This window comes from Somniosus microcephalus, chromosome 19 (assembly GCF_052327205.1).
Source record: "Somniosus microcephalus isolate GS21.2 chromosome 19, FLI_Smic_1.0, whole genome shotgun sequence".
Taxonomy (NCBI): Eukaryota; Metazoa; Chordata; class Chondrichthyes; order Squaliformes; family Somniosidae; genus Somniosus; species Somniosus microcephalus.
In genome coordinates, this window is record NC_141005.1 from 25,735,532 (window position 1) to 26,023,889 (window position 288,358).

Below are 288,358 nucleotides of genomic sequence, written 5' to 3' on the forward strand. Positions count from 1 at the left end.
AAGGAAAATGCATAAACTAGTGGAATTCGAGCCCTACCCAGGTGGATTATTGGTAACATTGATATTACAGAAAGAAGCGTTGGATGGAACTCAGACAGTATGGAACATTTTGCAAAGATAGACCACAGACCATGTGCAGTTCACGCTAACACAGACTGCACCCACTCCTGGGTAAAGGTCATGTTAGATTGTTCCTGCCCACCAAAGGTAGAACAAACAAAACTCTAAAAAATTACCTAATCTCACACCCTACATTTTACAATGGGGAGGGAATCAGCCAACATTTCTGCTCCTGATTGCTATCCAGTGACCCCTATCGGAAAATGTGTGTGGTGGGTGTACTCCACAAGATCATACTGTGATGCCCCCCGTGGGGGAATGGTCTGTCAACAATCAATGCCAAGGCTCAACTGGGTGAAATCCAGGAGGGTTCCCCAGGTGTATGCAGGAGAGAAGGGAAGGATGGGAAAGAAAGACATGCATTTATATCGCGCCTTTCATGACCACTGGACGTCCCAAAGTGCTTTACAGTCAATGAAGTACTTTTTGAAATGTAGTCACTGTTGTAATGTAGGAAACGCGGCAGCCAATTTGCGCACAGCAAGCTCCCACAAACAGCAATGTGATAATGATCAGATAATCTGTATTTGTTATGTTGATTGATGGATAAATATTGGCCAGGACACCGGGGATAACTCCCCTGCTCTTCTTCTAGTGACTAGTGGGGTACCGCAGGGATCGGTGCTAGGACCCCAGCTATTCACAATATATATTAATGATCTAGACGAGGGAACTAGATGTAATATCTCCAAGTTTGCAGACGACACAAAGCTGGGTGCTTTGTAAAAATAGTTGACGTGACGGCGCTGTAAATAGCTGACGTGACGGCGCTGTAAAAATCGCTGACGTGTCCCTACGGGGAGTAAGCATTCCATTGTACTTGTACTTGTACTGGTTACATATGGCAAATAAAATTGAATTGAATTGAATTTGGGTGGGCGTGTGTGCTGTGAGGAGGATGCAGAGAAACTCCAGTATGATTTGGACAGGTTGGGTGATTGGGCAGATGCATGGCAGATGCAGTATAATGTGGATAAATGCGAGGTTATCCACTTTGGTGGCAAAAACAGGAAGGCAGATTATTATCTGAACAGCAATAGATTGGGGGAAGGGGAAGTGCAACGAGACCTGGGTGTCCTTGTGCACCAGTCGCTGAAGGTAACCATGCAGGTGCAGCAGGCGGTTAAGAAGGCAAATGGTATGTTGGCCTTCATAGCGAGAGGATTTGAGTACAGGAGCAAGGATGTCTTGCTGCAGTTGTACAGGGCCTTGGTGAGACCACACCTTGAGTATTGTGTGCAGTTTTGGTCGCCTTATCTGAGGAAGGATGTTCTTGCCATGGAGGGAGTGCAGCAAAGATTCACCTGGGATGGCAGGAATGATGTATGAGGAGATTGGGCTTATATTCGCTGGAGTTTAGAAGAATGAGAGGGGATCTCATTGAAACTTATAAAATTCTAACAGGACTAGACAGGCTAGATGCAGGAAGGATGTTCCCGATGGCAGGGGAATCCAGAACCAGGGGTCACAGTCTAAGGATAAGGGGTAAGCCATTTAGGACAGAGATGAGGCGGAATTTCTTCACCCAGAGTGTGGTGAACCTGTGGAATTCTCTACCACAGAAGGCAGTTGAGGCCAATTCATTAAATATATTCAAGAAGGAGTTGGATATATTTCTTAAGGCTAAAGGGATCAAGGGATATGGGGAGAAAGCAGGGACAGGGTACTGAATTTGGATGATCAGCCATGATCTCATTGAATGGCGGAGCAGGCTCGAGGGGCCGAATGGCCTACTCCTGTTCCTATCTGCTATGTTTCTATGTTTCAAAATAGTGGCCGTGGGATCTTTTACAGCCACCTGAGAGGGCAGATGGGGCCTCGGTTTAACGTCTCACCAAAAAGTCAGCACCTCCGACAGTGCAGCAGTCCCTCAGCATTGCACTGGAGTGTCAGCCTAGATCTTGTGCTCAAGTCTCTGGAGTGGGACTATGAACCCACAACCTTCTCACTCAGAGGCGATGGTGCTTACCACTGAGCCACTGGCTGACGCTGAGAATGATGCTACAGCAACCCCCCCCCCCCCCCCGCCTCCCCCCAAATGCAAGCAAGAGGCAGTGTTTTCTGTGCCTTTAGGCAGGGCTGTGCAGACCGCGACTACCCCCTCTCTCGGTGCTGAACACCCAGCCCTCCGCGTTTCCCCTTTAAATCGCTCGGTGTGTTATTGCAATGACGTCAGGGACAGGAGCAGCCTGGAGAGACGGGCGGTGAGCAGCGATCCGCCGGGAGTCTGGGCAGAGCAGCGAGCCGCTGCCAAACCCCCAGCATCAACAGCAGCAGCATCCCCGGCCGGCCGGCACTGCATCTCCAGTCAGCCTGGACCAGTCAGAGGTCGCAGCCTGAAGGCGGAGGACGCCGGACGACCTCTGATCCGGAGACTCTCTGATCTCCTTCGGTCTCTCGCTCAGGTTTATGTGTCAGGAGTCAGCGGCACTGAGCGATCCAACCTCAGGACAGACACACTGAGCGATCCAACCTCAGGACAGACACACTGTGTGACCTTCCTGGATACAATCTTACAGTCTCTTTTATAGATACTGTACAAGGTAGGTCTGCCCTGCATTGTTTGCCTTTCGTGGACACATTCATATTTAATGTCTCTCTTTCTCTCTCTCGCTCTCTCTCTGCTGGATATCTCTCACAATCTGTTATCTCTTGCTTCCCCCGCAGTTCCTGCAGGATGAGCGGTTCTGTGGTCCAGGAGCAGCCCGCGGTGACTTTTGCCTCTCTGTCTGTACCAGAGGCAGTCCACACTGGAGACGAGGGGTTCAGGTGAGAATAGGATCTGTCACTGCCTCAAACCATCTTATTTTAAACACTCACCCAGTCTACATGTGGTAACATGGAAAGATTGGAGCTGTGCATTTAAAAAAAAATGCCTCCTTTTCCTCGGCCTCCATCCCTTCAGTCCACTTTCCACCCTGCTCACCTGACATTTTCTGTGGTTGTGATGCGGAATTCAACAAGGTTACCAACTCCATCCTCCTCCACTGCCTCTCTGCCATGGGTCCTTCTTCACTTTGTTTCACTGCTTCCAATGCAGCCAGCTCACCTGTACCAATGACTTTTTCTCTGGTCACCTCGGGAGTACCCCAAGGCTCCATCCTTGGTCCCCCTCCTTTTCCTCGCTTATGCAGATCCCCAGAGACATTAACTGTTGCCGTGCAGTCAGCTTCCATACGTATGTTGACGACACCCAGCTCTACTCCTTCGTCACCATCCTTAACTTCACGACTATCATTGTGCTGTCAGATTCTTTGGGCAGGATTTTCATTAGGCCGCGGAGGCGGGATTGGAGGCGTGTGGGGGGTTAAAATCTCGAAATCGGGGGGCACGAACCCATCCTGCCCCCAACCCGCCTCCATGCCAGTTTCAAAGGAGGCGGATACCCGACCCGCACTGGGACCCGCCTCCCCGAGGCGGGAAGGGGATTAGTGCCAATTATCTGCCTGTTAACAGGTAGTTAACAGGCAGTTTTTAGCCTAATCCCTATTTTTATTGCTGAAGTGTGGGATTCTCGACAGCTCCAAACCACACCAAGTTAGCGAGGCGGGCTGAAGGGTTTGGAGGGTTCGAGATGTCCGGTGTTCAGGTGAGTGATGGGTGCATGAGTTCAGAGGTAAGTGTGTTTGGTGTGTGTAAAGTGTTTAAAGAAGTTTTACTTACATTTACTTACCTTTACAGCCTTTCTTCCTTCAGGTCTCGGGAGTCCCTCATCTCACCGGCACAGAAAGCAGAATGGCCGCAATCTGTCAAAAGTTGCAGCATTCAGCTTTCTGTTCTGGAGAGATCTCTAAATCATCCTGAGAGGAAGGAATTAACTTAGAGTACAGATTGTCAGTGTTTGACAGCTTCAAACAGCTGTCAAATGCTGATATTTCATCTGTCAAAAGCTTTTGACAGATGAAATGTCAATCTGTGATGTCACCTGTTGCCGGGTGGCCCTTAATTGGCCTGCTGAGCCCGCTGAGCTCAACAAGGTCAATCAAGTGAAAATCACGTGGGTTGGCTAGAACTCGATGGAGGCGGGACTACAACCCCGAAAGTTGTAGTCCCGCCTCCTACATGCCTCCTCAATCAAAAGCCAGCCCTTTGTCTAACATCAAGTCAGGGATGAAGTAGAAATTTCTCCAATTGAACATTGGCCAGACTGAAACCACCTGTTCGGCTTTGACCAAAAGCTCTGCACCCTTGCCCACAACTCCATTCCCACCCTGGTTGCTTGCAGAGACTGATCTAAATGTTTTACAGTTTAGGTATCCGGTTTGACCTTAAGCTGAGTTTCAAACCCTATATCCTATCCACCACCAAGACCACTTCTGCAGCATAATCAGGCTCATCTCTTAGCTAACCCCCAGTGCTGTTTAAATCCTTACTTATGCTTCTGTTACCTGCAGACTTGACTTCTTCAATATCCTCCCCAATGGCCTCCTGACCTCCACCCTACATAAACTCCAATTCATCCAAACCTCCACCATCCATGCCCTTTCTCACATAAGTACCACTTGCCCATCACCCCTGTGCTTGCCAACCTCTGTCTCCCCCTATCCCCAACGCGTTAAATTCAAAATCTTAGTCCTCATTTACAAATCCCTCCACAGCCTCATCCACCTTACCTCTCCAGCCTTTCTTAAGTGCCTGCTTGGCTCAGCTGCTAATATTCTTGCCCCTGAGTCAGAAGGTTATAGGTAATCTTGTGACATGGGTTGGTAATTAGTTGGGAGGTAAGAGACAGAGAGTAGGGATAAAGGGGATGTACTCTGATTAGGGGCTGTGACATGCGGTGTTCCCCAGAGACCTGTGCTGGGGCCTCAGTTTTTCACCATATATATCAATGACTTGGATGAAGGAATAGAAAGTTGCATATCCAAGTTTTTAGATGGCATTGTTAGGAGGCACAGTTAAGTTGTGTAGGTGGGAGCAAGAAATTACAAAGGGACATAGACAGATTGAGTGAGTGGACAAAACTTTGGCAGATGGAGTTCAGTGTTGGAAGTGTGAGGCCATCTACTTTGGATCTGAGAAAGAAGAATCCAAATATTTTCTAAATACAGGGTAGTCAGAGACTAGGAGCTGTGGAGGAGCAATGGTATTTGGGTGTCCAGGTCCACAAATCACTAAAAGCTAGTGCACAGATACAAAAAGTAACCAAAAAAGCTAATGGAATGTTGGCCTTTATTGTAAGGAATGTTTTCCCATACAAAGGACATCGGAGGTCAGATTGGCCTAAGGGCTGATCTCACCTTGATTTCCTTTGGGTTCTCTTCTTCGGCTAGCAGCCTACACCTTGCTTCAAGCTTTGTTGTGCCATCATAAATCATCTTTTGCCATCTTTTCCTGTCACAAGTACCATGTTCCCATATGTCAGTTGAAATGCCACATTCTTTTAGATTGGTCTTTAGGCCATCCTTATATCTTTTGAACTGGCCACCACGAGAGCGTTTACCAAGCTGCAGCTCACCATTGAATACCTTTTTGAGTAGTCTTGTATTAGGCATTCGAACTAGGTGCCCACCTTAGCTTTGCCTTTACGATCATTACCTCTATGCCTGGAATATTTGCTCTTCAGGACCTCAGTATCCGGAATCTTGTGCCGCCATCGAATTTTCATGATCTTTCTGAGGCAAACTAGGTGGAAATGTTTGAGTTTTCTGATGTGGCGACTGTAAGTGGTCCAGCTATTGCAAACGTACAGCAAAGATGTTATAACTATTGCCTTGTAGACCTTAAGTTTGGTTGTCATTTTAATGCCCCTTTTATCTCATAACCTCACATGGAGCCTTCCAAAAGCATTAGAGGCTTTAAACCATCTGAGGTTCACCTCATAATCTAGACGTGCATCACGCGACATGGCGCTTCCTAGGTAGATGAACCTATCCACTGCAGACAGCGTGTGCCCCTTGATGGTAATATTGGGTGGCACCTAGGGTCTTCCATCTGCTTCAGCCTGATGCTGAGGCCAAATTTCTTACAAGTTTCTGAAAAATGGTCCATGATGACTTGGAGGTCCTCTGTGTGGGCAAATAAGAGCTCCCAAACGAGTTCTTCAGGGATTTTAGTTTTGGAAGGCAGGTGGCAGTGATTGTACAATTTGCTATCCACTCCTGAAGTGAAGATACACTCCTTTATCTAAATTCCTGAAGGCATAAGTAAGCATAGAAGCAAACAAGATACTACGCAAGGTGGGAGGTAGAACTCAAACCTGTTTGACACCATTGGAGACAGGGAAGATATTGGAAACTTCACCATCTTCCATGGCTCTGCATCATAAGAAGATAAGAACTAGGAGCAGGAGTAGGTCATACGGCCCTTCGAGCCTGCTCCGCCATTCATTAAGATCATGGCTGATCTTCTACCTCAACTCCACCTTCCCACACTATCCCCATATCTCTCGAGTCCCTTAGTATCCAAAAATCTATTGATCTCTGTCTTAAATATACTCAACGACTGAGCCTCCACAGCCCTCTGGGGTAGAGAATTCCAAAGATTCACAACCCTTTGAGTAAAGAAATTTCTCTTCATCTCAGTCCTAAATGGCGGACCCCTAATTCTGAGACTGTGACCCCTGGTTCTAGACTTTCCGGCCAGGGGAAATATCCTCCCTGCATCTACCCTGTCAAGACCCTTAAGAATTTTATATGTTTCAATGAGATCACCTCTCATTCTTCTAAACTCTAGAGAATATAGGGCTAGTCTACTTAATCGCTCCTCATAGGATAACTCCCTTAACCCAGGAATCAGTCGAGTAAACCTTTTGGGACAGCCAACCTTGGCCAGTAGTTTCCAGAGGCCCTCTCTACTGACTGTATCAAAGACCTTTGTGAGATCAACAAAGACACAGTAAAGGTCCAAGTTTTGTTCGCGACACTTTTCCTGAAGTTGTCTGTCAGTAAAGACAATATTAGTAGTCCTGTATTAAAGCAATCTGAATGACAGGAAGATTGCTAACAGCCTGAATAAACTGCAATATTGGTTGAAAAGCATTTAACATTTGGCTTACCAAAGACCAAGAAATAATGGCAACACGAAGTTGTATCTCCTAATTCCAGGTGTACAAAAATGGCACTTATCAAATCATCACAAACAGTAATGATAGTTTTCTTTCCAGATTTACACTCGCTCAGCATTAGCTGGGTTCACATTAATATGGCATAACTCAGTTTAGCACAAGAGCAGTTCAACCTTTAACTTGGTTCAACTTCATATAACATCTCGTCAGTTCAGCATTTTTTCCCGAAGATTACATATAGGTAGTCTTCCGTTTGTGTAGCAGCGTAATCAATAGTAATTGTACTCTCTCCATTTAAGCCAGTGGTATTAATCGAGGATTTACAATCACTTGCTCTGGAAGTAGTTGCTCTGCCGGGCCAAGGTTGAATGCTCTGCAGTGAGCTGGTTCCGTCTCTTTATATATAACAATAATATACTTGTTACGGCAGGTTATGTCTTCAGCAGGTTTACACTGATCCACTTTCATGCCTGGTTCATCAGACAGCTGTTTCTCTGCTTATTCTGTTCATTCTATACTCTAGACACTACTGTTACTAATAATTGATTAACCCAGTTGTATAGCATTCCCACACCTGCTTTGTTAATTGATCCATTATCCTATTTATTCGAATGGGGCTAATGCTTGCGTTGGACTAAAGACAGTGGAATTTATAGGAATGTGTGAAGTGCTCCACTGCTAATGCTCGTCAACATCATTTCTAGGTGTCTATTTCTTATGCTTTGAGAACTTACCGTATAAAAATAATTGGTCACTATAACTGCTAGCCCTCTCTCTGAACTGAACCAACTTTCTCTTGACTCCTGTTAGCTTCTTCTTCTGCACAAGCTTCTCCCTGTTTCTGAAGTGGTCTCTTCCTTAGTCTTGCCTCCTGTTTCTTCCGCTCTTGCCGGTCTCTTTCTTCCTCTCTCACGTCTGGAAACCTGGGATAAAGCTACCTCTCTTTTACTTGAGCATCAAAGGACACTTTAGACATTACGACCTGCCAATCATTTCTTCATCAAGGCTGGATCACTTTTCCTTTAACCGATCTGGACCCAACTGTCAAAATACTAAAAGCTCTTGGTTCTGATAAGTTTTGGCTCCAAACTCCATTATATTTGACAACCATCTTGAAGTGCCCTTTCTTTATTACTTCAACATATCTCTAAGGTTCTTAATCATGAATTGACATGGTAAGTACAGGAAACTTTGTGTTATCCGGAGGCTAAATGTCCGGCAAGCTCGAGCCACCGGCAAAAATCAGGAGCCATTTTGTTAGGTTTTTTTTCTTCTCGTGGCTTTTTTTTCCAACAGTCAGGCTCTGCAAAGTCTCTCTGAAGCTGTTGCTAAGCTACAGAGACGCTTCCAAGGTACGGACCGACTGGTTAGAAGCTGTTGCTAAGCAACAGTGTTTGTTGTCAGATACGGAGATGAAAAGCTCCGTATGCTTCAACATTAACGCTGGTGTGTCCGGCAGTTTTGAGGGAACGGCAACAGCGCGGTCCCGTCGGTGCCGGATAGCACAAAGTTTCCTGTATTTTTATTACAGTTAACGCCCAAGCTTTGGTGCTCAACCGTCCTTTAGCACCCCACATGTGAACGGAATGTTTGCAACTCTGTTATTAGTGTATGTGTATCATTTGTTGTTGAAATTGAAAGTATATCTGGCACTTGTCATTCAGAAACTCCCTGTTATGCATCAATATTGTCATAAACACAGGTAGAGAAAAAAGACGTTATCAGTTTGGGGCCCATAAAGTTTAGTCATTTGTTTGTCATCAGTATCCTTTAACCACAGATATAATCTAATCTTTTAAAGAATCCACAAAAAGCAAGCACAATGGAATAAAAACCTTATCTTATTCACCCCTAGTTTCCTTGGCCTCCTCCAGACTTGATTACTCTAATAACAACAGAAAATGCTGGAAAAACTCAGCAGGCCAGGCAGCATCGAGGAGAAACAGAGTTAACGTTTCGAGTCGGAGGACCCTTCGTCAGAACTGGAAAAGGTTAGAGAAGAGGGATTTTTAAGCAGGGGCAGGGAGGAGGGGAAGGTCTGTGATAGGCTGGAAGGCAGGAGAGATTGACTGACAAAAGGGATGATGGTGCGAGGCAAAAGGAGAGGTAATGAGACAAGTTAAGAAACAAAAGATGACTCTAGATGAGGTGTGAATGATGATGGCAGCCCTTGCTTAAAAATCTCTTTTCTCTAACCTTTTCCAGTTCTGACGAAGGGTCATCCACCTGAAACCTGAGTGTTTCCAGCATTTTCTGTTGTTATTTCAGATTTCCAGCATCCGCAGTATTTTGCTGTTGATTACTCTAATGCTCTCCTTGCTGGGCTCCTGTCCTCTACCTTCCATAAACTCCAAACTTCTGCCATACATATCCTGTGCGGCAGAGAATCCTGTGCACCCATTACCCCAGTGTCTCTGCCGTACACTGGCTCCCAGTCCCCCAACACATTACATTTAAAATCCTCATCCTCAGCTATAAACTCCCCCCCAGCCTATTTCTGTCCAGCGCTCTATCCCCTCCTGAGTGTTTCGTCCTTCTGACTCCATCCATCTGCACATCCTCCCACCTCCCTTTGCTCTACCACTGGTGGAAGATCGTTCAGCCGCCACACTCCCACACTTTGGAACACCCTCCCTAAACCTCTCTGATATTTGACCTCTCTCTCCACCTTTAAAAACCTTCTCAAGACTCGTCTTTTTGACCAAGCTTTCAGTCACCCCACCTAATCTTTCCCTCCTGATTTGGTGTGCATTTTCCTTACACCTATCTGTGATGCGCCTTAGGACACTTCTTACACTAAAGGTGCTTCATAAATACAAACTACTGTGATTTTTTTCTAGACTAGGTATAACACTCCTGTATAAAGAAAGAAAGAACTTACATTTCTATAGCGCTTTTCACACCCTCAGGACACCCCAAGCCCTTTACAGCCAATGAAGTACTTCTTTTTGTAGTTACTGTTGTAACGTGGGAAAAGCAGCTGCCAATTTGTGGGATAGCAAGACCCCACAAACAGCAGTGTGATAATGACCAGTTCAACTGTTTTAGGTGTTGGTTGTATAACACACTGCATTAGTGGATGTAAGACCACAGCGCATATTATGTTATATTATAGCACACAGTGTGCTAATCGATATAAAAATTATTTTGTAGATTATATAACAACTTGCTGTAATATATTAAAAGTCCCGTCTATCATGCATGTAACACTTTAAATTTGTCGTAGTACAAAAAAACTCTTGCTTTTGCGATTAGCTCAAATTTCCCTGGAACCAATCCAAAAGCAGCAGATCAGGATTCACTGAGCCTGATCGGCTTTATTCTCCCTCATCATATCTGTCACAAATTTCTACCTTTCCCTGCTAAGTTTGCTCAGAATGAACCTCGACCCTCTGTCCTGTAAGGCCCAGTACCACACTGGGTGCACGCACATACTAAAACATCAGAGGAAGCAGCTGATTGAAAAATACATGTATTTTCTATAAATAACAACAGAAAATGCTGGAAAAACTCAGCAGGCCAGGCAACATCCATGGAGAGAAATTTGAGTTGACGTTTCGGGTCGAACCCTTCTTCAAAACTGGAAAGAAAAGAGTTTTTCCAGCATTTTCTGTTGTTATTTCGGATTTCCAACATCTGCAGTATTTTGCTAATGTATTTTCTATATCCAGTTGCACTGCCGTTTTCAATCTCTGTTACTCTGACAATATAAATTCCTCTGAAGCATATCAGATTTACCCCCCCCCCAAGCTTCTGCTTTGAGATTCCCTCGGCAGTTTTGAGTTTCACTCTGCCCTAGCTGATCCTGTCTGCATTCTTTAACAGCTGGTCTGATTGCAGGACTCACTTCGTTTAAACCTTTGGTGATAGTGCAAATGGGTTGATATCGGATCGCCTGACTGTTGTACACCTCTCCCAATATTGGTTTACCAGAACCGAAAATCCGGAGAGGGGTAATACGGGCAGGTGGTCTGTTAAAATCACCCCTCACTGAGTGTGCATCACTTCACGAAGCAAGGAGCAGGACAGAATCCACCCGCAGGCTGCCTCGCTAATCTGGTGTCCTCAGAACTAAACATTTTTACACAGGACGGACAGAATTGGGTCAAGCAGTGACGACTGTAATATACTTTGCGTTCAGCGAATGCATAGCATTATTGGTAGGATAGAGATCCGAGAGGAATGTTCCCGAATCAGGTCCTAACAGAGGCCTGCCCTTGAAAGTTCAAACAAAATTAGTTTTTCTTCTAGTTTTTAATTAAAAAAATGACTTTGGGGTAAAAGCCATTCTAGAATATGACTGTGTGCAGAAGTCTAAGGGGAATCATAGAAAGTTGTAGCACGGAAGGAGGCCATTTTGGCCCATCGCGTCCGCGCCGGCCAACAAAGAGCTATCCAGCCTAATCCCACTTCCCAGCTCTTTGTCCGTAGCCCTGCAGGTTAGAGCATCCCAAGTGCACATCCAAGTACTTTTTAAATGTGGTTAGGGTTCCTGCCTCTACCACCCTTTCAGGCAGTGAGTTCCAGACCCCCAGAACCCTCTGGGTGAAGAAATTTCCTCTCAAATCCCCTCTAAACCTTCCCCCAATTACGTAAAATCTGTGCCCCCTGGTTTTTGACCCCTCTGCTAAGGGAAATAGGTCCTTCCTATCCACTCTATCTTGGCCCCTCATAATTTTATACACCTCAATAAGATCTCCCCTCAGCCTCCTCTGTTCCAAGGAAAACAACGAGTAGCTGTCTGCCTGGTATTTCTGAGGCTTTGAAATCTTTGCCATAAATTCTCACCGATCAGGTTGTTGCGGGTCCGTCCTTTAAACTTGTTGAGGCTGATTTAAAAAAAAACCTCTATCTATATTTCTTCTCCTGTTGTTATGGAAAATAATAAAACCCAATGTCTACGTAGTTAAGATCTCGGCTCTGCAGGAGAGCATAAACAAAGTGTGAGCTGAGAAAGTGCCCTGGACATGTATCTATGGTGTTGCGATTGCTCTTCTCGCTAAGCATGATCCTATCAACACTTTGATCAACGCTGGAGTCATCAGTGGCAGAGATATCTTGTTTGATCTGAATCTGTTGTGTGTATCTTTATCTGGGTATTATATGTGTGTCAGTTTAACCTAGTTGGTAGCATTCGCACCACTGATTAAGACAATTATGGCATCTAAGCCGTATTCCAAGACTTGAGCACATAATCTAGGCTGACACTTCAGTGCAGTGCTGAGAGAATGCTGCAGTGGTGGATGTGCCGTCTTTCAGGTGAAATGTCAAGTCACGTCCCCATCTGCCTTTACAAGTGAACATAAAAGATCGATTTGGAGAAGAGTAGCGAGTTCTCCTGGTGTTCTGGATAGCATTCTTTCCTTAACCAAAAAGACAGATTAACATCATTTATTCATTTGCTATTTATCTGACCTTGCTGTGTGCAGGTTGGAAGACATATTTGCTTACCTAACAAGGGTGATTGCACTTCAAAAAGTAATTCATTGGTTGTAGAGCACTTTGGGACGTTTGTTAGGGAATGATAAGATGCTCCATAAAGGCAAGTTCTTTTTGTGTCTCTGTCTCTTTGTATGTCTGTCCCTGTTACTTTTTCTCTTTCACTGTGTGTGTCACAAGATCAGAAGATAGATACAAATGAACAAGACCATGTGCCCCATCCGAGCTCATTGAACTAGAACAAAACTACAGCTTCATGGCAGAGTACAGCAGCTTCTTAAATGATTTCAGAGCTTTGCCTTTACCTACCATTCCATGTGTTGATTATTCCTTGCGTGAGGAATAACTTCCTGGCATCAGTCTAAATTTGCCTTTTGCTAATTTGAGCCTGCAACTCCCTGTCCTGCGGTTTTAGTTTCACTTGAAGTAATGTTCTGGATTTGCTACGTGTATAATATTTACTAACTCATACGTTTCTATGAGGTGTTGTCTCAGTCAGCTCCTTTCAAGGCTGAAGAGTTCAATTTTATCCAAACTTTCCTCATAACTTGTGGACACTAGTGACACCAACACTCAGCTCCCCTGGCATCCTCCTCCTGGTGACACCAACACTCAGCTCCCCTGGCATCCTCCTCCTGGTGACACCAACACTCAGCTCCCCTGGCATCCTCCTCCTGGTGACACCGACACTCAGCTCCCTTGGCATCCTCCTCCTGGTGACACCGACACTCAGCTCCCCTGGCATTCTCCTCCTGGTGACACCGACACTCAGCTCCCCTGGCATCCTCCTCCTGGTGACACCGACACTCAGCTCCCCTGGCATCCTCCTCCTGGTGACACCGACACTCAGCTCCCCTGGCATCCTCCTCCTGGTGACACCGACACTCAGCTCCCCTGGCATCCTCCTCCTGGTGACACCGACACTCAGCTCCCCTGGCATCCTCCTCCTGGTGACACCGACACCCAGCTCCCCTGGCATCCTCCTCCTGGTGACACCAACACTCAGCTCCCCTGGCATCCTCCTCCTGGTGACACCGACACCCAGCTCCCCTGGCATCCTCCTCCTGGTGACACCGACACTCAGCTCCCCTGGCATCCTCCTCCTGGTGACACCGACACTCAGCTCCCCTGGCATCCTGCTCCTGGTGACACCGACACTCAGCTCCCCTGGCATCCTCCTCCTGGTGACACCGACACTCAGCTCCCTTGGCATCCTGCTCCTGGTGACACCAACACTCAGCTCCCCTGGCATCCTCCTCCTGGTGACACCAACACTCAGCTCCCCTGGCATCCTCCTCCTGGTGACACTGACACCCAGCTCCCCTGGCATCCTCCTCCTGGTGACACCGACACCCAGCTCCCCTGGCATCCTGCTCCTGGTGACACCGACACTCAGCTCCCCTGGCATCCTGCTCCTGGTGACACCGACACTCAGCTCCCCTGGCATCCCGCTCCTGGTGACACCGACACTCAGCTCCCCTGGCATCCTGCTCCTGGTGACACCGACACTCAGCTCCCCTGGCATCCTGCTCCTGGTGACACCGACACTCAGCTCCCCTGGCATCCTGTCCCTGGTGACATTGACACTCAGCTCCCCTGGCATCCTGCTCCTGGTGACACACTAGGAATCACCTTCATGGCTATTGTCTGGATTGCCTTCAAAGCTTGAGTGTCTCAGTCACATAACTTAAGGTGCAGTCTGACTGGAGCACTGTACAGTTTTATCATGATGTCCTTCAGCTTATATTTCACTGACATTGTTCAGCATTCTATTTGTTTTGACTCGACATGTTAAGGGATGAGTCTACTAACATCCCAGGATCTCTTTCAAAATCAGCCTTAGCTATTTTAACACCATGCTGCGTATGTCACTCAATGTGTCCAACTCTCTCTCTCTGATTCTGTCTCCCACTGTGTGTTGATGTTTTTCTGTGTGTGTCTCTATGTATCTGTCATTCTCTCTGAGTATCTCTGTGTGTTTACACTCTTTTGACTCTCTCATCGTGTGTGTCTGTCAGAATTTTTCTCTTTGGTTCTCTCTGTGTGTTTCATTGAGAGCATTTGTCTATTTGTCATTCTTTCTGAGTGTCCCTTGCCTCTATGTCTCTCTCTGACTTTTACTCATGATGGGCTTTGCAGCTGAGCCCAATCCTGTTTTCACCGAAAATCCACACAGGTGCATCTCCAGCTGGAACCCTGGATGATTTTCCACTCCTAATCCGGGGCGCCAATACCAAGTACAGCTCTCTGTCTGCCACCCGCTGAGACCAGCTAATTCAACAGACCAGAGATCAAACCTGGGATGCCCCTGTTCTGTATGACCCAGCTAATCATCGCCTTACCAACTCAGCTGCGGTGAAGCCTGTGTTTGTAATTCCAGAGTTACCCATATTGAAGAGAGAATCAGGCTTGCCTACGATGCCTCCCATAGTGGAGAAGCCCATGACACTCATTGTCTGGTCTCACAGAAGAAGAATGACCACTTGGGTGAACTATCAGAGAGTTGTTGGTGCTGGGACTCTGTACCCCAGTAAGAATCAGAGGCTTTAGATGAGTGGGGGGGGGGGGAGGGGAGGGGAGGGAAGCTTTTAATATTGCAATTATTTTAAAACTTGACCTACGTCCATCATTGTCAGTCATCCTTGGGCGAACCCAGCCTGGCCTGCTGAGTATTTCCAGCATTTTCTGTTTTTATTTCCTCTCCTACTGTCACTGTTTGTGACAAGGGAGGATTTTATGGAATAAATAATTCAAATACCATCTGGCATTGCACTGTATCAACAACGGTCTGTGCACCTCAGTTGGTATTGGCGGGGGGGCGGGGGCGTCAGAGTATCTTTCCGAAATGAGCACCTGTAGTCTGGGACAAATCCCGAAGCCTGCTGTTGCTCACCGAGATTACCTTTATTACAAAGTGGAAGCTGCCGGGCCCTCCCAAGAAGATGTTGTTTTCCATCCTAACTGCAGCTTTGGAAAATGCAGCTCTGTATTTAGCCACGTCAGCCGCATGGTCATACTGCTCTCCTGAGGTGGAATGCCTGATAAGGTAGAAGCTAAGAATAGTCTCGCTATGTCTAATGATAAAGGACAGAGGAGGCTGCAGCTGAACCAGTAACAGAGCACTGAGCAGAGGGAGGTAGACCGATCCTGCTTTCAGACCATACACAGCTTTGGCCTGGGATCAGCTCTGGTTCACATTTCTCACCCAGGTTTCCTTTGGCCTAGGACTGGTTCTAGTTCAAATGGCTTTACCCACGCTTGCTTGGACCTTGACTTGGGTCTGGTCAGACGGGAGCTGCGTACTGCTTCTCTCTAAGTACACAGACTGGATAATAGTTTACTCGTGTAGTTCAGACACACGTGAAGGAGTTCCTCAGGACAGTGTCCTAGGCCCAACAATCTTCAGCTGCTTCATCAATGACTGTCCCTCAATCATAAGGTCAGAAGTGGGGATGTTCACTGATGATTGCACAGTGTTCAGTTCCATTTGCAACTGCTCAGATAATGAAGCAGTCCATGCCCGCATGCAGCAAGACCTGGGCAAAATTCAGGCTTGGGCTGATAAGTGGCAAGTAGTATTCACGCCACACAAGTGCCAGGCAATGACCAGGCAAGCTTAAGTGATCCCATCTTTAGAAGGCATCTATTTTAGCCCTTCGCTTCCTGACGAAACCAAAACTGTAGCTTGAGGGCAGCACCTGTCAGCCGGGTGCTGAAATGTTCAGCAGCGCTCCTCTGTGCTCAAGGCTATGCAGTCAGCACTTTGCACTTTGTTTTATGGTGAGGTGGTGTCAACACTGGTAGCAGAGCTGTAATGTAAAAAGGCAGCGCTAGTGCCTCCGTGGTACAGCTTGCCACTTCAAGAGATGTTCTTTTTCCCCTACATTTTGTTCTAGCTGTGGGTCAGCCCACTCATACAAGCCTGCAGTGTGGTTTAGTGTTGTTGGGTCGTGCGGACCTCCCCCCTTCAGGGTGGTCCTCAGCCAGAAAATGAAAACTGCAATCATGATTTTCAACCAACTGCCGTCCACACTCAGCACTCTTCACCTGGCCCTGCCATTGGCGGCCGTGCCTACAGCTGCCAACGCCCTCTCTGGAATTCCCTCCCTAAACCTCTCTGCTCTCCGACCAAGAGATTGATAAAGAAAGGGAAAATAGAATATGAGAGTAAACTAGCGAGAGACATAAAAACAAACAGTAAAAGCTTCTATAGGTATGTAAAAAGGAAAAGATTAGCGAAAGTAAATGTGGGTCCCTTACAGGCTGAGACAGGAGAAATTATAATGGGGAATAAGGAAATGGCAGAGAAATTAAACAAATACTTTGTGTCTGTCTTCATGGAAGAAGATGTAAAAAACCTCCCGGAAATAGTGGTGAACCAAGGGTCTAGCGAGAATGAGGAACAGAAAGAAATTAGTATTAGTAAAAAAATACTACTGGAGAACTTAATGGGACTGAAAACTGATAAACCCATTGGACCTGATGGCCTACATCCTAGGGTTTTGAAAGAGGTGGCTATAACAATAGGGGATCCATTGGTTGCCATCTTCCAAAATTCCATAGATTCTAGAACGGTTCCCGTGGATTGGAAGGTAGCAAATGCAATCCCACTATTTAAGAAAGGAGGGAGAGAGAAAACGGGGAACTACAGACCAGTTAGCCTGACATCAGTAGTAGGGAAAATGCCAGAATCTATTATTAAGGACATGGTAACAGGGCACTTAGAAAATAATAATAGGATTGGGCAGAGTCAACACAGATTTATGAAAGGGAAATCATGCTTGATAAATCTGTTAGAGCTTTTTGAGGTTGTAAGGAGCAGAATAGATAAGGGGGAACCAGTGGATGTGGTGCATTTGGATTTTCAGAAGGCATTCGATAAGGTGGCACACAAGAGGTTATTAAACAAAATTAGGGCTCATGGGATTGCGGGTAATATACTAGCATGGATTGAGGATTGGTTAACGGACAGAAAACAGAGAGTAGGAATGAACTGGTCATTTTCGTGTTGGAAGGGTGTAACTAGTGGGGTACCGCAAGGATCAGTGCTTGGGCCTCAGCTATTCACAATCTATATCAATGATTTGAATGAGGGGACCAAATGTAATATATCCAAGTTTGCTGATGATACAAAGCTGGGTGGGAATGTAAGTTGTGAGGAGGATGCAAAGGAGGCTTCAAGGGGATATAGACAGGCTAAGTGAGTGGGCAAGAACATGGCAAATGGAATATAATGTGGAGAAATGTAAAGTTATCCACTTTGATAGGAAAAATAGAAAAGCAGAGTATTTTTTAAATGGTGAGAGATTGGGAAATGTTGGTGTTCAGAGGGACCTGGGTGTCCTTGTACACATAGAAACATAGAAGGTAGGAGCAGGAGTAGGCCATTCGGCCCCTCGAGCCTGCTCCACCATTCAATGCGATCATGGCTGATCATCCAAGTTCAGTACCCGGTACCTGCTTTCTCCCCATACCCCTTGATCCCTTTAGCCTTAAGAAATATATCTAACTCCTTCTTGAATATATTTAATGAATTGGCCTCTACTGCCTTCTGTGGTAGAGAATTCCACAGGTTCACCACTCTCTGGGTGAAGAAATTCCTCCTCATTTCTGTCCTAAAAGGCCTACCCCTTATCCTTAGACTGTGACCCCTGGTTCTGGATTCCCCGACCATCGGGAACATCCTCCCTACATCTAGTCTGTCCAGTCCTGCCAGAATTTTATAAGTTTCAATGAGATCCCTTCTCATTCTTCTAAACTCCAGCGAGTACAAGCCCAATCGACCCAATCTCTCCTCATACGTCATTCCTGCCATCCCATGAATCACTAAAAGTTAACATGCAGGTATAGCAAGCAATTAGGAAAGCAAATGGTATGTTGGCCTTTATTACAGGAAGATTTGAGTATAAGAGTAAAGACGTCTTACTGCAATTATATAGGGCCCTGGTGAGACCACACCTGGAGTATTGTGTACAGTTTTGGTCTCCTTACCTAAGGAAGGATATACTTGCCATAGAGGGAGTGAAACAAAGGTTCACCAGACTGGTACCTGGGATGGGGGGATTGTCCTATGAGGAGAGATGGAGTAGACTAGGCCTATATTCTCTAGAGTTTAGAAGAATGAGAGGTGATCTCATTGAAACATACACAATTCTTACAGGGCTTGACAGGGTGTTTCCCCTGGCTGGGGGATCTAGAACCAGGGGTCACAGTCTCAGAATAAGGGGTCGGCCATTTAGGACTGACATGAGGAGAAATTTCTTCACTCAGAGGGTGGTGAATCTTTGGAATTCTCTATGTTGCGAATATTCAGGACAGAGATCGATAGATTTTTGAATATTTAGGGAATCAAGGGATATGGGGATCGGGCAGGAAAGTGGAGCTGAGGTAGAAAATCAGCCATGATCTTATTGAATGGTGGAGCAGGCTCGAAGGGCCGAATGGCCTACTCCTGCTCCTATTTCTTATGTTTTTATGCCTCTCTACCTCTCTTTCCTCCTTTAAGACGCTCCTTAAAGCCTACCGCTTTGTCCAAGCTTTTGGTCACCTGTCCTAATTTCTCCTTATGTGGCTCGGAGTCAAATGTTGTTTAATAGTCGGTCCTGTGAAGCGCCTCGCGATGTTTTACTACATTAAAGGCGCTATATAAATACAAGTTGTTGTTGCCTGTGCTCTGGAATCCACCAGGCCACGTACACTAGGCAACACCACCAGGACAGTGGGATCCAAGACAAACACAGCCGATTTTGTTTGGGGGGTTTTATCTAATTATAAAGATAACTCTTTGAGGAGATGTATTTGGAGCCAGTAGTGGTGGTTCTGACGTATTATACATTGGTTTGTTTCTTCTGACCTAAAACAACCCTCCCAACAGACAAAGAAAATGTATGTTCAGTAATTAGAATTCTGTTCCCATGGCAATGCTTTGCCAATCAGAGCACGCGAGAACTTTTTTCCAAAAAGTAAACACTTGTGTTTCCCTAATGGTTCAGTGGGTAAGAGCATTGTCCAATGTGGAACTAGTCATGGAGACCAGGAACTTACATAGAAACATAGAAAAATAGGAGCAAGAGTTGGCCATTCGGCCCCTTGAGCCTGCTCCGCCATTCAATATGATCATGGCTGAGCCTCTATCTCAATAACATATTCCCGCTCTCTCCCCATGCCCCTTGATGCCTTTTGTGTCTAGAAATCTATCTATCTACCAGGTTTGGTTTTTGGTCTGTGCTGAGTCAGCTGTTCTCAGCTGGAGTGGCAGTAGGACTACTGTTGGTCTCAGTGCCACTGGGTTCAGGACGGGGGAAAGAAAGCAGCCAGGGTTCTCGATCCTGATTGCTTTCCACATGTGAACACCTGAAGAGGATCAAGACCCAGCTCCTGACACTTGTGGTCAAGGCTCACGCATGGAGTGAACGTGTTGTCGCCTCCCAAATCCGTGCCCATCTTTCCCGCAACTCCATGTTTGAATCTCTCCAATCAGGTTTCCGCCCCGCCACAGTACCAAAACGGCTCTCGTCAAAGTCACAAATGACATCCTTTTTGACTATGACAAAGGTAGACTATCCCTCCTCGTCCTTCTTGACTTGTCTGCAGCCTTTGACACGGTTGACCACTCTATCCTTTTCCAACGCCTCTCCACCGTCGTCCAGTTGGGTGGGACTGCACGCGCCTGGTTCCATTCTTATCTATCTAATCGTAGCCAGAGAATTACCTTTTTTTAAATATTCGTTCATGGGATGTGGGCAAGGCCAGCATTTATTGCCCATCCCTAGTTGCCCTTGCGAAGGTGGTGGTGAGCCGCCTTCTTGAACCGCTGCAGTCAGTGTGGTGAAGGTATCCCACAGTGCTGTTAGGGAGGGAGTTCCAGGATTTTGCCCCAGCGATGATGAAGGATCGGCGATATACTTCCAAGTCAGGATGGTGTGTGACTTGGAGGGAAACTTGGAGGTGGTGGTGTTCCCATGCGCCTGCTGCCCTTGTCCTTCTAGGTGGAAGTGGTCATGGGTTTGGGAGGTGCTGCCGAAGAAGCCGTGGCAAGTTGTTGCAGTGCATCTTGTAGATGGTACACACTGCAGCCACGGTACGCCGGTGGTGGAGGGAGTGAATGTTTAAGGTGGTGGATGGGGTGCCAATCAAGCTTCTTTGTCTTGGTTGGTGTTGAGCTTCTTGAGTGTTGTTGGAGCTGCACTCACCCAGGCAAGTGGAGAGTATTCCATCACACTCCTTACTTGTGTCTTGTAGCTGGTGGAAAGGCTTTGGGGAATCAGGAGGTGAGACACTCGCCACAGAATACCTAGCCTCTGACCTGCTCTTGTTGCCACAGTATTTATGTGGGTGGTCCAGTTAAGTTTCTGGTCAATGGTGACCCCCAGGATGTTGATGGTGGGGGATTCGGAGATGGAAATGCCGTTTAATGTCAAGGGGTGGTGGTTAGACTCTCGCTTGTTGGAGATAGTCATTGCCTGGCACTTGTGTGGCGCAAATGTTACCTGCCACTTATCACCCAAGCCTGTATACCGTTCCGGTCTTGCTGCATGTGGGCATGGACTGCTTCATTATCTGCAATGGCTTCTCTTCCCGCTCCCGCATCGTTACCTCTGATGTCCCCCAAGGATCTATCTTTGGCCCCTCCTATTTCTCATCTACATGCTGCCCCTTGGCGACATCATCCGAAAACACAGCGTCAGTTTCCACATGTACGCTGACGACACCCAGCTCTACCTCACTACCACTTCTCTCGACCCCTCCACGATCTCTAAATTGTCAGACTGCTTATCCGACATACAGTTCTGGATGAGCAGAAATTTTCTCCAATTAAATATTGGGAAGACCGAAGCCATTGTTTTCGGTCCCCGCCACAAACTCCGTTCCCTAGCCACTGACTCCATCCCTCTCCCTAACATCTGTCTGAGGCGGAACCACACTGTTTGCAACCTTGGTGTCATATTTGACTCTGAAATGAGCTTCCGACCACATATCCGCAGCATAACTAAGACCGCCTATTTCCACCTCCATAACATTGCCCGTTTCCGCCCTTGCCTCAGCTAATCCACTGCTGAAACACTCATCCATGCCTCTGTTACTTCTAGACTTGACTATTTCAACGCACTCCTGGCTGGCCTCCCACATTCCACCCTACGTAAACTTGAGGTCATTCAAAGCTCAGCTGCCTACGTGTCCTAACTTGCACCAAGTCGCGTTCACCCATCACCCCTGTGCTCACTGACCTGCATTGGCTCTCGGATAAGCAACACCTCGATTTTAAAATTCTCATCCTTGTTTTCAAATCCCTCCATGGCCTCGCCCCTCCCTAGCTCTGTAATCTTCTCCAGCCCCACAACCCCCCGGGATTTCTGCGCTCCTCTAATTCTGCCCTCTTGAGCATCCCTGATTATAATCGCTCAACCTTTGGCGGCCGTGCCTTCTGTTACCTAGGTCCTAAGCTCTGGAATTGCCAGCCTAAACCTCTCCGCCTCTCTACCTCTCTTTCCTCCTTTAAGACGCTCCTTAAAACCTACCTCTTCGACTAAGCTTTTGGTCATCTGCCCTAATTTATCATTATGTGGCTCGGTGTCAAATTTTTTGTCTTATAATACACCTGTGAAGCGCCTTGGGACGTTTTACTACGTTAAAGGCGCTATATAAATACAAGTTGTTGTTGAGTGGTCATTGAACAATGTACTGGAAGGTGACCTGTTCTTATGGAACCATATCTCAGGTTAAATATTGGTTACTGTGTTCTACTGAATGGAGGAGCCCAGCTAGTTAACTCTAACATGGCCCTCATTGGAAGAGGCAGGTCAATAAAAATAGATTTTTTAAGAGCTGCCTGCAAAACTCTGCTTTTTAACCAATTGCTCAAACAGGAAGTTACTGATTGCTAAGTACACAGTGGCACTAAACACCAATGTAGGAGGCTTTTATAAGACAATTTGATAAAAATAGGTTATAAGTAGACAGAACAATTTTCTGTATTATTGGCCATTCTGTATGTTCCTGAACAGAGAGACATTAGATTTCATGTTCAGCATTCTGAGGTTTCTTGATATTTCTCCAGTGTGATATGGGAACATAGGAGTCCTTAGACACAGGAAAAAGCCACTTGGCCACTTTCATTTATCTCAGCCCCGCCTTCGTACCATATCCCTCAATCCCTTCTCTCTCCAGAAATAACTCAATGTATAAGTTAGCAGAATAGTGACAGTTAAAGAAAGACTTGCATTTATATAGTGCCTTTCATAACCACCGGACCTCCCAAAGCGCTTTACAGCCAATGAAGTATGTTGTTATGTAGGAAACCCGGCAGCCAATTTGCACACAGCAAGCTCCCACAAACAGCAATGTGATAATGACCAGATAATCTGTTTTAGTGATGTTGTTTGAGGGATAAATATTGGCCAGGACACCGGGGAGAACTCCGCTGCTCTTCTTCGAAATAGTGCTATGGGATCTTTTATGTCCACCTGAGAGAGCAGAGAGGGCCTCGGTTTAACATCTCATCCGAAAGACGGCACTTCCGACAGTGCAGCATTTCCTCAGCACTGCACTGGAGTGTCAGCCTAGATTTTTGTGCTCAAGTCTCTGGAGTGGGACTTGAACCCACAACCTTCTGACTCAGAGGCGAGTGTGCTACCCACTGAGCCACAGCTGACTCAAATTGAAATCTAATATGGGCATGTGTAAAGAACTGCACATAATAAGCAGAAATGGGCGATAGTCGTACTTCGTGAATGGTGTTGGAATAGTTAAGAAAGAATTTGAAAGAGATCTCGGGGTGTTTGAATATTTAGTGCTCAACGTGTCCAGCCATTGAAGAGCAGCAATCAGCAAAGCACATGTGGAACTGTACAGTGCTCTAGTCAGACCTTGAGCAGTGTCCAGTTCTGGTCTCTGAGACACAGGGGAGATATTCAAACACCTGAAGCAGTGCAGATAACAACCACACAGCCGTTCCCTAGCGTTAGAGGTCTGCGTCCTGACGAAAGACTGTTTTTCAGCCTTTTAAGGAGGTGACCGAAAGGTGATCTTATACAAGTACGTAGATTAACCCAGAAAATTGGTTCAAATTAAACAGTGAGAGTCGGACAAGGGAACACACATACAACTAGTAAAATGCAAATGATATCAGAAAATTCTTCTTCACACAGACAGTGATTAACACATTTGAATGGAGTTCCAGATAGAGCAGTGGAGTCAAAAACCTTGGAGTTATTTAAGAAACAATTCAGTGTTGCAGTGGGGAGACTGCAGGGTCTTGCTGGATGGGTGAATGAAGTTGGGCCTATTGGTCATTCTTGTCCAGAACTAGCTTGTGATATGCAGCTTGAGAGGATTTACTGAACTTCATCTGAATTCTAGTCTTCCACTCGATGGGTTCCTTTTATATAACGCACTGTGTCCAGAAACAACTGTGTGAATGAAATTATATTGATTGACACCAATGAGAGGTAATTATAGGTTAAATAACAGAATGAACTGGCAGGTGACTGGGAAGCAATGCAATGGGGCTGAGGAGTTAATGGGTTATATTTCTTTGTGAACTGTCTTTATTTGTCTCGTAGACCCATTCATAAGAACATAAGAACATAAGAAATAGGAGCAGGAATAGGCCACTTGACCCCTCGAGCCTACTCTTCCATTCAATAAGATCATAGCTGATCTTGGGCTCAAAGCCACTTCCCTGCCCGCTCCCCATAACCCTTCACTCCCTTATCTTGTAAAAATCTGTCTATCTCCGCCTTAAATGTATTTAATGACCCAGCCTCCACGGCTCTCTGGGGCCGAGAATTCCATAGATTTACGACCCTCTGAGAAAATAAATTCCTCCTCATCTCAGTTCTAAAAGGACGACCCTTTATTCTGAAACTATGCCCCCGAATTCTAGATTTCCCCACGAGGGGAAACATCCTCTCTGCATCTACCTTGTCGTGACCCCTCAGTATCTTATATGTTTCAATAAGATCACCTCTCATTCTTCTAAACTCCAATGACTATAGGCCCAACCTGCTGAACCTTTCTTCATAAGTCAACCCCCTCATCTCAGGAATCAACCGTGTGAATCGTCTCTGAACTGCCTCCAATGCAAGTATATCCTTCCTTAAATAAGGAGACCAAAACTGTACGCAGTACTCCAGGTGTGGTCTCACCAATACCCTGTACAGTTGTAGCAGGACTTCCCTGCTTTTATACTCCGACCCCCTTGCAATAAAGGCCAACATTCCATTTGCCTTTTTGATTACTTGCTGTACCTGCATGCTAACTTTTTGTGTTTCATGCTTCAATGTATGCTTCAATGGCCTCCCCTAGTAACTTATTTCACGACTTTGTTGATGTGCTGGTATGAGCACTTCCTAGCATGGCCCCTGGTTAGTGATCAGGAGGAGAAACACTGGGGGCAGGAATTTAACTCAGGAGTCGGGTTGGAGGCGGGACTACAACTTTCGGGGTTGTAGTCCCGCCTCCATCGAGATGCGGCCAATCCACGCGATTTTAACTTGATTGACCTTGTTGAGCCCGCCCAGCGGGCTCAGCAGGCCAATTAAGGGCCATCCGGCAACAGGTGACGTCACAGACTGAAATTTCATCTGTCAAGAGCTTTTGACAGTTGAAATATCAGTGTTTCACAGCTGTTTGAAGCTGTCAAACACTGACAGTCTTACTTCTAACCTGAGTCCTTCTCCACAGCCTCAGTTAGAAATCTCTCCTGCACAGAAAGCTGAAGGCTGTCACTTTTGACAGTTCGCAGCCATTCTGCTTTCTGTGCCGGTTAGATGAGCGACTCCCGGAACCTGAAAGAAGCAAGGCTGAAAAGGTAAGAAAAGGAATGTAAAACTTATTTAATCACTTTAGACACACCAAACACACTTACCTATGCACTCATGCATACATTACTCACCTGAACACCGACATCTCGACCCCTCTAAGTCCTTCAACCTGACGGCCCGCCTCCTCTAACTTGGCGTGGTTTGGAGCTGTCGGGAATCCCACACTTCAACATCAAAAATAGGGATTAGGCTAAAAACTGCCTGTTAATTACCTGTTAACAGGCAGTTAATTGGCACTAATCCCTTCCCACCTCAGGGAGGCGGGTCCCAGTGCGGGGCGGGTACCCGCCTCCTTTGAAACTGGCATGGAGGCGGGTTTGGGTGCGGGAAGGGGTCGGGACCCCTGATTTCGGGGTTTTAACCCGCCCCCACGCCTCCAATCCCGAATCCACGGCCCAATGAAAATCTTGCCCTTGGAGATTTTTTTTCTGTCTCTGTAGCTCAAGGCCACAGGCGGCAGTTGTGACGGTCCCACTGTTGACCGGCTGGGATCAGCCACGCTAGCGCAGATCTGGCATCAAACCTGGAAACCTCCCCGGTCTGAAGGCCTCCGGCTGCTGTCCAGTGACTCCTGTTGATAAGTGCGCAGGTGTTAGCCTGAAGTGAAGACAGGATCAGACTTTGCTGCAATAAAAACAGAAAATGCTGGAGATACTCAGCAGGTCAGGCAGCATCTGTGGAGAGAGAAACAGAGTTAACGTTTCAGGTCGATGACCCTTCGTCAGAACTGGGAAAAAGCAGGAAATGGAACAGATTTTTAAGCAAGGGTAGGGGCTGGGAAATGAGGGAGGGGATGAAAGAATAATCTGCTTGGCTGCTGGGCGTGTCTCTCCCTGTCTGTGCCTTCAGCTTTACAGGACCCAGTGCTGTCATTGGTGTCAAAATGGGACAACTGCCCTGTTGATGACCCGGCATCTGAGCTTGTAATCCTGTGATAGGATAGAAGGCAGGAGAAGTTAAGAGACATTAAGAGACATTCAAGGCAAAAGGAGATGGTAATGGGACAGAGTTTGCTGCGGTGGCCCCAGTGGTTGAATAGCTTTCCGACACTCGCCGTCTACGCTCACATGTGAGGAGTGCCACTTGGCTGAGAGACTGTGGGGTGGGCCAGAAAAGTAGAGCTGTACCTCAGCAAAGGTCAGTGTCTTCAGGAGAGGAGTGGAGGAAAAAGGCTGAGCTTGTTGTTTTTAGTTACACCTTTGAGCAAATCGGATTCCAATGATCCAGCCTCTGATACCATGAGATCATATATGGAAAGCAAAAATTATGGAAATTGAGTTCCTGTGGCGTATACTGAGCTGTGTGTTCCAGTACAAAGAAGGTGTTAGAGCCGTTGAAGTGTACTGTTGTTAATAATTCCTAATCTTTAAATAACTATTATAGGCAGATCTGAACTAGCTATTGTGTGATCTGAATGCCAGTGATACCCACCTAGTAAGGAAAATGGAAGCTACTGTTAATTGTTGGTCTCCTGTAATCAATGAGAAAATGACCAACTCCCAGCTCCATAAAGAGGCCATGGAGAGACTTCCAGCCGTGATTGTTTTACCAGCAGTGAACCGTATGTCAGTCGCAACATGTTCTGTTGTAGTTATTGCATTTGAGGCATCACGAGGCCTACTCGGCTGCTGGGTGTGTCTTCTCCCTGTCTGTGCCTTCAGCTTTACAAGACCCAGTGCTGTCATTGGTGTCAAAATGGGACAACTGCCCTGTTGATGACCTGGCATCTGAGCTTGTAATCCTGTGAGGAGTCCCAACAGCAGCAATGTGGAAAGAGAGGAAATTGAGGAGGAGGAGGAGGAGGAGGCAGCAGCTTGGAAACAGTTGGAGAGAATTTATTGACGTCATCTGAATTGTAGCCTTCTACTCGATGGGTTCCTTTTATATAATGCGCTGTGTCCTGAAACAACTGTGCGAATGAAATTATATTGATTGATGCCACTGAGAGGTGATTATAGGGGCAATAACAGAGAATGAACTGCTAGGTGTTGGGGCAGGAATGCAGTTTGGCTGAGGGGTTAATGGGTTATTTTACAGTGTAACTACTCCTGATCTGTTTAATCAAAGTCTCCCAGCCACTCGAGGAACCCTATATATAGAGGACTAGCTGGAGTGCCCGGCGGTGTCGAGGCTTTTTCGAGGACATGTTGTTGGAAGGGAGAGAGAGAGCGACTGGGGGGGGGGAAAGAGAGCGAGCGACTGTGGGGGGGGGGAAGAGAGCGAGCGACTGTGGGGGGAGAAGAGAGCGAGCGACTGTGGGGGGGAAGAGAGCGAGCGACTGTGGGGGGGAAGAGAGCGAGCGACTGTGGGGGGGAAGAGAGCGAGCAACTGTGGGGGGGAAGAGAGTGAGCGACTGTGGGGGGGAAGAGAGCGAGGGAGAGGGGGGAAGAGAGCGAGGGAGAGAGGGGGGGAAGAGAGCGAGGGAGAGAGGGGGGAGCGAGAGAGAGGGGGGCAAGGGAGAGAGCGAGGGAGGGGGGGCGAGGGAGAGAGGGGGGCGAGGGAGAGAGGGGGCGAGGGGGGGCGCGGGAGAGGGGGGGCGAGGGGGGGGCGAGGGAGAGGGGGGCGCGAGGGAGAGGGGGGGCGAGGGAGAGGGGGCGAGGGAGAGGGGGGGGCGAGGGAGAGGGGGGCGCCGGGGGGAGAGAGAGAGAGAGAGAGAGAGAAGGGGGGGAGAGAGTGCGAAGGGGGGGGGGAGGAGGAGGAGGGAGAGTGGGAGGAGGGGAGGAGTGTTTTGAGGGGGTCAGCGAAAGAGCAAAAAAATTTTTTTTCCAAAACGGGTGTTAAGAAGATGGGAGGCCATGTTGAAAGTTTTTTAATGTTTTTAAAAAGCTGCCACGGAGAAGGAACGCGCAGTCTGTGAAACCAACAGAAATTTTTTTTTTTTTAAAGCTGCCATGGAGAAGGAAAGCAACAGAATTTTTTTTTTTTTTAATTTGCCACGGAGAAGGAATACGCAGTCTGAAACGAACAGAAGTTTTTTTATTTTTAAAAAAAAAGCTGCCACGGAGAAGGAACGCGCAGTCTGTGAAACCAACAGAAATTTTTTTTTTTTTTAAAGCTGCCACGGAGAAGGAACGCGCAGTCTGTGAAACCAACAGAAATTTTTTTTTAATTTTTTTTTATAAACGGGTGTTAAGAAGATGGGAGGCCATCTTGAAAGTTTTTTTAATGTTTTTAAAAAGCTGCCACGGAGAAGGAACGCGCATTCTTGCTGAAAACACCAAAAGTTATTTTTTTTAAAACGGCTGTTAAGAAGATGGGACACCATCTTCATTGTGTTTTAACGTTTTAGACATTGTGGGCTAGAAATTCAGTGGGCTTTGCGCCCAGTTACCGCCCAAATAGGGTTTCTGAGCCAGTGTAAGAGGGTGCGCTGATATTCAGCGCTGCGGTAATGGCGGCGGTATCCGGTAGCGCTGCGCCGACACCGATGACGTCATCGGTGTGCGCAGTGCCCTGGTTCCGCCCCGCCTCCGGCCCAAACCCCATATTTAGTTGCGGCCGCCTCTTCTGCAGCGGCCGCAAACAGCGATTGAAAAACGGGGCCGTACTGCTGCGCTACTGGGGCGCTTTAAGGTGGAGGTGCGGCCGGCCGCTTTTTTGGCGGCCGCCTGCCCGCACCTCCTTCCCCGGCCTCCTCCACCCCCCCCCTGTGGCATTGCCGGCTGCTTTCCGCGAGCCCGGCACTTCTCCGTGGTGCCGGGCTCATTTGCCGGCACAATCCAGCGGCGATCTCGCTGTTGCAGGCACCTCCCCCTTAAGAGAAGGAGGAGGCCTGCAGTACCGCAGCCTGCCGCTCCGCAGCGGGTGGCGCAGCGGGGCCTACAGCGCAGAAATTCAGTTTCAGCGCCCCAAGCGGGGGCGGGCACACCCTGGAATAGCGCCCGGTTCCGACTTGGGGCGCAAAAGCCGAATATCTGACGGGCGCACCTGGCTCCGCGCGCAGCGCTAACTTTTGGCCGTTAGCCTGCTGGCGGGCCTTAACTGAATTTCTAGGCCTGTGTTTTTACGTTTTACACATTAAAAAAAAAATCGCTCCTAACAAATAAACACACAGAAGGTGAGAATAAAGATGGCGGCCACTCACCTCAGTTCAGAACGATAAGGCCCACCCACACACGCACTGATTGGTCGATCGTCATGTCACCGAAGCATAGGATTGCTCAATCGTCCTGTCACTCGACTCTAGGAGGGCCCGGCTGCACATGTGACGAACCCACCCCCGCCACGCATTGATTGGTCGACCATCGGGTTGGTCGACCGTACGATTGGTCGACCTCAATGTCACTCTATGGTAATGAGTGGATAATGAGCGGAATGTTGAAGGTTTTTCGGATACCGCGGGCGCAATTTTCGTCCGGCCGAAACGTAAATACGCTTACCAGCGTTTCGGAACGGTGAGCTTTCTTTCGACGTAACGCACGCGTAGGTACGCTCTGTAACTTTCGAGCGCATAGCCGGACAGACGCACACCCGAGGACAGACAGACAGAAGGACAGACAGAAGGACAGACAGAAGGACAGACAGATCGACTCCTTTATATATATAGATGCAGGTTATAACCTGTTGGTGCTTCGATGGTAAATTAACATCTGCTTTTTGTACATGTTTTAAATCTTCCTTCCTTTGTATTGAGCCTGTGGAATCTCAATTATTCCACCCTGTTTTTTGTACTGTGCGGGGGCGGGGTTATTTCCTCCTGCAGGTTGTGGACACGATTTCAGCAGTTAGACTTCCACCAGTGAAGGTATGACTCTGCCCCGGTGACGACCCTCCATTTGAGAGTTTTTGCCTCTCCACTCCTGAAGATGCTGATTCATGTCATGGGGTGTGGTTCCATGGGCCCAGGGGAACCCTCTAGAGAGGAAGTCTTGCATTTCTATAGCGCCTTTCATGACGGCAGTACATCCCAAAGCGCTTTACAGCCAATGGAGTACTTTTGAAGTGTAGTCACTGTTGTAAATGGCCCTTTTTAATGTGTGAGCCCAGGCAGTGATCATTGGCAGGCTATTTTACCATGGGGTCCATCACAAGCCAATGTTCCCTTCCGATATCCATTCATGTATTTTTCTAGCATAAGTCAAGAAGCAGCAATCAGGAATGCTTCCCTCTCTAGTTAGGAAAACAAAGTCCAATTATAGCACCCTCATGGCCACTCTCACTGAGATCGGTTAACTCAGTCGAGACTCATCAATTCCCAGCAGACTTGAATGAGGGATGAATGAAAAGTGCTCACATTATTTTGAGGAGAGTTACATTCTACTGCATACACTGAATGTTTCTCATTCTCTACTGGAAATTCTTAAATGAGAAGTTGCAAATAAAGTTAATTCCTTTAATTAAAAAGGACTTTCTAACTAAAACACATTAAATAGGACACACATTTCGAACAGGTAGATTCACCAGAATGAGGCCAGGGATGGGAAACTAAAGTTATGGAGGAGAGACTTGAGATACTGGGATCATCTTCACTTGGGCAGAGAAGACAAGGAGGAGATTTAATGGAGGTTTTTAACATTATGAAGGGTTTTGATAGTGAATCTACCTGTTCCAAATGGGTGTCCTGTTTACTATCATATGTTTTAGTTAGAAAGTCTTTTTTATTAAAGGAAGTTACATTATTTGCAACTTTGTATTTGTGAATTTCCAGGACAGAATGAAATGGCATTGAGGAACATGAACGTTCAGTTGAATACAAGTGTCAACGAGTGGCCCAGATATTAAAATTAAATAACTGGATATTGACGGTGACAGAAACCAGCAGGCCCAGAGTCAGTGCAAAACCAGAACCTCCTGGGAATAAAATCATGTTAAGAAAAGAATAAGGGAACGCGAAATGAAAAAGTGCCATTTGCCCCATTAAGCCCTTTCCTTCCATGCACCATATGCATTCTACCTATCGTGGACTCTACCCACCTGTTTAATCCCTTGAGAATAAGTTCTGCACAAATACTGATACCCAAAGGTTTTGAAGCAAAACTCCAGAATACTGATCCATCCCCACAATGCCAGTACTCGATCCTTCCTTGCCCGCTGCGTCATACACAACATTCCTCGCTAGCCTCCCTCCCCCTCCCCCCCTCCTCCCTCCCCCCTCCCTCCCCTCACCCCCCCCTCCCCCCCATCTCCCCCACCCTTTCAAGCAGGGCAAAAACCACTATAACTCTGAGAGTATTTGATCCTCTCAGTCTACACCTATCCCTACAGGTTCCAATCCCACTTTATTCAGCAACGCAATGAAAAATAATTGGACCGGTGCTTGTTCAACATGTTCTGCTTCTTCAATGTTCTGTTTTCTCCTTTTTAAAACTTATTTTGAATTTTGACAGCATGCAAATAGTCACATGGAATGTTGGCACTGCTGTTCCGCCTGATGATGTCACTTCCCTTTTGGGGCTAAATTTGGTTGATGGAAGAATTGACATGTACGCCATTGGGTAAGTGAAGGCTTTTCCTTTTTTGGGAGTTGTGCTTATCAAGGGGATGAGTGATGTTCGTGGCATGAAATGAAACGTCTCTTCATTTATATTTGCTAACTCAATGCAAATTGGGTTTCGATCCCAAGACCTTCTGGTCCGTATGGCTCACAGATCGTCTCTCCCACTGCACTCTGTGGGGTTGTACAGAAGGTCCCAGGTTTGATTCCCAGTTTGTGCTGAGTTATTCCATATCAGATGAGGTAAAAGGTGGGTGTTACAGTTGGCTTCCGTACCCATTGTTAAGAGGGAAATAAGTCAGTCTGAGTGCCTGTTTGCTGTCGAGTGTCTCCTGTTGGAAAATACATCTGCAGACTTTGGGTGAGAACAGGGTTGGGCTGAGTGTGATGCCTACATTAATGAATAGCCTGTTGACATGGACTGTCATCATAGAATCATAGAAATTTACAACACAGAAGGAGGCCATTCAGCCCATCTTGTCCGTGCCGGCCGACAGAGCTATCCAGCCTAATCCCACTTTCCGGCTCTTGGTCCGTAGCCTTTTAGGTTACGGCACTTCAAGTGCATATCCAAGTACTTTTTAAATGTGATGAGGGTTTCTGCCTCTACCACCCTTTCAGGCAGTGAGTTCCAGACCCCCACCATCCTCTGGGTGAAAACATTTCTCCTCAAATCCCCTCTAAACCTCCTACCAATTACTTTAAATCTATGCCCCCTGGTTATCGACCCCTCTGCTAAGCGACTGTCTAGGTTCACACACGAAAAATGGTCCTTTGGACAAAGTGCAGGGAGACGGCTAGTGACCGTGGAACTGTCCTGCAGCAAGAGTTATCACCTACAGGAGAGGAGAGAAAATGGAAGACATTGAGATGAAAAGGCACTCCCAGATCAGGTTAGATGTAAGTGATATACCTGAGCAAGAGACGGAGAGAGATGAATAAGTGAAGTAGAAGTTATATTTCTGGAGTTGCAGTTTTTGGACAGCGTGTAGCTTTAGAAAAGGCCTGTAGCTGTAATCCTCATCTCCTGGAGAGGATCAGTACAGAGTGCGGAAAGATTAGGGTCTGCTTGTAAAAACAAAATGTGGACCGTTATCATGTGTGCAGTGAATGATCATACTTCAGTCCTTGCCCAGAGGCTGACCAGGCCTAATGTCATATTTCACCAGCCATTTAACCCAAAACAGACTGAGAATTTACACATGTGTTTTTCCCCCCCTGACTACATCATTTTTTAAACTGAAGTTGAAGGACAATGTGCACAGTGCAGGGCACCATTAAGGTTGAAAAGAGATGAGGTAAATCAGCAATAGTGATAAAATGATGCCAAGCTTGTAAGAAAAGACTGAGGAAGGTTGTAGTTCCACCATTTTGAGGTCCTGCAAGGCATGAGTTAGAGTGATGAATCTCAATATCAATAGATAAATTGTTCATTCATCTAATTTGCTGTTTGTGGGACCTTACTGTACACAAAATGGCTGCCGCTTTTGCCTACACAACAACAGTTTGACGTTTGAGTTACATGCTAAATAAATGCGAGTTCTTTCTTTCGAACTACCACGGTGAGGATATAGGGAGGAGGAAAAACCTGTAGGTTGATGTTTTTGGAGGAAACTCATACCCTCTCCTGGATTTGTGTATGGTTCAAATTACAAGCATCGTCATAGCAACAAGTCATATTGTTCTTAATATCCATTAGACCATTAGAATGAACAGCTTTTACTAGTCTAGGATGTGTACTGTGTAATCAGATCAATGGGGTCGATACCTGAAATCTATAAGCTTTCACGAATACTTTTATAGCTTCTAAGACATCCATAGTAGATTATATACGGATCTAGCAAGTATTAAATCTGCTGTGCATCCTGCACAATTTCAACTCTCCTCTCCCAAACTCCGACTGGGATAAGGGTCTGACATCTGATCCTGACATCCACACACAAGTACTTTTCACTGCCTAGAGATCAGGGGCAGGGATGTTGGTTCATTTTCCCCTCCCAAGCTCAGGGACACTTAGACTAGCTGTAATTGCCCAGCTGAGATCTGCTAGCTCAACAGTGACCAGCAGTTGAACCTGGGATCCTCCTGGTCTGTTAACCTTTGCTTTAAAATATGAGATTCCTCACGAGCCTCCCCAGGTGTGCACTAGATTCACTCTTATGGGCAGTAGAATTTTCTACTTCAGTTTCTGAGTGAACCTTCCTTCAAAATAAATGAAATTGTTTAGTCAGCGAGGGAGCCAGCAAGAGGCAGGATCGAAAGGGAATGACGTGTTTGTGGTTCCTGTGTTTGAGCATCAGTGAGCACAAATAGTGAGGCAGTGAGAGGGAGGGGGAATCTGTCCAAACATTTCATCAATCAAATTAGTTAGAGAGGAAGAGGTGGAAAAATACCAGAAACAATAGGCAGCTCAATTGGTGCCTACATTAATTATTGATCTGGGTTCATTACACTTGTTGCTGGCAGGAAGCTGGAGGACAAGGGCGTTGGGATTGTGCACAGCGTGAATTATAGACTTCTTCAAAACCTTTTCACAATACTTTATTAATACTGACAATGTTTTACAGTGCTGAATAGTTGGTATGACTCTCTGAGGTGTGTTGAAGGAGTGGCGGTTCCAGCCTATATGTTGGAATGAAATGAGCGTCTATAAAATATGTGGTAACATGTCTAGAACCAAGACCCTTCAGGCACTGTATGGTTAATATGGGGACAGAGAGCTGATGAAAGTACAAGATGCAGTTGGTCACTCACCATCCCATTGTGAATCTTATGTTGTTAACACTTGTCCATATACCTGTGGTAAACCACTGTATTGTATATTGCCACCTCTGGGTGGCGCTGTGTATGGAGGCATGCCTCAGCTGACTCCACCCACCACTGTGTGGGTTTCGTTCAGACTTGTTCAGTCACTCACGAAGAAGCATGGTCTCTTCTTAGCTAATAAAAGCCTTATTCATCTCTTCTTTCGACTCATCATCTCTTCTTCGACTCATCACCTTTTATGAAGTAATTGATAAGCGTATCAATTTTATTAGCTAAAAGTTAAATGGCGACACCTGAGGAGCAACAACAGCAACGGATACAGCAGACATTGCTGAGAGCCCTCAGACCACCACGCCTGGACTTCGACCCTCAAGATGTGGGTGCATCAGCCAAGTTTGAACACTGGCTGAGCTGCTTTGAATCCTTCCTCGCAATCTCACAGGTTACAGAGGAGGATCACAAACTGAAAATTTTGACCGCCCAGGTGAGCCATCAAGTATATATGCTAATCCGGGACTCTAATACGTACGTGGCGGCCCTCGAGCTACTAAAAGGGCAATATACGCGCCCAGTGAACACAATTTACGCCCGACACCTCTTGGGATCCCACAGGCAGCAACCGGGAGAATCGGTAGGGGCATTTGCACGGGCGCTACTGGCACTCTGCAGAGACTGCGATTGTAAAGCGGTAACGGCTGTGGAGCACGCGCAGGGACTCGCCTGTGATGCCTTCGTCAGGGGCCTCCAGTCAGACCACACCCGGCAGAGACTGCTAGAAAGCAAGGAACCCGACCTGAAGACGGCCATTGCCCTTGCGCTCTCGTTAGAGGAGGCCCACCGAAACCTCGAGGCATACCCCCGTAACGGCGCCGAGACATGGCAATCGAAACCGTGGGACACGGGACCGCCGCCCCCGGCACCAACCGCTGCAGCGACCCAACCGAGACAGCAGCCTCCGGTAAGAACTGCTTCGATGCCCAGTAACCAGGCCCAAAAATGCTATTTCTGTGGCCAGTTAAAACATCCCAGAGCGCACTGCCCAGCTAAGACAGCTACCTGCTCGGGCTGCGGGAAGAAAGGCCATTACGCTAACGCCTGCAAGGGGAAGCCAGCCAGCAGCGCAGCGTGCGGGCCGTGGGAGCAGCCATCTTATCCGCCATTTTGTGTACCCCCGGCCGCATGGCATCCGCCGCCATCGTATCCAACGCACTCAACCGCCATTTCGTCACCGGAACCGACCACCGTCTCGGCGGATGACTATAGTGACTCACTAAGCCACATACTGGCCTCCGTGACGCTGGATCAAGGCCACCCTCACCATCTATCCAGCTCCATGATGGATATCGCGGTAAACGGCCGCGCCACCAGTTGCCTGATCGACAGCGGGAGCACAGAGAGTTTCGTCCACCCCGACACGGTACGTAGCCACTCCCTCACGATTCTGCCAACGCACCATCGCATTTCTATGGCGTCCAAGTCCCAGTCAATGGACATCAGCGGCTACTGTGTGGTGACCCTGTCAGTAGGGGGCACTGAATATCAAAAATTTAAACTGCTAGTCCTGCCCCGTCTTTGCGCTGCCGTCCTGCTAGGGTTGGATTTTCAGTGCCACCTTAAGAGTGTCACACTAGCATACGGTGGACCCCTCCCCCCACTCACAGTCTGCAACCAACAACTTTTAAATCGCCCGCTGCAAACCACCTGCAGCCTTTCCACATTAAAAGTCCCCCCCCCTCCCCTGTTCGCTAACCTCACCCGCGACTGTAAACCCATCGCTACCAAAAGCAGGCTGTACAGTGCCGGGGACAGAGCTTTTATCAGCTCTGAGGTGGAGCGGCTCTTGAAGGAGGGCATTATCGAAGGTAGCACTAGCCCCTGGCGAGCCCAGGTTGTAGTCGTTAAAACCACTGCAAAACGCCGCATGGTAATCGACTACAGCCAAACCATAAACCGGTACACCCAGCTGGACGCGTACCCCCTCCCTCGCATATCTGATATGGTCAATCAGATTGCGCAATACAAAGTATTCTCCACCATCGACCTTAAGTCAGCGTACCACCAGCTGCCCATCCGCCATGAGGACCGCCAGTATACTGCCTTCGAGGCAAACGGCCGCCTCTACCACTTCCTTAGGGTCCCCTTCGGCGTCACCAACGGGGTTTCGGTCTTCCAAAGGGAGATGGACCGAATGGTTGACCAGAACGCGCTGCGGGCAACCTTCCCCTATTTGGATAACGTCACCATCTGCGGCCACGACCAGCAGGACCACGACGTTAATCTAGCAAATTTCCTCCGTACGGCCCAACGGCTGAACCTAACGTACAATAAGGAAAAATGTATGTTTCACACCAAGCGCCTGGCCATCCTCGGCTGCGTGGTGGAGAACGGAGTCATCGGGCCCGACCCCGACAGAATGCGCCCCCTAATGGAGCTACCCCTTCCCCACTGCCAAAAAGCACTGAAGAGATGCCTGGGGTTTTTCTCCTACTACGCCCAGTGGGTGCCCCTCTATGCAGACAAAGCCAGGCCCCTCATCAAAGCCACCTCCTTCCCCCTGACACCAGAGGCGTGTGCAGCCTTCACTCTTATCAAGAACGATATCGCGAAGGCCGCAATGCACGCGGTGGATGAGTCCATCCCCTTCCAAGTGGAGAGCGATGCCTCCGACTTCGCCCTAGCCGCGACCCTTAACCAGGCGGGCAGACCCGTGGCCTTTTTCTCAAGGACCCTCCAGGGCCCCGAGACGAGACACTCCTCCGTCGAAAAGGAGGCCCAGGCTATTGTAGAAGCGGTGCGTCACTGGAGGCATTACCTGGCCGGGAAACGATTTACCCTGCTCACTGACCAGCGTTCAGTAGCTTTTATGTTTAATAATAAGCAGAGGGGTAAAATCAAGAACGACAAGATCTTGAGGTGGAGAATCGAACTCTCCACCTACAATTATGATATCTTGTATCGGCCAGGGAAACTCAATGAGCCCCCAGATGCCCTATCACGTGGTACATGCGCCAACGCGCAGAGTGATAGGCTGCAGTCCCTCCACAATGACCTCTGCCACCCGGGGGTCACCAGGTTTTTCCATTTTATCAAATCCCGTAACCTGCCCTACTCCATCGAGGAGGTCAGGACCATGACCAAGAGCTGCCAAATCTGCGCCGAGTGCAAACCGCACTTCTATAGGCCGGACAGAGCAAGCCTGATCAAGGCCACCCGCCCCTTCGAACGCCTGAGCGTCGATTTTAAAGGGCCCCTCCCCTCCGCTGACCGCAATGTGTACTTCCTCAACATAGTTGATGAGTACTCCCGTTTCCCCTTTGCCATCCCTTGCTCAGACATGACCAGTACCACGGTCATCAAGTGTCTGAATGACATCTTCGCTCTGTTCGGGTTCCCCAGCTATATACATAGCGACAGGGGCTCATCGTTCATGAGCGACGAACTTCGGCAGTACCTGCTAACAAGAGGTATCGCCACGAGCAGGACCACCAGTTACAACCCCCGGGGGAACGGCCAGGTGGAAAGGGAGAACGCGACGGTTTGGAAGGCAGTCCTCTTAGCACTAAAATCTAAGGGCCTTCTGACCTCCCGCTGGCAGGAGGTCCTCCCTGCAGCGCTTCACTCCATTCGGTCACTGCTTTGTACTGCCACTAATGCGACCCCTCATGAGAAAATGTTCGTTTTCCCCCGGAAGTCTACATCGGGAACCTCGCTACCGGCATGGTTGACTTCTCCTGGGCCCGTCCTACTGCGGAGGCACGTGAGGACGCATAAAACGGACCCCCTGGTCGAGCGGGTGCACCTCCTACACGCCAACCCCCAGTATGCCTGGGTGACATACCCAGACGGGCGGGAGGACACGGTCTCCATACGAGATCTCGCACCCTCGGGTACCCCTGAATTACCACCGTTATCCCCCTTACCACCGTTATCCCCCTTACCACTGTTATCCCCCACCACCCCTCCCAACCCAACCCCTGCAGACGGCATGCCAAAGCCCCAGGAATCTTCGCCAACCACCCAGACACCAGACCCGACGTCGGATGCTGCAACACCACCGCCGCCACCACGACGATCAGGACGTCAGACAAGGCCTCCTGATAGACTTAACTTGTAGTACCCTTCACCCCGCCGGACTTCACATTAAACAAGGGGTGAATGTGGTAAACCACTGTATTGTATATTGCCACCTCTGGGTGGCGCTGTGTATGGAGGCATGCCTCAGCTGACTCCACCCACCACTGTGTGGGTTTCGTTCAGACTTGTTCAGTCACTCACGAAGAAGCATGGTCTCTTCTTAGCTAATAAAAGCCTTATTCATCTCTTCTTTCGACTCATCATCTCTTCTTCGACTCATCACCTTTTATGAAGTAATTGATAAGCGTATCAATACCTGAGAAAGTCCTTTGTATTCTGCTCTGCAAATTACTCGCATCCAGTGACTATAAGGTGACAATTGAGATGGATGAAGTAATCTGATTTATACGGAAGCGTTGCTCTCTACAATGTATGAAGTGGCTAATTAAAACTCACCCAAATGCATCAAAATATGCCCATAATCTGACCTGAAATCAAAGAACTTAAATCATCTCCAAACTGTTACGCTGTGTAAAAGCACTTCAGACCCAGTGGGGTGGATTTTGAAAAGAAAAGAAAGACTTGCATTTATATCGCGCCTTTCACCACCACTGGACATCTCAAAGCGCTTTACAGCCAATGAAGTAGAGTCACTGTTGTAATGTGGGACATGTGGCAGCCAATTTGCGCACAGCAAGATCCCAGCAATGTGCTAAGGACCAGATAATCAGTTTTTTTGTTATGTTGGTTGAGGGATAAATATTGGCCACTTTGTGCAATGACGTAAAACGGGTGATAGTAAATTGGCAGCCCGTTGTACATCGCTCCCCATTGACTTCAATGGAAATGGAAATCGGGAGAGGAGTAAAATGAGCTGCCAATTTGCGATCACCTGTTTTTTTGGCGGCCTTGCCTTCAGCTGTCTAGGTCCTAAGCTCTGGAATTGGTTCCCTAAACGTTCCCGCTTTTCTACCTCTCTCTCCTTTAAGATACTCTCTACCTCTTTGACCAACCTGTCCTCATATCTCCTTATGTGGCTCGGTGTCAAATTTTGTTGGATAACGCTCCCGCGAAGCGCCTTGGGAGGTTTTACTGCGTTAAAGGCGCTATATAAATGCAAGTTGTTGTTACACTATCGCACAAAGCCAAAATCTATCCCAGTGAATCTTGACACTGAGCGGTTCCTCCCTGTCTCGCTGACACTGCTCATCCCCTCCCTTTATCACTTATCCTTCTGTCGCTGAGCTGCACCTCTGTCTCTCTGTTGGTCACATGCTCCTTCCGTCCCTCTGTTACTGATCTTTACATAGAATTACATAGAATGTACAGCACAGAAACAGGCCATTCGGCCCAACTGGTCCATTGCTGGTGTTTATGCTCCACACGAGCCTCCTCCCACCCTACTTCATCTATCCCCATCCACAAACCCTTCTATTCTTCCCCCCTCATGTTTATATCTAGCTTCCCTTTAAATGCATCTTTGATTCCTCCTTTTCTATTTAAAGGAACGCTGGTTCCATGGATCAATGTTTGGCAATTTTGTTTTGTGGGGTGAAGTTCAGAATTCAGAGGAGCTTGCCATGCTCTTCACCTTGCTGGTGTTGTGTGCTAATAACAGGATGAATGTTGACATAATTTACACATTCAGGCATTTACAAACAAATGAGGAAATGTTTGCCGCGCATTTTTTCCATGAAGACAATGCCCCTTTAAGAAGCCTACCGCTGGTGTGTGTCACTCACGTCCAGCCCTCTTGACTCTGCACTGACGACTGAATTTTAAACGGCGCAGTCATGGCCTTGCTGCAGCAGCTTAAATGACAGAAACTAATAAACAGCATTGTAAAAATAATCATTTGCGCAATACCGATTTCCCTTTCCCTCCCCTTGCCAAACGAGTTATCAGTGTCTGTATAAAAGTCAGAGTACAATGCTGGAATAAGATATTTTTAATTATTTATTTATGCTCTTAAGAACCCAAATCAATCTTTTAACAACAGGGGAAACACTTGTGTTGTCTGAACAAACCGCACTTAGCTTGACTGTGGGCCATGAAAGGTGCTTTGGGTTGTTTAAAATTATATTTGTGGCATACTTGCACCTATTCCGTCCCTTCCCCCACACCCGCCTGGTAGCTAATAGATAGTTTAAGTCGCCCTTATTTTGTTCCGCTGCCGTTGGCAAAGCTAAACTGATCAGATTTTTTTTTACGACTGGTGTTTAGCAAAACCCGCCTTCCTGACTCCTGCTGGTATGCACTGTTCTGTCGACAGCCTGACCCCCGTGGTGACATTGCGGTGTCAGCATGTAGATGTGCACGGCAATTCATCGTCGTGAAACCACGGCACTTTGTGCCCGTGCGCTGGCCAGACCGTCGCAGCCACTCGCTGCTTGCGCGATATACCGGGAGCCGCTGTGCAGCTGAGCCCGTGCTGTGCCCAGATGCACCTTTTGAGCGTAAATGCGGGGGAGCGCGGCACGTAGGCAGTTCCCCCAAGGGGCCAACTTGCAATATGAAAGCCACTTAAGAGAAATGAAACTTGGCAAAGAAAATCTATTTTTCCAAAATACGGACATGTGCAATTAGAGCCTGTTTTGGGGGGACGTGCAGAGCCACGGTTTAAATGCCCGACTTTCTCATGCCCCTCTCCTTCTGCCCTGCTTTGGACAGGGTAAAACATTGCCACCTTTTCACGTCTACTAGAAGCAAATGAACAGAAGCGGGATACGGACTGGGAGCAGGACAAGGACAGGTCGGAGTGAGATCATGGCTTGAGTTCTGAGGATTGATTTGCTGATGATGAAAGTTCAGTGAAAACCTCAATAACATAAATAATTAATCAGTAACACGAATCATTAGCTGCTGCCTCTACATTTAGAGACAAGAGAAGTAAGCATGATAAAAATAGATTTTTATTTTAACAAGCAAGATTTTTTTTATTGTGTGTTCGGTTCACTCAAAGCCAAACCGTCAGATCCAATCCAGACAGGTAGTAATTCTATCTGGAAACTCTTTTAGATATCATGACAAACCATGAAAACGTCTGCTCGGGTTGTTTTTGCTGTAACTTACTGCTCGCAGTTTATCCTTTAGGCTTTCTGATTTTCTTTTTTTTTCACCTGAGCTTACTTCAAAGTTTAGAATTTGTTTCAAATCAAAAATAAAACAGAATGTTCGCAATCGAAACTTTCATCAGCAAAATATTTTTGGAAGGACGATTACAAAGTTTATAAGTTTTAAGTTTGATTCCTGCCTGGGGCTGAGTTAGGTCATTTCAGCCAGAGTGTCAGCAGAGATACTACAATTGGCCTTAGCCTTCCCGGTCTAGAGAGGGCGAGAATCACTTCTGATCAGATCCTTACTGGGAAGTACACCTGTGTAAACAAGATAAGATGTGGCTGTAACGCCTCCAATGTCATGTCAGAAAGGCAGTTTGCATAAGCAAACTGTGAATCTCGTAATCTGAAACCTATTTCCTTATATGGGCCACGTACGAGTTAGTATGCCAAGATTCAACAATTAACCCTAGTGTAGCATATTGACCACTGGAGAATATGTGGGAAGTCCACCGTATTTTGTCCCCTTCTGATAGATGGAAAATAGCATACTGTCATTCCAATGCATGCATAGGAACAGGAGTAGGCCTTTCAGCCCCTCGAGCCTGTTCTGCCATTCAATGTGATCATGGCTAATCTGTATCTTAACTCCATCCACCTGCCTTGGCTCCATATCCTTTTATAGCCTTGTCTAGCAAAAATCTATCACTCTCAGACTTAAAATTATTACCGCTTTTTGTGGGAGAGAGTTCCACACTTCTATCACCCTTTGTGTGAAGAAGTGTTTCCTACCTTCTCTCCTGAATGGCCTGGCTCTGCTTTTAAGGTTATGTCCTAGACTCCCCCACCAGCGGAAAATGTTTCTTTCTATCTACCCTATCAATTCCTTTCAAAGTCCTAAAAAAACCCTCAATCAAATCTCCCCTTAACCTTTTACACTCCAGAGAATACAAGCCTAGTTTATGTAATCTCTCCTCAGAATCTTATCCTTGGAGCCCTGGTAACATTCTGGTGAATCTGCACTGCACTCCTTCCAAGGCCAACGTATCCTTTCTAAGGTGCGGTGCCCAGAACTGTACACAGTGCTCCAGATGTGGTCTAACCAGGCCTTTTTATAGCTGCAGCAAAACTCTCTCCCCTTTATATTCTAGCCCTCTAGTTATAAAGGCTAACATTCCATTAGCCTTTTTGATTATTTTTGTACCTGACTACTACTTTTTAATTATCTGTGTACATGGGTCCCTAAATCTCTTTGGATCTCCACTGTTCCTAGCTTTTCACCATTTAATAATACTCGGATCTCTCCATTCTTGGTCCAGAATGGATGACCTCATACTTACCTGCGCTGAAATCCATCTGCCACAGTTTTGCCGACTCACTGAATCTGTCAATGTCTCTTTGTAATTTTATGCTCCCGTCTACACTACTTACTATACCACCAATCTTTGTGTCATTGGCAAACTTGTATATATGGCTCTCTATTGTGTTATCTAAGTCATTAATAAATATAGTGACTAGTTGAGGCCCCAGCACAGATCCTTGTGGGACACCACTAGTCACTCCCTTCCAATTCGAGCACATACCCATTATCCCTACTCGCTCTCTTCTACCGCCTAACCAATCTCCTGACCAAGTCAATAATTTGCCTTCAATTCCATGAGCTTTAATTTTAGCTAACAGTCTCTTATGTGGAACCTTATCGAATGCCTTCTGCAAGTCCATATAAACTACCTTCATAGACATTCCCTTTAACTTTAGATACTTGCTTAAAAAATTCAATTAGGTTTGTTAGACCTGACCTACCCGTTCCAAATCCATGTTGGCTCAAATTTCTCCAAGTGCTCAATCACTCTGTCCTTACAGGCTAAAACTGCTTGGTCAGATTTATTTACAGATTTAATAATACACAGAAGTAGTAAGTCACAACAAGATACTGAAACATTACAATAATTAAAAACAATTAAAATAGATTAAGTCCAAGAGGGATTACTATAGCCTTTTTTTGGAAGTTGTTTTGTAAAGAGTCTGGTCAACAGCAGGACTTTTGGGTGGATATATTGATATATAAATTCCAGTTCATCCATGGCTTCCAGAACCCTTGCCAGAACTAAGACTCAGCTATGATTTGTGCCATGGGATGTCTTTCATGTTTCGGTGATGTAAACAAACAGACTGAGGCCTAGGAATTGGCCCACTTACCGACACAAGTTTTCACCGCAATCCGGTCTAAAAATGGCGACTGCCACTCTAGCGTCCTTCTGTGGCGCAGGACTCGGCTGCCGCCGATAGCAGCACTGGTCCTGGAAATGTAAATTAAGAGAAGGTGATGTCACGTCGACTTAACATCACCTCAGCGAACTTGAACCTTAGCACCGAGATCAGCGCTGGGTCATAAGCTCGCCATGAAAACCCAGCGTTCAGCAGACTGACAGAGACCTCTTAAAGGGACACACACATCTTTCAGGTAAGTTTGCATTTAAGCTTCTGGACTGGATTTTAAAATTTTTATTGAAGGAGTGGTGCCAGAGGACTGGAGAACTGCAAATGTTACACTCTTGTTCAAAAAAGGGTGTAAAGATAAAGCCAGCAACTGCAGGCTAGTCAGTTTAACCTCAGTAATGGGGAAGCTTGTAGAAACGATAAATTAACAATCCCTTATCCGAAAGCCTTGGGACCAGCTGAGTTTCGGTTTTCGGAATTTTTTGGATTTCAGAAGGTATTATTATAAGACTGGGAAATTTGTATTTAATATAAATTTTAAAAGTTCAGGCTACCTCTTGCGACTGTTCCGTGTCTCATTCCCCTTCCTGCTTCTCTGGAAAGCCGGATATCGTCTGACTCCTACTAAGCTGGCCCGCAAATCAAGTCGGGGGTTGGGTGGGGGGGAGAAAAGAATATCGGACGGGCCGCGGTTCAGGTCGGGGGGGGGGTCGGGGGTCGGGGGGGAGAAAAGAACATCGGACGGGCCGCGGTTCGGGTCGGGGGGGGGTCGGGTCGGGTCGGATGGGGGGGAGAAAAGAATATTGGACGGGCCGCGGTTCGGGTCGGGGGTCGGGTCGGGTCGGGTCGGGTCGGGTGGGGGGGGGGGAGAAAAGAATATCGGACGGGCCGCGGTTCGGGTCGGGGGGGGTCGGGTCGGGTCGGATGGGGGAGGAGAAAAGAATATCGGACGGGCCGCGGTTCGGGTCGAGGGTCGGGTTGGGTCGGGTCGGGTGGGGGGGGGGAGAAAAGAATATCGGACGGGCTGCGGTTCGGTTCGGGTCGGGTCGGGGGGAGAAAATAATATCGGACGGGCCGCTGCAGCTATCGGACGGGCCGCTGTATTGGGTTCACTCTCCCGGTACCTCCTTCACACTGCCCGGCTCGGCCTGCAATCTCCTACCCAGGAGGGAACTCTGTGACCCTCTGCCCTGCTCAGCGTAAGTCGTGCGCCACTCTGGTCATGTCGTGCGCACGACTTACGCTGAACGAAAAAACTTTCGGTTTTTAGAGGTTTTCGGTTTTCGGAAGTTCGGATAAAGGATAGTCTACCTGTAATAAAATTAACAGTCAATTGGACAAGTGTGGATTAATTAAGGACAGCCAGCACGGATTTGTTAAAGGCAAATCATGTTTAACTAACTTGATTGAGTTTTTTGATGAGGTAACAAAGAGGGTTGATGAGGGCAATGCGGTTGATGTGCTGTACATGGACTTCCAAAAGGCGTTTGATAAAGTGCCACATAATAGGCTTGCCAGCAAAGTTGAAGCCCATGGAATAAAAGGGACAGTGGCAGCATGAATACGAAATTGGCTAAGTGACAGGAAACAGAGAGCAGTGGTGAACGGTTGTTTATTGGACTGGAGGAAGGTACACAGTGGTGTTCCCCAGGGATCGGTACTAGGACCATTGCTTTTCCTGATCTATATTAATGACTTAGACTTGGGTGTACAGGGCACAATTTCAAAATTTGAAGATGACACAAAACTTGGAAGTATAGTGAACAGTGAGGAGGATAGTGATAGACTTCAAGAGGACATAGACAGGCTGGTGAAGTGGGCGGACACGTGGCAGACGAAATTTAATGCAGAAAAGTGCAAAGTGATCCATTTTGGTAAGAAGAACGAGGAGAGGCAATATCAACTAAAGGGTACAATCCTAAAGGGGGTGCATGAACAGAAAGACCTAGGGGTATATGTGCACAAATCGTTGAAAGTGGCAGGGCAGGTTGCGAAAGCAGTTAAAAATGCATACGGGATCCTGAGCTTCATAAATAAAGGCATAGAGTACAAAAGCAAGGAAGTTAAGATGAACCTTTATAAAACACTGGTTTGGCCTCAACTGGAGTACTGTGTCCAATTCTGGGTACCGCACTTTAGGAAGGATGCGAAGGCCTTAGAGAGGGTGCAGAAAAGATTGACGGGAATGATTCCAGGGATGAGGGACTTCAGTTACGTGGATAGACTGGAGAAGCTAGGGTTGTTTTCCTTAGAGCAGAGAAGGTTGAGCAGAGATTTGATAGAGGTGTTCAAAATCATGAGGGGTCTAGACAGAGTAGATAGAGAGAAACTGTCCCCATTGGCGGAAGGGTCGAAAACCAGAGAACACAGATTTAAGGTGTTTGGCAGAAGAACCAAAGGCGACATGAGGAAAAACTTTATTACGCAGCAAGTGGTTAGGATCTGGAATGCACTGCCTGAAAGGGTCTTGGAGGCAGATTCAATCGTGGCTTTCAAAAGGGAATTGGATAAGTACCTGAAGGAAAATATTTGCAGGGCTACCGGGAAAGGGCGGGGGAGTGGGACTGGCTGAAGTGCTCTTGCAGAGAGCCGGCATGGGCTCGGCGGGCCGAATGGCCTCCTGCTGTGCTGTAACCATTCTATGATTCTAGTGGCTTGGCGCAATATATGTTAAAAGTTTTTTAAGTGTGCAGGGAGTGCTGCTGGACACTTGCAAGGCTCGGATTGTAAAGGAAGGCCTCTGAGAAGACAGAAAATGCTGGAAATACTCAGCAGGTCAGGCAACCTTCATGGAGAGAGAAACAGAATTCATGTCTCAGGTCAAGATACTACCTGACCTGCTGAGTATTTCCAGCAAATTATGCTTTTATTTCAGATTTACAGCATCCACCGGCAGAGGGAAGAGGAAGATGCAGAAGAGGAGGAAGCAGAAGGAAAGATGCAAACCAGGCAGCCCCTTTCTGGCAAGGATATCCAGGATGGAATCATCCGCCTGCAGTACCAGTGACCACAACCCCAATTCCCCTTTCCACATTTGTCCCACACCTTACCTTCCCTGTTACTGACCATCACAGCATCCTCTGGACCACAATGCTGAAATAAAAGCCACCACAAAGCAAACTTTCCAATCATCTATCCATCCAATATGACATCAAGAAATCAACTCATCGCTCTTATGCATTCCCTTAGTGACTGCCTTGTGTGTGCCTTTGCTTATCCTACTGATGTCACGCAGTGCTACCCCAGTGACTGCAACATGGCTGGTGGAAGGCTGTTGACTGTCAGTGGGGAACAGTGCAAATGGCCTTGCTGGTCGACCTTGAGGAGCTGGTGGCTGGGAGTGTCAAATCGAGTGTAGGTGTTTCTGTTTCTTCTTCTTCTTCATTCTCCTCTCCCTCTTCTTGGTCAACCACTGGTTGGGCAGGCTGCATTTCTTGGGTGTGTGAAATGAGGCAGGCACAAGGGTGGAGTTGTGGTGAGGGTACCAGCATCTTTTATCCTTTCAGCCCCAGCGCTGGCCAAGGGCTCAGCCATGCCCCTGTCAATGTTGGCCTGCACCGTCTCCTCCAAGGAGGTGAGGTGAAGCTAGGAATGGGATGTGTGCCTCGTGTTTGGTTCAGATTGTTGGTAGGTGAGTGATTGGGGGGGAAGGGGAAGTCGTGCATTGAGCAGTGTGTGAGGCTAGTGGTGCAGTTGGTAGGAAATGACATTTTAAGATGCATTCACTGACCTTGATCACTCGTCTGAGGTCATGAAACTTCTTTGGCACTGGAGCCAGGGGGTGGGGGGCAACACTGCTGGCAGTGATGGCCTTGGTGATGTGGTCCCACATTGTTCCTTCTGGAGAGCCTCCTGGCCCCTTTGGGTAGAGGGCCAGTCTTGCAGTGTGGACTCCCTGCACAAAGCTGGAGTGCTGCGTGCGAGACCCTGGGTGCCCCGTCCCTGGCTTGCTGAGCTATTTGAGTTGGTGCTGAAGCACTTTTCCCATTTTTTTTAGGTGCGGCAAGGAATTCAGCTTTAAGAGCTGAAGACTCCCATTTGGGAATTCTTTTTAATGTTAATTTTTTTCAGAAAGCGGTTGGGCTGTAAGGGCTAAAAACTGCATATTTTTACATTATTTTAATTTTTATCAATTCAAAATGACAATGCAATGCAAAATCACAGCCTTGCTTTCAGAGGCTGTTGAAGCAGCATCGCCGCTTGGGCCACGCCACATTGGGGCCTGCTGCCGGGACCAGTGCCACCCGGACGGCGTTACACTGTGAGTTTAGCGCTGGGCTAATAATCATTAGTTCCCCAGTGCCAATTTTTCAGTCCTGCTAGCGGCACCATTTTCAGTGGCCGTTAACCCCTGGCACCGGCAACGTTCGTGGCAACCACAAATTTCTAGGCCTGAGACCTTGTTCCTTGGCGTCAATGGGCATATATTGTGACTTCTGTTATTAATGCCCTTTAATCGTTTCGTTTTTCAGAGAGGTTACAATCCTCGAGGCCACTGTCTGCTAATCTGCAAATGTTAACGTTACAAATAAACCGTTGCAGCGACTAAGCAACTTGTCCTTAATTAGTTCTGGACAAAGTTTGAGGCAACAAAGAGAACCTCTCCAGGACAAACTTTTTCCATTGAAATCCAAAGCCGAGCTCTGAATTCATGCAGCCACTTAAGTGTGTTAGTTATGAAATAAAGGGATCCTCCCAGAGTTACAGCCGAGACTACTTATCAATTGATGTCAGATATCACATGAAATAAAATACATAAGTCTCCCTATTTGTCACAGCGGCCCCCAAACTATTAGAATTATCGTGTTCTGGAGCATATCTAGCTCGGACAGGCCTGAATATGGAGCTGCTAAGATAAATATTCTTTCTACACGGAGTCCTGTTGCTAAGTACCGTATAATCCAATCTTTGCGACAGTGAAGGCCTCTTCTCAGTTCTCAGGGTGTGAGCACAGATTCAATCAGCAATGATCTGTGCTGCTGATGCTGAGAATAATTGATTACCGGGGGAAGGGGAATATTCGTTCAAGACAGTTAGCTAGAGTTTCAACTCAATTAAATTAAGCAGCTGGCTGCATGCCTGTGCTTTCAACCAGAACATGCTGAGTGAGAATCCAGTAAAGTAACATCGTGGACTGTGGGTATGACATGCAGCACACTTGTAACAAATCCCTCCCTATAACGAGCGGTTTGAACTGTGCATTGTGACTGCCTAGTAATACCACTCACATATAACCCAGATGACCCGTTTATTATCATATAGTTCAGAACATTTATGCTGCCTTTACAGTTAGAGATCCTGGCGAATGGGGATAAAGGAGGATACACTTAGGATTCCGTGACTTACTAACCGAGTCTGAGAGTGTGAGCACGGGCAAGGGGACTGAGCAACTTCTAGCTCCAAGCTCGAACAACTGGGCAATTAACCATCCTGAACACAAATGGCCGGGCACAGGGAGATTGACAGCTCCAAGCACGAGCAGTTGGTCGCCAGATGACTGACAGCCCAGAAGAAGAGAAAGAAAGAAAGACTTGCATTTCTATAGCGCCTTTCACGTCCACCGCACGTCCCAAAGCGCTTTACAGCCAATGAAGTACTTTTTTTTGAAGTGTAGTCACTGTTGTAATGTAGGAAATGCGGCAGCCAATTTGCACACAGCAAGCTCCCACAAACAGCAATTGAATAATGACCAGATAATCTGTTTTTATTAGTGATGTTGATTGAGGGATAAATATTGGCCAGGTATTTTGAATGGAGCTGTCCTTATTGGAATACAGGATGTAGTTGACAGGTAATCTCAGGCATTTAAAAAAAAAGAAATGGAATCAACCCAGTCCAAGCTCAGCATCGAAGGAACACTTTGAACCCGTCATGAGAGGCACAAGAATTCTTGAATATCCGCTGTCACTGCAACTCACTTTGTCATTTCTTTGTACCGAACCATAGGGCTGGATTTTGCCAGCCGAGACGAGTTGGGGGCGGGACTGCTGCCTTCTGGTTTCTAGTCCCACCCCCAGCGATGTATGACAAACCCATGCTATTTTCCCTTATAACAACAGAAAATGCTGGAAAAACTCAGCAGGTCAGGCAACATCCATGGACAGAAATTTGAGTTGACGTTTCGGGTCGACCCCTTCTTCTATTTTCCCTTGATTGGCCTTGTTAAGCCCGCCCCTTACCGGCCAATTAAGGGAAAGCTGGTGACAGATGACGTCAGCGTATGATGCTTCATCTGTCGAAAATTCTTTGACAGAAGAATTGTCAGCGTTTGACAGCGTTGAGAAGCTGTCAAACACTGACAACCTCTGTTCTAAGGTGAGCCCTTGCACAAAGGCTCACCAAAACCTCTCTCCTCAGCAGAAAGCAGATGGCTGCTGAATCTGAGAATGCAGCAGCCATTCTGTCATCTCTGCTGTTGAGATGAGGCACCTCCGGATCCCCAAGGGCTTAAGCCTGCAGAAAGAAGCAAAGGTAAGGAAACTTTTTTTTAAACTTTGCACTCACCTCTCATACTTACCCATCCACACTTGCACCCATCACTCACCTCTACAGCGGACATTTCGATCCCTCTCGCCCCCGCAGACCAACTGCTCGCCTCACTGACCCCAGCGAGGATTGCAGCCGTCGGGAAGCCCGCAATTGCAGGCGTAAAATGGGGAATAGCCTCAAAACTGCCTGTTAACTACCTGTTAACAGGCAGTTATTTGGCTCTAATCCCCTTCGCGCCTCGAGGAGACGGGTCCCTGCGCGACTCGGGGACCCACCTCCTGGAAAGATGGCACGGATGCGGGTTGGGAGCGGGCTTGGTACCCGCTCCCAGTTTCTGCCATTTTCCCGGCAGTCCCGCCTCCAAACCCGCCCCCTCAGGGCTGGGAAAACTCCCCCCATAGTGATGAAAGGTCCCACGTTGAAACCCATTCCTTTGCTGAGTTAGCTGATCTGAGCTGGGACAGCAATAGTTGCTTCAATATGCCTCAGCACTTCCAGCCTAGGGAGTGTGGGGAGTGGTGGGGGTGGAAACCCTGCCAGGTTCTTGTTCCTGATCACTGTTTAGTGACTCCTGCTCAATAGATAGCATAGACTGGCTGCATCCACTAAAATCCCGCCAAACATTTCTGCAGGCATTGACACTCCTACTTGGCAACAACTGTGGGAAACTGCCTTCACAGGCTCTGCGCCAGCAGAAAGGGAGATGCCGGACTGCTTCATCACTTGTTTGCAGGCTGATACCAGCACCTTGGTTTCCCTTCTTTTCATTTTTTCCTGTCACTCCTTAGAACTCGTCCCCTTTCAGCATTGGTAAAGGATGTCAACGGGTTGAGATGCCTCTTGAGACTTGCGTAGTTGTTATTGTGACACTCCCCTCCCACTGTCACTTGATTCACACACAGTTTTCCACTCATACCGCTAATGTGTCCAAACCAACACTTGGAGAAATGCATTATTACGATAAACTGATCTTGCAAAATTAGGTGCAAATTGCACTCTTACATTCATGTCAGTGCAAAATGTGTTTCTAATCATTAGGATGCAAACTGCAAATATATTGGAAAATGTAGGTTTCATCAGCTAAGCTCATGCCAAAGAGTCAAAAGTTCATGACATTTATCACATCTCTCATAAACATCTTAAAATGCTTCACATACAATGAATTATTTGAAGTGCAGTGACCGTTATGTAGACAAATGTGTCAGCCATTTTGCGCATAAGATTCCACAAACAGCAATGAGATGAATGACCAGTTCATCAGTTTTTTGCTGGTGTTATTTGAAGGGGGTGTTTTGGCGGGTACACCAGGAGAGATTTCTGCTTTTCTTTGAATCGCACCATAGGATCTTACAAGGCACCTGACCAAGCAGATGGGGCATTAGTTTAACATTTCATCCGAAGGTTGTCACCTCAGACAAATGCAGTGCTCTCAGTACCGTACTGGCATGTCAGCCTAGATTATGTGCTCAGACCCCACGACCTTCTGGAATAGGGGCAAGTGTGCTACAAACTCTGGAACGAGGACAATGTAGCTGATCACAACCAATAGTTCTCCATAGTTTTTGAAAATGTAATTGAATACTGGGTGAAAACGGCAGTGAAGATATTAGTTTTGAACAATTTGATTCAAATTGTACCGTCATTTATCTCTGAATACCCTGAACATGCGTTTTTAGTGTTTGGGCTATTCAGAAGGCTACGTACTGTTGCTAAGAAATGTGCGTCAAGGATTCTCGCATATAATGTTATCAGAGAATGCGACCAAGAGTAGGAAATTACTTTGTGCCAATCATCTCAGTGTAAGCCTTTAATATGGTTACAGTTAAAGTATCATTTCCATTTCTTACACAAGGTTAGTTGGTTATAATTTCAAAATCAACTGCATATAGTTTAATTGTTTCTTTTGAATGTTCATCCTTCTTCTCTAAAGGTGCTGACTCCTTGCTGGGTGACAGTTTTACATCTGCACCGAACTACTGCCCTCCGTCTCCCGTTCTGGTACTTTGTCCAAGTGGCCATTCTTATTTGCAGTGAGTGTCGGCTGGATATTCAAGCCAGCGCCTCAGAACCGCGCCAATCCTGTCCTCACACATGCACTTTCCACCAGGGGTAACTCGGTAAGGAATCCTGGCTACTCCCTCCTCCATAGCCCACTGACACTGAGGCTAATTGCAGTGCTCCCCCCACCCCCGCCGATGGTCCCCGCTGCCGCTCACTGGCTATTTCTCACCGGCACTAAGCTCATGGTCTACAGAGCAGCAGTGATACCCGCCCTGCTGTATGCCTCAGAGACATGGACCATGTACAGCAGGCACCTCAAAGCACTGGAGAGGTACCACCATCACTGCCACCGCAAGATCCTGCAAATCCATTGGCAGGATAGGCGCACCAACGTCAGTGTTCTCGCTCAGGCCAACATCCCCAGCATCGAAGCTTTGACCACACTCAATCAGCTCCGATGGATGGGTCACATCGTCCGCATGCCCGATACGAGACTCCCAAAACAAGCGCTCTATTCTGAGCTTCCGACACGGCAAGAGAGCCCCAGGTTGAAAGAGCAAATGCTTCAAGGACACCCTCAAAGCCTCCTTGAAAAAGTACAACATCCCCCACCGACACCTGGGAATCCCTGGCCCAAGACCGCACAAAGTGGAGGAGTAGCATCCGGGAAGGCACCGAACACCTCGAGTCTCTTCGCCGGGAGCAAGCGGAAGCCAAGCGCAAACAGCGGAAGGAGCGCACGTCAACCCAAGCACCCCACCCACCCGCCCCTTCAACCACCATCTGCCCCACCTGTGACAGAGACTGTAGGTCCCGCATTGGACTCATCAGTCACCTGAGAACTCATTTTTAATGTGGAAGCAAGTCATCCTCGGTTCTGAGGGACTGCCTAAGAGAGAAGATTTCAGCTGGGATCCTGGATAGAAGCTGGGACCTCCCCGGGTCTGTACGGGTCAGGCACACCAGGTGGTGCCATTGCCCAGTGACCCAGTGGAGCAGCTTCTGCTGGTATCTGTTACTGGAAATTTGTGTTACCTGCTGGCTGTGACCTTTCACCTTCCCTGAGCTGGTTTATGCAATGGCAACTTGTAGCTTAAAATTTTCTGGCAGCTCAATCCAATAAACCTGAATCATGAATTCGAATCAATCATTTGTATATAGAATTATTTTTCTTACTGTGGAGCTGTTCATGGAAATGAGGCCATTAAGTCTTATAGCAACAGCATTAGCAAGTGCCTTGGTTCCAAGGTGTCACATGGAGGAATTTTGCATATTCATATTTTGAAAATGAACAATTAAAGACATTCACAGGCTGACTGCCTATAGACTGAGTTCTCGCCCCATCTCTCCTGAAGACGCTGAATCATGCTGCAGTGGTTTCTTTTCTGAAAGGCGTTGACTCTTTTCAGAGATGTGTTTCCGTGGGCATCGGAGGTTAAAGACCCACGCCCACACTTGTGAGACCAGATACTGTCATCAGGCTATTCTGGGGGATGTGGGCAGCACAGCCGAGCTTGTCCCTGTCTTCACCCAGCATTTACATACGCATGTTTCCCAGCAGGAATCATAAGAACATAAGAAATAAGAGCAGGAGTCGGCCATACGGCCCCTCGAGTCTGCTCCACCATTCAATAAGATCATGGCTGATCATCGACCTCAACTCCACTTTCCCGCCCGATCTCCATATCCCTTGATTCCCCTAGAGTCCAAAAATCTATCGATCTCAGCCTTGAATATACTCAAAGACTCAGCATTCACAGCCCTCTGGGGCAGAGAATTCCAAAGATTCACAAACCTCTGAGTGAAGAAATTCCTCCTCATCTCAGTCTTAAATGACCGACCCCTTATCCTGAGACTATGTCCCCCTAGTTCTAGACTCTCCAGCCAGGGGAAACAACCTCTCAGCATCTACCCTGGTTGATGTTCCCGCCCCTAACCCAGGCCCACTGAGAACAGTTGTAGACCCCTGAGGCCACTCTGGTTGAAACAAGCACAGCTCAAGATTTGAACCTGGGGCCTCTAACCGTTGTGGTTTGTACAGGTTAACGACTTGCTGCTTCAACCAGCTGAGCCATTGGGGGAGCCGGAAGGCAGCTTAGCAACAACAACAACAACAACAACAACTTGTACAGGAAACTTTGGTTTATCCGGAGGTTGTATGGCCGGAAACTTTGCTCTAACGGCAGAAATCAGCAGCCGTTTTGGTTAGTTTTTTTTTCTCCTCCTAGCATTCTGTTAACAGGCAGGCTCTGGAAAGCGTCTTTGGAGCTTCGCAACAGCTTCAGAGACGCTTCAAGGTACGGGCCGAGTGTTTACGAGCTGTTGCTGAGCAACAGTGTTTGTTGTCAAATACGGAGATTTTCATCTCCGTATGCTTCAACGTTGACTTTGCACGTCCGGCACTTTTGATAGATCGGCAACACGCCGGTCCCGTCGGTGCCGGATATCAGAGCTTTTCCTGTATTTATATAACACCTTTAACGTAGTAAAACGTCCCACGTCGCTATGCAGGAGTATTTTAAGACAACAAATTTGACTCCGATCCACATAAGGAGAAATTAAGGCAGATGACCAAAAGCTTGGTCAAAGAGGTAGATTTTAAGGAGCGTCTTAAAGGAGGAAAGAGAGGTAGTGAGGCGGAGAGGTTTGGGGAGGGATTTCCAGAGCTTAGGGCCTAGGCAACCGAAGGCACAATTATAATCAGGGATGCTCAAGAGGGCAGAATTAAAGAAGCTCATGGGTTTCATGGGTGAAGCCAGGCCCTCCAGTGTCTCGCACATGTGACCACTCTCACCAGGTTACTAGACTGTAGGGAGAATCACAGCCAAGCTAAATACCATCTTTACCAAATGTCCATACACAGGCCGTGAAATTCCTGAGGGATTCCTGCAGCTTCCCTCAGGGGGAGGCCAATGGAACGCCTGGGGCAATAGCGGTGACCTGCTGACCCCCCCCGATCTAGCTTGTTTCAGGGAGTTTCCACCTTTACTTCTAAGGAGTGGAACTTCCATCCACCCGTACAAGGCAAATGGAGATTCCCTCTGCTGTTGCTCAGTCAGAACCCGGCATTTGTGTGGTGGCCGGTGCCTCCACTGAGGTGTATCAACCTCCACAAGGGCATGTGTGGGCCCTACCAGTGGGTCAGCTCAGGCAGTGGGTCTGGACCCTTAAAAAAGTCTGAAAAATGTCCACTGAGAATGTAGCTGTATTGGTCCCCATGCTCACGGATCTGATCAGAGTAGTGCCCAGGGTGAAGATCTTGCCAACCCTCTCCAAGGGTCGAACAAGGCCGGAGTTTCCAGCAAGATGGGGCGGGTCCCTAAACCTTCCTGGGTGAAATCAGCTAACACAGATCAGGGATCCTGATCTCCACGGCTCAGTTTCCCTAAAAGGTGTTGCATTTACTAACTGAGCCTCCGGAGCAAGCCTACCATTGCTTTTCCTGTTGCTCCCACGGCATTCCACTAACATTCTCCATTTGCTTTCTTTTCCTGCTCTATTGCTACCAGCAGATCCAACATCAGCTCCACTTACTGTCGCACTATTATCCCAATACTGTTTCTACCACAATTCTCACTGGTTAATGCAAAGTCAATGAGGGAATGGCCCCTTTGACAGGTGTCATACGCACCGCCCCCCGCCCCCCCTCAAGCTGAGAATCCAAAACAACTGTTACTGGCCCTGAAATTCTGCAGGAATTCCCCCAGTCCAACAATGGAGGAAGCTACTGCATTACTGAATTTTAATGCAAATTCTTAATGTGCCTTCAGTAAGACAGTAGCTCCCTCTGTTGTATGTTTTGAGTAAAGTAGCTACAGAAAAGATATGGGTCGCACATATCTATATCTATATATAATTATTAAAAGACTTGCATCTTGCACGGGTCGTTTGCATTATGCTTTTTACACTTCAGTGTCACATGTCAGGGCAACACACCTCAAAAGTGTCATACCTTAGGGCATCACATTTTCATAGGGCAAACATTAATGATTGGGTGAAATAAGCATTTATCTGTTAAGTTATCAATCAAAAATCCAGTTAACTAAACAAGAAAGAATCAAAAGCAGTTTGTATGTGCCAATAGGGAGTGAGAAAGCAGCAGGAAACTAAGCAATCAAGTTGCTTAATATTTATTCAAAGCTACCAACCGGTTGGTACCAGTGCCTTGGGGCGTTTTACTACGTTAAAGGCGCTATATAAATGAAAGTTGTTGTTGTTGAAGCACGGTCCTCACCGTTGACCCAGTATATGTTGTCTCCCCTGCATTTTAAAAAATTTGTTCACGGGATGTGGACGTCGCTGGCAATGCCAGCATTTTATTGCCCATCCCTAGTTGCCCTTGAGAAGATGGTGGTGAGCCGCCTTCTTGAACCGCTGCAGTCCGTGCGGTGAAGGTACTCCCACAGCGCTGTTAGGGAGGGAGTTCCAGGATTTTGACCCAGCGACGATGGAGGATCGGCGATATACTTCCAAGTCAGGATGGTGTGTGATGTAAAAAAAAAGCAATAGATTTTGAGCATATCAGTAAAGGAACATGTGTCAGAGCCACAAAGGGATATTGGAGACATACAGAAGAAGGAGGAGACAGAGGGAAAGAAAATCCTTGCAGAAAGAGTGAGAGAGATACAGTGAAAAAAGTGTGTGACAGTCATACAGAGAGAATGGATGGAAAACAAACAGAGCATCACAAAACAAATTAGAGAACTGGAAAGCAGCAGAAACACAGTTCTTCTGTGTGTTTTCAATGCCACAGGAGATCCGTTATAATGTCGTACATTGTGTGTTAGATGGTAAAATGCTCCTGTCATAAAGTGGTACATCTTCCAACTATGAGTAATGCTGCCGAAGATCATGAGTAAAAGAATTACAGGGAGGGTTGTCTCCTGGTTCAGGCCTGTTGACTCTCATCCCCTCCAATTTTCTCCCTTTCCTGAATCTTAGCTGGCGAATGATTCCACAGGTGTTGTTGGCCCTCTGGTTCCTTGCCCAAGGGGCAATCCCTCGTCGTGCGTGGATACATCGAGTGTCCGTCCGACTGGCAGGGGCACCACAGGTGAGCCCAAAGCTCTCCTGACCGAATCTCCACAACAACACGCACTTTCCAGCAGGAACCCTGGCTGCTCCCTCCCCCAGCCCAGGGTCATTGATGCCAGGCAAAGTGCTGCTTTGCCATCAGCTTTGAGATCAGCAAAATCAGCACAGCCCAGGATTGAAGCTGGGACCTTCCTTCTCTGAATGGCCTGTGTTAAACACAGGCCATAGTGCCATTACCAAAGGCATCGTTAGGGGAGCCTTGATTTCAGGATCTTGTGGAGCACCTCCTACTTTGTATTGGAATGTTGTGCCTTTCTTTAGCACCTTTCTAATCCCCATGCAGTTTTCTTCCAATCTACTCTGACCATCTTCTTCTCTGTGAGGTCCTAACAAGCATAACATCAAATTGGGAGCCTGAGAAAACTTTTAGCTCTGCTTCTTCTAACCAGTAAAGTTTATTCCCAACTAATATTAGTTTGATAAGCAGTACTTACTGAATTTAAGGGTAGGATCATATTATGTTTATATAGCAACGTATTATGTCTTTCAGAAACAACCCAAATAGAATCTTACAGCACAGGAGGCCATTCAGCCCATTGTGCCTGTGCTGGCCCTTTGAACGAGCTATCCAATTAGTCCCACTCCCCTGCTCTTTCCTCACAGCCCTGCAAATCTTTCCTTTTCATAATACATCTAATTCCCTTTTGAAAGTTACCATTGACTCTGCTTCCACCACCCTTTCAGGCAGTGAATTCCAGAGCAAAACAACTCATTGCATAAAAAAATTCTCCCCATGTCGTCCCTGGTTCTTTTGCCAATGACCTTAAATCCGTGACCTCTGGTTACTGACCCTCCTGCCATACTTCACATATAAGGGACAATTCCTTGGGCTCAGTAGACCCATCATGTGAAAACAGCCTGCGACTTTCCATCGATTCATTTTAATTATGGAAAATCATAGGCTACGTGCCTATGATTTCCTGCAATGTGCTTCCCGCTGGGAGTGCAGACGCAGTCCTGTGAGGAATTGCTTTGTAGTGCAGTCACTGTGTTATGCCAAACAAAAAAGCACTCATTTTGCTCACAGCAATGCAGCCTGCAAACAGCAATACCAGTCAATTAATTTTTTTTATGGTGTTGGTTCAGGGAAGAATGTTGGCCCTGACACCAGAAAAACTCCCTACTTTCCTTCAAGTAGTGCCAGGGGATCTTTAATATCCACCTGCACAGGTTTTAACATCTCATTCCAAGGCAGAACCTGTGCCAATGCATTATTCCATTGAAACATACAAAATTCTGACAGGGCTTGACAGGGTAGATGCAGGGCGGATGTTCCCCCTGGCTGGGGAGTCCAGAACCAGGGGTCACAGTCTCAGAATAAGGGGTCGGCCATTTAGGACTGAGATGAGGAGAAATGTCTTCACTCAGAGGGTGGTGAATCTTTGGAATTCTCTACCCCAGAGGGCTGTGGAGGCTCAGTCGTTGAGTATATTCAAGACAGAGATCGATAGATTTTTGAATATTAAAGAAATCAAGGGATATGGGGATAGTTCAGGAAAGTGTAGATGAGGTAGAAGATCAGCCATGGTCTTATTGAACGGTGGAGCAGGCTCGAGGGGCCGAATGGCCGACTCCTGCTCCTATTTCTTATGTTCTTATGTTCCCCCCCACAATGTCAGCCTAAATTATGTACTCAAGTCCTGAAGTGGGGTTGGAACCCACAACCTTCAAGCTCAGAGGCAAGAGTGCTGCCAATCAGTGCCTTCAGGAGAGAAGGGGAGAATATTTTTTTTTAATGAATAAACAAAAATCTGAAACAAAAACATAAAAATGCTGGAAACACTCAGCAGGCCTGTGTAAAGAACAGATAAGTTATTGTTTCAGGGATGGACCCTTCATCCGAACATATCTGACGAAGTAGTCACACCTGAAGTGTTAACTTGTCTGTTCTCTCCACAGACGCTGACTGACCTGCTGAGGGTTTCCAGCATTTTCTGTTTTTGTTTTAAAAAGGAATGTCAGGAATAGAATTCCCTGTTGTGGTTCTTTGAGGTATTTCCGACTCTGAGTTATGAAGCTGTCAGATCCAGCCGCTGCCATTTTGAGCCCCCGGCAAGCTCCCTCCCACTGTTTTTTTATTTTGAGCTTGATGTGTCGCTTTTTAACGCACTTCCCGATGTTTGGCTTGTGCACATTGCAAGTCGTGTTGGAAGCTGCCTTTACACACTGTCAGAGTGAATACGTTAATATGACACCAGAGGCATTTTAGGTGGGAGTGATGCTGATTATAAGAAGCAAAGACAAAAGCAAAATACTGCGGATGCTGGAAATAAAAAGAGAAAATGCTGGAAATACTCAGCAGGTCAGGCAGCATCTGTGGAGAGAGAAACAGAGTTAACGTTTCAGGTCGGTGACCTTTCGTCAGAACTGGTAACAGGTTTTAAGCAAGGTCAGAGGCAGGGAAAGGGGGAGGGGAGGAAAGAACAAAAGGGAAGGTCTGTGATAGGGTGGAAGGCAGGAGAGATTAAATGATAAAAGGGATGATGGTGAAAGGAGATGGTAACGGGACAAGTAAAGAAACAAAAGATGGGTCTAGAGGAGGTGTAGATGGGAACAGCAGAACCATCTTTCCTCCCCTCTCCCCTTGCTCTGTCTCTGCACTTGTTTAAAACCTGTTACATCTCTAACCTTTTCCAGTTCTGATGAAAGGTCATCGACCTGAAACGTTAACTCTGCTTCTCTCTCTGCATAAGAAGCAAAGGCTTGGTCCAGGTCCATCTGAAACAGCAGGATATTGCTGACCTATTTGTAACTCGAATATATTAATCCATTATAGTCCTGGCCAATATTTATCCCTCAGTCAACATCACTGAAAAACAGATTATCTGATCATTGCTGTTTGTGGGAGCTTGCTGTGCGCAATTTGGCTGCCGCGTTTCCTACATTGCAACAATGACTACACTGCAAAAGTACTTCATTGTAAAGCCCTTTGGGACGTCCTGAGATCGTGAAAGGCGCTATAGAAATGCAAGTCTTTCTTTATTTTCTTTCAAATATTATAATCCAGATCTTTCCAGTCCTTAACATTTTGCTAACCCTCTGGTGAAGGGCATAGACACCCAGATTTCTCTATAATGAATTTCTGTCAGTGCTAGGGCAGGCAGGTGACAAAGCTCTACCAGTGGCCTCTTTGGCTGATCACCACGAGGCATGTGACAGCAGCCCAGGGACAACACCACACATTACCTGCTCCCTGTAGATAGATGCACCTTCTCTCCTGGCGCGACACATTGGGAGCTGAGCGAAGTGGGTGCAGGTTAAGGGTATGTTTTCCTGTTGTGTGATGCTACATGCTCAACCAACAGTGCCACTGTGCAACGTATTTCCAATCTTTCGCTGTTGGCAGGGAGTTGAAGGGAAGATGTTGAGAAGGAAGCAAAGGGTTGCTTCATTACAACATCCAGCCTGGCTGCACACCTTCACATACACATTTCTGTCTTGATTAGCATGATGTATGTCATGTCTGGAAATCATAGAATCATACAGCACACAGGGAGGCCATTCGGCCCATCATGCTTGTGTCGGCTCTTTGAAAGAGCTATTCGATTAGTCCCACTCCCCTGCTCTTTCCCTGTAGCCCTGCAACATTTTCTTTTATAAGTATATACATCCACTTCCCTTTTGAATGCTACTATTGAATCTGCTTCCACCACCCTTTCAGGCAGTTAATTCCAAATCGTAACAACTCGCTGTGTAAAAAAAAATTCTCCTCATCTCCCCACTGGATTTTTTGCCAATCATCTTAAAAATCAATCACTATATTTTGCTGGAAAGGTGGCACATCCTCCCCCACTCGCGCTCTGTGAATCTCCCAGCACCACATCTTCATTACTTCCCTCGGTGCAGGACTGAGGGAGTGCTGCACTGTTGGAGGTTAGACGTTGTATTTGGACTTTCAGAAGGCTTTCGATAAGGTCCCGCATAAGAGGTTAACGTGTAAAGTTAAGGCACATGGGATTGGGGGCAAGGTACTGACTTGGATAGAAAACTGGTTGGCAGATAGGAAGCAAAGAGTTGGAATAAACGGGTCTTTTTCCGAGTGGCAGGCAGTGACTAGTAGGGTACCGCAGGGATCGGTGCTAGGACCCCAGCTATTCACAATATATATATATGATCTAGACGAGGGAACTAGATGCAATATCTCCAAGTTTGCAGACAACACAAAGCTGGGTGGGCGTGTGTGCTGTGAGAAGGATGCCGAGAAACTCCAGTATGATTTGGACAGGTTGGGTAATTGGGCAGATGCAAGGCAGATTCAGTATAATGTGGATAAATGCGAGGTTATCCACTTTGGTGGCAAAAACAGGAAGGCAGATTATTATCTGAACGGCAATAGATTGGGAGAAGGGGAAGTGCAACGAGACCTGGGTGTCCTTGTGCACCGGTCGCTGAAGGTAAGCATGCAGGTGCAGCAGGCGGTTAGGAAGGCAAATGATATGTTGGCCTTCATAGCGAGAGGGTTCGAGTACAGAAACAAGCATGTCTTGCTGCAGTTGTACAGGGCCTTGGTGAGACCACACCTTGAGTATTGTGTGCAGTTTTGGTCGCCTTATCTGAGGAAGGATGTTCTTGCCATGGAGGGAGTGCAGCAAAGATTCACCAGACTGATACCTGGGATGGCAGGAATGACATATGAGGAGAGATTGGGTCGATTGGGCTTATACTCGCTGGAGTTTAGAAGAATGAGAGGGGATCTCATTGAAACTTATAACATTCTAACAGGACTAGACAGACTAGATGCAGGAAGGATGTTCCCGATGGCAGGGGAGTCCAGAACCAGGGGTCACAATCTAAGGATAAGGGGTAAGCCATTTAGGACAGAGATGAGGAGGAGTTTCTTCACCCAGAGAGTGGTGAACCTGTGGAATTCTCTACCACAGAAGGCAGTTGAGGCCAATTCATTAAATATATTCAAGAAGGAGTTGGATATATTTCTTAAGGCTAAAGAGATCAAGGGATATGGGGAGAAAGCAGGGACAGGGTACTGAGTTTGGATGATCAGCCATGATCTCATTAAATGGCGGAGCAGGCTCGAGGTGCCGAATGGCCTACTCCTGCTCCTGTCTTCTATGTTTCTATGTTAAACGAGGCCCCGTCTTCTCTATCAGGTGGTAGTAAAAGATCCCATGGCACTATTTGAAGAAGAGCAGGAGATTTCTCCTGGTGTCCTGGCCAACATTTATTTCTCAACCAGCACCTAAAAAAAACCCAGATTACAGGAAACGTTGTGATATCCGGCACCGACGGGACCGGCGTGTTGCCGATCTATCAAAACTGCCGGACATACAAAGTTAATGTTGAAGCATACGGAGGTTTTCATCTCCGTATCTGACAACAAACACTGTTGCTTAGCAACAGCTTCTAAAGAGTCGGCTGCAGCTGCAAGCGTCTCTAGCTGAAGCTGTTGCTATAGCTACAGACCTTGCAGTGCCTGACTGGGAAAAAAAAAAGATCGAGAGCTAAAAAAACTTATAGAAAACGGCTCCTGATTTTTGCAGTTAGATCGAGTATTCCGGACATACAACCTCCGGATAAACCAAAGTTTCCTGTATCTGGTCACTTATCACACTGCTGTTTGTGGGATCTTGCTGTGTTCAGATTGGCAGCCACGTTTCCTACATTACAACAGTGACTACACTTCAAAAGTACTTAATTGGCTGTAAAGTCCCGAGGTCGTGAAAGGCGCTATAGAAATGCAAGTCTTTATTTTTTCCTTTCTCCTGGTGAAGGTATCTGAGCTCGTGCATGGGAATGAGAAAGCAATGATGCAGGGAATGACATTGAGGAGGTTGGGGCAGTGAAACATGGGGCCGTGTCTTACTCTAGAGATTGTTGTGTGGCCTTGTCTTCATCATTCTCTTCCTCGTCATCATCCTTTGCTCCCTTACTGCTGTGATGGATCTGCAGACAGGGTGACATAAACTAAGAATATTTGAAGATAACCCCCTTGAGATTAGGGAGACAATGAAGAGTGAGGTAGTTTCTGGTTCTCTGCTGCTTCACAAGGATGCCAGGGCAATTGTCTGGATCTGCTCAGTTCCACCAATCTAGTCATCTCCCACGGCTAGAGCGGAGTGCCTCTCCACCAGCCCGATAGCCTCCTCCTTGTAGGGAGTCAGCTCTCCAATGTCCAGTAAGCCTCCTCTGGATCCCTACCTTTCATTGACATCTACCACAGAAAGCTGTGGAGGCCAAGTCACTGAATATATTTAAGAAGGAGATAGATAGATTTCTAGACACAAAAGGCATCAAGGGGTATGGGGAGAGAGCGGGAATATGGTATTGAGATAGAGGATCAGCCATGATCATATTGAATGGCGGAGCAGGCTCGAAGGGCCGAATGGCCTACTCCTGCTCCTATTTTTCTATGTTTCTATTATGTGCAAGTGCCGACTGTAATGAGATTCAGATAATTGAGCGAAGCCTAGCATTTGAGGGACCTCTCCTAGGTGTTTTCAGGCGGCAGATCTCCTGGTAGCACCCTTCTACAGTGAAAGAAGAGTTTTTAAGGTCCTGCATGCAAGTAATCCGTGTTAGGGGAGTTGACAACTGATATTGTAAGATACAGAGCTAGTGAATCCCTGAAACACAGTGCAGTGTGAAAGGTTATTTGTGCAACTATTCATTTTAGAAGGTGAACAGTGTGCTTGTTTCCATGGTGCCCAAGGAAGTAAAGGGACAGTGTCCTGTCTGTTACCTCGCCTGCCTTCGTCAGGTCATTTACACTGGTCTGCGGGCCTGCGGGCGAGAGAGCTGGCATTCAGTGCCACTGCCTCCTCCCTGCACATGGCACGTGAGACACTTCTCTGAGGTTCCCCCCCCTCCCCCCCGCCCCCCCATGGACACCAGCAATCTTTCTCTCTTTTGCTGCAGTTCATCCAGGAGTGTCGGAAGGTTGACCTCATTAAAATTCTTTTCTATCTCCTTTCAATGCCTTGCTGCCTTCTCCGGCGCGCTTCTGCCTGTTCATTCTCTTGAGGATAGTCTTTAAAAGTGCCCCAAAATCTCACACAGGTACCTAACAGTCAACTCAGTCTTGCAAAAGGTTTACCATTTACCTGCTGCTCCTCCAGCCTTTTGCTGAAATCTTAAGCCATTCTAGGATTTTCAAAGGATGAATGTTAAATTCCACCCCCCCCCCCAGTGCAGTAATCCCAGGAATATGCAAATGAGCCAACCCCATGGTTTACGAGTGGGTCAGCACTGGAGTAGATCGACAGGCAGAAGTCCTGGACCAGCAGTGCAACATTAGAGCAAATGGCTATGTGCCTCTGGTACCTTACCCAATTGGCCATTCCTTATTTGTGAGCCTAGACAGGAGAGACAGTGCCAGCAACCATGGAGGCAGGTGAGGACATCTCAGCTGATCCCAATCCTGTCTCATCCAACATCCACACTTTCCAGCAGGAGTCACTGGATAGTGATCAAGAGAGGGAACTCTGGCTGATCTGACTTTCCTTTCTTAGCCAAGAGGCATCAGGCTCGGGTATAATGTCCCTTCACAGTCGAATAATCCACACATCGAGAAAAGATGCCTGTAAGAGGTAGCAGAAGGCTGACAGTAGCTATAGATCCATACTGCATCAGAGGGACCACATTCATGAGGAAGAGAGAAAACTGGGAAACAAATTCCTTTAAAAAAACTTCTGTAACAATCTTTTTGTGTTTAAAGTTTGCAGGAAGTGAACTCAATGATAAATAAAAGACTGAAGGATGCCATCTTCACTGACCAATGGAGCGAGCTCTTTATGGACGCACTTAGTCCCTTTGGTTATGTGTTGGTAAGTTAAAAAAGAATATGTTAAAAGCTGTTACAAGGATATAAGCCCTGATGAGTCCCCTTGGTAACCAGGTACCCATAATAGTACTTGCCGTAGCAGGCAGACCTTATTGGTTTTCCTTCTTTACTATTCTTTCCCTTCCTCATCCACTGCTGAATGACTCTTTCTGGGATAAGTCCCATGGACACCAGCACCCAGGAGGACAACCTTAATGTGTGAGCCTGAACTGTGAGGGTCAGCCGGCTACTTGATAGTGGGCACCACAGCTGAGTTAGGTCTTGTCCTCGCTCAATGCCCATATACACATTTCCAGCCTGGACCATTGGCTTCTTTTCCCCCAACCTTAACCCCCAGGAGTTGCTGAAGTTGATTGGAGCTTGTCAACTACCATCCTGACTCAGATCAGCTAACTTAGCACAGATTGGGGTAGATCTTGACATTGTACGATAGTGTAAAATGGGTGATAGCAATTCAACAGCCCGTTTTGCATCTGTCCCGATTTTTATTTCCATTGACTTCAATGGAATGCTCTTCTACACTCCTCATTGAACCATTGAACCAGGGTTAGTTTGATGGTGATAGAAGAGTGAGGGATATGCCAAGCCATGAGGCTACAGATTGTGGTGAAATACAATTCTGCTGCTGCTGCTGGCCATAGCGCCTCACGGATGCCCAGTTTTAAGCTGCTAGATCTCTTAATCTATCCCACTTAGCATGATGGTAGTGCCACCTGACACAATGGAGGATGTCCTTAGTGTGAGGACGTTCCACTATTACCTATCCGATTATAGCCAGAGTGTCTCCACCAATGGCATCTCTACCCACCCTTCTGCCCACCGTTACCTCCAGATTCCTCCAAGTATCTATCGTTGGTCCTTTATCTTCCTCATCCACATGCTCTCACTTGGTAACATCATTCAAGACAAGCAGTCAGTTTCCAAATGTTTAAAAAAAAAATTAATGAACTCTTTGGATGTGGGGATCGTTAGCAAGGCTGCCATATATTGCCCATCACCAAGGCTACCAGAGGGCAGGTAAGAGTCAACCACATTGGTGTGGGACTGGAGTCACATATAGGCCAGAACGGGTAAGGATGGCAGGTTTCCTTCCCAAAAGGACATTAGTGAACCTGTTGGGTTTTTATGTCAATCCGATAGCATCATGGTCACTTTTACTGATACCGGCTTTTTATTTCCAGATTTCTTTTAAACTAAATTCAAACTCTCAAACTGCCATGGTGGGATTTGAATTCACGTTCTCTGGATTATTAGTTCAAACTTCTGGATTACTCGTCTAGTAATATAACCACTATACTACCATACCTGTAAATGCTGATAACGCACAGCTCTCGACCCGCCACTCCCTCTGACCTGTCAGACTGCTTGTCCAACATCTAGTGTTGGATGAACTGTAGTATTCTCCAGCTAAAAATTGGTAAAACTGAAAACAATTGTCTTGGGCCCCCACCATGAACTCTTTCCCCTCGCCACTGATTTCATCCTTCTCCCGAACCACTATCTCAGGCTGAGTCAGACTGTTCACAACCTCAACGTCCTATTCAACGCTAAACTGAGTTTCTGACCCCATATTCTCTCCATCACAAAGATCGCCTCTGTAACATTACCTGATTCTGCCCCTGCCTCAGGTCATGTGCTACTGAAACCCTCATCCATTCCTTTATCACCTTCAGACTCGGCTATTCCAACCCTCACCTAACCAGCCTGCCATCCTTTGTAAACTTCAGCTTGACCAAAACTGTACTCCCTATCTCTGTAACCTCTGCCCTCTAAACTCTCCGTTCCTCTGGATTGGGCCTCTTGACAATCCCCTCCCTGCCTTCCCCCCACCATTGTCGATTTTGCCTTCAGCCACCTGGGCCCCACTCTCTGGAATTCTTTCCCTAAATTCCTGCGCCTCCCCACCTCTCCTCCTTTAAGACCCTACTCGAAAACTACCTCTTTGACCAAACCTTTGGTCACCCCTCCTAATAGCTTTTACTTGGGCTTGGTGTCCATTTTTGTCCAGGTTACACCTCTGTGAAGCACCTTAGGTGATATTTCTACGTTAAAGGTGCCATATAAATGCAAAAGGTTGTTATTTTTGTAATGTAATATTGACTAGATGTAGCTGTGTTCTAAAGGTTGTGACAGCCTTTCTCCCTGGTCTAGGTAACCTCTGAGAGAATGCAGGGGCAGCTGCTCTTAGTCTTTGCCAAGTACTACCTCCTGCCTAGCCTGCAGGACGTCCAGACCGACTGCACCAGAACTGGGCTTGGTGGATACTGGGTAAGCCTCAAAATCCTGACGGGTAGAAATCTTAGATTTGGAGAAATTGTCTGACCTTTCCCTGCAGCAAATAAGAATCCTCATCTTCTAATCATGAACAGTCAGGTCAAAGATGGTGTTGTGGTGACCACTATGTACAGTTCCTCCTCGCCCCCCCCGATATTTATCCCCTCATCCCTGAAGGTGCTGACTCGTGCTGGAATACAGTTCCAACGTCTCTTCAGTACCTTGCCTAAGCGACCATCCTTCATGTGTGAGTCTGGACTATGAGGGTGAGCAGGCTGAGAGTAGCCTGTTCTTGTCCTCAGCTGACATAGGGAAGAAGTCTCAGGACAGCAATCGAGAACAGGACCCCTGGGACAAAGCAGCCCGCTTGATTGGCACCCCATCCACCACCTTAAACATTCACTCCCTCCACCACCGGCGTACTGTGGCTGCAGTGTGTACCATCTACAAGATGCACTGCAGCAACTCGCTAAGGCTTCTTCGACAGCACCTCGCAAACCCGCGACCTCTATCACCTAGAAGGACAAGGGCAGCAGGCGCACGGGAACACCACCACCTCCAAGTCACACACCATCCTGACTTGGAAGAATATCGCTGTTCCTTCATCGTCGCTGGGTCAAAATCCTGGAACACCCTCCCTAACAGCACAGTGGGAGTACCTTCACCACACAGACTGCAGCGGTTCAAGAAGGCGGCTCACCACCACCTTCTCAAGGGCAATTAGGGATGGACAATAAATGCTGGCCTTGCCAGCGATGCCCACATCCCATGGACGAAATTTTAAAAAAATTACCCTTTCCAGAACTCATGGGTTCTGAGGCCAACTCTACCACCATCAATTAAGTCAGCATAGACTAGTGATTGAACCTGGGGCCAGCCCAGCACTCTGTATGACTCAGTAAAGCCCAGTACTGGGTGTGCATTTACCATATGCACTGTGAGGTAAGCTCTGGAAAACCTGAATTTAATACGAATACTGCATCGACCATGAACTTGTAACCAAGTGCTGGTTACCAGCTGAAAAAGCTGCTTTGATTACATCATACTCGTTTGTCGTTCACTGTGACCTGGAAAGTGGTCTCGGGCGATGACGCAGAGCGGGCGGTGTCGGATTGGCCGTCAGCGCCTGACCGCAATGGAAGTGAATATCGGGCGCGGCGTAGAACGGGCGGCCGATCTGACACCGCCCGCTCTGCGCCAACGCCCGAGACCAATTTCTAGGTCAGACCCCAATCACCACCATGGCACCAGCTTCCAGAAGATAATCCCACCCCCATCACCCCCCCCCCCACCCCGCGCAATAAGGAATAAAAATAGCTCCATGACTCTCACGATAAATATCAGAAACACATTCATTCTGCAATCAGTGCAGACAGAGATTAAAAAGCAACTCGAGGTTTATGTTGGGAACCTCGCACTGAGATTACTGTAATCACCCCAGCTCAGTTATAACCAGTCGTGTTTATTTAGTGTATTAGGTCAGAAGCAACTCATTGTGCTGCCCGTTCACATCCTGCCCACATTGTTCTATTGTCGTTTGATATCAGAATCAGCTCATTATCCCAGAGATGTGAACATGGACCCCGTTCCAATTACTGTCTGTGGACAGTTAATCTACTCTGTGACGCAGACTTGACAACACCATGCTGTTTGACAGCTCCTTGCTCAGAGGGAAATGACAGCGAGACAGCATATGTGTCTGCATATGTTTGACAGTGTATATGTCTGGGTATCCATGTGTGACTCAATGGATGTGAGTGTTTGTAGATCTCAATTTTATTCTGAGGATGAGTTGGTGCAGGAGGTAAAATGTTATCCGTCGTCCCGTCACTCACTGTCTGTCACTCTCTGGGTGACTGTGGGTGGGTTGATCACCTGTAGAGGGGCATATTTTGGGATGGAACCCTATTTACACGCCATCGGAAATCCCAATTGAGGAGGGAGCGTGGGCAAGCCTTCTGCCCACACACCCCTAATTCTGCATCCAGCTTGGGGGGGGGGGGGGGTGTCTGAGGGACATTCCCAGGCTACCCCAGGAATTCTACCGCAGCACACCACCCGACAGATCCAGTGGATCCCACACTTGCTGCGAGCTGCCATTGGTTCCGTACGGGACCTTCTGAAAGCCCCAAACATCTTAGAGGGCAAAGGTAATCCAAGACGGGTGGGGGGTGTCCATTACCCCAGAATGGTACTGGGGAATAAGATGTTTATTATTTTAATATTCAGCCTGTTGGGGGCCTCTGGCCTTGGAGTGGCAGGGCGCTGCTCTGATTTTCTTTAGAGCAGGTTGGGCAGCCCCTCTGTTTTACCTCTACAGGTGCAGGCCGCCTGTCCCGAATATTAACGTGACACTGTGATTTGGAATGGGGCCCACGGGTTGAGCAGCCAGTGGTCGGAAGTCCCATCCCGCCGCACTTCCAGTGGCAAAGCAGGATTCCAAGCATTTTCGGGTCCGGCACGCGCGCGCTCAGTGAGAGGTCTGTGCAGTGGTTCACCGCTGCAGTGCGGTACCACAATGGCCACGTGAATGACCCTGTGTGTTTTTTTTTCCCCCCTCCAATATATTGCAACAGGGGAACAAGGGAGGGGTCAGCGCCAGGCTGTCTCTGTGCGGTCACATGATTTGTTTCCTCAACTGCCATTTGCCGGCTCACATGGAGAACTCTGAGCAGCGGATGGACAACTTTGAGAGCATCCTACAGCTGCAGCAGTTCAACGGGCCCATTGCCAGTGGAGTCCTCGACCACGAGTAAGTGTCAACTTCCTCCCTCAGGCAAAATCCTTTCCTGTCAGAATCCGCCACCCTTTTGGGAGGAGAGCGAAGGGGGTTAATAAAAGCGGTAGGTTTTAAGGAGGCTTTTGAAAACGAGGCAGACTCGACGGGCTGAGTGGCCTCCTTCTGTGCTATTCTACGATTCTATGTTAGCAAGGTGAAGGGTTTGGGTGAGAATTCTCGACTGGAGGGGAGTGATGGCTGCGACACAGATCGTGTGCAGGGAAAGGGTGTAACATAGAAACATAGATAGGAGCAGGAGTAGGCCATTCGGCCCCTCGAGCCTGCTCTGCCATTCAATGAGATCATGGCTGATCATCCAAATTCAGTACCCGGTCCCTGCTTTCTCCCCATACCCCTTGATCCCTTTAGCCTTAAGAAATATATCCAACTCCTTCTTGAATATATTCAATGAATTGGCCTCTACTGCCTTCTGTGGTAGAGAATTCCACAGGTTCACCACTCTCTGGGTGAAGAAATTCCTCCTCATCTCTGTCCTAAATGGCTTACCCCTTATCCTTAGACTGTGATCCCTGGTTCTGGACTCCCCGACCATCGGGAACATCCTTCCTGCATCTAGTCTGTCCAGTCCTGTCAGAATTTTATAAGTTTCAATGAGATCCCCTCTCATTCTTCTAAACTCCAGCGAGTATAAGCCCAGTCGACCCAATCTCTCCTCATACGTCATTCCTGCCATCCCAGGTATCAGCCTGGTGAATCTTCGTTGCACTCCTTCCATGGCAAGAACATCCTTCCTCAGATAAGGCGACCAAAACTGCACACAATACTCAAGATGTGGTCTCACCAAGGCCCTGTACAACTGCAGCAAGCCATCCTTGTTCCTGTACTCAAACCCTCTCGCTACAAAGGCCAACATACCATTTGCCTTCTTAACCGCCTGCTGCACCTGCATGCTTACCTTGAGCGACTGGTGCACAAGGACACCCAGGTCTCGTTGCACTTCCCCTTCTCCCAATCTATTGCCATTCAGATAATAATCTGCCTTCCTGTTTTTGACACCAAAGTGGATAACCTCGCATTTATCCACGTTATATTGCATCTGCCATGCTTCTGCCCAATCACCCAACCTGTCCAAATCATACTGGAGTTTCTCGGCATCCTCCTCACAGCACACACGCCCACCCAGCTCTGTGTCGTCTGCAAACTTGGAGATATTACATCTAGTTCATTAATATATATTGTGAATAGCTGGGGTCCAAGGACCGATCCCTGCGGTACCCCACTAGTCACTGCCTGCCACTCGGAAAAAGACCCGTTTATTCCAACTCTTTGCTTTCTGTCTGCCAACCAGTTCTCTATCCAAGTCAATACCTTGCCCCCAATCACATGTGCCTTAACTTTACACGCTAATCTCTTGTGTGGGACCTTATCGAAAGCCTTCTGAAAGTCCAAATACACCACATCCACTGGTTCTCCTTTATCTATTTTACCATTTACATCCTCAAAAAATTCCAGTAGATTAGTCAAGCACGATTTACCTTTTGTAAATCCATGTTGACTTTGTCCGATCCTGTCACTGTTTTCCAAGTGCTCTGTTATTACATCTTTGTGTGGGGTGGGGGACGTACAGTAGCGCAGACTGAGAAGGAACGAGGGTTTGAGCTGGGATGTAGCCGCGGAGGAAGCTGCAGAGATCGGGTGGGGTAAGGCTGTGGTGGGATTTAAAAACAAATTCTAAAGAGTGTAGGAGGAAAGTAAGATTGGTTTAGGGGAAGGGGGAGGGGTTAAGGAGGAGCTCTGGTGAATCGTAATGGCTGTTGTGTTGTGTTTTTTTACAGCGTGGTGTTCTGGTTTGGTGACCTGAACTTTCGAATCGAGCAGTACGATATTCGTTTTGTGAAAAGTGCCATCGAAAGGAACAAGTTGTGCATGCTGTGGGAGAAGGACCAGGTAGGATCAATGAAGCAAACATTCTTCCAGGGCACCTCAAACTCAGCCCCATGGCAAAACTCATCTAAACAAACAGCCTCACAAAATCTGGCCCGAGAATTGTGTGCCTGTGTGTAACTTGCATTGTATGTACCCCAGTTAGTGCAGACCTTTCACCTCACTGTCCTAGATTTCACTCTAGTCCAGGCTAATGGGATCCAAGGCTCCCCGTTTGCCACTGTCAATTGAGCTTGGGGCAATCTCAATCCAGTTCTTAGTGGACAATGAGCTAATAACACAAACTGCCCAATTGGTACCCATTGGAAATCTCACTGAGAGAGGCCACCTGATGGCTGATCTGAGAATTAGAAAATGTCATACTGCTCAGTTTTTAAAAATTTGTTCCTGGGATGTGGGCATCGCTGGCAAGGCCAGCATTTATTGCCCATCCCTAGTTGCCCTCGAGAAGGTGGTGGTGAGCCGCCTTCTTGAACCGCTGCAGTCCGTGTGGTGATGGTACTCCCGCAATGCTGTTAGGGAGGGAGTTCCAGGATTTTGACCCAGTGACGATGAAGGAACGGCGATATATTTCCAAGTCAGGATGGCCTGTGACTTGGAGGTGGTGGTGCTCCCATGCGCCTGCTGTCCTTGTCCTTCTAGGTGGTAGCGGTCGCGGGTTTGGGAGGTGCTGCCGAAGAAGCCTTGACGAGTTGCTGCAGTGCATCTTGTAGATGGTACACACTGCAGCCATGGTACACCGGTGGTGGAGGGAGTGAATGTTTAAGGTGGTGGATGGGGTGCCAATCAAGCAGGCTGCTTTGTCCTGGATGGTTCCGAGCTTCTTGAGTGTTGAGCGGAGAGTATTCCATCATCTCCTGACTTGTGCCTTGTAGATGGTGGAAAGGCTTTGGGGAGTCAGGAGGTGAGACACTCGCCACAGAATACCCAGCCTTTGACTAGCCCTTGTAGTGCAGTAGTGGCTGGGCACATTGGCGGGGCAGTGTGTGGGTGTTTTATTCTGTATCTAATCCTGGTTGTGAATGAGTCTGGCATCGGATTTAATAAAATGGAAAAATCTGTTACCAAAATGAACATGAAATTCACCAGAATTTAAAAAAACGTTGTGCCTAGGATCTACCTGATGGCTCAGTGGGTAGTGTGGAAATGGTTGTCACTAGAGACTTAGGCAGCCACCTTTTCTGACCTGTACAAGCAATGTAACATCTTTGTGTATTCCTTCTAATATGCATGCTGCATAAATAGAATGCAGCACATCAGCAACCGCTCATAACAGTATCTGCAGTGGGGCCTGTAGTCTCCCATAACGGGGTATGATAGCAACAACTGTGTTGCAGAAAGCGTTAACACTAGCACTGCACAGTCTGTCCTCTCTGTGTTCTTGGCCTACCTTTACCTCAATGGAATCATACAGCTACCCATTTTGTCATAGCCCAAGGAAACGGGGCCTGACAGTAGGCGCGTTGTCATGACAACAGGTCCATTTTGGGAAATGTAAAAATAGAAAATTCAAAGAGTTTTCTGGCTGAACCTAAAGCTCTTCATCTTTCTGCCTGATTGGAATAAACAGACTACACAGGGAATCGCTGCAAAAACACAGCAGGTCGGAAAGGAGATAAGAGAGGTTAGTGTTTCCGGTGTAGAATGCTCATTAGAACCCAGGCCTAGTTTGCTGATTTGCACTGAGAGTGGCTGAGATTTCTTTCTTTCAAAAATATCATTGCTTCCAGTTTGCTCCCTTTTCTCCCCTCATCTGAAGGCGCTGACTCATGCTGGGGTGGGTACTGTCCTACAGGTTGCCCTCACCCAAAGCGGCCTTTCTTCATGTGTGACCCGGGGCAGTTCTATGGTGGACAGCAGCAGTGCTAAATGAAATCTTGTCCTTAACTGACCTACACACAGGAGCTTTCCAGTATTTCCCTCCTATTTGGCGCTGCCAACTACTGTATCATGATTCTCAGAGTCCCGCTGATTCCTTTGGCGCTAGTGTGAGGGCTATGCAACCCTCGGTCAGTACTGTGAGGGTCGGGCAGTCTTTGCCAGTACTGAGGTATTGGCACCTCCTGTTGGTACTGCGAGAACTGGACACTCTTTATTAGTACTGTGGGGACTGGGTACCCTCGGTCAGTACATTGAGGATTGGGCACCTCCTGTTGGTACTGCGAGAACTGGGCACTCCTCATTAGTACTGTGGGGACTGGGTACCCTCGGTCAGTACAGTGAGGTCTTGGCACCTCCTGTTGGTACTGCAAGAACTGGGCACTCTTCATTAGTACTGTGGGGACTGGGTACCCTCGGTCAGTACTGTGGCAACTGGATGTCCTGTGTCCAGTACTGTGAAGACTGGATGTCAGTATTGTAAGGGTTGGCTGTCTCCTATCAGTACATGGGTTCTGGGCACCCTTGGTTAGTATCATGAAGGGTGGGCACCCTTTGTTCGCACAGTGAGGTCTGGCTGCCCTCGCTCAACTCTGTGAAGTCTGCATGGCATCTATTGGCGTTGTTAAGTCTGAGCACCATCTGTGAGGTCTGATCGCCCTCTATTGGTACTCTGTGTTCCTGCTGACTTAATCCGATGTTTCCTGATTGACATTCATGAAACTAAGCCTGAGTTTCTCCATTTGTTCAACCAAAACTACAGATATTTCTTATTACAATATCTTTAGCCCTATTTTGAGCACATCGGATTTGAACAAACTATAAACCCAGTGAAGTTCCCTGATCCTAAGTGTCATAAAGTAACAGGAGAACACAACAAATCATTCGCCCCGCATAGCCGAGTATTTCATATTAACCAATGTTGGGACACATTTCACAATGCTTTAGATACAGATATCAGTGACGGGTATGTCTATCTACTGTAAATATGAACAGGCTCTCTAACTGAAGGACCCTTGACATCAACACCACTTTATATTAAGTCATTATTAAAATTCATTAATGAATTAATGTTTATCAAACTTAGGGATGTGAGTTAACAACAGAAAATGCTGGAAAAACTCAGCAGGTCAGGCAACATTCGTGGAGAGAAATTTGAGTTGACGTTTCGGGTCGAACCCTTCTTCAAAACTGGAAAGAAAATAAAATAGATCGAAGGCAGGGCTGCGACCGGACAAAAGAAGTGAAAGAGACAAAAGAAGTAAAAGAGACAATAAAAGGTATTCGAAGCCAGACAAGATGGTAATAGGCTGAGATTAGGTGTGAAGTGTACTGGCAGGGCAAGAGATAGCTGCCAGGTGGGAGAGAGAAACAAAAAGAAGGGGGGGGGGGAAAGAGTGGAAAAATTACAAGTAAAAAAGTAATAGGGGCCGAGGTTATGATCTGAAATTGTTGAACTCGATATTGAGTCCGGAAGGCTGCAAAGTGCCTAATCGGAAGATGAGGTGCTGTTCCTCGAGTTTACGTTGAGCTTCCATGGAACAATACAAGAGGCCAAGGACGGTGAGGTCCGAGTGGGAATGGAGCGGTGAATTAAAATGACAGGCGACCGGAAGCTCGGGGTCACCCTTATGGACTGAATGGAGGTGTTCCGCAAAGCGGTCACCCAATCTGCGTTTGGTCTCCCCAATATCCAAGAGGAGACCGCATCGTGAGCAGCGAATACAGTATACTAGCTGGGAATTGAATATTCTCCATTCTTTTTTGTGCAATGCTAAAATCAAGCACTCCCTGTCAGAGGCAGAATAGTCAGAGGCAGAATAGTCAGAGGCAGAATAGTATTGAGCGAGTGCTGTACTGTTAGAGGTGCCTTTACTGTACTGACCGAGGGTGCTCACAGTACTAATGAAGAGTGCCCAGTTCTCGCAGTACCGATAGGAGGTACCAAGACCTCAGTACCACGAAGATTGCCCAACCCTCTACATTTACTCAACAGTGCGCCTCAGGCCCATCCTCAGGGGTGCGCGAGTGAGATATTTTCCCATTCCCGACCCCAGCCGCCCCGAGTGAGATTGGCAATTTAGTGCTGGATCAGAGGCGATCTTACGGTGTGGACCCAGGCCCAACAGGAATTGCGTTGCCATTGCCCCAAATTCATTTCACTCAGGATCCTCACAGACAACAGACAGAGGAGACTTTTAATCCCATTCATCTGGGCTGGATGTGAATACGTGTTACAGAGAAGGACCGTGTAACTCAGTACAGCCCCTCCTATCACAGCCATTATCAATTGATCAGTATTGAAGAAAGAACTTACATTTACACAGCACCATTTGCCACCTCGGGGCGAGGCAAAACACTTTACAGCCAGTGAATTCATTTTGAATTATAGTCACCGTTGTAACGTAGGGAAATGTGGCAGCTAATTTACATAGATTACAGACCGTCGACAGCACAGAAACAGGCCATTCGGCCTAACTGGTCTATGCCGGCGTTTATGCTCCGCACGGGCCTCCTCCCACCCCTCTTCATCTCACCCTATCAGCATTCATACACAGCAAGATCCCACAAACAGCAATGAAATAAATGACCAGATAATCTGTTTTTGGTAGCGTTACTTGAGGGATCAATGTTGGCCAGAACACCAGGAGAACCCCACCTGCTCTTTTTCAAGTATTGCCACAGGCTCTTGAGAGGTGGATGGGGCCTTGGTTTAACGTCTCATCTGAAAGTCCGGCACCTCTAACAGTGCAGCACCTGCTCCAGTACTGCACTGAAGTATCAGCCTAGATTATGTGCTCACGTCTTGGAACCCACAACCTTCTGACTCAGAGGTGAGAAAGCTGTCACTGAGCCTATCAGTTGATGCTAAAATAATTTGTGTGCCCTAGTTTCTACACTGCGTATTAACAATGTTGCTTGTCTCTTGACAGTTGAACATTGCAAAGGTGATTGAGCCAGCGCTGAATGGATTTCAGGAAGGTCCTCTCAACTTCAGGCCAACGTACAAATATGATGTGGGCACAAACACATTTGACACCAGGTATGACAGCTCAGATCGCTGGGACCTCCCAGATTTCTCTGCCTATGACATTTGTAGCATTTGTTATTAAGGTCAATCTGTGACAAGCTAGAAAAATCACCAGAGTGTAAAAACATGTACACTATCGCTCAGCCCCCTTAACTAACTGCATGGGGTCATCCATTATACAAAACACTTCTAGGTCAGGGGGAACAGTTAGCAAATTTCCTGTACTTGACTATGGATATAAAAATGCACCAATACATTGTGTACATCCAATGGAAAAGGAATTTAATCTGAAATGCCTGCTATATTTCATTGGGAATTCTCAGTTGTTTGCAGCTGTTTTGATAGGAAATTATCGAGAAATGCTTGGAATCTATATTTGAAAGATTATTTTCTCTCTTAGCCTTCAGTGTTCTCCCCTTTTCTCCTGAAAGCGCTGGTTCTTGCTGAGGTATAATTCTGTGGTCACCGGTTGCCCCCCAGTACTTTGCCCAAGTGACCTTTCTTCATGTGTCAGTCTGGACAGTGAGTGTCAGCAGACTTTTTGTTACGATGGCTATCACAGCCAAGCGTGATCCTGTCGCTACCTGATGCCCATACACTTTTTAGTTAAAAAGTCACTGCTTAGTATTTAAGAGTGAGAATCTTTAAGAGGGCCAAAGGCACTTGTGAAATCAACCACAGCATGAATCAAACAGAGAGAATTGGGTGGAAAAGGAGAATCTCACTATCATGCTAGACCCGCCACCTAGGAACTGATCCAGTGTAGGGAGCTGTTCCCGTGCAGTCCCACTTCCTGCCTCCTCCCCTTTCCCTTGTGGTGCATTGTACTGACCGAGGGTGCCCAGCTCAGTAAGCTAGATATATAGAGACTGATAGGACCAGGCTTGTGAAGATGTGTCAGGCAACGATCTTTCAATAAAAGTACTCAGAAAAAGATATTAAGAGGAACAGATAGGGTAGAGAAAGAGAAACTATTTCCGCTGGTTGGGGATTCTAGGACTAGGGGGCAGAGTCTAAAAATTAGAGCCAGACCTTTCAGGAGTGAAATTAGGAAACACTTCTACACACAAAGGCTTAGAAATTCATTAAGGCGCTGCCAGCTTTGCGGCCAGTTACCGCCTAAAGAGGGCTTCTGCACCAAAAATGAGTTTGCGCTAATATTCAGCGCAGCGGTATTGGCGGCGGTAGCCGTTAGCGCTGCGCCGGCACCGATGACGTCATCGGTGTGCGCAGCGCCCCGGTTCCGCCCCGAAACCGGCCCGATCCCCATATTTAGTAGCGGCCGCCTCCTCCGAAGCGGCCGTAAACAGCGACCAAAAATCGGGGCCGTGCTGTAGCCTTAGTGGGGCGCTTTAAAGGTGAAGGTGCGGCCGGCCACTTTTTCGGCGGCCGCCTGCCCGCACCTCCTTCCCCGGCCTCCTCCCCCGCCCCCCCCCCGCGGCATTGCCGGCTGCTTTCCGCGAACCCGGCACTTCTCCGTGGTGCCGGGCTCATTTGCCGGCACTCTCCAGCGGCGATCTCCCCGTTGCAGGCAGCTCCCCCTTAAGAGGAGGAGGCCTGCAGTACCGCAGCCTGCTGCTCCGCAGCGGCTGGCGCAGCGGCGCCAAGAGCGCTGAAATTCAGTGTCAGCGCCCCAAGCGGAGGCGGGCACACCCTGGTATAGCGCCCGGTTCCGATTTGGGGCGCTAACACTGAATATCTGACGATCGCTAATGGCTCCCCGCCCAGCGCTAACTTTTGGGCGCGAGCGAGCTGGCCGCCCCAAAGTGAATTTCTAGGCCAAAGGGTGGTAGAAGTTTGGAACTCTCTTCTGCAAATGGCTAGATGCTAGATCAATTGTTAATTTTAAATCTGAGATTGAGAGCTTTTTGTTAACCAAAGGTATTAAGGGATATGGGCCAAAGGCGGGTATATGGAGTTAGGTCGCAGATCAGCCATGATCTCACTGAATGGCAGAACGGGCTCGAGGGGCCGAATGGCCTGCTCCTGCTCCTATATACTCTTTTGCTTGCTCCACTTTTCACCTCCTGCCTCCCAAGATTGTGCACTTTGCTTTGCTGTGAGCTGGGCTGAAATTCTGCTCCTGTGGCTCTGCCAGGGGTCTGTATAGGTAAATGCCTGGAGAGGGCCCAAACACTGAATGGATTTCAAAAAGGCAGCTGTTGTTATTTCGGATTTCCAGCATCTGCAGTATTTTGCTATCGTACTAGTGTTTGGTTCACTGCCACACCTCTTCTCGGAATGCCTACCTTGAAGAAGTTCTGCTCTTCTCTTTGACGGGATCTCCGTTTGGCTCTTCAACCTTGTTCATCTTCATTACTTTCAGTTCCCCTATCACCATCTCATCTCGTTTTGAATACCTCTTAATGTCTCTCCACTTCTTTTGTTCCCTCCCAGTCCTACCTTTCGATCTAATTCCAATTCCAATTCAAATGCTTTATTGGCATGAAAGTTTACAGAGAACCATATTGCCAAAGCTTACATAGCAAAAAGGTACAGTTTTCCAACATTCTGTAGGTGTCAATCGATTTGACATTTGTTGGGTACATACAATATTACTTTTAACAATATTAATTTTAAACAGTCTTTTAAACTCTATTTCATTTCCCTTCCAGTTTTGAAAAAGGGTTAGACCCGAAACGTCGACTTTAATTTCTCTCCACAGATGTTGCCTGGCCTGCTGAGTTTTTCCAGCATTTTCTGTTGTTACCCCAGTACCACCCTGATAACACATTGGCACGATGTGTGGGAGCACCCATGCACCGTTACAGGGTGATGGGATGTAGTTTTGATTCCCTCATTCCGTAAGCTCCCGCTATCACTGTTTGGATGCCTATCCACAAGGCAAAGGTTAAATCAGAGGAATTGCTTTCTCTGCCTCCTTATGGCCAAGTCTTAGCAATGTTGACGGCAGCCTGGAGTCTGTCAGGTTCCGAGTGTGTGTGTGTGGCTTCGCAAAACTGCAGAGCAATGACAGCAAGGTGTCAGCTTTCACCTCCTGAGTCAGAAGGTTGTGAGTCCAAGTCACACTCCATTGACTTGAGCACAAAATCTAGTCTGACACTCCAGTGCTGTATTGAGGGAGCGCTGCACTGTCGTAGGTGTCGTCTTTCAGATGAGGCGTTAAGGATTCCATGGCACTATTCGACGAAGAGCGGGGGAGTTCTCCCTGGTGTCCTGGCCAATATTTAGCAGCCAACCAGCACTCATAAACAGATTATGTGATCATTAGCACACTGTTGTTTGTGGGACCTTGCTGTGTGCAAATTGGCTACCAAGCTCCTTACATTACAACAGTGGCTATACTTCAAAATAGTACTAAATTTGCTTTAAAGTGCATTGGGATGCCCTGAGGTCATGAGCGCTGTATAAAAGCAGGTTCTGACTTTCAAGTTCACACCTCACAGTACGTAAAAAAGAAAATATTGGGCCAGATTTTGCCGTGAGCGGTGGCTTGCCCTTGCCCTTAGACTTTCTATGGGATTTTGCATGGCAAGTTGCTCTCAGTGGGACATCCCAACAGCGCAACGCCCTCTACAGGGCAACTGGGACCTGTGTGAAGAGGGCACGCGACTGTGTATCTCCTTAACCAATCAGATTGAGCAGTGCAGAGTTTGAACCAGGAAGTGTCAGTTAGAATATGGAATTCAATGTCAAGAATTCAGGTACAGAAAGTGAAATAAAGAGAGGCAAAGAAAGATTGGATTAAGGGAGAGAGATAAAGAGACAAAAAGAAAAAGTAAAAAAAATTATTTCAATTTATTAAAAAATCTCCAACAATAATTAAAAGCTGAAGGAATGAGACTCCACACATGTAAAAGTTCATTTTCAGTGCTGGAGAGATTGTTTGGCAATAATTAAGACTTATCACGCTATTAGAAGGGTACTTAGACTGGAACGGACAAGCCCTAACTTTTTGTGGCGAATTTAGTCTGTATCTATGACGTCAGTACAGGAACTTCACACCTTTCAATACGTTTGTATGGGGAGCCAGATGGCGAGATGCTGTTTTCGCGCAGGTTAAGGAGAAGTGGTGCATCTCGGACAGCAACTTCTGGATTTTCGCGTTTAACTGCGCATCTCCGCTCGTCGGGAGTCGCTGTCAGATTTGCACATAAATAACGGTGAGCGCTGTTAGTCTCACTGTAATTTTCACAGGAAAATCTGGGCCATTGAGTTTTTAAATTTGAAAGCACGCACTGTTCCAATTATCCAATGTTTCCTAGTTCTAAGAAACGCAAACCTGCCTGGACGGATCGGATTCTCTGGAGGGTGAAAATGACTGACTGCTACGACCTCTCAAAGAATTCCACAGTATTGGCGAGGAGCAAATCCCCAGACGGCAAAAGCAGCCACATTCAAGTGATCCAGCGTGTTTACCGCAGTCACATGGAGTACCTCGTCAGTGACCACAAACCCGTCACCGCCATCTTCTCCCTGAAGGTGGGTCATTGCAGCTCGAAATAATAGCAGAAAATGAGAAAACCAGTCTCCGAACTGTGTGGGAGTAGAGGATTGTAATATATAGACTGTGTGTAGAATACTGTCTCTGTCTTGTTTGTGCTGATTAATGGGAGGGATGTTAGTTCTGGGCACAGCAGTTTACCCAAGATTCCCGTGGCTGCCTGCTGAGTTGGGTGAAATATTGGGGGTGCAGTGCCCATTCCTTCCTGCCAACTCTTACAGCCCTGCCTGCCGTTCTCCTAGGGTAGATAGAGAGAAACTATTCCCGTTGGTTCGGGATTCTAGGATTAGGGGTCATAGCCTAAAAATTAGAGCCAGGCCTTTCAGGAGTGAAGTTCGGAAACACTTCTACACGCAAAGGGTGGTACTCTCCTCCGCGAATGGCAGTAGATGCTAGGTCAATTGTTAATTTTAAACCTGAGATTGATAGATTTTTGTTAGCCAAAGGTATTAAGGAATATGGAGCAAAGGCGGGTATGTGTTTTAGGTCACGGATCACCCATGATCTCATTGAATAGCGGAACAAGCTCGAGGGGCTAAATGGCCGACTCCTGTTCCTATGTTCCTCCTGATTCCCGATTCTCTGCCTGCCTTTCTCTTATCCTGATTCCCGATTCTCTGCCTGCCTCTCTCCTCCTGATTCCCGATTCTGTGCCTGCCTCTCTCCTCCTGATTCCCGATTCTCTGCCTGCCTTTCTCCTCCTGATTCCCGATTCTCTGCCTGCCTCTCTCCTCCTGATTCCCGATTCTCTGCCTGCCTCTTTCCTCCTGATTCCCAATTCTCTGCCTGCCTCTCTCCTCCTGATTCCCGATTCTCTGCCTGCCTCTTTCCTCCTGATTCCCAATTCTCTGCCTGCCTCTCTCCTCCTGATTCCCAATTCTCTGCCTGCCTCTCTCCTCCTGATTCCCGATTCTCTGCCTGCCTCTTTCCTCCTGATTCCCAATTCTCTGCCTGCCTCTCTCCTCCTGATTCCCGATTCTCTGCCTGCCTCTTTCCTCCTGATTCCCAATTCTCTGCCTGCCTCTCTCCTCCTGATTCCCAATTCTCTGCCTGCCTCTCTCCTCCTGATTCCCAATTCTCTGCCTGCCTCTCTCCTCCTGATTCCCGATTCTCTGCCTGCCTCTTTCCGCCTGATTCCCAATTCTCTGCCTGCCTCTCTCCTCCTGATTCCCGATTCTCTGCCTGCCTTTCTCCTCCTGATTCCTGATTCTCTGCCTGCCTCTTTCCTCCTGATTCCCAATTCTCTGCCTGCCTCTCTCCTCCTGATTCCCGATTCTCTGCCTGCCTCTCTCTTATCCTGATTCCCGATTCTCTGCCTGCCTCTCTCCTCCTGATTCCCGATTCTCTGCCTGCCTCTCTCCTCCTGATTCCTGATTCTCTGCCTGCCTCTCTCTTATCCTGATTCCCAATTCTCTGCCTGCCTTTCTCCTCCTGATTCCCAATTCTCTGCCTGCCTCTCTCCTCCTGATTCCCAATTCTCTGCCTGCCTCTCTCTTATCCTGATTCCCGATTCTCTGCCTGCCTCTCTCCTCCTGATTCCCAATTCTCTGCCTGCCTCTCTCCTCCTGATTCCCAATTCTCTGCCTGCCTCTCTCCTCCTGATTCCTGATTCTCTGCCTGCCTCTTTCCTCCTGATTCCCGATTCTCTGCCTGCCTCTCTCCTCCTGATTCCTGATTCTCTGCCTGCCTCTCTCTTATCCTGATTCCCAATTCTCTGCCTGCCTTTCTCCTCCTGATTCCCAATTCTCTGCCTGCCTCTCTCCTCCTGATTCCCAATTCTCTGCCTGCCTCTCTCTTATCCTGATTCCCGATTCTCTGCCTGCCTCTCTCCTCCTGATTCCCAATTCTCTGCCTGCCTCTCTCCTCCTGATTCCCAATTCTCTGCCTGCCTCTCTCCTCCTGATTCCTGATTCTCTGCCTGCCTCTTTCCTCCTGATTCCCGATTCTCTGCCTGCCTCTCTATTATCCTGATTCCCGATTCTCTGCCTGCCTCTCTCCTCCTGATTCCCGATTCTCTGCCTGCCTCTCTCCTCCTGATTCCTGATTCTCTGCCTGCCTCTCTCTTATCCTGATTCCCAATTCTCTGCCTGCCTCTCTCCTCCTGATTCCTGATTCTCTGCCTGCCTCTCTCCTCCTGATTCCTGATTCTCTGCCTGCCTCTCTCCTCCTGATTCCCGATTCTCTGCCTGCCTCTCTCCTCCTGATTCCCAATTCTCTGCCTGCCTCTCTCCTCCTGATTCCTGATTCTCTGCCTGCCTCTCTCTTATCCTGATTCCCGATTCTCTGCCTGCCTCTCTCCTCCTGATTCCTGATTCTCTGCCTGCCTCTCTCCTCCTGATTCCTGATTCTCTGCCTGCCTCTCTCCTCCTGATTCCCAATTCTCTGCCTGCCTCTCTCCTCCTGATTCCTGATTCTCTGCCTGCCTCTCTCTTATCCTGATTCCCGATTCTCTGCCTGCCTCTCTCCTCCTGATTCCCGATTCTCTGCCTGCCTCTCTCCTCCTGATTCCCGATTCTCTGCCTGCCTCTCTCTTATCCTGATTCCTGATTCTCTGCCTGCCTCTCTCCTCCTGATTCCCGATTCTCTGCCTGCCTCTCTCCTCCTGATTCCCGATTCTCTGCCTGCCTCTCTCTTATCCTGATTCCTGATTCTCTGCCTGCCTCTCTCCTCCTGATTCCCGATTCTCTGCCTGCCTCTCTCCTCCTGATTCCTGATTCTCTGCCTGCCTCTCTCCTCCTGATTCCTGATTCTCTGCCTGCCTCTCTCCTCCTGATTCCTGATTCTCTGCCTGCCTCTCTCCTCCTGATTCCCGATTCTCTGCCTGCCTCTCTCCTCCTGATTCCCGATTCTCTGCCTGCCTCTCTCCTCCTGATTCCTGATTCTCTGCCTGCCTCTCTCCTCCTGATTCCCGATTCCCTGCCTGCCTCTCTCCTCCTGATTCCTGATTCTCTGCCTGCCTCTCTCCTCCTGATTCCCGATTCCCTGCCTGCCTCTCTCCTCCTGATTCCTGATTCTCTGCCTGCCTCTCTCTTATCCTGATTCCCGATTCTCTGCCTGCCTCTCTCCTCCTGATTCCCGATTCTCTGCCTGCCTCTCTCTTATCCTGATTCCCGATTCTCTGCCTGCCTCTCTCCTCCTGATTCCTGATTCTCTGCCTGCCTCTCTCCTCCTGATTCCCGATTCTCTGCCTGCCTCTCTCTTATCCTGATTCCCGATTCTCTGCCTGATTTCTGACGTTCTGCTGGATACTCTCCCAGCCTTTTCTCAGTCACATTGATCAAACTCCTATATCTAACATTTTTGATTTCTCCCATGCAATGGGCTTATTGCTGGAACTTGCCAGTGAGGGGTCATTAGTCCTTTCATACAGTGAAATCAGCTGATTCGGATTTCACACACTCTGGTGAGCCATGGTGAGTGATGGGGCAGAGCCCTGGAGCACGGGGAACTGAATCAGTGGACTGGTGGCAATATTCTTGTTGTGTGATTAGGGTGTTGCTACTTATTTTAGTCATGAATATCTGGCCATCGTGGTGTGGGGCAGGCTGGATGGACCAGCTGGTTTTTTCCTGCCCATCAGCACAGGAACAGGCCATTCGGCCCAACCTATTTATGCCGGTGTTTATGCTCCACGCGAGCCTCCTCCCACTCTATCTACTTCAGCTCACCCTATTGATATATCTTTCTATTTTCTCCATCATTTACATTTCTAGCTTCTCCTCAAATGCATCTATACTATTTGCTTCAACCACTCCTTGTGGTAGCAGGTTCCACATTCTCACCACTCTCTGTGTAAAGAAGTTTCTCCTGAATTCCCTATTGGATTTATTAGTGACTATCTTACGGCCCCAGGTTTTGGACTCCCCCACAAGTGGAAACATCTTCTCTATATCTACCCTAGTGAACCCCTTCGTAATTTGACAGACCTCTATCAGGTCACCTCTCAGTCTTCTCTTTTCTAGAGCGAAGAGCCCCGGCCTGTTCGGTCTTTCCTGATAGAAATATAGAAACATAGAAGATAGGAGCAGGAGTAGGCCATTCGGCCCCTCGAGCCTGCTCCGCCATTCAATGCGATCATGGCTGATCATCCACACTCAGTACCCTGTCCCTGCCTTCTCCCCATATCCCTTGATCCCTTTAGCCTTAAGAAATATATCCAACTCCTTCTTGAATATATTTAATGAATTGGCCTCAACTGCCTTCTGTGGTAGAGAATTCCACAGGTTCACCACTCTCTGGGTGAAGAAATTCCTCCTCATCTCTGTCCTAAATGGCTTACCCCTTATCCTTAGACTGTGACCCCTGGTTCTGGACTCCCCGACCATCGGGAACATCCTTCCTGCATCTAGTCTGTCTAGTCCTGTTAGAATGTTATAAGTTTCAGTGAGATCCTCTCTCATTCTTCTAAACTCCAGTGAGTATAAGCCCAATCGACCCAATCTCTCCTCATATGTCATTCCTGCCATCCCAGGTATCAGTCTGGTGAATCTTCGCTGCACTCCCTCCATGGCAAGAACATCCTTCCTCAGATAAGGCGACCAAAACTGCACACAATACTCAATGTGTGGTCTCACCAAGGCCCTGTACAACTACAGCAAGACATCCTTGTTCCTGTACTCGAACCCTCTCGCTTCGAAGGCCAACATACCATTTGCCTTCTTAGTTGGTACCCTCCTGTAGTAACTGCAGTGGAGGAGACACCACTGACCTCCACTCCTGACCCAGTCATCTCATTCAAAGCTTGTCGATGGGCACCCACCCCAGTATGGGTACGTCTTGGGCGCCTTCTAGAGGAGGGGAGAGAGAAGATGTGACTCTAAATGTCTGCATGGGGGGGGTGGTAGTGGGGGGTCTGCTGATGACAAAAGATGCAACTCTGCCTGTGATCACAACCCCCTTGTAAGAAGGCCTGTCAAATAATTTCGCACAGTCAATTCTGGAGGCTTCCAGGCCATGGCACCAACTTGAAGACCCCAGTGGGCCCCACTTCCACCCTTATAATGACCTGAACACTGGGCTGTTTCTGGCTGGGCGGAAAGGACCTGGGAGCCATGAGAATTCTGGTGAGGAAGCCTTCCTGCCACCTCCTGTGATGTCGGCCATATTTGGCATGTACTAATATTCAGCCCGCCCCAGACCCCAATTGAAAATCATGCTGGCTGCTCTCTTCGCACAATTTCCCACAATTGGGGGTTTGTAGGGACCTTGAGTGTGATACTGTGCGAGTGTCAAGCACTCCAGGTCATGAGTAGACGTTAATAAAGCTCTCTGTCCCAACCTCAAAGAGTGTCCCTGTACATCCGCGTGACATTTTTTTGCTTTGCCCTAGCCACCCTATGACCTATCTGAGTGAGGTTATCACTTTAATGACAATTAGTGTTGAATTAAGGGTAGTTGTTCTCTGTCGGCTCATAGTCACCAGGAGTGGATTGCTATTTGTCCAAACTCATTTCACTTAAGGCTCTGTGTTTTTGTTTCATTTTTTTTCTGATTTCCTTTTGTAGTTTTCCCATAAACTGCAGACCCCATTGATTCAGCTCCAGGTGGAGGATGAATGGAACAAGCCGTCAGACGCTGTGGTCAGATACAGGATGGCAGGCTCCTTCGCCAGGAGCTCGTGGGACTGGCTTGGTTTGTACAGGGTAAGCTATTTACAGCACAATTCTGGGGTGGTTGAGAAAGGCCAGCGTGGCCAGAACTCAAAGGTCAGCAGCGGGCTGGCGTGTGAATGCCATGTCACAGACATAGAAACATAGAAGATAGGAGCAGGAGTAGGCCATTCGGCCCATCGAGCCTGCTCCGCCATTCAATGCGATCATGGCTGATCATCCAAACTCAGTACCCTGTCCCTGCCTTCTCCCCATATCCCTTGATCCCTTTAGCCTTAAGAAATATATCTAACTTCTTCTTGAATATATTTAATGAATTGGCCTCCACTGCCTTCTGTGGTAGAGAATTCCACAGGTTCACCACTCTCTGGATAAAGAAATTCCTCCTCATCTCAGTCCTAAATGGCTTACCCCTTATCCTTAGACTGTGACCCCTGGTTCTGGACTCCCCCGCCATCGGGAACATCCTTCCTGCATCTAGTCTGTCTAGTCCTGTTAGAATTTTATAAATTTCAATGAGATCCCCTCTCATTCTTCTAAACTCTAGCGAATATAAGCCTAATTGACCCAATCTCTCTTCATACGTCATTCCTGCCATCCCAGGTATCAGTCTGGTGTATCTTCACTGCACTCCCTCCATGGCAAGAACATCCTTCCTCAGATAAGGCGACCAAAACTGCACACAATACTCAAGGTGTGGCCTCACATTCATATCTACAGGGATTCCTGTAATTTTCACGGGGTGGGAAGGAAGCCCCAATTTTAACTCCAGGTGGATTTCCCGCTCAGGCCCGAGTTAAAATTACAGTCGGGTCTCAATGATGTAATCGGGCCACCACACGTATATGTAAAGAAGGACCCCGTTGGCTCCGGGCGTGTGTCCTTGCTGCCTGCTCAGGAGAGCAGGTTAAAATTGCAGATGTTTCGGACAGGTAAGAGCCGGGGCGATTTTAACTGCCCATCACCAGGTTTCTGCTGAGCGAGTAGGGTTAAAATCGCCCCCATTAATGACACAGAATCAATGGCATTTTACATTTCTATCATTTTCCAAAATGGGCGCCTCATGTTTCTAGAATCCAAAATCTTGTACAGGAGCAGCAGATCAAGCATGGGAATATTGGGAATATTTAGATTCTCAAACCATGGCATTTTGAGACCTGCCACCCTTACCCGGTCTGGCCTATATGTGACTCCAGTGTGGTTGACTCTTAACAGCTCTCTGAAGAGGCCTAGCAAGCCATTCAGTCGTATCACACAGTGCAGCAGTTCAAGAAGAAGGCCCACCATTAACTTCTATGGGGAACTAGGGATAGACAATAAATTCCAGCCTTGCCAGGGACGTCCACATCCCGAGAATGAATACAACGAAAAAATCTGTCTTGGTATACTTTATGACAGGATGCCGAGAAACTCCAGTATGATTTGGATAGGTTGGGTGATTGGGCAGAAGCATGGCAGATGCAATATAACGTGGATAAATACGAGGTTATCCACTTTGGTGTCAAAAACAAGAAGGCAGATTATTATCTGAATGGCAATAGATTGGGAGAAGGGGAAGTGCAACGAGACCTGGGCATCCTTGTGCACCAGTCACTGAAGGTAAGCATGCAGGTGCAGCAGGCGGTTAAGAAAGCAAATGGTATGTTGGCCTTCGTAGCGAGAGGGTTTGAGTACAGGAACAAGGATGTCTTGCTGCAGTTGTACAGGGCCTTGGTGAGACCACATCTTGAGTATTGTGTGCAGTTTTGGTCGCCTTATCTGAGGAAGGATGTTCTTGCCATGGAGGGAGTGCAGCGAAGATTCACCAGGGATGGCAGGAATGACGTATGAGGAGAGATTGGGTCGATTGGGCTTATACTCGCTGGAGTTTAGAAGAATGAGAGGAGATCTCATTGAAACTTATAACATTCTAACAGGACTAGACAGGCTAGATGCAGGAAGGATGTTCCCGATGGTCGGGGAGTCCAGAATCAGGGGGTCACAGTCTAAGGATAAGGGGTAAGCCATTTAGGACAGAGATGAGGAGGAATTTCTTCACCCAGAGAGTGGTGAACCTGTGGAATTCTCTACCACAGAAGGCAGTAGAGGCCAATTCATTAAATATATTCAAGAAGGAGTTGGATATATTTCTTAAGGCTAAAGGGATATGGGGAGAAAGCAGGGACAGGGTACTGAGTTTGGATGATCAGCCATGATCTCATTGAATGGCGGAGCAGGCTCGAGGGGCCGAATGGCCTACTCCTGCTCCTATCTTCTATGTTTCTATGATAGATATCTACACTATTGTGTATTTTACTGAGAGACCAGATTATCCTGGGTGAAGGAGAGAGTGGTTGAATCTCTAGTCTGATGATGTGTCAAATGCTACATTTACCTTGTACAGGAAACTTTGTGATATCCGGCACCGACGGGACCGAGCTGTTGCCGATCTATCAAAACTGCCAGACATACAAAGTTAATGTTGAAGCATACGGAGGTTTTCATCTCCGTATCTGACAACAAACACTGTTGCTTAGCAACAGCTTCTAAACAGTCGGCTGCAGCTGCAAGCGTCTCTAGCTGAAGCTGTTGCTATAGCTACAGACCTTGCAGTGCCTGACTGGGAAAAAAAAGCAACGATAACGAAAAAAACTTATAGAAAACGGCTCCTGATTTTTGCCGTTAGATCGAGTATTCTGGACATATAACCTCCGGATAAACCAAAGTTTCCTGTACTACTCCCACAGATGCCCTAGCTTTGGTGGTAGAGCTACACGTGAGGCAGTGGCCCTGTTGCTGTGGCTCCAGTATCCACCGAGAGGGGTGAATTCTATCGGTAGCTCTGGACAAACCCTCGAGGGCAGATGTTACCGAAACTGCCAGCGGGAAATGCCACCATCTTATGTGGGGTCACCCGTCCTGTATAGGTTACCATGAGCTTTCTCACTCACCGGCCTGTATACAGCTGCCTCGGGTGCTGGTAAGGTAACAGAGCCATGAATTTAATGTTAAAATGAGAAGGAGATCTGTGTTCTAAATACGTTCGACGTACTGAAGAGCTTTTTTTCCTCGCCTCACTTACTCTGGAAACAGGAATGGAAAGTAGGAGTGTTGTCCAGGGACTGGAAACAAACGGCTTCACCTTTCAAGTGGCCCAGATTCCCCCAGTAGCATCTTTTAATAAATTGCCAGCAGTTGCTATTTTAAAGCCAGTTAAACTGTAAAAAAGTAATAACCTTTTTGAAGTCCAAGGTTATTTCTGACCCAAGCCTTGAAAAAGCTGAATATAATTAATTCCATTACCATAAAATTTAGTTTCTATCCCTGCAGGAAACTGAATAGCGTGTGGCCAAATTTCCGGGGACTGGGGAGGGCACAGAGCGAGCAGACTGCCCCATGGGGAGGGCACAGAGTGAGCAGACTGCCCCCATGGGGAGGGCAAAGAGTGAGCAGACTGCCCCCATGGGGAGGGCAAAGAGTGAGCAGAGGGCCCCATGGGGAGGGCACAGGGTGAGCAGACTGCCCCATGGGGAGGGCACTGAGTGAGCAGACTGCCCCCATGGGGAGGGCACTGAGTGAGCAGACTGCCCCCCATGGGGAGGGCACAGAGCGAGCAGACTGCCCCCCATGGGGAGGGTACTGAGTGAGCAGACTGCCCCATGGGGTGGGCACTGAGTGAGCAGACTGCCCCATGGGGAGGGCACAGGGTGAGCAGACTGCCCCATGGGGAGGGCACAGGGTGAGCAAAGTGCCCCACGGGGAGGGCACAGGGTGAGCAGACTGCCCCATGGGGAGGGCACTGAGTGAGCAGTCTGCCCCCATGGGGAGGGCACTGAGTGAGCAGTCTGCCCCCATGGGGAGGGCACTGAGTGAGCAGACTGCCCCCATGGGGAGGGCACTGAGTGAGCAGACTGCCCCATGGGGAGGGCACTGAGTGAGCAGACTGCTCCATGGGGAGGGCACTGAGTGAGCAGACTGCCCCCATGGGGAGGGCAAAGAGTGAGCAGACTGCCCCCATGGGGAGGGCAAAGAGTGAGCAGACTGCCCCCATGGGTAGGCAGAACTCGAATCTGCTGGGTTTCTGCTCTGTGCAAAATCTGGTCCAAATTCTGGTGAGAGGAAGCAGAAATTACCAACCATCCTCACGTTGAGTGGGCAGCTTGCTTTTTGAGCCCCCATTTGCTCTGTTCACATAGTGACTCCTCAGATAGTATTTGAAGGTTTGGCTGACTCTCGCCCCACAAATATAGCATCGAGCCTCTTGTGCGCCCGCTCTGACATCGCACATGTACAGGAGGCTGGCGCTGTACTTTATGGAGCAAGAATCAGACAGAGTAAGAGTCATTCAGAACCAGGTGTGCTGTTATAGGGGCTTTTAACATTGATAACAAATATTGAATTGTGCAATGTAATCCTGAAACAATAATAAATCCAATGTAATAAAAAGGAATTTAACTTGTTCAGTTGCCTGAAGCAGTGTTCTTGGTCACAGGCTTATTCAGGGGTGATTTCTAGTTGTACATTGTGTTTTTCAAGTTGTCAGCTTCGGTGGCCATGTCACCTCTTTTGAAGCAATTTGTAGCTTTTGCAGGTTGGCATATACGGAGCTGGCAAGTTCTGTCCCCAGAGGGTAAGTCTGGGGAGTTCCTGGACTTCCTCATACATTCTACACATTACACTCTCTCCAGGCCCAGTTTAACACACACTGTGTGAGAGCTGTTTTAGGTTCTATTGTGAGCCTGGTAAAGACCCCAGGCATGCATGAGTGAAAGGTGATCAATCACAGAGAGAAAGAAAAAAGACCTTGCATTTCTATAGCGCCTTTCATAACCTCAGGATGTCCGAAAGCGCGTTACACCCAATGAAGTACTTTTCAAGGGTAGACGCTGTTGTAATGTAGGGAAAAATGCGGCAGCCATTTTACGCACAGCAAGATCCCACAAACGGCAATGGGTTATTGACCAGATAATCTATTTTAGGGATGTCGGTTGAACTCCCCTGCTCTTCTACGAATAGTGCCGTGGGATCTTTTATGTCCACCTGAGAGGGCCTTGGTTTAACATCTCATCCGAAAAACGGCAGTTCCAACAGCACAGCACTCTGGAGTGGGACTTGAACCCACGACCTTCTGACTCAGAGGCAAGAGTGCTATCACATGTCACTTTGCTCCCTTAGAAGCAGTGGAAAAATTACAGCGTTTTGTCTTCTCAGTTCGTGGAGTGCTCCTACTGGAGTGGCTGGACGTCAATCCAAGTTCCGTCAGCACAATAGGATGGAGGCCTCTGACACACCCCTACAGCCCACCTGCCCCCATGTTGGCAATGATCCTTATCCTTGCGCTTGGATACTGGGTCTACAGCTGAAGCTGCAGGTGGTCATGCATCCTGCTCCACTGCATTTCCACCGGGGAGAAGGGACACTAGAATTCCGGGGCCTTTAGCTAGGTCTATCCTCAAAGGGTTGATTCACCGGTTGTAGGTATGATGTCATTTTTTTCCTTCTCCTTCAATTTTCTCTCTGAATTTTCCACCTAACCTTTCTTTCCAATGCTGAAGGCGATGACTCATGCCAGTTACAATTCCACAAACAGCTGCCACACTCTGGTGCATTGCCCGGGTGAAGACTGAATGTGTAGTGGTAAAAGATCTGCGCCACTTCACTGGGGAACTTTCAAAGAAATTCCGTTTCAGCAGCACTGGGTTCTGAAAACGCTACTGCCCAGCTGCCATCTAGGCAGAGGCTACTTCTAGGGCTAGGCTTAGAGCTGTAGTGCAGGCCTGCCCTTGATCAGATGGGGTCAAGAGAGACTGAAGAGAAAAAAAGACCTGACAGACCTCTTTTGCTTTTCTTTCCTATCCATTCTCGCAGGTTGGCTTTAAACACCACAAGGACTACATAACCTATGTCTGGGCAAAGCATGATGAAGCGGACGCGATGAAGCAATGCTATCAGGTAATTACTGCCACGCAATCGCTCCCTGATGATACTGGAAGCAATCTCATTGTACTCCTGGGGGACCGGGTGGTGTGGTGGGTTAGACATAGGCTTCTTCCCTCTGTCATATGGGTTCACATCCAAGCCAGATTGTTTAGGCAGGAGAAACTTTTTGACAAAAGAGAGTTGTGAGGCTGTGGATTTACTGCTAAGGGTTTGTGTTTGAGCCAGAAACCATGTCAATATTCAAGATTATATTGGAGGGAGGAAAGGATAAAAGGATATAGGAACAGGGTGGGCACATGTGATTAGGACTCTTTACTCACATGGAGGGTAAACGCTGACATGGACTGGTTTGGCTGAATGGCCTGTTTCCATGTCGTAACCTATGTATTTCTATGTTTAGATGAAAGTCTCCTCTCTCTGCTGGCTGTAGGGATCCTATCCAAAATGAGTTTGGACAATCTCAAACCTGTTTAAATGGGTGTGAGCTCACTGCACCAAATTGCCATAATTTGGCATTAAATTGGCCATCTTGTACAGCGCAATAAGGCTGCTCGACAAAGTTTGTTGGGATAGAGTAGAATCTACATCTAAACTGTGCTACTCGGATGTGATGCCCTCCACAGTGAATAGCCTGGTGACACTCGCTGCTTGGGCGGGTACATAAAAATGGTGCCGGGTGGGGCGCAGGAAGGTGGCTGTCACCCAGCCAAAGTCAACTTCTTCAGGGGAAAGAGAGAATGGAGAGAAAATTCAGCAAAGACCAAATGCAAACTCAAGCTGCACTGTATCAGTTCCATGCTATTATTTGTTGTGGAATTTCTTCCGTCTCTCTGCAGGTCATGTTCAGTGAGGAATCCGTGCCAAAGGGCACCGGGGAGTACATCCTGTGCTACTACAGCAACAATTTCAACACCATTGTGGGAGTGACTGAGCCATTCCAGGTCAGAACATGCAGCCCAAGAACTGTCCTCGATGCTTACCATTTGTCCTTGCTGCATGTGCTTGCGTTTCTGTATGCAAGGACGTATTTCACAAATGAGTATCACAATGCATGTAGGTGAATGCAGTAGTGCCCAGGTGTGATGATCCGTGGGATGCCATGCCCAGTGCCAGTCTAATTAAGTTGGCAGCTTGGTGACTCAGCTCTTGCTGTGCCATAGAGAGACAGGAGTTGGGCATGTGCTTGGTGATTCCATTCCCGCTCTGCCATGTAAATATTTCCTTGATTCTCTGTGCTGGTAGTGGGATGCTGGCAAATAACCGGCATCGTCGCCGGAAACCTGGGCACAGGCTGGGTAACTACAAGGAAAACTTGTTTGCAAAATTGAATTTTCTCCCATCCTCTCCTGAAGATCCTGACCCTTCCTCCATGGGTGCCAGAAATCCTTGACACCTCAATCAATTGGCCAATCTTAATGTGCAAGCCTTGCCGATGACTCTCGAGGCTCCCACAGCAGCTCAGTGAGTTCATCCAATGAGTAACTGAGCCAAACAGACCAGGAAGACCCACATCCTTTGAAAAGGCCTCGGGCTTAGTCTACTAATAATAAATACACCGGAGCTCATTTTGAATGATGCACAACAGGGGCATGTCAGTGGGCAGAGGGAGAGCTGCATGGCCTGCTTTCAACTACTGTCAACACTGCTTGTCAGGGCAGCCATTCGAAGGAATGCAAAAGTCACCCAGAGATATGTCCTTCCCCCAATGTCACAAAGAAAGACTTTCACGTACCTCAGGACGTCCCAACGTGCATTACAACCAAGGAAGTGTAGTCAGTGTCGTAATGTAGGAAACGCGGCACCCATTTGCGCACAGTCAGGCCCCACAAATAGCAATGTGATAATGACCAGATCATCTGTTGTTAGATGTTGGTTGAGGGATAAATATTGGCCAGGACTCCGGGGATAACTCCCCAGCTCTTCTCTGAAATAGTGCCGTGGGATCTTTTACGTACACCTGAGAGGGCAGACAGAGTCTCAGTTTAATGTCTCATCCGAAATACGTCACCTCCAACAGTGCAGCGCTCCCTCAGCATTGCACTGGAGTGTCAGCCTAGATCTTGTACCTGGAGTGGGACTTGAACCCACAACCTTCTGACTTAGAGGCGAGAGTGCGACCAGTGCAGTTTGCAGGGGACAGGAAATTGGAATTACACCAGACCACCCTGTGCTATACAACCATAAGCTCCGATACTAAAATTGCATTTTAATATTTTAAACAAGGAGCATTACAGATAGTTAAAGGTGTCACATGGACACCCCTGCCCTGGCACTCCCCCCAAAATATTACAGATTGACAGTGATCGGTGGGGCTGCTCTGTACTGCAGACAGAAGGTACCTGAGGTGAAGACCAGTCTCCAGTGGGGTGCGTGGCACTTCGATCTTGTTACGAATCATTCCCAACTGTCTGGATACGAGGTGCAGCAGACAGTCAAGACACGGAAACTGCTTTAGTCAAACGTCAAGAGTAGAAAGAGGGTGTGCAAGGATTATATACAGATGAATTCAAAGTAAATTTCCTATTTTTTTCCCCTCTAGATAATTCTGCCCTCCTCAAGTTCCAACTCCAGCAAGTCTGACAGCTCTGATTCCAGCTCTGACGGAGAGGAGATGAGCACCCTGAAGCTGATCCGCCCCAAATCCCGCAGCCCCAGCCCAGGCAAAATGAAGAAGAGGTGCAGCAGGAGTCGAAGTCGGAGTAAGAGCCCTGTTATACCGATAGCGAAATCCCTGCAGGGTCTCAACCTCAGTATTGGCTCCAAGCGCAAAAGCAAAAGCCGCAGCCCCTCGCCGAGGGAAGCTCAGGTGGTAAAATCTGGACAACTCAAAGTGCCAGGGGCCAGCGCCACTGCGGGAAATGGCCAGCACTCCCCATGCAACTTGAGGGACGCACTTTCACCTTCAGCTCCAACGGCTTTCAAAAACCCAGCAACTCGGGGCAAAGGTCAGGCTGTTCCTGACGGGGCCGCCACCAGTACAGGGAGGCCTAGTACCCAGGCTCAGGAGCTCATGGGACAGCTGCGTGACAAGCAGCAAAGCGACGGTGTTCCGCATCCACCTTTGTCTTCGAAACTCTCCCAGTTGCCTCGTCGGGATGGAGCCGTCGCTTTGAAGCCCGATGAAGCAAGTCAGCTCTCCGCCAGCAAGACACATCACTCCAGGTCTCCGAGCCCCAGCGTCCAGGTCACCGCCACCGATACGAGGCCTCAGGCAGGAGGAGGCCGGGGCAGAGCAACGAGTTCAGAGAGAAACACTGGCGTGAAGAGTGCCATGGCTGCTGGAGAAGGCAATGCAAGTCTTAGGCTAGAGCTGAAACCTGTCCAACACCCGCCGGCAAATATAACACCAAAGTAACGAGAAATCAAAGGTCTCTTCTCGTTACTCGTGGTTGAAGGACGTGTGGGGCAATCAGCCTGCAAGGGTTATCCTGATTTTTAATGTGATAGTGAGCTCTTCTATCAGGCTTAATAACTATCTGAGCCTCGAGCTGTCGTGTGGATGCAGTCATTATGTAATTATTTAATTAGTTTACTTAACCTGCACTGTAAATAATACCATGACATTGTGTGATTGGAACTCAGCACACACACACTCCAGCACACCTGTTCCTTGTCTTCATCTCTCTCTCTCTTGCCTTTCCCTCTTTCCTTTTCTCACTTTGTGTCTGTGCTTGTTTTACCTGCTCTCATTTCCTGTCTTTGTCTCTTTTTAAATTGTCTATCTATTCCTCTATATTTGCCTTGCCACATCTCGCTCTATAACGGGGTGATTCTGAAGTCGTGTGCTCTCATCGGGGAAGCCACATTCTCAGGGAACATGGGTTGAAGACATGGATACAACATTGTATCCTTGACCTTCGACCACCATTCCCTGCGAGCATAGCTTCTTGCTAGGAGTGTGCGATCATAGAATCACCTTATATCTCTATTTCTCAATGTTTGTCGATATCTATGTCACTGTCCATCTCTCGCTTTATAGCCTGAAATTTGCTGTTCCTGTTACAATGAAGGCCTATGCTATTCATGTGGGTACCAGGAACATAGGGAGTGTGGAACAATACATCATACACTGCTGCAGAACACAGACCCAGGGTATTTTAACTCCCGGACATGCTGCCGGTTCACTTCCCGCCTGGAATGGGAAGGATGCGGCTGATGGCTTCTGGAAAAACGGGTGACCCTTGGCCGCGCACCAGCTCTCAGGTAAGTGTGGGGAAGGTTGCTCCCGGGGAGGTGTCATGGTTGGGAAGGTGCGGTGGCAGGGCGGAGTATGGGGCAGGAGAGGCCTGAACTTTCCTTCGGGGGTCAGGAGTAGCAGTCCTGCTGCTGCTCCTGCTGTGTTGTCTCTTCTTCCTGACAGGTACTGACTGGCCTTCACCTGGTGTGAAAGCCGCGGTGGCTTCCCCACTCAGGCCGGAGTTAAAATTGCAGTCAGGGATGGATGACATCGTTGGACCCTGATCTGCATATACCCCACCGGCTTTGGATGGACAACTTAGCCGTCCGTCCAGAATCCTGAGTGAAATCGCTGTCAGAAGGAGCTAGTCAGCTTCCCGGCGGGTAAGTAATCTGGGCCATTTTAACTGTCCACCCGCCCGGCCCGATAGGGTAAAAATGGCTCGTCAGGTCTGTAATGTTGAATCCATGTGGTAGCCGTGTTGAACTCATAATTGCCAAATTAATTGGTGTTTAAGTAGAACTTGCACCATTTTCCAAGGTTCCCACTTTGCGTATGCAGTGTGTCCCCAGCCTTTATTTCACTCTGATGGTGGAGCAAAGCTGCAGATTGCTGGGCTGTAAAGACAGGTGACCTGTTTGCTAAGCTTTCTTCTCAATTCCCCAAGGCCTCACTGTGCTATCCATCTTGCATTGACGGATTGCTCTGCAACCAGTCTGTAGCTGGCTGTTAGGTTGGGGTGTGGGGGTCTGGGGCGACTCGCCCACTGATTCACTCACTCACTCTCAGGGACAGGGGGGTACCTGGCCTCTGTTTAAGTCTCCCCTGATGGTTGACATTGGCAATTCATCCAGTACAGATGTAAAAGTACAGTAACCATGAATGTGTGTGAACATCAGGCTTTGCTAAATGTGAAAAAATACATATTAAAAATAAATTATGTCGTTGAAAGGATGTATATAATTACGTAAACTTTTTGTATAAAATATTTAAATTATTTTGCCTTCTCCCTTCACTCTGATCAATTTTCTCCTCTCCCATCCTGAATATGCTGGCTTTAGCTGATGTACAATTCTACAAGTGTTGGATGCCTTCCAGTACTTAGCCCTGCTGGCCATTGTTCATCTAGTCAGCATTGGTGAAAATGAAAATGAGAAAAGAATATGGTGAACTCTTCAGTATAAACATGGACTCTTCAGTATAGAACAGGGCTCTTCACTATAAGATGAGGACTCTTCAGTATTGACATGGAGCCTTCAGTATAGACGTGGACTCTTCGGTGTTGACATGGACTCTTCAGTGTAAACGTGAATTCTTCACTATATGAGGAATCTTCAGTAAAGATGTGGCCTCTTCGCTAAAAGACAAGGAATCTTCAGTATAGACGTGGACTCTTCAGTAATAACTTAGATGAAGGGACCGAGTGTAATGTATCCAAGTTTGCTGATTATACAAAGCTAGGTGGGACAGTAAGCTGTGAGGAGGGCAAAAAGAGCCTGCAAAGGGATATAAGCAGGTTAAGTGGGTGGGCAATAAGGTAGCAGATGGAGTATAATGTGGGGAAATGTGAGGTTATTCACTTTGGTAGGAAGAATAGGAAAACAGAATATTTTTAAATGGTGAGAAACGATTAAATGTTGGTGTACAGAGAGTTTGGGTGTCCTCGTACAAAAAACACAGAGAGTTAGCATGCAGGTACAGCAAGCAATTCGGAAGGCAAATGGCATACTGGCCTTTATTGTAAGGGGGTAGGAGAACAAGAGTAAGGAAATCTCGCTACAATTTTACAGGGCTTTAGTGAGACCACACCTGTGCACAATTTTGGTCTTATCTAAAGATATACTTGCCTTGGAGGTGGTGTAAGAAGGTTCACTAGATTGATTCCTGGGATGAAAAGGTTGTCCTATGATGAGAGAGATTGAGCCTATACTCTCTGGCGTTTAGAAGAATGAGAGGGGATCTCATTGAAACATATTCTGAGGGGGCTTGACAGGGTAGATGCTGAGAGAACAACAGAAAACGCTGGAAAAACTCAGCAGGCCAGGCAGCATCTGTGGAGAAACAGAGATGTCTCTTAATCTCTCCTGCTTTCTATCCTATCACTGACCTTCCCTTTTGTTCTTTCATCCCCTCCCCCTTTTCCCAGCCCCTAAACTTGCTTTCCATTTCCTGCTTTTTTCCAGTTCTGACAAAAGGTCTTCGACCTGAAACATTAACTCTGTTTCTCTCTCCACTGATGCTGCCTGGCCTGCTGAGTATTTCCAGCGTTCTCTGTTGTTATTTCGGATTTCCAGCATCCGCAGTATTTTGTTATTGTAGATGCTGAGAGATTGTTTCCCCTGGCTGGAGAGTCTAGGACTAGGGGGCATCTCAGGATAAGGGGTCGGCCATTTAAGACTGAGATGAGGAGGAATTTCTTCACTCAGAGGGTTGTGGATCTTTGGAATTCTCTGCCTCAGAGGGCTGTGGATTCCCAGTCGTTGAGTATATTAAAAGCTGAGATTGATAGATTTTTGGACTCTAGGGGAATCAAGGGATATGGGATAGGGCGAGAAAGTGGAGTCGAGGTCGAAGATCAGCCATGATCTTACTGAATGGTGGAGCAGGCTCGAGGGGCCGAATGGCCTATTCCTGCTCCTAATTCTTATGTTCTGATGTGGACTCTTCACTATAAGACCATGGCGGGGGGGGGGGGAAATTTTGGTTGGTTAGCACCTCCGGGGGGGCGGGGGGCGCTAGGAACTTGGTTCCCGAGCATGGCGATTTTAGCGAAATTGACCAGTCGTTTTGTGGCGGCGCTAAACACTACCGCCACAATATCCTATGCCCACAGATTGTGACATCAGTCAAGCGTGCAATGCCCCGAACCGGATATTGAGTCGCGCCCCCTGCCTTATTGCCTGCCGCTAGGAACGACAGGTAGAGGGGAACGTTTTCAAGTGAGGAAGGGGCTGGGGAGCGCTATTTAAAGGCGGGCGCTTCCTGCCTTTTCTTCGCGGCGAAATTTTTGGAACACTCAGGTTGAGAGGGAGAGAGACTTCTGCAGAGATTCAACGCTGTCCAAAGGAGTTTTAGGTCCTGAGAACCACTTTTGAGGTTCCTAAGCGCTGAGCTCTTTCCCTTAGTGCTTCCAACACAATTGCTTTAGAGGTCACTCCAGGCCGCGATTCAAGGCTGCAATGAGCAGGGTGTGGCTGGCCAGCAAAATGGCCCCTCCCCTTTAAGAACTGGATGGCACCAGTCTGTCTGACTTCCATGGTAACGGACATCGCCTGAGCTTCGGTAGCGTCGCGAGAGGTGTGTAGCACCTGATTTAGCGCTCAAATCACCTCCAGGGGCGAATTTTGCAGTCGTAGGTGATAATTAGCGCTATGGCGCTAAACTTTGCGCACAGCCAGTATTAGCGCCTCAAAATAGGCAATACCCAATTTTTCCCCCCAGGACTCTCCCGTATAGATGAGGATATTTCAGTATAGGTGCAGTATCAGGTCACAAAACTTTATGGGGTGCAATGAGAAAACAGGGAAAGAAAAATGCTCAGGCATCAGAGATGAGATAAAGAGAGCAGCATTTTTACCACAGGGGACTCCCTATTGTTCAGTGTTGTCTAAACTGCACAGGTATTGGGCCCTATTCCTGCCGCGTGCAGTATTCCAGCAGTAATTTTCCGATTTGGAGAACCACTCTTAAGTTTGTGGAAATTGTTCACCAGTTTCGAACAACCAGAAACGTCCAGCTGCGATTTCAAATTAGGACAAAATTTCTTTTCACCATAACCTGGGGCACTATACCATCACAGCAAAAGGCTTCATCACTTTCTAAATGTAAAATCTTCACATTGCACTGAAATATTCTGCATGGCGAATATGAAGCAATCTCTTACTGGATTCACTTTTGCTGCAGGATTCGGAGGGCAGTCATGTACAGCTTGAGCTGGAGACAGTGGCTGGCTGTAATTGCTGTGTGAGTGTGTATGTGTTGTGTGTGAGACTCCTGTCTTCCATTGATTGAAGTCAGCTGTAAAACATGACATGCTCTGTGGATGTAAAAAGTTTCACTGCGATTAAACAATGAATAAAGTTTATTGAGTGTAATCCTGAGCTTGGGTTTGTTTCACAGAGACGTTAAGCTAGATCTTTTTCATTATGGGTTATTATTCTGAATAGTTAGAATCAGGGGCCTGCTCGAGTTATGCCAGCATTCGGGGTAGTGCAGGGACCATTTCAAATGTTAATACATTAAAAGTCCATACAATCAACTGCTCAGAAGTCAATTTCATAGGTTCGGGTGCCACATTTTTTTTTATAGCATGTTATTATACCAGCAACACGGAGGCCAACAGGAACACAATGCTACTAGAGGGCTGTTGCAGTCAATGACTCAGGGTGCATTAACATAGTGGTTATGTTACTGGACTAATAATCCTGGCGATGCGAGTTCAAATCCCACCGCAGCAGTTGGGGAATTTAAATTCAGTTAATTAAATAAATCTGGAAACTATCATGAAACTACCAGATTGGTGTAAAAACCCAACTGGTTCACTAATGTCCGCTTAGGGAAGGAAAGCTGCTGTCTTTAATCACCGTCAATCCATCACCTGTGAGTAACATGATTTTAAATGACTGAAAATGACTAAAAAAAAGAACCATTTGCTAGTTATATTAGGGCACTGTAGTCAGTGAGTTTAAAAAAAATTACATTCAAAAGCTTTTAAACTGTGTCCTTGCGCACAAAAAAACAGCTTAATTTTGAGAGCCTCCTCGAAGGCCCGCAAATGAGCGCAATTGGCAGAAACTTCCAATGGTGATTAATTCTCCCTGGGGCCGTGGCTAGTTTAGTCGGCGTGGCTACCTACCAGCACGATGATTTTTAAATTAGTGCAAAAGATTGCAGAAACTCCATTTGCGCTGAATGTAATTTGTGCTTAAAATTCTGCGATATTTTGCACAGGTTACACTGATTTTGGACGAATTGCACCGAAAAAAACCAGCGCGACTGAGCGGAAACTCTACTCTTGAACTACTGTGTTACTTATACACACACACACACACACACACACACACACACACACACACACACACAAAGGTTTGCTATTTCCTATACATATAGGGTCTGCTTTACTCGCTGCTTCCACAAGGTGGAGACAGATGTTAATACCACAGAATCTCTCTGCCTATTTAAACTGACCAGTGATGTCCTAAGCTGTAGGGGACAGCATTTGTGGTCAGCAGCAAAGGGACAACGCTTGCCGCTGACCTCGAAGAGAGCTGCCCACAAACTTGTAGCGGGCTCTGTGTCGTCGAGTTCACCTTTTCCGATGTGATTTTCCATCTGGCGTCATCTATAGGGGGATCTGTGGTGTCCAGCAACAGTGATGTAATCAAGCAGGCTAAGCAGCCAATCACATTCTCGCAGACAGCAAACCAGGAAGTAAAAAGCAGGTTTTATCATTCCCTTTTATAATTTTACAGAAAGCAAAATGAAGACTGGGACATACACATGGAATTAAGGTAGAAGCTGAAATATCAAAAAAATTAATTTTTATTTTAGAAATCTATGGAATTTTTATCATGGAATGGAGAAAATGACATTTCACAAATATAAAATTAGTTTTTCAGGGCGAGAGTGGTTGTTCAGCAGTAATTATGAGTTAGTACGCCATTAAAAACTCAGTTGCACCTCATTCAACAAAGCTTAACTTTTTCAAGGGTTTTTACAGCGAGAACAGTGGAAGTTCATGTCAATTCAGTCATTTTAATTGATTTCCATTTGTGAGGACTGCAACAGCGCACCCTATGACCGACAGCAACTTCCGGATTTCCGCATTTAACTGCGCATATGCAGACTCCAGAAGTTGCTGTCAGTTTTACAGAGTAATAACGGTGAACGCTAACTGTTTTGCCATCATTACAACCACAAATTCCAGGCCACTGATGCCTGGTCTATACAGTATTCGGAAAACGCCTGGTCTATACAGTATTCGGAAAACAGACCGAGTTGGTGTTCAGATTTATTTACGTGGAATTACATAGTCTACAGCACAGAAACAGCCCATTCAGCCAAACTGGTCTGTGCCGGTGTTTATGCTCCACACAGGCCTCCTCCCAACCATCATCATCTAACCCCATCAGCATAACCTTCTTTTCCTTTCTCCCTCATGTGCTTATCTAGCTTCCCCTTAAATGCATCTATACTATTTGCTTCAACTACTCGCTGTGGAAGCGAGTTCCACATTCTCACCACTCTCTGGGTAAAGAAGTTTCTCCCGAATTGCCTATTGGATTTATTAGTGACTATTTTATATTTACGGCCCCTAGTTTTGGTCGCCCCCACAAGTGGAAACATCTTTACATCTACCTTATCAAACCCTTTCATAATCTTAAAGACCTCGATCAGGTCACCCCTCTGCCTTCACTTTTCTCGAGTAGGCCCTCTGTTTCTATTAAATCAACCTAAATACAGGGTCTACTATTTTACCATAACATTCAGTAATAAAAAAAGGCCCGATTTTACTAAAGTTAACCTCATGTGGTATGATCACAGGATCTAACTATCCATAGCTGTTTGACACTCCGCCCCACCAAGCTAAAAACTGAATGAAAACTACACCTGCTATTCTGATGGGAAGGCCTCGGGTTCAATGTGTGGTCTGTGTGAGATCAGCTGAGCTCTGGTCATAAGAACATAAGACATAGGAGCAGGAGTAGGTCATTTGGCCCCTCGAGCCTGCTCCGCCATTCAATAAGATCATGGCTGATCTGATCTTGGCCTCAACTCCACTTCCCTGCCCGCTCCCCATAACCCTCGACTCCCTTATCGTTCAAAAATCTGCCTATCTCCACCTTAAATATATTCAATGACCCAGCCTCCACAGCTGTCTGGGGAAGAGAATTCCAAAGATTCACGACCTTCAGAAGAAATTCCTCCTTATTTCCAATTTAAAAGGATGCCCCCTAGTTCCAGATACCCCCACAAGGGGAAACATCCTCTCTGTATCTACCCTGCCGAGCCCCTTCAGAATCTTATACATTTCAATAAGATCCCCTCTCATTCTTCTAAACTCCAATGAGTATAGGCCCAACCTGCTCAACCTTTCTTCATAAGACAACCCCTTTCATCTCCGGAATCAACCTCGTGAACCTTCTCTGAACTGCCTCCAATGCAAGTATATCCTTCCTTAAATAAGGAGACTAAAACTGTACACAGCACTCCAGGTGTGGTCTCAGTTGTAACAGGACTTCCCTACTTTTATACTTCATTCCCTTTGCAATAAAGGCCAGCAATAGAGGCACTGCATTTGCCTCCGCCACCTCCTCTCCAGTGCTAGGAAGGGGAAAAATTATCAGCCAGAGTTCCCACTTGTGACCATGATAGTGACTGCTGAAAAATCATTCCTACCTGGGCATCAGCAGAGGGCAGGATCAATCTTGGCTAGGAGGCCCTTCACAGCTGATTAACCTGCAGACAATCACTCTTCTAGGCTCATCCATTCAGAATGCTAGGAGTGAGGTACTGGAGAGCCATCTGCACACTTGGGGCATGTGTTCGCGCATTCAGGAGAGGAGATATTGGAAGAAAAGCACAGTGCAGACTTGCACTGTACGTTATAAAGAATGAGATGCCCTGGAGCATGTTTTAATCGTGTAACTTTGCTCTTTCAGATCCTGATGCTTAACCCGGAGTTGTTGGTGCTTTGTAATACTGCCCAGTCCATGTGTTATATAACTGCCCATCAGTGCATGCGTGGCATGAGCTGCAATGCTGGGGCTCACCTGAATTCCCATCTCCCTCATTTCCTGTCACTTCAAACTCCATGGCAAGACAAGTTGCATAGTACTGTACTCTTTTTCTCTTGTTGCCTGGAGTTACTGATTTAGGTACAGTTTATGGGTATGACAGCCTTCCAATATTATTGCATAACATGTCAGTCTTCAAGTGTGAATGCAACAGTGGCTGTCGGTAGGTTATCCAGTGTGGGAAGCTTCACATTTGACCCTGAACCTGTCCTTACCTAATGTCCTTCCAGCAACTACCCAGCTCGGGCACATATGCCAATTGGACTGCTGCCATATCATGTCAGATCACTTGAGGCCAAAACCGCTAATGCTATCAGAACACACGTGTAGGCTGGAGGAGTGAGAGGGAGGGCGATCGAATGTAAACTTTATTTATATATGTAGGGTTCTTCACCATTCTCTTCGAAATCCAATAGAATTTATTGCACTTTTGCAGCAGTTGTAAATCACGTGAGCGTGGAGATCTGCTGGATCATATGTAGTTGTAGGAGACATTTTGATAGAACAGTCAACATAGGGATGCTCCATGAGATGCTGGCACAGCTTGGACAGGCTTTGAACACCTGGAGATCAATAAATCGGTCAACTTATTTTAATATCTTGTTCTAATTACTTTAATTTCTTCACTTCCAGCACCAGGCCACATTTGAGGAGCTACTATTACTGGTCATGTGGACGTCTGCCACCTGTTCTCGTCATTGCTCTGACCTGTTCAGAGTCCCGAGGTGGTTGGCAAAATCCTCATCTTACTCACTCCCTTTCTTCCATCTGTTCAACCCCTCCTCTATCCTATTTAGCACTCTCTTGAAAACCCAATCTGGCATAACGCAACCACTACTATGTGTTGTACCTTCTATCATAATCTTTCTAAACTTGGCAGTGTCTTGCATTATAAATCTTAGCTCTTAACTTTAAAAATAAAAATATATATTTGTACTCTTACACAGAAGCACAGACTGTCCAAATCTCTGAAACAGAGTAATCATCATTTTTTTTTAAAATAGAATTTTTGTTAATGCCATGTCCCTTTCAGTCTAAATGGCCACAGTACTTCAGAGACAGAAAAATGGAAGCTATTTTGATGGAACTCCGCCTGGTAGGACAGCACTCGTATTGAACCAGGTTTGGGAGGAAAAGTTGAGCGTGCTGCTGGTACATTCTAGGTGGCATTGTTGCAAACTTAAAAATAGTATTTTTTTGTTGTATTGTCAAAGAGAGATTGATTATTAAAGATTCTTACACAAGCTTGGGGTTCAAAAATGCTTGCTGAAGTTTACCAGGCAGAATAGTGAACAGCTGGGTTATATGGGGAGAATTGGGGCAAAAACCAGGTGAAAAGAACTGAATGGAAAAGGTCCAGGTACGATGAGGTCTTTGGATGGTAAAGGGTGCAGGATTACGTAGCGTAGATGTCACGCTGATCTGAGGTAGTCTTGACCTCATCATTCTAGGTAGTAGAACATGTAAAAGTCAATCAGAATGAGCCGCATGACCCATGCTACTGTAGCCCTCAAAGAAGTCTTTAAGCCTTTACAGTCAAAGCCCGAATCATTTGTAAACACTTGTCGTACAGTTTTACAGAGCTTGTGCCGATAAATGTTCCATTCTGGTTTCTTTCGTGCTCATCCGGTAATGGATACAGAGATTCATCCACGGTCCTCCGGACTTTCAGAATCTTCCGGAGATATTTGGGTTTAGAAAGGATAGCCACAGTGGAACTTGACTGATTTTCACACCTAGAATGGAAATCACTTGCTGTAGAGAGCAGTATCCAGGACACTGGCAGGGCTGAGCAACTGGCCCACCGTACTCTGCCCACAATGGAGCCATTGACACAACTAAGCAAACATTGCCGCCTTTTCTTTATAGTTTTATCAAAGAACATCGCGAATGATGCAACGTTCTGTGTTCACCCCTCAATTTTCTTTATTCAGCTCATGATGGTGCTTACTCCCAATCGCAACACCCCTCCTGAGATCAATTAATTCAGCACAGACCAGGTCACACAGGGTCATACTTATTCAGCTAAACTAACCCTGTAGTTTTGTCCATTTGTGTTCCATTTTATGGCACCCCTCCCCCCAAATTGTGATCCGATTAAGGGGTGTCAGCAATGGGAATGGAACACATTCCACCCTAAGGCTACACTTACAGGAGTACGGAGTGCTCCCACAGGCAGCACGCAGCGCTCCCACACGCAGTATTGCACAGTTAGATGCTACACGGTCACATCAAGCACTTAAGGTCAGGTACAATATGGGATGGGATGCTAACTGAAGCTTCCTCAAGCACAGGTTAAATGCAATGTAAGCTGCTCTCTGCTCTGCTTCAACAAAGTACCAACCTAAGATTAGTGCCCAACACTGCAGCAAGGACCCTGTGCGACAAGATTGATCTTCCTGACCCTTTCCACAAAGCACAGATACTACAAACAAAAGCAGCACTCACAGCCTGCGCTCCTCTTTGCTGCAATTCCTCGTCACTGATTTAAGCCGGAAGCAGCTCAGCGACACAAATTCAGTCAACAGCTCCTCCACTGTGTTCACATTCACTCGTCTCTTCATCCGCTTTGCTAACCTAAAAGGAAATAGGACCAGAGAAAAGATGACAAAAATCAGATAGATGTTCCATTTGCTAATATTTACATTCCTTCCCCTCCCCCGATGTTATCGGACATGTTTGATGAAGTGAGCACTGATTTTCAATAGTATTTACACTCTCCACTCAATGCAACAAAAGTGAAGCATTTTTGTTATGAGGGATTAATTATTGGATTCATTCTTGCTGGTCACAGGGCTAAAGTCAGGTACTGTTTGCCGATTTTGCAAGCTGTGAAGAATATACATTACAATCTACATTCACACCCCAGGGCCAGGCATTGATATGCATGAATGATTGCAGCTATTGTCTTTGGATCATTCAAAGTATTTAGAACTGATCAATGGGGCAAGCCATCCCATTCAATTACAAACACCCAATACATGTTTGTATGGCAAATATAATCTGGTGTGCAAACACCATTTTAAATCCTGTGAATGTCTGACTAACTAAATGTAGATATGAGAAATAGTTCTAATGTCCTTTGTTCTGATTTATCATCAATGAAATGTGGACTATATCTTGGCTAAATTGCAGCCAGAGAGCAGTAGGTCAGAGGCAATCAAGTGGCAAGGCAAAGGGGTTTATGTCAGCACATTGCCATCTCAGAACTAGCATTCATATTCCAAGGATCAATTTTATGTTGAGTTTTAGCAGAGGAGAAACATCCCATTTGTTGTCCTGACATTGAGATATAGTAAAGTTTGTAATTACTGTGTATACATACACCTTTTGTACAGAGTACTTTTCTTTTACCGGTTTAATGTTAAATAAATAGGTCTAGTAGTTTATAGTTTAAAATCTGATCAAGTCTGATAGAGTGTATATTCTTCTGCTTTCTGAAGTAAGATCACAAGGCAGAACCGGATATATTCCGGTAATCTGTAAAACAGTGGCGAGGGCTCATTTTCACCCCCAGGTCTTGCTACATTTACCTATATATTGAGCAAGTTAACGCCCACTTTGGATCGGAAATAGCGAAGAATCACAGGACAAAAAAAGAAAAGTGTGAATGAGAATTCTTTACCGAGAGGTAAGTTATTGAAACTATCGGAGCCTCAGGAAGGCAGCGGCTTAGTCGGGCGTTCAAGCCTCTGCTACAGATGCCAGAAGCTCTGCAATGAGGTATGTGCTGTGTTACTGGACCTTGGCATTCCTCTCTGGCTGGGCACAGCAGGAGCGCTGGTGCTAGATGCAATCATGCACCCTGTCCCAGTCACCCACACTCCATTAGCGGAGGCTTCCAGGGTTGTGTCTCACAGTAATTTCAATGAACCAAGCTTTAGGATTGAGGCTAATTCACAACCAGTGGACAAATGCAAATCCTTATATCGCACTGATATTACAAGGGTTGTTCTCCTTGGAGCAGAGAAGGCTAAGAGGAGATCTGATAGAGGTGTTTAAAATCATGAAAGGTTTAGATAGAGTAAATAAAGAGAAACTGTTTCCAATGGCTGAAGAGTCGATAATGAGAGGGTGTGGATTAAAGGCGATTGGCAAAAGAACCAGAAGCGACATGAGGAAAAACTTTTATACACAACGAGTTGTTAGGATTTGGAATGCGCTGCCTGATAGGGTGGTGGATACAGTGGATACAGATTCAATAGCAGCCTTCAAAAGGGAATTGGATAAATATTTGAAGGAGAAAAAATTGCAGGGATATGGGGAAAGAGCGGGCCCAACTGGATTGTTCTTCGAAAGAGCCAGTGCAGAAAATGCGATGGGCCAAATGGCCTCCTTCTGTGAGGTACTACTCTATGATTACCAATTGTAGAGTAATAAGGTTCCCCCACTCTGTTCTCAATTAGCTGAAGTCAGCCATCACATCACCTGGTGCAATAGGCCTCAGAATGCCTGCACTATGGTGGGTAAATCAACCAGGCCTCCTGTCCCTGGTCACTGTATAGTGACTGCTGCTGGAGAGTTCACACGTGAACCTTGCACGAGGGCAGGATCAGGCCTGGCTGTGCTAACCCCAGCGACCTGTAGAGGAATGAGTTTACCTCTTTGTGCAGTCACAGTGATAGAGAGTCTTGGGCTCCCGGTTGTAATAAGAGAATTTCAATTCCTGCGGCGAGATCTTGTACTCACACCGATCCAGGGGCTTGTAACAGTTGCAGCTTCTGGATTTATCTGTAAAAATGAGTAATAAATATTATTAAAACGCTGTCCTGGGGACTTCTCACACAGGAGAGACTCGTTCACTTTCAGATGGTTCAACTCTCCCACTTTTAGTAATCAGTTGTTTGGAAAAAATCCCTACATGGCATATTATCCTTATATTGTTATAAAACAGTGTATCCTCCAACTCACTGTGAGCAACACAATAGGAGATCTGTTAGTAAATATTAAAAATATTGGAAGAATTATTATGGCATTGCACAAGGTACAACAGCAGATATTTGGTTTAATAATAGGGCTGCTATATATAGGAATCTATGAACAAGGGGGTTGGAATTCAAAATTGAAGAAGTGATGCTTCAGTTGTATAGAGCCTTGGTCAGACCCCATCTAGAGTATTGCATTCAGTTTTAGGCACTGAACTTCAGGAAAGATATATTGGTCTCGGAAGGGGTACAGCGCAGATTCACCAGAAAGATACCAGGGCATAAAGGGTTAAATTATGAGGACATGTTGCATAAAATTGGCCTGTATTCCTTTTAGTTTAGAAGGTTGAGGGGTGATCAAGATGTTTCAAATGATGAAGGGATTTGATAGGGTAGATACTATTTCTTCTGGTTGGGGGGCGGAATTCAGAACAAGAGGACATCATCTTAAAGTTAGAGCCAGGCCATTTAGGAGTGAAATCAGGAAGCACTTTTTCCACACAAAGGGTTGTGGAATTCTGTAACTCACGCCTCCAAAATGCTGTGGATGCTGGGGGAATTGAAATTTTCAAGATTGAGATTGATAGATTTTTGTTAGGTAAGGATATCGAGGGATATGGATCAAAGGCGGGTAAATGGAGGTGAGGTACAGATCAGCCATGATCTAATTGAATGGCGGAGCAGGTTTGAGGGGCTCAAGGGCCTACTCCTGTTCCTATGCTCCTGTTACGCACAACGAATTATCAGGGCCACTGATTTATGGTGACTGAATAAGTTAAATCCTATTGTTAGTACATGGATTCTGGGATTTTTATCAGTGGTTTGGGGATCTGTTGTACTGCTATTCATGGGAAGTTGGAGAATTTGTTTGATAAGGAAAGGATTATATGTTGAAATGGAGAATGCATCATTGTAGTGGTGCATTTTAGGTGATGGGAATAAAGGGAATGTTGTTTAACAATAAAGAAGAAAGTAATGATCTAAAAATTGAAATTAATGTGACTGAAAAATTACATGAATTGTACATCGGAAGTTTTTTTTATAATTTTACTGGATTATACATAAAAATGGTTAAAATAAATTGTGAAGTAAATAAGATATTAAAATGTACAGGAAACTCTTTGGTATCCGGCACCGACGGGACCGGGATGGTGCCGGTTGATTAAAAATTCTGGATGACGGACAGGCCTATCTACCAAGGCTATTTTTAACAAACAAAAATTTAAAAAGTCAAGAAATGTGCAGTATACAGTAACTGGGTACTCACCTACAGAATCCCATAATGCAAGATGGGGGAGATAATTCACGATAAAGATGGAGAGACACACAGAAAAATGGCAGATCGGAAGAGACTACCGGCAGCGTGGGAGAGTCAGACTCCTGTTATTGAGGTGTTCGGACTTCCAACAGCGCCAAGAAGCCGAGTAGTGGCAGTTTGGAGAACTACCCCCACTGACTAACTCGGCCACCGCGGAAGACTCGGACTCGGCAACATTTCCGGTTATTGAGGTGTTGTTTTCGGAATATGAATTTTGCCGGTTAATAGAGAATTACGGATATTTAGGTGCTGTTTAAACGAGAGTTTCCTGTATTGCAGACAGACACACACACGAAAAGTTAATACTATAGGCACAAAATTGGACTTCATTGCACCCATTTTCCTGGCAGAAATCAGAAGTCCAATATAGGAGGCCAACCTCCCAAACAGCATCGGAAACACCCCAGAAGCCATATTAGTTTGGGCATTATGGCGGCTGCCTAAAACAGGCATTAGACACCGTGAACATGCTAATGAAAGACCCAATGCCTATTTTGGGACCCATTACAGAAATTAATTTGCCCTGGGCCTGCTGTGCTCAGGATTACCTGGTCCACATGCCGCCTAACCAGTGGCCCTTAAAGGGATCACTGGAGGCTGCTACCAAAAAGGTCAGGTTTTAAAGAAATATGGCACAAGGCACCCACCTCCTGTTCTCCTCTTCCCACACCCAGGCCACAAGTTTCAACAGGGTGGTGCCAGCAATAGCAAAGAGTGGACAGAATAGGAAAAATGAAAAGTGTAATAAAAACAGAAAATGCACAAATACTCAGCAGCTCAGGCAGCATCTGTGGAGAGAGAAACAGAGTTAGCGTTTCAGGTCGATGACCTTTCGTCAGAACTGGAAAAAGTTAGAGATGTAACAGATTTTAAGCAAGTGCAGGGGGAGGGAAGGGAAGAACAAAAGGGAAGGTCTGTAATAGGAGAGAAGGCAAAAGGTATGATTGTACAAAGCAAAAGGAGATGGTAATGGGACAGATAAAGAAACAAAAGATGAGTCTAAAAGAGGTGTAAATGGGAATGGCAGAATCATCAACAGCTGCCATCTGAAAAAATAGGGGCAGAGGTTATGGTCTGAAATTGTTAGTCCAGAAGGCTGTAAAGTGCCTAATCGAAAAATGAGGTGTTGTTCCTTGAGCTTCATTGGAACAGTGCAAGAGGCCGAGGACGGAGAGGTCAGAGTGGGAGTGGAGCGGAGAATTAAAGTGACAGGCGACCAGAAGCTCAGGATCACGCTTATGGACTGAATGGAGGTGTTCTGCAAAGTGGTCACCCAATCTGCGTTTGGTCTCCCCAATGTAGAGGAGATCGCATCGTGAGCAGCTAATACAGTATACTAAATTGCAAGAAGTACAAGTAAATCGCTGTTTCACCTGGAAGGAGTGTTTGGGGCCCTGGACAGTGGGAAGGTGGAAGTAAAAGGGCAGGAGTTGCATCTCCTGCGCTTGCACGGGAAGGTGCCGGGGGAAGGGGTGTTGGGGGTGATAGAGGAGTGGACCAGGGTGTCAGAGGGAGTGGTCCCTTCAGAATGCTGAAAGGGGAGGGGAGAGGAAGATGTGTTTGATGGTGGTATCACGCTGGAAGTGGTGGAGGATGATCCGTTGAATGTGGAGGCTGGTGGGGTGAAAGGTGAGGACAAGGGGAACCCTATCGTGGTTCTGGGTGACAGCAGAAGTGCGGGAAATGGAACTGACATGGTCGAGGGCCATGCCAACCATGGTAGAGGGGAATCCTCGATTGAGGAAAAAGGAAGACATGTTGGAAGCACTAGTATGGAAGGTGGCATTGTCAGAACAGATACGACAGAGATGGAGAAACTGGGAGAATGGAAGAGAGTCCTTACAGGATGCGAGGTTGGAGGAAGTGTAGTCCAGGTAGCTGTGGGAGTCAGTGGGCTTATAGTGGATGTTTGTCAATAGCCTAACCCCAGAAATGGAGACAGAGAAATCGAAGAAGGGAAGGGAAAAGTTGGAGATGGAAAAAAATGAGTGTAATGAATGAGAAAAAAAATGTTGTAGGTATTGACATTCAAAACAATGGGTGGACCTGGGAGTTGAAGCTAGGAAGACATTACAGAATTCTCTCCAGGCAATTAGAGTTAAGTATAAGTAATGCAGTACCACCACAGTGGCCCCTATCTTGAAGGTTAAGCTAGGATGCCTGAATCAGTATTGTATTAAAAAGTGAATGGGGACATTGAAGAACATGCAAAAGTAACTGAAAAAACATGATACCCACAGCATACCAAAAAAATCTTGATGGAACAAAGTGTTAAAGGAAGCAAGAGTCAGACTGCGAGAAGTCCGTGCACGTGTAAAACTTTGTTAATCCATGATTAGAATTGTGACAAACTCCTAATTCATTACACTCATTTTCTGCTGAGTTTAACCCCTCCCCCTACTCCGTCCATGTCTGAAATATCCTCTGGTTGATCCTATATGCTTATTCCCTCTTACTACTCTCAAAATCATGTCTAAAACCTTCTCCAAGACCAGGGTTGGTGTTTGCCTTGTGTGGGCCCAATGTAAAGGTTTGGTTTGGGGCCCCTACATTTTACTGGTGGATTCGATTTAATTTGTAATTCTATGGGTTACACGAGCTGTTACCTTTAGTGTTTATTTTCTACGGTTCAACTTTAGGGACTTCTATTCCCTGCTCTTATTCAGCACCTGGGAAGTGTGACGGTCATTTCCTAGTATGTAGAATCACTTGGACGTTTTATGCGGAAATATTAGTTAACAGGTTGGAGGGGCAATCAATTACACTTAGGGAAAGAAATAAGAAGTTAGGGAAAGAAATAAGAAGTTAAAAAATAAGATCTAACTGGGAGAGGTATATGCTCTTGGGAGTCAACTTTGAGAGAGATGGGGCAGCACCGAAAGAACATTCTCGATCCAAAAAGCAAGCTGGACAACAGAATTAAATAGAAGAATATTAAGATCAGAAATGTGCGGTCAGAGTTTGCATTGTGTATGATTGAGAGTCAGGCTGGAATGCAGATGGTGTGGGAGAGAGATGGACACAGAATTGTCAAAACCCTAGCAGAACTTGGAACACGTTTTAGAGGGGACAGCTGTTGTCAGGAGCAGCCAGTGATTCTTTCATTATGACAGACATTGAAAGTCATCGGTTCGTTCAGACAGAATTTACTGAGTTAGGGAAATAATTGGACACAAACCTACTTTATCAGACGAGACAGGTGCCAACGACTGACATACTTCTTATTTCGCTAAGTAGCATGTTATCATTGTTTCGAGACATGAAAAATTATTTTGATTTACAAAAACGAGTTCAGGTTTGAAATCGAGTAGAGTTAGGGAAAAGTTTGCGCGAATTCTCCTGATTTCAAACCCATCTTAAATTGTAATCCCCTCAAGAAGTACACTACTGAATGAAAATAAAATAATTCTTATTTTGATATGTATTATATAAACATTAATGGAAGTACTGAGATTTGTGCATGTTTTATTTTATATTAATAAATAACCACACTGGATCCGCAAATGCACGGCCCTAACACCACCCAGTCTAAGATTTGCTGTTCCGGTCCCGGCCACATCTTGTTTACGTTTCATGTTGCAGTGCTACTAGCCGCCTGTATCTGGCATGATGCTGACCTTGTTTCAAATAAAAGTTACTCTACAATTCAATAAATTATAATCATAAAGCGTTTTAAGTAAAGCTGTCGCTGAACCTTTATCTCTTGTCCGGTGATGTCGGATTGGATCCAGAGACTGAGGAACAGAGGAGCAGCTGCCAATGATCCCAGGCTGGCTCCAGTTTCCACTCGCACAAGCTGGATCGACAGGCAAAAGGCCTTTTTTATCCACGTGATTTGGTACGGATTCCGAACTTCGGTTCTTGGAAGAGCTGCCAGAGTTGAATTTCTCCCCTGGGGGAGTAGAAAAGGAACTTTCCACCCCGTTTTTTACCATGTATGTGCTGTTCTCCAGCCCCAGCAACGTCACGGTCACATTTTTGCTCAATGACACGGTGGGGTCCAAACTCTCGGATGAGCTGGTTACTGTGCTCAGTTCTCCCAGCATGGTGAAACCACGTTCTTCACTGACATTCTTATCCAATCCAATAGTCACGGTGCCACTCACTTCACTCATTAAGGAATTGGAAGCATTTCTCTGCAAAAGGCGTCTAGAAACATCTTTTCCCTCCAGGGCAACAGGGAGTGAGTTTTCCATCAAATCCCGCTTAAAGTCAGGGTTAAAATCCGTGCTGCTAGTTACCACTGTGGACATCATACCTGCCCTTGTCTTCAAGCTATTGTCAACTGAGAGGCTGGTCGCCGTTTGGTTCGCTTTACCAGTTGCTGAAGGGCTTCCCGTGGGTTTAGACCACAGTTCCATTTGAAACTCATCCAAAATGGGCTGCATGTAGTTGTATTCGGATTGAGGATGTAAAATGGCCTGGGGCACTAGCTCAGTGACAGTGCAGCTGAGAGAGAGAGAGAGAGAGATGCACAAACAGTCAGTTAAACTGCAGTTGGAGGAGAAGTTTGCTCCATCAATAGTGCATTTCTTAGATTTGTCCCAGAGGGGATCTCAATCCAGCTCCTCCTGGACCCTAGCCTCCACACAAAGCTACCTTTAATTCAACACAAATTGGCACTGAAATGCAGGGCATGGCTACAAGATGAAAATGTCACTCTGGTCCAGCAGGCGGTGTTTTCCCTGAGCTTGGAAATAGGATGCATTGGCCTTCAATTCCCTCAAGGCCTGGAGCACAATGCAGGGGGAAAAGGGGTCAGAAGAAGTCAGGCAGGGGCAGAAAAATCAGTCGGGACTCTTGGGTCACTGCCCCAAAGAGTCAGACAGGTGAATTCCTGCTGGGGTTGGGGGCAGGTGGCGGTTTCATTCGCCCCACAGACGGCCCATGACGTGGGAAGGTGGTTGGGCCGGCAGGATGGCTCCCCCCACTGGAGTTCCTGTGTGCCAAAAAAGGTACAGGTGCCAGGTCCACGGGAAGTGCCAGTGTGGCCCACCAGGGTGTCCAGACCTAGACATCTCATAAGAGCAACGGCAGGATCAGGCAAATCAGGCCTCTTTAAAATGGGCTGTGCGCCAACATATTAATAAAGCTTTTTAGCTGGCGCAACCAACTCAGCCTCTAAGTGGCTTGTCAGTGTCATATCTACTCTCCCCGCCCCACTCTAGCAAGTGTCTAAATTGGCATATTGACGCAAGTGCCCACTGGCAGTATTTAAATTGGTTGATCTCACCCTGACCCCAGATACTCCAATGAGATTAGGCGCCCTAGCACCCGAGTGACTCTTTGGGCTTCCATAGGGGTACTACACATGGTCTCAATACCCCTGAGAAAAAAAATCTTCTAGAGTTCCCACTCGTGATTCACATCTCTCAGAGAGAGAGAGTGTGTGTGTGTGTGTGTGTGTGTGTGTATATGTGTGTGTATGTGTTGGGAATGTACAGGGTTGAGCTTGGCTATGCTTCCCTCTGTGGTTGGTCAGGTGCTGAAACTCACTGCCTAGGCTCATGTATGAGGGATCATTTTTCTGAGTTTGCACACCCATTTCATCTGCTGGATGCAAGTATCGGGAATTTGGTGCAACAGTCAATAGTTTCCACCTTAACTTTAAATGGATGGGAAATTCTGCATGGGTCCACTCACCTTGTTGGCCGAATTCCCAATACTTGCTCCCGATTGGTGAAGCTCTGTGCTGGGAGTGTAAATTCTTAAAATTTACCCCATGAAGAACGGCCACTTGGGTAAGGCATTGGGTGGGACGTGATCAGTACCCGTGAATATAGCAGCAAGAGATCTCATCTTCAGGAGGGTAGGGGAGAAAATTCATCACCAGACTCACCGGTTCCACCAAGTCTTTTTAGCACAATGCTCAACTGGCTCCAGAATGAAACAGGGGACCTGGAGAATGCTGAAAAATGTTACTCCAACCAGCGTGGCGATGGTATCATTTACGTTCAGGAGACATTTCTTGAACCTGGAGGTGGGGAGGGGAAATAAAGTAAAGTTAAAAGAGTTAATTTTCATTATGCTGAATGATTTCCCAATTAAGGTGGTGACTTGATGTTGACAGGACTGCCTGAGTCAGCACTTTCTTTCTCTTCGCCTCTCTTAGGCCCTTCTCTCATTTCTCCTCCCCTTCCCATCATTCAGCCATGCCAGCTTTCATTTCTGCCCTCTTGGGTACTTTGCCCCCTCCCCCCCAATTCCTACCCTAACTCATCACTATTCCTCTGCCTTCCTACTCTCCTGCCGCCATTTGAGGCTTAAATACCACTTGAATAAACCTACAGCTAACTTTGGTGCCTCCCTTGGTATTCTCCAAAAGGCCCATCAAGGCACCCATCACTGCTTCCTTACGAGCAGCAACCATCCACTCCTGCCGACCTCGCCACCTAGCACGCCCATTGGGGGCTAACCTCACCAACCTCCTTCCCATCCCACTCATTTATTATCTCATTTTTAAACTGCAGCTTGGCATGACCTAAATCATTATTTCTTGATTTAGTCCATCTTCTCCTACCTTGGTGGTGGTCTAATGCTCTGGACCTTGGCATCTGGCTTACCTATAATCACAGTCACAGTGGGATATGGTGTGCAGCCTGAAGTTTCGCATTCCATAGTTGTATTCGAAAGCAGATAATTTATGCTTGCAATGGTCATGTTCTCTGCAGCAGATGTCTGTCCTACTAAATATTCCTAAACATGGGAACAGTGATTACTAATAAAGGAATGTGCAGTTCATTACTGGTGTCAATATTTAAAGAGACATTGCCACATTAAAATTCTAATGCTTAGTGGGCACAATCTGTGAAGAAAAATGCTATCACAATGGTTTAGTTGTGGTACTCAACCATACAGAGAAAGTCCTAAATTCAATTTCAGAGCTATTCCAAGTTAGCCGATCTCAGTTGAGGCGCTACAGTTAACTTTGGTTTCTCTGGGCGGAGGGTGATGGTAGTGGTGGGGGGGCAGGGGTGAATTAGTCAGGAACCCCATTTCTGAACACTACACCGTGACCACCACTGTAAAGAGTGCATGTGTGGGTATTGGGCGAGGCAGTGATGCTACGCTGCTGACACTCGCTGACATGGCGAATAGGCACTTGGGCGAAGTACAAGAAGACTGCTGATACCTGTGGAACTGTACCCTAGAAAGGACTCAACGCCTTTGACAGAGGAAAGGAAAAAAAATTAAAATCAGAGAGAAAACAAGGAGAGATTTTTTAAGAAAGACATTTGCTTCCCTTCAGTTCCTCATGATCACAGATCTTACATGGCTGATGACCGCCTTGTGCAAAATGGGAACAGCCTCTCCCTTTGATAAAGTATGTGGATCATGTGAATTACCACATAACGTTAGATGTTTTAAAAGGGAGATATCTGTGTACCCACAGGTGTCTCTCAGGCTGTCCTGGCTCCAGTGTTATGTGCTTTCAATGCTGGACAGGAGCAGTCATTTTGTGTTGAATTCCCCATAATGATATATTGCCAGCCATCTCCACCTCCGTGATGTAAGTCCAGAACTGCGCGGGTCTGCACTAAACACTTGCTCCAAAGCTGCCTCCAACCCAAAGTTCTAAAGTACCGTTCCAAGACAAGAATGATACAGGGGCACGCACAGGCAGCTCACTTAATGACACTACAGTAATTCCCTTTTAAAGGGGGACCATTATTATGGCGAGGGCGAACAGCAGGGAGCAGCCTGCTGCACACAGATTATTAGCTTAATGGCATCACAGTGATCTTTTCATGGCCCGACACATTTCAACATGATTTATATCATTGTAGTTGGCAAATTTGGAAGTGGGGGAAAAGGCTTGCCAAACACTTTTTAAATAAGGCATTGTTTGCCCGTAAGAGCGAGCTGGGACTCAAACATCTCTCTGTGGGGAAATGCTGCAAGTTTGCACCTGAACCGAAGCCAGTAACCGGGACATAAGCAATTTTATCAAAGACAAATAGCAGCCTATGTGGCACTGGCCGACTCTGACCCTATTCCCAGCAACTGCACATGATAATGTGGATTACAGCACACTCAAAGAAATTCCAATAAGATACCTGTATGCTGGAAATGTAAAATAAACAGAAAATACTGGAAATAATTACACAGCAGGTCAATCAGAATACATGCTGTGCATTTCCAGCACGTTCTGATTTTACATTTATAAAAGGATTCCAGTTTTAGGAGCATTTCTTGTGTAAGAGCCGAGCCAGTGAATGTTGGCAGGTTTACCAAAATGTGGAGCATCACAGCTCAACCCGATCCCATCACCAGCCGACATCCAGACACGCGCATTTCTCCAGCGTGGGTGAGGGGGGGTCAATGGATAGTAACCAGGAGTGGGAAATCTGGCTAATTTTCCCTTTCCATTCTCGGGAGTGCGGAGGCCAATTTTGATGGGCCCAACGGTTGCACCCGGTGAGATTAGCTAACTCAAGAGACAGACCAGGGATCAAACCTGATGCATTCCTGGTCTGCATAATTCACCATCACACTGGCGGATTCATTGATCCAATAGGGTAATTTTGACTTTGCGCGATAGCGTAAAATGTGAGAGAGTCGGCAGCCCGTTGAACATCTCTCTCGATTTGTATACCCATTGACTTTAATGGAATGCTCTTCTACACTCCTCATTGAACCAGGGTTGGTTTGATGGTGATGGGGGAGTGAGGGATTAGGCGGGTCAGGAGGTTACAGACTGTGGTGCAATACAATTCTGCCGTAAGATATTTTAAGTTGTGAATGTTTCCATGTCCCAAACATTCTCTGTAGGGTTTGAACGTTTAAAATTATTTGCAGATCAGACTCTTTCATTTCAATATAAATGTCAGGCAGGGTCCATGCAGCCAAGTGTCGGACTGCACTCTGGTCACAGTTGACTAGAAGGCCCTCAACATGCAGCCGGCAATATCGGCAAAAGAGTGTAATAGAAAGCAGAGCACCTTATATGGACTGGATTTGTTATTACAGTAGAAGGGAAAAACCATGACTGCATATTTCTAAAATATAAAACCAGAATGTGCTGGAAATGCAGAGCAGGTCAGTATGCATTCTGACTAATTATTTTCAGCGTTTTAAAAAGTTTGGTCCTGGGATGTGGGCGTCGCTGGCAAGGCCAGCATTTATTGCCTATCCAGAGTTGCCCTTGAGAAGGAGCTGGTGAGCCGCCTTCCTGAACCGCTGCAGTCCGTGTGGTGAAGGTACTCCCACGGTGCTGTTAGGGAGGGAGTTCGAGGATTTTGACCCAGCGACGATGAAGGAACGGCGATATACTTCTAAGTCAGGATGGTGTGCGAGTTGAAGGGGAACTTGGAGGTGGTGGTTTTCCCATGCGCCTGCTGCCCTTGTCCTTCTAGGTGGAAGAGGTCGCGGGTTTGGGAGGTGCTGCTGAAGAAGCCTTGGCAAGTTGCTGCAGTGCATCTTGTAAATGGTACACTCTGCAGCCACGGCACGCCAGTGGTGGAGGGAGTGAATGTTTAAGGTGGTGGATGGGGTGCCAATCAAGCGGGCTGCTATGTCCTGGATGGTGACGAGCTTCTTGAGTGTTATTGCAGCTGCACTCATCCAGGCAAGTGGAGAGTATTCCATCACGCTCCTGACTTGTGCCTTGTAGATGATGGAAAGGCTTTGGGGAGTCAGGAGGTGAGACACTCGCTGCAGAATACCCAGCCTCTGACCTTAACTTGTTGCCACAATATTTATGTGGCTGGTCCAGTTAAGTTTCTGGTCAATGGTGACCCCCAGGATGTTGATGGTGGGGAACTTGGAGACAGTAATGCTGTTGAATATCAAGGGGAAGTGGTTAGACTCTCGCTTGTTGGAGATAGTCATTGCTTGGCACTTTTGTGGCACAAATGATAACTGCCACTTATCAACCCAAGCCTGAATATCATTCAGGCCTTGCTGCATGCGGGCATGGACTGCTTCATTATCTGAGGAGTTGTGAATGGCGCTGAACACTGTGCAGTCATCAGCGAACATCCCCATTTCTGACCTTATGTTGTAGGAAAGGTCATAGATGAAGCAGCTGAAGATGATGGTTGGGCCTAGGACACTGCCCTGAGGAACTCCTGCAGCGATGTCCTGGGGCTATGATGATTGACCTACAACCACCACAGCCATCTTCCTTTGTCCTAGGTATGACTCCAGCCAGTGGAACGTTTCCACCCACCCAGCCCCCCGATTCCCATTGGCTTCAGTTTTACTAGGGCAAACGCAACAGCCTTGTCTTTTGCACTCACGTGCTGGGCTCTACCCTCATTGAGGATGGGGATATTCATGGAGCCTCCTCCTCCCGTTAGTTGTTTAATGGTCCACGACCATTCACAACTGGATGTGGCAGGACTGCAGAGCTTTGATCTGATCAGTTGATTGTGGGATCACTTAGCTCTGCCTATAGCAAGCTGCTTCTGCATTTTAGCATGCACGTAGTCTTGTGTTGCAGCTTCCCCAGGTTGGCACCTCATTTTTAGGTACGCCTGTTGCTGCTCCTGGCATGCTCTTCTGCACTCCTTATTGAACCAGGGTTGGCCCCCTGGCTTGATGGTAATGGTAGAGTGAGGGATATGCCGGGCCATGAGGTTACAGATTGTGGTGGAATACAATTCTGCTGCTGCTGATGGCCCACAGCACCTCATGGATGCCCAGTTTTGAGCTGCTAGATCTGTTCTGAATGTATCTCATTTAGCACGGTGGTAGTGCCACACAACACGTTGGGGGGTGTCCTCAGTGTGAAGACGGGACTTCGTCTCCACAATGATTGTGCGGTGGTCACTGCTACCAATGCCGTCATGGACAGATGCATCTGCGACAGGTAGATTGGCGAGGTCGAGGTCAAGTAGGTTTTTCCCTCGTGTTGGTTCTCTCACCACCTGTCGCAGGCCCAGACTGGCAGCTATGTCCTTCAGGACCCAGCCAGTTCGGTAAGTAGTTGTGCTACCGAGCCACTCTTGGTGATGGACATTGAAGTCCCCCACCCAGAGTACATTCTGTGCCCTTGCTACTCTCAGTGCTTCTTCCAAGTGGTGTTCAACATGGAGGAGTACTGATTCATCACCTGAGGGAGGGCGGTAAGTGGTAACCCGTAGGAGGTTTCCTTGCCCATGCTTGACCTGAAGCCATGAGACTTCATGGGGTCCGGAGTCAATGTTGAGGACTCCCAGGGCCACTCCTTCCCGGCTGTATACCACTGTGCTGCCACCCCTGGTGGGTCTGTCCTGCCGGTGGGACAGGACATACCCAGGGATGGTGATGGAGGAGTCTGGGACATTGGCTGAAAGGTATGATTCTGTGAGTATGACTATGTCGGGCTGTTGTTTGACTAGTCTGTGGGACAGCTCTCCCGATTTTGGCACAAGTCCCCAGATGTTGGTGAGGAGGACTTTGCAGGATCGACCGGGCTGGGTGTGCCGTTGTCGTGTCCGTAGCCGGTGCCGAGTGTTCGGTCCGGTTTTATTCTTATTATTGTTTTTCGTAGCGGCTTGGTACGACTGAACCATTTCAGAGGGCAGTTAAGAGTCAACCACATTGCTGTGGGTCTGGAGTCACAAATAGGCCAGGCAAGAATGGCAGATTTCCTTCCCTAAAAAAGGACATTAGTGAACCAGACGGGTTTTTAACAATAATTCGATAGTTTCATGGTCACCATTACGGATATGGCTTTTTATTCCATTTATATAATTAACTGAATTTAAATTCCCCAGCTGCTGTGGTGGGATGTGAACTCAAATCTCTGGATCAGTAGTCCAGGCCTCTGGATTATTAGTGCAGTAACATTAGCACTGTGCTACCATTCCTGATGATATATTTCACATTTTCATGGTTTTGCCTTGTCATTTTTTGCGGGGAGCGGGGGGGGGGGAATTTTGAGTGCGTCATAAGCAACATCATCGCAAACAGCTGCTGCAACCAGATCCACATTACGGTTCTTCCCAAACAAACAGTAAGTGCTATTTGCTGTAAAGAGGAAGTAACTGCATTCCCTGTTCCAGTAATTAAGTGATTTCACAACATGGAAATATCAGGAGTCAACAGCCAGTAGCTGAGGACAATCTGTCGGGTGAGGGGTTCTATCCTTAGTGCAGTAAAACTGAATGGTAATAAAAAGTATATTCCAGGAATCTGAGCTCCTCGTATGGAGCTTTGACTGTGACTGAAAAACCTGCCACTGACATCCGTGCCTGAATTTCCAAAGTCTGATCCTGGAGGGTGAAGCCACGTATGCACAGCTTTAATTTATAATGTAATATATGTTATATGAAATCTATAGAAAGTAAAATCAGGTGGGGTGCGATATGGACGCCTGATCCGATCCCGTCAGTTCCCCGCTGGGCCGGTTAGAATTACCCCCTCCCCCCACCGAGGATTCAATAATTGAGATATTGAGCCCGCCACAAAAGCACGATAAAGAAAGTCAACGGGATATCACTGGCATCACTGCCTCCTTTAACATGCAGCATGAACAGATAATCTGATCTAACTCACTGTACAAATAATACAAGCGCAAGCATCTTCTCACCGGTAACCGGATACAACTATTATGCCTGAAGCGATTCATATAATGATTAAACTAACTATATAGGAGGATGCCATGGATTATTTTATGCAAATTTCCCCCCTCCCATCCTGAGGACATGGAGTCATTGCTGGGATATTGTTCCACAGGTGCCAAGCACCCTCCTATATCCCACCAAGTAGACATTATTCATGGGTGAGCCTAGACAGTGATTGTTGACACGCTGCTTGACAGAGGGGTCATCACAGCTGAGTCTGTTCTTGTCCTTATTCAACATCCACACATGCACATTTTCTAGTAGTGGTCAGTGATCAGGAGCGCGAACCTCACTGGAGACCCTGATTTGTTAAAGGAGGATTGATGTCTGGTTGGGCAAATGGACCGGGGAAGGCAAGGAGTGGGGTATGGGTTGGCTAATGTCAAGGTATTGCGCCGAGGTTCTGCCATTCTCGTTGCTTGGTGAAATTGTGTGTTGCAACTTAAGTTCCAACTGTAATATTAAGTAAAATTCTCAAGCTCCCCACAACGGTTACATTCACGGGCTGATGTGGTAGACAGAGCAAGAAAGTCCCAGGTTTGATCCTTGGCGTGTGCTGGTTAGCTGGTCTCTGCTGGGACTGCAGTAGGAGTGCAACAGTTGGCCTCAGTGTCCCCAGGATATGGAAGGGTAAAATTAGCCATGGTTCCTGATCACGATTGAGCGAATCCTGCTGGAAAGTATGTGTGCAGTGACTGAGGACGACAGCAGGAATGGCTGTGATAAGAACATAAGAAATAGGAGCAGGAATAGGCCACTTGGCCCCTCGAGCCTGCTCCGCCATTCAATAAGGTCATGGCTGATCTTGGGCTCAAAGCCACTTCCCATAACCCTTCACTCCCTTATCTTGCAAAAATCTGTCTCTCTCCGCCTTAAATATATTTAATGACCCAGCCTCCACAGCTCTCTGGGGCAGAGAATTCCACAGATTTACGACCCTCCGATAGAAAAAATTCCTCCTCATCTCAATTCTAAAAGGGCGACCCTTTATTCTGAAACTATGCCCCCGAGTTCTAGATTTCCCCACGAGGGGAAACATCCTCTCTGCATCTACCTTGTCGAGCCCCCTCAGTATCTTATATGTTTCAATAAGATACTCTTTTTGTGGTTGAACAGCCTGCAGATACTCACTGTCTAAGCTCACGTGTGAGGCATGTCCACTCGAGGTGGGGGGAGGGGAGAAAATCCTTAGACCTGCTACAGACCAGCATGAGTCAGCCACATTGAGAAACAGCAAAACACGACGAAAAAGGTCTCTTTTACAAAAAAAAATGATTTCAAATTTATCCTCACGCATGACTTCTATAATTCAATTACATCATTGCATATGCCGAGTTGGCAGAAAGCTGCAGACCACTTTATTCCCTCCAAAAGGATGATGCCTTTTCACAGGTGTAGGTATGAACCAGCAAAACTCAGTGCACTGCATCAGCATGCAAAATATCACTCACACAAAGAGCATGGTAAGTAGGAATTCCTCAATAATCAGAGAACAAAAAGGAGCCATGCTTGTACGATGAAAAAATAAAGATCTTGCATTTATATAGCACCTTTCATGTCGTCGGGACATCCCAAAGTATTTCAGAGCCAATAAATTATTTTGAAGTGTAATCACTGTTGTTTTGCAAGGCAAATGTGGCGACCACTTTACGCACAGCAAGATCCCACAAACAGCAACGAGATAAATGACCAGTTAATCTGTTTTAGTGATGCTGGTTAAGGGTTAAATATTGGCCAGGACGCTCCTAATCTTCTTTCAATAGCGCCATGGGATCTTTTACAACTACTTGAACAGGTAAAAAGTCCTCAGTTTAATATCTCATCAAAAAGATGGCAGCACCCCTCTCAGTACGGGCATGAAGCATTAGCTTAGATTATAGGCTCGAATCCCTGGAGCTGGGTTTGAACACACAACCTTCTGACTCCACAGCAAGCGTGCTACCACTGTGCCAATCTGACACTTTAGAATTGAAACTGATGGATCTGCACTTACACCGAGAGGTTAAAGCTTAAAAATATTAAACAATCTTTATTTTCATTTTAACTGAGCAACCTGGGTGCAAGAGAAGGCCCACAGAACAGGACACCATCAAGAGCAGGAAAGAAGACAAAGTCAGGAAATAGTGGTTAGGCAATGCCAGGCTTGAGTTTTTAAATCCTGTAGACTGTAGGAGGGAGAGAAGGCCGTGGGAGGGAAGGAGTTGCACAGTTTTTTTAGTTACTGAGAAACGAGTTGAGAATAGGAGACTGCGGTGAATTTTCATTTCAACACAGTAAGAATCCAGGAAGAGCGTGTAGGAGGGTGTATTTGCAGCTTAAGAGGAAGGTACAGTGGTGCACTGACCATACTAATATCTATGAGAGAGAGAGAGAGAGAGAGAGAGAGAGAGAGAGAGAGATGGGAAAGGTTGCAATGGAGCAGGAGAATTTGGAGGCTAGTGTTTAGAGGCGAGAGGACTCGCATATTAGACAGCAAGCATTTCCTGCATTCTTAAAAAGTTGAACATTTTTTAACCTATGAGATAAGACTGCTGACACTTTTCATTCATAAATCGATGTCCAAGGCTGGCTGGAGTTCCCCTCAAATGCTCAGAGCCAACAGCTACAGATTGTCCAAGTTTGGTTGGGGGAAGTTCTCCCCGTCTCATTGAAAAAAATCTGCCTAACATTGGTAGTGACAAGCTTCTAGAGGCACGGGTACAGGATAAAATTAGTACTCACCTCGAAAGACGCAAGTTAATTCAGGACAGCCAGCGCGAATTTGTAAAAAGCAAGTCATATCTGACAAATAAGTCTTTGAGAAAATAATGGAGTGCATTGATCAACAAATGCAGTGCATGTGGAGTATATGAATTTTCAAAAGGCATTTAATAAGTTGCCACATAGAAAGCGCGTCGAGAAAATTAAGGCACAGACTCCATGGCCAAATGGCCTCCTTCTGTGCTGTACTATTCTATGATTTTATGATTCTATGGTATTAAAAGTGTGGTAGCATTGATAGGAAGTTGGCCAAATGACAGAGAACAGGAGTTAACTGATGTTTATCAGACTTGAGGGATGCAAACAGTGGTGCCTCCCAGGGGTCCCTGTTAAGACTACTATTTTTCTCCATTTAAATGATCTGGACTTGTTTATAAGGGGCACAATATCAGCATTTGCAGATAACACAAAAAACAAGAGCGTGGTTAATCGTGAAGAGGACTGTAAGCAACTTCAGGAGGATATAGATAAGTTAGGTTGGGCAGGTGAAATTTAATGTGGAGAAATGTGAGCTGATGCATTTTGGAGGAAGAATAAGGAGAAAACATATACACGAAACAGTAAAACTTTAAAGGAGTAGAGGAGCAGGGAGACTTCAGGGTTCAGATGCACAAATCTTTAAAGGGCAGGTTACTAAAGCTGTAAAAAGAGGAAATAGGATCTTAGGTTTTAATATAGGGGTACTGGGTACAATAGCTAAGAGCTAATTCTAAACCTATACAAATTATTGCTTAGGCTGCAGTTAGAATATTCTGATGAAGGGTCCCAGACCTGAAACATTAACTCTGTTTCTCTCTTCACGGATGCTGCCTGGCCTGCTGAGCTTTTCCAGCTTTTTCTGTTGTTATTTTATGTTTGAATATTCTGTCCAGTTTTGGGCACCTTACTTTAGGAAGAATGTCAAGATGATGAAAAGGGTGCAGAAATAATCACTAAGATGATACTGGGGAAAAGAGGCTTTAGTTAAGATTTAAAGTAATTGGTAGAAGGATTAGAGGGGAGATGAGGGAAAAAAATTTCACCCAGAGGATGGAGGGGGTCTGGAACGCACTGCCCGAAAGGGTGGTAGAGGCAGAAACCCTCATCACATTTAAAAAGTACTTGGATATGCACTTGAAGAGCCGTAACCTACAGGGCTACGGACCAAGTGCTGCAACGTGCGATTAGGCTGGGTAGCTCTTTTCCGACCGGCACGGACACGATGGGCCGAATGGCCTCCTTCTGTGTCGTAATTTTTCTGTGATTCTATGAGGAACGACTAGAGAAACTGGGCTTTTTTCAATCAGAAGGAAGGTTAAGAGAAGATGTAATAGAGATGTTCAAAATGATGAGAGGTTTTGATAAAGTAAATTGGGAAAAACTACTTCCACTGGTCAGTCAGTCAGTAACTAGATGGCATAAATTTATCAAAAGAACAAAGGGAGAGGTTAGGACTTTTTTTTTTTTTTTTTTACACACAGGTATATTCAAATAAAGAATGCAGAATCCATCATCTATTTTAAGGCACAGTGGGCTGAATGGCCTCCTTCTGTACTGTAAAATTCTATAATTCCCATTCCTGATCATTATCCAGTACCCTTTTGTGGTAAACCACTGTTATCGTTCACTATCGTTACACTAAGGTTATCACTGTTTACATCGTTACACTATGGTTATCACTGTTTACACTGTTGTATCACTACACAAGGTTACCTCTTGCCACGCTGTTATACCTGGGCTGACCTCAGCTGACTCCGCCCATGGCTCCGCCTGCTTGCCCAGGTATAAAGGTGATCGACTGGCTGGTATTCCTCCTTGTTGGAACCGATCACCCACGAGGGTGGGCTCTGTTATTTAGCCAATAAAAACCTATAGTTACAATCTTAACTCGTCGCTTTTCATGGAATGAATTGATAGGTATATCACCTTTCTAGCACAAAAACTAAATACTGCAGATGCTGGCAATCTGAAATAAAAAACAGAAAATGCTGGAAATACTCAGCAGGTCATTCCCCTTCTAAAACAGACACGTTGGGTGGAGAGAGGATTCAGCTTGGCTGTGACAACCTTGCTGATACTGTACGATAGCAAAATACTGCAGATGCTGGAAATCCAAAATAACAACAGAAAATGCTGGAAAAACTCAGCAGGCCAGGCAACATCCGTGGAGAGAAAATAGAGTCAACGTTTCAGGTCAAACCCTTTGTCAAGACTGGAAAAGCCCAGGAAATGAAATAGATTAAAAGGCCAGGCTGGGAGAGAATAAAAGAGAAGTGAAGAGACATTAAGAGGTATTCAAAACGAGAATAACGTAAGGATGACCCCGAGCTTCCGGTCGCCTGTCATTTTAATTCACCGCCCCATTCCCACTCAGACCTCACTGTACTCGGGCTCTTGCATTGTTCCACGGAAGCTCGAGGAACAGCACCTCATCTTCCGATTAGGCACTTTACAGCCTTCCGGACTATCGAGTTCAACAATTTCAGATCATAACCTCGGCCCCCATTACATTTTTACTTAGTTTTTATCCACACCTTTGTTTTGGCCCCCCACCCCCCCTTTTTTTCTCTCCCACATGGCAGCTGTCTCCCATTCTGCCAGCGCATTTCACACCTAATCTAGAGCCGTCTTTTGTCTCCACTAGCCCTATCACCATCTTGTCTTGTTTTGAATACCTCTTAATGTCTCTTCACTTCTCTTTTGTTCTCTCCCAGCCCGGCCTTTTAATCTGTTTCATTTCCTGTGCTTTTCCAGTCTTGATAAAGGGTTTGACCCGAAACGTTGACTATTTTCTCTCCACGGATGTTGCCTGGCCTGCTGAGTTTTTCCAGCATTTTCTGTTGTTATTTCTTGATGATACATTGTCTGGCCTCGCACATGAAGAATGGCCATGTGGGCTAACTATCCCCCGGGGAGGGCATCATTGGAAAAAGTACTTTAGTTGTTTAAGTTAGGCAGGAGTAATCAGCAACTACTTCCAGGTGTGTCAGCCCAGTTCCGTTAACACCACAGAAGTTAACTCATCAATGCACAAGAGTGTTAGTTTCAACTTCCTGCATACCGACACCACCACAGATCACATTACAGGACCACACACGAAATGTCAACCACAGCATACAGTGTGGCGCACAAGATGAATGTTAATTATTCTAGATTTTAAAAAAAAATCAACTTTCAATTGAGTTTAAGAACAAAAAAGGAATTTCTTTGGTGGTGAATTTGCTGAAATATCAGTCTGGGGGTGTCTGTCTGTCAAAGAGACTTAGCTCAGAATGCACTTTCCTCCTCCCTGATCCTAATTTAAAAGGCCACTCCCTTCACTTAAAAAGTTCGTAGAAATGTCTCTGTTCAGGGAGGGAGAAAAAACATGCATCATTTTTGTGACTATGGTGTCATATACAAGTGATGCAATAATGTTTTTCTTATCTCCTATTAATTGCCTTCGGACGTTTTCTACACTAAAGTAACTATATGAATGAAAGTTGCTATTGCTGTAATGTGTCCAACATCAAGTCATGGATGAGCCACAACTTCCTCCAGCTTAACATTGGGGAAGCTAAAGTTTTCAGACCCGCCATAAACTCTGCTCCCTTAGAAACACAGAATCTTACAGCACAGAAGGAGGCCTTATCCAAGTCCAGGTCATTTATATACACAACAAGAAAAGCAATGATCCCAATGGGACCCCACAGCATCCGTCTCTCAAGTCAGAAAAACAAGGGACTCGTTGAGGCAAATGGTATAGATGCATTTAAGAGGAAGCTCGATAAGCACATGAGGGAGAAAGGAATAGAAGGATAGGTTAATGGGGTTAGAAGAGGGATGGGAGGAGGCTCGTGTGCAGCATAAACACCGACATGGACTTATTGGGCCGAACGGCCTGTTTCAGTGCTGTAAGTACTTGGTAATACTACACTCTGACTCCTATTCCTTAGCCAATTTTGTACCCAAGTTACCACTGTCCCTTTAATCCCAAGTGCTTCTATTTCCCAAATAAGTCTGTTATGTGGTACTTTATCAAATGCCTTTTGAAAGTCCATATATACACACACATCTATTGCACTACCGTCATCATCCTCTCTGTTAATTCCTCAAAGAATTCAAGCAGCTTAGTCAGACACGATTTGCCTTTAACAAATCCATGCTGGCTGTCCTTTATTAGCCCATGCTTCTCCAAGCACTGATTTCAGTCCCTTTCCCAGCCACTCACTCAGACTGAAACAAACTGTGAGAATCCTTGGCATTCTATTTGATACAGAGCAGAGTTTTAAACCCCATATCCTAACCATCACCAACAACACCTTTTCCACTTGTGCAACACTGCCGCCCCTCTGCCACTGAAACCCTTATGTCACCTCTAGATTCGATTATTCCAATGCCCTTCCATCCTCCACAAACTCCCACTTGTCCAAAACACAGCAACCTGTACCCTGTTCTGTACTAAGTCCCGTTCGTCCATCAGCGACCTACACTGGCTCCTGTCCCACAACATACATTTAAAACTACTCAAATTCCTTCATGGCCTTGCTGCACCCCATCTCTACAATGTCCTCCAAACCTTACAATAACCTTCCACGGCAGCCTTCAGTCCTCTGATTCTTTTTATATATGCACAACTCCCTCCCTTTACCTCACCAGTGGTGGACCGTTTGGTGACACTGGCTCCACTCTTCCCCTAACCTCCTCTGCATGCCCACCAGTCTCTGCCACCTTTTTGGTCCTCCCTTACTAATCTCTCCCTCCATGGCCCCATCCCTTCCCCTGCCAACTTCCACTTGTGAAGTCCCTTGGGACACGTTGTTCTTTTTGTTAAAGGCGCTATATAAATGCAAACTTTAGTTTGAATTTGCTGCTCAGGTTTGTGTGTTGTATCTGCACGCAAATCAATTGAACTTTTTCCTCATCAAGACAATAACCCCTTTTAAATGCTGGTACCATCATGCACACATTTATAGAGTGTTAAATGATGAGTAGATTTTCCCTGATTCTGTGGTATCGAGAGTTTTCAAAAAATAAAAGTATGAAAACGGTGCGAATTTCTTACCTAAATCGGTGAAGTTTCCAGCAGAGTCTCCCGCCCCGCACCAGATGGTGCCGGGAACCGTCCACCCTCGCCGGCTCCGCCTGGCTCCTTGGCGCTGGTCCCGGAGGAACCAGGCTCCGGTCGGGGTGTGGAGAGCGGCCGCAGGGGCGGGCGAGGCGCTCCTCCTGGCCCGCCGGAGCCCGGGCTCGGGGCTGGGGGTCAGCGGGTTGGAGCAGCCGGCCAGCCCCCGCTCCTCCACAGCCCGCAGGTCCACCTGCAGCCGGGGGCCGGCCGGCCGGTCCCGGTCCCGCTCCTCCCGGCAGAAGGCCAGGTAAGCGCGGGTGAGGGGCTCCTCCTGCCGCACGGTGCAGTGCTCCAGTTGACCCTGCCGGCTCCAGGTGGTCTGGAAGAGGACCAGTCCCCCGCCGGGCCCGCCGAGCCGGGCTAGGAAGCTCAGAGCACGGGCTGAAGAGTCGCTGGCCACCAAGTAGCAGAAAGACCGGCCCCCCTGGGACAACCCCACCAGCCCGTCCCTCGGCCACGCCGCATAGCCTTGTAACTGGGAAAGATATAACAACAAGAGCAAACACCCAGCCAGCATCCTAACTTACACACACACACCCAATTTTTCTTTTACACACACACACAATTAAAAAGGAATGAATTAAAACAAATAAGTGAGGGTTTAAATATTTACATTAGACGTTTTCATTGATGCTGGAGCTTTATTGGTGAGGAAAGGGGCGTGCTGAGTTTTTTTTCTTCGGGGCCGTACCTCTCGTCCTACCTCAGGTTTACAGCTTCCCTCCCACTCACTTTTCCTTTCTCGCCTCCAGAAGCCGCTCACCGTCCCGATCCCGGGCTCTGCTCCGGAGCCGCAAACTCCGGGTTAGCGCCCCGAACAGGTGTGGTGTGGGTTGGGGGGGGAAAGAGAGAGAATCACTTTTTCACCTTGATGAAAAAATCTAAAACTGACCAGAATTGTGCTGAATTTTGATTACATATTTAAATAGGCATTCTTGAAGGAGAAAGATATAGAGGCTCTGGAGAGGGAGCAAAAAAGTTTTACATGCATGATACCAGAAATGCGAGGGTATACATACCAGGAAAGGATGAACAGGCTGGGTCTCTTTTCTCTTGAAAAGAGAAGGCAGAGGGGTGACCCAATAGAGGTCTTTAAAATTATGAAAGTTTTTGATAAGAGTGGATACAGAGTGAATGTTTCCACTTGCTTGGAAGAGCACAACTAGAGGGCATCAATATAAGATAGTCAGAAATCAAATAGGGAATTCAGAAGAAACTTCTTTCGCCAGAGAATGGTGAGAATGTGGAACTTGCTACCACAGGGAGTGGTTGAGGCGAATAGTATAGAGGCATTTAAGGAGAGGCTAGAGAAGCATATGAGGGAAAAGGAAATAGAGGGTTATGCTGATAGAGTTAGATGAGGAAGGGTGGGAGGAGGCTCGAGTGGAGCATAAACGCCGGCCTGGACTGGTTGGGTGGAAAGGCCTGTTTCTGTGCTGTATATTCAATGTAATCCTATGTAAAAACAAGTCTTAGTTAATTTTTTTCTGGTACCAGTTCAATGGTGTAAATTGCATCAGAACAGCACTTTGTATCAAAAAATGGTGTCTCTGTAGATTTCCCACTGGCGGACGGTCAGGAGAACTCCAATTGAAATTCAGCAGCCCCCTATCGAAGCACTTGTGTCTCTTGGTATCTTGTATTACAGTGAGCCATGGCTCTTGCTCTTCCTCCTCCTCAAGATGAGGTCACCGCTCGTTCAAAAATGAACCCAAACCCATGGCTCATTTGGTGAAAGTACTGTAGTGGTATTGAACCATACAGATTAGGAAATTTCCTAGTCTATGTTGATGTCAGTCTGGGCAGCAGTACTAGTGCAATGATTAGGGTTAGATAGCAAAAAATTAACTGCTTGTTAAATGAATGATGCACAAATATTTTATGAAAAACTGCAATTGCTGTTTGACCTGATATAAGAACATAGGAAAAGTCAAGGATGTTTAAAAAGACATCTTCGTAGTACCCTACCTCTTCCATTTATATATCTGGTTGATAATGAGTATTAACAATAATGAGGAAGAGGAGTTACCACATGGAGTGGTTAAGGCGAATAGCATAGATGCATTTAAGGGAAGCGAGATAAGTACACAAGGAATAAAGGAATAGAAAGTCATGTTGAAAGGGAAAGATGAAGGAAATAGAGTGGGAGGAGGCTCATGTGGAACACAGACTGATTGGACTGAGGGGCCTGTTTCTGTGCTGTAAATTTATGAGGAGTTAGAGCTATGATCATAGCTCTGATAGAGACTTGGTGTCCTGGGGGCAATACTTATCCCTCAATCAACATCACTAAAAACAGATTATCTGGTCATTAACACATTGCTGTTTGTGGGAGCTTGCTGTGCACAAATTGGCTGCTGCGTTTTCTACATTACAACAGTGACTACACTTCAAAAAGAACTTCATTGGCTGTAAAGCACTTTGGGACGTCCGGTGGTCGTGAAAGGTGCTATATAAATGCAAGTCTTTCTTTTTATGGACCAAATTTTCCAGCCGTGTGGGATAGGCAGGTGCTTGTGTCCACCTGCACCATGCAAATTATGGGCTCTCCTACTGACCCGCAAACTCCAGCGGGGTCAGCTCTAGAGTGCATCAGGGGGCATAATTCCAGAATCATCATCAGGATCGCATCCTGGGGAATTTCGGCTACGATATGTCCTTCATTTCCATACTGAAATTGGATCATTTGGAACACTGAAATGTGATCAGTGCTCACTGTTAGTAACAAGTAGTACTTTAAACTAATATTTTATATATGTCCTGTGTGCCTGTATCTGTGTTTTGTTGGTAATTTATAGTAATATCATTGCCTAACCTTGTCATTAAATGTCTCAGACCTTGTTCTAGGTCCTCAAAATTGAACTCAGAGTTCAATTTTATTATCCATGGCAACACTGTTCCTATTATAGGATAGTTGCAGAGACAAGAAAGACAGTTCCTTCTCTTTATTGTGCTATGCACCAAAAATGTCATATCTTGCCCTGTAAATTGGACACTGAAGCATAATGCAAGTTTTTGTGCACTCCACAGTTGGGTGAACAAAACTTTTGTTAACCCTCTGCATCCACTTCCCCCCGACTATCCCTCCTCTTCAATTTCTTTCAGTCATAGTTTTTCAAATTGTTGCCAATGGTCTGACTATGGGAAATACTCTCACTGTGCTGTCACTGTACGCCATGCGGTGGGGACAGATAAAGATGAAAGGGGCAGCATGAAAGATGCTAAAGTGGGACTGTCTCAGCATTAGTGTGGGGCACTAGACAGTGGTCAGCAGTCGTGTGTGTAGCTACATTCATTCTGACCCTAATGTCCCATTAAGTGAGAGTGGTTCACCCTGTGCTATCTCTTATGGTTCTACTGTCTGCGGAGTAGACTCAGCTGTAGAATAGTTGAGATACACACTGTTCTAAACTTCTGATAAAGTGGCTAGCATGAGGAGACTGAGCTCACGGTTCTGTTTGTGAGATAACAATCTGACACTGAAATATTTTCATATTTATAAACCCATTCATATTAGACATACAACATTTGCTATTTATTTAACAAAACCAATTCAACAACTTTATGGGCCTTGGGTTCTATCAATATACTGCGTTTTTTCAGGGTTTTTTGTCTCCTCTACTAAAAGCACTTACTTTTGTTGGGTTACAGTTCTACAGGAGATGTCCACCTTCCATTCTTTTTGCTTTGACAGTGAGTGTCAGCAGACTATTCAAGCCTGGAAGGCACCACAGCCAACTTGAATCCTGCCCTCAGCCAATATGCAAATATATGTATTTTATGACAAGTACAAACACATACTGATTAGACGGCCCCAGGTTTGATCTCTGGTCTGTGCTGAGTTAGCCAATATCAGTTGGGGCGATAGTGAGGGAGTGCTAAAAGTAGTAGAAATGTCCCAGACTGTGGAGGGAAAATTCCTGTTTATTGTCCAGTGACGACTCCTGAAGAGTGAGTGAGAGTGTGTGTGTGTGTGTGTGTGTGTGTGTGTGTGTGTGTGTGTGTGTGTGTGTGTGTGTGTGTGTGTGTGTGTATATATATATCTATCAAGTGAGGACAGGAAGCAGCCACAGATGAACAGCCTGATGACATATGATGAATTACCATTTAAATAAGGTATGGGATAACTGCCACGCTCATGGAACCATACAGCAAGATGCAACATCTTTAGGAGAAGATGAAAGAAAATGGGAGGGGGAAATAAAATAGTAGAAATTCCACACATGAATTTCTCTAAATAGTTATGCACTTTGCCAACTCGTACTCACAAAGATAAGAATTAAACAGCAAAAGAACAAACATTAAAAAAATTCCTAGCAATGGTGTAACATATCCTCAGGAAACTGGAATTTACTCAGAAGTCAATGGATTACTTTCTGTACACAGAAACATGTAATTAAGTGTTGGCTCACAATTGTTCATTGTTACAAATTTAAGGGGTATTGTGAAGTCCCAAAACAGAGCACAGGTTGGAGTTTGTGTCTTTAATCTACTGTTGGGACTGACGTTAAGATGCTGACAGGAGACAAGTACTCTCTCACTTGAGGGCTGCAGGGCATGTACAGCAGTGATGCATCAGCAGCTCTGCCTTAATTCCTGCCTTTGGGTTCTCTAACAGATTTTTAATAAACTTTACAAAATGTGACATACCAGGACGGTAGAGAGGTAGCAACATTTGGAATATTAACATGTTGGGATCTGCTCAAGAACCATTGCCGTTTGCTGGGGGGGGGGGGGGGGGGGGGAGTGCCTTCTAACATGTGCCTTGTACTGCTGGACAGGATACAAAAAGCAATGAAATCTCTCTCATTTCTAGACTCCAGCCTTGCTGTATTTTATCTGTACTATTGTGGCTAGCTCCTTTGAACATTCCCCTCTTGTTCCTCCTAAGTTGCAAATAAAGTAGCGAAAAGGCTCTTCTTCCCTAAAATTCCCAATGTGTTGAAAGCAAGACTCAATCCTTGTCAGGATTTCAAAACTGTGAAACTCCATACTTTTCTCAGTCTCCCCATCCCATTCAATCGTCTGTCACAGGAGGCCAGGGCCAGGATTTTTACCTTTGCGTTGGGTTGGGTGCGTGCGGGCGGCGTAGCGGGTCGGGAACGCGATGTTCATGCTGCTCAGAGGGACTTTCACCTAATGGCCCCAACTGAAAGAGTCATGTGCGTTTCCCGGCCCGATTAAATGGTGCGGGTCTGATGACGTCATCGGTGACTCGTTTCCAGCGCCCATATTTAAAGCAGCCTTGCACTCAATTCACTTGAAGGTTTCCAGCGGAGGGTGGAAGGTGTGAATGAAAGGCCACAGTACAGCTAAAACTTTTGAAAGACGGATAGCCAAAGGTAGAGGGCTGCACCCCGGTTCTCCGATTCTTCCTTGCATACTCTTGTGGAGGCTGTCAGAGCACGCAGGGAGGTCCTCTTCCCTGCTGACAGGCAAAGGAGACCTCCACAAGCAACAAAAAGAGCCTGGCTGGATATTACTGAGGAGGTCAGCAGCAGGGATGTGGTCAGGGGGACCTGGATACAGTGCAGGAAGGACTTCAATGATCTCATGCGGTCAGGAAAGGTAAATGTAATGCCACACTCGCCCTCATCCTGAAGTGCCTGTCAAGACATCCCCATCACTGCCTTCCCAAGCCTACTCCTGCACATCATTCCTCACACCAACATACCTTGCACGTCCACCCATCCCTCTCTCTCTATGTACATACTCACATCCCCATCTGACTAACCACAGCTCACACTCACCCTCATCCTAATGCAATCATAGCAAGTAACACCAAAGAAGGAGGCCATTTGACATTGGCACCCCACTCCCTCTACAGATGTAACCCATTCATTCCTTACACTCATTCCATCACTCTCACTCAAACTTCTCTCCTTTCCCTCCTTGCAGGAGAAGAGAGCCCACAATAATAAGGAGAGGGAGAGAACTGGAGATGGCCCTCCAGTAATTTCACATCTCACAGCAGCAGAGGAGGCGGCTCTGGAAATTTCGGGAGTTTGAGAGTCACTGGTGATGGGAGACAGAGAGAGGGGCACATCCCAGCAACCTGGTGACAGAATCACATCTCAAAGCCACACGGCACACAAGAGTCACCCATATGGTGACTGGTGTCAGCAGCCAGTGAAATGTCATCATGTGCATAATGGTAACGTTACCCATTCTTATTATAACACTTCTAATTCATCTCTTTACTCTCCCACAGGTCCATCAACTGCACCTCCCGCCGCCCCCCCCCCCCCCCCACACCACTATCCAGCCAGAGGAGGAAGACGACTCCTCAGAGGAACCTCCAGCCTCTGAGGGTGCAGCATCAGCAGACCCAAGCGCAGCCAGCACCAGCGCAGATACGCACACTTCGGTGGGTCCTTTGTGCCATAGAGTAGAGTTGTCACCTGGTGTCTCTCAGTTCACAAGTGAGCAAGAGCAGGTGGTTTTGACGGGGACAACAGTGGAGACTCGTTGCCGGAGGACACAGGATGCTCCAAGCTCTGCTGAGCTGCATGCTGAACCTCAGGGGCTATCGAGAAAGAGGGTGATCTTGGAGGGGCAGCAACAATTGCCTGAGGTTCTGGCATCTTTTGCAGCCGTGATGTCTGCAAATGTTCAGAGAATGGAGGAGTCCATCTCCAACATGAGCACCACCATGTCGCAGGCAATGGCAACGATGTGCACATACGCCACTCACACAAGCACATGCTAGCTGTGGACAACAGATGGCAGGCGCTCATAGACCTCCTCTCAAGGAGGGATGTAAACATTGACTTAAGCCTTCATCGCCCCACTGCTGTGCAGCAAGGTGCTCGCCAGCTCCTTGCTAGCAGGGAAGTGCGAGTGGTCCATGAGATGGATGATGGGGAGAGGGGACATAGAAGTGGGGGCTCATTGCAAAGCGCTCCCACTCCTCCCCCGTTGTCTCCCCGTCAGTCAGAGCCCCAGATGCTTCCTCGGATCGTGATGGCTGAGTCTGCCCTGCACAGTCGCAGGAGGAGCAGACTTTGCCGGGGCCATCACAGGCTCCAAAATCCAGAGGATGTCTGCCAAAAGTGTCTACGCAGTCGCAGCAAGGAAGTGAGCAGCCTGCAACTACCTCTGCTGAAGCCACAGGGGTTGCACCTCGTAGAAGCACTCACAAGAAAAATGACACACAAGTAGATGCACAAGGGTAAGCACAGGGGTCTATCAAAAAATGTTAGTGCTAAGCTTCAGTTGTTTTGATTGTACACAAATGTTTTTCTTTGCACCACTTTTGGGTCTTGTCCATTTTTGCCTCAAACCTTGGAAGTGGCATTATTTGAATGGTGACATTATTTAATCTTGAGCATTGGGGCTTTGGTTGAGAGCAATGGATTGGTCATTGTAGGGATGCTTTATGGTGTGGTGGGGGGACTTAGTAAAACATGTGGCAGCCATATGGCTGAATTGGAGCAAGTTAAGTAAATCTGGCCATGCTTCCGGGCAGCAATGTGCACCGCTGCTGGTGGCATCTGCATCTCAGCTTCCCCTCCTCCTTGTCTTCCACCTGCTCCTCCTCCTCCTCCGAAGAGGCTGTGCGCTCTGCACGATGCTCCTCCTGCAGCTCCAATCCTTGCTGCTGCACTATGTTGTGCAGCACGCAGCAGACAACAATGATTCTGGAGACCCCGGTTGGGGCGTACTGAAGGGCTCCTCCAGATCGGGCAAGGCATCTGAAGCGCATCTTCAGCATGCCTATTGCTTGTTCTATGGCACATCTGTTGGAGGAGATGTGGCTCTCATTATAATGCTCCTGGGCCTTAGTGTCAGCCACTGGCTCAGTGGGTAGCACACTCGCCTCCGAGTCAGAAGGTTTAAGTCCCAATCCAGAGACTTGAGCACAAAAATCTAGGCTGACACTTCAATGCAGTACTGAGGGAGTGCTGCACTGTCAGAGGTGCCATCTTTCAGATGAGACATTAAACTGAGGCCCCGTCTGTTCCCTCAGGTGGACGTAAAAGATCCCATGGCACTATTTCGAAGAAGAGCAGGAGAGCTATCCCTGGCCAATATTTATCCCGCAATCAACACAACAAAAACAGATTATCTGGTCATTATCACATTGCTGTTTGTGGGAGCTTGCTGTGCGCAAATTGGCTGCCGCGTTTCCTACATTACAACAGTGTTACTGAGCGGGCGCTCAGCTTTGCGGCTCTGGCTGGCTTCCCACATCTTGTTATGGTTGCAGACGAGCTGCACATTGAGGGAGTGCAATCCTTTGCAGTTCACAAATACTCCTGGCCACATGTGTGCAGTCGATGACGCCCTGCACCCGTGGGAAGCCAGCCAGAGTGGCAAAGCCGAGCGCCCGCTCAGTAATACTGGCTTCATTAGTGGCAAAGTTGATATAATTGTCTGACTTGTGAAACATGGCATCGGTGACCTGTGTGATGCATCTGTGGGCAGCTGACTAGGAAATCCCACAAATGTTTGCAGCAGATCCCTGGAAGGAGCCTGAGGCAAAGAAGTTGAGGGCGGTGGTGACTATGACAGCCACTGGCAAGGAGTGTCCACCAGGACCTCTGGGCAGCAGGGCTTGTTCCAGCAAGCTACAAATGTCTGTGACGACCTGGCGCGATAGCCTGAGCCTCCTGCTCAGTCATGTCGAGGAAGCTCATCCTCTGCCTGTATACCCTGTGTTCGGGGTATCGTCTCCGGCGCGCGGCAGCCCTGTGGTGTCCCCCCCCCCCCCCTCTCTCCTGTGGAGCATCAGGTCATTGAGGAGAAGGTTGCTGTTGTGGCTGATGTGGGGGCTCATCTTGGTCTGATTCTGAGGATCAAGGTGAGACAGTATAAGTGACACCCATGCTGATGTCTTGGATGGCAGGTCAAGTAGCGATCAGAGGGCCAATCCCTCAATGTTGTGATAGTGACTAGCAATGACCTGAGAGTGGCTTCCGAGGTTGCAGAAATGACATGCAAACTCCAGAAACCTAAATCTGTGCACAAAGTGGAGTCAGCAATAGCCTTTCCCTTAGACAACTAATGAGGTGTAAGGCGTGTGTATTTACCTGGTATTCCCAGCTGTCAATTAATGCCCTTGCACAATGGCCACTGAGCTTCCGCCTCCCTTTCACAGGTGAGGTTCCCGAACTGCGTGCTTCCCGTGCTCATGCCATTAACTTCAGAAGCTGCAATTAAAAACCCTGTTAAGGGTCTGATAACAAGCATTTAATGAGTTGAATTAGGCCGCACGCCTCTCCCGATCGGGTCCGTGGCGCGCTGGCAAACATGCCCGAGTTAAAGTCGTGATACCGACGCGCTGCCTATTTTCGCAATTTTTACAGCCGACCCGCCTCCAAACCCGCACGCAAGGCAATGGGAAAATTCCGGCCCAGGTTTTGCTTTGAAAATTAGGTGATTACATGGAATGGACAGCACAGAAATAGGCCTCTTGTCTCTTAATCTCTCCTGCCTTCCATCCTATCACAGACCTTCCCTTTTGTTCTTTCCTCCCCTCCCCCCTTTACCTGCCCCTGCACTTGCTTAAAAACCTGTTCCATCTCCAACTTTTTCCAGTTCTGACGAAGGGTCATCGACCTGAAACGTTAACTCTGTTTCTCTCTCTCTCCACACATGCTGCCTGACCTGCTGAGTATTTCCAGCATTTTCTGTTTTTAATTACAGAAATAGGCCATTCTGCCCAACTGGTCTATACCAGTCGGTGTTTATGCTCCACACAAGCCTCTTCCAACCCCGCTACTTCTAACCCTATCAGTATAACCTTCTATTCCTTTCCCCCTCATGTGTTTATTTAGCTTCCCCTTAAATACATCTCCGCTATTCTCCTCAACTACTCCTTGTGGTAACGAGTTCCACATTCTGACCGCTCTCTGGGTAAGTGCGATGAGTGTGCTTCCACCACATCATCACTTTGTAAACAACCTGCCATAAACACAACTGACTCATCCAAACACCAGCTACAATGTAACACATACAAGTGTTTCTGAAACGGAGAGCTGGGGTTTAATAAGTTGCATGTGTATTCTGTGTTGTGAAAGTATTAGATAATATAAAATGGAGATAATGTCACTTTTATCAGTACTCAAATGATTTTTGAGGGACTTCTGTTACTGATTTTATGCCAACAGTCCAATAAACTGTTCAGGAGGACGAAGAGGCTTTTAGCTATCTGAGTGAGTTACTAATTAGGAGCAACAATAGGGGAAAGTTCAAAGGAGCACTGTGGTATGGTTAAAATTGAGTAAGGTCGAAGTCTAGAGAGAGAAGTGCTCACCTGATAGGGCCTGTATTTTGTCTTTGACATGAGCATGCAGATGAAGGTGGACATGGAGTATAGAATCAGAGAAATAAAATGATTGAGAGATTGAAAGAATGTTGGACCTAGAAAGGGAGAGAGGTGGAACTATTGACATGTCAGGATAGAGAAAGAAATTGTAACAATAACACATCTAGTGACAGAGAGATTTACAGAATGATAGACTCAGAAAGAGAGATAGAAAGAGTAACAGGCTAGGAGAGAGAAATTAAAAGAATGGAACACCCAGAGAGAGAGATTGAAAGGGTGACAGACCCAGAAAGAGGGAAAAATGGAAACGGTCGCAGGCTAGGAAGGAGATTGAGAATGGCAAATCCATGGAGAAATGAAAATAATGAGAGTACAGAAGATTGAAAGACTAACAGACAGAGATTGAAAGTACAGACCCAGAGAGAGAGATCATTCCAAGTTGCCCTTATACATCCTCCAGTGGTCACAGATCAGAACGAGGAGAGGTCCGGTAATGTCTGCCTCAGCTCGCTTAGATCAGGGCACAGGGCATAGAGTTGGGGAATACATCACGGGAGCAAGATTAAAATGTTAAGGAAAGAAAATATTGCGGAATAGATCATTTTAGAACAAATTACAGGAAACTCTTTTTAATCCGGCACCGACGGGACCGGCGTGGTGCCGGTTTATCAAAAAGTCCAGATTACAGAGGTATAGTAAAAGGTACGAGAGCTCCGTACACAGCAACAAATCTAGGCTTCCCTGTTGCTTAGCAACAGGTGCAGGAACCCCGGCCACAAGATCCAGGCGTGCCTGTTGCTTAGCAACAGGTGCAGGAACCCCGGTTACACAGCCACAGATCCAGGAATGGCCACTAATATGAAGTAAAACTTACCTGAACCTACTCCTGAATTTTGCCGGTTAACAGAGATTTAGGTGCCGGTAAATTGAGAGTTTCCTGTATAAGATAGAAAATTTCCATCATGATAAAGTAACATAGCAAGGTTCAGCAGCTAAATACATGCTTTGTATTGCGCGTCAGCGGCTGGAGAAGGTAGGGTGGAAATCAGTTAGTGTTATTGCTCCAGGTTGCTATCTAGTGGCCCTGCTGGAAAATGTGTGGATGTTTGGTAAGGACAGAACTGGGCTTCTGCCATGATCCCAGTCCAATAGCTGGCTGACACTCACTGTCTTGGTTCATGAATGAACTATGCTGCTTGAGTGAGGTACTGGATTGTGGCTGGCACCCATGGAAGAGTATCCTTCGAGAACAGAGCGAAGAGAAAAAAGACACAACAATAGCAACTCTGACCAACAATGAGATTGGTGCTTAAAGGGGCATCCTCCTCCTCAAAAAAGTGTTTAACAAACACTTGTTTACAAACATGGGTGTTTAATTTCTACATGGGTTCTCCCGATTGTCCATCATAATTTTAGCAGATCTGTGGCTCCAAACCCCAAAGAAATGACGTAAATGGGTTTCCAAAGATCTTCCGATGAAAGTACAGCCAGTGATCGGGAGAACCCCGCAGATATTTAACCCCATACAATGCAATGTTAATAGCATTTAAAAGCATTATTACGTCACTTTGATGTCACTAAAATGATGCATGGTTTTTCTCCCTTCTTAAAGAACAAAAACAAACATTTGCCAAATAGTTTTTCCAGAAGACAATGTTCCTTTAAATAAAAGGCAGCAGAGCTTCTCAAGACTACAGTATCCCTTTAAATAAAGCTATCTTGTGACCAGCTGGGTAGATATCCGAGAAAGATAAGATCAAATCGGGAGAAGTGTCTTCCTTCATCCAAAACTTCTCATGCTCATGTGACCTGTTAAAACTGTTGGTTCCGTTTCTATATTTGCCATTGGCTCATCCTCTATATTTATATTTCTAACCTCCGCATCAGTCAGAATCGGAGACTTGACCAAATTGATAAGCTTACAGTTGAGGAAGAAACTTGGAATTCCCCCTGAGCACAGACTTCTAGGAAGCACCAAGAGCTGAAGGGAGGGCTAGAATGTACGAAATGGTGTAGATTTCAATTAGGTAATGATTTTCACAGAATGGAGGCATTATCCATTTACACAGGAGACGGAAAATGAAGAAAAGCACTTGGATTGTCATCCTGGCCATTGCTCTTGTTTGTATTGGATATTCTAACTCTGAAGAGCATTGCTGACTAAATCTGTGCTGTGTCTAGATTGGAAAAACACAATCATTTCATGTTTGTGAGCCAAGATTCTTAAAACTGCTGGCAGTGAGGTCCATCTAACTCAATACATTACATGGAAATGTCTGTATTTCCTATCATGAGTAAATTTGAATTATTAAAAAAAAAGTAAGGTTAAGGTCCCTTTTAACATCATGGGTGTTGATCCATTGGTGCCCAAATCAGACCACACTATTAAACTTTAAATGACAAAGGTGATCTGCTAATCATCCCAATCAAGACTGGACTTGATCCCAAGTTTTAAAATTGAAAAGCACAGCCATTAAAAATTTTTTTTTTATTTGTTTATGGCATGTGGGCGTCGCTGGCAATGCCAGCATTTATTGCCCATCTCTAGTTGCCCTTGAGAAGGTGGTGGTGAGCCGTCTTCTTGAACCGCTGCAGTCCGTGTGATGAAGGTACTCCCATAATGCTGTTAGGGAGGGAGTTCCAGGATTTTGACCCAGTGACGATGAAGGAATGTGATATACTTCTAAGTCAGGATGGTGTGTGACTTGGAGGGGAACTTGGAGGTGGTGGTGTTCCCATGCGCCTGCTGTCCTTGTCCTTCTAGGTGGAAGAGGTTGTGGGTTTGGGAGGTGCTGCCGAAGAAGCCTTGGCGAGTTGCTGCAGTGCATCTTGTAGATGGTACACACTGCAGCCACGGTGTGCCGGTGGTGGAGGGAGTGAATGTTTAAGGTGGTGGATGGGCTGCCAATCAAGTGGGCTGCTTTGTCCTGGATGGTGTCGAGCTTCTTGAGTGTTGTTGGAGCTGCACTCATCCAGGCAAGTGGAGAGTATTCCATCACACTCCTTACTTGTGCCTTGTAGATGGTGGAAAGACTTTGGGGAGTCAGGAGGTGAGACACTTGCCGCAGAATACCTAGCCTCTGACCTGTTCTTGTGGCTGGTCCAGTTAAGTTTCTGGTCAATGGTGTCCCCCAGGATGTTGATGGTGGGGGATTTGGCGATGGTAATGCTGTTGAATGTCAAGGGGAGGTGGTTTGACTCTCACTTGTTGGAGATAGTCATTGCCTGGCACTTCTGTGAAGTGAATGTTACCTGCCACTTATCAGCCCAAGCCTGAACATCGTCCAGGTCTTGTTGCATGCAGGCATGGACTGTTTCATTATCTGAGGAGTTGTGAATGGCGTTGAACCATGTGCAGTCATCAGCGAACATCCCCATTTCTGACCTTATGTTGGAGGGAAGGTCATTGATGAAGCAGCTGAAGATGGTTGGGCCTAGGACACTGCCCTGAGGAACTCCTGCAGCGATGTCCTGGGGCTGTGATGATTGACCTTCAACCACCACAGCCATCTTCCTTTGTGCTAGGTATGACTCCAGCCAGTGGAGAGTTTCCCCCCCCGATTCCCATTGACTTCAGTTTTACTAGGCCTACTTGATGCCAGACTTGGTCAAATGCTGCTTTGATGTCAAGGGCAGTCACTCTCACCTCACCTCTGGAATTCAGCTCATTTGTCCATGTTTGGACCAAGGCTGTGATGAGGTTGGGAGCTGAGTGGTCTTGCCGGAACCCAACCTGGGCATCAGTGAGCAGGTTTTTGGTGAGTATGTGCCACTTGATAGCACTGTCAATGACACCTTTGATCACTTTGCTGATGATTTGAGAGTAGACTGATGTGGCGGTAATTGGCTGGGTTTGGATTTGTCCTGCATTTTGTGGACAGAACATACCTGGGCAGTTTTCCATATTGTCGGATAGATGCCAGTGTTGTAGCTGTCCTGGAACAGCTTGGCTAGAGGCGCGGCTAGTTCTGGAGCACAAATCTTCAGCACGATAGCTGGGATGTTGTCGGAGCCCATAGCCTTTGCTGGATCCAGTGTGCTCAGCCATTTCTTGATATCACGTGGAGTGAATCGAATTGGCTGAAGACTGGCTTCTGTGATGGTGGGAACTGCAGGAGGAGGCCGGTATGGATTATCCACTTGGCACTTCTGGCTGAAGATGGTTGAAAATGCCATTGCCAAGCTCTAGTCTACAACTGTTCAATTTAAAAACTCAAACTAGGAGGCCCCGTAGCGTGATTCCTGTCCTGTGCGGAGTTTGCTGATCTCAGCTATGGTGGCACTAAGAGACCTCTGCTGGACTGTGCACTCATCTGGATGAGAGGCGAGGATAGGATTGGGGTCTGCTGTGATGCCACCTATGTTTGAATAGCATGCTCACTCATAAAGAATAACCACTGGGCTGAGGTCCTGGAAGGTCATCAATTTATCTGGATCTCTACCTGAGCAAGAGTCTGTACTTTGAGGAAAGGAAATTGAAAAGTTTGGGCAGCAAGTGTCTGCGTTGCCTGCTGAATGCAGACATCTCCCTGTCTATAATGCACAAACAAATTGAAACAGGTTTTTTTTTAATGCTGTATAACCCACGTGCATGGCCACATTTAGTTTACCGAGTGCAATTAAAAAGAAGAGGTTTAGAGGCGAGCAAGAAAGGTTATTCCAGCTCTTATGGGTTCTAAGTTATGAGGAGAGACTCACAGAGCTAAACTTGTTTTCACTGGGTGAAATAGATTGAGGAGGGATATGATTCATATTTTAAAAGAGCTGAAGGGCACAGTCGTCGCAGATATAAATAACCGCTCCTTATGATCTCGTGCCTTACATGTGCCCTCATGCGCACAAATGCACATGTGCTCCTCTGTACATACTATGCACATCTAAAGCCATGTTCACGCACACACAAACACAACATGTCTCACTCGGCACACACTTGCATGTGCAAATGCAAGAACAGCTACACATGGACAGAAACATACTGCGTATAATTTTCAACTTGCCTGTGGAGCATCAGACTGGTATTGCAAGTCAGGCCCCTGTTATAGGAATGGCCTAAAGGGAAAACCGGGCAGTTTCTATAGCAGGCGCCCGCCCAGCGACGCTGGTTTTTACACCAGTTGAAAATAACCTCCACTGAGTTGATGACCAGGTTTGAATTTTCCTTAATCTTTTATGTTTTTTGTATGTGCCACCACAGGGTCATAGGTGCACAAAAAGATTTTTTTTTTTTTAAAGTTAAAGAAAATCTAAGCGCGGTCGGCAGCTCAAAAAATGTTTTCATGGCCAATGGAATTTTATGCATAATAAAAAATAAATCACCAGATTAGTTAGCGCTGTGTGAAACAGCGCAGTAATCTTCAAACAAGAGATTGGTTAAATGAGGTGAGCTATGCTCAACCAACCACGAAGGGCAGAACCCAGTAATTAACATGTATCGAATGTCAACACAGTACTTTGCCCGTTGATGCTTTTGTGAAAAGTCAGTGTGGAAAAGTACAAAGTTTAAAGAAGTTATTTGTGATGATATCGTTTTATAATGTTTAGGTAATTTTTTTTTTTTTGAATGGGCCCAGTAGTGCTTTGCATTGTGCAATAAATGATAGTTTTGCTCCACTCTTACTGTTGTACATCAGAGAAAACAATAGTGTCGTAAGATCCCTTTAATCCAGTCTTAACCATGAGGGAGTCCGCACCAGGCATTCCCATGTAAGGTACAGCATGTGTTAGATATGGGGTAAAGCTACCTCTCTATTTGCCATTGGTTCATTCTCTATATTTGTATTTCTAACTTCATCAGTCAGAGTCTGAGGGGGAAAAATTGGGTTGCTTTGCGCCTCCCGTTCAGGGTGCAAAGCAACTAGCGACCGGGCGCGGTGCTGCCCACGCCTCGCGAAATTCAGCGGGAGGTTAGCGGCGGTGCTAACCGATAGCGCCCTGTGGCGCTGCACCGCTGGCGATGACGTCATCACCATGCGCAGTGCCCCCACCGCGATCTTCGGGAGCGCCCCCTGATTTACCGCCGGACGCTATGTCCGATGGGGTCGGGGGGGCCTACCTGTGGCCGGGGAGGCGCAGTTTAAAGGCGAGGTGTGGGGCCGCCTGCCTGCGCTCCCGTCCCCGGCCTCCTGAACACCACCCCCCACCCCCCGCGGAGTGCCGGCTGCGTTCCAAGAGCCCGGCACTTCTCTTGAGTGGCAGGCTCTTTTGCCAGCACTCTGATCCCCGGGGGCCCAGCTGGGCCCCGGGTCGTGCTGCGCAAGGCCCCTCCCCTTTAAGAAGGGGAGGAAGGCCTGCAGTACCACGGCACGTAGCACCGTGATATTCACTCGCAGTGCCCCAAGAGGGATGCGGGGCACTCCCAGTAGCACCCCGCTTCCCTTTTGGGGCACAACTGCTCACGTTCTGGCGCAGGGGCGCTAATTTTTCCGGGGCGCTAAAACCCTGGTGAAGTTAGCGCCCCAAATGGGCCGCTACTCAATTTTTAGCCCTGAGACTTGAACATCTCTATAACTTGACTTTATAGCTGAGGAAAAAAACTGGAATTCCCCCCTGAGCACAGACTTATAGGAAGCACTGAGTGTTGGAGGCAGGGCTAGAATGTATGAAATGTGGTAGATTTCAATTAATTAATGATTTTCGCAGAACAGAGTCTTGATCTGTTCACATAGGACACGGAGAATGAGAAAAGGCACTCGAGCTGTCACCTTGCCCCCTGCTCTTGTCTGTATGCATTACTTCTCTCGACCCCTCCACTGTCTCTGATTTGTCACGCTGCTTGTCCGACATCCAGTCCTGGATGAGCAGAAATTTCCTTCAATGAAATATCGGGAAGACTCAAGCCATTGTCTTCGGTCTCTACCACAACTCCGTTCCCTAGCCACTGACTCCATCTCATTGGGGAGACCAAACGCAGCTTTGCGGAACACCTCCATTCAGTCCGTAAGGGTGACCCTGAGCTTCCGGTCGCCTGTCATTTTAATTCACCGCTCCATTCCCACTCGGACCTCACCGTCCTTGGCCTCTTGCATTGTTCCACGGAAGCTCAACGTAAGCTCGAGGAACAGCACCTCATCTTCCGATTAGGCACTTTATAGCCTTCTGGGCTCAATATCGAGTTCAACAATTTCAGATCATAACCTTGGCCCCTATTACATTTTTACTTATATTTTTTATCCACACCTTTGTTTTGGTTCCCCCTCCCTCCCCCCCCCCCCCCTTTTCCTTTTTTTTCTCTCTCCCACATGGCAGCTGTCTCCCATTCTGCCAGTGCATTTCACACCTAATCTAGAGCTGTCTTTTGTCTCCACTAGTCCTATCACCATCTCGTCTCGTTTTGAATACCTCTTAATGTCTCTTCACTCCTCTTTTGTTCTCTCCCAGCCCGGCCTCTCAATCTATTTCATTCCCTGTGCCTCTTTAGTCTTGATAAAGGGTTTTGACCCGAAACGTTGACTCTAATTTCTCTCCACGGATGTTGCCTGGCCTGCTGAGTTTTTCCAGCATTTTCTGTTGTTATTTCGGACTCCATCTCTTTCCCTGGTCACTGTCTGAGGCTGAACCAGACCATTAGCAACCCTGGCATCCTATTTGACCCGGAGATGATCTTCTGACCCCATATCTGCTCCATCACCAAGACCGCCTACTTCCACCTCCCATCGCTCATCTCCGCCCCTGCCGCAGCTCATCTGCTGCTGAAACTCTCATCCATGCCTTTATTACCTTGAGATTTGATGTATGATAAGTGTACCTATCGTCAGTACCAAAGGATAGGGAACAGGGAGAACAGGATTAATGGGAAAATACTGACCAAGATGGATCGTGAAATTGATCTGGGGGTTACAGTAGATAGATCCCGCAGGCCATCAATCCAAGTCTGGCTGCTATCAAAAAGCTAACGAGATGTTAGGTTGCATCAAAAGAAGGTGTAAAAAAAGTGGAAATCAAAGGACATAATCCTTCCATTGGTCAGGCCGTATCTGGTATGTTGTGTGCAGTCAGGAACCCACACTATAGAAAAGATGTAACTAATCTGGGAGAGGTACAGATAAGAGCTATTAAGATGATAAGGGGATAGAGAATAAAACATATGAGGATAGACTTAAAGAACTGGGGTCCTTCTCATTGGAGAGGTGATGAATGAGGGGAATATGATTGAGTTTTTCAAATGAATAACGTTCAAGGGTGTAGAGGATCTTTGAGGGATATTTGAATTGGTATAAGACAGCAGAACGAGGAGATTGGCATAAACTGAGAAAAGGTAGATTCAGGTGGGATGTAAAGAAATATTACTTTACTGAGAGGATGGTTAGTTTTTGGAATAACTTACTAAGGGATGCTGTGGTATAAGATAGCTTGAATCTGTGCAAGGTAAAAAAGAACACATTCGTACAATTCCTCGGACAGCATAGGAACACAGACTAGGTGGACCTAAAGGGGCCAGTTTTCCTTGCTGTTTGCCCCAATGGAAATCAGGCAATGCTCCTTGAAAAGTCACCAACTGAGTGTAGTTAAACCCAGGTGACCCTCCTCTGGGATCAGCTCATTTTCACGGGCTCGTCTTCACCTGGGCAGGATTCTTGCCTATGGGAATGAGCGGTCACCCCAGTTGGGGAGAGAAGTGCTGCGATGCTGCAGGCCTGAAGAGATGTGTCAGTACAAATTCCCACTCGCTTTGGGCATTCTGGCTGCTGTCAATAACAGCATTGGAACGCCCAGGAAACAAATATCAATGGGGACTCCGATGAGACAAATTGGTCCCATGGTTTCATCAGCCTGAAGTTATCTGTGGATCTATATTTCTACACTGCCTGACCAAAAACTCTAAAGTCAGGTATAGCATGAGTTAGTTGCAGAGGAAAGTTCTCGCCACAGTGCCTCGTTAAGAGCTGCTAGGTTAGCTATAGCATAGGTTAGATGCAATGTAAATCTCCCACTACACTGTCCCGTTAGTCACACCCATGCCAGGTATAGCATGGGTTAGATGCAAACTAAGGGCCTCTCTATAAACTGCTCCATCAATGCAAGCTAACATTAGAATTTCAGAAATAAATAGCCTTTCCGCCCACTCTATACCAGTGTGACAGTTCCTGTTCCCATAGCAACGGTCCTTCTGGTCTGTTTGAGTGTGACTGCCAATTTGGTGCTAACTAGTGTCTAATTATATGCTGTGGATTCACACTCACTAATAACTAAGTTATTAGTTTACCATTCATAGTTCTTACCCTAGAGTTTATATCCCCTTTTGTAACAGTCTATCGTCACTAAGCTCAAATGTACTGATAAAAGGTTTAGATCCTTTCAGTTACACAGTTTTATACCTGATGATTAGAGTTTTGCATCACTGGGTCAGAAGTCATTTCAACCTGGTGGAAAAAAAGGGAGTTAACTCGGGGGTTGGAGTCTTTTAAAAGTGCTTGTTGACAGCATCCTTCCCTCAGTAAAATAAATGAAGCCCTTGGGCCAGAGTTGGTACTAAGATCATAATGATGGCCTGTCAGTCAGGAGGCAAACTATAATCTTTCAGCAAATATTTGCCTGCTGCGGTCAGGGGTGTGCGTCCAATAAATAGGACCAACAAATGAGGCACAGACCTAATCTTATGCTAAGTTGCTACGGCATACAGATCTGACAGTGGAATAATGACCACTGGCTGAAAAAATGAAAGGAATAATCATTTGTCACTGGTGAGCTGTGGCTCCCTCGATGTAATGAACACGCATCCACAGTGTCATAAATCACCTGGCTGTGTCTGACCTCGAGTAATTTGCCGTTGACCCAGGATAGCAGATAGAAATCCAGGTGGATGAAATCAAGATTAATGGGCGGAGCTGGAGTGCATGCTGTGACAGGTAGAGTTTGAGCTACTCTTCGTGCAGTGCTTGCTGCGATAGTTTCCAGTTGTTTCCCAAGGGTGTACCGACTGGAAATATGAGAAACCATCGTATCCAGGAAATCTCTGAAAACAAAGGTCACTATTCCCCTGCTCCCCTCCCCTCCTTGAGGGGGTGGCACATTCCTTAAGGGCGGCTCTTAACACAAGACGGTTTATTTAAAAGAGGTCTAACATGCAGATGATGAGACACTGGCCTTTGCATCTCTGTGACTTCTGGTTAATTATAGTCCGGACTGATGGGATGAGTCTCTTTTGTTAGTGTCAGCTGTGACTCAGTTGGTAGCACACTCGTCTCGGAGTCAGAAGGTTGTGGGTTCAAAGTCCCACTCCAGGGACTTCAGCACATAAAGCTAGGCTGACACTCCAATGCAGTGCTGAGGGGGTGCTGCACTGTCGGAAGTGCTGTCTTTCAGATGAGACGTTAAACCGAGACCCCGTCTGCTCTCTCAGCTGGACGTAAAAGATCCCATGGCACTATTTCGAAGAAGAGCAGGGGGAGTTCTCCCCGGTGTCCTGGCCAATAGTTACCCCTCAACCAACAGAACAAAAACAGATTATCTGGTCATTATCACATTGCTGTTTGTGGAAGCTTGCTGTGCGCAAATTGGCTGCTGCGTTTCCCACATTACAACAGTAACTACACTCCAAAAAAGCACTTAATTGGCTGTAAAGTACTTTGAGACGTCTGGTGGTCGTGAAAGGCGCTATATAAATGTAAGTCTTTCTTTTTCTCAATCCAGTTGTTGACTCTTATTGCACTGGTGGATGGCAATTGTCATCACCAACCTAGAGGTAGCATGTGCCCCCTTCTTAGGGGCACAACCAATAACGACTATAGCTTAAACCAAAATTAAAAGGAAACTTAACAAATTAAATCAAAATTCTGTTTCAATCCAGTTGCTCGTGGGTGTGGGCACATAGCACAAAAACTGCCCCTTAATTGGATGAAATCCAGATTAACGGGCAGAGCTGGAATGCAGGTAGTGACAAGTAAAGTCTTACTCAGAGGCTGGAGGGTGGTTGGTGTGGAAACTGGGTAAATCTCTGGAATCATCAGGCACACTACATTATAACAAAAAGGAACTGAAACTTTTACTGCCTTAGATTTATCAGTACATTTGAATCCAGTAGCTATATATTGTTACTAAAAGAAATGGAAACCGCAGGGTTAAAAAATTATGGCTGGTAAACAGTTTTCAGTGAGTGTGAATCCACGGCACCTAATTAGATGTCAATTGACACCAAATCGGCAGTCATACTGAGGCCATAAAAATAACTGGTATGGGAAGTAGAAAGGTCAGACTAGTGCAATGTGGAGGACATGCACTGGGTTGCAGAATTGGAGCAGGTTGCAAAGACAGGAAAAGGGAAGGCCATAGAGGGACTTGTAAATGAGGACGAGGATTTTGAATTCAATGGGTTGGGGACAACAAGCCAATGGAGGTTGGCAAGGACTGGGGTGATAAGTGAGTGGGGCTTGCGAAGGGATAAGATGTTGAACGGTGGAGTTTTGAAAGAGTTGTAGTTTATGTAGGATGGAACTCGGGGAAAACAGCGAGGAGATTGTTGGAGATGTTGAGCCTGGAGGTGATGGAAGTTTTCTGTGGCAGTGAGGATATGGTGAGGGCAGTGTTGTGGAGGCAGAAGTAGGCAGTTTTAATGATAAGATGTGGGGTTTGAGGCTCCGCTCAAGTTAAAATAAAATACCAATGTTGTTCACCAGTGAGCAGCTGGGGAGAGGGAGAGAATCAAGGTATAGTTCCTTTGGTCTGTGCCATCCTTCATGATTGAACCTGGACAGTGAGATTGACAGGCTATTTGACCATGTGTGACATCACAGCTGAGGCCAATCTTAGTTGATATGAAAGATGTCCAAGGGGACCAGAGGATTGCCAATCTAGTACTTCCATTCAAAAAAAAACTAGGCAACTATAGACCAGTCAGACTAATATAGTTAGATGTGGGGTTTGAAGCTCAGCTCAAGTTAAAATATTGGCTTGCTGTTCCCAACCCATTGAATTCAAAATCCTCATCCTCATTTACAAGTCCCTCTATGGCCTTCCCTCTTCCTGTCTTTGCAACCTGCTCCAATTCTGCAACCCAGTGCATGTCCTCCACATTGCACTAGTCTGACCTTTCTACTTCCCATACCAGTTATTTTTATGGCCTCAGTATGACTGCCGATTTGGTGTCAATTGACATCTAATTAGGTGCCGTGGATTCACACTCACTGAAAACTAGACTGATGCTGTTTACCAGCCATGATTTTTTAACCCTGCGGTTTCCATTTCTTTTAGTAACAATATATAGCTACTGGATTCAAATGTACTGATAAATCTAAGGCAGTAAAAGTTTCAGTTCCTTTTTGTTATAATGTAGTGTGCCTGATGATTCCAGAGGTTTACCCAGTTTCCACACCAACCACCCTCCAGCCTCTCTGAGTAAGACTTTACTTGTCACTACCTGCATTCCAGCTCTGCCCGTTAATCTGGATTTCATCCAATTAAGGGGCAGTTTTTGTGCTATGTGTCCACACCCACGAGCAACTGGATTGAAACAGAATTATGATTTAATTTGTTAAGTTTCCTTTTAATTTTGGTTTAAGTTATAGTCGTTATTGGTTGTGCCCCTTTAAGAAGGGGGCATATGCTACCTCTAAGTTGGTGATGACAATTGCCATCCACCAGTGCAATAAGAGTCAACAACTGGATTGAGAAAAAGAAAGACTTACATAGTTAGTGGATCTGCTTTTAGATGTCATAATATGATAAAATTAATGCTCACTTAGAAACATATGGGTTAATTAAGGACAGCCAGCATAGATCTGTAAAAGGCACATCACGTCTGACAAATATAATTTGAGGAAATAACAGTGTATTGATAAAGGAAAATGAAGTGGATGTCGTGGACTTATCCTTTCATAAAGCATTTAATAAAGCACCGCATAGCAGGCTTGTTGATTAGATTAAGGTACATGGGGTATTAAAGAGAATGTGGCAGCAAGGCAGTCATGGCTGGTAGAGCGATATAAACAGTGGTGTGCCCCAGGAGTCAGTGTTGGGACTGTTGTTCTATTTAGACTTGGGCATCGGAGGCCCGATATAAAAATTTGCCGATGACAATAACTAGCACGGTAACAATTACAGGAGGATATTGGGCAGATAAACGTCAAATGAAATTTAATGTGGAGAAATGTGAGACTGTCGGAATGGCTAGATTCCTAACTAAAGGACTGAGGTTGAGTCAGTCTATCAAACAAACGATGTTTAATACTAATCAACAGAGTTTAAAACGAAAACACAGGAGAACTACATTACAGGTCTGTACTCTTTGCTGGCTCCACGAGGACTGGCTAGGGCAGCTCCCCAGCCTGACGTCATCACGTTTTCCTGCCGCTGGAGGATCACCTGATCAACGTGATGACGTCATCGCGTTTGGTCTCATTCTTAAAGGGACCGGGCTATGTACATGCAATGATATGAACAAAGATACAGATTCATTCTGTAGCTAATAATTTGTTAAAGATAATTATGTACATTAGATCAGAGTCCCCCTGGTGGCTCCGCCACATGCGCCCCCCCAGAATTGTCTTTAACAGTAAAAGTCAATCGACTATGAGGTCTGACAAGCCTGTCAGAGCAACTCCTGTATTCTTGGAGTGGACGTTGTTGAACAGCGGGCGGGCTGGCGGATGGAAGCCTTCGGTCTGGCGTGGATGCAGCGGGAGGTCGACCACATCGTGGTGGCTGTGCAGTCTCTACTGGCCGGTCGATGTTCAGGTGTGCCGGTTTGAGACGGTCAATGGCTATGTGGTCGGGTTTACCACCGATGTCTACAGAGAAACTCTTGTCGCCTGTCTCCAGTACGCGAAAAGGGCCTGTGTAAGGGGCCTTGAGCGGATCCCTGTGGGCATCATGACGAATGAATACAAATTCAGCATTCTTTAGCTCCGCTGGTACGTGTGAAGATGGAAGGCCATGATGCGAAGTTGGGATAGGCGCAAAAGCCCTGGCTGTTTCCCGGTGGCTGCTGAGTTGTTCGAATGCGGACCACGGCTCAGTTGGAAGCGGCAGGAAATCTCCCGGTACGCGGAGTGGCTGGCCGTACACGAGCTCCGCGGCGGATGTTTGCAGGTCCTCTTTGGGTGCCGTGCGGAGACCCAACATGACCCAAGGTAGCTTATCCACCCACCCGGCGCCTTGGAGGCTGGCCCTCAGCGATGCCTTTAACGATCTGTGGAAACGTTCGCACAAACCGTTTGCTTGTGGGTGATAGGCCGTGGTGCGGTGAAGCTTGGTGCTGAGACCCTGGGCCATAGCGTTCCAGAGCTCGGAAGAGAACTGTGGACCGCGGTCTGAAGAAATGTCCGCCGAAACGTGCGACCTACGAGGAGAGGAATGCTCTGGCGACATCGGCGGACGTAGTAGACGCCAAAGGAACTGCCTCTGGCCATCTAGTAGTACGATCGACCATGGTGAGGATGTGTGTGAACCCCTGCGATGGTGGAAGCGGCCTGACGAGGTCCACGTTGACATGGTCGAATCGACGTTCTGGTACTGCGAACGTGGCCAATGGGGCCTTAACGTGACATTGCACCTTAGACGTTTGACAGACGACGCAGGTGTTAGCCCAGTCGCGGATATCCTTATGCATTCCTCTCCAGACAAACTTAGCCGACATTAACTTTTGAGATGCCTTCACGCCAGGATGCGAAAGCCCATGTATGGCGTCAAAAACTTTGCGGCGCCAGACGACTGGAACGATTGGGCGGGGATCTCCCATGGAGACATCGCAGAGTAACGAGGTGCCTGCAGCGTGGAATTGTACATCGGTCGGTTGGAGGCTAGAGGTGTCAGTGCGATACGCCTGTGTTTCAGGGTCGGATGCCTGATCGGTGGCCATGAGGGCATAATCGATGCCCAGCTGGACGGCCCGTATGGTCGCGCGAGAAAGGCAATCAGCTACCAAGTTGTCCTTGCCAGCTACGTGTTGGACGTCTGTCGTGAATTCTGAAATGAAAGTTAGCTGTCGCTGCTGTCGAGCCGACCACGGTTCGGCGGTCTTGGCCATGGCGAAGGTCAGTGGCTTGTGATCTACAAACGCAGTGAAGGGACGTCCTTCTAACAAAAAACGGAAATGGCGGATAGCCAGGAACAGCGCCAGCAACTCCCGGTCGAAAGTGCTGTATTTGCGTTCGTTGTGCCGGAGTTGGCGGCTGAAAAATGCCAGTGGTTGCCACGTTCCGTTGACCCACTGTTCCTGCATAGCGCCTATGGCATAGTCGGAAGTGTCGGTGGTAATGGCGATGGTGGCACCTGGCAGAGGGTGCGCCAACATAGTTGCATTGGCTAGAGTGGTTTTTGTGTTGTCGAAAGCGTTGTCCATTTCGACCGTCCAGGCTATTGTATCCTTTCCAGCCTTGCCTTTGAGGGCCTCGTAGAGGGGCTGCATGAGTCGTGCTGCCTTGGGCACAAAGCGGTGGTAGAAATTCACATTGCCCAGGAATTCTTGAAGAGCCTTGGTGGACTGCGGCCTTGGGAATGCCGTAATTGCTTCGACCTTTGACTGCAGCGGAATTGCGCCCTCCGAAGTAATGCGGTGGCCCAAGAAGTCAATCTGCTGTAGGCCGAACTGACACTTGGCCGGGTTGATTGAGGCCATGTTGGCTGAGGTGCTGAAAGAGGGTGCGGAGATGGCAGACATGTTCCTCTTTGGTAGAGCTGGCTATCAGGATGTCGTCAAGGTAGACAAATAAAAAGGGAAGATCCCGCAGGACCGAGTCCATTAGTCGTTGAAAAGCCTGTGTGGCGTTCTTGAGCCCAAATGGCATCCGTAGAAACTCGAACATTCCAAAGGGATTGATGACAGCCGTTTTCTGGATGTCCTGCGGGTGTACGGGAACTTGGTGGTAGCCAAGGACGAGGTCGACCTTGGAGAAGATTGAGTTTCCCGCCAAATGGGCGGAGAAATCCTGTATATGCGGGATCGGGTACCGATCGGGAGTAGTGGCGTCATTAAGGCGTCGGTAGTCCCCGCATGGCCGCCAGCCACCGCCGGGCTTCGGGACAATGTGGAGAGGCGAGGACCAGGGACTATTCGACCAGTGAATAATCCCCAGCCGTTCCATCGTGGAAAACTCTGCCTTCGTAGCCGCGAGCTTGCCGGATTCCAGGCGCCGAGCTCGCGCGTAAACCAGAGAGCCAGTCGTAGTAATGTGGTGTTCTACACCATGCTTAGTGGCCGAGGAGGAGAATGTGGGCTTGGTCAGCTCCGGGAATTCACCTAATAGGCGAGTGAACTCGGCCGGCGAGGACAACGCGCAGGAGACAGTGTGCGACGTTGCGGAACTGTGGAAGCAAGGGATGGAGTGGAAGGTGGCCGCGTTGACCAATCGACGATTTCTTACATCCACCAAGAAGCTGTTGGCGCATAAGAAATCCGCGCCGAGGATGGCTTGCGAAACCTTGGCTGTAATAAATTCCCACTGAAACCGTTGCCTGCCAAAGCACACCTGGACCCGCCGTTTGCCAAAGGAATGAATGGCCCCGCCATTAGCTGCCACGAGGGAGAGGCCGTGCATCCCAGACTGAATATCGAGTGCTGAGGCAGGAAGGATGCTACACTGCGCCCCGGTGTCGCATAAAAAGCGCCGGCCTGAGAAGGAATCTGTAATGTAGAGGAGCTTCCCGGAATTTCCAATCGCCATCGCGGCCACGGAACGTCCCTCAGACTCGGTCCTCCTTTTCTGGAGTTGCTGCTGGTGTTGGTGTCGGTTTTTTTTTCTAGGCGCGAAACTGCAGGGAGGGCAGCAGCCTCTGGCTTTCGCGCTGAAACGGGCGTGGTAAAAACACAAGCCGGGGGATGGAGGCATCGGGGCGTCGTTCGCGGGGTAGGGGTGCTTCGTGGCGGCGCAGGATTGCTGCGTGACCGCATAAATCGTATCTGCTTCTGCAGCAAGTGCTGCGCAATCTGTGGCTTCTGATCTGGCGAGGGCAGCCTGAACCTGCTCGGGTAGTTGACTCAGGAATAACTCCCGAAAGAGGAAACATTGTGGTTCTGAGCTAAGGAGCGTGAGCATCTGGCTCATTAACTCAGATGGCTTGGAATCGCCAAGCCCGGGCAAAGTGAGTAGCCGGCGGGCACGCTCCGCCTTCGTGAGCCCGAAGACCTGTATTAACCGCGCTTTAAGAGTATTATACTTGCTGTCAACCGGGGGGTTTTCGAGCAGGCTGATGATCCATGAGGCCGTGGAGCTGTCGAGTGCGGAGACCACATAAAGGTAACGGGTCTGATCTGCAACAATGTTTCGGAGATCGAATTGTGCTTCTGCTTGGACGAACCAGGAGGCCGCCTGTTGTTCCCAAAACTGTGGTAGCTTCAAAGCCACGGAGTTCGCTTCCATGTTTCGTCGCGCTTCGCTTCGCTTCCGCGAAAATTGTTCACGAAAATTCGGGGTCACCACTGTAGGAATGGCTAGATTCCTAACTAAAGGACTGAGGTTGAGTCAGTCTATCAAACAAACGATGTTTAATACTAATCAACAGAGTTTAAAACAAAAACACAGGAGAACTACATTACAGGTCTGTACTCTTTGCTGGCTCCATGAGGACTGGCTAGGGCGGCTCCCCAGCCTGACGTCATGACGCCATCACGTTTTCCCGCCGCTGGAGGATCACGTGATCAACGTGATGACATCATCGCGTTTGGTCTCATTCTTAAAGGGACCGGGCTATGTACATGCAATGATATGAACAAAGATACAGATTCGTTCTGTAGCTAATAATTTGTTAAAGATAATAATGTACATTAGATCAGATTCCCCCTGGTGGCTCTGCCACAAGACAATACATTTTGGGAGGAAGGAGATAAAATGCACACCAACTGATAAAACTTTAAAAGGAATAGAGGTGCAATGAGACCTGGGGCTTCAGATACACAGATCTTTAAAAGTGGAGTTCTAGATGTTATAAAAAGGAGTATTGCAAATTGATTATAATAGCAAAGAGATAATGCTAAACCTATACAAATAATTGGTTAGGCGGCAGTTAGAATATCGCATTGCATTTTGGGTGTCTTACCTTTGAAATGATCTCAAGGCCATGGAGAGGGAGCAGAAGAGGAAATTCGGGTGTCCACGGGTGAGTACGCACGGGGTACTCACCCGTAGGCCCAATGGAAGTGCCGGTGCTGTGCATGCACTGCGCATGCGCGGGAAACCGGCACTTCCGTTCCCCTGAAAGAAGGGGTTAAGAATCCCACGCGGGCCCACTGTACAACGGCTGGCGCGCTAGGTAAGTGCAGGTCGGAGGCTTGCACCCGCGGGAAGCCCCCGACCCGAATTTCTGGGCCAAATGGTCCCAGGGATGAGTAGCTTTAGTTAAGAGCTCCTTTAATTAGAACAAAGAAGGTTACCAACAACAACATCCAGAATTTCTTTTAGAACCTTTTAATGCAGAAAAAAGTCCCAAGGCACTTCAGAGGTATAAGGAAAACATGTGTTGAGTCAACAAAGGAGGAATAAGCGGAGATCTGAACAAAGAGAAAGGTATCGGAGAAATTATTTTTAGTAGAGGGTTGTTAGGACAGGGAATGCTCAAACAGTGATGGAAACGGAAGCAATTATACATTTTGCCAAATTCTGCAATAGTTATGAAGTAGCCCATTTATTTACCGTAGAGATTTACAGACATGACTCAACAAGCTGACCCAGGCAGTATTGATTACACATACACTTGAACTCAGCGCAGTTTATCTTGGAAATTAGAAAATATCATGGTCACAAAATTCTATTTGATCTCCAAACAATGCCCTTCAACCTGTAAGATAATGTCAAATGAACGTCATCGCACCTCTCTCCATAGAATCCAAAGGAAGACAATAAAATAATTTGTACAGTTAATGTCACAGAAACTCCCTTGCTCCCCTATTCCAGGTTGCATTGACCTTTGGAATCCAATTCTGCAACTGGCAAAGGTTCTAATGTTCACTTGGCAGGGGACGTCACAATAAAACTAGACTGTCGGCAGATAACCAATCCAAGCACATCTTGCAGATCCATTCAGTTATGATATAAGTTTTTTAATCAGTTGTGTGCAGTGTAAGAAAAGGCCAAGATGGATGTGCTAAAGGAGTTTAAACAGAGAAGGCGTCAATGTGAATGGCTGGGACTGGCTATGGGAATAATGCATCACGCTGGAGAGAGAAATGCAAATTATTAGAGATAAACTTTGGAATAAAATACTATTGTTCGAGCCAACATTGAAGTTTATTTGAATAGAATCCAGTGCAAGATATGTGGTCTGGATTTTAACTGCTAGCGGGTTAAAGCGCAAAACAGCGTTGGTGAGCTAATTTCTCACCTGCCCACGGCAGAAAGAAATGTGGCAAAATGTTAACGCTGGGGCCTCATTTAAATTCCGTTCTGGGCGGGAAGTGGCGGACAAAATTGTGGTCCGGAGGCTGCCTACCAACATCAGGTAGGTAGCGGGATTGGCTGATGGGCCCTGTCTCACAGGGGTCTCACGATCAGGAAGGGGGGCAGGTCCGCGGCAGGATAGGGCTAAGATTTCCTTGTGGGCCCCAGAGGACCACTCCTGCTCCTACTAGCCCTACAAGGAAAGTTGTTTAAAAAATACTTACCTATTGGGCAGTAAAATCGATGGGCAGGCAAACCCATTGGGCAGCCAAACCCATTGGGCAGGTAAAACCAATGGACGGTAAAACCGAGGGGTGATAAAATCGATGGGTGGTAAAACCCATTGGGTAGTAAAACTCATTGGGCAATAAAACCTGTGGGTGGTGAAACCCGTGGGCAGTAAGATGGCTTAAAGCAAAGGCTTTAAACTAGTAAGATGGGGGGAGGGAGCTACAGGAAATGAAAGCAGCCTAAATAGAAATAAAACAGGGAAGTAGAGCATAGGAAAGAGTAAAGTAAGGGAGGACATTGATGGCCAGGGAATAAATGGAGTTCTAGAACAGGAGTGTAAAAAGATGGTTAAAAATAAAGCGAGAGGAACTGCTATTAAAAATGAGTTAAACTGTCTGCACAGCAATGCACACAGGGAAGCTGGAGGCAATCATGCATTGCGAGGAACCAGACATAGTAGGGATTACTGAGACATGGCTCCAGAAAAATCAGGACTAAGAATTAAACATTGCAGGGTATAACATATTTAGAAATGATAGAGAGGGAAAACTGAGAGGTGGAGTTATGTTATCCCTAATCAGTACTTATTAGAGATATCATAATGGCAGTAGAAAAAAGTGACGCAGCCATCAGCAAGACAGAAATAGAATCCATATGGATAGAGATAAAAGATAGTAAAGGATCAATCACGCTAATAGGGGTAGTCTACAGACCACCTAATAGTGGAAGGGAGGTGGAGGAAGAAATATGCAAACAAATTAGGGAAATGAGTAAAAAACATAGAATAATAATCATGGGGGATTTCAACTACCCCATTATTAATTAGACAGAAGAGGTAGGCAAAGGGGATAAGGGAATAGAGTTCCTACAATGTGTACAGGACTCCTTTCTAACCCAATATGTAAAAAGCCCAACAAGGGAGAATTCGCTACTGGATCTAGTAATGGGGAATGAACTAGAGCAGATAAGAGAAGTAAAAGTAGGGGAACATCTAAGCAATAGTGACCATAATATATTGGCCCAGAAATTCAGATCTCCACGGGTGAGTAGGCACAGGGTACTCACCCGTAGGCCCAATGGAAGTGCCGGTGCTGTGCATGCACTGCGCATGCGCTGGAAACCGGCACTTCCGTTCCCCTGAAAGAAGGGGTTAAGAGGTGGAACGCGTGCGCGGGAGACGCAGCGCATGCGCATCGAACTTACGTTTTTATTGCAGGTTGTCCCGGGAAGGTAAGTCTCCAGAAGTTAGACATGTAAAAAGCAGTCGCAAGGCCTGCTTTTAACAAGGTTAGTGGTGAATTAATTAAAATTAAAACATTTTTTCCACAGGTTTATTATTTTTAAATACTTTAAAGAAAGGTAAGTTTATTTTTAGCCCTGTTAGAAAATGTAATTATTTTGTTCAAAAATTTAAATTATTGTTTAAAATAGTTATTTCATGTAATTTATAGTTTATTTTAAAAATGTGATTTAAAAAAAAATTTATTTGAAGATTTAGTGATGTTTTGGGGCTTATAGTATTTATAGGTTTGACAGCCCTTCCTGTCAAACTTATGAATGAAGCATTCCCTGCTACCATTGGCTCGCCATGGCCCACGTGATCCCAGGGGACGCATCAAACTAACTGCGCCCCTGGGATACGCAAGCACTGCGCACCGGCAGTTGGAGGAGGCCCAGGATCGCAATTCCATGGGGGCCCACAGCTCAACGGCCGGTGCGCAAGGTAAGTGCAGGTCGGGGGCTTGCACCCGCGGGAAGCCCCCGACCCAAATTTCTGGGTTAATGTTTTAAAATAATAATTGAGAAGGACATAAGTATGACGAAGACCAGGTTAATAGATTGGAGAAAAGCTGGTTTTGAGGGGCTGAGAATAGAACTTGGGAAAGTAAAATGGACAACAGTGTTGGCAAACAATGACATAGATCAGCAATGAGAAACATTTAAAATGGTGTTCAACAGAGTCCAGGAAAAATATATCCCGCTAAAAAACAAGAACAAGCTAAACACTAATGAGACTCCATGGATGCATAAAGCCATAAGGGAAAAATTGAGGGTAAGGAAAGAGGCATACATTAAGTACTTGGACAGCAGGGGAGAGCATGATAAGGGAGAATACGAAGCGATTAGGAGAGAAATAAAAAAAATTAGGAAGGCAAAGAACGATGAAATTAAATTATCAAATAACATAAATCAAAATAGTAAAATATTTTACAGGCACATCAGTAAAAAAAGGAAGGTCGGGATGGGAATAGGGCCACTAAGGGATGGACAGAATAATACCACAGGCACTGACAGAGGTGGCAGAAATATTAAATAATTACTTTGCCTCAGTATTTACCAGGGAGATAGAACAGGTGGACATGACATTGGATCAAGAGATAGTAATGAAATAACTGTATTTAAAATAAGAGGAGATATTGTAGGAATAGGTGTATTCCTAACAAATAACGGAGCTTGACTCGGAAGAACAACAAACAGGATTTTAATGTTGGATTAGATGAAATACAGCAAACAACGGAGATCGATGCAGGAGAGACGTGGAACAGGTCTTTCCCCAGCGGGGACGCCACGAGGACTGACTCGGCAGTCCCGTGGATTGCGTGATGACGTCATCGCGTTTTCCCGCGCTTGGGCAGTCACGTGAATGGCGCGATGACGTCATCGCGTTCTCCCAGCACTTCAGCCGGCCGTTGCGGCCGAAGTTGCGGGAGCGGGAGGCCGAGCTGAGCCGGCGATTGCCGCAGGAGCAGGAGGCCGAGCTAGGCCGGCGATTTATCGCGGGAGCGGGAGGCCGAGCTGGGCCGGCTCGCGTTTAGGTGAGTCACGTGATGCGCGACGTGACATCATCGTGTTAGCCCGCGTTTGGGTGAGTCACGTGATGCACGACGTGACGTCATTGCGTTAGGTCGCGTTCTTAAAGGGGCAATGCCCCGTACATGCAAACTGTATATAAACATAGCTAAAGTTAAAGGGAATTATGTATAATAAGTAAGGGACACTTGGTGGTACCGCTACATGCGCCCCCCCAGAATTCGCTTTAATGAACGAGAAAAGATGAGGTGGTCTGACGAGCCTGTCTGAACGATTGCTGCAGTCTCGAGACGGAGACTGCTGGGTGGCTGGCGGTCCGGTGGGCGATCGTGCCTGGCCTGCCGTAACGACGATGGATGTCCGAAGGTCTCGGCGGTCGTGCTGTCTGGACTTGGCGGGCGAGGGCGAAAGGTGCTGGTCGTGAGCGATCCTTGCGTGCGTCGTGGCGAATAATACGTATCCAGCCGTGCGAAGGACCGTGGCGTCATGGCGAATAAAACGTATTCAGCCATGCGAAGGACCGGGGAGACGTGTGACCTCTGCAGCCCGTGGTTCAAAGCGGGCGCCGGGGCGAAACAGCTGGCCGCGTCATAGTGACTGGCAGGTTGGGCAGACGCGGACCATGGCTCCGTCATTGTTGGAAGAAGGTCCTCAGTCTGACGAAATCTGCAGGAACGCCGAACGGGCGATCCAGGAGGAAATAACGTGGGACATGGCAGGTCGGTGAACTCGCCGACAGGCAAGCGAACTCTTCGGCAGTCGGGAACGCACGGAACGGTGTGTGCCGTAGTGGTACTACGGTAACACAGAAGTGAGTGAATCGTTGCTGCGTTGATCAGTGATCGGTGATAACAGCAACTTTCACGTGGCCGATCGCGGCCGCGGGATGCCCGTTGGACCCGTCCTCTGTTTGCAGCATCAGTAGATGTCTGCGTTTGTTGAGGGGAACACTGTAGAAAGGGTGGCAACGCTTCTAGTTGTTGGTTTAGGGGAAAAACTGCCGGGAGGGCGGCAACACTTTGCTTTCGCGCCGAAAAGCGTGGTAGAAAACACAACCAGCAGGCTGACGGGCTGGTGCATCGTCGGCGGGGAATGAGTCTTCGTGTTTCACGAGGGATGGGTCCTTGTGGTTTGCGAGGGAAGGGTCCTCGTGGTTCGCGAGGGATGGGTCCTCGTGGGTCGCGAGGAGTGCGTCCTCATGGTTCGCGAGGAATGCGTCCTCGTGGTTCGTGAAGAGCAAGTCCTCGTGGCATCTCCGCGGGGGCGCGCTCTGATCTTGTGGGCCTGAAAACCTGCGGAACCCGCGCTTGGAGGGATGTATACTTGCTGTTGCGTTGGGAGATGTTGTGGAGGCGGACGATCCATAAGGCGGTAGAGCTGACGAATACGGAGACCTCATTGGTCTGCGCCGCATTGATGTTCTTGGCGAACCGGGCTTCTACCTGAAGAAAGCATGAGGGCGGTTGCTGCTCCCTGAATTGCGGTAGCGACAGCGAAACGGCTGATGCTTCCATGGCATGCTTCTTTTGTGAAAATTGTTCACAAAAATCGGGGTCCGGCTGCGTTTCGTTCGTGAAAAACGGGATCACCTCCAGGCTGCGCTTCCTTTGCGAATACGTTCGCAAAGACGGGGTCGCCAATGTAGGAATTGGTGTTCATCGGTTGTTGTTCGTCGGGCTCTGCTTCTGTGAAACCGTTCAGAGACGGGGTTCAGGCTGTGTGCGTCGTCCGTGAAAAACGTTCACGGAGACGGGGTCACCAATGTAGGTTGTGATGAATTCCCGTCCTCACGTCGTTTGGTCACCATTGTAGGAATAGGTGTACTCCTAACAAATAACGGAGCTTGACTCGGAAGAACAACAAACTGGATTTTAATGTTGGATTAGATGAAATACAGCAAACAACGTAGATCGATGCAGGAGAATCGTGGAACAGGTCTTTCCCCAGCGGGGATGCCACGAGGACTGACTCGGCAGTCCCGTGGATTGTGTGATGACGTCATCGCGCTTTCCCGCGCTTGGGCAGTCACGTGAATGGCGCAATGACATCATCGTGTTCTCCCGGCTCCCGGCACTGCAGCCGGCTGTTGCGGCCGAAGTCGTGGGAGCGGGAGGCCGAGCTGAGCCGGCGATTGCCGCAGGAGCGGGAGGCCAAGCTAGGCCGGCGATTGTCGTGGGAGGCCGAGCTGGGCCGGCTCGCGTTTAGGTGAGTCATGTGATGCGCGACGTGACGTCATCGCGTTAGCCCGCGTTTGGGTGAGTCACGTGATGCACGACGTGACGTCATTGCGTTAGGTCGCGTTCTTAAAGGGGCAACGCCCCGTACATGCAAACTGTATATAATCATAGTTAAAGTTAAAGGGAATTATGTATAATAAGTAAGGGACACTCGGTGGTACCGCTACAATATATTAAATAAACTAATCAAATTCAAAGAGGAAAAAACCCCTGGTCTGGATGGATTACATCCACGCATTTTAAAAGAATCTAGGGAAGAGATAGCAGCGGCATTACTACACATATCTAATAATTTGTTAGAAAAAGGTTTCGTGCCAGAGGACTGGCGCATAGCTAACATAATACTTATATTTAAGAAGGGAGATAGAACATGTCCAGGGAACTGTAGACCAGTCAGCCTAACATCGGTGGTAGGAAAAATAATGGAATCCCTACTAAAGGAGAAAATAGTAGAACATCTAGAAGCCAAAAATATAATAATGAATAGTCAGCATGGATTTCAAAAGGGAAAGTCTTGCTTGACCAACCTCATTGAATTTTTTGAAGAGGTAATGGAGAAAATAGACAAGGGTAATGCAGTAGATGTAATTTATCTAGATTTTCAAAAGGCCTTCGGTAAGGTACCACATAATAGACTAATGATAAGGTGAAAGAATGCGGAGTCAGGGGACAAGTAGCAGAATGGATAGTTAGCTGGCTTCAAGACAGAAAGCAGAGAGTAGGGGTAAAGGGTAGCTATTCACAGTGGCAGAAGGTGGGTAGTGGTGTTCCACAAGGATCAGTGCTGGGACCACTGCTGTTCATAATTTATATTAACGATTTAGACTTAGGAATCAAAAACACAATTTCTAAATTTGCAGATGACACCAAATTGTGGGGGGGAGATAGTTAATACTGAGGAGGACTGCAACAAATTACAGGAATACATTAATAAACTTACAGAATAGGCATACAATTGGCAAATGAAATTCATCACAGATAACTGTGAGGTATTACATTTTGGTAGGAAGAATAGGAGGTCACTTGTTACTTGGAGGGTGCGAGTCTGTGTGGGGTAGAGGAGCAAAGGGATCTCAGAGTACAAATACACAAATCACTAAAAGTAGCGACACAGGTTAACAAGGCCATAAACAAAGTAAACCAGGCACATATGAGGGAGAAGGGAATAGAGGGTTATGCTGATAGATCTAGAGGGATAGAATTGAAAGGTAGTGAATTTATCCTAAACTTGTATCGAACTTAGAGTACTGTGTACAATTCTGGTCGCCATATTATAGAAAGGATATAGAGGCACTGGAGAGGGTGCAGAGAAGATTTACAAGGATGATACCAGAAATGTGAGGGTATACACATCAGGAAAGGATGAACAGACTGGGTCTCTTTTCGCTTGAAAAAAGGCGGCTGAGGGGTGACCTAATAGAGGTCAATAAAATTCTGAAAGGTTTTGATAGAGTAGATATAGAGAGAGCGTTTCCACTTGTGGGGACGAGCATAACTAGAGGCCATCAATATAAGATAGTCACCAAGAAATCCAATAGGGAATTCAGAAGAAACTTCTTTACCCAAAGAGTGGTGAGAATGTGGAACTCGCTACCACAGGGAGTGGTTGAAGCGAATAGTATAGATGCATTTAAGGGGAGGCTAGACAAGCATATGAGGGAGAAGGGAATAGAGGGTTATGCTGATAGATTTAATTGAAAGACGGGAGGAGGTTCGAGTGGAGCATAAACGCCAGCATGGACTGGTTGGGCCTAATGGCCTGTTTCTGTGCCGTATATTCAATGTAATCCTATGTGAAACCGGTGGGTAGTAAAACCCACTGGGGGCAGCGGACTCGTGCGGAGTTGGCAGCAGCAGCGGAGGAGGCAGTTACAAATCTGGCGAATTCCAAAAGAATAGCAAAATCAAGGAGTGACGTCACAGGACAGCAGGTAGGTGATTGGTGGGTGAGTATTAACGTTTTATTCTCTCTAACGTAACTAGATAAACGAATTAATATAACTATAAATAATCGTGTGAACAAAGACTTTAACTAAGAGAGCGAGAGAAGCGGCCGGAGATAAAGGTAGGCCCGACTTTTAAGACTCTTAGGCGAGAAATTGATGTCCTTACCGCCACCTGGTAGCGTCAGCGATGCATGAAAAAATGGCGGTCGCCGCTCTTGTGCCAGCTGGAGGCGGTCCTGGCAGCGGCCGTGATATTGGTCGCTCCCTTTGCGCTGATGGTAACCGGTAGCGCCCTGAAAAAAAATGGCGGCGTGGTGACGTCAGTCGAAGTGCAACACTGACTTAACGTCACCTACGTAAACTTCGACCCTACTCGAAGTCAGCCCTGAGTCCTAAGCACGCCAGGTTAACCTGCCGTGTAAGCAGGCTGATAGACGCGGACAGGCGTGATATCTGCAGTTGTTGAAGGGACACAAACATCAATCAGGTAAGTTTGAATTGAAGGGTTTGGACTGGTTTTTTTTTTATTGAAGTGGTGGCTTGCTGCAATAGATGTGAAAAGTTTTCTAAGTGTTTTGGGAGTGCTGCTGGACGCTTGCAAGGGCTCGGATGGTAAGTGAGCACCTTTGAGAAGACAGAACATGCTGCGAATACTCAGCAGGTCACGCAACATCAGTGGAGTTCACGTCTCAGGTCGACATGCTGCCTGACCAACTGAGTATTTGTAGCACCTTGTGCTGTCATTTCACATTTACAGTGTCCGCTTGCAGAAGGAAGAGGAAGACACCGAACAGGAGGAGGAAGCCAAAGAGGAGCAATCAGACAGAAGGATGCATCCCCTTGTGGCCGGCATATCCGGGATGGAATCATCCACCTGCGGTCCCACTGGCTGGGCAGGATGCATTTCTTGGGTGTGTCAAATGAAGAAGGCACAAGGGTGAAGTTGTGCTGACGGGAGGGCGGGAAGCCTAGAGGTGCATGCCAGAAGGGGGATAACGTACGAGGATACCCGCATCTTGTACCCTTTCAGCCCTGCCGCTGGCCAAGGGCTTAGCCATGCTCCTGCCAAGAATGGCCTGCACTGTCTCCCCCAAGGGGGTGAGGTGATGGTAGGAATGGGAAATGTGCCTCATCACTGGTGCAGATTGTTGGTAGGTGAGTGATTGGGAGTTGTGCATTGAGCAAGGCAAGGTTAGTGGTTCAGTTGGTGGGTGACGTCTTTTGAAGATGCATTCACTGACCTTGACCAGTGGTCTGAGGTCATGAAGCTTCTTTGGGCTCTGGAGCCAGATGGTGGGGGCAACACTGCTGGCAGTGATGTCCTTACTAATGTACTCCACATTGTTCTTTCTGGAGGGCCTCCTGGCCCCTCTGGGTAGAGGACCAGTCTTGCAGTGTTGACGCTCTGCACAAAGCTGGAGTGCTGTGTTCAAGACCCTCGGTGCCCCTTCTCTGGCTTGCTGAGCCATTTATGGTAGTGCTGAGGCAGTTTTCCCATTTGTTGAGTTTAGGAAGGTAATTCAGCTTTAACAGCTGAATATTGACATTTGGAAATTCTTTTAAATATTGATTATTTGTTATAAGTCAGAAAGGGCTGAAAATGTATTGAATCAGTGCATTTTATTTTCCTTGCTTCAATGTGCATGGGCCCTTTAAATGTCAGAGTTCCTCACTGCCCACAATGCATTGCGAGTTTCACGGCCTCGGACACAGACGCTCGAGGAATCAGCAACGCTGCACCAGCGCAACAAAATGGTCCCGGATCCCTCGTATAACACCACCAGGACGACGTTGTGCCTAAGATTAGCACTACGCCACCTACCACCATGCCCCCCCACGCCAATTTATCTTTAGCGCGGCGGCCATTATGGGGCGGCCATTAACGGCAGTTGGTGAAGATACCGACTGCTTTCTGGGTGAGAACAGGTTTTTCTCCTTCGTCTTAAGTTTATTTCTGTAAGTTAGTTAATAGTCCAATAAATAGAGGCATGGCAGGGCACCTCAGTCCCGTGGAATGCACACCTTGTGCCATGTGGGGACTCCAGGACACTTCCCGTGTCCCGGACAACTACATGTGCAGGAAGCGTCGTCTGCTGGAGGAGCTCATAGAAACATAGACGATAGGAACAGGAGTAGGCCATTCGGCCCCTCGAGTCTGCTCCACCATTTAATGAGATCATGGCTGATCATCCAAATTCAGTACCCTGTCCCTGCTTTCTCCCCATATCCCTTGACCCCTTTAGCCTTAAGAAATATATCTAACTCCTTCTTGAATATATTTAATAAGTTGGCCTCAACTGCCTTCTGTGGTAGAGAATTCCACAGGTTCACCACTCTCTGGGTGAAGAAATCCCTCCTCATCTCAGTCCTAAATGGCTTACCCCTTATCCTTAGACTGTGACCCCTGGTTCTGGACTCCCCGGCCATTGGGAACATCCTTCCTGCATCTAGTCTGTCTAGTCCTGTTAGAATTTTATAAGTTTCAATGAGATCCCCTCATTCTTCTAAACTCTAGCGAAAATAAGCCTAATCGACTCAATCTCTCTTCATACGTCATTCCTGCCATCCCAGGTATCAGTCTGGTGAATCTTCGCTGCACTCACTCCGGGTTTTGGAGCTTGAGCAGCAGCTGGCGTCACTGCGGTGCATCCGTGAGGCTGAGAGCTTCGTGGATAGCACGTTTCAGGAGGTGGTCACCCTGCAGTGTAAGAGTGTGAAGGCAGAGAGGGAATGGGTGACCGTCAGACAGACAAGGAGGACCAGGCAGGTAGCGCAGGAGGCCCCTGAGTGCATCTCACTGTCCAATCAGCATTCAACTGAATACTGGTGAGGGCGATGGTTCCTCTGGGGAGTACAGCCAGAGCCAAATCCATGGCACCATGGGTAGCTCAGCTGTACGGGGGGGGGAGGTAGATCGGGAAGGCAACAGTGGTAGGGGATTTGATAGTTAGGGGAACAAACAGGTGTATCTGTGGCCGCAGATGTGATTCCAGGATGGTCTGTTGCCTCCCTGGTGCCAGGGTCAAGGATGTCACTGAGCGGCTGCAGAACATTCTGAGGGGGGAGGGTGAACAGCCAGAGGTCGTGCTCCATATCGGTACCAATAGCATAAGCAGAAAGAGGAATGAGGTCCCGCAGGCAGATTTTAGGGAGCTAGGAAAGAGATTAAAATGCAGGATTTTAAAGGAGTAATCTCTGGATTACTCCCTGTGCCATGAGCTAGTGAGTATAGAGTTAGGAGGATAGAGCAGATGAATGCGTGGCTGGAGAGATGGTGCAAGAGGGCGAGTTTCAGATTCCTGGGACATTGGGACCTGTACAGAGCCAGAGCCAATGACCTCGCGGGGGGGGGGGGGTTTGCTAGTGTTGTTGGGGGGGGGGGGGCGGGTTTAAACTAATTTGGCAGGGGATGGGCACCAAGATGTAGCATTAGAAAGGAGAAACAAAGTGCACAAAGGATGGGAAGAGACCGATGGCACTAGATTAAGAAATAGTAAGGTATTAGGTGGGGTCAGACTAAGAGAGAGTACAAGAAGGTCCAAGACAGTTTATGTGCTTACAGTGCATGTGTGTAAATGCACAAAGTGTGGTAAATAAGGTTGGTGAGCTGCAGGCGCAAATAGCCACATGGGAATATGATGTTGTGGCGATAACGGAGACCTGGCTCAAAAAAGAACAGGATTGTGTTTTAAATGTTCCTGGATATAAGGGCCTAGAAATTGGGTATAGCCCCGCCAGCACGTTTGCGCCGAAAATTTTGCGCCCGCCGCGGAGCCAGTTGTGCCCGCCCCATATTCACTTTCAGCGCCCCAAAGCGGAACCGGGCACTGGTACAGGGTGTGTCCGCCCCGCTTGGGGCGCTGAAAGTGAATTTCAGCGCTCCCGATCCCGCTGCGCCACCCGATGCGGTGCGGCAGGCTGCTGTACTGCAGGCCTCCCCCTTCTCTTAAGGGGGAGGTGCCTGCAACGGCCAGAGCCCCGATTGCAAGTGCCGGCAAAAGAGCCCGGCACAACGGAGAAGTGCCGGGCTCCACGGAAACCAGCCGGCAATGCCGCGGGGGGGGGTGGAGGAGGCCGGGGAAGGAGGTGCGGGCAGGCGGCCGCCGAAAAAGCGGCCGCCCCGCACCTCCACCTTAACTTGCGCCGCTAAGGCTGCAGTAAGGACCCGGTCTCCCGATGTTGTTAGCGCCCGCCACGGAAGAGGCGGCTGCTACTGAAGATGGGGATCGGCGTGGTTTCGGGCGGTACCGGGGCACTGCGCACACCGATGACGTCATCGGTGCCGGCGCAGCGCTACCGGCTAACGCCGATGTTAGGGCCCACCTAATTTCAGGCGCGACGCAACTTCCGGCGCAACCCACTCTTTTGCCCCTAATTGGGCGCAAACGCAACTGAATTTCTAGGCCAAGGTGTTCAGGAGAGGTAGGGAAGGAAAGAAAGGAGGTGGGGTGGCAGTATTGGTCAAGGAGAATGTTACAGTGCTGGAGAGAGAGGATGTCCTGGAGGGGTCAAGGACAGAATCTATTTGGTTAGTGTTAAGAAATAATAGAGGTGCCATTACACTACTAGGTGTATTCTATAGGCCACCAACTAGTGGGAAAGATATAGAGGAGCAAATTTGCAGGGAAATTACAGAGAGGTGCAAGAACTATAGAGTAGTGATAATGGGGGACTTTAATTATCCTAATATAGACTGGGATAGTAACAGTGTAAAGGGCAGAGAGGGGGAAGATTTTTCTGAAGAGTGTTCAGGAGAACTTTCTTGATCAGTATGTTTCCGGCCCAACGAGAAAGGAGGCATTGCGGGACCTGTTCTGGGGAATGAGGTGCGTCAAGTGGCGCAAGTGTCAGTAGGGGAATATTTAGGGAACAGTGATCATAGTATCATATGGTTTAGATTAGCTATGGAAAAGGACAGGGAGAAATCTACAGCAAAAATACTTAATTGGAGGAAGGCAAATTTCAATGGGTTGAGAACGGATCTGGCCCGGGTAAATTGGAATTAAAGATTGGTAAGCAGAACTGTAATCGAACAATGGGCTGCCTTTAAAGAGATGGTTCAGGTACAGTCGAGGTACATTCCCGTGAGGGGGAAAGGCAGGGCAACAAAAGCCAGAGCTCCCTGGATAATGAAAAAGATAGAGAGTAAGATGAAACAAAGAAAGAGCGCGTAGGACTGATGTCAGGTTCAGAATACAAGTGAGAATCAGGCTGAATATAGAAAGTTCAGAGGGGAAGTGAAAAAGAAAATAAGAGGGGCAAAGAGAATATGAGAATAGATTGGCAACTAACATAAAAGGGAATTCAAAAGTCTTCTATAGGCATATAAATAATAAACGGGTAGTAAGAGGAGGGGTGGGGCCAATTTGGGACCAAAAAGGAGACCTACACATGGAGGCAGATGGCATGGCTGAGGTACTAAATGAGTACTTTGCATCTGTCTTCACCAAGGAGAAGATGCTGCCAAAGTCATAGTGAAAGAGGAGGTAGTGGAGATACTGGATGAGATAAAAATTGATAAAGATGAGGTACTAGAAAGGCTGGCTGTAGTTAAAGTTAATAAGTCACCAGGACTGGATGGGATGCATCCTAGGATGCTGAGGGAGGTTAAGGAGGAAATCACGGAGGTACTGGCTATAATCTTTCAATCCTCCTTAGATACGGTTGTGGTGCCAGAGGACTGGAAATTTGCAAATGTTACAAGGGTGTAAGGGTAAACCCAGCAACTACAGGCCAGTGAGTTTAAACTCAGTAGTGCTGAGGCTTTTAGAAATGATAATCAGGGACAAAGTTAACAGTCACTTGGACAAGTGTGGATTAATTAAGGAAAGCCAGCACAGATTTGTTAAACTAACTTGATTGAGTTTTTTGATGAGGTAACAGAGAGGGTTGATGAGGGCAATGCTGTTGATGTGGTGTACATGGATTTCCAAAAGGCGTTTGATAAAGTGCCATATAATAGGCTTGCCAGCAAAGTTGAAGCCCATGAAATAAAAGGGACAGTGGCAGCATGGATACGGAATTGGCTAAGTGACAGGAAACAGAGAGTAGTGTTGAACGGTTATTTTTCAGACTGGAGGAAGGTATACAATGGTGTCCCCAGTGGTCAGTACTAGGACCACTGCTTTTCTTGATATAAATTAATGACTTGGACTTGGGTGTACAGGGCACAATTTCAAAATTTGCAGATGACACAAAACTTGGAAGTATAGTGAACAGTGAGGAGGACAGTGATAGACTTCAAGAAGACATAGACAGGCTGGTGAAATGGGCGGACATGTGGCAGATGAAATTTAACGCAGAAAAGTGCGAAGTGATACATTTTGGTAGGAAGAATGAGGAGAGGCAATATAAACTAAAGGGTACAATCCTCTAAAAAAGCGCCTTCCTGTGGAGTGTTCCCCTGACTCCACAGGAGTCACGATTGCCCCTTCCTCCCACCCCTCACAGCCCGTTCCAACCCCTGGATTTACCTGAGGGCCACTGCATGCTTGGCAGGCTGCCTGAAATTGATGTCTTCCGTTGGACGAGCTGCCTGTGGAGGCACGATAGGTGCTGGCCGCTCCTCCCAATTATTCAGATGCGGCCGGGAGGACCAATTTCTATCGCTCCTTGGGCCTCTTGCTTCAGGTGTGCATGGGTCCAAAGACGGACCAAGAACGAACACATTTTACCCCGTATTTGACAGAGTTGGTCCTGTTGGCTGGGCAGAGGTCTGGAAATTTATGTTCAGGCGTGCTGTCAGCATCTTGGGAGCCGCACATCTGCACTCTGTCAAGGTAAAAACGCTATAAATGTGTCAGTTGTCTGGTGGCTCCGAGGGGCCTTCAGGGCAATTTGAAATGACCACTCTCTTCTGCAGGAGCGAACCAGGAAAGAAATGGACAAAGAATGCACAGGTAAGAAGGCACTAAAAAGTTGTTCACAAAACAGGAAACGTGAAGGATAGAAAAGGAGGACTATGAAAGATTAAAGGTTTCCTGAAAACCCTGGCAGCGATGAAAGACGTGAACAGATGCCCAAGTGCAAAAATTATCAACGTCGGCCGCAGGAGGCAACCCAAGAAAAAGAACGATTTTCTCCTCGGAAGTAATATGTCCTTTCCTCCTATGCCAGAATCCACTCTTGCTGAAGAAGCACCCCGACACACTTGAGGAGAAAATGGCCCACTGCTGCCCCCTGTCAAGAGGCAATTGGCTTGTGTCATGCCTCTTTCCTTGAACCTAGGAACAGGAGGAGGCCATTCAGTCCCTCAAGCCATTCAATTGGATCAAGGCTGATCTGTATCTCAACTCCATTTACCCGCCTTTGGTCCGTAACCCTTAATACCCTTGCCTAACAAAAATCTATCAATCACAGTTTTGACATTTTCAATTGACCTAGCCTCAACAGCATTTTAAGTAAGAGAATTCCAGATTTCCACTACCCTGGTCAGTTTCCCACCCATGACTGGTGGCGGCAAGCGGCAGCTGGTCGGCAGGCAGGAGACCACCACCAGGGACCGGAGGGACAGTCACTGCACTCATCTATAAGTCGTGTGGAGGAGGTTTTGGGAGGGTCTGGGGCCGGGAACCCAGAGCAGGGGAGGCCTAAACTTTCCTTGTGGGGTCTGGAAGAATACTCCTGCTCCTCCTGGCTCCTCAAGGAAAGTAAAAAAAAAAGTAAATAGACTTACCTTTTTTGGGCTTCTTCTGGCTCTGACTGCTCTAGGCTGACCTGGAAGGAAATCCTCATGGTTAAAATAGCAGTCCGGCCCCAGTGATGTCATTGGAGCCCAATTTGCATATTTAAGAAGGACCCCAATGGTTTCCAGCGGGTGTCCATCTCGCCTGCTCAGAAAAGCAGGTTTAAGTTGAAGCCTGTGCGAAGAGAGTCGGTGGGGGGGTGAGTTCCACGGGTGATATTAACTGCTTGCACGAGCGGTTTCTGAAGGGTGGGCAGGATTAAAATCGCCCCTAGAGACAAAGGCAGTCAGATTTTTCTGACAGAAAGTTGCAAGTCAATGAGGCCCAGCAAAGGCTGCGAGAAAGTTAGAATGCAGGTGGTAGTCAGGAATCATTATTCTTTACATCAAGCAAGGCAACCAACTGATGTGGGAAAGTGTAGTGTGTTCATTTTGAAAGAATGAAGTACACATAAAAAAGACGTGAGTATCCAGTTCAGATCACACCCCTGGGTTACATAGTCACATGGATAGAAATTGAGCAGAATGGGCGCATCCCAAAATATAATGCTCAGACCACTTATGGAAGTCACTAGCACTGCTGTACCTGAGAAATTGGGCCTTTTTGCCCTCGTTTTACACCCATAACATGAAGACAAAGAGGACTAATTTCGAGGCGCAATGTTCCACACCTGATCTGTGCCTGTGTTATGGGTGCTGCCACCTTGCTAAAAATGGCTTTACAGGTGTCCTGGGAGGCCGCCTAAAACAGCTATTAGGTGCCTTACATCTGTGAATGTGGGGCCTGTTACATTGTTATAGTATCACATCGTTAAATGGAACTACTTTGGTATGGAACTACTTTGGTATGGTGTAGTTATATTGCCATGTGGCACACTGTGCACGGGCAGTGCACAGTGCAGCGTCGGACATCTTGTACCACTCCGCACCATGCGGCAGCACAGAAACAAAGCAAGAATACAGCTAGTAAAAGCAGTAACTAAAATGAGCTAAAAGTGTCTATTATTTATAGTAAAAGAACACAAGGAGACACAACATGGTGGCAGCGGTATAAGTGAGTAAAAAAATTGTGCTATACGAACTACGAATAAGACGAAAAGTGATTTTATGAGCTGATTGTGAGTGCCGATTTCTGAGGTGATTTGAGAGTGAATCATACGGGAAACTAAACTGATGACTGTGCAAATGCAACCCCTCATGAACTGGGAAGCCGACGATATAGTAGAAGCATTCCGCAAGTTCAAACAGAAATGTGAGCTTACATTCAAAAGCTTCCTGAAGGGCGCTACCAACGAGGAAAAGGTTAGTTACATTCTGTTGTGGACAGGAGAAAAAGGTCTAGATTTGTATAATAGCTGGAGTTTGACTGAAGACGAAAATGAAAACCTTGCGACAATTTTTGATAAATTCAGCAACCATCTAGAGCCTAAATCCAATCACCGTATACACAGATACAAATTCTAGAGTCTAAGACAGGAACCCGGTGAAACAGCTGACCATTTCCTAACAAGGCTGAGAAATGAAGCCAGCAAGTGTAAATTTAAGGAAATGGAAGAAAAGCTTGTGGACCAGCTAATATGGGGGTCAGCGCATGTAGAGGTATAAAAAGCCCTGATAGGAAAAGAAAAGCTCGGAATAACAGAGGCTGTAGATACTGCGAGAGCTCATGAAGCCATGAAGCAGCAAATGAAAATGCTGATTTCTCAAACGGCTGACATGCGGACAGCTTCTGAGACGGACAACAGAGTGGATGCAGTGAGAGAAGGCAGGAGGCAGAGGGTGATGGTCGAAGGTTGCTTTTGTGACTGGAAGCCTGTGTCCAGTGGGGTACCTCAGGGATCGGTGCTGGGTCCCTTGTTGTTTGTGATCTACATAAATGATTTGGATGAGAATGTAAAAGGTATGATCAGTAAGTTCGCAGATGACACGAAAATTGGTGGGGTGGTAAATTGCGAGGAGGAAAGCCTCAGGCTACAGGACGATATAAACGGGTTGGTCAGATGGGCGGAAAAGTGGCAAATGGAATTTAACCCTGAAAAGTGCGAGGTGATGCATTTTGGACGGACAAATAAGGCAAGGGAATACACAATGAGTGGTAGGACCCTAGGAAGTACAGAGGGTCAGAGGGACCTTGGTGTACATGTACATAGATCCCTGAAGGCAGCGGAGCAGGTAGATAAGGTGGTTAAAAAGGCATATGGGATACTTGCCTTCATTAGCCGAGGCATAGAATATAAGAGCAGGGAGGTTATGATGGAGCTGTACAAAACGCTGGTGAGGCCACAGCTGGAGTACTGTGTGCAGTTCTGGTCGCCTCACTATAGGAAGGATGTGATTGCTTTGGAGAGGGTGCAGAGAAGATTCACCAGGATGTTACCTGGGATGGAGCGCCTCAGCTATGAAGAGAGGCTGGACAGGCTGGGGTTGTTTTCCTTGGAGCAGAGAAGGCTGAGGGGGGACCTGATTGAGGTGTACAAAATGATGAGGGGCATAGATAGGGTAGATAAAGAGGAACTTTTCCCCTTAGTGGGGGGGTCAATAACAATGGGGCATAGATTCAGGGTAAGGGGCAGGAGATTTAGAGGGGATTTGAGGAGGAACTTCTTCACCCAGAGGGTGGTTGGAATGTGGAATTCAATGCCTGAAAGGGTGGTAGAGGCAGGAACCCTCACAACATTCAAGAAGCATTTGGATGAGCACTTGAAATGCCATTGCATACAAGGCTATGGACCAAATGCTGGAAAATGGGATTAGACTGGACAGGGATGGATGGGCGGCGCAGACACGATGGGCCGAAGGGCCTCTTTCTGTGCTGTAAAACTCTATGACTCTATGAAAAGTACAACACACAAAGACATACACATGACAACGGGGGAAACATGCAGAAATTGTGGAAGACCGCACGATTACACAGACAAGAGGAAATGTCCAGCATGTGGAACAAGCTGCAATGCATGTGGCAAACTAAACCACTGGGAAAAGAGATGTAGAACTAAGAAAGAAGGAACATACATCAAAAACAAAGGCGGACAGCAGAACCAGAGAAAGAAACACAATATCCATGCCATGGATGAGCAGGATGATGATGATGATCACGACAATGCACTAAACATCGAAACCATAAAGATACAGCTTCACGAGATGTCCAGAGCGGAAAATACTCCGAGGAGAGAATTGCACACCATCATCCAAATCAAAAAAAAGATCAAAGGTCGGCCCAAAACCATCAACTTAAAGTTGAAGCTGGACACAGGGGCTCAGAGCAACATTCTCCCATTGAGACTGTACCAGCAGATCTTTCCTGAAAACCTGAGAGAAGATGGCTACCCGAAAAATGGTTGTTTAAAGACAAGTAATGTCACGCTGACAGCATACGGGGGGAGTGAGATTAAACAACTCGGAATAACCTTTATCAAAGGGACACATAAAAGAAAGAACATCAACTGCATGTTCTATGTCACTGACACTGAGGGGCCAGCGATCCTGGGATTAAACAGCTGCGAGAAGTTGAGATTGATCTCAGTGCATCACGAGCTGACGGAAACGCCACTGAAGATAGATAGCAACATCCCACTGGAGAACCGCCCACAAATCAAGAGTAAAAAGGACTTGATAGACATGTATCCGGAATGTTTCGATGATACAGTGGGATGTTTCGGAGATTTCCAATACCACATCACCATCGATCCAGAGGTAAAGCCCGTTATCCATGCTCCACGAAAAGTACCCATCGAGCTGAAGACAAAGCTTGAAAGAGAGCTAAAGGAGATGGAAGAAAAGGGAGTGATCGTAAAGGTCACTGAACCCACAGACTGGGTAAACTCAATTGTGGTACGAGAAAAGCCAAACGGGCGTCTCAGAATATGTTTGGACCCCAAAGATCTAAACCAGGCGATAAAGAGGGACCACTATCCCACCCCAACGCTAGAGGAGATTACGCCATCACTGGCAGGAGCCAAGGTTTTCTCAAAACTAGATGCCAGAAATGGATATTGGAACGTGAAGTTGGATGAGGAATCAACAACACTGACAACATTCAACACACCATTTGGGTGTTATAAATTCCTGCGGTTACCATTCGGGCTAAAGGTCAGTCAAGATATCTTTCAACAGAAAATAGACGAGACATACAGAGGCTGTGAAGGAGCTATAGGAATAGCTGATGATATTCAGATCTATGGAGCAGATGAAAGAGACCATGACATGCACCTACATGAGGCCATGGAGAGTACCAGGAAGGCTGGCATCAAGTTAAATGCAGATAAGTGCATAGTTAAAGTCAAGGAATGCCAATTCTTCGGTATGATTTATACACCAGAGGGAGTCAAGCCAAATCCAGAGACGATTGCAGCGATTGCTGAAATGAAACCACCCAAAGACAAGAAAGAGCTGAGGAGTTACCTCGGCTTGGTCCAATACATGAGTTCTTTCATCCCACACATGTCGGAACATACAACAAATCTCAGAGAGCTATTAGCTCTGATGATGTGGAATCTGTATGGGTAGAATTGAGAAATACTAAGAGGAAAAAAACATTTAGTGGGAGTGGTATATAGACCTCCAAACAGTAAGGTGGAGGTTGGGGATGGCATTAAAAGGGAAATTAAAGAAGCGTGCAATAAGGGCACAGCAGTCATCATGGGTGACTTTAATCTACATATAGATTGGGCCAACCAAATTAGTAACAATACTGTGGAGGAGGAATTCCTGGAGTGTTTACGGGATGGTTTCCTGGACCAATATGTCGAGGAACCAACCAGAGATCAGGTCATCTTAGACTGGGTATTATGTAACGAGAAAGGATTAATTAGCAATCTTGTTGTACGAGGCCCCTTGAGTCGGAGCGATCATAATATGATCGAATTCTTCATTAAGATGGAGAATGAAGTAGTTGACTCAGAGACAAGGGTCCTCAATTTAAATAAAGGAAACTACGATGGTCTGAGGAGCGAGTTGGGTAGGATTGAGTGGGGAATGGCGCTCAAAGGGTTGACGGTGGATAGGCAATGGCAAACATTCAAAGACCGAATGGATGAGCTACAGAATTTGTTCATCCCAGTTTGGCATAAAAATAAAACAAAAAAGGTGACTCAACCGTGGCTAACAAGGGAAACTAGGGATAGCATAAGATCCAAGGAGAGGACATATAAATTGGCTAGAAAAAGCAATAATCCTGAGGATTGGGAGCAGTTTAGGAGTCAACAAAGGAGGACAAAGGGATTAATTAAGAAAGGGAAAATAGAATATGAGAGTAAGCTACCAGGGAACATAAAAACTGACTGTAAAAGCTTTTATAGATATGTGAAGAGAAAAAGATTAGTGAAGTCAAGCGTAGGTCCCTTAGTCAGAATCAGGGGAATTTATAATGGGAAACAGGAAATGGCAGACCAACTAAATACATACTTTGGTTCTGTCTTCACAAAGGAGGACACAAATAACCTCCCAGAGATGCCGGGGAACATAGGGTCTGATGAAAGAGAGGAACTGAAAGAAATCAGTATTTGTAGGAAAATGGTGTTAGGAAAATTGATGGGACTGAAGGCCGATAAATCCCCAGGGCCTGATGGTCTACATCCCAGGGTACTTAAGGAAGTGGCCCTAGAGATAGTAGATGCATTACTGGTCATCTTCCAGAACTCGATAGACTCTGGAACGGTACCCATGGATTGGAGGGTAGCTAATGTTACCCCACTATTCAAAAAAGGTGGTAGAGAAAAAGCGGGGAGTTATAGACCGGTAAGCCTGACATCGGTAGTGGGGAAAATGCTAGAGTCTATTATAAAAGATGTAATAGCAGAGCACTTGGAAAGCAGTGACAGGATCGGACAAAGTCAACACGGATTTACAAAAGGTAAATCATGCTTGACTAATCTACTGGAATTTTTTGAGGATGTAACTGGTAAAATAGATAAGGGAGAACCAGTGGATGTGGTGTATTTGGACTTTCAGAAGGCTTTCGATAAGGTCCCACACAAGAGATTAGCGTGCAAAATTAAGGCACATGGGATTGGGGGCAAGGTATTGACTTGGATAGAGAACTGGTTGGCGGACAGAAAGCAAAGAGTTGGAGTAAACGGGTCGTTTTCCGAGTGGCAGGCAGTGACTAGTGGGGTACCGCAAGGATCGGTCCTAGGACCCCAGCTGTTCACAATATATATTAATGATCTGGACGAGGGAATTGGATGTAATATCTCCAAATTTGCAGACAACACAAAGCTGGGCGGGAGGGTAAGCTGCGAGGAGGATGTCGGGAAACTCCAGTATGATTTGGACAGGCTGGGTGATTGGGCAGAAACATGACAAATGCACTATAATGTGGATAAATGTGAGGTTATCCACTTTGGTGGCAAAAACAGGAAGGCAGATTATTATTTGAATGGCAATAGATTGGGAGAAGGGGAAGTGCAAAGAGACCTGGGTGTCCTTGTGCACCAGTCGCTGAAGGTAAGCATGCAGGTGCAGCAGGCGGTTAAGAAGGCAAATGGTATGTTGGCCTTCGTAGCAAGAGGGTTCGAGTACAGGATCAAGGATGTCTTGCTACAGTTGTACAGGGCCTTGGTGAGACTGCACCTTGAGTATTGTGTGCAGTTTTGGGCACCTTACCTGAGGAAGGACGTTCTTGCCATGGAGGGAGTGCAGCGAAGATTCACCAGGCTGATACCTGGGATGGCAGGAATGACGTATGAGGAGAGATTGTGTCGATTGGGCTTATACTCACTGGAGTTTAGAAGATTGAGAGGGGATCTCATCGAAACCTATAAAATTCTGTCAGGTCTGGACAGACTAGATGCAGGAAGGATGTTTCTGATGGCCGGGGAGTCCAGAACCAGGGGTCATAGTCTAAGGATAAGGGGTAAGCCATTTAGGACTGAAATGAGGAGGAATTTCTTCACCCAGAGAGTGGTGAACCTGTGGAATTCTCTGCCACAGAGGGCGGTGGAGGCTAGTTCATTAAATATATTCAAGAAAGAGTTGGATATATTTCTTGAGGCTAAAGGGATCAAGGGATATGGGGAAAAGGCAGGGACAGGGTACTGAAATTGGACGATCAGCCATGATCACATTGAATGGCGGAGCAGGCTCGAAAGGCCGAATGGCCTACTCCTGCTCCTATCTTCTGTGTTTCTATGAAAGAAGACGCCGAATACCAGTGGTCTGAATCACACAAAAGGAATTTCAAACAACTTAAAGAACTGTTGTGGAAAGAAACAAGTCTGTCGTATTATGACAGAAGAAAACCAGTCACTCTGCATGTAGATGCTTCTACCAGAGGACTAGGGGCAGCTCTGGTGCAGGAAGGAAAGCTGATAGCTTTCGCATCAAAGGCCTTGACGTCAGCCGAGACGAGATACGCCAACATAGAAAGAGAACTATTAGCAGTAGTGTACAGATGCGAGAAATTCCATACATACCTATATGGCAGGCGATTTACAATAGAGAGTGACCATTGTCCACTAGAACAGATCTATAAGAAGAATCTGTGCAAAGCGCCTGCAAGACTGCAAAGACTACTTCTAAGGATCCAGAGCTATGACTTCATACTTAAATATAAGCTGGGAAAGGAAATGGTGCTAGCAGATGCGTTGTCTCGATTGTCACCATATGAGAAACACGAGGTGGAGGGCCTAACAGTAAAAATCCACCACCTAGTGCATGTTACCCCTACAAAGCTCAGTCAAATCAGAGATGAGACTAGCAAAGATGAGGAGTTGCAACTACTCACACAACAAGTAATACAGGGGTGGCCGGAGAGAATCCAGCAGGTACAGGCGACAATTCGTCAATACTGGACGATTAAAGACGATATTGCAGTAGAAGACGGTATTCTCCTTGCTGGATCGAGGATCATCGTTCCAAAGACGATGCAGATACAACTTCTCCATCTCATACATGAAGGCCACATGGGAATGGAAAAATGCAAGCTGAGAGCCAGATCAGCTGTATACTGGATAGGCACGTACAAAAATATCGAACAGATGGTCTCTGCATGTGGTATATGCAGAAATACAGAAATGCACAACAGAAAGAGGAGATGATACCTAGTGAAATACCGTCAAGACCATGGCACACTGTTGGGGCAGATCTCTTCATGTGCAATCAAGAATGGTATCTCATAGTGGCAGATTACTATTCCAAGTTTCCTTTTGTGAGAAGGATGAAAGACTTGAGAGCCACAACTACCACCAGGATTGCAAGGAATCCCGGAAAAGGTAATCTGTGACAATGGAACCCAGTTCACATCGAGTGAATTCAGTGTTCTGGCAGAAAAGTATGGATTCAAAATAGTAACCTCTGTGATGAAATATATTCCATTCATCACTGCCTGTGACTGTGGTCGGTTTCAGTGTCATTTCCCTTCCCCCAGTCCTCATTGTATTATGTATTGGAATGTGCTGGAATGTGCTGTGTGTAGGGCTCCGCCCATACCTGGCCCCTTTTGTAAGCTGGCTCAGTCTGGCCTCAGCCTCCAGAAGGAAGACATCTCTCTCTTTTACGTGTTACTTTCTAAGTTAATAAAAGCCTTGTTTTGTTTCGCTAACATCGAGTCTCGGAACTTATTGAGGCACATCAATTTTATTAACTTATTTTTCAACACTATGGACCAACTCCTGAAACCCGAACGTTTGGATTTGGATCAACATGCTCCGGACGCATCAGCACGCTTCGGACACTGGTTTGAGTGTATGGAATTCTTCCTGGACAATTCCGCAGCCGTCAAAGACGCTACGGACGCTGCGAGGATGAGACTCGGAATTCTGCGGAATTGGGTAAGCCACCGGGTTTACCCCCTCATCCAAGATGCCGATACGTACCTGGCTGCCTGCGACATCTTAAAGGCGCATTACCAGCAGCCTATGAATGAGGTGTATGCTAGGCATCTACTCGCTACTCGCGCACAGCGACCTGGGGAATCGGTGGAGGAGTTCCTAAGCATCCTGAAAATGCTTGGCAAAGACTGTAAGTGCCGAGATGTAAAAGCCGCAGTGTACACTGACGAGCTTGTTTGCGATGCCTTCATCACAGGCCTCAGCTCCACTTACATCCGGCAAAGACTGCTGGAAAAAACGGGATTGGACCTGAAACAGGCTGCGGACACCGCGCGGTCCCTGGATGTGGCCCAGAGAAACTCGGACGCCTACTCTTCAGCCCGCGCCGTCCACGCCGCCACGTGCGCACCGAGGGCGCCGCCATCTTGGAAGGCATCTTCCCCACCCGGCAGCCCGACACCGGCGGGGCCCAGCTCTCCCCCCCAGAAGCTCTACGACAGCCGCGACACGTCAGGGACCCAACTGCTACTTCTGCGGGCAGCCAAAGCACACCAGAAACCTGTGCCCGGCGAAAGGCACCACCTGCTTTAAGTGCGGTAAGAAGGGGCACTTCGGGAAGGTGTGCAGAGGGAACCCCGCCGGAAAACCAACCGCCGGAAAACCCGCAACCGCCGCGTGTGCGCCGTGGGAGCGGCCATCTTGGACGCCATCTTGCCCGACCTCGTGGGGTCCGCCATCTTATGAGCAGACAGCGTGGACGCCATCTTGTATCGATCAGGGCCCTACAGTGGCATCGGTCAGTGGACCAGACCAGGCCGCACCCGCTATCCAAATCAATGGTGGACATCGAGGTAAACGGGTGCCGGGTTAAATGCTTAATTGACAGTGGAAGCACGGAGAGTTTTATCCACCCTGAACTGGCACAGCAATTCTCCCTAAAGGTGGTCCCTACTCAGGGTACCATCTCTATGGCTGATAAAACCCAGACATCGACCATTCTGGGTTACTGCACGGTACAATTGGGCGTTAACGGAACTGTATACGATAATTTTAAAGTGTTAATCATGAAGAACCTATGTGCGAGCGTGATCTTGGGCCTGGATTTCCAGTGCAACCACCAAAGCATCACGCTCAAGTACGGTGGGTCCCAGCCGCCCCTCACAGTGTGCGGTCTGGCTACCCTGAAGGTAAAGCCACCTTCGCTATTCGCGAACCTTACCCCTAACTGCCGGCCAATAGCGACCAAAAGCAGGAGGTACAGCTGGGAGGACAGGCGGTTTATCGCGACCGAGGTAGACAGGCTCCTGAAAGAGCGCATTATTGAACGCAGCAACAGCCCGTGGCGCGCCCAAGTGGTAGTGGTAAGGGGTAGCAAGAAGAAATGGATGGTGATCGACTATAGTCAAACGATCAACAGGTACACCCAACTAGACGCCTACCCGCTACCCCGCATATCAGAAATGGTGAACCAAATCGCCCAATACCGGGTGTTATCCACCATCGACCTCAAGTCAGCGTACCACCAGCTCCCTATCAGACCAGAGGACCGCCCGTACACCGCCTTCGAGGCGAACGGACGCCTCTACCAATTCCTCAGAGTCCCCTTTGGGGTGACGAATGGGGTCTCGGTCTTTCAGAGGGAGATGGACCGCATGGTCGATGACCACCACTTGCAGGCAACCTTCCCCTACCTCGACAACGTCACCATCTGCGGCCACAATCAGCAGGATCACGACTCGAACCTCGAGAGGTTCCTGGAAACCGCACAAAAACTCAACCTCACCTACAACGAGGACAAGTGCGTTTTCAACACCACGCGCCTCTGCATACTAGGCAGCGTGGTGGAGAATGGGGAAATCGGACCAGACCCCGACCGATTGCGCCCCCTACGGGAGCTGCCCCTGCCCAACACTCCCAAAGCCCTGAAAAGGTGCCTGGGGTTATTTTCTTATTATTCCCAATGGGTCCCCAACTACTCCGACAAAGCCCGCCCCCTCTTGAAAGCATCCTCTTTTCCGCTCTCTGCTGAGGCCCACGCCGCCTTCAAAAGCATTAAGCAGGATATTGAGCGGGCCACACTACAGGCAGTGGACGAGAACACTCCATTTCAAGTGGAAAGTGATGCGTCTGACTTCGCCTTGGCGGCCACCCTCAACCAGGCGGGGCGGCCCGTAGCTTTCTTCTCGAGGACCCTCCAAGGCCCCGAGATCAGACACTCCTCCGTGGAAAAGGAGGCCCAAGCCATCGTGGAGGCAGTGCGCCACTGGCGCCACTACCTAGCCGGCAAACGCTTCACCCTACTTACCGACCAGCGGTCGGTAGCGTTTATGTTCAACAATAAACAGAGGGGGAAGATTAAAAATGATAAGATTCTTAGGTGGCGGATCAAGCTCTCCACCTTCGAGTACGACATCATTTACCGGCCAGGGGCCCTTAACGAATCCCCTGACGCCCTCTCACGAGGGATGTGTGCCAGCGCCACCGGGGATCGGCTACAGACCCTCCACAACGACCTCTGCCACCCAGGGGTCACGCGGCTGTTCCACTTCATAAAGTCCCGTAACTTACCCTACTCGATTGAGGAAGTTCGGTCTCTGACCAGGAACTGCCGCACTTGCGCTGAGTGCAAGCCTCGGTTCTACCGCCCAGATAGAGCCCACTTAATCAAAGCTACACGGCCCTTTGAGCGGCTCAGCTTAGATTTCAAGGGCCCCCTCCCGTCCGTCGACCGCAATGTTTACTTCCTGAACATTGTGGACGAATACTCCCGGTTCCCATTCGCCTTCCCCTGCCCAGACATGACCAGCGCCACGGTCATTAAATGCCTCAACAGCCTGTTCTGGCTGTTCGGTATGCCGAGCTACATCCATACGGATAGGGGGGCGTCCTTCATGAGTGAAGAGCTACGCCAGTACATGCTGTCCAAGGGGATCGCCACGAGCCGTACCACCAGCTACAACCCCCGGGGTAACGGCCAGGTGGAGCGAGAGAACGGGACAGTGTGGAAAGCAGTCACTCTAGCTCTAAGGACCAAGGGCCTCCCTATCTCCTGCTGGCAGGAAGTCCTCTCGGATGTGCTCCATTCGATACGGTCGCTATTGTGTACGGCCACTAATGCCACGCCTCATGAACGTATGTTCGTCTTTCCCCGGAAATCCACCTCAGGTGTATCCATGCCGTCATGGCTCTCCACCCCAGGTCCGGTACTCGTGCGAAGGCATGTGAGGGGCCACAAGACGGACCCTCTCGTGGAGCCAGTACACCTACTCCACGCCAACCCCCAATACGCATATGTCCGGCACGCCGACGGAAGGGAGGACACCGTGTCCATAAAAGACGTCGCCCCAGCCGGCATCGACAACAACCATGGCAATAGCAGCGACAACGATCACAGCAATTCTTACCCACCCACTACTCTTTTCAACGATCACAGCAACCCTTACCCACCCACTACTCTTTCATCACCCCCGGAAGAACATCGACCAACGGCACCCCCACCAACTACCCCTTCAGCAACCCTGGCGGCACCCCCGGCAGAGACCCAGGAGGCTACCGGGGACACCCAGCCGACACCCGCGGCACCACGTCGGTCGCAGAGGACTATCAAACCCCCGAACAGACTAAATCTATAGAAGGGGTGAATGTGATGAAATATATTCCATTCATCACTGCCTGTGACTGTGGTCGGTTTCAGTGTCATTTCCCTTCCCCCAGTCCTCATTGTATTATGTATTGGAATGTGCTGGAATGTGCTGTGTGTAGGGCTCCGCCCATACCTGGCCCCTTTTGTAAGCTGGCTCAGTCTGGCCTCAGCCTCCAGAAGGAAGACATCTCTCTCTTTTACGTGTTACTTTCTAAGTTAATAAAAGCCTTGTTTTGTTTCGCTAACATCGAGTCTCGGAACTTATTGAGGCACATCAACCTCATCCCCACATTTCCCAAGGGGACACGGGTTCATCGAAAGACAGATCCAGACTGTCAAGAGAACTCTCATCAAAAGTAGTGAGATGGGGGAAGACCAAGACCTTGCCCTCCTATCACTCAGATCAACACCACTGAAAGCAGACATGAAATCGCCTGCAGAATTGCTGAATGGGAGGAAGTTTAAGACTACACTACCAGCAAAAATACATCCTCCCCAGGACCAGGAGGACTTCAGACAAAAGCTGGCAGAAGCACAAATCGTAGGAAGCAAACATTACGATAAACATGCAAAGACGCTACCAGAATTGCTGAATGGACAATCAGTGCATGTGCAAGACCCAGTGTTGAAAACCTGGAATCCAGCCAAGGTCATTGGAAAAGCTGATACTCCAAGATCCTACTTCGTAGAGACTGAACCTGGTAACCAATACAGACGGAACAGACTCCACATCAGACCTTCACCTGAACTGGATAAGCAGCAGACAACATCAGCAACATTGACAACACCAGCTACCACAAGCAGTACAACACCAGAAACAAGCGCCACAAATCAAACAACCACGAGCATGCACACTCCAACTCCAAAGGCGACAGCAACAACAACAACGAGAGCAGAACACACCAAAACACTGCAGAGAGGAATGGTCACCACCAAATCCACAAGATGGAGGGACAACATCCAACCACCTGAGTGATATTGCGAATAAAAAAAAACCTCACGATTCTTTGTAGTTGATAATAGTTTAGATATAATATTTGTTAATTTAAATTGTTAAATTTCATGTTTTAGTTTTTTGAGAAAGAGGGATGTTACATTGTTATAGTATCACATCGTTAAATGGAACTACTTTGGTATGGAACTACTTTGGTATGGTGTAGTTATATTGCTATGTGGCACACTGTGCACGGGCAGTGCACAGTGCAGCGTCGGACATCTTGTATCACTCCGCACCATGCGGCAGCACAGAAACAAAACAGAAATACAGCTAGTAAAAGCAGTAACTAAAATGAGCTAAAAGTGTCTATTATTTATAGTAAAAGAACACAAGGAGACACAACAGGGCCTAACGCCTGTATTATGCTGACATAGCAATGTACTCTAACTGAAACCAATACCATCCGGAGAATAGGAGGCACAAGACAGAGAGGTGAAAATTTGGAAATTAAAATAGTGACTTCTGCTGAAATGTGTGAGTGTCAGGAGAGAACAGGATTGGGTGAGAATCATAGAATGGTAACAGCACGGAAGGAGGCCATTCGGCCCATCGAGCCAATGCCGGCTTAACTGTGATCCATGGCCGACCATCCTGCTGGCACTCATTGTCTCGCCTCTCAGGTGAAGATCAACACTTGGATGAGGTACTGGAAGGCTGCAGGTGGCCATGAAACCATTCCCCAGCCTTGAGGTGAGGATGGAAGACGTTTTATTTTTACACGAGTCATTCTTGGTAATTTTTTTCTGAGTTGAGAAGCAAACAGTAAGCTGTTGATAAAGGAAGTGGTGCTCGGAATTTTTGGGCTCGTTGCTTACTTCCCTCTGGTGCAGAGGTTCCTGAAATGAATGATATTTTGGAGTGTGAGGTGCACGGGAAGAGGAAGAAATAGTATATCCAGAGAGAGATAGAAACAAACAGGAAAAGAGATGGAAAGAGGAGGTGCAAAAAAGAGGGACACATACGAAAGTGGCCAGCATTGATGGGGGAATTTCCTGAGGCCCTTCTCCACTGGTTGGGCCTTGCACACAGTGAAAGGCTGATCAGGAAATCATGGGCCTACTGCCCTCAATTAATGTGACAATTAACATGTCTGTCCATTCACATTAATGGATGGAAAATTGTAGGCAAGATACCAGCTATTTTGTGATAAGTGGCCCACTGTATGTGCTTCTCAGTTGCACAGGGGCGCAGAAATAGTTAACCCCCACAGAGGACATCCCAGCTCTCATCCGATGTCCACACACTTGCATTTCCAGCAGGGGGTCATGAGAGAGTGGTCAGGAGATGGAGCCTGGCTTATTTACCCCTCCTCAACCCACTAAAGTCAAATGTATCCCAACTGTTGCCCCACCTGGGATGGGTTAGCTCAGCATAGACCAGGGATTCAATCAATGGGACCTTCCTAGTTTACGTGGCTTTGTACACCACCTAGAACCATAGATTGGTTACAGCACAGAAGGAGACCATTCGGCCCGTCGAGCCCGTGCCAGCTCTCTGCAAGAGCACTTCAGCTAGTCCCACTCCCCTGTCCTTTCCCCGTAGCCCTGCATATTTTTTTTTCTTTCAGGTGCTTATCCAACTCCCTTTTGAAAGTCACGATTAAATCTGCTTCCACCACCCTCTCAGAAAGTGCATTCCAGATCCTCACCACTCGCTGCGTAAAAAAGATTTTCCTCACATCCCCCCTGTATCTCTTGCCCAAAACCTTAAATCTGTGTCCCCTAGTCCTTGTACCATCAACTAGTGGGAACAGCCTTTCCCCGTCTAGCCTATCCAAACCCGTCATAATCTTGTACACCTCTATCAAATCACCTCACAACCTCCTTTGCTCTAATGAAAACAAATCCAGCTTCTCCAACCTGTCCTTGTAGCTAAGATCCCCCATCCCCGGAACCATTCTGGTAAACCTCCTCTGTACCCTCTCAAGGGCCTTCACATCCTTTCTAAAGTGTGGTGACCAGAACTTGACGCAATACTCCAGTTGTGGCCTAACCAGCGCTTTATAAAGGTTCAGCATAACCTCTCTACTCAATTTGCCAGAACTTCGGGTCCCCACGGGTGAGTACGCGCTGGGTACTCACGCGTAGACCCAACGAAAGTGCCGGTTTCATGCATGCACTGCGCATGCGCGGGAAACCAGAACTTCCGTTCCCTTAAAGGAAGGGGTTCACAGGTCGAACACGTGCGCCGGAGAACTTCCGTTTTTTTTTGCAGGTTTCTCCGGGAGGGTAAGTCTCCAGGAGCTACACTTCTAAAAAGCAGTCGCAAGGCCTGCTTTTAACAAGGTAAGTGGTGAATTAAGTAAAATTAAAACATTTTTTCCACAGGTTTATTATTTTTAAATACGTTAAAGAAAGGTAAGTTTATTTTTAGCCCCATTAAAAACTGTAATTAATTTTTTCAAAAATTTAAATTATTGTTTAAAATAGTTATTTTATGTAATTTATAGTTATTTTTAAAATGTGATTTAAAAAAAATTTTATTTGAAGTTTTAGTTATGTTTTGGGGCTGAATTGTATTCATAGATTTGACAGGTCTTCCTGTCAAATCTATGAATACAGATTCCCTGCTACCATTGGCTCCCCATGGCCCACATGATCCCAGGGGATGCTTCGAACTAACTGCGCCCCTGGGATACGCAAGCGCTGCGCGCCGGCAGTTGGAGCAGGCCCAGGATCGGAATTCCACGCGGGCCCACAGCACAATGGCCAGCGCGCTAGGTAAGTGCAGGTCGGAGGCTTGCACCCGCGGGAAGCCTCCGACCCGAATTTCTGGGCCAATACCTCTATTTATGAAACCCATGATCCCATATGCTTCGCTAACCACTCTCTCAATATATCCTGCCACCTTCAGGGACCCATGCATATTAATTCCCAGGTCCCTCTGTCCCTGCACACTCTTTAAAACTGTGCCATTAAGTGTATATTGCCTCTCCCTGTTCCTTTTGCCAAAATGCATCACCTCACACTTCTCTTTATTAAATTCCATCTGCCACTTGTCTGTCCATTCTGCTAGCCTTTCTAAGTCCTGTTGCAGTCAATTGGTATCATCATCACTGTTTGCCACACCCCCATGACTGTTTGGTGTCATCGGCAAATTTAGAAATTCTACTCTGTATTCCAATATCCAGGTCATTTATATATTTATATCCAAAAAAGCAGTGGCCCCAGCACTGACCCTTGGGGAACACCGCTGTCTACCATCCTCCAGTCTGAAAAACAGCCATTTACCACAACTCGCTGTTTTCTGTCCTTAAGCCAATTCCTTATCCAAGCTGCCACTGACCCATCTATTCCATGAGCCTCAATTATGTTAACCAGCCTTCTATGTGGTACTTTGTCAAATGCCTTCTGAAAATCCATGTAGACAACATCCAGTGCATTCCCGTCATCAATCCTCCCTGTTACTTCATCAAAAAATTCAATTAGATTAGTCAAACACAATCTGCCTTTTACAAACCTGTGTTGGCTGGCCTAACAATACATGTAGCGTGTGATACACAGCAACTGGCTGGATTTTCGGTGAGTTTTCGAAGTGGGATTGATACTGCTCCAGGACAGCAAAATCATCCCTTTAATCAAAAGTCGTGTGCCATTTGTAAGATTACCGTCACACTCATATTAGTTTTACAACCAAAATATAACCTTATAACCTCAACAACAGTACTCTAATCTTCATTGCCTGCACTGGCACTGTGCCAAAGAGGCAGACAGCCTTTGACACTGAGATCCTCCAGTGCAGAGCTCCAGCAGATCTGCTGATAAGATATTTTTGTGGCCACCTGGTGTGGCTCTCGACACTCCTGAAATAGAGGCAATCCAACAAAGCGTGTCGCAGTGGATTATACGTGTGCCCAAAGGGCAGTACGGTGACTGGCATGTACAGTAGAAGGCCCACGAGGTTAAAGGCCTCACCCCAAAAAAAAATCAAATACAAGTGGCTATTAAACCTTGTTGTCAGTAGCCAGTTGAAGCCCAATAGTTGTCCAATCTGAGGCAATTCTGTCGCTCCTTAAAACCTACCTCTTTGACCAAGCTTTAGGTCACCTGTACTAATATCTCTTTATGTGGCTCGGTGTCAAATTTTGTCTGATAACGCTCCTGTGAAGCGGCATGGGAATGTTTTACTACATTAAAGGCGCTATATAAATGTAAGTTGTTGTTGTCCTGAGAAGCTCAAACAGTTTTAACCCATTTACACCCTGCTGATTGGGATAAACATTTGTCATTACAGCAGGGCTCTCCTTGTGGTAAAAACTGGCCATCAGAATTCTCCCAGTGCACGCGTCACCCTGTGGTACTGAGCTGTACAGACCAGGAAGTCTTGGGCTTGACCCGGGTCCCTGCGGAGTTAAGCTGGCCTCAGCGTGGGTGGTGCTAGGATGCTGCAACTGGCCTTCAGTGCCCCTGGGTGAGGGAGGGGGGAAATCAACCATGGATCTTCCTACTGATCACAAGAACCCCTCTGGAAAGTGGGAAGTTTGTGGTCATTGGACGAGATCAGGATTGGGCTTGGCTGTGTTGTCCCTACAATCTAAATTTAAAAAAAACAACCAGGCAGTCAAAATTTGAAATATCATAAATAACTTTGTGGTAGCCTGGAATCACTGGGCTGTGGTTAAAATATAAAGCATATACAAGAGCTCACAGCTCTCTCTACTTTAACCCCAGGCATGCTGAACAAGACATGCAGAATGCAGTGTAGAAAGTTTCAACCAGACTGATAGGGCAGCTGTCATGGACACAGTGTCTGTCCCTGATCTTTATGCTGCGTAGTGAGATGGCTTGTGTCCTAGCTTATCACCTGCAAGGTCAGAAAGGAACTGGTGGGCTAGGGATTTGCGGACTAAGGGAAACAGAGTGGCGAGTAACACTTCTTTGAAAGCGTGCGCATTCGTTTTCAATAATAAACTTGTGGTGGGGTGTGAGCGGCCTGGAACCAGGTGTTGGTGCAATCACTGAGTGACAACATCACTTTCTTATGACATCACCACTCTTCCTTGAGGGTAAGTGCTACAAAATGAGCCCCCCCTTTCCAACAGACTACACGCAATCCTCACTGTCCCGAAAGCTCCACAAATCATTTAATCTCCTGAGGGAGGCGACTAATGGCAGGAAAACTGCCAAGAAGGGAAGACTCTGTGAAATTTCTCCTTAATCCCGGCAGATGATTTCCCCCAGCAGGTCAAGACCAGTGTGTTCCGTGGAGTATTTGATTGATTGTGTGTGTGTGTGTGTGTGCACTTATCTCCAGAACCTTCTATCCCATTCCTAACCAGATATTTTTAATTTCTTTTAAGATTTAGCTTGAGACCTTGCAGACAATAAAATGAAAAATAAGGCATTTTAATAACAATTCCCAAATGGTGATGATGACGACAGCTGTAACTGCAGCTTGAAATATTCGGTATTGGCAATACAACACGGCTGGAAAATCTGATAGTAACGCACAAAATAATTCGGAAATGTGCAAAATTCATAAATATCAAGAAAGGAGTAACCAAGTAGGTTGGGCTGGGACAAGATATAACTGTGCATGGCTGAGCCCAGAATGCAGAATCCAATAACTTCATTAAAGTTTCATTGTCTTTACTGAATGATGTGCGTGGGTTTGATTGTATTCCAAATAGCTGAGCTTTTTAAAGTGTTTAATTAACAGAACAATAATGACAGTAGTTTCAACGGGCACCAGCCCACACCCACAGCCCCGTGGGAACATCTCTTCGAGACTGTAGCCTTCACCGACAGTTTTATACTTGTGTCCTCCAGTCCCCAGTAACCTGCTCCTGAGTAGCATCACTTCTCCGCAACTAGTCTCGGGCCTTTTAAGGATTTGCCTCAGTTTTTTTTCTCAGTATTTCTACAGAAGGAACTAGCCGCAATTTGTTTCCAACCAAATCACAATGCAGTCTAATATTCCTTTGTGGATAAGGTGATGGCCTTCATGCTTGTAACGATTATCACATCACAAAAGATCATTAATGTCATTTTTTTTCAGCGTTACTCTTAATTATTGTTAAGTGACGGGGTCAATTGGTGGCAAATCGTCACGAATGATGCATTTACATCGCAGCCAATGCTACAGGTTCCGAGAGGCACCTTAAAGAAGTGGTTTCACCAGCAACACCAGAGTGAGCAGTTGCCAAACATAAATGCTGCCATCGGAGGGAGGAGTTTCAGCTTCTCTGTTTACAGGTGGGCTGAGTAACTCGGGCTGGGTGTACAGGCCAGTGAGACAGCTATTCCTTGGCTGGCCTATATGTACCTTCCCCTGCCACCACGCAAAGAACGACGTGCAGAAAATAAAAGCACAATCCACAACTTTGAGATAACTTCCCCCAGCAAACTCGTGCCTGCGTAAGCTTGTTTGTTGTTCCATTGGTGTGTCTTGTTTACATTGCTGCATGGATTCCAAAAGCACTGGCAGCCTTGGGTTATATATTACAGCATCACTTCAAGGACAGGTCCTACGATATTAAAGTACCATCGAGATATGTCAGTGTTTTTACATCCAGCGGGTGTCTGTCACACCTCGACATGTCACACTTGGGGGGAGATGTTAGACTTGTACTTTATTGGTTCAAATACCGTTCTCACAAAACACTGAGATATCATAACTGAACCGTGTGGAATGCACAAATCAGCAGGCTGCAAGTGGGAATGAAAATCACTAGTCAAGGCAGTCAGTAAACAACAATTGAAAAGCACTGACACAGAACTAAAAGTCAGGAAGCCAATATTAGGGCTATGAGGGGAACTGAATTTGGTTTTTTTTATTGCAAAAAAAATAAAACATAGGAAAACATGAAGTGTAAATGAATAAATTTGACCGGGAAAAGAATGATGGAACTAATTATAGTCAAGCGCATGATCCATGCAGATTTATTTATTTATGTAACTGTGGTATGAAAAGGAAACTACTTGCAATGAATATGGAAAACACTATAACGTGCTCAGTTCCTGTGAGCAATGCAGTTGAAGATCCGATATATTTATATATACACCACAGCGTAACTCCCCACACACTGTGAGCAACGCCACAGGAGATCTACTAATTCGTTTCGAAGAGTTAGGCTGGGAAACTCCTTGGAGCTGCTCCTGCTCCGCCCCACTTCCGGGAAAAATAAATCCAGCCAAGCGGGAGCAGCTCCGAGGATGTTTCTGGCCCGAGTTATATAAAAGTCAAAACTTATCACAAAACGAACCTGGGTGAGTACATTCAAGATGGCTGCCTGATTATAGGACAAGAGCTCCTCACAGTTGTTGCCCCACCTCCCATCGGTTCAATTTAGATGTTGTGGATCTACAAAATAAATTAACCACAACGAAATGAGACATTTCAAGGACTCGGCAGGCTGCATTTGATGAGAGAGGAGTTGATGTTTAATTCTTAGTCACACAGTTGGGAGCATTTCTTTAAATATTTGTAGGGGAGGAGGAAGAGGGCTTGGGCACTGAGCCCAAAATATTTCTATAGCATGGCACAGAAATGTTATGTTCATAAATAAATAGACGTTTTCATTATGAACAGCTAGCTTGAGCTAGTCATTTATTCAGCCATGTGGACTAGTGTACAGGCATCCATCTTGACTACTGCCTTGTGGGTAGCCCCCTCCTAAACAAAAAGCTCCACCTAGTGTACCATTCTAGAATGACATGTTACTGATCATTACATCCCCCTTCCTTAGAGGTTAAACAAAATCAATATCAATCAATATCAATCAATCATAACGACATAAACATCTTCACAACAGTCAACACATTTTCAAAGCTTTACTTTATGAGCTCTAAGCTTTTCATTCTTTTATTATAGTTTTCTTTGTACTCAAAGATTAAGTCTATCAGGCTTTTTTACTTCACGTGTGGATCTTCTCAGCACAGGTAAGTCTGATGTGTTTTCATGAGAGCCTATATGTGTGTTTGTGTTAGATTGTTCTGGTGGTGAGTGACAAGATTCAGTTGCGGCATTGTCATCGATTTGCTCTTGGATAGTTTCTTGTGTTTTCAGGAGGGAACGGCGGTTCCTCCTGAGAATCTGTCCTTCCTCAGTTCTAACGGTGTATGACCTTGGTCCTACTTCCTCAAGAACTGTAGCTTTCCTGTTCCATGCATTTGGATCCTCAATCCTGACAACATCATCCCTTGTCAATGGTTTCAGAGTTTTGGATGACTTGTCATAGTGTGATTTCTGTTTCAGCTTTAACAGTTGAAGTCTCTGTCTTAGTTCCTTACTCTGCTTTTCTTTTGCACAGCAGGGTAGCGTGGTGCGCAACTTGCGACCCATTAGGAGCTCAGCAGGTGAAGAACCACAGTCTAAAGGGGAGGCTCGGTAGCTCAACAGGGCGCGATAAGGATCAGACTTGCTTTCTGTTGCTTTCTTCAGTAGCTGTTTGAGAACTTGAACACCTTTCTCTGCCTTACCATTCGACTGAGCATACAGAGGACTGGATGTGATGTGTTGAAAGTCATAATGTGCTGCAAACTGTTGCCACTCCTTACAGTTGAAGCACGGACCATTGTTGCTAACGGCAATCCTGGGAATTCCATGTCTGGCGAAGATGGATTTAACATGCATTATGACACTGCTTGCTGATGTGCTTGAGAGCAGCGCCATCTCAGGATAGTTAGAATAGTAGTCAATCACTATTAGATATTCTTTACCATTCAAATGAAAAAGGTCCATACCAACCTTTTGCCATGGTGCTGCTGGTAAGTCAGCTACTATCATTGGTTCCTTTGCTTGTTTGTTTTGGTGTTTCTGATATGTCTCACATATGCCTATCATGTTCTCAATGTCCTTATTTATGCCAGGTCAATAAACAGTGTCTCTTGCTCTCCTTTTGCATTTTTCAATTCCGAGGTGTCCCTCATGAATCCTTTTGAGCATGTCTTGACGTAGAGCCTGTGGAATGACTATTCTGTTCTGTTTTAGTAATAGTCCACTTGCGACACTTAACTCTGACCTGATGTGATAGTACTTTGGACAGGAACCTTTTGGCCAACCATGATGAATGTTCTCTATTACTGTTTGTAACACTGTATCTTTTACTGTATCTTGTATGGACCTTTTTCATTTGAATGGTAAAGAATATCTAATAGTGATTGACTACTATTCTAACTATTTGCTTTGATTTTGTGTCTGACACGGGCAGCGCAGCAGTGACCATACTCACATGAACATCCACGTCTTCCTCAGTAGAGCTCACATGACTCATTGTGGGTGCTTGGGATAGTGCATCTGCTAACACTATGTGTTTGCCTGGTGTGTAGATCAGTTCAAAGTCATATCTTTGCAGCTTCATCATGAGTCGTTGAATCCTTGGAGACATCTCATTCAGATTTTTTTTAATGATGGCAACCGGTGGGCAGTGGTCTGTCTCAACTGTGAAGGTGGGAAGTCCATATATGTAGCCATGGAACTTTTCTAGTCCAACTACCAAGCCTAGACATTCCTTTTCAATCTGGGCGTATCGACACTCAGAGTCAGTCATAGACCTGGAGGCATAGGCAACAGGCTTCCAATCTTCACCCTCTGCTTGTAGCAAGACGCCTAGGCCATCTTTTGATGCATCCATTGACACTTTGATTCTCTTTGTTGGGTCAAAGAAGGTGAGTACAGGTGCGGTTGTCAGTACTGTTTTGAGGTTCATCCACTCTTGTTCATGTCTTTCTGTCCATGCGAACTCATTTGTTTTATGTAGCAGGTCTTGCAGACAGGCTGTCTTGGCTGACAAGTTAGGAATGAACTTTCCAATGAAGTTTATCATCCCCATGATGCGTAGCACTCCTTTTTTGTCAGTGGGTCGGGGCATTTTGAGTATGGTGTTTACTTTTTCCATATCTGGCTCTATTCCTTTACCAGATAATCTCCTAGGAAAGTGACTTCCTGGACGCCAAACTGACACTTGGCTTTGTTGATCTTCAGTCCATTCCAGTGTATGCTCTGTAGCACTTTAGTCAGTCTCTCATTGTGTTCTTTCAGTGTGGAGCCCCAGATGATGATGTCATCAACATAGACCCGAACTCCTTCCAGACCTTCAATTATGTGTTCCATCGCTCTATGAAAGATTTCAGATGCAGATATTATCCCGAAAGGCATTCTGAAGAAACAATACCTGCCAAATGGTGTGTTGAAGGTACAGTATTTGGTGCTCTCTTCATCCAGTTTTAGTTGCCAAAATCCTTGTGAGGCATCGAGCTTTGTGAAGTATCTGGCACCTGACATTTCACTGGTGATTTCTTCTCGCTTGGGAATCTGGTAGTGTTCATGTTTTATGTTTGCATTTAAGTCCTTTGGATCCATGCATACTCTTAGATCATTGTTCTTTTTCTTTACACATACCATGGAGTTAACCCAGTCTGTTGGCTCTTCGACTTTCCTGATGACTCCTAGTGTGGTCATTCTGTCCAGTTCTTTCTTGAGCCGGTCACACAGGGGTGCTGGAACTCTCCGTGGAGCATGTACCACTGGCTGAGCATCCTCCTTTAGCTGGATCTTGTAAGTGAATGGTAGAACTCCAAATCCTTTGAACACATCCTGGAAATTACTCACTACAGAATCCACCGAGTCATCTGGTCTGCTTATGGCACAGTTTATACGGTAGACTCTCTTGACCAGTTCTAAGTCCTCACAAGCTTTGTCACCTAGTAGTGAATCAAGTCCTTCAGCCACAACAGAAAACATGAGATGATGCACTTTGTCTTTGACTGTCACTTTAAGTCTGCATACACCTAAGCTATCTATTTTCTGTCCATTATAGTTCTTCAGTAGTACTGACTTTTTCTGTATTTTGGGCTTTTCTTTCATATTTTTAATGTCACTCATACTGATTAAGTTTGCTTTTGCCCCAGTGTCTAGTTTCAATGTAACTAATGCTCCATTTACCTGCAGTGGCATTATCCATTTGTCCTCTTTTACTGCATTAACTTTATGTTCAGCATTGTCCATTCCTGAGGGCTGCACATCTTCTGTATCCTTTTTGATATTGTCACATGACACCATTCCTACAAAAAATGTCTCACTTAAATCAGTGTCCTCAATCACATTGACTTGTTGCCCTTTCTTTGTTTTTACTTTTGAAAAGCATTATTTGGCAAAGTGATTCTTTCCATTACATTTTGTGCACGTTTTTCCAAACGCAGGGCATTGTCTTGGCTGGTGCTGGTAACCACAGCGTTTACAATTAAAAATTCCATCCTCCGATTGCTTTGCATTTCTGTTCTGCCCACGTTTCTTCCCCTTGTAGGACGCAGCACTGACAGCAGCACAGTCACTCATTACAGTCGCATTATTATTAATTTCACTGAAAGTCTTTGCGTGCTGTTGAGCTAGCTCACTGGCATGGCATATTTTCACAGCATCCTCCAATGTTAGTTCAGTTTCTCTCAACAAACGTTCCCTGACTTTTTTATCATGAATACCAAACACAATCTGGTCACGAATCATGGATGATTTCAGTTCAGAGAAATTACATGTCTGTGCTTTCAGTTTCAGATCAGTCACAAAGCTATCAAAATTCTCATTTTGCTGCTGTGTCCATGAATGGAACATGTACCTCTCATAGGTCTCGTTCTTTTTGGGAGAACAATGTGTATCAAACTTCTTTAGCACATCATCCATTTTTTCTCTGTCCTCCTCTTGATCAAATACAAACGTATTAAATACCTCTATCGCCTGTGGGCCTGCAACCGTGAGCAGTAACGCTATTTTCCTTGCGTCTGGCTTCGTACCGAACCCGATGGCAGCAATATAGAGTTCGAATTGTTGTTTGAAAGTCCACCAATTGCAGTCGACAAGCCCCGTGAGTTTCAAACCCTCCGGTGGCTTCAAATTCTCCATGTCGCGTTTCACAATATTCAGCAGATATTACCAATACTTGTACCATGTTATGTTCATAAATAAATAGACGTTTTCATTATGAACAGCTAGCTTGAGCTAGTCATTTATTCAGCCATGTGGACTAGTGTACAGGCATCCATCTTGACTACTGCCTTGTGGGTAGCCCCCTCCTAAACATACAGCTCCACCTAGTGTACCATTCTAGAATGACATGTTACTGATCATTACAAAAAGCTTGGACGATTCCAGTTTGCTTGCACCAGTACAGCTCCTCGGGCTTTCCCATCAGCTGCTGGTTACAGCAAATGCTTGTCCTCTTGTGATAGTTTCCCCTCATTACAGTTCAGACCAGGAGAGTCAAACTCAGTTTACAGGGTGGGCCTGATCCGACATCCTGGCACTTGGCACGGACCACGTTCAGCAAAAGTCATTTGGAGATACAAAAATCGGTGTGCGTTTCGCCCATTGTTTGGGCGTAAAACGGGCGCAATGTATATCAATTTCTGGGCGCGAGGTCCTGCACCTAATCTGTGCCGGCGCATATTGGTCCACTGTGTTTAGCCGGATCAATTTAAATATGCCAGAAGGTGTTCAGCGTCCACTTGCTGAAGGAAATTTTTTTTCAGGGCTACGGGGAAAGGGCGAGGGAAGTGGGGACTAGCTGAAGTGCTCTTGCAGAGAGCCGGCACGGGCTTGACGGGCCGAATGGACTCCTTCTGTGCTCTAACCATTCTATGATTCTATGATACAAGATGATCTGCAGCCAACCTCTAGGGCTGGTACAGCACTGTCTGTTGCTGTAAGGTCATTGCAGCACAGAACCTTTTTGCGTCAGGAAAGGAATATTGGGCGTGGCGTATAATGGGCGGCCAGTCCGATATCGCTCGTCTTATGCTATTGCCGAAAGTTAACATTACCCCCATTATGTTAAAGTGAAAGTGTGCAGACTCTGGTTCTCAAAGGTGAGATGGAGTGACACAAGGTTCCAGAGGAAATTGCGCTTATTTTTAAAATCGGCATTTTCATACTTGTAGCCTGACTGAATGAAGACAGGTTTCTGTGATCACCTTCATTTTGGAAATCCTCTGATACAGGATACAGTTATTGCATCCAGTTCTGGTCACCACATTTTAGGAAGGGTGTGAAGGCCCTTGAGAGGGTGCAGAGGAGATTTACCAGAATGGTTCCGGGAATGAGAGATATTAGCTACAAGGACAGGTTGGAGAAGCTGGATTTGTTTTCATCAGAGCAAAGGAGGTTGCGGGGTGATTTGATAGAGGTGTACAAGATTATGACGGGTTTGGATAGGCTAGACAGGGAAAGGCTGTTCCCACTAGTTGATGGTACAAGGACTAGGAGACACAGATTTAAGGTTTTGGGCAAGAGATACAGGGGGGATGTGAGGAAAAACTTTTTTATGTAGCGAGTGGTGGGGACCTGGAATTCGCTGCCGACGGAAGTGGTGGAAGCAGAGACACGCCATGTTTTTGAGGGGCGACTGGATAGGCACTTGAGGGAAATAAACTTGCAGGGCTACGGGGATAGAGCGGGGGAATGGGACTGACTTGTTCTGACAGACTGACAGACTTGCTCTACAGAGAGCCAGCACAGATACGATGGGCCAAATGGCCTCCTTCTGTGCCATTATGACTCTTCTTGGCACAGTATAAGAGGGCACGGGCACTGCCTACTCAGTCAGATACCCTGAGAGGAGGTCACGAGGCAGGCACAGGGGTGTGAGTTAGAAGGCAGCTAAGAGAACTAGAAAGTGGTTGGTAGGGTGAATGCAAGAGTTGTACTGAATTGAAACGAACCATCTGGACATTTTCAATTTGTAATAATATTCAGCCAGATGAGTTTCCGATGTGAAAAATGCACAAGATCTACTACTTCCTAAAGAATCTGTGCTTCAGCAAAATTCCAAAAGTGAAGGTGATAAAGGTGGTCAAGACATGTTTGTTATCAGGCAGTGGAGTGACCCGGGGGGCCAGGGTAAACAGTGAACTCCCGCAAAAAGTACTGCGCCGTGGTGATGTTTTACTATGTTAAAGACGCTATATAAACGCGAGTTGTTATTGTTGGCGTGCAAGTTTAGCGGTGTTACCTCATTTTGATGTCTTGAACAATACCTGGTTTTAACGCAGTATCCCATGGTCACTAACTCTCAGCTCCCAAGTTGTCTCCAGATTGTTTCAGATCTGGTGCTGCAGCTGCCACTGCAAACAGTAGAGGGCACTCTCTAACACATAATGCACTGCTGTTAATTGGGAATTCATTTTGCACATTTGAGAGAGGAAGACACAGTAGTGGCACATAGTTAAAGCCCATTGCAGCTCCCAATCTCACATTTTGTCAATGGGCGAGTGCTAAGAGGAGGACAATGATTTTCCCACCAAAGGAAGAAAAAACAGCAGAGGGATTACTCTCCTGGGTTGTTGCCATGTACTGTCCCCACCACTTAAACCGCCCAAGTTTAAATTGGCCAATCGTTTAAATCGGCCAAAAAGCGCTAACCATTTCCAATACTGTCAATTACAAAGTTGCTGCTAACAGTGTGTTAAGTGCTCCGTGTATTTCAGATGTCGTTCTTTGAACAGCTTTTCATGCTGTTTCAATAAGTCCGAGAGTAGGTTTTGAAAGACCCAGGTGAACAGCACCAGAATTCCAATCCAAGCAGAAAAAGGAAACGCGAGGTTAAGGATGGGGAAGCTGAGGAGGCACTTCTCTGCTGCATACAGTCTTGTTCAGTTTAGTCAAGTGATTTGCAGCTGTCTTGTTCAATAGTAATAGCGCTACCCCTTTAAACTGTTTAATGCATATAGTGGGCAAATCACGTTAGCACCAAAAAAAAAAGACGTGCATTTATTTAGCGCCTTTCACGACCACTGGATGTCCCAAAGCACTTTACAGCCAATGAAGTACATTTGAAGTGTAGACACTGTTGTCATGTAGGAAATGCGGCAGCCAATTTGTGCACAGCAAGGTCCCACGAACAGCAATGTGATAATGACCGGATCATCTGTTTTTTTGTTATGTTGATTGAGGGATAAATATTGGCCAGGATAGCTTGGAGAACTCCCCTGCTCTTCTTCGAAATAGTGCCATGGGATCCTTTACATCCACCTGTGAGAGCAGACGGGGCCTCGGTTTAATGTCTCACCCGAAAGACGGCACCTCCGACAGTGCAGCTACAAGTTTTCAAACAATGTTTGGTACATAAACCCAATTAAACGGAGGTCATGTTTTTGGGGTTATAATAAGGTTTGTGCATGTAACCAACTCAGGTGTCGAACAGAAAACCCTTGGCACTCTAGTCAGGATGACTGGAATATACATGCTGCCTCGTAACCTCATCTTTGGTACACAGTGTAATGTAAACTCTTATCAGACAGTGGCTCAGACAATAAGCCAACAGCTACATTTATGAATGCACCATCATCACAAGGAGCGCAGCAGCTGAAGAAGAATGCCCACCACCACCTTCTCGGGAGAACTAGCAGTGCGCAATAAATGTAGCTGTGCCAACATCACTCACAACCCATTAACAACAACTTGTATTTATATAGCGCCTTTAACATAGTAAAACGTCTTGAGGCGCTTCACAGGAGTATTAAAAGACAAAAAATTTGACACCGATCCACATAAGGAGAAATTAGGGCAGGTGACCAAAAGCTTGGTTAAAGAGGTAGGTTTTAAGGAGTGTCTTAAAGGAGAGGTTTAGGCAGGGAATTCCAGAGCTTAGGGCCTAGGCAACAGAAGGCACGACCACCATTATAATCAGGGATGCTCAAGAGGGCAGAATTAGAGGAGTGCAGAAATCTCAGGGGATTGTGGGGCTGAAGGAGATTACAGAGATAGGGAGGGGCGAGGCCATGGAGGGATTTGAAAACAAGGATGAGAATTTTAAAATCGAGGTGTTGCTTAACTGGGAGCCAATGTAGGTCAGTGAGCACAAGGGTGATGGGTGAACGGGACTTGGTGCGAGTTAGGACACGGGGCAGCGAGCACAGGGGTGATGGGTGAACGGGACTTGGTGCGAGTTAGGACACGGGGCAGCGAGCACAGGGGTGATGGGTGAACGGGACTTGGTGCGAGTTAGGACACGGGGCAGTGAGCACAGGGGGTGATGGGTGAACGGGACTTGGTGCGAGTTAGGACACGGGCAGCCGAGGTTTGGATGAGCTCAAATTTACGTAGAGTAGAATGTGGGAGGCCAGGCATGAGTGCATTAAGAACATTAAACAGGTAAATGAACAGTATACATTACAAGCAGTATATTTACAGTCATTACAAACATCAAAACAACAAAGAAACTTCTCCTGGGCTAAACCTCAACACAAAGTTAATCCTTGGAACATAGTCACTACTTCCCTATGTGGCAAAATTCTACCATGGAGCCTCTGAACAGCTTGTACCCCTGTCAGCTTCAGACTGACAGGTGAGATGAGTACAGGTGACAAAATAGGAGTCCATAATGGGAAGTTACTGGCTGCAGAGTTATCTGTCAGAGAGAGTGTAACGAGTTGCCTTGCTAGAATATAAAGGGGAGGAAGTTTTGCTACAACTATACAAAACCCTGGTTAGACCACATCTGGAATACTGTGCGTAGTTCTGGGCACCGCACCTTAGAAAGGATACATTGGCCTTGGAAGGAGATTCACCAGAATGTTACCAGGGCTCGAAGGGTTAGATTATGAGGAGAGATTACATAAACCAGACTTGTATTCCCTGGAATTTAGAAGGTTAAAGGCTGATTTGATTGAGGTTTTTAGGATTTTGAAAGGAATTGATAGGGTAGAGAGAAATTTACATAGAGAGAAACTGGTGGGGGGAGTCTAGGACAGGGGGACATAACCTTAAAATCAGAGCCAGGTCTTTCAGGAGAGAAGTTAGGAAACTCCTGAACACAAAGGATGATAGAAGTGTGGGACTCTCTCCCATAAAAAGCAATAGATGCTAGCTCAATTAATCATTTGAAATCTGAGAGCGATAAGATTTTTGCTAATCAAGGGTATTAAGGGATATGGAGCCAAGGTGGGTAGTTGGAGTTAGGATTTAGATTAGCCATAATCTCATTGAATGGTGGAACAGGCTCGAGGGGCTGAATGGCCTACTCCTGTTCCTATGAATCATTGGTCCTGCCTCTTTCCCAGATCCAACCCACATCTACCACCCAGCCACAGCTGTCAATCAAACCCATGACTCCGAAAAAGACCCCGAGGATGTTGAATGACTTGTGATTGCTAGAAATCAAACTTTTTTTCAGCCAGCTATCAGCGACACTACTCAATAGATTGACACCAGTAGCTCTGCGTTCAATAAACATTAAAGGAAAAAACTACTTTTATTTAGCACCTTTCACGACCTCAGGACGCCTCAAAGCACTTCACCATGAAGTAGTACTTTTGAAGTGCAGTCACTGTTGTAATGTAGAGAAACACAGTTGTCAATTTGTGCTCAGCAAGGTCCCATAAACAGCAATGAGATAAATGAGCAGATAATCTATTTTAGTATAAAAGAAAATACTGCAGATGCTGGAAATCTGAAATAAAAACAGAAAATGCTGGAGACACGCAGCAGGTCAGACAGCATCTGTGAAGAGAGAAACAGAGTTAACGTTGGATTAGATTATGAGGAGAGATTACATAAACCAGACTTGTATTCCCTGGAATTTAGAAGGTTAAAGGCTGATTTGATTGAGGATTTTAGGATTTTGAAAGGAATTGATAGGGTAGGGAGAAATTTACATAGAAACTGGTGGGGGGAGTCTAGGACAGGGGGACATAACCTTAAAATCAAAGCCAGGTCTTTCAGGAGAGAACGTTAACTCTGTTTCTCTCTTCACAGAGGCTGCCTGACCTGCTGCGTGTCTCCAGCATTTTCTGTTTTTATCTCTTTTAGTATTGTTGGCTGAGACATAATTGATGGGCAGGACACCGGGAGAACTCTCCTGTTATTCTTTAAATAGTACCATGGGATCTTTTTAATGTCTCATTTGAAACACGGCCCGTCTGAAAGTGTAACATTCCCTCAGTACTGCGCTGAAGTGTCAGCCTAGATTATGTGCTTAAATCTTAGGATGTGACAGGCGTAACACTTGGAAAGTAATTTGTTGGCTCTGAAGTGCTTTGAGATGTGAAAGGTGCCCCATTAATGCAAGTTCTTTCTTTACTAATGTGAGGTTGGAATGCCTGTGTAATCATGGCAGTATTAGCTTGCAAGCTGAGAATATATCTGAGCAATGTTGTGTCGGTTCTCCACATTGTATCAAAAAGGACAAGATGTTGCAATAATAGCCAAGTCATATTGTAAAGTCCGCGCCTCAATAATACACGGACTTCGGGAGAACAGTTTAACAGGTACTTTACTGAACAGGAGGCAACGTCAGACTGAAATACAGAAGCCTGCTAGGGCCTTTTATACAGGGGTGGTCACTGCCGGTACTGCAGTCTAAAACCAGTTATTCCCTTAAAGGTACATACACAACAATTCTTCCCCTTTTAGATAAACAGTGCATAACATTCATTTAACAACTAAATAATAACTAATTACAATTACAATTTTCTCGGTATTATATACATCAACTGAAATAGTCATTTATAAGTTCAGTCTTTGAGGAGGCTTCCTGATCCTGACTGGATAGCGCCTTTCTCGAGTATCCTGTTCTTGCGGTGGAGTCGATTCTGGCTCATTGTCATTGGTTGGTTCGTCAGCTTCCAATACCCCTGCTTCTGAGGTAGACGCAATCTGTACTTCGGGCTCATTACCAGGTGCATATGCTTGTGGTATAGATTTGGCTTGTTCCTGTGACTCTAGAATCTGGTCAGCATGGTGTCTCACGATGCTCTCTCCAACGTCCACTGTGTACATTAGTGGTCCCTGCTGTGTGCATATCGTTCCTGGCTGCCATTTTTCTGTTCGGTAGTCGCGAGCCAAGACTGGTTGCCCTATCTTGAAGCTCCTGGTTGGCTTCTCATTTATGTGCTGGAACTGCTTATCCTCAACATCTCGTCTTATGTTTGGTTTGAGCAAATCCAAGCGACATCTTAGTCTTCGGTTGAAAAACAGTACGGCTGGAGTTTGGTTGGTTACTGCATGTGTCGCATTCCGGTAAGCAAACAAGAAATTATCCACCTTGTGTTATAGTGGTATGTCATCATTATACATTGCCTTTATGGCCTTTTTAAAGGTCTGAACAAACCTCTCAGCCAATCCATTTGTGGCTGGATGATATGGGGCAGATGTGTAATGTTTCACCCCATTATTCTTCAGGAACCTCCGGAAATCCTCAGACACAAACTGTGGCCCATTGTCGGAGCAAATCTGTTCTGGCAACCCATTCCTGGCGAAGATGGTCCTTAGGACTGCAATAGTTTTCTCCGTGGTGGTGGAGGACATTTTAATGACCTCTGGCCATTTCGAATGGGCGTCCACAGCGATTAGAAACATTGAGTCCATAAATGGACCAGCAAGATCAATGTGTACCCGTTGCCATGGAGATGAGGGCCACTCCCATGGATGTAGCGGGGCCTGTGGTGGAGCGTTTGGGACCTTCTGGCATGGTGTGCATCTCTTGATCATATCCTCGATTTCTTTATCGATTCCCGTCCACCACACAAAAGCCCTGGCTAGGCTCTCCATTTTTACCCCTCCCAGATGACCCTCATGAAGCTCACTGAGCACTCTATCTCTCAACTTGGGTGGAATTACCACTCGGGATCCACACATCAAGGTCCCCCGGCACACTGACAGTTGTTCTCTCCTTGGCGAGAATGCTGGCAACAGTGAGTCACCATATGCTGGCCATCCCTTCACCGTCAAATCATAGACCCGAGAGAGTGTCGGGTCATTACGGGTTTCCTTCTCAATACTTGCGTTTGTAACAGGCAAACATTCGACTATGGTCACATGGAATATCTCCACAGGGTCCACTGCAGGTGCTTCTTCTGCCGTAGGCAACAGTAGGCGCGACAGGCCATCAGCGTTCCCATGCTGTTTCGTACCCTTGTACTCTATATTGTACTGATGTGCCCCTAGGAAAAGTGACCATCTTTGCAGCCGTTGCGCCTTCATCACCGGAACGCCCTTCTTTGGGTTAAAAATGGAGACCAGGGGCTGATGATCAGTCAGTAGGGTGAATTTCTACCCGTGCAAATGGTTGTTGAACTTCTTCACCCCCCACACCAGGCTGAGGGCCTTCCTGTCAATCTGGGCGTAGTTACGCTCGGCTGAGGTTAGCGAGCGCGATGCAAAGGCTATTGGCTCTCTGAACCGTCATGGAATTTGTGTGACAGCACCGCTCCAATGCCGTAAGGTGACGCATCACATGCCAACCGAATCGGTAGTGTTGGGTTGTAGTGGGCCAATACTTCTTTTGAAGTGATTAGGCATTTACATTCTTGAAAGGCACGCTTACACTCATCACTCCATTTCCATGTTACTCCAGTTTGAAGCAGGGCGTTCAGTGGGTGCAGAATTGTAGATAAATTCGGCAAGAACTTATGGTAGTAGTTCACCAACCCGAGGAGCGACCTCAGTTGTGACACATTTTCCGGTGCTGGAGTCTTGACTACAGCCTCAATCTTGTCCGGCGATTTATGCAACCCTTCCTCATCAATCATGTGGCCACAATACGAGATTTGTCTCCTGAAGAACTCGCATTTGGGACGGTTGGCTCGTAGCCCATATTCCTGCAATCTTGTTAGCACCTGCTCCAGGTTGGCAAGGTGTTCATGGTCATCTTCGCCCATAACCAGGATGTCGCCCAAATAACACTGGGTCCCTGGGATCCCTTGCAGGACTTGTTCCATTGCCCTCTGCCAAATAGCCGGGGCCGATGCTACCCCGAATACCAGTCGATTGTACTGGTAAAGGCCTTTGTGAGTGTTTATCGTGAGGTATTTCCTAGATGCTTCTTCCACCTCCATCTGTAGATACGCTTGAGCCAGATCAATCTTTGTAAAACGTTTCCCTCCAGATAGTGAGGCGAAAATATCTTCTATCCGCGGAAGTGGATACTGTACTGTGTGCAGGACTGGGTTCACAGTCACCTTGAAGTCCCCACAGATGCGAACCTTCCTTGGCTCCCCAGGCGTGCTGCTCAATGCTTTCTTCATTACAGGAATGATGGGTGTGGCCCACTCGCTCCAGTCCACCTTGGACAGCACACCCGAACGCTCCAGACTCTCCAGTTCAGCTTCAACAGCTGGGCGGATCGCGTATGGCACCGGTCTTGCCTTGAAAAATTTTGGGTTTGCGTTATCCTCAATCTTTATGGTTGCCTTTACTCCTTTTAGAGTCCCAAGTCCTTGTTGGAACACCTCTTCCGCGTCAGATAGAATTTGTGACAGACGTCCAGTTGCGACGTCATCATCCTTTTTGTCAGTCACAGTTAGCGCCAGAATGGAATGCCAATCCAATTGTATTTTTCGGATCCATTCATGTCTCAATAATGGTGGTCCTCCATCTCGTAGTATATACATATATAGTTTCTGTGTTTCCTTGCCGTTATATTGAACTGGCACCCTTATTTTCCCTCTGGGGTAGACCTTTTGCCCCGTGTATGTCTTCAATACAATGGACATGTCCTTTAAGGGTATGTGTGAGAATAGCCGCTCATAGTCTCGTCGATTCATGACAGTTAGGGCTGATCCTGTGTCCAATTCCATCTTTACTGGGGATCCTGCTATCGTGAGGGTGACCCAAATGGTTCGGTGATCTTCCTTTGCGATCATGTTGTGTAACTTTAAACAACTTAGTCTCCTGCTCCCGGAGTCCTTATCACTCTCCTGATCTTCCGAACTACTGTCTGTCAGTTTCTTTACTTTCCTGTACTGTTCCTTAGTAGTTCTTGTCATGTTGGTTTTCTTTCCCGACCTGCAGACTCTTGCTATATGTCCCATTTTTCCGCATTGCCTGCATACTTTGTCTTTAAACCAGCAGTCCCTCTGCTCATGGGTTGTTCTGCCGCAGCGATAGCACTTTTCTGCTCCATATGCCATTTCGTTAGTGCTGTATTCTTGTGGTTTCTGTTGTATTTCCGCAGCTCCCCGTGCTGCTGCTTCGTAGGATACTGCCACGCTGAAAGCCTGTTCTAGCGTCAGGTCCTTTTTTGAAAGTAGTCGTTTCTGGGTTCCTTCACTCTGGAGCCCGCAGACAAACTTATCCCGTAAGGTGTCTGCCAGTCCTGCTCCGAACTGGCAGTGCTTCGATAACTTGCGTAGTTCCGTAAGATAGTCAGCATTGCTCTCATCTTTCTGCTGGTTTATTTTATGGAACTTGAATCTTTCTGCTATCAGCAGTGGTGTAGGGCTTAGGTGTTCCTTTAAGATATGAACAATCTCCTCAAAACTTTTCTCCATTGGTTTAGCTGGGGTAATTAAATTCCGCAATAGGCCGTACGTACTCGCACCCATCAGATTTAATAATACCGACGCCCTCTTTCCATCGGCCACCTCATTTGCCTTGCAGTACACTTCAGTTCTTTCCACATACGTGGTCCAGTCTTCTACCTCGTTGTCGAAAGCAGTGATACTGCCACTTTGGCATCTTGGGTGATTTAAAATGGCGCCTCCCGCGCTTTTGCTTATTTCCCAACGGGATAAAATGGCGCCTCCCGCGCTTTTGCTTCTTCCCCTTGCTGCCACGCTGCTCCTAGCGTTCTACAGGGTAATGGCGGTGACCCGCAGCTTCGGCGCGTCTCGCTTTCCTTCCCGTTTATTTTCTATCCGCTGCCCTGTTCTTGAGCACCGACCGCGCCCTGTGCGCTCCACCCTCTCTCTCTCGTTTTCTTTTCCCGGCAACGCTGCACGGCCTGTTTTGTAGAGCCGCTCGATCGAGCTTGAGCCCGCCGCAGTCCGGAAGGGTCAGCGCGCTACCTGCTACCAGCACGATTTGCTGGAACAACTTAACTGGGGAGCCAAGCACAGCTCTCCACAGTCTCTCCCGCAATTCTCCGAGCACCGATGAATTCTTTGGGCGGTTGCCCTCGGTCGACGCCCGTTGCTCAGACTACGACCTCCAAGAACCCTCCTCTCAGGGCGAGATCCCCGTGAGATGATGCCACACTGCAGGTGAGTTTGAACTTACTCGTCGCCACTGTAAAGTCCGCGCCTCAATAATACACGGACTTCAGGAGAACAGTTTAACAGGTACTTTACTGAACAGGAGGCAACGTCAGACTGAAATACAGAAGCCTGCTAGGGCCTTTTATACAGGGGTGGTCACTGCCGGTACTGCAGTCTAAAACCAGTTATTCCCTTAAAGGTACATACACAACACATATAATAACAGAAATAACAACAGAAAATGCTGGAAACACTCAGGAGGCCAGGCAGCATCCGTGGAGAGAGAAACAGAGTTAATGTTTCAGGTCTGGGACCCTTCGTCAGAACTGGAAAAAGTTAGGGGTGTAACAGTTATTAAGCAGGTGCAGAGGCAGGAAAAGGGCGGTGGGGGGGAGGAAGGAAGGAACTAAAGGGACAGTCTTTACTAGGATTGAAGGCAGGAGAGATTAAATGTTGCAAATGGGGATGGCAGAATCATCAACAGCTGCTGCCTGAAAAAATGTGGGCAGTTGATGATTCTCCCACCCCTCTTTCCCTACCTCTGCACTTGCTTAAAACCTGTTACACCCCTAACCTTTTCCACGGATGTTGCCTGGCCTGCTGAGTGTTTCCAGCATATTCTGTTGTTATTTCAGATTTCCAGTATCCGCAGAATTTTGCTATTGCATATAATAACAGGTTATACACCATTAGTGACCATTACAAACTGTTGTGTTGTTCAGCGCCCAGTACAAATATTAAAAACAATGACACACAAATCCACAAAATACTGTTGTATCCGAATTGTGAATTTATTAACGTGAATCTGAAAGGTCGCACCAGGAGTAAATACAGTTTAAATCAGCACTAACAAATTAATAAACAAATCATTCTTTGATTGAAGTAGAAGTCAGAGGTCACAAGCCTACAGAATGAGGCCGTTTGGCCCATCGTGCCACTTTGAAATAGCTGTCACATTCGTCCTACTCAACGACTATTTCCTCATAACCCTAAATATTTTTCTTTCAGTAATTAATTTAATTATCTTAAATCTCTGGCCTCTGGTTACCAACCCTCCTGCCAGTGCAAACAGTTTCTCCCTATCTGCTCTATCAAATCCCTTCATAATTTTGAACACCTCTATTAAATCTCCCCTTAACCTTCTTTGCTCTCAGGAGAATAAGGCCAGTTTCTCCCATCCCTCCACCAATTGAAGTTCCCCATCTGAAATACCACTAATCCACTCGACAGTTTGAAATCAGAAGCTCAGTTTGTCGGAAATCCCAGGCATAAGCCTATTTGGGCAAGACATTGGTTGGGATTGTGTTCTTTGCCAAAAAGTTTGTAAAACTGTTCTGAAGCAGAGATTCACCAGGATGTTACCTGGGCTGGAGCGCTTCAGCTATGAAGAGAGACTGGACAGGCTGGGGTTGTTTTCCTTAGAGCAGAGAAGGCTGAGGGAGGACCTGATTGAGGTGTACAAAATTATGAGGGGTGTAGATAGAAAGGAACTTTTCCCCTTAGTAGAGGGGTCAATAACCAGGGGGCATAGTTTCAAGGTATGGGGCAGGAAGTTTAGAGGGGATTTGAGGAAAAACTTTTTCACCCAGAGGGTGGTTGGAATCTGGAACTCACTGCCTGAAAGGGTGGTAGAGGCAGGAACCCTCACAACATTCAAGAAGCATTTAGATGAGCACTTGAAACACAATAGCATACAAGGCTACGGACCATGTGCTGGAAAATGGGATTAGAATAGACAGGGCTTGATGGCCAGCACGGACACGATGGGCCGAAGGGCCTCTTTCTGTGCTGTATAACTCTATGACTCTAAGCATTGGTTTGCTGTCTCTGGTTGGCATTTTAACAGGCTCTCCAATACTCAGGTAGATTCCTCAGGGTTTTTTTTGTTACAGTAAGATGCACCAACTGGGTTGCTCTTTCAGATAGATGGTAACATCATTGAAAATTCTGTAATCAGATAGCGTTTTATCTTCATCCAGAATCTGGTCATTCCACTCCAGGTAAAGATTGAGCACTGAGGTACTGGTCTGATCCTTGACTTCTTGCTTAATATTTCGAATGGGGAAGAAAGGGTTGATGGATAAACAAATATCCACGGGCTTCACAGAAACCAGAACACCTTTCACGGGCTGAAAAAGACAAACAGAAAATATTGTAAAATATACAAGGGGACGCAGGTTTTGTACAAGATACATCACTAATCTCACTGTACTCTATGGTACATTCAATGCTTCCGTGCTGGTGGGAAGCTAAGCTCGAAAGGAGCACAGGCCTGATGATCAGTGTGAGAGCGCCATAACCCGACCTCTGAACCATGCTCGCTTTGAATGTGGCCCCCTACTGGGAGTGCAGGGTCACTGAACCTACCCTGATATCTATCCAAAATTTAAAACAAACTATAATACCACTGCTTCCTGTTTGCCGTGTCATACTTCCTGCATTAAATTTCGGTGTTGCACTTTTTTGATTGGTTCCCATATTGGCACCAGACTTTTTGATTTGGTCAAATTTGATTTAAGAACTCGCAACTCAGTAGCTAAGAAATGCAACCAGAATCTACCAATAAAGCACAGCAGAACTTGAATCTATCAACTTATTCAAAAAAATCTACATCTTTTTGGCCGCAAACAATCAGAACTACAAACGGAGAAAAATTTAACAATTAAAAAAAACTCAAACTAAAGCAAGCAAAGCATTCAAAATACTTTAAAGAATGTTTTCCTTTGCCAGTTTTTTCCTACATGCCAGTAGCGCCCTATACAGTTATTGTAAATCAGTAGCCCTAATGACAGCACGCTGTTCATTACAGAGCGGAACGGTGACTCAATGTGAGCAATGCCACAGGAGATCCACCAATATATTAAACAAAAACATCGCTGGTCCAGATATTTAACTTTGACTTCTGATTTTTCTGCTCTTGATAGAGACATCTAATTTACTGCAGTATGGGATTCTTTGGCTGTTTTTTTCACGAGATGGACTTGGACCCGAGCTATGTTAAGATGTGGTTTTTAGTAAAAGATTGCCTAATGGGGGTTAGCTTACCAAGACAGTCCCATTGCAAGATGGGCGTTTGTTTCTCTCGGAGACCAAAATAATGGACAATTCATCTGACTATTCAGAAGGACACTTCCACCTTTTCTGATCTCCGTCAGGGCTGTGAGAGAGGCTCTTAAAAGTCAGAACATTGACACCAAGAAGCCGTTGAGTAAGAGAAACCTGCTGTCCTAGGTAGTAGGGCAGAGTACAGCGAGATTGTGCTATTAAGTTAAGTTAAACAAACCACCAGAGTGGGCTAGTGCTTAAGTATTCTTTAATGTTGTAACAGTCTACAAACAGAAGTTATACCAATTGTATCAAGTGATTCTCATAAATCTCATTGCTCTGTGTGTTTCACCTACTGTGCAATAAAGTAGCGTGTGATTCAGACTAAACTTCACCTCACCCTATGCTAACTTGGTCCGCCTCCAGAAAGATTGAAGGAGTACATGTGAGTAAGACACGGAAATCTGGCCCAAATCACAGGGTAGTTTCTTCGTTACCCTCCTGGGTCTCACTACTGTACAAGTAGATGTACGACAGCGGGAGTCAACTTCTATAAAAGAGTAGGCACACAGGCCACTTCAAGGAGCAACTGACACCACTGACCCAAGAAGATAACTATGCCAGTTCTGAATTTGTGACACTCATACTCTGGATCATGAGAACGTAAGAAATCATAGAACACGAAAAAGCCCACAAAGTGCCTCTGATGGCTCATTGAGTAAATATTGTTTGTGCTATGTTAGTGAGCCAATCAGATTCACTCTTTGGTCCATGCTGCTTGAGCCAATCAGAGCTAGTATAGCAGTAGGGTTGCTGTAATTTGCCTCAATGTCCATGGGCTATGCAGGGGAGAAAATATATCCGTCATGGTTACCACTCCCGATCGCAATCTGTGACCCCCTACTAGAAGTGCACACACGTGGACATCACAGGAGGAGATGTTTGGGCTCAGTTGTAAACCCACCCTCCTCCCAATCGAATTGACTACTGCCACTCATTGTCACGATTCACACATGAAGACTGGCCACTTGTTTGAGGTACCAGAGGGCTGCCAAGGCCTATGGAACTTTACCACAGCACAGGCCTTAGAGAGGGTGCAGAAGAGATTTACTAAAATGGTACCAGGGATGAGGGACTTCAGTTATGTGGAGAGACTGGAGAAACTGGGTTTGTTCTCCTTAGGGCAGAGAAGGTTAAGAGGAGATTTGATAGAGGAGTTCAAAATCATGAAGGGTTTTGATAGAGTAAATAAGGAGAAACTGTTTCCAGTGGCAGAAGGGTCAGTAACCAGAGGACACAGATTTAAGGTGATTGGCAAACGAACCAGAGGCGACAGGAGGAAACATTTTCTTTTACACAGCGAGTTGTTGTGATCTGGAATGCGCTGCCTGAAAGGGTGGTGGAAGCAGATTCAATAGAAACATTCAAAGGAGAATTGGATAAATAGTTGAAGGGAAAACAATTACAGGACTACGGCGAAAGAGCAGGGGACGGGAGTGGTTGGATAACTCCACCAAACAGCAGGGCCTGATTTGCATGGGAGGCCTCAGATTCCTGCCCACAGCCAGCCAGATTGAGATGCTGGCTTCCTGCGGACGGGTAGGCCTGCAGAGACAGTAGGAGCGAGGGATCGGTCTGGGGGAGGGAGTGCGGGAGGATCGGGGATCGGCAGGGGAGGATCGGGGATCGGAAGGGAATGATCGAGGATGGGTGGGGAGGAGCGGGAATGGGTGGGTGGTGGTCGGGGGGATCGAGGATCGGCGGAGGGCAGACAGAGGATTGGGGCCGGCCTCAGCATCATCGGTGGGGTGGGGGGGGCCTCATGGTGGGGATCGGAGGCCTGGGGAGGTGGTCGGAGGCCCCGTGATGGAGCGGATATGGGGTCAGAAGCTCATCTCAGGGTCAAATAGGCCGCCAAGGTTGCGAATGTTGTGGTTCAGCTTCAGACAGTGGCCAGGGAGAGGGATGGAGTCGACGGCTAGGGAACAGAGTTTGTGGCAGGGACCAAAGACAATCATAAACTAAATGAGGATTACAGAAAATAATCCAAAATGGAGGTTCAGGTGATCTAACAAAATGTCTTTGCGGTTTATGAACCCTTTGATCGGATTACCTTGTAATCTGTCCCTTCCTCATCAAGTGCCCACTGAGTACAATTGTTGTCTGATATAAATCGTGTATATCCCTCTAGGTGTTCCTTCTTAGCAAATTCCAGTATTTTGGTACTACACCATGTGCTTCCTGTGATATTTTACCTTAACATCCCAGGGGATGACGTTCCACAAACAGTTCTGCTCTAAACAATTTTTGGCCTCTCTTGCAACTAGGTCCCATCGAGCATTTCCAGCAACGTTTCCCGTTGGGTCTGCAGGGTCGAGAATCATTGGCCTAAATGTTCAAACAACACAAGAATCACCAGTCAAAAGATGTATTTTCATGTACTCCTTCTTTGGACCACACAAAACTCCGGGGATTTATCTTTCAGGCACATTTTTAAGACTCCTCAGTAAACATTGGCCCAGCAATTCGGGCGTCCACGGGTGAGTACGCACGGGGTACTCACCCGTAAGCCCAATGGAAGTGCTGGTTTCCTGCATGCACTGCGCATACGCGGGAAACCGGCACTTCCGTTCCCCTGAAAGAAGGGGTTCAGAAGTCGCACGCGTGCGCAGGAGAGGCTGCGCGTGCACATCGAACTTACGTTTTATTTGCAGGTTTTCCCGGGAGGGTAAGTCTCCAGAAGTTAGACATGTAAAAAGCAGTCGCAAGGCCTGCTTTTTACAAGGTAAGTGGTGAATTAATTAAAATTAAAACATTTTTTCCCACAGGTTTATTATTTTTAAATACTTTAAAGAAAGGTAAGTTTACTTTTAGCCCCGTTAGAAAATAAGTTTTTTTCCCCAAAAATTTAAATTATTGTTTAAAATAGTTATTTCATGTAATTTATAGTTTATTTAAAAATGTGATTAAAAAATATTTTTTTTTTGAAGATTTAGTGATGTTTTGGGGCTTATAGTAATTATAAGTTTGACAGCCCTTCCTGTCAAACTTATGAGTGAAGCATTCCCTGCTACCATTGGCTCTCCATGGCTCACGTGATCCCAGGGGATGCATCGAACTAACTGCGCCCCTGGGATACGCAAGCACTGCGCGCCGGCAGTTGGAGGCGGCCCAGGATCGGAATTCCACGTGGGCCCACAGCTCAACGGCCCGCGCGATTGGTAAGTGCAGGTCAGGGTCAGCCCCCGACCCAAATTTCTGGGCAAATATATAATGAGCTCTAATAAGTTGTCTAAATGAAATATTTGAGCCAAACTCTCCCACTTAAGTAAATGTATCCTTTTTCCACCCCTTCCCTTTTTAGCTCTCGGGCCTCTACTGACACTATGCTTGAGGAAGCTGTTGAGAGGTGCACAGGGTGCCCAGTGATGGCATTTGCCACAAATTTTTGGATTGTCTGTTTTGCCTCTGAAGCCAGATTCCATTTATTCAAGACACATCCATTTATTTAATTATTTCCCTCCTGACCCGCAATCCGATTCTATGTATTGAAGTTATATTTGGATATTTAACCATTTCCCGGCTGATGTCCCATGGCACTGCTCACATTAAGCCTCAGGATGTGCTGTTTTATAAAGGCAGGAACATAATTCCACCATGAAAAACACACTGGAGATAAAATTCAACTTCGGCAGAGGCGCAAGACTGTTAAACACCCCGCCCAATTGTCCTTCCCATTGACCCAATACGTGTTGTCTCCCATCTTCCTGAGTACCCTGGGTCGTAAAAACAGCAAGAGAAAAATACTAAAGTGCATCAGTTCAGAAACAGAGACAGAGGGAGGAGAGACTGACAGAAAAAAAATAATGGGGGAACCAATGAAAGAATTGGACAGAGAGGTAGACATCCCAATGAGAACAGTGTGTGTGTGTGTGAGCACAAAACGGTGGAAGATAAAGACAGACTCACACAAGAAGAATTGGAGTGGGAAAGAAGTAGAGATCAGTTACACGAAGGACATTTTTTCTGTCTGTGAGCAATGCCAAAGGAGTTAAACTATATTATAATAGATTATGTATTACATGGTATAACACACCCGTCATTATAAAATAACCATATCTCCCAAACTACTGTGTTAAACACCACAGGAAATCCACCAGCATTGAATTAACTATACTTAGATCAGTTAACATAGGATCAAGTGCTACATGGGGAAGCGAGAGCAATAACAATGAGTTACTATTAACTATACAGTCCATATATGGAGATGTTTGGAGGTACCTCTAAGATAAATAGGTATATGTATAAGTAGTTACTAGTAGAGCAAGAACTGGTGACTAAAATATTTGCATTAATGTGTTATTAGTTACATAGGAAGATTGGAATTCCTAGACGATAAACCATCCTGATAGTCGCAAGATACAATGATAATGGAGTTGTTGACTAATCACAGCAATCGATCTCGATCAATTACTCGACAACAGACCCAGACATGAGGCGAGGAAAACCCCATTGGTGGAGAGCTTTGGGAACCATAGCCCCAAAGTCACCTATTCCTCCCAAACATGCTACACTTACCACGTTATGTCTCAAATTACTCATATATTGCATCCCAAAATGTTACATTTTTGAAAGAAATCCATCTAATTTGCATTTGAATGACTCAATACGATTCAGTAATAACTTGCAAAGAGAATTGGATAAATACTGCAAGGGGAAACATTAGCAGGGCTATAGGAAAAGGGCAAGGGAGTGGGATTAATAGGATAGCTCTTCCAAAGAGCTGGCACAGGCACGATGGGCAGAATGGCCTCCTTCTGTGCTCTATCATTCTATGGTTCCCCATCAAGAAAAATACTGTAAAAAAAAGTCCAACTTACCTTGGTTGTCGGAGTTTATTTTTCAGGAAACTGCCAACAGGGACACAGTCGAAGTTGTAGTTGTCGGTCCAGAACATCCACAGCTCTTTGTATTTGACAATCAGTTCCATGACTGTGCAAAATCCTTTGGCGGTGTTGAAATTCTCTCCCCCCTTAGCGCTCTCCCATGCGTAGATGATCAGCAGCTCCAGGGCGTACTTTGGTGGGAGGAACTCTCCACGTTTTAGTTGAGGTTTGTACGGGCGGACATACTGTTGGGTAAAAATAAGTCAACGCATAGTGCAAGGATCACAGGCCTTTCTCGTTCGAAGCGCTTAAAAGTAAACGTTGCCAGGCAAGGCTTCCAGTGCAGAGTCTTGGTTGAATGGAGTACAAATTGAAGAAAAAAATGTTTCTGTGGTTTTTTTAAAAGAGTAAATACGGAAAAACTGTTTCCACTGGCAGAAGGATCAGTAACCAAAGGGTCAGCCTTAAGATAACTGGCAAAAGAACCAGCGGGGAGATGAGGAGAAGTTTTATTACGCAGCGAGTTATGATGATCTGGAATGCACTGCCTGTAAGGGCAGTGAAAGAAGATTCAATCATAACTTTCAAAAGGAAATCGGATATATACTTGAAAAGGAAAGGTTTGCAGGGCTATGGGGAAAGAGCAGGGGAGTGGGACTAATTGGATTGCTCTTTCAAAGAGCCGGCACAGACATAATGGGCCGAATGGCCTCCTTCTGTGCTGTATCATTCTGTGAATTGAGTGCAGAGGCCATGGCTGGAAAATCACAAACTGGTCGCATTGATCTTTATACCCGATTCTTTGATCTACACTTCTGTTGAGGGAGACTCTGCGTCTACAGCCTCGCTTTACAAAGTTTAGCCTTTAGTGCCGACGCTTTTTGCATAAATCTTTGTACTTATCAAGATGAGGATGGGAATAGAACCATTTCCACTTTTGACATTAAGTGTTAACACCAAGCACTCCTCAGGGTAGGTACAGCATGGGTTATGTGCAGAGTGACCCTCCAGCTAAACTATCCGATCAAGCACATCCCAAGCAGCTATAATATAGGTTGGGTGAAAGACAAAGCTTCCTTCCCTCTGGCCCAACCTTAAAACATCCCCTGCCATATCCAAACATCCCCTGCCACATCCAAACATCCCCTGCCACATCCAAACATCCCCTGCCACATCCAAACATCCCCTGCTACATCCAAATGTTTAGAGCTCGGGGCTGGCTACACGTCAAAACCAGTGAATGGGCCAAATAGAATCACAGAATCATAGAATGGTTACAGCACAGAAGGAGGCCATTCGGCCCGTCGAGCCCGTGTCAGCTCTCTGTAAGAGCACTTCAGCTAGTCCCACTCCCCCGCCCTTTTGAAATTGTGCCCTGTACTCCCAAGTCCAAGTCATTAATATATAGCAAGAAAAGCAGTGGTCCTAGTACTGACCCCTGGGGAACAGCACTGTGTACCTTCCTCCAGTCCAAAAAACAACGGTTCACCACTGCTCTCTGTTTCCTGTCACTTAGCCAATTTCGTATCCATGCTGCCACTGTCCCTTTCATTCCATGGGCTTCAACTTTTCTGGCAAGCCTATTCTGTGGCACTTTATCAAATGCCTTTTGGAAGTCTATGTACACCATATCAACCCTCTCTGTTACCTCATCAAAAAACTCAATCAAGTTAGTTAAACACGATTTGCCTTTAACAAATCTGCGCTCTCTCTTTCCTTAATTAATCCACTCACGTCCAAGTGACTGTTAATTTTGTCCCGGATTATCGTTTCTAAAAGCTTCCCTATTACTGAGGTTAAACTGACTGGCCTGTAGTTGCTGGGTTTATCCTTACACCCTTTTTTGAACGATTATACGATTCTGCAGAAACTGACAGTGCCATATATATAAAAAAAAAATCGCAATCCACGCACAAACCACGAGTCCCAGGGCCAGCCTGAAAGTGTCCAACTCCTCCTGTCTCTACAACATTGTTATTTTAAACAAGTCACCTGCTGGTGCATCCACTGTGCAGGAGATTCTCGTGCAGGATCATCCTCCACCATTTCCGCCACCTCCAGTGTGATCCCACCACCAAACACATCTTCCCCTCACCTCCCCTTTCAGCACTCTGTAGGGACCGCTCCCTCCGCGACACCCTTGTCTACTCCTCTACCACCCCCAGCACCCCTTCCCCTTCGCCCGGCACCTTCCCGTGCAAGTGCAGGAGATGCAACACATGCCCTTATACCTCCGCCCTTCCCACTGTCCAGGGCCCCAAACACCCCTTCCAGGTGAAACAGTGATTTACTTGTACTTCTTGCAATGTAGTATACTGTATTCGCTGCTCACGATGTGGTCTCCTCTACATTGGGGAGACCAAACGCAGATTGGGTGACTGCTTTGCGGAACACTTCCGTTCAGTCCATAAGGGGGACCCTGAGCTTCCGGTCGCCTGTCATTTCAATTCACCGCCCCATTCCCACTCAGACCTCACTGTCCCCGGCCTCTTGCATTGTTCCAAGAAAGCTCAGCATAAGCTCGAGGAACAGCACCTCATCTTCCGATTAGGCACTGTACAGCCCTCTGGACTTAACATCGAGTTCAACAATTTCAGATCCTAACCCGGCCCCTATCATATATATTTTTTATCCACACTTTTTGTTTGTGCCTTCTGTTCTTCTCTCCTACATGGCAGCTGTCTTCCATTCTGCCAGCGCAATTCACCCTTCATCTAGAGCCATCCTTTGTTTCTTAACCTGTCCCATTACCATCTCCTCTTGCCTTGAATATCTCTTAATGTCTCTTAACCTCTCCTGCCTTCTATCCTATCACAGACCTTCCCTTTTGTTCTTTCATCCCCTCCCCCATTTTCTAGCCCCTACACTTGCTTAAAAATCTGTTCCATTTCCTTTTTTTTTCCAGTTCTGATGAAAGGTCATCGACCTGAAACGTTAACTCTGTTTCTCTCTTCACAGATGCTGCCTGACCTGCTGAGTTTCTCCAGCATTTTCTGTTTTTATTTCAGATTCCCGAGGAGGCCTGCCTCCTGCTCTGTTCACCGATAATCAATTTCCCAGAGCGGTCCTTAAACAGACGGTAGGCCCCTCATTAACATACGCAAGGGGTCGAACGCCTAGCTTAGGCGACCACCCGGGATGTGTAGAAGAGTGGACTGACTAAATTAACAGTGGCCCGAATGCTCACACAGACTGGGCGCAGGATACCCACTGCTAAACCTGTCATTGTTGTGCCCCTTTTACATCTGAAAAAACGGGCACAAACTACCGATTTTTAGCCCTCTTTTCCTTCCTCTCTTATTTCTTATTCCATTAAGTCTGGGCTGGATTAGAACCAGGCCAACAAACCTAGAACAACAGGTTGATGACTGACTGTGCAACCTAATGACCTTAACATTATATTGCTACTGTAACATGGTTGCACCGTCAACTGTTTTAGGAACCCCGATGGTAAGTAAGGTCAGTCTGAAAGAGCCCTTACTGCTCAACTAGAGAAGAACTTGGAGACACTGGGTAGAAATTGACCAGCTTGCGCTTTTCCATCAATTAAAATGAATGTGTGGGAAACTATTGGCTGGAAACCATAGAGGCGGAATCTCTATAGCACCGTGTCAGGGCTGGATCAACTGGTTAGGCTTCAAGAATCATATAGGTTGAAATCATATTGTAGAATATTAGGCAGAAACAAGTCCTATGTTATTTTAACAAAGGTGTCAACCTGTTTATTTTAAATGGTTAGTGCCTTTGTTAAGATAACAGAGAAACACATTCACAAGTTTGTTGTTCATATGATAAAGCAATTTCAACAGTAGTTGAATGTTGGAGCCTGAAGCACAGGCATATTTAGCCTAAACCTACCACTTTGTACCAGTGCTTCACAAGGCGGATGAGGCCTTTAAGTTTAACTGGGCGCCACTTTACAAAGTTCCTCTGAAGTTCAGTGAAGCACGCTGAGAATTCTCCTTCAGACTCTTTAGTTTCAATCAGGTCTACGTACACCTGGGCATTCGGGCGGGTCCTTGTAAGTTGACCTTTAGGACATTGAAAAGGTGAAATCTTACTGTTCAGGTACTGGACAGTTTAACACGACACAAATTGCTAGTGATTGATGGAACACCATTTTGGAAGGGCTAGAGGTAAAAAGAAAAGTATCTATAAAATGCTAAAAATCTGAAATAAAAACAGAAAATGCTGGAAATGCACAATCGCTTGGAATTTTCACGGGTCTCTCCTGAGGGGCAAAGAGCCTGCACTTGCCCCGACAAGGCCAATTGATGCAAGGGAAACAGGGGGGCCTGGGCAGGGATTGCACCTGCACCCCAGCCTTCTGGGGACCCAGTGCATCTCTTAAAGGGCAGAGGTAGAGACCCCCATGAGGACCTAGGCTACTTTCCTGGCTTGGACCCCAATTGTGGTCTCCGCTTCTATCCTTGAAAAGACTTGCAGTAGAAATATTCTTCTTTGAATAATGCGGCCCATGTACAAAGGGAGCTGCTGTTGAGTGTTTCCGCGGAGGGCTTGACACCCATTTCCCCGCATCTGGAAGCCTGAAACCAGAATTCCTGGAGCCTGGGGCAGGTGGTTGCCTACGATGCACCTCTAGTGGCCATCCAGCCCTGTGCTAAGGAAAAGGAGGGGCCAACAATGGATTCCATTTATAGAGATGTCCTGGCTACACTTGGATAGGTAAGAGTGAAACCTGGCGTCTCACCAAGCTGGCCAATGGAGGAGAGACGTTGGAGGGGGATGGAGTAGTCAAGATCAAGAGTTGGAGGGGGATGGAGTAGTCAAGATCAAGAACTATGGCGGGACAGACCTGGGGAAGGTTTGGCTTGGTGGACAAGGGGGTGAGGTGTGGAGGGAGAAACAGCAGAGGCAGCTGAATGGATGGTTTTCTGCTGTTGGTCCACACAATAACAACTCCTTTAAATATATCTAATTTACCACATTTTCCACCCAACCATTTACATTCAAAACCTCATACCTAAAGCATCAAATGCTGGCAGAACATCAACCTCAATAGAATCAGACGACTCTGTGGATCTGAACTGGAAGTTCAGGGAACGAGGAGAAAACAGTAAGCCAGACGACAAGGTAATTATTCTGGGCTTTGACATGATGATCTCGAATGCGATGCTTTGCTGGCATTCCTGCAGCATATCACAAATTATCTTCAAAGTTTCACCCCGGTTTTGCTTCTGGTCTCTAAAACTTCTGAAGTGGCTGAGGAAGATGACCAGATCTGCATCCGAGCCATTTTTTAAAGCTGTTCCTTTCCCAGAGGAGCCACCCTGAAAAAAAAAGTGAAATAGCAGCACAACCTTTTAAATAAATGATCAGGAAAATGCTTTACCACTCAAATCAGCACTGAATCTCAAATCATCAGCTCAAGCCTAAATTCAATGTTAACCTTGTAGGCTTCTTATCATCACTTCATAGAATCATAGAATGCTTACAGCACCGCCATTCGGGCCATCAAGTCCGTGCTGGCTCTCTACAAGAGCACCTCAGCTAGACCCACTCCCCCGCCCTTTACCCGTAGCCCTGCAAATTTTTTCCTTCAGGTACTTATCCAATTCCCTTTTGAAAGCCACGATTGAATCTGCCTCCACCACCCTTTCAGGCAGTGCATTCCAGATCCAACCACTTGCTGCGTAAAAAAGCTTTTCCTCATGTTGCCTTTGGTTCTTCTGCTAATCACCTTAAATCTGCGTCCTCTGGTTCTCGACCCTTCCGCTAACGGGAACAGTTTCTTTCTATCTACTCTGTCTGGACCCCTCATGATTTTGAACACCTCTATCAAATCTCCTCTCAACCTTCTCTGCTCTAAGGAGAACAACCCTAGCTTCTCCAGTCTATCCATGTAACTGAAGTTCCTCATATTTGGAACCATTCTTGTAAATCTCTTCTGCACCCTCTCTAAGGCCTTCACATCCTTCCTAAAGTGCGGTGCCCAGAATTAGACACAATACTTCAGTTGAGGCCAAACCAGTGTTTTATAAACGTTAATCATAACGTCTTTGCTTAGGCCCAGGATTGCCAATTTTTGCCAAATCCAATAACACACAGGAGTAATACAGAAGTACAGAGATTGTGGCTTAAATTCTGATAGTTGCTTTGTATTCCCTTGAGATTAGAAGGTTGAGGGATGATCTAGATAGGAGCATAAGAAATAGGAACAGAAGTAGGTCATTTGACCCTTCGAACCTGCTCCGCAATCAATACGATCATGGCTGATCTTCTACTTCAACTCTATCTTCCCGCACTATTGTAGCGTTACCACCGAGTGGCTCTTACTTACTGTACATAATTCCCTTTAACTATGTTTGTATAGAGTTTGCATGTACGGGGCGTTGCCCCTTTAAGAACGTGTACGGGGCGTTGCCCCTTTAAGAACGCGACCTAACGCAATGACGTCACGTCGCACATCACGTGACCGCCCCAAGCGCGGGCAAACGCGATGACGTCACGTCGCACATCACGTGACCGCCCCAAGCACGGGAAAATGCGATGACGTCACGATGCAATCCACGGGACTGCCGAGTCAGTCCTTGTGGCGTCCCCGTTTGGGTAAGACCTGTTCCACGGCTCTCCTGCATCGATCCTTGTTGTTTTCTGTACTTCGTCAAATCTTTCATTAAAGACCTGTTGGATTGTTTCTCCTGAGTCGACTTCAGTGATTTGGTTAGGAATACACCTATTCCTACACTATCCTCATATCCCTTGAGTCTCTTAGTATCCAAAAATCTATTGATCTCTGTCTTGAATATACTCACCGACTGAGCATCCACAGCCCTCTGGGGTAGAGAATTCCAAAGTTTCACAACCCTTTGAGTGAAGAAATTTCTCCTCATTTCAGTCCTAAATAGCCGACCCCTTATTCTAAGACTGTGACCCCTGGTTCTAGACTCCCCAGCCAGGGGAAACATCCTCCCTGCATCTACCCTGTCAAGCCCTTGAAGAATTGTATATGTTTCAATGAGATCATCGCTCATTCTTCTAAACTCTAGGGAATATAGGCCTAGTCTACTCAATCTCTCCTCATAGGACAATCGCCTCATCCCAGGAATCAGTCTAGTGAACCTTTGTTACACTCCCTCTAAGGCAAGTCTTAGATAAGACCAAAACTGTACACAGTCCTCCAGGTGTGGTCTCACCAAGGCCCTACATAATTATAGTAAAACTTCTTTACTCCTATACTCTAATCCCTTTGTAATAAAGGCTAACATACCATTTGCTTTCCTAATTGCTTGCTGGACCTGCAAGTTAACTTACTGTGATTCGTGTACAAGGGCTCCCAGGTCCTCTGAACACCAACATTTCCCAATCTCTCACCATTTCAAAAATATTCTGATTTTCTATTTCTCTTACCAAAGTGGTTAACCTCACATTTCTCCACATTATATTCCATCTGCATGTTCTTGCCCACTGTCTATACCACCTTTGTATCATCAGTAAACTTGGATATATTACACTCCATCCCCTCATCTAAGTCATTGATATAGATTGTAAATAGCTGAGGCCCAAGCACTGATCCTTACGGTATCCCACCAGTTACAGCCTGCCAATCCGAAAATGACCCGTTTATTCCTACTCTCTGTTTTCTGTCCATTAACCAATCCTCAGTCCATGCTAGTATATTACCCCCAATACCATGAGCCCTAATTTTGTGTAATAACCTCTTGTGTGGCACCTTATCGAATGCCTTCTGAAAAATCATAATACACCACATCCACTGGTTCCCCTTATCTATTCTGCTAGTTACAACCTCAAAAAACTCGAACAGATTTGTCAAACATGATTTCCCTTTCATAAATCCATGTTGACTCAGCCACTCATATTGGCCCAGAAATTCGGGTCGGGGGCTTCCCGCGGGTGCAAGCCCCTGACCTGCATTTACCTAGCGCGCCGGCCATTGAGCTGTGGGCCCCCGTGGAATTCCAATCCTGGGCCTCCTCCAGCTGCCGGCGCGCAGTGCTTGCGTATCCCAGGGGCGCAGTTAGTTCGATGCGTTCCCTGGGATCACGTGGGCCATGAAGAGCCAATTGGAGCAGGGAATGCTCCATTCATAAGTTTGACAGGAAGTGCTGTCAAAACTTCTAAATACTACGAGCCCCAAAACATCATGTTGGCCTTCGTAGCAAGAGGGTTTGAGTACAGGAACAAGGATGTCTTGCTACAGTTATACAGGGCCTTGGTGAGACTGCACCATGAGTATTGTGTGCAGTTTTGGTCGCCTTACCTGAGGAAGGACGTTCTTGCCATGGAAGGAGTGCAGCGAAGATTCGCCAGGCTGATACCTGGGATGGCAGGAACAACGTATGAGGAGAGATTGTGTCGATTGGGATTATACTCACTGGAGTTTAGAAGATTGAGAGGGGATCTCATCGAAACCTATAAAATTCTGTCAGGCCTGGACAGACTAGATGCAGGAAGGATGTTTATGATGGCCGGGGAGTCCAGAACCAGGGGTCATAGTCTAAGGATAAGGGGTAAGCCATTTAGGACTGAAATGAGAAGGAATTTCTTCACCCAGAGAGTGGTGAACCTGTGGAATTCTCTGCCACAGAGGGCGGTGGAGGCCAGTTCATTAAATATATTCAAGAAAGAGTTGGATATATTTCTTAAGGCTAAAGGGATCAAGGGATATGGGGAGAAGGCAGGGACAGGGTACTGAATTTGGATGATCAGCCATGATCTCATTGAATGGCGGAGCAGGCTCGAAGGGCCTACTCCTGCTCCTATCTTCTATGTTTCTATGACTAAATCTTCAAATAATTTTTTTTTTAAATCACATTTTTTAAATAAACTATAAATTACATGAAATAACTATTTTAAACAATAATTTAAATTTTTGAACAAAATAATTACATTTTCTAACAGGGCTAAAAATAAACTTACCTTTATTTAAAGTATTTAAAAATAATAAACCTGTGGAAAAAATGTTTCAATTTTAATTAATTCACCACTTACCTTGTAAAAAGCAGGCCTTACGCCTGCTTTTTAAATGTGTAACTTCTGCAGACTTACCATCCCGGGAAAACCTGTAAAAAAAAAACTAAGTTCGATGCGCACGCGCAGCCTCTCCCGCGCACGCGTTCGACCTCTGAACCCCTGCTTTCAGGGGAACGGAAGTGCCGGTTTCCCGCGCATGCGCAGTGCATGCAGGAAACCGGCACTTCCATCGGGCTTACGGGTGAGTACCCCATGCGCACTCACCCGTGGACACCCGAATTTCTGGGCCATCATGATTTTCTAAGTGCCCTGTTACCACGTCCCTTATAATCGATTCCAGCATTTCCCCTACTACTAATATCTGGCTAACTGGCCTATAGTTCCCTGCTTTCTCTCTGCCTCCACAAGATATTTCAAATGATAAAGGGATTCGACAGGGTAGATAGACAGAAACTATATCCCAGAACAAGGGGTGTATAGTCTTAAAATTAGAGCTAGGTCATTTAGGAATGAAACCAGGAAGCAGTTCTTCACATAAAGGGAAGTAGAAATCTGGACTTCTCTCCTCCAGAAGGCTGTAGATGCTGGGTCAAGTGACATTTTCAAGACTGAAATTGATAGATTTTAGTTTGGTCAGGGTATCGAGGGATATGAATCAAAGGAGTTGAGATACAGATCAGCCATGATTTAATTGAATGGCAGAACAGGCATGAGGGAATATGGGTCAGAAATTCAGCTTGGGATCGAAACAGTCTGGTTCAGCCTAAGAGAGCTGCCAAGGGGAAGGATAAAGTTAGCCGCAAGGACCCTGAATTTGCGGAGATAGCCAAAGACAATGGGCTAGAAATCTGTCCGTGCAGCGCCTGTTCTTCATGCGCTAAACGGTCTCCTAAGCCTCCAATATAGTAAGCAAGAACCGCACGCTCATTACGAGCTGGAATATTGGTAAGGTCCAAAAAATGTTGGCGTCCAGTGCCCACGCCCGAAACAGGCGTTAGGCCCTTTGCATAAACAAATAAGGGTCCAAATGGCTGTTTGAGGCCCCCACTGCAAGATGGGGTGGTAGTTTAAGGACAGATGGATAAGGGGTGGGTTTTTCTAAGGAGAGGGCGATGACTGCAATTTTGAAAGTGGAGTGTACAGTGCCTGAGGAGAGGGAACCATTTACAATGCCATTAAGTATAGGGACCTTGAAGGGAAGTTAGAGGGCCAGGAGGAATGGAGTCGAGAGCAGGAGGTAGGTCCCATGGACAATATGAGCTGGGAAAGGGCATGGAGAAGATGAGGATAAACCAGCGAGAAACAGGGTTTCAGGGCTCGGGAGGAGGAGAACTGGGGGAATGTTTGGCCTGGTGGGCAATGGGAAGAGGTGAAGCAGCAGAGGCAGCTGAATTGTGGTGACAACAAAATCCATCTTATCACACTCGTTGGTGAGGAGGGGGCTGGGAAAGGCAATTAAAGAGACAGTTGGCTGTGGAGAGAAGGAGCCTGGGATTATCTTTACCCTCCAGGATGATCCTAGAATATTGGGCAATTTTTACAAAGGACAGCGAGGCCCCGTAGAGCTTGATGTGGTCCAGTCAGATCAGGTGATAGATGGACAGCAGGTACATGACAGCTTGTGTCCCTTGGATGAGAGAGCAAAGATGGGGGCCATAGTACGGGGAACAAGTGAGATGGGAGTCAGTGAAGATTTACTGGAGATGAAGGCATTGAAAGTCGAGGTGAGGATGTCATTGAGCAAATCAAAAGCTTCAGGGGAATCGTGGCAAAGGCTCGGCAGTTGGAAGTTAAAGAGTGCAGTTTAAAGTGACTTGGGGGAGAATTGTTTCCATATTCACCCTCAGCATAATATAAAAATTCAGTTTGAACTTTCTGGCACAGATATCATCTCTGTCTTTGTTTTCTTTCTTCTCCTTTATTCCACCCCCACAACCCAATTTTTCGTCCCTGTTCTACTGAAGGAATTAATTTATGTCCCAAGGCCACCGACACCACTCTGGAACCTCGCTCGAGGGCCATTCCTCATCACCCTAGACAGTGGATGTTACTGGGTAATTTGATAATGGGGGAGTATCCTAACTGAGATTGATCCCCGTGACATCAACAAACACACTTTTCTGCAGGGGTCATTGAAAAGGAAGCTTGCATGATTCTCCCTCTCCCTAGCCACGAGGCTCTGAGACCAGTTGTAGCGGCCCTGCTGCCCTAGCTGAGATTACATAACTCAACAAAGACCTGGTATTGATCCTGGAACCTGCCCAGTCTGAATGGCTCAGTATCATATTGGCACAATTATTCAATGAGACACCAAAGGTGCTATAGTGTTTTCCAGTATAAATACTCTTTTGCTGGTCTATTTCTGTCCAGTATTATTTGATTCTGCTGGACTCACCTTCACTGTTTTAATAATTTTGAAGAGCCTGTTACCACGGAAACATTGTTCCTTTAAGAAACCGCAAATCTTGTCGATGGTCTCGCCCACCTGCCTATTAAATTCCTGATCGGGTTGGAGATCATTAAAAATAAATGTATCCAGGCGACGAGGAGGTAACTGATACAATTCCATCTTATGCTTCACGGATTTTTCTGGAAAAAACAAATAAATGAAACTAGAATTTAGTAACTGTTACTTCAACTCGGGCTGTACAACTCTGGATCTGGGCAGATCATTGAGCTACGACACCACTCTGATAATTATTTTCCCAGGCTACGGTTTCACAGGTTTCACTTGCTCAGCAGTTGCCTGATTCACTTAAAGTTTAAAAGTTATATTGAAAATCTTATTCCTTTAGGATTTTCCCAAGATCAGGGAAAAGTGTCTGTCTGGCCTCTGCTAGATTTGGTACAAAGTGCCAGTAAGGGAGTGGATTTTAATCTGTGAAAGGATTCTGCTAGCCCTTGCAATGCTGGATGGCAATAACATGCTGGTATTACTACATTCCAGCGTTGTTATAGCAATAATGACGGAAAATGTGGCAACTGTCATTAGTGCCTTATCTGGTTAGGCCCATCCCTTTTAGGGCAGGCACTTCTGTAAGTATTATCGTAAGATCACTAAAGTGACAAAAACCATAGGAAACCTGCTGGTTCCTACAGGATCAATGACATTGAACACATCGGGGGTGATTTTCACTCAGAAGTCGGGAAGGAGGCAGGACTACAACATCGAGATGTGGCCAAACCATGCGATCTTAACTTGATTGACCTTGTTGAGCCCGCCCAGCAGACTCAGCAGGCCAATTAAGGGCCACCCGGCAACAGGTGACGTCACAGGCTGAAATTTCATCTGTCAAGACGTTTTGACAGATGAAATATCAGTGTTTCACAGCTGTTTGAAGCTGTCAAACACTGACAGTCTTACTTCTAACCTGAGTCCTTCTACACAGACTCAGTTAGAAATCTCACCGGCACAGAAAGCTGCAGGCTGTCACTTTTGACAGTTCGCAGCCGTTCTGCTTTCTGGGCCGGTTAGATGATGGACTCCCGAAACCTAAAGGAAAGAAGGCTAAAAAGGCAAGTACAGGTAATTTAAACTTCTTTACACACTTTAGACACACCAAACACACTTACCCTTGCACTCATCACTCACCTGAACACCGACATTGCGACCCCTCCAAGTCCTTCAACCCGACGGCCCGACTCCTCTAACTTGGCGTGGTTTGGAGCCGTCGGGAATCCCACACGACAACCTTCAAAATAGGGATTAGGCTAAAAATTGTCACTAATCCATTCCCGTCTCGGGTAGGCGGGTCCCAGTGCGGGGCGGGTACCTGCCGCCTTTGAAACTTACATGGAGGCAGGTTTGGGGCGCGATGGTGTCGGGACCCCCGAATTTGGGACTTCAACCCCCCGCATGCCTCCAATCCCGACTCCACGGGTCAGTTAAAATCGAGGCCATTAAGCCCGAAATTCCTCATGGTGCAATCCCAGCGGTTATACTGGGATCACGCCTGATGGTGCGCTCTAGGACTGAACCTGCTGGAGTCTGAGGTCAACAGGAGGGTAACCTCATTTGTTCGGGGCAAGTGGGCACAAGTTGTCACCTACCTGTGCCTAGGGTTGCAGTATTGCCAAACTCAGCGCCTCATAAATCAGGAGACAAACTCTTAAATGTCATGAGATTTGGTATAGAAATCACACACATAAACCAATATAGATTGAGAAATGGTTTATAAACCTCATTAGCGGCTTCATGCCCCTTTCCTTCAAACACCTCTCCTTAAATGCTGCATTCCACAGCCTCACGACCCTTCGTGTAAACCTTTCCTCCCCTTGCTCGAGAACCCCTCCCCCCTCACTGGAAACCCGCCTCTTTCTACCTACTCTGTCCAGCTCTTCATTATTTTAAAATGTCTCTGTCAAATCAAATTTAATCTTCTCAGTTCTAACAAAAGTAGTCCTATTTTTTCCAAGCCTTTCTTCATATTTGTGAAGATAAATTTATTTGCACAGGGCAGTTGGAACATGAAATGCTTTACCACAGGCAGTGCTTTGAGGAGAGAACATCGCATCTTTTAAAGAAAAACTGCACAAATATTTGAAGCAAATGATGACACAGGGCAGCGAGAGTGTGGAGCAGGGGGGTTGGTTTTTGGATTGCTCTGGTAAAGGGGCTAGCACATACATGATGGGCTGAATGGACTCCTTCTGTGCTGTCAGCTTCTGTGGTGACAATGACAGAAATGCTGATCTCGGCCAAGGATTAAAGCCAATAAATCTGAGGGCCGGTCAGTTACTGAGCACTGACAGCAGTCAGAACAAGGGTCTCAGTCTAAACCTTGAATCACCTGCTGACCGACTGGCTGCCGCACCAGTTTCCGGAGCTTCTCCTCCTGCTGGCGGCGGGCCGTGACCGACATTCCGGGGGAGGCAGGCAGTGGACGGCGGCGTCAATGATTGTTTTACGCCCAGGCACAAATCGGCGTAATTTTCCCCTGAAACCCCCCGCCCGGGATTTAGGCGATTGGCACCAGCCGCCACCCAACCGGCGGCTCAGACAGAGACACAGGAGTGGGAGCTGCTGAACTCAGAAGTCGCCAAACCCCCGAGAGGGGCTCGAAGCCCCCTCACTCTTTACTGAGGAAACTCCCAGAAACGGCGGGGACCCGACCTGGGTCTGCGCCAAACTTACGCCGGGAGACTGGCGGTAACCCCCGCGGAATTCAGACACCTTTCACCCAATTGCACCAATAAACAAAAATAGCGTTTTATAACTTACTGGAATTAAATCAAGCCCAGAACTAACTCTGAATAAATTGCTAAAATTCCTTCAGAGACGAGCTGAGACTAAAAACTCGCTGCAAGTTAAAAAAAAAAGTTCTAAACAATCTTCCAATCGATTTGATTGTATCAATTCCGAGTCCAGCTGCGTTATTTTTTATATTTAAATATTTAAACTATTTATGTTATTGTGCATTTACCTAGAAAGTTTTGCAGAGATTTTTGGAAATTGAAGAACTCACCTTTCACGTCGCAGTGACGGAGCAGAAACTGAGGTTTCGGGTGTGAATAACCTTTTTGATGAGGTTTCGGGTGTGAATAACTGTGTTGATTTGCAAGCTGCTGATAATGCAGTAAGTTTCTATTTCCCTATGATGATAACTGGTTCAGTTTCGATTTCTATTCCGGCTCCAGTCTGGTGCTGCAGATCCCGCTGTAAACAGCAGAGGGCGCACTGCACCGCACTGTGAATATTGTTGGTTTATTTTTACAAATTTGAAAGAGGAGATTGTGGCAACAAACAACAGATTCAGTTTGCCCCTCCTCTGTTTTCGGTTGTATTGTCGACAGATAAAAGAAGGACTCTGCATTCTGGCTGAAAACAATGATCTGCATTTTAGTGCTTTCAAATACAAAATGGCCTGACACAGCCGATAAAGGATTCTGAGAAGTGAGAAGTTTAAAAGAGAAGACTGAAATTGTTCACTGTGATTATTTCCACGGTGTTCTGCCCTATCTACTCCTGCGCTCTCGATTGGGTTGCGCATTTTAAAAACTCTGCTTATGGGATGTGGGCAAGGCTGGCATTTATTGCCCATCCCTAGTTGCCGTCGAGAAGGTGGTGGTGAGCCGCCTTCATGAACCGCTGCGGTCCGAGTGGTGAAGGTCCTCCCACAGCGCTGTTGGGGAGGGAGTTCCAGGATTTTGACCCAGCGACGACACCAAACAGTGCGGTGGCTGTGGACTGCACCAGCTCGCTTTCCTCGGCTCCGTGTGGAGAATGTCAGGGGATCGGACGGGAGTTTGGAGAGGGGAAGGTTAGGAACTTGGGAGAGAAGTTCAGGAACTTGTTTGGGGGGGAGAAGTTCAGGAACTTGTTGGGGGGGAGAGAACAGGGGGGGGGGAGAACGTGATCCTGGTCTAAAGGAGGAGGGGGGATGAGAGTAAGAACGTGATCCAGATGGGAAGATAGATCACGTTCCTCCACCCCCACCCCCACCCCCTTTACACCTGCACCACATTCTGCCTCTCCTCCCCCCACCCCCCACAAGACCGCAGCGGGTCAATAAGGCAGCTCACGACCAATCCTCTCAAGGGCAACTAGAGATGGCCAATAAATTAATTAATTTAAAAAATGAGAGTGTATGCTGTGTTGGTCCTACCAACATGCATAACATTACATTTATGTGTTATTTGCCGGATGCGACTATTGCAATGTTCTCCTGGCCAGACCCCCACCTTCCATCAGTGAACATGACCCAGGGACTGTAACAGTGAACCCTTGCTCTGTAAACCGGCTACTAAAATATCACACCTGCCCCACGCGACTTCTCTCTTTATGGAAAGTGGAGTGAAAAACGCTCTATTGAGACAAGACACAGCTTCAAACCAACAACTGAGTTATTTGACATTAATAACATGAATGAGCAGTTTACAGCCTCACAGCTCACTCGGGCTCTAGAAGGGAAACACTGGTGCTCGGAGAGCTGCTACCTTAAGACAGTCAGTTCAGGCCCACTGAGTCGTCAATCACCGAGGGCTACAGCCTGTAGAACTCTGGGCAAACAACATACCTCTCACTGACCCAGAACGGCAATCCATCAATATTGAATGAAAACAATCTTTACTGTTAGTCTGAGATACTTGTCAATGACTGTGACTATTCCAGCTAACGGACAGCATGGGGGGTTTGAAGCCACAGCAACTTGTGTAAGTAGTGTCATTGCTGACCCATCTACCCTGGGAGTCTACTAACTCCCCTCTGAGAAATCTTGGGTGACTCCTTACATGCTGATTATGGCAGAACAGAAATATTATAAGTTAAAAACTTCCTGCTCAGGCAACCCAGACAATATCCAAGATATCACAGACCAATGGCCATTTCTGCAAGTGGACCTCTCGACTCCGAGGATCTGTAAAGTGTCTCAGTATCTAGGTAAACAATAGCAAGATCCAGGGATCAAGTAAAGAGCGTAAAGTACACCAGCTGGCTGGAATGTACATATACATGTGTCTCCTATAGTCTATCAGGCTGAGTCATGGCCTTAATGTACAGACACTTTGGGCTGAATCTTAACTCCCAGAAACGGGTGGGTTGGGGTCGTGTCAGAGGTTCAAATGCAAAAAATTTGAAACCGGAACCCAACCTGTCTTGAACCTGCCCACTTCCGGTTTTAACAGAGGCTGGAGCAGGGGGGTGGTGGGGTGAGGGTCTGGTGACTGATCCACTTGCGGGAAGCGGGTTGGTCATTTAAATGTTATAATGAGGCTGCCCGCTTTCATTTTAACAGTCATTATATTTTTAACTCATTTCGGCTGGGTTTCCCAGGCCTCGGGAAACCCGGCAGGTGAAAGGAGGCGAGGAGGGCTGAATCATGAGGTGAGTGCCTTTACAGCACTGCTTGTGGGCCAGGAGGAGCAGGAGTGTTTCCTCCCGGCCCAACAAGATATCCTGCAAACACACCCCACCCGCCCCCCACGATCTGTCTGATTCCCCCCACCCCCACCATCTGTACCCCCCAACCACCATCTGCCCCACCTCCTCCGACCACCAACAGATCAACCCACCAACTCACGATCGGGAACCCCTCGCAATCCGCTCCCCCCCCACCCCTGTGATCGGCACGCTCCCAACCACCATCTGCCCCCTCCGACCACCATCGGACCCCTCCACACCCCGCGATCAAGACACACCCCGGGATCCAAACCCCTGCGATCGGGACCCCCTTGCGATCAGGACACCTCCCGCGATCTCTCTCACACCCCCACTACACCCACCTACTCTCGTAGGCTGCGGCCTTGTGAAACAGGCTTCCCGCCCGAAAGGCCTCCAGCCTGTCAATCAGGCTGCCTGTGGGAGGGGATCCGACAGAATAAAATTTCAAGGAGCCCTTAGGTTAAAAACCTCCGGTTTCCCCGAACTCACAACAGCCCCCTTGCACGGAACTTGCCTCCAGGCTAAAATCCAGGCCTCAATTATCAAAAAACAGTACGCACTGCAAAATAGTGACCTTGAAATCTCATGGGCTACAAGGCTGGCAGTTGTGTCAGGATCGTGCCTGTTGATGCCCTCTAACACTGATACCCCGTCGCAGTTTGTGAGGTCAGCGGGAGGCCACATCATTTGCCACGTTAGAGATGTCTATGGTGTCCGTCTGCCCATGCACCCGAAAACCTGAACGCCCACCAGCCTGTGGACAGGGGGTGCTGTCCTGCCCCCACCCCCACCCCCTCCCCCGATCTTGCAGCTACATTGACCTGATCCCAAGTAAGGGGGTCAATTCAGGAAGTTTTTGCGGTCCCAGCCACTTGACCTTCAATATCCATGCTGAACATTGACACCGTGAGGGTTCCAATAAGTGACACTTTGACTGTGTTATTTGCAGGTGACGGATGTGCAGCCCCGTGTTAGGAGTCAGACCAAACCAAACAGTGTTTGACTGTGAAAATGTAAAGGATGTGGAGACACTGTACAGAATCACAGATTTTATTGAAATTTCAATGAATATGATTAATTTCTACAAAAACATTGACAATGGAACTAGTGACAACAGAATGAACGTGTACATTAGCATGAAATATACACACCAACCAAATCACAGCTGGGTTCAAATTCCACCCTTGTCAATGGGAAGCAATAGTCAATGAATATAGATTTGGGGATCAGACACAGGAGACACTGTATGATTATCAGATCAGTTCAATGTGTGTAATCCAATTGAGGGGTTCAACAGCTCTCTGTTTTCCCCCTTCTACACTGTTCCAATGAAGCTCGAGGAATAGCATCTTATCTTTCTACTAGGCACTATGTAGCTCTCTGGCCTGAACGTGGACTTTAATAACTTTGGACCATAAATATAGCTCCCACTGACTCTTCGACAGGAAGTGCTGACACTGTGGGAAGGGATGTGTTAGCATTTCTGTGGATAGGAGGAAGGAGCAGGTTGGTGTTTGGGGTGGGGTCCATCGGAACACTGTGCTGGCGAGGTGGTCTACACGGGTGACAACCTGCTTCTACCTTTACTTTGCCAATTTTTCATGCTTCCCTTTCTACCTGCCTCATTCTCTCCCCCCACCCCCCCCCGCCCCCCATGTTAAACTATTCACACACTCTCCGTGTCTCTGTCTTTCATTTCTTTGATTGTTCTCATTATGCCTCCTATTGTCTCATCCGATTATCACTTCTGCCATTTAACTATCTCCTGTTTTCCACGTAAGCAGTTTGCAGATCATTCTATTTCTTTTCCTGTGTGTGTTTTCCCTCCCCCTTCCCATGCTCTGTTCCTTTTTAAATGTTGCTCATTGGTCATAACTTCCAATTTTCACAGAAGGTCTGAAACCAAAACAAACACTTGTCTGATCTCTCCACGGATGCTGCCTGACCTGCTGAGCGTTCCCAACATTTTCTGGGCTTTTTCAGATTTCCAGCATCTGCAGTATTTTGCTTTTAGTTTGTATTGAAGGTTAAAGGAGAAGGATTGGCTGGCGGGTGAAACCCTTTACTTACAGTCCATCCAGGCATGGAAGAGGCGGTACAGACACGATGGGCTGAATGGCCTCCTTCTGTGCCGTGTGATTCTATGATACTATGATTATTGTAATACATACAATTTAATTGACAAACAATCTACTCCCTGTATCTGAATATACAAACTTGTAAAATATTCCTAACAGATAATTACAGCCAATGAATGCATGGTCAATGAATGAGCGAAGCCAGTCTAATAAATCTACCGAACTTTAAAGGAGTTTTATTTACTCACTGCTGCAGTTGGCAACAGAATTCCTGCCGCTACAAAATGTAAAATAAATGTAAACAATTGTTATTCAGTTAATTTTGAGCAGAGTAGCGCTCCTGCCAACAGGCCAGTGGCCGCCATCTTCAATGTGCACTGACAGAGCAGACAGGAGCCGCAAGTTCTCGTCCAAACCACAGACTGACCCCAATTCCCAGGCAGATGCTGGTCACACCGACGGACCTGGAGGAGCGGGTGGTGGGACCACAGTCTAACAAAACAAATAAAAGGGCAAAACGTGCAAAGATCTCTGGAGGGTTGAGGGTAAATATATTCTACGCTAAGTACCATTCTTTCAATGACTGATGCTCTAACAGACATGTTTCACAATGCACAGAATCACCCACACTTAAGCCTTACCCTGTTACAAATGTGTTATCTCATTCTACACAGGAATTCTATTTAAATTATAGGTATTTTCAGATTCTGGCAGATCAGTGGAAAGGTTAATATGCATTAAGCAGATCTTATCTGTCACAAAGCAATTATAACGAATTCTAATTCAATCCTGTTGATATGATGTAATATCAAAAATCAATTTAAAATCATTAGTATTGCTATTAATTTTAAAACTGTTTAATTCTGATGCTCCGCATTAAGAAGCTGAATCTTCCTGCCACCACGCAGACGCAAGTTGATGTTGATGGTAGAACCAGGCTTAATGCCGTAGTATTTCAGTGTGTGTCCATCTTCTAGTGGCCTCGACTGAAAGGTCAGGTAGTACTGGTCTGACCGAAGGTGCTCCAAAGATTCAACTTTATTTTTCAGACTAGAAACCTTATCAGTTGGCAATACATTAATTGTCAGGTTACGCCCACCTGAATTCTTGACAAATATCTCCATTGTGTTTGTCAGGAGTAGGTGGAGCTTTGCATCAAAGAATATTCCGGAATCCAACAAGGTGTTGCCGTCAATCAGAATGGTGTTATTAAACATCAGGCGCTGCTGGTGAGCTGGGATTTTCCTGTCTTGCTGGATTTCCTGTTTGATCTTTGAGATGTTGTTGTAAATGTTGGCATTCAGGTGTAACGGGGACCCATCCAGGCCAATCACAGTGATTGCAAACTCCTTCACTGGCTGCGACAAGAAAAACACACAAGGGATAAAATGATGTACTTCTTTTATTTTGGGGGCTGGGAAAGACGCACACAGTCAGTTATGTCCTTTTTTATAAATACTCTGATAAATATATTTCCCTAATTGCCTTCCTGTCCTCTTCTGATTGGTTGTTGCTGGGGTGATAGCTACGCTCCAGTCCCTCACACAAGTGTCCTAGAACCATGCCTTCTGCCATATTGATTTAGTAAGGAGTAATGAGCCAGATTAAGTAAACAGCCTAATGGTGCGTGGACATTATATCAAATACCAATCATAACATGATCGAGTTCAACATAGTGTTTGAAAAGGAGAAACGTGAAACAACAACTAAAGGGGGGAATTTTTCGAGGGGTCAGCGGGCACATTCGGTGGCAGGTTGGGTAGGAAACACTTTTTTTGACAGAGGAAGAGGATAGCATGCCGGAAATCCCAAAGAAAGTAATATTGAATCAGGGAAAGGGACTCAACAAAATTGACATAAGCAAAATAACGGCAATGAAGAAAATAATGGCACTAAAGAGTGACAAATCCCCAGGACCAGATGGTTTCAATCTCAGGGTTTTAAAGGAAGAAGGTGAGCACATTGCAGATGCCGTAATTATAATCTTCCAAAGTTCTCTCGATTCAGCAACCGTTCCTTTGTGAAGGAATAAGCCGTATTCAGAAAAAGACACCATTCGATGAAAGAATTCTGGGCTTATTAAAACATGACAAACTGGGTCTGGAAATCTAGAAACCTGACGATGAAAAAGCTGTGATAGCATTCTGGCTATTGAGATAAGATGGTTGTTGACACTGAATCAATAACCTTATAGAAACAGAAGGTTTAAGGTTCCTGACAGGCTGACCTTTGGGAACAAGACAACGGTAACCCTGTACAAGGTGTTCTAATTTACACTTCGTAAAGACGCACAGACATCTGCCTTCGTAAAAATTACATCAAGTAAAATGCACCTGCCGTTACACCATTTTTTATGGTAAACTTAGAAGACCGAGAGAAGACATAATTCTGTAATGCTACCAGCTGAGGTGACTGTAAGAATTGCAGGGGTCAGCAGAAAAATGACTAGAGATAATTAGCTTACATCAGCAGAAAACCTTAAAGGAAATACCACTGGAAAAGGGTATAAATATTGAACTCTCAAATGGGATAACAGACTCGCTTTAATGGGGCAAAGCGATTCTCAGCTTCAGAGGCGGCTCTGTTTGTCTCCAACTCTTTGTACCTTGGGGATCAAAGGTATTTGATTTTGATTTTGGTGGATATCCTGTAGAAAACTAAGAACTGTACAACTGTAGTGAAGTTAAGATTTGAGAATAAGGTTCTCTGATAATAGAATTGTAAGCTTTCTCTCTTTGGAACTGTTAATATTGCGATTGACTCACGAACTGTAAATTACTTGTCGGTGATTTAATAAAACTATATGGCCTAGAAATTGGGTTGGGGCGCCAAAGTTGCGCAAAAGTCGCCTGAGCGCAGGATTTAGCGCAGCGATCGGAGTAATACCGATCGCCAGAAATTCAGTTTCAGTGCCCCTCGAGGGACACGGGGCGAGGCTCGAGGCGCTCCGCATCCCTCTTAGGGCGCTGAAACTGATTATCGCAGCGCAACGTGCCGCAGCGCCATACGCTGCGGCACGGCACGCTGCGGTACTGCAGGCCTTCCTCCCACTGTTAAGGGGGAGGTGCCTGCAACAGCGCGATCCCCGCTCGCGAGTGCCGGCAGATGAGCCCGGCACCAAGGAGAAGTGCCGGGCTCTCGGGAAACAGCAGGTAATGCCGCGGGGGGGTGGGGTGTTAGGAGGCCGGGGACGGAGGTGCTGGCAGGCGGCCACTGAAAAAGCGACTGCCCTGCACCTCCAGCTTAACTTGTGCCGCTGCTGGCACAGTAAGGCCCCGTGAACCGGGCGCGGGTAGCGAACGGCACAACTGCGGTGTTCGCTACCAAATATCGCGAACGGGGCGCAAATGGGGTGCTGCACACACCGATGACGTCATCGGTGGTGGCGCAGCGCAACAGGCTAATGCCACCATTAGCGCCCCTCCTGAATATCGCGGGAGGTGCAGCCAGTGGCGCTACAGCCACTGCTTGCCTCTTTAGGCGCTAACAGGTGGCGCTACTCACCCAATTTCTCCCCCTATATTTTTAGAATTGTCTCACATAAGATTTCTGTATCAAACCTGCAAACTCAATCTCTGTACACTCTTTGGTGAGGAGTTTCAGAATTCTGGGAGACTTTTCTGGACCCTCATAATATCCGGAACGTTACAGTCTAGCTAAACTTATTAAAAGTGCTATCTGGAGGATGGTAACATTTTCAGGTTGTTCCTTTCCTTTAGGGAGAGATAGTCCAGACCTTTAGACTCAATTAAGCGTCTTTAGGATTCGGCTACCTCAAACTTTAGTTGAAAGTGAACGTCTGAGGAATATGCCTGATCTGGGGTAGCCCTAAAGGGGCTAGGACTAGTAATTATCCCTTCATCTTTAGATTGGAAAATTGCGCATGTCACTCCACTATTTAAGAATGGTGAGAGATGGAAACCAGGGAATTATAGACCAGTTAGCCGAACATCTGTTGTCGGGAAATTACCAGAGTCTACAATTAAGGATAGTGTGACTTGAAAATTTTCAGCTGATCAGAGAGAGCCAGCATGAATTTGTAGGCCATACCTGATGAACCCGATTGAATTTTTTGAAGAAGTGACTAAAGTAGTGGACAGGGGAATGTCTATTGATATTATTTATATGGACTTCCAGAAGGCATTTGATAAAGTCCCTCATAAGAGACTGTTAACTAAGGTTGAAGCTCATGGAATTGAAGGCAAATTATTGACCTGGTTAGGAAATTGGCAGAGCGGCAGGAGACAGAGAGTAGGGATAATGAACAGGTACTCTAATTGGCAGGATGTGACTAGTCTAGTCCCGCAGGGATTTATTTTGGAGCCTCAACTATTCACTGTATTTATTAACAACTTAGATGATGGGATAGAAAGACACATATCCAAATTTGCCGAAGACACTAAGATAGGCGGCATTGTAGATGAAAGCATAGAATTACAAAGAGATATTGGGAGATTACGTGAATGGGCGAAACTGGTACAAGGGGGTAGAAGTTATGCTACAGCTATATTAGACCACAGCTGGAGTACTGTGAGCAGTTCTGGGCACCACATCTTGGAGGGAGTGCAGCGTACTTTTACCAGAATGTTACCCGGAGACCAGGGGTTAAATTAGGAGGAGAGATTACACAAATTAGGGTTGTATTCCCTGGAATTTAAAAGGTTAAGGGGTGAGTTGATCAAAATTTTCCAAGATATTAAGGGGAACAGATAGGGCAGATAGAGAGAAACTATTTCCACTGGTTGGGGATTCTGGGACTAGGGGGCAGAGTCTAAAAATTAGAGCCAGACCTTTCAGGAGTGAAATTAGGGAACACTTCTACACACAAAGGATGGTAGAAGTTTGGAACTCTCTTCCGCAAACGACAATTGATGCGAGATCAATTGTTAATTTTAAATCTGAGATTGATAAATTTTTGCTTAGCAAACGTAGTAAGGGAGATGGGGCAAAGGCGGGTATATGGGGTTAGGTCATAGATCAGCCATGATCTCATTGAATGGTGGAACAGGCTCGAGGGGCTAAATGGCCTACTCCTGCTCCTATGTTGCTATGGCCAAGCTTCATGTGTGAGCTTGGACATTTAGTGTTGTTTGAGCATTCAACCAGTCTGATCCTGTACTTATCCAATGTCCACACACATATAATATATGGTCAGTGGGAATCTCAGCTGATTCCTTCCCACCTCCATGTAGGGGTGCTGAGGCCAATTGTCACACTCCACAGTCACCCAGCTGAGATCAGCGAACTCAGTACGGACTGAGGATTGAACCTGGGGAGTTTCTGATTAGTGTGGCTTTTCATATATCTTTAATACGACAGCTGGGCTATCATTACCAGCCCCGATAAAAATAATAAAAGTTCCAATTGAGGATTGAGGTAAATAATGAGAACAATGTCTCTGTGACTTGAGCTCAAATCCATTCTAGACAGAAAGAACTCCTGGATCTAATATCACAATTTCTACAATCTCTACAATCTACATTCCCTCAGATCAAAACTTCATCATTTATTAAAATCATTTTACCTGGACATCCCATGCTTGGACTCCAGAGACACATGGCTTGCTCAGGCATTTCCTGGCCTCATTTACCATCACGTGCCATCCAGTCGATGAAGCCACATTTCCTGTCGGATCAGCTGGATCAAGAATTATTGGTCTGAAAAATAAAACCGTATAAACAACAATTATTAAGTGGGGGCCTGGATTTGCTGGCAAAATAAGATTGGGAACGAAATTCAGCTCATTTGCGCCTGTCATTAGTGCCTTCGGGGGGCGCTAACGGGGTGCAAAGGGGTTTCCGCCCAGGCGGGGGTGGGGGGTGGGGAGGCGAAAAAAACTGTCTTCTGCAAAAATCGGCGGGGTGTTGCGGAGGTGCTACCCGATAGTGCCGCGCCCCTGCTGGTACAGCCCCAGTCCGCCGCGTCTCCGGCGGTGATGTCATCACCGTGCGAGGCTACCTCTTAGCGACCCGCCGCATCCCCTTACCGCCCCGCCGCGTCCCCTTACTGCCCTGCGGCAGAAATTCGGCTGCACCCCATGAGGCTGCCGCGGGCGAAGTCAGCGCCGCCCTCGTGGGTCGGTAGTTAAAGGGGAGGGGCGACCAAGACTCAATGTAATGGAAGCAGGATTGAAGGGATTCAAATAAGAACTGGTGCAAGAGGTGAATGCAGAGCTGTGTAGTGACAATATGTTTGAAGACCTTAGAATGGAAAGGGAGGTGAGAGTTGGGTTGGTAGATAGAGACGGCAAGGGCTTGAGGGTGGAATTTCTGAGGGGGTGATTATGGCAGTTTTGAAAAGTCGGGAAACAATGCCAATTCATCTGATCTGTTAATAATGTCAGCAAGCAGTGTGCTAAAGAAAGATAGTTTTGTGTTTAGGAGTAGGTTGGGCAGAGCCGGTTATGGTGAGTAGGAGATAGGCTTCATGTATTAGATAAGTCTAGCAAGAGCTAACCTGGAGAAGTTGAGTCACATGGAGTAGGAGATGGATGAGGTGAAAACTTGGGGAAGGTCAGGTAGAGGAGAAGGCGGTTGGAGATGGAAAGCTCTATGAGGTCCTTACACTTGGCATTGGAGGAGTCAATGGAGGGCGGTAGAGAAAGGTGTCCGAACAGATGGTTTATTATTGAGGAGGCTGTGAAGTGCTTTGGGGCATCTTGAGGATGTGATAAAGCTCAACATTAATGCCAGTTCTTTTCATTGTACCCATCTGTACAGCAGGTCAGAAGGAGGTTAATAAAAACTAAAAATACTGGAGCAGCTGTAATTGGTCTAGTTTCAAACGTGGTTGAAGATTTTACCTGTTGGCACGGAGTTTCTGTATTAAAAAGTCTGCAATGACTTTATTATTGACATCGTAGTACTCGGTCCAGTAGATGCACAGCTCCTGATATCTGTAGATCAGTTCAAGGACTGTCCGGAACCCTTCAGCCATGTCAAATCTATCCTGCCCACTGCCTTTCTCCCAGGCGTAAATAGTCAGCAGCTCCACTGCATACTGAGCAGGCAGGCGCGCTCCGGCTCCCAGCTCAGATCTCCATGGCTTGACATACTAGGGAAAATTGTTAACAAATATAAATACACAAATGTAATATTAAAAGTGTGATAAATCCATATAGTGAGACAAGGACTCGAAGAGGCGATATCGTAGAATTAGCACGAGTACTTTATTAACAGAGTAACAAACATCATGCCTGCATCCTGGCATTTCACCTTTGCTGACCTTGACAGGAAGCAAACCTCTGACTTTAACAGGAAGCAAACCTCTGACCTTAGCAGCAGCATTGGCTACAGCACCACCTGGTGGATAACCTTAATCATAACATCCCAGATTACTATATCCCTCCCCCCTTAAGATTTCAGTATGAATTTCTTAACAAACATCCATTCCTGAGGGTCACATAAGGAGTCTCCATTCATCATGTTCCATACTTGATGAATCTAACAGTTCAGTATCAATCTCTCTGGTGGCTTGCAAGTCCTTTGTGAACATCTAACAGTAAAGTCCCTGCTTGTTTGTGGTGAAGCCACCAGCTGCTCCTGAGCAGTGCTCAGAGTATCTGGCTCTGCAATGATGGTTTCCTCTTGACGAATAGGTTCCTGTGGAATTGGCTCTGTCCCTGGTGGTGGCACCACAGATGCACTTGGACAACTGGGGGCAACCCTGTCTTCAGTCATTGCATCTGGAACCTTCATTTCAATTTCCCCTTGTCTGGGAAGAATCTGATCTACATGTCTGCGTACTACCCTACCATCTCCCAACATGACCTTGTATGATACTGGGCCTGTCATTGAGTCTATGAAGCCAGGAATCCACTTTGGTCCATAACTGAAATTCCTGGTAAGGACCGCATCTCCTTCCCCAAAACTTCGGCTCTTTGTTCTTTTGTCATGGTTCTCTTTTTGTTTGTTTTGTCTGTTTTCCATTTTCCTTTTTAGGTCTGGGTGGACAAGGTCAAGAGTGGAGCGCAGTCTACGACTTAATAACATCTCAGCAGGAGAGAGTCCTGTGGTGGATTGAGGTGTTATTCTGTAGCTGAACAGAACCCGTGGGAGAAAAATCATTTAAGTGTATTTTGTGAATTTTAGTGTGTTAAGAAGTCAATTATTTGAAGTAAGTTTAATTTTTTAAGGGTTTTTTAAACTCTTGGGCAGTTTAAACCAGAAGTAGAATCCGGGTATAAAAGGGGAGGGGCTAGTGCAGTGCACGGAGTGCCTTGTGCATTGAGTGGTGCTGGAGTTTTGCTAAGTGGGAGAGTTCGGATAAGTGGGAGGTGAGGGTGTGTTTTTTGCTCTGTTTTGTTCCCCACTCCCAGGCTTGGACAACACTGCGGAGGCGGAGCAGCGAGACGAGTCAACCAAACAGGCCCCACAGACAGTATTCAAGGAGGAGGTTGGTGATCAGCTGGTTGGTTGGTTTTCTTCCTTCTCTTCTCTTTTATACCTTTAAGTTGGTAAGTCCTTTGAACAGTGGTGTGACATTATCATCTATATCCGGGCAGGGTCTTCATAACTAATAATAAGAAATTTAATTAATTATATAGAATGGAGCAGGTGATGTGTTACTGTTGCGAGATGTGGGAGCCGGTGGTCCCCATTGAGGCTCACGGTGATTACATCTGCGACAAGTGTTTGCTGCTAGAGGAACTCAAGTTCCATGTTATGGAGCTTGAGACCGAGCTTCAGACACTGCGACACATCAGGGAGGGGGAGAAGTTCCTGGACTCTATGTTTCAGGAGATGGTCACACCTATGAAGTTAATTACTGCAGATGTAGTCCGTGGTCAGGGACAGGATGGTGTGACTACGAGTGAGGAAGGTACAGGGATCCAGGATGTAGTGTTGAGGGAGACGCAGCCCTTGTTCTTGTCCAGCAGGATCGAGGTTCTTACTCCCTGCGAGGGCGGGAGCGGGGACTGCAGGGAGGATGAGCAACCTGGCCACAGCACCGTGGTACAGGGGGCCATTCAAGTGGAGGGAGTAAAAAGAAATGTTGTAGTGGTAGGGGATAGTATCATTAGGGGGATAGATAGGGTTCTCTGCAGTCAAGAGCGGGAGTCCCGAAGGCTGTGTCGCCTGCCTGGTGCGAGGGTTAAGGACATCTCTTCTGGGCTGGAAAGAAACTTGGAGTGGGAGGGGGAGGATCCAGTTGTCGTGGTCCATGTTGGTACAAACGATGTAGATAGGACAAGGAAGACGGTTCTGTTAAAGGAGTATGAGCAGCTAGGGGTCAAATTAAAAAACAGAACCTCAAGGGTAATAATCTCTGGGTTATTACCTGAGCCACGAGCGAATATGGCTAGGATAAATAAAATTAAAGAGTTAAATGCGTGGCTCAAAGACTGGTGTGGGAGAAATGGGTTTTGCTTCTTGGGACACTGGCACCAATACTGGGACAGGAGGGAGCTGTTCCATTGGGATGGACTCCACTTGGCCAGTGCTGGGACTAGAGTCCTGGCGAATCATATAACTAGGGCTGTAGAGAGGGCTTTAAACTAATTAGTGAGGGGGAGGTTTCTAGAGAGCAAATAATAGAAATGACAACAGGGAAGGTCATAGACTTAGGTAGCAGTGGGGGAATTAAAAAACAGAATGTGTCAGGAAGGGACAGAAGGTATGGAGCAAAAAGTAAAGTACTAAAAAGGGAAAAAACAGGAACTAAGTGTTACAAAACATATTTGAAAGTTCTTTATCTGAATGCACGTAGCATTCATAACAAAATGAATGAGTTAACAGCACAAATAACGACATATGGGTATGATCTTGTGGCCATTACAGAAACATGGCTGCAGGGTGACCATGACTGGGAATTAAACATACCAGGTTATTTAACAATCAGGAAGGACAGGCAGGAAGGGAGAGGAGGTGGGGTGGCTATGTTAATAAAGGAAGGAATCACTATAATACAGAGAAATGATATTGGGTCAAAGGAGCAGGATAGTGAAACAGTTTGGGTGGAGATAAGGAATAATAAGGGGAAAAAAACACTAGTGGGTGTAGTCTATAGGCCTCCGAACAGTTGCAACTCTGTTGGACGGAGTATTAATCAGGAAATAGTTGAGGCTTGTAATAAGGGAACAGCTATAATTATGGGGGACTTTAATTATCATATTAACTGGACAAATCAAATTGGGCAGAGCAGCCTTGAGGATGAGTTCATTGAGTGTATTAGGGATGGGTTTCTTGAGCAGTATGTAACTGAACTGACCAGGGATCCCCTTGGAATGAGTGACCATAACATGGTTGAGTTCCATATTCAATTAGAGGGTGAGAAGGTTGGATCTCAAACAAGCGTGCTGAGCTTGAATAAAGGAGACTATGAAGGTATGAGAGCGGAATTGATTAGAGTGGACTGGGAAAATAGATTAAAGGGTAAGACGGTACATAATCAGTGGTGTACATTTAAGGAGTTCTTTTACAACTTCCAAAAAATATATATTCCACTGAGGAAAAAAGGGTGTAAAAGAAAAGATAGCCATCCGTGGCTAAGTAAAGTAATTAAGGATAGTATCCGACTAAAAACAAGGGCATATAAGGTAGCCAAATCTAGTGGGAGGATGGAAGATTGGGAAGTCTTTAAAAGACAGCAAAAAGTAACTAAAAGATTGATTGAAAAAGGGAAGATAGATTATGAAAGTAAATTAGCAAAAAATATAAAAACAGACAGTAAAAGTTTCTATAGTTATATAAAAAGAAAAAAGGTGGCTAAAGTAAATGTTGGTCCCTTAGAGGATGAGACCGGGAAATTAATGGTGGGAAACATGGAGATGGCAAAAACACTGAACAATTATTTTGTATCAGTCTTTACAGTAGAGGACACTAAGAATATCCCAACACTGGACAAACAGGGGGCTCTAGGGGGGGAGGAACTAAATACGATTAAAATCACTAAGGAAGTGGTACTTGGTAAAATAATGGGACTCAAGGCGGATAAATCCCCTGGACCTGATGGCTTGCATCCTAGGGTCTTGAGGGAAGTAGCGGTAGGGATTGTGGATGCATTGGTAATAATTTTCCAAAACTCACTGGACTCAGCAAAGGTCCTGGCAGATTGGAAAACTGCTAATGTAACACCCTTATTTAAAAAGGGTAGTAGGCAGAAGGCTGGAAACTATAGACCTGTTAGCCTAACATCTGTGGTTGGTAAAATGTTAGAGTCCACTATTAAGGAGACAGTAACAGGACATTTGGATAAACATAATTTAATAGGACAAACTCAGCATGGTTTCATGAAGGGGAAGTCAGGTTTTGACAAATTTGCTGGAGTTTTTTGAGGAAGTAACATATAGGGTGGATAAAGGGGAACCAGTGGACGTAGTGTATTTAGACTTCCAAAAGGCATTTGACAAGGTGCCACACAAAAGATTATTGCTCAAGATAAAAAATCACGGTATTGGGGGTAATATTCTGGCATGGGTGGAGGATTGGCTCTCTAACAGAAAGCAGAGAGTTGGGATAAATGGTTCGTTCTCAGATTGGCAACCAGTAACTAGTGGTGTTCCGCAGGGGTCAGTGCTGTGTCCCCAACTCTTTACAATCTATATTAACGATTTGGAGGAGGGGACCGAGTGTAACATATCAAAGTTTGCAGATGATACAAAGATGGGACGGAAAGTAGTGAGTGAGGAGAACATAAAAAACCTGCAAAGGGACATAGACAGGCTAAGTAAGTGGGCAGAGATTTGGCAGATGGAATACAATACTGGAAAGTGTGAGGTTATGCACTTTGGCAGGAAAAATCATAGAGCAAGTTATTATCTTAATGGCAAGAAACTGGAAAGTACTGTAGTACAAAGGGATCTGGGGGTCTTGGTGCACGAAACTCAAAAAGTTAGTATGCAGGTGCAGCAAGTGATCAAGAAGGCCAATGGAATGTTGGCTTTTATTGCTAGGGGGATGGAATATAAAAACAGGGAGGTATTGCTGCAGTTGTACAAGGTATTGGTGAGACCGCACCTGGAATACTGCATACAGTTTTGGTGTCCATACTTAAGAAAAGACATACTTGCTCTCGAGTCAGTACAAAGAAGGTTCACTCGGTTAATCCCGGGGATGAGGGGGTGGTCATATGAGGAGAGGTTGAGTAGATTGGGACTCTACTCATTGGAGTTCAGAAGAATGAGAGGCGATCTTATTGAAACATATAAGATTGTGAAGGGGCTTGATTGGGTGGATGCTGTGAGGATGTTCCCAATGATGGGTGAAACTAGAACTAGGGGGCATAATCTTAAAATAAGGGGCTGCTCTTTCAAAACTGAGATGAGGAGAAACTTCTTCACTCAGAGGGTGGTAGGTTTGTGGAATTTGCTGCCCCAGAAAGCTGTGGAAGCTACATCATTAAATAAATTTAAAACAGAAATAGATAGTTTCCTAGAAGTAAAGGGAATTAAGGGTTACGGGGAGCGGGCAGGAAATTGGACATGAGTCTAGGTTCGGAATGGTCATGGCCCTGTGGGTAGTGGAGTGGGCCCAGGGGCCATGTAGCCTGGTTCTGCTCCTACTGTGTTCTAATTCTGTGTTAGATTTCAGGAGATGGTTTTATTCCTGTTCCTGGCTGGGGTGGAGATCGCCTTTACAGAAGGTAAGTACTGTAGAAAATATAGGGACAGAGTGATCTCCTGGAAGAATTTTGATCGCCTAGATGGGTCGGAGAGGAATTTCCCAGATTTTTTTCTCCCAAATTGGCCATTGGGTCTTTATCTGGTTTTTCGCCTCTCCCGGGAGATCACATGGGTTCGGGTGGATGCAGAGTGATAGAAGATTTGAGGTTAGGATCAGATCAGCCATGATCTTATTGAATGGTGGAGCAGGCTCGAGGGGCCGATTGGCCTACTCCTGCTCCTATTTCTTATGTTCATATGACACTTTGGCTGCTAAACTCCCTTCTGCACTTTTTTTCATCATCTCCTTAAATGTTTGTACGGCTCTCTCCGCAAGTCCATTCGAGGACGGATGATATGGAGCTGAGGTCACCTACACTATGCCATTTTTTCTCAAGAACTCTTTTGTCTCTGTACTCACAAAACAAGTGGCATTGTCACTCACCACGATCTCCGGTAGCCCTTGATTACTGAAGCTCCGACGCAGGCAGTCTATAGTAGTAGTGGCGGAAGCAGAATTTACAGGATAAACAACCATCCATTTGGAATGTGTATCAATGATTATGAGGAACATCTTCCCTATGAATGGACCCACATAAACTAAGTGCAATCTTCTCCATGGTTTATTGTAGGATTCGCAAAATTGAACTTTATATTATAAAGGGTCGAATGGCAGAAGAGGCCATGATTTTAAAGACTATTTTAAAAGAAGCCTAGGAAAAAGGGGCATTCAAAATGGCTGCCAGACCCCGTGACCAACTTATTGGGACACTTTAAAATGGTTCCTGCAGTCCTCAGACAGCATTGTGGATTCAGCCCACAGTAAGTTCTAGAAGCCGTTTCTGAGAGAACGAAACCAGACACCCACACATACATATAGATTGGATGCAGATCCAGTCAAGATCGGCCTGTAGATAAAGGCCATCTAAATGTTTACCCAGACAAAAGGGAACAGTTTCATATTCATGAGAAGAGCATCAAGGACCCGTTAAGGACATCACCAGGACATTAAAAACAATGAAGGTCATTCCAGACCAGAGATGGCCCTTTACCGGCCATCCCAAAGTATTAAAAAATATAATAAATACCCCGCTGTGCGATAAGCCCGCCAAAAGTTAAACAAAGACTAACCTGATTTGGGCGGGAGAAAGAGGCTTCTCCTGAGAAGTATATCTGGGGAACCCGGGGGTAGAAACAAAAAACCAGCCATCGTGGTGCTACCATCGTATTCGGTGGCATCATCACTTGAAGAAGGGGAAGAAGACGGTTCGAGCCGGCGTCCCGCCCCGGGGTAAAACATCGGGAGATCATCGACCTACCCCGGGCCGTTTGACGAGACCAAGGACCGTAGCCCTAAGAAACCTATATGAAAATGGTCAAACAGATGGTCATTCTCCACACTGGTGTGCAGGCCCGCTGAGACCCGGCCTGCTCGTGACCTTCACATCGAGGAAGAGAGCAGTGTGGCGCAGCCTGCAGCGCCCACCACGAGGAGACAGGACGCCTGAAGGGATCAAAACGCAGACCTGTTTCAAAACCTTACACTTCCTAGTTGGATTGGTGAGCATGTTTCTGGCCCTTCATAATCAGATCTAGATAGGTTTAAGGGGGTGGACATTTAAGGGTATAATTAACATGAGTTGTTGTCCCTCGATGTCCCGTGTGTTTCCCCATTTCATGATGATCTTTGTAGAGTATAATATGCCTGTATTTGCCTTAGTTAGTATTGTGTCATTATGATTTGTTTGTGCTTTTCCCTCCCATGTACCCTCTTATTTGCTTGCATTTGATTTGTTTTACATTATGCAATAAAATTTCATTTGTTTCATCAAACTTGGTCTATAAGAGTTTTCTCTACATTGTAGTTCCTGCCCCAAAGTCCAGAGTACAGAACCTAAGGGGCGAGTGGGTCGAACCACTCACGGTTTTACTGTGCAAGAGAGAGAGGCCTCTAGAGAGAGAAACCTCTGTGATCTGAAACCCCTTACAGAAAATGGCGACCGCGGCAGGACTCTGGCAGCAGGATTGCAATGTACTAGATCCAAGTTTGAATGGACGAAATGGTATGGATGAGAGGATAGCGGATTATGTCTTTGGCAAGGTAATTCTCACTAAGCAGTGGATTTCCGATCTCTTACTGGATGGGCGTCCGGTGGACGCAGCCATCAGGTGGACAGAGAGCAAAGAGCATAAGAAGTCAGTGGAGAAGGAAGTGTGGCTGATGTGTTACAAGAAGCAATTCCAGATCTTGGACCGAGTCGTTGCAGCACAGGCAGCCAGGATCACAACCCAGGCAGCAGAGATAGAGGAAAAGGCCATGGGTGGGGAAAAATTCATCACAGCGCTTCACGCGCTGAATCAGGAATGCCAAGTGGTAGCTAGTCAATATCAGGCTAGGATAGAGTACCTGGAGTGCCAGGTTACTGAGGCAAAGATCCATGAAACGAGGATCTGGGAGAAAAACGCCCGCCTCGCACAACAGCTAAGAGCACAGGAGGAGAGAGTAGTGGAGGTTAAGGCAGCTTACAAGCTAGCCCTCAAGCACGGGTTTGAGAGCACAGACCACGGCCCCTGCCAAAAGACCATAGAGGACCTAAGAACGGCCCTGGTTAAGGCAAAAGGCATGGTGTGCCTCGTCAGCCCGAAAGCCAGTCACATGGACTTTTTAAAGGAATCAAAACAACCGATCCCAGCCGAAGTAGTTGTGGCACCAGCCACCGAGCCCTCAGCACCGCCGAGCTATAGTGAGGCTTGGCCGGAAAAACAGAGGGTGGTAAAAGAGGAGGTAGCCGAGGTGGAATGTGAGGAAGAACAGCCACTGGTAGCAAAGCCGGGACCGGCACCAATGTGTCCCGCTCGGCACCAGAGGTTCAGTCCCAACGCCGACAAAGGCGATGTCGGACAACACATGAACCAGCTCGTGGTGCCCTACAGTGCCCAACAATTAAGATCCATGGTGACCCACCTCCCAAGACTCACAGTAAAGGGAGATCCCTCAGTTCATTTCAGGGAGATAGAGGAGACAGCCGCCATTAATGATTGTGACGATCAGGAACAGGCGAAAATGTTGCTCTTCTCCCTGGATTGCACAATCCTTCAGTGCCTCTCAGATGAGAGTAAGAGGGGACGGAAAGGGTATGTGGATCTCAGGGAGGAAGTTTTAGAAGTAATGGGAGTGGACGACGGTAATCCGTTCGACCGTGTGGAAGGGACCGTGCAGCTATCTGGAGAACCCCCACGGGTTTTCGCAGAAAGGCTGTGACCAGTGTATCGACGCAGTTGTCCGGGTGTGCCTGAACGGGTTGCAATGAGCGCCGAACAGCGGGTTCATTGGCTCCGTTGCTTGGTTACCAACAGCTTGCCACAGATACGGGCCCCAGCCAGATCTTGGTTTGATCCCCAAGGTCCCAGTGTCACGGAGGAGATGGTGCTCCGCCAGCTCAACGTTGCATATAAGAATTGTAGAGGTCAGGAAACACCTCCCCAGAAGGGAAAGGTGCATGAGGCAAAACCCGCAGCCCCAAGCAAGAAGGAGTGGCGTCAGGAGGGGAATTGCCCTGCCCAAGCCAAGCTCAATTGCTACGGGTGTGGGAAGGATGGACATTGGCACAAGGACTGTAGAAATCCGTGGAAGGATAATGTAATGTATATACCTTTAAGGGGAGGAACTACTTTGTACAGCTCATGTATACTGTAGTACCGGCAGTGACCACACCTGTATATAACACTGAGTAGTAATCTGTACAGTTCAGTTGCAGTGTGAGCCACGTTGAGTAAACACCGTGTGTACCGTTCTCCGCAGTCTGTGTTTGATTATACACGGACGTAACATTGGCGACGAGGCAGGTTCGAACCTACCTGCAACTCTGCATCACCTCTCGGGGATTCGTTCCTGGAGTTCAGTGGATTGGAGGTCAAGGCCAGAGACTCGGGCGTTGACCACGGGCAACCGCCCAGTCATCCAGCAGAGACTCGAGAATTGCGGGGGAGGCTGACGAGAGCCAGGCTTAGCTTTCCAGTCGAGGTGGTCCAGCGAAATGGGCTGGCAACAGGTAGTGCGCAGACCCTTCCCGGACAGCGGCGGGCTAGAGCCCGACCGAGCGGCACAGCAAAGGGCCGAGCAGCGTCGACGGGGGAGAGAGAGGGCAGAGCGCACAGGGCGCAGCCGGTGTTCAGGGGCCGAGCAGCGTTGGAGAGAGGGAGAGAGAGACGCGCAGAAACCCGTGAGGCGCCGCCATTGCCACGAGAACCGCCGGGAGTGGCGTCGGCAGCAGCGGGGGAGGGAGGAAAGCACGGGAGACGCCATTTTAAGCCATTGGGAGACGCCATTTTAAACCACACCCAAAATGCCGAAGAGTGGCAGTATCACCACATTTGACAATGAAGTCGAAGATTGGACTACATATGTCGAACGAATAGAGGTGTACTGCAAGGCAAATGAGGTGGCAGATGACAAGAAAGCATCGGTATTGTTGAATTTAATGGGTGCAAAGACGTATGGGTTATTGCGAAATCTAGTAACCCCAACGAAGCCAATGGAAAAGAGTTTTGAAGACATAGTAACGATACTAAAGGAACATTTAAACCCCACACCGCTGCTGATAGCAGAAAGATTCAAGTTTCACAAACGGAACCAGCATAAGGAAAATTGATGGGACTGAAGGCCGATAAATCCCCAGGGCCTGATAATCTACATCCCAGGGTACTTAAGGAAGTGGCCCTAGAAATAGTAGATGCATTGCTGGTCATCTTCCAGAACTCGATAGACTCTGGAACGGTACCCATGGATTGGCGGGTAGCTAATGTTACCCCACTATTCAAAAAAGGTGGTAGAGAAAAGGCTTGACATCGGTAGTGGGGAAAATGCTACAGTCCATTATAAAAGATGTAATAGCAGAGCACTTGGAAAGCAGTGACTGGATCGGACAAAGTCAACATGGATTTACAAAAGGTAAATCATGCTTGACTAATCTACTGGAATTTTTTGAGGATGTAACTGGTAAAATAGATAAGGGAGAACCAGTGGATGTGGTGTATTTGGACTTTCAGAAGGCTTTCGATAAGGTCCCGCATAAGAGATTAGCGTGCAAAATTAAGGCACATGGGATTGGGGGCAAGGTATTGACTTGGATAGAGAACTGGTTGGCGGACAGAAAGCAAAGAGTTGGAATAAATGGGTCATTTTCTGAGTGGCAGGCAGTGACTAGTGGGGTACCGCAAGGATCGGTCCTAGGACCCCAGCTGTTCACAATATATATTAATGATCTGGACGAGGGAATTGGATGTAATATCTCCAAATTTGCAGACGACACAAAGCTGGGGGGGAGGATATGCTGTGAGGAGGATGTCGTGAAACTCCAGCGCGATTTGGACAGGTTGGGTGATTGGGCAGAAACATGGCAAATGCACTATAATGTGGATAAATGTGAGGTTATCCACTTTGGTGGCAAAAACAGGAAGGCTGATTATTATTTGAATGGTAATAGATTGGGAGAAGGGGAAGTGCAAAGAGACCTGGGTGTTCTTGTACACCAGTCGCTGAAGGTAAGCATGCAGGTGCAGCAGGCGTTTAAGAAGGCAAATGGTATGTTGGCCTTCGTAGCAAGAGGGTTCGAGTACAAGAACAAGGATGTCTTGCTGCAGTTGTACAGGGCCTTGGTGAGACCACACCTTGAGTATTGTGTGCAGTTTTGGTCGCCTTACCTGAGGAAGGACGTTCTTGCCATGGAAGGAGTGCAGCGAAGATTCACCAGGCTGATACCTGGGATGGCAGGAATGACGTATGAGGAGAGATTGTGTCGATTGGGCTTATACTCACTGGAGTTTAGAAGATTGAGAGGGGATCTCATCGAAACCTATAAAATTCTGTCAGGCCTGGAGAGACCTGGGTGTTCTTGTACACCAGTCGCTGAAGGTAAGCATGCAGGTGCAACAGACAGTTAAGAAGGCAAATGGTACGTTGGCCTTCGTAGCAAGAGGGTTCAAGTACAGGAACAAGGATGTCTTGCTACAGTTGTACAGGGCCTTCGTGAGACCGCACCTTGAGTACTGTGTGCAGTTCTGGTCGCCTTACCTGAGGAAGGATGTCCTTGCCATGGAAGGAGTGCAGCGAAGATTCACCAGGCTGATACCTGGGATGGCAGGAATGACGTATGAGGAGAGATTGTGTCGACTGGGCTTATACTCACTGGAGTTTAGAAGATTGAGAGGGGATCTCATCGAAACCTATAAAATTCTGTCAGGCCTGGAGAGACTAGATGCAGGAAGGATGTTTCTGATGGCCGGGCAGTCCAGAACCAAGGGTCATAGTCTAAGGATAAGGGGTAAGCCATTTAGGACTGAAATGAGGAGGAATTTCTTCACCCAGAGAGTGGTGAACCTGTGGAATTCTCTGCCACAGAGGGCGGTGGAGGCCAGTTCATTAAATATATTCAAGAAAGAGTTGGATATATTTCTTAAGGCTAAAGGGATCAAGGGATATGGGGAGAAGGCAGGGACCAGGTACTGAATTTGGATGATCAGCCATGATCTCATTGAATGGTGGAGCAGGCTCGAAGGGCCGAATGGCATACTCCTGCTCCTATCTTCTATGTATCTATGTAAGGATGAAAGCAATGCTGATTATTTAACAGAACTGCGCAAACTATCGAAACACTGCCAGTTTGGAGCGGGACTGGCAGATACCTTAAGGGACAAGTTTGTGTGTGGGCTTCAAAGTGAAGGAACCCAGAAACGGCTTTTATCTGAAAAGGACCTTACGCTGGAAAAGGCTTTCAGCATTGCGGTATCATATGAAGCAGCAGCACGGGGCGCTGCAGAGATCCAACAGAGACCGCAAGAATATGGCACAAATGAAATGTCATATGGAACAGAGAAGTGCTATCGCTGCGGCAGAACAACACACGACCAGAATGATTGCTGGTTCAAAGACAAAGTGTGCAGACAGTGTGGAAAAGTAGGACACATAGCACGAGTCTGCAGGTCGGGAAAGAAAACCAGCAATAAGAAACCGACCAAAGGAAAGTACAAGAAGGTACATAAGATAACGGAGAATAGTTCAGACGAACAAAAGAGTGATAACGACACCGAAAGCAGGGAACTGAGTTGTCTGAAACTACATAATGTGATCACAACAGAGGATCACCGAATCATTTGGGTCACTCTCAAGATAGCAGGAGTCCAGGTAAAATGGAATTGGACACAGGATCAGCCCTAACAGTCATAAACCAACGGGACTACGAGCGGCTATTCTCACACATACCCTTGAGAGACACAAAAATTATTTTGAAGACGTACACGGGGCAAAAAGTTTACCCCAAAGGAAAAATAGGGGTGACCGTTATATATAACGGTAAGGAAACACCAAAACTAGACCTGTATGTATTGCAAGATGGAGGACCACCATTACTGGGACGTGAATGGATCTGGAAAATACAACTGGATTGGCATTCCATACAGGCACTGACTGTGGCTGACAAAAAGGATGACGACGTCACACCTGGGCGACTGTCAAAGATCCTAACTGACGCGAAAGAAGTGTTCCAGCAAGGACTCGGAACACTAAAAGGCATGACAGCGATGATTAAAATTGAAGAAAACGCAAGCCCAAAATTTTTTAAGGCCAGACCGGTACCTTATGCGATCCGCATAGCCGTCGAAGCAGAGCTGGACAGTCTGGAACGTTCAGGTGTACTGTCCAAGGTGGACTGGAGCGAGTGGGCTACACCCATCGTCCCTGTGATGAAAAAGTCGTTGAGCAGCACGCCTGGGGAACCAAGGAAGGTTCGTGCTGTGTATGTACCTTTAAGAGAGAACCGTTTTACAGCTCCTGTATACTGTAGTACCGGCAGTGACCACACCTGTATATAAAGCCGGAGCAGGCTTCTGTACTTCAGTCTTGAGACTACTCTACTCTAGTAAACACCTGTTGATTGTTAAGTTACAGCCTCCGTGTAGTACTTGGGGAAACATCCTATTTAAAGAATCACGGATCTAACAGTGGCGACGAGGTTGATTCGAATCTGCCTGCAACTCTGCATTTCCCGTCAAGGAGTCGCTCCGGGAGGACGGTGGAAGAAAGTCGAGGCCAGAAGCACGGGCGTCGACCACGAGCAACCACCCAGTCATCCGGCAGCAAGTGAACATCGCAGGAGTGGCTGTTGAGAGCCACGACGATCCAGCAACAGACTGGCAACAGGTGCAGCGCACACCCTTCCCGGACAGCGGCGGCGGGAGCCGACCGACGGCGTAGAAAAGCCGAGCAGCATCGACGGGGTAAGAGAGAGGGTGAAGCGCACGGGGCATGGCCGGGGGTTAAAGAACCGAGCGGCATCGAGGAAAAACAAGCAGAGAGAGAGAGAGAGGGTAAAGCAGCAGCCGGGTTCAGGACCAAGCGACGGCAACAGGAAAGGCGCACAGGAGAACGCACAGAGCACAGCCAGGGCTCAAGGGCTGAACCGCGTCCGCGGGGAGAAGAAGGGAGAGCGTGGGAGATGCCATTGAGCCGCGGAGAAGAAGGGAGAGCGCGGGAGACACCATTTTTTTTGAAGCCGCAGCAGAGAAGAAGGGCGAGCACGGGAAGGAAGGAAAGCGTGGGAGACGCCATTTTGTTCCAGCGGAGAAGAAGGGAGAGCGCGGGAGATGCCATTTAGACAGTTAAATTACACCCAGGGATGGCGAAGAATGGCAGTATCATGGCGTTCGACAATGAAGTCGAAGATTGGGCGACATATGTGGAACGTGTTGAGGTGTACTGCAGGGTGAATGAAGTGCCAGATGCTAGAAAAGCACTGGTTTTGTTAAATTCCATGGGTGCAAAAATTTATGGCTTACTGCGAAACCTGATAACCCCAGAGAAGCCCGTGGAGAAGAATTTCGAAAGCATAGTAGAAATCCTACAGGACCACTTAAGCCCCACACCGCTGCTGATAGCAGAAAGATTTAAGTTCCACAAAAGGAACCAGCATAAAGATGAAAGTAATGCTGAATACTTAACGGAACTGTGCAAGTTATCGAAACACTGCCAGTTTGGAGCGGGACTATCAGATACGTTAAGGGACAAGTTTGTGTGTGGGCTTCAAAGTGAAGGAACACAGAACCGGCTTTTATCAGAAAAGGATCTTACGCTGGACAAGGCTTTCAACATGGCAGTATCACACGAAGCAGCCACATGGGGCGCTGCAGAGATACAACGGAGACCGCAAGAATACGGCACCAATGAAATGTCATATGGAGCAGGGAAGTGTTATCGCTGCGGCAGAACAACACACGATCAGAAGGATTGTTGGTTCAAGGACCAAGTGTGCAGACAGTGTGGAAAAACAGGACACATAGCAAGAGTCTGCAGGTCTGGGAAGAAAACCAACAGGAAGAAATCTCCACAGGAGAAGTACAAAAAGGTACATAAGGTGATGGACAGTAGTTCAGACGAACAGGGAAATGATACAGACTCCGGAAGCAAGGAGCTGGGTTGTCTGAAACTACATAAGGTAACCAAAATGGAGGATCACCAGACTATCTGGGTCACACTCAAGATAGACGGAGTCCAAGTGAAAATGGAATTGGACACTGGATCAGCCCTAACAGTCATAAACCAAAGGGACTACAAGCGGCTATTTCCACATATACCCTTGAAAGCTACAGAGATTGTCTTGAAGACGTACACGGGGCAAAAAGTCTACCCCAAAGGAAAAATAAGGGTGAAAGTGATATACAAAGGCCAGGAAATACCTAAAATGGACCTATATGTATTGCCAGATGGAGGACCACCACTGCTAGGACGTGAATGGATCCGGAAGATACAATTAGATTGGCATTCCATACAGGCACTGAAGATTGAGGCCAAAAAGGATGACGACGTCACACCTGGACAACTGTCAAAAATGCTAAGTGACGCAAAAGAAGTGTTCCAGGAGGGACTCGGAACACTAAAAGGCATAACAGCAACGATTAAAATAGAGGAAAATGCAAGCCCAAAGTTTCTTAAGGCCAGACCAGTGCCTTATGCGATCAGACCAGCTGTTGAAGCAGAGCTGGAAGGGTTGGAACGTTCAGGAATACTGTCCAAAGTGGACTGGAACGAGTGGGCTACACCCATCGGTCCTGTAATGAAGAGGTCGTTGAGTAATACGCCTGGGGAAACAAAGAAGGTCCGCATCGGTGGGGATTTTAAGGTGACAGTGAACCCAGTCCTTCACACGGTACAATATCCGCTTCCACGAATTGAGGATATTTTCGCCTCGCTATCTGGAGGTAAACGCTTCACCAAAATTGATCTAGCCCAGGCGTACTTGCAAATGGAGGTAGAAGAAGCTTCGAAACAATACCTTACGATTAATCAATACAATCGGCTGGTGTTCGGGGTAGCTTCGGCTCCGGCTATCTGGCAAAGGGCAATGGATCAAGTCCTGCAAGGGATTCCAGGGACCCAGTGTTATTTGGACGACATCCTGGTCACGGGCGAAAATGACAGTGATCACCTCGCCAACTTGGAGAAGGTGCTCACCAGATTAAAGGAGTATGGGCTACGAGCTAATCGCCACAAGTGCGAGTTTTTCCAGAAACAGATCTCATATTGTGGCCACGTCATCGATGAAGAGGGGTTACATAAGTCCCCTGAAAAGATTGAGGCAGTAGTCAAGGCTCCAGCACCGGAAAATGTGTCGCAACTGAGGTCGTTCCTCAGGCTGGTGAACTACTACCACAAGTTCTTACCAAATTTGTCCACGGTATTACATCCACTGAACACCCTACTGCAAACAGGGGTACCATGGAAGTGGAATGACGAACGTAGACGAGCTTTCCAGAAGTGTAAAGAATTGATCACATCAAAAGAGGTGTTGGCCCATTTCAACCCAGCACTACCAATTCATTTGGCATGCGATGCATCACCCTATGGTATTGGAGCGGTGCTGTCGCACAAATTCCCAGACGGGTTGGAGAGGCCAGTAGCCTTTGCGTCTCGGTCACTAACCTCAGCCGAGCACAACTATGCCCAGATTGACAGGGAGGCCCTCAGCCTAGTATGGGGAGTAAAAAAATTCAACCACTATCTGCATGGGCAGAAGTTCACCTTGCTGACTGACCACCAACCACTTGTCTCCATCTTTAATCCTAAGAAGGGCGTTCCAGTGATGACTGCACAACGGTTACAAAGATGGCCCCTGTTTCTAGGGGCGAATCAATATGAAATAGAATATAAAGGCACGAAACAGCATGGGAAGCCGATGGGCTATCGCGCCTGCCACTGCCTACTGTGGAGGAAGCACCAGCAGTGGACCCTATCGAGATATTTTATTCGTCAATAATTGAACGATTGCCAGTAACGAACGCGGATATAGAGAAGGAGACCCGCAATGATCCGACGCTGTCTCGGGTATATGATTTGACGGTGAGGGGATGGCCAACACATGGCGACTCACTGTTGCCAGCATTCTCATCCAGAAGAGAACAGCTGTCAGTATGCCAGGGGACAGTGATGTGTGGATCCAGAGTGGTGATTCCACCCAAGTTAAGGGAGAGAGTGCTAAATGAGCTACATGAAGGTCATCTGGGGGGAGTGAAAATGAAAAGCCTTGCTAGGGCTTATGTGTGGTGGCCGGGAATCGATCAACAAATCGAAGACCTAACTAAGAGCTGCTCAGGATGCCAGAAGGTCCAAAGTGCATCACCATATGCCCCTCTACACCCATGGGAGTGGCCCTCCTCTCCATGGCAATGGGTGCATATTGATTTCGCTGGTCCATTCATGGACTCAATGTTCTTAATAGCAGTGGATGCTCATTCAAAGTGGCCTGAGGTGATAAAAATGTCCTCAATCACTACAGAGAAAACGATTGCAGTCCTACGGACCATATTTGCCAGAAACGGTTTGCCAGAGCAGATTTGCTCTGATAATGGACCACAGTTTGTGTCCGAAGAGTTTCGAAAATTTATGAGAAGGAATGGGGTAAGGCATTACACATCCGCCCCGTATCATCCAGCCACCAATGGATTGGCTGAGAGGTTCGTACAAACCTTTAAGAAGGCGATAAAGGCCATGTGCGATGATGAAATTCCACTACAGCATAAGGTGGACAATTTCTTATTAGCCTACCGAAACGCGACACATGCAGTTACCAACCAGACCCCGGCCATGATGTTCTTTAACCGAAGGTTGAGATCTCGTCTGGACTTGCTCAGACCAAATGTGCGAAGAAATGTTGAGGACAAACAATTCCAGCACATCAATGAGAAGCCAACAAGGAGCTTCAATGTAGGACAACCAGTCTTGGCCCGTGACTACGGAACAGAGAAATGGCAACCCGGAATTATATGCACAAGGCAGGGGCCATTAATGTACACAGTGGATGTCGGGGAGAACATTGTGAGATGCCACGTCGATCAGATCTTAGCATCACAGGAACGAGTCAACCCCATGTCTCGAGTACCTGGGGATGAACCCAACATACCGGTAGCATCTACCTCAGAACCAGTAGCAGTGGAAACCGATGAACTACCCGATGAAAAGGGGCCAGAATCGCCTCTGCACCAAGAACGAGAACCTCAGGAAAGGCACTATCCCGAAAGGGTCAGGAAGCCGCCCCAAAGACTGAATCTATAAATGGACCATTGTTGTTTAATGTACATGTTAAAGTGTTAATTGTTATTTGAATATTAAGGGTACTACTAATCTAAAAGGGGAGGAATTGTAGTGTATGCACCTTTAAGACAGAACTACTTTTACAGCTCCTGTATACTGTAGTACCGGCAGTGACCACACCTGTCATGCCTCTGTACCCCCAGTCTTGAGACTACCCTCCTCCAGTAAATACCTGTTTATTGTTAAGTTACAGCATCCGTGTGGTTATTGAAAAACATCATACTCTCAGCATCACGGATCTAACAGTGGCGACGAGTGTCGATTCGAATCTACCTGCAACTCTGCATTTCCCTTCGAGGATTCGCTCCGGGAGGGCGGTGTAAGAAAGTCGAGGCCAGGAACACGGGCATTGACCACGAGCAACCGCCCAGTCGTCCGGCAGAGAGTGAACATCGCAGGGGAGGCTGTGGAGAGCCGGGCTTGGTTCCCCAGCCACGACGATCAGCAAGAGACTGACGACAGGTCCAGCACAGACCCTTCACGGACAGCGGCGGCTGGAGCCGACCGACGGCGGAGAGGAAGCCGAGCAGCGTCGACGGGGTAAGACAGAGGGTGAAGCGCACAGGGCGCAGCCGGGGGTTGAAAACCGAGCGGCGTCGAGAGAAAAAAAAACAAAAAAAACAAAACAAACCGGAGAGAGCGAGGGTAAAGCAACGGCCGGGTTCAGGACCGAGCGGCGTCAAAAAAAAAAAAGAACGCGCAGAGCACAGCCAGAGCTCAAGGGCTGAACAGTGTCCACGGGGAGAAGGGAGAGCGTGGGAGATGCCATTGAGCCGCAGAGAAGAAGGAAGAGCGTGGGAGACGCCGTTTTTAGAAGCTGCAGCGGAGAAGAAGGGAGAGCGCGGGAAGGAAGGACAGTGCGGGAGACACCATTTTGTGCCAGCGGAGAAGAAGGGGAAACACGGGAGACGCCATTTTTGACAGTTAAATCACACCCAGGGATGCCGAAGAGTGGCAGTATCTCTACGTTCGACAATGAAGTCGAAGATTGGGCGACATATGTGTAACGTATTGAGGTGTACTGCAGGGCGAATGAAGTGCCAGATGCTAGGAAAGCACTGGTTTTGTTAAATTCCAAGGGTGCAAAACTTATGGGTTACTGCGAAATCTGATAACCCCAGAGAAGCCAGTGAACAAGAATTTCGAAAGCATAGTAGCAATCCTACAGGACCACTTAAACCCCACACCGCTGCTGATAGCAGAACAATTTAAGTTCCATAAAAGGAACCAACACAAAGACGAAAGCAATGCTGAGTACCTAATGGAACTGCGCAAGCTATCGAAACACTGCCAGTTTGGAGCGGGACTAGCAGATACGTTAAGGGACAAGTTTGTGTGTGGGCTACAAAGTGAAGGAACCCAATAAAACGGCTTCTATCAGAAAAGGATCTTACGCTGGACAAGGCTTTCAGTATGGCAGTATCACACGAAGCAGCCGCAAGGGGCGCTGCAGAGATACAACGGAGACCGCAAGAATATGGCACCAATGAAATGTCCTATGGAACAGGGAAGTGCTATCGCTGCGGCAGAACAACACATGACCAGAAGGATTGTTAGTTCAAGGACCAAGTGTGCAGACAGTGTGGAAAAGCAGGACACATAGCAAGAGTCTGCAGGTCTGGGAAGAAAACCAACAGTAAGAAATCTCCACAGGAGAAGTACAAAAAGGTACACCAGGTGATGGACAGTGGTTCAGACGAACAGAAAAGTGACACAGACTCCGGAAGCAAGGAGCTGGGTTGTCTGAAACTACATAAGGTAACCAAAATGGAGGATCATCAGACTGTCTGGGTTACACTCAAGATAGACGGAGTCCAAGTGAAAATGGAATTGGACACAGGATCAGCCCTAACAGTCATAAACCAAAGGGACTACAAGCGGCTATTTTCACATATACCCTTGAAAGCTACAGAGATTGTCTTGAAGACGTACACGGGGCAAAAAGTCTACCCCAAAGGAAAAATAAGGGTGAAAGTGATATATAAAGGCCAGGAAATACCTAAAATGGATATATATGTATTGCCAGATGGAGGACCACCACTGCTAGGACGTGAATGGATCCGGAAGATACAATTAGATTGGCATTCCATACAGGCACTGAAGGTTGAGGCCAAAAAGGATGATGACGTCACACCTGGACGACTGTCAAAAATGCTAACTGACGCAAAGGAAGTGTTCCAGGAGGGACTCGGAACACTAAAAGGCATAACAGCAATGATTAAAATAGAGGAAAATGCAAGCCCAAAGTTTCTTAAGGCCAGACCAGTGCCTTATGCGATCAGACCAGCTGTCGAAGCAGAGCTGGAAGGGTTGGAACGTTCAGGAGAACTGTCCAAAGTGGACTGGAGCGAGTGGGCTACACCCATCATTCCTGTAATGAAGAGGTCGTTGAGTAATACGCCTGGGGAAGCAAAGAAGGTCCACATCTGTGGGGATTTTAAGGTGACAGTGAACCCAATCCTTCACACGGTACAATATCCGCTTCCACGAATTGAGGATATTTTCGCCTCGCTATCTGGAGGTAAACGCTTCACCAAAATTGATCTAGCCCAGGCGTACTTGCAAATGGAGGTAGAAGAAGCTTCGAAACAATACCTTATGATTAACACTCATAAAGGTCTCTATCAATACAACCTGGAAAGAAACTTGCAGTGGGAGGGGGTGGATCCAGTTGTCGTGATCCATGTTGGTACAAATGACGTAGATAGGACTAGGAAGCCGGTTCTGTTAAAGGAGTATGAGCAGCTAGGGGTCAAATTAAAAAACAGAACCTCAAGGGTAATAATCTCTGGATTATTACCTGAGCCACGAGCGAACTTGGCTAGGACAAATAAAATTAGAGAGTTAAATGCGTGGCTCAAAGACTGGTGTGGGAGAAATGGGTTTTGCTTCCTGGGACACTGGCACCAGTACTGGGGCAGGAGGGAGCTGTTCCGTTGGGACGGGCTTCACTTGGCCAGTGCTGGGACTAGAGTCCTGGCGGATCATATAACTAGGGCTGTAGAGAGGGCTTTAAACTAACTAGTGGGGGGGAGGTTCCTAGAGAGCAAATAATAAAAATGACAACAGAGAAGGTCATAGACTTAGGTAGCAGTGGGGAAATTAAAAACCAGAGCGTGTCAGGAAGGGGCAGAAGGTATGGAGTAAAAGGTAAAGTAATAAAAAGGGCAAAAGCAGGAACTAAGTGTCACAAAACATATTTGAAAGTTCTCTATCTGAATGCACGTAGCATTCGTAACAAAATAGATGAGTTAATGGCACAAATAACTACATATGGGTATGATCTTGTGGCCAGTACAGAAACATGGCTGCAGGGTGACAATGCCTGGGAATTAAACATACCAGGTTATTTAACGATCAGGAAGGACAGGCAGGAAGGAAGGGGAGGTGGGGTGGCTATGTTAAGAAAGGAAGGAATCACTGTAATACAGAGAAATGATATTGGGTCAAAAGATCAGGATAATGAAACAGTTTGGGTGGAGGTAAGGAATAATAAGGCGAAAAAAACACTAGTGGGCGTAGTCTATAGGCCTCCGAACAGTGGCAACTCTGTTGGACGGAGTATCAATCAGGAAATAGTTGAGGCTTGTAATAAGGGGACATCTATAATTATGGGGGATTTCAACTATCATATTAACTGGACAAATCAAATTGGGCAGGGCTGCCTTGAGGATGAGTTCATTGAGTGTATTAGGGATGGGTTTCTTGAGCAGTATGTAACTGAATCGACCAGGGGGCAAGCAACGTTAGATCTGGTCCTGTGTAACGAGACAGGATTAATTAAAAATGTCCTAGTAAAGGATCCCCTTGGAATGAGTGACCATAATATGGTTGAATTCCATATTCAATTAGAGGGTGAGAAGGTTGGATCTCAAACAAGTGTGCTAAGCTTGAATAAAGGAGACTATGAAGGTATGAGAGCGGAATTGAGTAGAGTGGGTTGGGAAAATAGATTAAAGGGTAAGACGATACATGATCAGTGGTGTACATTTAAGGAGTTATTTTACAACTTCCAAAAAATATATATTCCACTGAGAAGAAAAGGGTGTAAAAGAAAAGACAGCCATCCGTGGCTAAGTAAAGAAATTAAGGATAGTATTCGACTAAAAACAAGGGCATATAAGGTAGCCAAATCTAGTGGGAGGATAGAGGATTGGGAAAACTTTAAAAGACAGCAAAAAATAACAAAAAGATTGATTAAGAAAGGGAAGATAGATTATGAAAGTAAATTAGCAAAAAATATAAAAACAGATAGTAAGAGTTTTTATAGTTATATAAAAAGAAAAAGGGTGGCTAAAGTAAATGTTGGTCCCTTAGAGGATGAGACCGGGAAATTAATGGTGGGAAATATGGAGATGGCAAAAACACTGAATGAATATTTTATATCAGTCTTTACAGTAGAAGACACTAAGAATATCCCAACACTGGACAAACAGGGGGCTAAAGGGGGGGAGGAGCTAAACACGATCAAAATCACTAAGGAAGTGGTACTCGGTAAAATAATGGGACTCAAGGCGGATAAATCACCTGGACCTGATGGCTTACGTCCTAGGGTCTTGAGGGAAGTGGCGGTAGGGATTGTGGATGCATTGGTAATAATTTTCCAAAACTCCCTGGACTCAGCAAAGCTCCCAGCAGACTGGAAAACTGCTAATGTATTGCCCTTATTTAAAAAGGGCAGTAGACAGAAGGCTAGAAACTATAGACCGGTTAGCCTAACATCTGTGGTAGGTAAAATATTGGAGTCCATTATTAAGGAGACAGTAACAGGACATTTGGATAATCATAATTTAATAGGACAAAGTCAGCATGGTTTTATGAAGGGGAAGTCATGTTTGACAAATTTGCTGGACTTCTTTGAGGAAGTAACATATAGGGTGGATAAAGGGGAACCAGTGGACGTAGTGTATTTAGACTTCCCAAAGGCATTTGACAAGGTGCCACACAAAAGATTATTGCTTAAGATAAAAAATCACGGGATTGGGGGTAATATTCTGGCATGGATAGAGGATTGGCTATCTAACAGAAGGCAGGGAGTTGGGATAAATGGTTCATTCTCAGACTGGCAGTCAGTAACTAGTGGTGTTCCGCAGTGGTCAGTGCTGGGTCTCCAACTCTTTACAATCTATATTAACAATTTGGAGGAGGGGACCGAGTGTAACATAGCAAAGTTTGCAGATGATACTAAGATGGGAGGGAAAGAAGTGAGTGAGGAGGACATAAAAAACCTGCAAGGGGACATAGACAGGCTAAGTAAGTGGGCAGAGATTTGGCAGATGGAATACAATACTGGAAAGTGTGAGGTTATGAACTTTGGCAGGAAAAATCGTAGAGCAAGTTATTATCTTAATGGCAAGAAACTGGAAAGTACTGAAGTACAAAGGGATCTGGGGGTCCTGGTGCACGAAACTCAAAAGGTTAGTATGCAGGTGCAGCAAGTGATTAAGAAGGTCAATGGAATGTTGGCTTTCATCGCTAGGGGGATAGAATATAAAAATAGGGAGGTATTGCTTCAGTTGTACAAGGTATTGGTGAGACCGCACCTGGAATACTGCGTACAGTTTTGGTGTCCATACTTAAGAAAGGACATACTTGCTCTCGAGTCAGTACAAAGAAGGTTCACTCGGTTAATCCCGGGGATGAGCGGATGGACATATGAGGAGAGGTTGAGTAGATTGGGACTCTACTCATTGGAGTTCAGAAGAATGAGAGGCGATCTTATTGAAACATATAAGATTGTGAAGGGGTTGGATCGGGTGGATGCGGGGAGGATGTTCCCGATGATGGGTGAAACTAGAACTAGGGGACATAGTCTTAGAATAAGGGGCTGCTCTTTCAAAACTGAGATGAGGAGGAACTACTTCACTCAGAGGGTGGTAGGTCCATGGAATATGCTGCCCCAAAAAGCTGTAGAAGCTACATCATTACATAAATTTAAAACAGAAATAGACAGTTTCTTAGAAGTAAAGGGAATTGAGGGTTATGGGGAGCGGGCAGGAATTTGGACATGAGTCTAGGTTCGGATCGGACATGGCCCTGTGGGTAGCGGAGCGGGCCCAGGGGCCGTGTAGCCTGATCCTGCTCCTATTTCATGTGTCTAATTCTGTTAGATTCAGGAGATGGTTCTGTGATAGTAGATTGGCGGTTAGGATCAGATCAGCCATGATCTTATTGAATGGCGGAGCAGGCTCGAGGGGCCGATTGGCCTACTCCTGCTCCTATTTCTTATGTTCTTATGTTCTTAACCAGCTGGTGTTCGGGGTAGCCTCGGCTCCGGCTATCTGGCAAAGGGCAATGGATCAAGTCCTGCAAGGGATTCCAGGGACCCAGTGTTATTTGGACGACATCCTGGTCACGGGCGAAAATGACAGTGACCACCTCACCAACTTGGAGAAGGTGCTCACCAGATTAAAGGAGTATGGGCTACGAGCTAATCGCCACAAGTGTGAGTTTTTCCAGAAACAGATCTCGTATTGTGGCCACGTCATCGATGAAGAGGGGTTACATAAGTCCCCTGAAAAGATTGAGGCAGTAGTCAAGGCTCCAGCACCGGAAAATGTGTCGCAACTGAGGTCGTTCCTCGGGCTGGTAAACTACTACCACAAGTTTTTACCAAATTTGTCCACGGTATTACACCCACTGGACACCCTACTGCAAACAGGGGTACCATGGAAGTGGAATGACGAACGTAGATGAGCTTTCCAGAAGTGTAAAGAATTGATCACATCAAAAGAGGTGTTGGCCCATTTCAACCCAGCACTACCAATTCGTTTGGCATGTGATGCATCACCCTATGGTATTGGAGCGGTGCTGTCGCACAAATTCCCAGTCAGGTTGGAGAGGCCAGTAGCCTTTGTGTCTCCGTCACTAACCTCAGCCGAGCGCAACTACGCCCAGATTGACAGGGAGGCCCTCAGCCTAGTATGGGGAGTAAAAAAATTCAACCACTATCTGCATGGGCAGAAGTTCACCTTGCTGACTGACCACCAACCACTTGTCTCCATCTTTAATCCTAAGAAGGGCGTTCCAGTGATGACTGCACAACGGTTACAAAGATGGTCCCTGTTTCTAGGGGCGAATCAATATGAAATAGAATATAAAGGCACGAAACAGCATGGGAACGCTGATGGGCTATCACGCCTGCCACTGCCTACTGTGGAGGAAGCACCAGCAGTGGACCCTATCGAGATATTTTATTCGTCAATAATTGAACGATTGCCAGTAACGAACGCGGATATAGAGAAGGAGACCCGCAATGATCCGACGCTGTCTCGGGTATATGATTTGACGGTGAGGGGATGGCCAACACATGGCGACTCACTGTTGCCAGCATTCTCATCCAGAAGAGAGCAGCTGTCAGTATGCCAGGGGACAGTGATGTGTGGATCCAGAGTGGTGATTCCACCCAAGTTAAGGGAGAGAGTGCTAAATGAGCTACATGAAGGTCATCTGGGGGGAGTGAAAATGAAAAGCCTTGCTAGGGCTTATGTGTGGTGGCCGGGAATCGATCAACAAATCGAAGACCTAACTAAGAGCTGCTCAGGATGCCAGAGGGTCCAAAATGCACCACCACGTGCCCCTCTACACCCATGGGAGTGGCCCTCCTCTCCATGGCAACGGGTGCATATTGATTTCGCTGGTCCATTCATGGACTCAATGTTCTTAATAGCAGTGGATGCTCATTCGAAGTGGCCTGAGGTGATAAAAATGTCCTCAACCACTACAGAGAAAACGATTGCAGTCCTACGGACCATATTTGCCAGAAACGGTTTGCCAGAGCAGATTTGCTCTGATAATGGACCACAGTTTGTGTCCGAAGAGTTCCGAAAATTTATTAGAAGGAATGGGGTAAGGCATTACACATCCGCCCTGTATCATTCAGCCACCAATGGATTGGCTGAGAGGTTCGTACAAACCTTTAAGAAGGCGATAAAGGCCATGTGCGACGATGAAATTCCACTACAGCATAAGGTGGACAATTTCTTATTAGCCTACCAAAACGCGACACATGCAGTTACCAACCAGACCCCGGCCATGATGTTCTTTAACCGAAGGTTGAGATCTCGTCTGGACTTGCTCAGACCAAATGTGCGAAGAAATGTTGAGGACAAACAATTCCAGCACATAGAAACATAGAAACATAGAAGATAGGAGCAGGAGTAGGCCATTCGGCCCTTCGAGCCTGCTCCGCCATTCAATGTGATCATGGCTGATCATCCAAATTCAGTACCCTGTCCCTGCCTTTTCCCCATATCCCTTGATCCCTTTAGCCTCAAGAAATATATCCAACTCCTTCTTGAATATATTTAATGAACTAGCCTCCACCGCCCTCTGTGGCAGAGAATTCCACAGGTTCACCACTCTCTAGGTGAAGAAATTCTTCCTCATTTCAGTCCTAAATGGCTTACCCCTTATCCTTAGACTATGACCCCTGGTTCTGGACTCCCCGGCCATCAGAAACATCCTTCCTGCATCTAGTCTGTCCAGGCCTGACAGAATGTTATAGGTTTCGATGAGATCCCCTCTCAATCTTCTCAACTCCAGTGAGTATAAGCCCAATCGACACAATCTCTCCTCATACGTCATTCCTGCCATCCCAGGTATCAGCCTGGTGAATCTTCGCTGCACTCCCTCCATGGCAAGAACGTCCTTCCTCAGGTAAGGTGACCAAAACTGCACACAATACTCAAGGTGCGGTCTCACCAAGGCCCTGTACAACTGTAGCAAGACATCCTTGTTCCTGTACTCGAACCCTCTTCCTACGAAGGCCAACATACCATTTGCCTTCTTAACCGCCTGCTGCACCTGCATGCATCTGCATGAGAAGCCGACAAGGAGCTTCAATGTAGGACAACCAGTCTTGGCCCGTGACTACCGAACAGAGAAATGGCAACCAGGAACGATATGCACAAGGCAGGGGCCATTAATGTACACAGTGGATGTCGGGGAGAACATTGTGAGACGCCACATCGATCAGATCTTAGCGTCACAGCTCGAGTACCTGGGGATGAACCCGACATACCGGTAGCATCTACCTCAGAACCAGTAGCAGTGGAAACCGATGAACTACCCGATGAAAAGGGGCCAGAATCGCCTCTGCACCAAGAACGAGAACCTCAGGAAAGGCGCTATCCCGAAAGGGTCAGGAAGCCGCCCCAAAGACTGAATCTATAACTGGACTATTGTTGTTTAATGTACATGTTAAAGTGTTAATTGTTATTTGAATATTAGGGGTACTACTAATCTAAAAGGGGAGGAATTGTAGTGTACCTTTAAGACAGAACTACTTTTACAGCTCCTGTATACTGTAGTACCGGCAGTGACCACACCTGTATATAAGCCTTGCGCATGCCTCTGTACCCCCAGTCTTGAGACTACCCTCCTCCAGTAAATACCTGTTTATTGTTAAGTTACAGCATCTGTGTGGTTATTGAAAAACATCATACTCTCAGCATCACGGATCTAACATGTGTCAGACCACCTGACGACGTTTGCCACTCACAAGCACGATTGCGGGAGGGTCACCGGGTTTGAGGTCAGAGTAGACGGAGACCCCATGGCCCGACCCCAAAAACAGTACAACTTCCCCTGGGAAGTGGAGCCCGACATGGAGACAGCAATGTCTTCACTGATGCAGCAGGGCGTGTTGAGACCGATAGTCACCCATGTAACCTCTCCGTTATGGCCGGTGAGGAAGCCGGATGATTCCTGGAGAGCCACGGTGGACTACAGAGTCCTCAATAGCAACATCCCAGCCTGCGTGCCGATGGTAGCAGCAGTTGCCGACCTGATAGGAAGTATTCCAGCCTCCGCGACCACGTTCACGGTGCTGGATATTTCTAATGGGTTTTGGTCCATCCCTTTAAGGAGGGAGGATCAGTACAAGTTTTCCTTTACGTTTAAAGGGCAACAGTACACCTGGAACTGCTTGCCACAGGGTTTCCACAATAGCCCCAGCATTTTCCATCAATGCATGGCAGGGAGTTTAAAAGAGTTCAGCCAGCCCAATCAGCTAGTGCAGTATGTGGACGGCCTGCTCCTGTTCACAGATTCAAGAGAAGAGCATGGTCCACTATTGGCCGAGTTATTGGAGCTGTTAGGCAGAAAGGGTTTCAAAGTAAACCCAAAGAAGGCACGGATCGGCCAGCAGGAAGTGAAATTCCTGGGTCTGACCATCCGCGCCAGTGAAAGAGCCATAGATAAGGCCAGGCGGGAATCGGTACAAGATCTACCGATCCCCACCACCGTAACGGGTGTGAGGTCCTTTCTGGGACTGACCGGGTACTGCAGAGACTTTATTGAGGACTATGCAGCCACAGCAGCCCCGCTGCTCCGACTCCTACACACGGGAGTGGAGTGGTCCTGGGACGAGGGTTGCCAGGCAGCATTTGAAAACCTCAAGAGGGGCTTGCAGACCGCGCCAGCTCTGGGGGCCATAGATGGGGGAGAGGAGTTTTTCCTGGAGGTAGCGGCTAGCAGGGATAGCTTGAGCGCTGTACTGCTTCAAGAGCGACACGGCAAGCTGAGGCCGGTGGTTTATTCCTCCAGGGTGCTCACCGATGTGGAAAGGAGTTTTTCCAATTGCGAGCGGCATCTTTTGGCCACGCATTGGGCTGTGAAAAGGCCTCTGATCTTCACAGGCACCTCTCCCATCACTCTCCTCACCCATCACACACCCACCCGAATGCTTCTAGATGGAAGGATTAAGGATGGGACAGTAAGCAGTGCACGCATTGCGCGCTGGACCCTCCTCCTTTCACAGATAGAGCTGAAGGTGAAGGGTCTCTGCGAGCCCAAGCTCGCGGCCAACATGGTATATCCCGGAACAGCCCATCGGTGTTCCGTAAAAGAGGTATGGGAGGTGGACGTAGGTTTACGGGCCGGGATACATCCCACGGGCCGCGAGATCTACGTAAACGGTTCCAGCACGGTATCCGCTGGCGAACGACTCACAGGGTGTGGAGTTTATGACCCCGCGGCAAACATTGCCCTGGCGATTAAGCTCCCCAGCACTATGAGCGCCCAGCAGGCTGAACTGTCTGCGGTAGTGTATGTCGTTACACACCCCGAGATCTTCCCCACCCCATACACGATTTGTTCGGACAGCATGTTCACATGCAACTCGTGTACGGAGTACCTAGCCATCTGGTCCCGCCGCGGATATACCTCTTTGGATGGGCGACCCTTAACCGTAAAGCCCCTGTTAGAAAAGATCTTGACTGCTGTGGGAGAAAAAGGGGAAGTCTTTATCCACAAGGTAAAGGCCCATTCCTCCATGGAGCCCCGTGGCGAGGGTAATGAACAAGCGGATACGCTAGCCAGAGAGGGTGCCCGCACCGGTACTTTTTGGGATCCCTATGGGTCCAAACCCGTGGCAGTGATCCGAGGCAGGGATGGGACTCAGGGTACCACATGGGTAATGCTGCCCCCAGACCTCAAGACCGTCCAAACCCTAGATCCCGCCCTAAAAACAGTCCTCAAGGCCATCACAGAGGGCAAGGAAGTAGAGGGTCCGTATGGTACAGCAGCCCTCTCCATCAAGGAAGGCATGCTGTTCCGAGAAGAACAGTGGGTTGTGCCGCAGCAGCACCGGAGGGAATTCCTTCAACTGGCCCATGAGGGTCCAGGAGCAGGACACCCCGGGCCTGAGGTCACCTGGCAACGGGTAGAACAAGCAGGTTGGTGGCCGGGACTTCGGGACGAGGTCCGCGATTTCTGTGCTAATTGCCTCGTGTGCGCTGCAAACAACCCAGACCCCCAGAAAAGGAAGGTGCCTTTGGGACACATCAGGAGAGTAGAGGGACCATGGCAGTCGATACAGATCGATTACATCGGGCCACTGCCCACCGCCCAGGGAGGTTTTAAGTACTGCCTCGTCCTGGTGGATGTGTTCACCAAGTGGGTGGAAGCCTTCCCATGCCGAACAGCCACGGCACTTAGTACTGCCAGGATCTTGGTCCAGGAGGTGTTCTCGCGGTGGGGACTACCACGATTTGTGGAGTCTGACCGAGGGGCTCATTTCACTGGCCAAGTGATGCAGGACACCCTCATGCTCCTGGGCATTGAAGGGAAGTGGCACGTGGCCCACAATCCTCAGTCATCTGGGATTGTGGAACGCATGAACCGCACCTTAAAAGAAAGGTTGAGGAAGGAGACGAGGGACTCGCCCCAGAAATGGGCGGAGACCTTGCCTCTAGTCCTCATGGGGATCCAGGCTAGCCAGTCTAAAAGTACGGGGTACTCCCCACACGAATTAATGACTGGAAGAGTCATGCGAACCCCCACCCATGTACTAGCCCCGGTGCTCACTGAGGGTCAGCTCCGAGAGGTAAACCGGGACAAGTTTGCCTGGACCCTCTTTGAGCGCCTGAAACAGATTTATGGGCAAGCGGCTGGGAACATGGGAAGGCAGCATCAGGGCAACCGATTGCTGCTTGAACCCCGAAAAGCACATGAGTGGGAAGTTGGAGATCAGGCCATGGTGAGAAACTATGCCCGAGTAGGGAGTTTAGAACCACTGTACATGGGGCCCTACAGCATTGTAGACAAGGCCAGCCCCATGGTATATGCAGTGAAGTTGCCCCGGCGCACTAAATGGTTTCACATCAATCAGTGCAAACTGTTTAAGCCGGGTGCAAGAGTACCAGCAACCGAAGCCAGGTCTGAGGGTAAAGATCCTCAGCCTGAGGTGTGCGATGAGTCACAGACCACACAAGCTGGAACAGCAGCCTGCTTGAGGGGAGAAACTGTCCCGCCCACCTGGGAGGTTTCCCCTATGGCCTGGGACTCGGACGAGGAGGAGCCCGAACAGCAAGGCCCCACCCTCGACACGATTCTGGAGGAGGTGGAGTCGGAGGACGGAGGTCCCGCCCTCGACTCAAGCTTAGGGGAGGTAGAAATTGGGGGCGGAGATCCTCCACCTGTAGGGACAGGTGAGGAGGAGTCATCTGCCACAGACCCAAATCCCAAAGGGGCTTGGCCTGAGGGAAGGGAGCCGAAGCCGGCAGCCGTGGAGGTGCCACGGGCTGTGAGGGCTAAAGTCCCAACCGAAGGTCCGCTCGCTAAGGGAGCCACGCCCAAAGTACCTCTTCGCAGGTCGACGCGAATGCCTCAGCCGGTAAAACCTTGGCCTGATTCCCCCGTTCTCAGCAAACGCCGACTTGAGAAATCCCTGACAAAACGCAGTCCCCAATTGACAGCAAAAGGCTGCGGGGAACCCAAGCCACAGGTCACTGCAGCCCCACCGCAGGGAGCGGCGAGCTGCAGTCCAATCAGGGATTAGGCAAGCCGCCCGGGGACGGGCGGCACTGTACATAAGTTTAAGTTTTAAGTTTAAGGTGTATATACATTAAAGTGTTTAGAGTCATAAGTAGTTTTGAGATCTGCTCAGTATGCGTATTCGTTTGGATCGAGGTCGAAAGACCCGATCATGCCTTCACCTAAGCCAGAATCTCTCGGGAGCCTGGCTATATTGTTTAATTTGTTACAGGAACCAAGAGGATGATGAACAGAATCCTCCTTATGGTCGTGGTAATCGGGTGGAGCTGGGCCTATCGGGGCCACACCAAGGACTCCACGATCTATGGGTGCTCTGGCAACAGAGGCCCCATCGCGACTGACGGAACCGGCCCACGGGACGCTGAAGAGACTGCCGTATATTTCCACGAAGGGAGGTGGCCAGGATGGCTGGGGTCGAACTCTACGGAATACTCCAGCCAGTCCGGGTTTGCGTACCGAGAGACTTCCTTGATGTGCCCCCGAGTGAGGGTCATCGCACCCAGAGTCAGCGTCACTGTCGGGAAGAAGATTTGCCTGGTATGTTTTGGACATGTTCCTTTGGACTGATGGTGGTGGCTGCACAAGTTGAGCAGAACCATGAAGAACTCTACAGTCGAGTGGGAGAGACTGGGTAACAATACCCATTAGACTATTACGGGAATTCATGGGGGGTTGAGTGTCTGTTGGACAAATGGTGGGAACCAGATGAGGGGATCTACATCTGCATGTGGGGTTCAGAACGCACTTGCCCCACAGGCGTCTCCATCTTTTTCCAAAGGCAGTGGCAGGATGCTGGACAAGGAATGAGGTGGGATGTCAGCACATGGGCGTGCGGAGTCCCATACTCTCAGATCCCAGTAAACGCCACTGAGCTCATCACCCGACCCCGCAAGCCTCTGCCCACAATTCCGGTAGCTAAAGCCCTCAAGGAAGGGTGCCCCACCACAACAAAGGGACCCGGGAATGGACTGGTATTGGTACCCACAGGTCAGGTGCTTCGGTGATTTTAAACCTCACCGAGGTGCGGTTGCCAGAGTGGTGCCCCAGGGAAACGGAGCAATTATACCAGGTCCTGTTAACAAACATGTTTAAACAGTTTTACGAATTCGACTTTGCCGATGTCGACAGAGCCGAATTGTACATCACACCACATGAGGTCTTGGACAGAATAGGGAGACAAAGAAGGGGTGCAGTAAATGATATCTTTATAGCCTTTAACACAGGGACTTCCGTCATCAACACTTTGGATGATGTGGAGCTGCAAGCCCAAATCAATGGTTTGAAAACACAGTTAAGAACGATACTGACTGACGAGAATAAGGTAGTGGGTTCTGAGTTACATGAGGACCAGGCCATGACACTACACTTAAAAGAGATAATAGCTGAGCTGGAGAAACACACCAAAACGGTAAATGCTCTCATCAGGGAGGATCGGAATGCATCAGATCAGGCTGCGCAGAACGAAGCTTGTGTGCTGTATGGGGTGTGGTTACTGGGCGAGGGCCGCAGTAACCTGGAGGATTTGAAACAAGGTTTAGTCCCCTCCTGGATCAGCAACAAGCACCTCGCAGCCCTCCACCCTTTTGAGAATGCATTGAGTCCGTGCCAGCTCAGACTAGCTTCAGAGGCCTACCCAGTCCCAGTGGACTGTGGACGGTCTAACTACACCATTATGGATATAATGGTAAGAATGCCGGTGATGGGAAAGACAGCTAAACCCGCCCCGGTATACAGGGTGGAGAACATTGGAGTCATTCAGGGGGGTGCGCACATTCGCTACACAGGGGTCCCACCTTACGTCATTCGATGGGAGCATGCAATGGCAGGTACCGACCTCTCGGGGTGCCAGAGCCGGGGAGCACACATCATCTTGTGTCTCCAGCACTTGAATGCCCATTCAAAACCACAGTGCGGGTTCAGAACTGCTGGCGCGGAGCCTATAAATTGCACCATGGAGGCAATGGCACAAGACCATGTGCCCCCGCAGGTGGCATATATAGGAGGTGTGACATACTGTGTCACCATTGCAGCGCCCCACTACCAACATGGACAGCACGGTTGGTGTCTGGTTAGTGACAGCAGCTTCTGTTTCAAGCCCAGGGCAGAAGTTCAAGTGGCCCAAGAGCGAATTGTCCCCATTCCTGAACCTTCCACTGTTCACATCACTGTTAAAGAGAATTTCACCGATCTGTAGCGATTCGTTGCACATTTTGGATATATTATTCCCCCTCTCCCTGAACACCTCACCAAGATATTAAAAGCCGTTGTTGTTTCACAGAAACATTTCTATACACTGGAGCAGAAGACTTTAGAGATAGGGGCAGACATATTGGATATAGTGACCCCACCGTGGTGGGACCTGTTCACTAATATAGAAGTCCCTTCTTGGATTAGGATAGCCTCTCACATTCTTGTAGTGTGCCAGGTTATCATTGTAGTTTATTTACTGTTTGTACTCTGTAAAGGGGTCAAACATTCGCAAAAGTACGAGAATAGAAGGGAATGGAGGGAGCATTATGTGAGGGTAGAAGAAGAGACACCCGTTTAGTTCTGCTGCTATTGTATAAAGTTAAAGTTTTCCCTCCCTCCTCTGTATTTGGTATGTATTCATGTGCATTTAATTTTCGTGTGTGTACTTTATTTTTTATTATTGAAGTTTATTAGATGTGTTGTTATTATTAAAAAATAGTGTGTATGCACCAGGTGATGTAAGGGTATTAGGCCCCCCTCCACGCCTGGAAGTGAGTATGTCAAATTTCACATCTGAAGTATTGCCATCTATAGATGCTTAATGTACACTAGGTTTTTCTGAAATGGGAAATGCATGTGTTGTGGGGTCATAGATAGGTAAATACTGGGGATGGTTTGATTATGGAAAGTCAGAAAATTTTGCTCACCCAGAATTATGATACTTCAAGCAAGTTACAGTATCATCAGGGGGGAGTGTAGGATTCACAAAATTGAACTTTATATTATAAAGGGTCGAATGGCAGAAGAGGCCATGATTTTAAAGACTATTTTAAAAGAAGCCTAGGAAAAAGGGGCATTCAAAATGGCCACCAGACCCCGTGACCAACTTATTGGGACACTTTAAAATGGTTCCTGCAGTCCTCAGACAGCATTGTGGATTCAGCCCACAGTAAGTTCTGGAAGCCGTTTCTGAGAGAACGAAACCAGACACCCACATATACATATAGATTGGATGCAGATCCAGTCAAGATCGGCCTGTAGATAAAGGCCATCTAAATGTTTACACAGACAAAAGGGAACAGTTTCATATTCATGAGAAGAGCATCAAGGACCCGATAAGGACATCACCAGGACATTAAAAACAATGAAGGTCATTCCAGACCAGAGATGGCCCTTTGCCGGCCATCCCAAAGTATTTTAAAATATAATAACTACCCTGCTGTGCGATAAGCCCGCCAAAAGTTAAACAAAGACTAACCTGATTTGGGCGGGAGAAAGAGGCTTCTCCTGAGAAGTATATCTGGGGAACCCGGGGGTAGAAACAAAAAACCAGCCATCGTGGTGCTACCATCGTATTCGGTGGCATCATCGCTTGAAGAAGGGGAAGAAGATGGTTCGAGCCGGCATCCCGCCCCAGGGTAAAACATCGGGAGATCATCGACCTACCCCGGGCCGTTTGACGAGACCAAGGACCGTAGTCCTAAGAAACCTATATGAAAATGGTCAAACTGATGGTCATTCTCCACACTGGTGTCCAGGCCCGCTGAGATCCGGCCTGCTTGTGACCTTCACATCGAGGAAGAGGGCAGTGTGGCGCAGCCTGCAGCGCCCACCATGAGGAGACAGGACGCCTGAAGGGATCAAAATGCAGACCTGTTTCAAAACCTTACACTTCCTAGTTGGATTGGTGAGCATGTTTCTGGCCCCTCATAATCAGATCTAGATAGGATTAAGGGGGTGGACATTTAAGGGTATAATTAACATGAGTTGTTGTCCCTCGATGTCCCGTCTGTTTCCCCATTTCATGATGATCTTTGTAGAGTATAATATGCCTGTATTTGCCTTAGTTAGTGATATACCTATCAATTCCTCCAATAAAAGGCGAAGAGTTACGAAGGTGACTAAAGGTTTTTATTGACTAAATAACAGAGCCCACTCTCGTGGGTGATCCGATCCAAGCAGGAGGAATACCAGCCAGTCGCTCACCTTTATACCTGGCCTGGTGGGTGGAGCCAAGGCGGAGTCGGCAGTGGTCATCCCAGGTATAGCAGTGTGGCAAGAGGCGACCTCGTACCGTGATACAATAGTGGTCAGTGATACAGTTATAACGAACAGTGGTGAACAGTGCTAACTACTAACAGTGATACGATAGTGAACGTGGTTTACCACATTCACCCCTTGTTTAGAATTAAGTCCGGCGGGGTGAAGTGTACTACCAATTCTGGTAGGTCAGTCTGTCCGGAGGCTTCGTAAGCCTCTCTGATCGCCGCAGCGGTGGTGTTGCCTTATCCGGTGCTGGTGCCTTATCCGGTGTTGATGCTGGTGTTTGCGTGGTCGGCGAGGGCTCGTGGGGTTCCGGCATGCCGTCTACCTGGACTGAGGTTGGGGGGGGTGGTGGCGGTGTTTCCGGATCGGCTGAGGGTGCGAGGTCTCGTAGGGAGACAGTGTCCTCCCGCCCGTCTGGGTACGCCACGTAGGCGTACTGGGGGTTGGCGTGCAGGAGGTTCACCCTCTCGACCAGGGGGTCCGTTTTATGGGTCCTCACGTGTTTCCGCAGCCAGACCGGCCCCGGGGCGGTCAGCCAGGTTGGTAGAGTGGTTCCCGTAGTCGACTTCCTGGGGAAAACGAACATTCGTTCATGGGGGGTGGTGTTAGTGGCCGTGCAAAGTAATGACCGGATGGAGTGCAGCGCTGTCGGGAGGACTTCTTGCCAGCGGGAGGTTGGGAGGCCCTTAGACTTTAAGGCTAAGAGGACGGCCTTCCATACCGTCGCGTTCTCTCTTTCCACCTGACCGTTACCTCTGGGGTTGTAGCTGGTGGTCCTGCTTGCTGCAATACCTCTCTCTAGGAGGAATTGCCGGAGTTCCTCGCTCATGAAGGAGGAGCCCCGGTTGCTGTGTATATAGTTCAGGAACCCGAACAAGGCGAAGAGGGCATTCAGGCACTTAATGACCGTGCTACTGGTCATGTCGGGGCAGGGGAAGGCAAAGGGGAAACGGGAGTACTCATCAACGATGTTGAGGAAGTACACATTACGGTCAGAGGACGGGAGGGGCCCCTTAAAGTCGATGCTCAGGCGCTCGAAGGGGCGGGTGGCCTTGATCAGGCTTGCTCGGTCCGGCCTATAGAAGTGCAGTTTGCACTCCGCACAGGTCTGGCAGTTCCTGGTCATGGTCCTGACCTCCTCGATGGAGTAGGTCAGGTTGCGGGCCTTAATGAAATGGTAGAGTCTGGTGACTCCGGGGTGGCAGAGCTGGTCGTGGAGGGTCTGAAGCCTATCGATATGCGCGCTGGCGCATGTCATTCGTGAAAGGGCATCAGGGGATTCGTTCAGCTTGCCTGGCCGGTACAAGATCTCATAATCGTAGGTGGAGAGCTCGATTCTCCATCTCAAAATCTTGTCATTCTTGATTTTGCCCTTCAGCTTGTTATTAAACATGAAAGCCACCGAACGCTGGTCGGTGAGGAGGGTAAATCGTTTGCCTGCCAGGTAGTGCCTCCAGCGCCGTACTGCCTCCACGATCGCCTGGGCCTCTTTCTCGACCGACGAATGTCGGATCTCGGGGCCCTGTAGGGTCCTTGAGAAGAAGGCCACTGGCCTCCCCTCCTGGTTTAGGGTGGCGGCTAAGGCGAAGTCAGATGCGTCGCTCTCCACCTGAAAGGGGATGGACTCGTCCACTGCGTGCATCGTGGCCTTGGCTATGTCTCCCTTAATGAGGGAGAAGGCCGCGCACGCCTCCTCCGTGAGGGGGAAGGAAGTGGCTTTCAGGAGGGGTCTGGCTTTGTCCGCGTAATTGGGTACCCATTGGGCATAGTAGGCGAAAAGCCCCAGGGTTCTCCTAAGTGCTTTAGGGCAGTGGGGGAGGGGTAGCTCCATGAGGGGGCGCATTCTTTCTGGGTCGGGGCCGATGATTCCGTTCTCCACTACGCAGCCGAGGATGGCAAGGCGCGTGGTGTTAAACACGCATTTCTCCTTATTGTAGGTGAGGTTCAGCCGTTGGGCCGTACGGAGGAATTTCTCCAGATTCGCGTCATGTTCCTGCCGGTCGCGGCCGCAGATAGTGACGTTATCTAGGTAGGGGAATGTAGCCTGCAGTTCGTTCTGGTCAACCATCTGGTCCATCTCCCTTTGGAAGACCGAGACCCCATTAGTGACACCAAAGGGGACCCTAAGGAAGTGGTATAGGCGCCCATTCGCCTCGAAGGCGGTATACTGGCGGTCCTCAGGGTGGATAGGGAGTTGGTGGTAGGCTGACTTCAGGTCGATGGTCGAGAATACTTTATACTGTGCAATCTGATTGACCATGTCAGATATGCGGGGGAGGGGGTATGCGTCCAGCTGGGTATATCTGTTTATGGTCTGGCTGTAGTCGATGACCAGGCGGTTTTTATCGCCGGTCTTTACTACTATGACCTGGGCACGCCAGGGGCTGCTGCTCCCCTCGATAATGCCCTCTTTCAGGAGGCGCCGCACCTCAGAGCTAATGAAGGCTCTGTCCCCGGCGCTATACCGCCTGCTTTTGGTAGCGACGGGTTTGCAGTCAGGGGTAAGGTTAGCAAACAGAGAGGGTGGCGGGACCTTGAGGGTGGAGAGGCTGCAGGTGTTACGCGGTGGGCGGTTTAACGTTTGCTGGTTGTTGACTGTGAGTGGGGGGAGGGGTCCACCGTATGCTAGGGTTACACTTTGGAGGTGGGATTGGAAGTCCAGCCCTAGTAGGACGGCAGCGCAGAGATGGGGGAGGACGAGGAGTTTAAAGTTTTTATACTCCGTGCCCTTAACCGACAGGGTCACGACACAGTAGCCGCTGATGTCCGTGGCGTGGGACCTCGATGCCATCGAGATTCGGCTGCGCGTTGGTAGGACAGAGAGGGAGTAGTGGCTCACCGTGTCTGGGTGGATGAAGCTCTCCGTGCTTCCGCTGTCGAACAGGCAGGTCGTGGCGTGGCCGTTCACTTTGATGTCCATCATTGACTTGGACAGATGGTGCGGGCGGGCTTGGTCCAGGGTGACGGAAGCTAGTGTGTAGCTGAGCGAGTCGTTGTCATCTGCGGGCGAGGCGGTCGGGCGTGGTGAGTAAAATGGCGTCTCCCACGAGGTAGGGCCCCATGAGGCACTATTGGGGTCGGTTGCCTTAATCAAAGATGGCCGCCCCCATGACTCATGTGTGGGGATGCTGGCCTCAGTTGCCCTAAACAAAGATGGCCGCCCCCATGACTCATGTGTGGGGATGCTGGCCTCAGTTGCCCTAAACGAAGATGGCCGCCCCCATAGTTCGCATGCGGCACTGCTGGCCTCTGAGGATCCGCTCCTGCAGGCCTTGGAGAAGTGGCCTTTCTTCAGGCAGGTTTTACATATGGAGTTCTTGGCTGGGCAGCGCGACCTCGGGTGCTTCTCCTGGCCTGCTTGGATCGGAGCACCCACGAGAGTGGGCTCTGTTATTTAGTCAATAAAATTGATATACCTATCAATTCCTCCAATAAAAGGCGAAGAGTTACGAAGGTGACTAAAGGTTTTTATTGACTAAATAACAGAGCCCACTCTCGTGGGTGATCCGATCCAAGCAGGAGGAATACCAGCCAGTCGCTCACCTTTATACCTGGCCTGGTGGGTGGAGCCAAGGCGGAGTCGGCAGTGGTCATCCCAGGTATAGCAGTATGGCAAGAGGCGACCTCGTACCGTGATACAATAGTGGTCAGTGATACAGTTATAACGAACAGTGGTGAACAGTGCTAACTACTAACAGTGATACGATAGTGAACGTGGTTTACCACAGTTAGTATTGTGTCGTTATGATTTGTTTGTGTTTTTCCCTCCCATGTACCCTCTTATTTGCTTGCATTTGATTTGTTTTACATTATGCAATAAAATTTCATTTCGTTTCATCAAACTTGGTCTACAAGAGTTTTCTCTACATTGTAGTTCCTGCCCCAAAGTCCAGAGTACAGAATCTAAGGAGCGAGTGGGTCGAACCACTCACGGTTTTACTGTGCAAGAGAGAGAGGCCTCTAGAGAGAGAAACCTCTGCGATCTGAAACCCCTTACCTTATCCGGCCATTCCCAGTGGTGGAGAGGAGCCGCTGCTGGTGCCTTCCGGTGTTCCTGACAAGTGCTGCATGTCTTGACTAGATTTTCTATCGCCTCATCTAGCTTTGGCCACCACAAGTAACTCCTAGCCAAGGCTATCATACGCGAGACCCCAGGATGACAATGATGTAGTTGCTCTAGGATAGACTGTTGTGCTGGCTGTGGAATAATCACTCGTGCTCCCCACAACACGCAACCATCCTGCACACTCAGCTGTTTTCCTGACACTGTAGGGTGTGAAGTCAGCCCCTTCCGGATGCTGTGGCCATCCCCTCACCACATATTCTCGAACTCTATACAGTACTGGATCTTTACCTGTCCATGTTCTTACTTGCTCTGCAGTCACAAGTGCCGTGTCAGTGTCCTCCAACATCAAAACTCTGTCCTCTGGAGCTGCACGGATAGGTGTGCCTGGCAGTGGAAGACGGCTCAAGGCATCTGCGTTCCCATGGTACTTGCCCGCCTTGTAGACGATGACATACTCATATGCCCTCAACGTCACTGCCCACCTCTGGATCCGGGGTGACACCATCTGTGGAACTGCTTTCATTTCATTGAAAAGAGAGAGGTTTATGATCGGTGCATATGGTGAACTTCCTGCCATATATGTACTTGTGGAACCTCTGTAACCCAAACATTACTGCTATCCCCTTTGTCTAACTGGGAATAGTTTTTTTCCGCTGGTGTTAGAGTTCGGGACATAAACCCTATTGGTCTTTCAGTTCCATGCAGTGTGAAAGAACTGCCCCCACCCCATAAGGTGAAGCGTCACAAGAGAGAATGATGTCTTTCTCTGCATTGTAGTGAACCAGCACATCCGACGACAGCATCAGTTTCTTGGACTGTTCAAATGAAACCCCTGCTCCTCTCCCCACTTCCACTGTGTCTCCTTGCGCAGTAGTTTGTGAAGAGGTGCTAACACAGTTGACAAGTTTGGTAAAAACCTGTTATAATAGTTCAGCAGTCCCAGGTAAGCTTTTAACTCAGCCACATTTGTAGGAGCAGGGGTGTCCTGCAGTGCTTGTACCTGCTCCTTGAGTGGATGGAGCCCGGTGGCGTCCACTCTGTGTCCCAGGAACACTGCCTCATTCCCCAGGAAAGTTCACTTACTCCTCTTGAGCCGGAACCCTGCCCTCTCCAATCTCTGTAGTACCTCTCTCAGAGTGCTCAGATGCTCCTGGTCGGTCTTCCTGTCACCCGAATGTCATCCAGATAAATGGAAACATGTGGAATCCCTTGCAGTACACCTTCGATTGTCCTCTGGAAGATAGCTGGACTAGATGAGACACCAAACGGTAAGCAGTTATATGTAAACAAGCCCTTGTGTGTATTTATGGTGATATACTTCTTTGATTCGTCATCCAGTGTAATCTGCAAGTAGGCATGACTCATATCCAACTTTGTGAATTTCTTTCCTCCAGCCAGGTTTGCAAAGAGATCCTCTATTTTGGGAATCGGATACTGCTCTAGTTTGGACACCCGATTGACTGTCAATTTATACTCTCCACAGAGTCTTACCGAATTGTCCGGTTTTAAAACAGGTACTATGGGAGCTGCCCATTCCAAACATTTCACTGGCTCCAGTATGTTCTCTCTCAATAGACGGTCAAGCTCAGCCTCTACCTTTGGCTTCATGGCATAGGGCACAGGTCGTTGTTTAAAAAACCTTGGCGGTGCCTCCTTGTCTACATAAATCTTAGCTGGGGGGCCATTAAATGTGCCAAGTTCCTCCTTGAACACATTCTCATGTTCACTCAACACTTCTTGCAAAGTCATCTGTTTGCCCACATCTATTTGATGTACTGCTCCCCAGTCTAATTTAAGTTCTTTTATCCAGCCCCGACCTAGCAGGTTTGGTCCGGTACCCGATACTATAACTACAGGTAGCTGTTCCACTGTGTCCCTGTGTTGCAGTTACATTAGCTGTACCTAATGTCGCTACTCATTCACCTGTATATGTTTTAAGATGCAGGGAGCAAGGCTTTAACTCTGGAACTTTTGCACGGTTCCACAATTTTGAGTACTCTGCCTTGTTCATTATGGTCACGCCGCACCCTGTATCCACTTCAAAGTTCACCTTAGAGTCATTTACTGTCAGTTGCAATGTGATAGGAGCCACTTTTGGAATGTTCT

At 47.0% G+C, this 288,358-nt stretch overlaps 4 protein-coding genes across 4 annotated transcripts in view; 1 reads left to right on the plus strand and 3 right to left on the minus strand.

Annotated features, from left to right (window-relative positions):
- Positions 1 to 2,324: 2,324 nt before the first annotated feature.
- Positions 2,325 to 100,033, plus strand: inpp5jb (inositol polyphosphate-5-phosphatase Jb). The gene is made up of 13 exons (XM_085961417.1): positions 2,325 to 2,663; positions 2,788 to 2,889; positions 31,716 to 31,823; positions 65,195 to 65,303; positions 67,472 to 67,588; positions 70,171 to 70,346; positions 72,170 to 72,281; positions 77,090 to 77,199; positions 81,414 to 81,630; positions 87,157 to 87,294; positions 93,109 to 93,192; positions 94,017 to 94,121; positions 95,720 to 100,033. The coding sequence occupies exons 2-13, from the start codon at positions 2,798 to 2,800 to the stop codon at positions 96,533 to 96,535; spliced, it is 2,184 nt and encodes a 727-aa protein (XP_085817543.1). The 5' UTR covers positions 2,325 to 2,663; positions 2,788 to 2,797; the 3' UTR covers positions 96,536 to 100,033.
- A 2,849-nt stretch (positions 100,034 to 102,882) lies between these two features.
- Positions 102,883 to 132,445, minus strand: pla2g3 (phospholipase A2 group III). Its single transcript, XM_085961418.1, has 7 exons — positions 131,731 to 132,445; positions 117,960 to 118,092; positions 117,236 to 117,370; positions 115,091 to 115,845; positions 109,755 to 109,884; positions 107,602 to 107,730; positions 102,883 to 106,889 (listed from the first exon to the last, which is right to left on the minus strand). Exons 1-7 carry the CDS (start codon positions 132,308 to 132,310, stop codon positions 106,676 to 106,678), a joined length of 2,076 nt encoding a protein of 691 aa, XP_085817544.1. The 5' UTR covers positions 132,311 to 132,445; the 3' UTR covers positions 102,883 to 106,675.
- Positions 132,446 to 212,659: 80,214 nt separating this feature from the next.
- Positions 212,660 to 235,581, minus strand: LOC147104232 (2'-5'-oligoadenylate synthase 1-like). Its single transcript, XM_085961424.1, has 7 exons — positions 234,940 to 235,581; positions 231,870 to 232,063; positions 225,504 to 225,810; positions 224,378 to 224,550; positions 220,514 to 220,764; positions 217,889 to 218,021; positions 212,660 to 214,717 (listed from the first exon to the last, which is right to left on the minus strand). Exons 2-7 carry the CDS (start codon positions 232,041 to 232,043, stop codon positions 214,475 to 214,477), a joined length of 1,281 nt encoding a protein of 426 aa, XP_085817550.1. The 5' UTR covers positions 232,044 to 232,063; positions 234,940 to 235,581; the 3' UTR covers positions 212,660 to 214,474.
- Positions 235,582 to 240,241: 4,660 nt separating this feature from the next.
- Positions 240,242 to 288,358, minus strand: part of LOC147104233 (2'-5'-oligoadenylate synthase 1-like) — a 63,124-nt gene continuing 15,007 nt past the window's right edge. The window contains exons 4-6 of the mRNA XM_085961444.1: positions 246,234 to 246,484; positions 244,956 to 245,088; positions 240,242 to 240,789 (exon numbers count right to left, since the gene is read on the minus strand). Of these exons, the coding sequence (XP_085817570.1) occupies positions 240,289 to 240,789; positions 244,956 to 245,088; positions 246,234 to 246,484 (885 nt within the window). The 3' untranslated portion in view covers positions 240,242 to 240,288. The remainder of the gene's footprint in view (positions 240,790 to 244,955; positions 245,089 to 246,233; positions 246,485 to 288,358) is intronic.

Bases quoted from the DNA above. Each gene is read 5' to 3' on its own strand.
- pla2g3 (XM_085961418.1), bottom strand. From the start codon at position 132,310: ATGCTGGCTGGGTGTTTGCTCTTGTTGTTATATCTTTCCCAGTTACAA. The intron at 109,885-115,090 runs GTTCAGCGACAG...TCATTTTTACAG, and splicing joins TCACCGGACAAGAGATAAAG to ATAAATCCAGAAGCTGCAAC. The intron at 107,731-109,754 runs GTAAACTCATTC...ATTTCCTTTTAG, and splicing joins CACTGTGACTGCACAAAGAG to GTTAGCAAAGCGGATGAAGA.
- LOC147104232 (XM_085961424.1), bottom strand. From the start codon at position 232,043: ATGGAATTGTATCAGTTACCTCCTCGTCGCCTGGATACATTTATTTTT. The intron at 224,551-225,503 runs GTATGAGGTTTT...AATGTCCTAAAG, and splicing joins GCCAGCATTTGATGCTTTAG to GTCAACTTACAAGGACCCGC. The intron at 214,718-217,888 runs GTAAAATATCAC...TGTCTTTTTCAG, and splicing joins TCATCCCCTGGGATGTTAAG to CCCGTGAAAGGTGTTCTGGT.
- inpp5jb (XM_085961417.1), top strand. From the start codon at position 2,798: ATGAGCGGTTCTGTGGTCCAGGAGCAGCCCGCGGTGACTTTTGCCTCT. The intron at 2,890-31,715 runs GTGAGAATAGGA...GAATTTTGACAG, and splicing joins ACTGGAGACGAGGGGTTCAG to CATGCAAATAGTCACATGGA. The intron at 87,295-93,108 runs GTAAGCTATTTA...CCATTCTCGCAG, and splicing joins ACTGGCTTGGTTTGTACAGG to GTTGGCTTTAAACACCACAA.